The 239,705-nt window shown below is 49.4% G+C and overlaps 2 protein-coding genes and 1 pseudogene across 7 annotated transcripts; all 3 read left to right on the top strand.

Annotated features, from left to right (window-relative positions):
- The first annotated feature begins 3,519 nt into the window (after positions 1 to 3,519).
- Positions 3,520 to 230,585, top strand: Evi5 (ecotropic viral integration site 5). 6 transcript variants are annotated; one of them, XR_013311273.1, is made up of 20 exons: positions 3,520 to 3,686; positions 69,309 to 69,476; positions 172,980 to 173,267; positions 175,573 to 175,780; positions 178,307 to 178,606; positions 182,204 to 182,329; positions 183,457 to 183,600; positions 188,896 to 188,985; positions 189,360 to 189,457; positions 190,110 to 190,170; positions 191,205 to 191,258; positions 193,137 to 193,304; positions 198,663 to 198,809; positions 203,397 to 203,546; positions 204,332 to 204,511; positions 206,263 to 206,409; positions 206,572 to 206,667; positions 207,529 to 207,624; positions 212,285 to 212,446; positions 224,703 to 230,585. XR_013311273.1 is itself a non-coding variant. In XM_077649323.1 (19 exons), the coding sequence occupies exons 3-19, from the start codon at positions 173,026 to 173,028 to the stop codon at positions 224,967 to 224,969; spliced, it is 2,574 nt and encodes an 857-aa protein (XP_077505449.1). In that variant the 5' UTR covers positions 3,520 to 3,686; positions 69,309 to 69,476; positions 172,980 to 173,025; the 3' UTR covers positions 224,970 to 230,585. The 6 variants fall into 6 exon arrangements, 3 of the variants coding, with proteins under 3 accessions (XP_077505449.1, XP_077505447.1, XP_077505448.1); XM_077649323.1 differs by lacking the exon at positions 212,285 to 212,446; XR_013311272.1 differs by lacking the exons at positions 3,520 to 3,686; positions 69,309 to 69,476 and adding an exon at positions 97,504 to 97,945.
- On the top strand, positions 147,329 to 147,468 carry LOC144116755 (U2 spliceosomal RNA; annotated as a pseudogene).
- Positions 151,696 to 153,615, top strand: LOC144097328 (uncharacterized). Its single transcript, XM_077630070.1, has 2 exons — positions 151,696 to 151,893; positions 151,948 to 153,615. The coding sequence occupies exon 2, from the start codon at positions 151,967 to 151,969 to the stop codon at positions 153,482 to 153,484; it is 1,518 nt and encodes a 505-aa protein (XP_077486196.1). The 5' UTR covers positions 151,696 to 151,893; positions 151,948 to 151,966; the 3' UTR covers positions 153,485 to 153,615.
- Positions 230,586 to 239,705: the final 9,120 nt, after the last annotated feature.

The raw sequence follows: 239,705 nt of genomic DNA, 5'->3' as shown, positions 1-239,705 counted from the left end.
AAGGGTTGGAGACCGAGCTAGAGGGGAGCGGACTAGGCTTCAACCTATTTTTTTTCAAGCAAGGGGAATTGATTAAACATACATTACCGGGACTAATATACGCGGACGATATAGTGATAACGGCTGACAACAAGGAAGACCTGCAGAAGTTGTTAGACATATGTAATACAGAGGGAGATAGATTAGGCTTCAAGTATAGTCAGGAAAAATCTGCAGTCATGATATTTAATGAAGAGGGCGGCGAGCATAGAATACAGGAGTTCGTGCTAAAAGTAGTGAATGAGTACAAGTATCTTGGAGTGTGGATAAATAACAGTGCTGAGTATCTGACAGAGCATGAAAAATATGTAATGAATAAAGCTAGTAGGAATGCAGCTGTCATGAAAAATAGGGCACTGTGGAATTACAATAGGTATGAGGTGGTAAGAAGGATCTGGAAAGGGGTGATGGTCCCTAGCCTGACCTTCGGTAATGCGGTCCTGTGTATGAGGCCAGATGTTCAAGCAAGGCTGGAAATTAAGCAACGGGGAGTAGGGAGGTTAGCTTTGGGAGCACATGGCAATACACCAAATCAGGGGGTACAGGGTGATATGGGATGGGCGTCTTTCGAGAGCAGAGAGGCTAGCAGTAAGATAGCATTTGAGGAACGATTGAGAAAGATGGAGGAAAAGCAGTGGGCTAGGAAAGTTTTCAGATACCTGTATATAAAGAATGTTGACACGAAATGGAGAAAGCGAACTAGAAAATTGACAAGCAAATATCTGAACAGCAGTAAGGGGGCAAATCAGCAATTATCGGTTAAGAAAAAGGTTGAAGAAACAGAGAGCTCTGTGGAAAACAGGGATGCTGACGAAATCGGCACTGGGAACATACCGAACCTCTAAGCAGGAAATTGCCAAAGAAAATATCTATGATAATTGTAGGGGAAGCTATTTGTTGTTTGAGGTCAAGACTGGAGTTTTGCGGACTAAGACGTATAGAGTCAGGTACCATGAGATAGACACTTTGTGCATTGCGTGCGGAGAGGAGGAGGAAACAGCTGAACACTTGATACTTTTCTGTAAAGGGCTTCACCCTACAGTGGAAAGCAGCGGGGCTGACTTACCCAAGGCATTGGTGTTTAGGGATAGTGAAGGGAAAGTGGATTTTAAGAGGTTAGAAGTAACCAAGCGAAGGTTATCTGATTGGTGGCTAAAAGCAAGACAGGAGTAAAATTTCACAAGACATGGCTAGGTGGCTTGAGCCACCGCCCGATGTAAAGGGTTCAGCCGTATCCATCCATCTATCCATCCATCTGTCCGTCCGTCCGTCCGTCCGTCCGTCCGCCCATCCATCCATCCATCCATCCATCCATCCATCCATCCATCCACCCATCCATCCATCCATCCATCCATCCATCCAATTTCGGTTTCAATGGCTGGGAGACTGTAATGTGCGACGCTAGATCATGCTGTTTCATCATTTTTCGGGATTTGAACAACAAATTTTAGCTCGCTAACGACAAAAACATGTTTTGGGATGTTTCAGCGTGCAGCAAATGCTTAAAAAGTCTAAGCTGACTTCAACATATTACTAAAAGAGGCATCAGTTTCGATTTCGTAATCTAAAAGCGTGCTTTGAGGCCCCGTTCTATCCAGAGCCGTATATCCCCTTCGGGAATACACGGCTCTGGTTCTATCATGCCGTTAGCACCTTTTGTGTGCTGCACAACCAGTAACTTTTGGACGGCTTACAACAAAAGGAACGTGTTCTAAACATCCATATTTCAGCCAGGGCTTGAAGTGGCTAGAAATGCCGCAAAATAAGTATTTACACTGCATGATGAATGGTCGTATGTATCGTACTGTTGCCAATGGCAAGAAATAAACTACTTCGGACAAGCAAAAAGGAAAAATAATCCATGAGATAGAATAAGGACAGGAAGAAGTCCGGAATACCTGAGCTCTCAAATGTAGCCAGGTGACCCGTGCAAAAGAGGACTGCATATGGCGCTCAATGGATGGAAGCTGAGACGTCGCGGTAACTTGCCATATCTAATGTTCTTAGAATTTTGAGAAGCCCGCGTCTGTTATAATCTTGCTGCGGAGTATTGCGAGAGATGTTTCGATCGGGTGAAGCAGATCTTGGAGGGCAGCCTAGCTGCGCTGTTTCTGGTCATTTTTCCGACGAGCTTTCGCCGAACGGTACCTCCTTGAATAACGTTGACAAATTTCAAATAAACCCGTGCCCCTCTTCTCTATTCTTTTCGCTAGAAACACAGCTCACTAGGTACCTGTGTAATGCACACGCGCACAGTGACGTCGAGAGTAACACAGCAGGCCTGATTGACCGGATTTCTCCAAATGACAAGCACGTGCGTTGATGAAATGACAACTGGAACAAGGGGAGTATCAGGCATGGCGAGCAACGTGTGAATATTAAAAAGCTGCGCTTGAAGGCACAGACACGTGCGCAGTAACAAGGAAAAATGGTATGCGTCGGTGCAATGAAGGCGGCGGAAATCGTTTCTTACTGCAGTTTCAAGAATTTTCGGGAAAGAGGTTTCTTGTTGTACATCTTCGCAACTGCGTTCTTGTCTGTTATGTCAAGTGCATGGTTTGTTAGCGACAGTTTGATGAACTTCCTGCATATAATATGCCGCTGTCCTTGTTCTCACAGTTCAGGACAGGCAAACCCGCGATTTTATTCACACTGTAGAGCAAGCATGTGTCCAGTGGCCTTTGAAGATGCGTTCGGTCTTTGAGCATAATATTGACGAGCTTCTTGAGGCCCTGTAACACTCTTAGGAGCGCTGACATCGGGTAAAAGAGTCCATTCCAGTCTTGGTGGGCAGTCAAACTGTCTACAGTAGCATTTCCTTGGCTGGAAATGCAAGCTACGGACTGCAGAATAATTTGATGTTGTGTTTGCCTGCCAGTTTTTTCTTCGAATTACCTTGAGGCGTCTTTCCCGGAGTTCTAAGTAGGCAGGAATTCCATGGAACGAAATGTCAGGTTTCTTGTTTCGCTGACTGGACATTCAAAACGGAACGCAACAGCATTGCATTTTCGCTCGCTACTCCCTCCAGCAACTGCAGTCGTCGACGCGTCACTTATCAAACGGTAGCACTAAACACACCACACAAATAATATAAGAAACAGCGCAACAGAAGGCATACTTTCTGCTGTAACGGCAGTCGCAAGAAAATTCTGTGCCGCCTCCGCGTCGTCTGCTAGAGGGTTATTTGACAGCGCCGCCTTACGGCTGACGCGCTCTCTACGACGGGCAGAAAAACCCCTGACGCTTCAGGCATGTTCTTCAAAAGGCATTGCTCAAAATTTGTTTGCATTATTTTTTATTACTCTTCTGCAAACCTTTATTGCTTCTTACTAAAACACAAAACGTACTGGTCTAAAATTACGTTGTAGAATTAATTATAATGATGCGTTTGATACTTAGTGCAGTTTTTATTTATCGTTAAAAGAGGCCTTTTCAACTGTGCTTAAGTGCGTTCTGCTTGATCTGCTTAGTGCGGTAAGTAACGCCACCTCTTCTAAAAAGAGGGCAGCCGAGGTGCGACCTCGTTTCTCCTTTTTCTTCACGCCAATCCTCTCATACATTCCTTCCGTGGTCGTCAGCGAGTGCTGGTATTATACAAACTTCGACGGATTCCTTCGTGTCCACGCCTCTCACTGCATCGAAACCAGGTTGGTGAATTTTCGAAATCATGGCGCACAGCTGTTCGGTTCGGAGAGCTTCGTCTGCGAGGCGCTCCGATCCGTTCGGCGCACCCAACATCCGTGCGGCAACTGACAGCGGGTAAAAACGTAAGACCGGAGATCCGCAATCAGTTGCACCGTGTTTATCGTGATCAGCTGTTCTGCTGCCTCGTATGCTATCTCTCATTGGAATTGAGCATTTTTCCTAGGTCGTCTTTGGGATAGCGATAAGCTGAGGGAGGTAGACACCTGGATCGAGCGTATTTTTTCTTGGGCAGCTTCACGCCTTTGAATCGATGCTCGTCGTAGCAGCGCATTGCTCGCAGCTAGTGCAGGTACTCTAATTACGTCGTCACCTGAGTGCACGCAGCATCGGAAGTCATTTATAAATCACCCATTTTCATGCAAACTCGTCGGCGCTCTTTGGAAACTGTAAAAAGGAAAAAAAAAATCCAGGTGTCCGCGTGCATGTCCCGCTTTACCTGTGTGCTCTCGACAGGTGCCTTATTTTCTCCTGCCACGATGTGCCCTACGCTGACACGTACAGACCGAACTTGAGAAGTGGCCTTCAATTTTAAAATTTTCAAGGTTTAATATTCGTGTTGTTTCTGACAACGCGTTGTTGAGAAAGTTTTTTTATCGTCAATCTTCTTCAAAATCGCCACTAGCAGGAGCCTTGCTCATTGTGTTCTACCGATGTCAGAGCGAACAGTTTAGGTGTTCTTGCATGATGTGGTTACTTTACGGTCGTTTACATGGTCTGTGTTGTCCGAACGGCAGTCTGGGCAAAGGCTTTCGAAGCTTTCCTAGAGCTTAGCTGGAACATGACTGCGGAGTAGCCGAAGGTGGTTGCTTGCACTGCATGGTGTCATAAGGCAAAACTAAGGTTACGAAATGTCATCTCTATCTTTTTGCGCTGTTGTCTACTCGTTTGCTTTCATAAATTCTTTTTTTTTTTTTGAAGGGCGCAAGCAGACGGTCATTCGATTCGTTCGCGCACATGTAGCTGCCGTGGCACGATGCCGTCATTTCGGCTTAAAACTCTCAGCACGCACTCCGTGTTGCGAAGTAAGTTTAAATAATCCGAAGGAAAGGGGTCCAGCCATTGCAGTTGTGCTAACAGTTTACGCCCATTCCATGTTAAATGCGCGCCGGCATGAGGAGCAAGACGCTGCGTACCACCTTGTTCCGTATGTAACGGAGTACTGTGGGACTACTTTTGCATGGTGAGCCCTATAGAGCATATCCTCTTTGGGTGAACCCCAGCCAGTGGCACCAATCTGATTGGTGATCGCACGTAGTTTTACCCGTATCCGTGTCATCGATTGGCCTGGAAATGTGCTGATTGCTACTGCGAGGAATTAAAAAAAAAAACGCACCCTGCACCTTGAAACAACCAACAAACGTGCGAAGAAATGAGTTTCCAGCCGTAAGGGGCATCTCATCTACCAACTGTGTGTAGTAGCATTTTTGTAATTCGCTTTCCCACGCTGAGTTTGCCTCGTGCTTATGCTGCATGGGTTTTACTCACAAAAGCATCATTTGGGCACTACCGCGCCGAGCTCCGTCTACTTTGTGCGCTATCCATCGTTCTAGCGGTACTACCCGCCCATAGGCGGTTATTTATTTTTATTGCTCACCCTAACGAATGTTCAAGCAGTAGGCAGGCATATATGCTTCGACCCAGGTTACAGAATGGGGCCAAAATTCTACAGCAGTAGAAATTTCTTCCGAAGGTGCAGGGGGAAAGCACGAAGAAAAAAAATATATCCTGTACTTTCTGACGTGTTACCGAACGATGGTTAGGTGCTGTAGCGGTCACTAAAATGTGCCATCGCTGTGGTACACAGCAGCGGTGCCAGAAAGGGAGCAGAAGTTCAGAACTGTCCGCGATGTGGAACGGTCCGTTACGGGCTTGCGCCTCCATGGCTGCTGCACTCGCGGACAAGAAGAGGCATTCGTGAACTGCACTGACGTGCGAGCTACTGAAACGTTTGCCTGCAGGCGCCAGCGGTTCCTTCCACGATTGCGCTGTCACATTTTAGTTGGGGGGGGGGGGGGGGGGGGGGGGGGCTCGCGATAAGGATCAGACTTCGACTGCCACAGCTTGGCTGAAGGGTCGAAATAGCGCAGACCAGAGAACACACAAAAGCAAGCATAGACGGGACACGGTACCGACTAACATCTTGTCATTGAGTAGCCACTAGCCTGCATAACCATCGCCCTGAATAACGAGACGGTAAAAAGACTGAACACACGAAGCCTTCAAGAGTGCCTGCAAGAAGGTTCTAACCCGTACATTGGCTGGACTACAGCGGCGACCGTCTGGGCGACGAACGCAGAGAACACCGCGCACGACTGAACGTCGTGACGACGCTTGATGATGATGATGCGCCAGAGGTCATTCCCTTCGCAACGAGGAATCGACGGGTACTCCCGAATCCAACCAAAAAAGTAAAAAATCTCGGAAAACGAGCTCGCCAGAGGCCATGGTTTGCAATCATTGCTGGGGCGGCGGCGCCGCTTGCTTCCTTACGTGCTGCTGTGTGCTAGCTGGTATCGAACAGCCCTTTGGCTTACAAGATCGATATATCAATCAATCAATCAATCAATCAATCAATCAACCAATCAATCAATCACATGTATTGTATATTTTATTAGGTGTGTGCAGGAGCAACCTGAAGTCTCAGTACTGCAGCACGGAAAGACAAAACCTAGGGTGAATGATGGCATATTGATCCGAAGAAAGAAATAGGGGCACAGTACAGAGGGGAGGGGGAAAGGTAATTAACTGCACTGCAAGAACGACGGCACAAGTTGTGTGAAAGCAGCAAAGCCAAAAAAAAATAAACCCACAGAACATTTCTCAGTATAAGCTGCCAAGTAGATACACTATTTGATGAGATATTAAGATGGGATATTGAAAAACTCAGAGCAGATGGATGGTTGTGAGTTTTGAAAAATTCAGATTAGCGGAATGAGCATTATGTGATCTTTACATCCTCTGTAGAGGCGAGTGTCTGCTATGAGAGGTGCGAACCTGAAAAGGCTCGCTCTCCGCTGCGATTTTGTGTCAAATCCGAAGCTGAATGCTGCCAACGAAAAATACGTTTCATGGACATGTCGGCATAAAGACACAACGGTGGCAGTGAGCTCCGTAAGCTGGAACTAGGGCCTTCGCTCGTACAACCGAAATGGCGTTGGAATATATAGAATAGCTTCTTCTCAATCTGCTGAGTAACTGTTAGATTGGCACGTGCCACTGGAATTAACAGAAGCGTATTCAAGCCATGGCAGAAATATGAGCATGGATGTGTTGCGCAGTGCTCTCAAAAGTATGCTGACTGAACCCAGCGTGCGCAGAGCCCGCTAACATGACACGCATTGGCGTGTGCAGCAGTTCAGAGGGTTGAATGTAACAGCGCACCACCAGTGTTTTTTATTTCTGCGACCCTGGTGAAAGACATACGATTCGTACAACTACAGTACACGATTGAGTTTCAGTCTTAAAATGCATTTTCTTGGTTCAGATGAATTGAGATGAATTTACATGAATCCCTGTCCTGGTGCTACTAGTGAAATAATACAGATCAGTCGAACTGCAAAATGGAGTTGAAGTCCTGAACACCGTGTATCACACTGAACATCTTTACATGTCATCAGCATATGACAGAAATCAGTTGTTGGCCGCATGTGGACTTATATATTACCCAAAAGGATCGAGAAACGGACATAACCGAAGAAGCCGTGATGTGCTGCACTGTGCGACTTACAAAACAAAAGATGCCTGCTAATTTTCGTGGACGAGCACGAACAAACAGAGAGAGTGGGGGAGAAAAGTTAACAAGGCGATGCCCAGTAGGCTACCCTACACATGGGGAGGGGAACTCGGGAAAAAAAAGGAAAGAAAGAATGGCAACGAAACAGGAATGATATGGAAAGGTTGCAGATGAAGTGTGGACCCCGTAGAGCTGCTCTCTCTTTTTATGCCGTCGGTCACTCTTCACTTCCGATCTAATTACTTCAAATGCTCATCTTAGGAGTGGTAGGCAGCGAGGTGATGTATGTTCCAATCCGCATAATGGAAGAAACTTTTTTTTTTGGCCGCACTTGCTTTTTCCTGTGAGGAAATGAGAGGAAGGGAAGACTGCTTTTTATGCGGTGGCATAGAAGCCTCGCTGGAGCAGAAAGCCAGCAGCGACCGTCTGGCGTCATCCAGAAAAACCCTGATTAGCTGGTGGGCAGTGACGTTATGAGTGATGTCACCAAAGTGGAGAAATTCCATTGCTTGGAGGAAGGTGGCCGTCACCGGACCAGGTTCGTATGTGTGAAGCTTCCATCCGCCAACAGTGGCAGGTGGTGTGCCGGGAGAGCTCGGGAATAGCGACCCGGGTCTCACAAACCCCAACGCCTCCGGCAAAGGCATCTACAACTTTGAATGCTATCGCATTTCCAGTGCATAATTGAATTAGATGTTCCTGTGTTGTTGTTCTTTTTTTCGTCTCCCAGTCCTTCCTCTCTCTTTTTTTGGTGCAACAAGTATGTACGTCAAAGGGACAGCATAATTCCTAAAGGTTGCCTGGCCCCGTGACAGCTCACCGAGTTATTTTGCATCATTCGCTGCGTCCGTGTCTGCAGTGGCGACCGCTTCAGTAGCGATTGGACGAATGTGATTCAGAAATCCGCAAAACCTTAGCCAGAGGACTTGACAGAAGTTGTGTTCCATTCAGGGAATTTTCTCTTTTTCAGGGAATTTTGGGAGTAAAATTCTGCGAAAGAGTTTTCAGGGAAATTTAAGAACCGAAAATTTCTCACCTTTTCCAAACTGCACTATTTTTTTAAATGTGGCAAGGAAAAGGGTGAGAAAGAGATTTTTGGGTTTATATAATTCAGGGAATTTTCGGTTATGGCAGGGAACATCGCTGCGCGACAGACAAACGTAGTATTTTGTCATGTAACGGCTCTCGTGTGTGCACTCTTTCTCGCATTTTCTGCCGCTTGCATGCCATTTACATGAAGAGACCTCTCTCACGGGGTGGCCGATATCCACCAGACGTGCGGTCGTCCCCTTCATGGCCATTGCAAGCTGGCTCCTTGCATCTTGTGACGTGCGTGTCGTGAGTACCGTACTGAGATGTACCCGCAGGATGCACTTGGAATGAGGCACTGCCTCTCTCGGCGAACTAGATGCTTCAGGCTTTACGAAGTATTCGGCATTTTTGTTCAGTGCGCTCACATTTTTGGCTAAACCAGGCAGTGTTAAGGTGCAGAGCAGTTTTGATGGTTCCTCATACATACAATGAAATACCCCTGGAACGAACTTCGCAAGACTGTGACGGAGTAAAATTAAGGGAGTAAAAGTGAGGGAGTGAAAGGGCTGGAGTAAAAGTTTGCACAGTTGAAATGCGCGCAGCCCCTCTTTTTGATCAACCATAGCAAATTTCAAGCATTCGTATTGTTCATAAACTAAATTATTTCACAATACTGAAAACTCCGCGCACGTATTATGTACTTGAAACTTTTGATATTATACGGTATTTTCATTCTACACCTTTGTATTCATGCACCATTAACAACTTCATAAAGCGGGCCAGTTGGCCCGTGCTTTTATGCACCTTTCTTGCCACAGATGCGTGCTGAGTGGCAAAGGCTTTCAGCTTCTACAGATACATTGCTGCGTCCCTTGCTGAAATTCTCTTTGTATTTTGTCGGAAAGCAGGTTCTTCCTTGACTTCTTCATGAGGCTGAAAATGTGACAAGCATCCTATAGCCAATACGTCCGGATATAGAATCGCGAAGTTTAGCGAGCGAGAGCATGGCACTGGAATGTTCACAAGGTGTCGAGCTTCAGAATTGGAGTGTCCGAAGTTTTGCCAGCGGAAATTGGTGCATGTCTGCCAGTATCACGCATTCAATATAAATAGAAATACCAATGCTCGCTGAACTGAAATTTGAGTTATGATTGAAATATTTTAAACAAACAGATTTGCATTACATACAGTGGGGTTTCGGCGGGGTTTCGCAAAACTTTGTTTAACTGAGAAGTTTGTTCAAGCGGTACTTTACTGTATTTTGTTTTTGAAAGGAACCTTTGTGTGGGATAGAAAACAAGAAATGTTAACATAATGAAATCAGGTTTCTTTCGCATATGCGAAAATTTTACGAAATTATTGCCAAACATGCGCAAATTTAAAACTAGAAGAGCATACTCCATATAACTTTGTTTCAAGTTAGAAAAAAAAATAGGCGCTTGTTCACGCAGGGCTCCCAAGCGAAAATTCTTCGCTGGGAATACTGCATTGTCCGCCATTTTTTTTTGACGGAAGAAACCTCAAGAAAGGCATGGTGCCAGTAGGGCCTCCTTCCCTTGCCGCCGGTATTTGAAAATGAAAGTTGGTTTTTGAGCAAAGGAAATGGTGCAGTAATTGTCTCGCATCTCTGTGGACGCCTGAAGCGCGCTGTAAGTGAAAGGAGGAAGGTGGGAGTGAAAGAGAAAGAGAGAAAGGGGTGCCGTAGTGGAGGGCTCCGGAATAATTTCGACCACCTGGGGTTCTTTAACGTGCACTGACATGGCACAGCACACGGGCGCCTTAGCGTTTCGCCTGCATAGAAACGCGGCAGCCGCGGTCGGATTCGAACCCGGGGACTCCGGGCTCAGTAGCCGAGCGCCCTGACCACTGAGACACGGCGGCCGGTATTCGGGCGCCCGCTGGCCCTGGATTCGGCCGCGGCATCCTTGAGTTGTCACACGCAACAATGCGAAAATTCTTTCCCATTTGATCGCTTAGCAGTGCGCTTTCGGTGATCTTTTTTATTATTATTATTATCTAGATGGTGTGTGTCGACGACGCACCGTTTCGCTCAGCAGATCGCCGCTGAGCCTTTATATGTTAGCAGATTCCAAAGTTTCCAGATTTATTTTGTTATTATTTGGAGCATCGTTACTCCGTTTTCGTTTTCCCTGCCGCACCTGCTTCACTGAAGGAGTGAAATGTACAAGAGAGAGCCACCGATATTTGTCCTTGTGATACACAAGTTGTCGGCCTCCGTTTGGGCAGCGCACGACAGAGGCGAACGATGGGTGCCCGCGCGGGTCCCAGCATGGACGCGGAAGTGGAAGGTGAACCTGGGGCCGGATTACGCAACTGTCACAAATTCTGTGAAAAGTTATTGACTGTGACGTCAAAAGGACGAAACGAAGAGACGTCATCGCTTGACGCAACGAGGAATCAGCCAATTACAGCAGGGCGGCGCCTTGAGAGCATTTATTTGCACGGCGAGGGGTCGTCTGCTAAATTGTTGTAAAAAGACTTAATACGCAGCGATCAAAATAACTAATATTTTATTTTGCCAAAACATTGCGTTTAAAGTTCGAAAATAGTAAGAAAAACAAAAAGGGTTTGATAATGTGCTATTAAATTTGCTGGTGGGCAACTTTTGCTGCCACGGGGAAGCGCTGACAGTGGTAAAACGTCAAGCCGCTTTGCGCGAAAGCAGCCGATTCCACGCCGTGTTATTGTTTTTTTTCTTACGCGACGCCAGAAATCAAGCTACTGTGCGGTTGACCTAAGTGCGCAGAAAAATGTGAACGAATGCAGGGAAGGCTACGTGCCTGCCGAGCGAACTTGCAAGAAGCGCTTGGTACGAAATCGACGCAGACAACTTGTTGAAGTAGTGTTTTTCGCCTCTTTCGATCGATGACAAATATGCCAAAAGGTGAGGCGTTGCAGTATGGGACGAGTGGTTGTTTGTTTCTTTCCCCTTGGGGAACAGACGACCACGAAGCGCCATTTGCTGGGAAAAATAAAGTGCTTTGCCACCATAAGCGTGTCTTATTTATATGTAGCTGTGTGTCACAGAGGTAACGACGGAACCCACCCCTTCTGCGCACTAACTTTACAAATTGCCTCCAACACTCGCTGTACGCATTTGCTCACCGTCGGTTGTGCGATGCCGACGTGCGCCTCGCTACCAACGGCAGCCTGAAAGCCGCCGGTAGCATAGCACCGCAGTGTACACAGCACCTGCCGCCGCACCGACAGCGCACTCGCACGCAAACCTCCCAGTTCATCGGCGAATTCGTCGCATAGCCACTCCACAATCTGCTCCTACACAGTCGAAAAAGGCGTCGAAACAGCTCATCCGGAAAATCAAACGCGCCTTCGTGCGCCCTCGTTTGCCGTTGCTCGCGCCAGCGCAGCCGCCTCAGTCGTATGGCCGCGTACACCGCGCCATTTTCTGCCAAAATAATAAGAATTGGTTTTTTGGGGGAAAGGAAATGGCGCAGTATCTGTCTCATATATCGTTGGACACCTGAACCGCGCCGTATGGGAAGGGATAAGGGAGGGAGTGAAAGAAGAAAGGAAGAAATAGGTGCCGTAGTGGAGGGCTCCGGATTAATTTCGACCACCTGGGGATCTTTAACGTGCACTGACATCGCACAGCACACGGGCGCCTTAGCGTTTTTCCTCCATAAAAACGCAGCCGCCGCGAACGCAACGGCCAAATTGACCGCCTCGAGACTGTCACAAAAAAGTGTCAATTTCCGCCTGCATAATTACGTGTGCGACGTCATCACTTCTGCCACATCCATGAGGTCATCTGCAGCCACCCATGACGCAAAAAAGCAAAATGGCCGCCGGCCACGACCGACCAATAGGAGCGAGGCTTATTGACACGTTTTTGAAAAAAAGTTTGTCAATTTTCCTAATTGACAGTTGCGTAATCTGTCCCCTGGTTTTCTTCGCAAGAGAGACTGCTCTGTCCTGTCCATTTCCGTCTTTCATTAGGTCGCCATCTCATCGAGCAATTCGCGCAGCGTTGCGCTGGGCGCGGCTCAGTCGGTGGTCCGCAACTTATTCGCTGAGCGTCGGTGAGCGTCGTGGCGCTGCTTTTCTTGTCGGCCTGTGTCGCTGGTGCAAAACAGTGAACATCGAACACCCTTCAGTTCGCTTCATACCTTATTGCCTGCGAATCGATCTTATTGCCTCTGAATCAAGCGTTGCTCGGAGTCCCGTAGTTATGTCCCGACCAAGCGCTTCTCTGCCATCACAAGTTATTGCTCGGCCTTATACACGACAGTGCATGGGCAAGGGTGGGAAACTGCAGTTAGTTTCGGTTTCAGCTGCTTCAACGGAGACCTGATCTTTAAAAAAAATGAATAAATCCTGCACACAGCGCGACAGGCTGTGGCGGTATTACGATGTATCAGTGATGTGCCCTGCATTGCCTCTTTTCTAGTGCCATGGTTGCTTAGATGTGTCATTTGATGCGTCGTGTTTATTTGACAGTTTTTTTTCCTAATGTTTTGTACATAGTTTTCTTTCCTTTTGCCGGCCTAATTATTCCGAACCTGACCTTAGTCCAGCATAAACTCTTGATTCAGCTGCACCGTTTAACGTGCACTGACATCGCACAGCACACGGGCGCCTTACCGTTTTGCCTCCATAGAAACGCAGAACCCGACCGCGGCTGCTGCGTTTTTATGGAGGCGAAACGCTAAGGCGCCCGTGTGCTGTGCGATGTCAGTGCACGTTAAAGATCCCCAGGTGGTCGAAATTATTCCGGAGCCCTCCACTACGGCACCTCTCTCTTCCTTTCTTCTTTCACTCCCTCATTTATCCCTTCCCTTACGGCGCGGTTCAGGTGTCCAACGATATATGAGACAGATACTGCGCCATTTCCTTTCCCCCAAAACCAATTATTATGGTTATTATTATTGGGTCAAGCACACCTGACAGCGACGGCCGCACGCTTAATCCTCGCACTGCGGGCTGTTTTGCGCGGGAAGCCCCCTCGTCTCGACAGACACCGAACGCGACGCCACCTTGCGACGGGCATCTCGTGGGAAGATCTTGAAAAGTAGCTGTCTTGTCAAGGAGGGGAGCAATGGAAACGACGGATGGGCGGCCAGATGTGAAATAGCCCCAACGAACGAGTATCGGTGTGCAAGCTACACCGCGTATGCTCACGAGAACGCTATTCCCCCTGGGAAAGTCGGGACCGAGCGGGCAGACGCGCACGGCGGAATCACCCCGCCGGAGTCCGATGACAGCTCTAATTGCGGAACGGCGCCAGGGTTGACGAGCTTCGACGAAAGCGATTGCACGTGCGGGCACGGTTGTGTGGTTGTTTTTGCTGTTCCTTTCTCTGCGGGAGAGAGGGTTTTGGTTAATACTGAAAAGGCTGCCGGGCGATGCAGGCAAACCTGTGGACCGAGGGTTGTGGTGCCTTCTGAGAAAATGGGATTTTCTTTCTTTTGGAAGGAATTTGATGCCCGTTTTTGTGTTGTTTACTTTAGGGAGAGGGTTATACATACCTTGCGGAAATTGGAGGGCCGGCCATATTCTTGTTTAACCAATCATGTTAATAGTTTGACGGGATTGGATGCTACCGAACATGGGCAGGACCTTCAGGTCTTTAAAACGAGGGCCCGGAGCCCCGGAAAATGGTTCTGGGCTAAGATCAGACGTAATGCATCTTCGGCTATGCCGAGTAGGGACCTCCCCTAGTGTTAGCCAGTTCCACCTTTTTGTTAACCTTTTGCCGTTTAAATTGTCTCTTGTGCATCAACTTGTTTGTATTATAAATTTTTGCATATAAACCAGTCAAGTCGTACCCCCTTAACACTTGCATCCTGATTCGTCGCAAGACCATCTCTGACGGGGCACCCTTGGTGCGAAAAAAGTCTTCGGTCATCAAACCAAGCAACCGACTCGGGCGGTGGGTACCTCCGGTGCGAAGAAGATAACGAACCTTATAAGGCCTGCAGAGACCTTACAACATTACACACACACACACACACACACACGCACACGCACACGCACACACACGCACGCACGCACGCACACACACACACACACACACACACACACACACACACACACACACACACACACACACACACACACACACACACACACACACACACACACACACACACACACACACACACACACACACACACACACACACACACACACACACACACACACACACACACACACACACACACACACACACACACACACACACACACACACACACACACACACACACACACACACACACACACACACACACACACACACACACACACACACACACACACACACACACACACACACACACACACACACACACACACACACACACACACACACACACACACACACACACACACACACACACACACACACACACACACACACACACACACACACACACACACACACACACACACACACACACACACACACACACACACACACACACACACACACACACACACACACACACACACACACACACACACACACACACACACACACACACACACACACACACACACACACACACACACACACACACACACACACACACACACACACACACACACACACACACACACACACACACACACACACACACACACACACACACACACACACACACACACACACACACACACACACACACACACACACACACACACACACACACACACACACACACACACACACACACACACAGTCTTGAGAAAGGACTGGCTCTGTCCGAAACGTCGACTCAAAATAAATCTATGGCTAAGTCTCAACTTATATATATATATATATATATATATATATATATATATATATATATATATATATATATATATATATATATATATATATATATATATATATTATAATGTACCGCCTGAAATAGCAGGGTGAAATTCGAAGTCATTTGTGCTACCCTTGTCTGGCCAGCCATTGCGTGGACCGAGCTTGCGTGCCGCGACGCCGACAAGACCCCGGGCCCGAATTTTCTCAGCCCGACCCGTGTACGGGGACGCGCTTTCTCATCTGTCGTGACAATTTATTGGAACCGCGGCGAAAGCAGCGGCGCTGAACCTGCTTCTCCCTGCCCACCCTTCTGCCGAGGCCATCAGTGGCGCTGCTCGCGCAGAGAAGCGGCGGCCCCGGGCATCTGTTGTCTGCTGCCTGCGGCCGCTGGCGGTGACGGGTACAAATGGTGCCGTGCGCTGCGCCCATCGCTTTCGTCCGCCCCCGCGGCTGTCGCCCGGTGCCCCGCGGCAATCGGTCGCCGCGCCGTCTCGGTTCGCTCATTTTCGCGTTGCCTTCGCCCAGGACCGCTCTGCTTGTCTCTGTCGGGCGGTTTCTTTTACAGTCCCAGCTTTCCTTCGTAGCATTGGCGGTGGAGGAATTCGACTGGCAGGTCTGCGTTTTTGCTCGCATTCGACTGTGCAGCGCGTAGATGCGCGCCGCCGCCGGCCCCCACCTGCACGCGCCGGTGTATTCCCTCTTATATTGTTTGCAGGCGTAGTTGATGTGTTCCTCGCGTTGACCGTGAAAGCACGACCGCGCGTGCACACAGTGCAGTTATGAAACCGCGGTATGTTTGTTAACGCAGCGCCTTCGGCTCTTCTCTGCCGTCACAAGCATGAGAGCCCACTCTGTCTTCGTTCCCTGTACTTCGCTCCGTTCTCCCCTGCTTCGCTCATGGGTCCGCCACTGTTGTGCCTTCTGATGTATTGCGGGTGACGTGTAATTCCTGCCGGCGGTGTCCCGGCTGTGCCCTCCTGCTCCTCGTATAAGCCGCTCAGTTTGGCCTCAGATTACGCGGGTAGCGCGATGCCGCACACTCATTCCCTGTTCCAGCGGCTGCGCTCCGCGGTCGCCCGTATATACGAGTATACGCGATGCTCCCCAGAGAGCATCCTCTTTTTCATCGGGCGCGGCCCGGTCACATATTTGCGCCGAGGACCTCGCAGCTCCCTTTCTGTCTCTCTCTCTCTCTCTCTCTCTCTCTCTCTCTCTCTCTCTCTCTCTCGCGATTCGCCTGCCGCGGGGCTTGCAAATTGCGAAAAACGCCCGAGTTTTTTTTTTTTTTCTCTTTGCCTCGACGCTTTTTGCGTCTTTTCTCGCTTCTTCGAGTTCCTTTACTACTCGGTTATGAATTGTAGAGGGAGAGAGAGGGGCGTCTGAAGTGAGGCAAACCAGGAAAATCCAGTCTTTTTTTGCTTTTTTTTTTTCACCGACTCTTCAGATGCCGGCTTTGGCAGTCTCCATCCGCTACTTTCTAGTGTACGCGCGCTTGGGCGCCGAGATGGCTAGCCTCTTTGGACGCACCGAATAATAATAATAATAATAATAATAATAATAATAATAATAATAATAATAATAATAATAATAATAATAATAATATGGCGCCTGCTTTCGGAAGCCGGGACTATGTCCTCGCCGAAATTTGCACGCAGGCTGCATCTTCGGGGACTTCGTGCGAGGGTCTTTCAGTAGCAGCGTAAAGGTTTCTTAATCCGAATTTTCAACATTTTGGGACATTTGGGGCTGTAATAAAAGCTGCAACGTAAATGCGTACTCATCGAAAGCAGCTTTTTAGAGCGTAACAACACCACAAATGCCCTTCGGCGAAAGGCGCTTATATAGTTGTATAGCATTGTACTTGTCTATATAGTTCTGTTCTGGCTGTCGCCCATTTCTTGGCGCCTCTTTTGTTTTATTGGGTGTCGGTGGGTTCGATGCATTCATAAGAAAATCCGCCAAGGTGGCGTAGGTTTCAGTTAAGTGAGCAATTACTCACTCCATCTGAACGCAACCGTACGGTTACCGAGGAAAAGCTCCTGACTAGGGCTGATTTTTCAGCTGAAAATTTCCTGAGAAAGCTATATGTAGCTTTCATTTGTGGTCGTACAACTGCGCTCAGGGGGGTGCTAATAAATAATTACTCCCTGAATTGATGTCTGCTGGCACAAAATAAGGACCTAGCTTTGCTGTTATATATATTAGCAGACAAGGCAAATGAAATAAGGGGCTCGTTTGACAAACATATTAAGGAAGCCAACAGTCAGCGAAACCAAGGTGCATAGGGGAATGTTTCTAATTTGGTAAAAGAAACCAAATTAGAAACATTCCCCTATGCACCTTGGTTTCGGTGACTGTTGGTTTCCTTAACACACACGCACACACGACCTAGCTTTGTTGTTGCAGCCAGAGGGAGAATACGTTGGTTTTGTTTCGGTTGGAAGGTTATGTCGGGCTGGGCTTGCAAATAGCGCGATGCTTCATGGGTGGTTTGAGCTGAGGGCCCGTACATACACAGGCATATACGATGGCTTGCTTTGGACCAGTTGGCACCCCGCGTGCGCGACTACGTTGGTCAACAAACCAGTGTTGTAGATAACTATTCAGAATAGTGTGCAAATGGCTTCAGTGGAGTCGGTCATGCGGAGGCTCTCGCGCCTGCTATTCTGCATGGATGGCCTTCAGTGTCACGAGTAAAGGGGAATAAACCTAGACGCTACCGCGAAAGTATATCTGAAAGAAAAATTTCACAAGAACACCTAATTCCGTTATGTGTTGGCAATGCGATAGCGTTCGAAGCTGCCGGAAGTTGCCGGAAGTGGGCGGTGGAGATTGCGAGGGCCAGGTTGCTCTCTCTTGCCGAGCAACGCGGAGAAAGAACAGCTCCCGCAAGCCTCCGTTTTGCGCAGATAGTTCTTCGAGGGGGGGGGGGGGGGGGGGGGGGGGGCTATTTTGCACGTAGGCCTAGTTTTCTGAGTCGTTTTCTTCTCAGTCATTAGTCAACACCACCTGTCACGGTTGGCAGGAGGAGGCTTCAGGCAGACGAACCTGGTCTGTTGCCTGACGTCGCTCCTTAGAGCCAATGGCCAGTCTCCAATCTGGTGACGTCACGTCCAGCCAGTGGTGTTTCTCCTGTCTTGTGACGTCACGTCCCGCCAGCCAGGCAGCCAGCGAATTTTACGGCAGACAACGCCAGACGCCGCGGGTTCTTTTCTCCGATAAGGTTTTTAATGGTGTTGCACTAAAAAAAAAAAAACGGCCTTCTCTTTAGGGCGGGAAATAGCTATTGTCGGATATAACTCAAGAACAAAACGGCAAACGCCCCTCAAAGGAGGCCAACCAGCCAATGGCGTCGATCGGTTCTCATGACGTTGCGGTCCCCTTGGAGATGCTATCGCAGGGGGTGGATGATGAAAGGGGACTAACCGCGGCGTCATGAAAATCGATCGACGCCGTTGGCTGGAGGGCCTCTTTCTAGGGGAATCTGCCGCTTTGTTCTCGAGTTGTATCCGACTAACTGCTTCATGCGGAGCTGCTTCCATACCCACCCTCGACAGAGCATGTTCTACGGGCAGTGTGATAGCGGGCAGGGGAAGGGGAAAATGCAACCGTGTAATGCATTTCATCTATTGAAACGCCCGCGTGTTGACATTTAGATGCACTGCAAAGTACCGCAGATGGTCGGAATTAATGTGGATTTCTCCACTACAGCGTGCGCCCTCATGTACCTTTGGAACGCACGAGCCAGTACAAAATTGTCCTGTTGTTATTTAGCTTCGCATTGAAGAGGCCATTTGGCTACCCCCTTGCGTTGTTTACCGTGTACGGAAATCTCGTACGTGGCAATTTTCGCCCCCACAGATATGTCGCGGCCAAGTATCGAACTCGCAACCTCTTGTGCAAGGCTGCTGTGGCGGTACGCTTCACTCCTGCTTGCACTCAGGCGGCTTTGATCGCGGCTCTTTTGACGCTCGGGGAAATGTAAACGGCACCAGAGGTTTGCCTCCGCTTCGTCGTGAAGTTCGGAGGTGAAATTTCCGTGCTTTGGCCCGGAGCACGGGTGGTGGGATTGGGGCCGCATTTTGTAGCGGTTGTTTTGCCGATTCATTCTACCATCGGTTAGTCACTGCATGTTTGCAAAAGCTTCGATTGCAAATAACCGAGCAGAGAGCTGACAAACGCCTAAGTAACTTCAGATCTGCTGATTACGTCTCCCTGCTGAGTAACTCGGGGGAGGACCTTAATATGACGAAGGAAACGACTCTCCAAGATAGACAGTGCGGTATTGGACCCGTTAAGAGAGCACATCCGTGTTATAGCCAAGAAGTGGCCGCAGATGCTGACGACCAGAAATACTATAAGGAGAGTAAGAATGCATTTTGTACGCACTCTTATCTTATGAACAACGGCTTCATGATATATATCCCTGAAGCAGGGGGGGGGGGGGGGGGGGGGGGGGCTGGCTTCCCCCTCCACCTTAGGCAAGAAATTTTGCATAAGGTAACTCCCCCCCCCCCCTTTTTTTTTTCTCAACGAAAACGGTCTAAAACACATGGCTCAAATATTATGCGGCCGCCCCTCCAAGAGCGACTCATAAAGCCGCTGCTACCCTGAAGAGAAATTTTATGCCGTATCCTACCAGGGCTCCCATCTGAGGCTAAAACAGGAGAGGAAAGGCTTGTATTACGTGGATTGAGGAGAACGCAACGATAGTTGGGATAGGTTGGCGGCGGCTGACGCAGTATATACAATGTAAGGCTGATCGGAGGCCAATGGGCCCAGAGGCATTTTTCCTGCAGAGGCCGCAACTAATGGTGTTGTTGGTTGTGGTGGTGGTGATGATAAATCGGTAGCTTGCGCCTCTGACGCCAGGGCTAATGCTATAGCAAGCCATGTCGGTCGCCGGATGCAGTATACTGAGACGGGGCCGACCAGTGACAGTGAGGCAGATGCATGCATCAGAAAAAAAAGTCGCCACGAATTATGCCCCCCCCCCCCCCCCCTCGAAAGATTGCCGGGTGCGCCATTGGCACTACGTGATTTGCCGCCTTCATTTTTGCCGTCGTGGCCGTTGCGAGTTCAATCCGAAGTTCGGCGCTGCTTTGCGAAAAGGACTCGACCAGTGGTTGCGAAAAGACCGCCCGCCGCATTTCATGCTGCGCTTTCACGGCAGGCAAGAAGCAGATGAGAAAGATGGCGCGACGTCGGAAAATAAAAGGAAGCTCGGCGTCCCGCGGGCTCGATCCTCTTCTGTTTGAACTCGCGTCTGTCTCTCCTTTCGCACTGCCTGTTACACTTTTGCCCGTTTCTGGATCTGGATAAGTGTGTAGTAGTACGTTCCCTTCCACATCGCCGCCCGCGACGCGTTCTTCCCTGTCGCGCTAGCTGCTGGCTTCCCCTTTAACGAGCGCGACGGGGTGGATTTACGGCATCGCGCCGGCCTGCAGCATCCACCGCCAAATCCTGCGTGCGACATCGTGTAAAAGGGACGAGAATGGGCGTTGCTGCACCCTGCGTCGCCCCCCCCCTTCCTTGTTACATCCCCAAAAAAGCATATATGAACACTGGCGATGCTGACCATGGTATACAAGAAAGGCCGGCCACTTAAAAAGTTAGATTCGCGAGAAAAGGAGTGCAAAAGAGTAAAAAGAAGATAAATGAAATAATGAGCGACTAAATATTAGGATTTCGGCATAAGCGTTTGGAGGGAGCACGAGGCACCCTGCTATACGGTTCGCCATATTTGTGCGTCGTAAAAAAGCCGCCGGGCATAACAGAAGAAAAAGAGAGAAAATCACTTTATTCTCCTGCTCAGTATTAAGCGCTATAAGCAAGTCGGTAGAAATAAAGGAAAGAATGCGTAATGACAGCTCTTTAAAATACATAGCCTCATTAGAAGCTGATTGAAGCGCAGCATTTGTTCGCGTGCTTCCTTTGTGCGTTCTTCTAGTGTTCATTAATGTAACGAGTGCCAAGCTTAATTCCCTAATTACGTTCCTTTGCCGCTCAAGGAAGGAGAAAATTAGCCGAGGGCAGACGTTAGGAAAAGGCGGCGCCGCAGCAGCGGTAGAGTTTTTCTTGAGAGCACATCTCGTTGTTGTTGTTGTTGTCCTCAGTTGGAGTTGCACATACCCACATTGGGGGATTGGCCAGGGTGCCTTGCACATTCAAACAGTTGTGAAACATTGACTCATTTAAGGTATAGACGAGGTTGAAGTTTGTGTTAAAGAAAATAATTTTGAAAATTACAACTAACAAAGCAGTCTCCCAGACGCAATGATGAAATTAGACAGATAATCGCAGAATGGTTTTAGGACATATCACCTGGCGCTTGCACCAAAGGAGAGAAGAACCGGAATAGAAAGAGGAAGCCCTAATAGAGCGAGGGCAATCTGCAGATAAGCTTTTCTCAGAGAAGCAAAGCGCCGACAGGAGAGGAGAAAGTGATCAAGTGATTCAGTTTCGCCACGTGATTCACAAAGGTTCGACAGGGAGAACCTCGATCAGCGCAAATAAAGATTTAGGCATGGTATCCTGCACCTCAAGGGGATCATTGACACCTCGCATTGCCGTGAACTACATTAGCGCACGCTCCAAGGGAATTCCAAATGCTGAAAATCCGCTGTAGCAAGGAGAGGGTCGTGACTCAAGGAATGCAGTTGCAGGAAACGTTGAAAGCGGGCTATTGTCAAATGCGCAGTGTTAGGAATAAATGGTACCGCATGTCCACAAAGGACAGACTTTGCTAAAATATCAACCATCACATTAGCATCAGTGCCGCAATGCCCAGGTATCCAGTTAAAACGCTCTGCCGATTGCATTGGAGAGCGTTAATTAATGCGCATTTCCAGCGCTGCCGGGTAAAGCGCCTGGTATGGAAGAAAAAACAAACTAAGGCGGCGGCGTGCTTTTTTTTTCTGGTTCCGTGCTGAATACGACAGATAGAAAAAAAAAAACAGCAGGAAAGAAGAAAATAAATAAGTAAAATTGTAGGACGCTTAATCTTCGCCTTTAAGAGTGGAACGCCGCGACAGCATGTTGCACCGCTGCCAGGGAGTCCACAGAACGCCATCGCCTTGCCCGTTGGACAAATCGCTCGGAGTCTCCAATAGGCCTCTGAAAACAACACAGACGTTGCTCCACACTAGCACTCGTAGACGGCTGCGGTTCCATCACGCCTGTTCAGGAACGAGCGACACTACTCCGAAGCAGAAAGGTCGCCAAAGCGCGCGCCATCTGCCGGACCAGCGCCGTGCATGGCGAAGGGGAGTTTCAGTGGGTGCCACACGATGGCGCTACAACTGCACGCCAAGCACGGAGGAAATTTACCGGAAACGCATGGTACTCGCTTAATTCCGACATCTCTAATTTACACGCTCGTAATTACTCATTGCCGCCTCAGTACCGATCTCGAAGGTACGCTTCTAAGAAACCCGTGCATTCACTAGACGCGCCTTTATTCATGTTCAAACGTCCAGTCGCGGCGGAGTGGAAGCGTCCCCGTCTCGAACGCCAAAGGCCCTGGTTCGCTTCCCGGCCTAGACCCCGCCCGGTTCTTTTATTCGTTGAGTCTGCGTGCCCGCTTATTTTTGCGCAGCCCCCGAATGTTTCCGACGCGCGGTACGTGCCTACAGCTACTACTACTACTACAACGACGCCGACGGCTTTTCGACCGAAGGAGCTGTATACGCTGTCGCGTAGAAAGATAACGAGCACGCAGAGGGAAAGCTTGTGCTGAATGTGATCAGTAATTATGGCAGCGTTACAGGGTATGACGTCAACTGCGGACGCACCACGTGTCCGGCTAACATGGACTAGGGGTTTAAAAGAAGAAAAAAACGTGTGAGTTGCGGTAAGGAATGGAGAAGCGTTGTTGACGGCCTCTGAGAGCAAACAGAAACATTTGATAATCACGCTGCTTTAATTAATTTCTTAAGATTAATTAATATTTATTACACTGCTCTATGAAGGGCAAGTTTTGATTGTAGAAAGAAAGCACAAGTGCATTCCTGCTGAGTTGGTTGAGTGGCTTTGCCCTTTAAACAGTGAGGCAATCTGGGCGTGCCTCAGAGCTCGCAGCAATGCTTCGGCAAGTAAAAGTCCATCATTGCAGTCCACTGATGGCCTATTTTCTTTGTGGCCCGTTAATGGCTTTTTTTTTGCGCACTTTGAGCGGAATCCAAAGCGTTCGCTGCAGGAGGTCGTGTTTAACTTCCGCGTCTGGCAGAGCTCGTATATAGTTGGGATTTCAGGCGTTACCTTCTGGGAGTAGAGAAATTCCAGAATTGCACCTTTCAGAAGTTTCGTCACTCTGGGTTTCTTTCGATGATCAACTGCTTCCTAATTTCGCGTTTTTTTTTCGAGGTGGAGCTCTTGAAAAATTAATAAATTGGTGCTTACTAATTGGCTATGTAAGTGTGAAGTAAAATTATGCTAGTGTGCCCTGGGAGACCGGCTACCACATTTATAGCAATGCCATTTAGTAAAAAAAAAATCTAGGCTGATAGGTAATACTGCTGTGTGTGCGCTTCTGTCTGTCCTCGCTTGTTGCGCTTTTCTTTCGCCGAGCTGACGAACCATATAACCCAAGTTGATATCTTTAGAAACACTTTACTGCAACATTACTTTATTTAGAATGACACACACACACACACACACACACACACACACACACACACACACACACACACACACACACACACACACACACACACACACACACACACACACACACACACACACACACACACACACACACACACACACACACACACACACATATATATATATATATATATATATATATATATATATATATATATATGTATATATATATATATATATATATAATGCTTGGCTTACATTATTTGGGTTACCTGGCGTATGTTTGGTATGCGTGTTTGCCGCGTGCAGTGTTCATCACGCACCTCTGGCATCGAACAAAGCGGAGGCAGCGTTCCGTGTATACAGTGTCCGCTGAGAGTGACCGCCTGCGCTTCGTTGCCGGCGCCTGCTCTGCTCACCGCGACAGCGGCGAATTCCGGAGCTGCTTTGTGCCGTCTTACCGGTTGCGTCCTTCGGCGTGTGGGCAGGGACCCGCTTATCCTCACGCCTGTCCCCCCACCCCCATTTTGTCTACTTTCTGAAAGCTCGCAGCACTGTCCAGCCGGAATGCATCGAACTAGGAGATATCTCCTAGTTAGATACATGTCGAGGTGCACATTAGCGCTGTTCGATGTGGAGGAAAATTTAATCCATTATCCACTATCGCACCGTGCCGACCAGCGCTTGTTTACGTGGGTGTGCGTCTTGCTATTGCAAAACTGCAAAGTGAACGCTTTGTACAGCTGCCAGGTTTGCTGCATCGCACAAAAATATCAGTCGTTCTCAGTGCTTGGCACTTATTAGACAAGCAGATGCGCTCCTTGCGCCGATTGTCGCCGTGCTTTGGCCGCTGAGTGCGGCGACGTTCGGAGCGGCCTTGGTAGACTGTGGGGGCAGCGAGTCTGTGCTGTTACGAACGGCATCGAACCGAGTGAGGTTGCTGTATGCGGACGGTGACGTACTTACGTACCTCGACTGTGAGTGGGCGAGCTCGCGGGCCCTGAAATTATCGCGGATGTCTCGGCTAGCGCGGAAGCCGGTGAAGACGTCGGCAGTACCTCCGCCTGAATGGCGTGATGTGCCAGATATGAACATGGATCCCTACTACGCGACGAAGGTAAGGGTACAACAGCTGACGTCCTCAGTCTGCTTCAGAGAGACGCGTCATGTGCTCGTTGGAGTGGACAGAAGAGGAACGAAAAAGAATACTTAGCCGTCGCTTTTCTTTCATTTGTTTAGCCACTTGAATAGCGTTCTCCAAAGCACCGTCTTTTATTCCCCGGAAGAACATGATTCGGTTCTGTCGAATGATGTGCCATATTCAACTTCATTTTTGTTGTTTTTTCCCCTTTTGTTATAAAATGGTTTCCCTTTGCTCTTAAAGAAGGACGCTTTGGCAAAGTGCACTGTCTTTCAAATCGAAGCAACACTGGTTGAATCCGTGGGGCCTCTGCTTGAAATTTGAACTGTCTGTATCAGCAAAGCAAGGCGCCTTTCTTTTGGTGACCGTGTATCTATACGTATATACTATATGGGGCGCACAGGGAGGACCGTAGGCGAGAAAGGTAGTCTTAAGCAGCTTTGTCTCGTGCTGCGTGCTGTTCCCACACTGCGATTGCTTCATGCCAATCAGTCCGTTTGCTCAGTTGTCTACACATTCCTTCAAAGCATAGCTTCCACGTTTGCCATAAGTCGCTGGATTGTGTCTCGCCGTTTCACACCCATCATTGGCTGCGCGCTGCAGTTCTGAATGCCGGCCGTCTCTGAACTTGTCGCTGCGTTCGCACCTCCGTGATGTGTGTTCAGTGCGGTAATGCCACCGGCAATAACTTTCGTATCTTTATTGCGAACCCAATATACTCCGTGGCAACGCCAGAAAGCCTCTGCGCCGTTGTGGTCATCACTTGGGTGGAGGCTAAATTAGCTTTATTTCACGATTGCGACATCCTGCGGATGCTTATCTCCGGCGCTTGCCACGACGCGGTACGTGCGGTTGCGCAAAGTTCGGTAGCAGCGCTCGTCGATATATTGCTTTGCCGCCACAGTGGAGTGGCCGCGACGATCGCGTGTCGGCAGCCGGCCGAGCTTGCTCGCCGCGCCGGCGGCATACCTGTTCCGGTCACGTTCCGTTGACCAAGGTGACTCAGTGCGCCGATTGTGGAAACGCAGCTACGGGCGCGAAAGGAAGCTGACATAACGCGCCAGACCCGGTGTGCGCCGCGGTTGCCCTTGGGAGCGAGTCGCCTTGGGCGGCGCTGACTCAGCGCTGCGCCTCCTCGCGCGACCGCACTGCGCCGCTCATTTCTATAGCGGAAAGGATGGCCAGGCGTGCTGTGCTACCAAGTTGATCTACTTTTGTTGCATACCCTTCGAGGCGTACGGTGGCGCCATGGTGCGGCGCTCTTGTTGTGGCGTCTGCTGCCGGGACTTTTGCGAGAAGCGGCTCGCCGTCTTAAACACCAGCAGTAGGCGGTCGACCGGATGGACAGGGTGGCTGCCGCCATTGAGACCCATCGAGGGGGGCCATTCGGGCCCCGGACTGGGGTTGCTCCGAAATGTGTTTTATTCATATTATGATAAATGATTGTTCATTCACTCAGCTCGACGTGCTGGCAGTGTATGCCGTGGTGTTGTGTCGGCAAGGGTTCTCGCGGAGTTTTTCTGCCGCGGACTGGCGCGTTTACTCGCGCACTGCTGAGGTGGATTCTACTTCGTGCAGAGCACTGGGCGCGCATCGCTGTGAGGCTATGTTTGTACTGCGGTGACGTTCGGATATCATGCGCGGCTGTCCCGAAGAACGCCTGTTCGCGTGTACCGTTTGGCCAGAAAGCGCGCTGAAGTCATTATTTGGGAAAGTTGCGACTGTTCCGATGAACCAGCCTCGCGCTGAATTGGTTGTTTGCCGGAATGAAAACGTTTAGATTTCTTGGAATTGTTTTTGTTGTTCAGCTTGAAAACAAAAACAAAGAAAGGAGGAGGCGGAGGAGTAGTGAGTGTTTGATGTAAAATAAAAAAAAGGAAGGTAAAACATTTTTGCTAACCCCGGCATCTGCCATCACGACGGCGGGGGCACCTGAGCTGGGGCAGAGGAAATAACGGATAGCAGGCAGTATGAAGAAGTGAAATGATAGGAGGCGGAGGAGGAAATCGCTTTGTTCCAGCGTAAATTAAATGCCTCCGATGGTGATGTAGAGGGCTTTGCGGATCAGGGATAGCAGGTGTTCCCGGCCATCCGGCCCAAGCCAAGAGCTTCATGTGAGGGGTGCTGCGCAGTGATTGAAAATGCCTCGGGGCCCTGAAAGAGACAGTAAGTTTGCGTACGGGGACGGGCAGTTGGGGCAGAAGGTATGTCCGACCGGAGGCGAAACCGACTAGCTATGTGTTGGGGGAGCAATGACTCCGTCACTGAACGAGGCGGCCCGGTGTTATCGGACCGAGCTGCCCCGTAGCATTTAAGTCGCTTCTCGTGGGCACCGGGTGCGTGCGATACGGAGTGCGCCCATACTTGAGTAAACGTAGGGAACAGCCCTTGATAGCGTCATTTGTTGCGCGCGCTGATAACCTCTGCAGCGGTCCTCGAGTCGGGCGTTGCTGCTGCGTATGCTGTATACGTCCTCGCGTTTTCGGCGTGACTGTATGCGAGTGCCTACTCGTTGGCGGTGCCTGTTGTCAGCAATACGACCTTGAAACGGTGGCTCGCCGAGAAGGTACCGCTTCCGTCGCGAATAAACGAATCAAGTCTGTTGTCCGCGCGGTGAATTTTCCGTTCTTTTTCTCTTCTTTTTTTTTCGCGTCCTCGAGAAGTGCGGAATGCACGCCGCGGCGCGTTTCGAAAGTTTCTCGAGGCGTGCGACTGGTTCTCCGCAGTCTCACGGCGGCCGAGCGCGATCGCGCCGAGGACGATTGTCTTTTGAAACGGCCGTATGGGCGCGCAGCCTTTGGGCCGCGCGCTGCGAAAGAGAAAAGGGCGCCCCAAAACGAGGCCCACTCGGCGAGGAGTCGTTAGGACGTCACGGTCGGCCGGCCTTTCCGTCCCGCTGACGAGCAGGCACGGGGGAAGAACGAGTGGGATATTCGGCGAGAAGAAAGAAAAAAATGCCCGAAAGAAGAGAAGAAAAAAACACGAAAAGCTCTCGAGAGAGTGGAGCTGTCCTGTTTGCAGGAGTCTGCGGTCCAGCGGGCCCTGAAAAGCGTTGCGCGCATCGGCGTCGCGTGGGAGCTTTGTAACTCCGCTTGCCTGCCTGGCGGAAGTCGATTTGAGGGTGTTGCTACCAGCTGCGCGCAATACTGTTGCTTGCGCGGGGACGTTGCGCGAGCAAAACTCGATCCGCAAAATCGCGCAAAAATCGTGCGGCCTCTCAGTGCTTCAGACCGTCGCGAGCTCGACGTCGTGCTTGCAAAGGTCCGCGCGTTCGCCGCCCTCCTTAGGGTCTCGTGGAGGTATTTGCCGCGGTTGTGGAATAATTCGGCCGTTTATAATGCCGCGGCCCCCGAGCGCAAACACGCGCGCGCACGGAGATTTTGGCGCAGGTTTGGCCAGCCTTTCGGCGGTGAAAGTTAATCCGGGACGGTGCTCCACCGCGGCGTCCCCCCTTTCTCGCGGGCCCTAATCCGGCTGCCCCGGAGTGCTGGTCGTGGGGTAATCGCCCGAGCGCAAGCTCGTCCGGAGTAGGTGTACGCACTTAGTTGCGCAGGATTGAACGGGCCGCGGTTTCGTAAGCGAGGCGCCGGCTTTTGCTCTGAGCTCTCTGCGTGCGACGAGGTGAACCTTAGAGTGCCGTCTTTTCGTTTGCCCTGAGCGCGCCCGCACGTAACCACTATAGAAAGGGAAAATGATGGAAATAATTGTGCTCGTGGCCGGTGCGACGTAGCAAAGGTGCTGTACCAGCCTTGGACCAGGCGCGGGATTCGGCGCAGTGGTAGAGACCTATAGCTGTGTCCCGCACACCCACCGAAGAAGTGCAAGGGGTCAGCATCTTTACTTTCGTGGGTTGAGTATTCGTAAAGCAGGGGTCTTTCCACGACGTCTCATCGCCTGGCCTCCTTGTGTCTCGCGGATATGAAGCTCACTCAGTGAAAAGCACTTCCCCAAGTGCGGGAGAAATTACCGCAGTCGAGCAGAGGTTCAAGTCTGTCCCCTGATCGGAAGCTGGTGTCTCCTTCGAGGTGGAACCAGGCTGCTGACAGAAAATGCGGGAAAGAGCGGCGATGTAGACACGTGCTTGTGACTAGCGACTTTGGTCGCCGGACTAGTTGGTTGTCGATGACGGGACAGAGAGAAACAGTTCGGAAGGAGACAGAAAAGACAGTCAACAGGAGCGCTAAGTGATGACCTATATTTTGGCATCGGAATGGAGAGTAGCAGGTGTTGCATTTTTTCCACCTGTCCACTGGCCTAAGCGGAACCAATTACACTCAGCGTCGCACGGAAACAAGCAAGCGTGCCAAGAATACAACGAAACAGCTTCGTTGAGCGCATGCGTTGTTGTGTGTGTCAGCACGCGCCTGCACCGTCGTCTCACGTGTCAGCGCCATTGTTGCGTGTCCTGTTTGTCCGCGGTGCTTTCTTTCGCACCTTTTCCGCCTGCCTCGCACTAATATTAGCAAGCCGAGACCGAAGGCGGGCCAGTGAGGTAAGACTCAGGCCGCAACTCCGGGTAGCGCAGGAAATGGCGCGCAAAGTCGGCACTGCTCGGCTGTTTTCTGGAGAAACGGCCACTCTGCACTGCATGGTGTATGCCTCTGTCGGGGTGGTTTATTAGGACCTCAGTGCTAGACGTAGGCGACCGAGCTCCGTTCAAGCTCGGATTTCTGTTCGAAATATGGGAATTCGCTGCAAGAATCGTGGTTATTTACGCTGACAATGGGCAAAATGCGAGTCCACGCTGTCGCGTGTGCAACGAGCATTTCAGGGAGCAGGATTACGTTCATGGAGTTGTCGCTAAACTGCTCAGTGAGTAGCAGCCGACGCCGAACAAGGTGACTCAAACGCATCTCCAAAGGTTGCTTTTATGTTCTGTTGTCCCCACTGTCTAGCTCAAGGGAGCAGTCGAACGATCGCCGCGTCGCCAGCCCAAGCCGAAACCGACTGGCCCTCATTTGATTTCTACTGCATCGGTATGACTTGGCGCTCTGCACAGCACCGCACTGCACGTCCACGCCTTGAGCGTAGATATTGTCTTTTCAGCGGGATTTGGTGACCTGGTGGCCGCTTATCTCTAGCTATAACTGCGGCAACACATGCACTGAATGACAGCTGCGTAAAGTTGGTCGCTGCACTGCTTTGGCGGTGGATAAAACTCGCCGCGTGTTATTTAACGACAGCTCGTTCACTTGGTGAAATGCTTTGTTGCCGTAAAAGCCGAATTAATGACTCAGATGGACTGTGACCAAGACCACAAAGCAATAAAAACGAAAACTAAACGGCATGAGAGGCATTGCAAAGAAGGAAAGCGGCACACGTGATCCCCTTTCTAGCTTCACGTGAGCCCTGCCGAGAGATGGCGCCACAATATGTAATCTGCTCCAAGATTTTGTGGAGGGGCTGAGCCGCCGGCGGTGGCGCGCGCTTCCCCGCTGTACGCAAACCGCGGAGACAGCTTCACTGCAGGGCGCGTATTGCGGGCAAGCCACCTCTGCTGGGGTGGTGGTGGTGGTGGGATGGAGAAGGAGCGGGTTGGTATAACGTATAACGAACGTGGTGCAGAAGTGCGGTGGTAAGGCTTCTGCTTTGCTTGGTGCCCTACGACCGCCACTGTAAAACATGTTTACGGGGCGGGCCTGAGCTAATAGATGCACTCGCCAATAAATGTACTCCGCGCTGTCGTGGACGTGCGACCTCGCAGGAGCAAAACGACTACTGTGGTGTTTCGTGCATCCACGTGTTTTTGAAGCCCTCCTCGTTTCTTGTGGTCAGCTTGCTTGCTCGTTTGTTTTAATTCTTTATTTCAGGCTCTTTCCTGTGGCCTAGTTCAGGGGGCGAATTTGTATGGCTTGGCGTTTACGAGGCTTTTAAAAAAAGAGGAATTTAATCTGAGCAATAGGAAGTATCGAGCATTGATGCCCGCTGACGATAAAACGAATATAAATTTGTGTATCCAGCTGCCCCTACATTGTGATTCACTTCAAGTGACTGCTTTAACGTGTCCATAATGTACGCGCTTGGGCCGCAGTTATGCGTTTTGCAAATAAACTTTCACTCGGCGAGTGTGCGCAGTCATTAACCCCTATATGGACTGTCGTTTTGGTGCCACTCTTGATGGACGAAGTTTTTCGGGCAACAGCTTGCGAGAGGAAACTGAAGCGTCGGCATGCTAACTCTGTGCTCGCTGCCGTACGCTGCTGCACGCAAGGCGTCGGCGGTGCGTCTCGTTTGCATGCATATTGCGAGGGATGGATTCGATTGTGAGTTCCCGCGTCGTTACGCGGCAACAGATGCGCCGATGCGCACGCTCGTTGTGCAGGGGATCAGTGCGACTTCAGGGCACTGTCGCGCGCGCGCCGGCTTGGCGCACGCCACGCCGAACTGCGAGCTTTTCCCACGTTTCCGTCCTGCCAGCCCCGGGTGGAGCGCTTGTTTGTTTTATGTTCTTGCTCCAACCTCTCTCTGTGTGCGGAACCAGGGAGCGCAAGTTTCGCTCTGTACCGTGCGTGCTCGATGCATCCCCAGGGTCAGTGGGATCGTGCGGCTGGTGCGCTCGCCTTTGCTTGCGCCAGCATCCGCAGCGGCTTTCTCGAAATTTCGACTGCCTACATGATGCTATACGGCAATTGGCGAAACGGGCGTGAGTCCCGCCCGGCCGCCGTGCCGTGCGCGAGCTTTTCCACCGAACGCGCGGATGCGGCCGCGCGCTTTCGGTGCGAAGTTCTTGGACCGGAACGAAAACGCTTTTCGCTCGTCGGGCCTCGGGTGGTCGGACCGCGGTCCTTCCGTGTCGCACGGGCATTTTTTTTTTTTCGGGGGGTGGAGGCTCGCGCGACTGCCTCTCTGTATATTACGCGACACTTATAGTGTGACACTGCAGCTATCCGGTGTACACGAAGGGCAGGCTGTGCGCGTGCTGTCGTTTACCGACGCAGCTGCACCCAGCAGCACTGTCGAAGCTGCGTGCTGCAAGTGGGCGTCCACTGGGTGTTCTATAGCAGCGCGGGCAGACAGCGTTGCGGGACTACACTTGCTGGCCAAGTTTGGAGGCAAATATGCATGCGCGCAGCCCAGAAGCCCGCAGGTGTCTTGCGTATGGGCTTTAGTAACATCTGCTGTCGTGCAAAGAGTACCATCGTTTCTGAGGCTGTCTTTAGCACTTGTAATGGCTGTCCTGTAATCGCCTCTGTTTCATCGCTTCTCGGTTTTTCGGCTCGGTGGCAGCTCGAACTCATTTGCATTCTTTTACGGGGGGTATAGTCTAAAACTGCGAGCGCCGGTAATGTGTGATGTGTCCGTGCACTTCATACCTTCCGTGTTAAGGTTTGTAAATCTGAGGGCACTTGGTAGGTTGAGATTATGCCGCCGCAGACGCTGAACAGTATGCCATCTGCATCGGGCCCAGTGATCGCCAGCTCAGACGGTGCGGACGCGCAGCTGGCGCCCTCGGCTGGCCTTCTGCCCTTTTTCCTTCCCTCTTCCCCATTTGCATTCCCCTTTTCCAGCGTTGGTCAGCGACCCAAATTCCTTTCTGGTTAACCTCCCTGTCTTTCCTTTTCCGGTTCTGCTGCGCTCGCTGTCGCCCGAGTTCGGGTCTCTTTAAGCTCACTACAGCTAAAGGGCGCTAAAGCCGAAGTATTAGGGAAACGCGCTCAGTGAGTGCTGGCTGCTTGTTGATACTCTATGTAAGACAAGGAAGAAATAAAGAAAACCGCGAAAAAACTGGAGAGGATGTTTAAACTCCGCCTTACGGGTATGCCGCGATAGCGTTAATGGGTAAATGTCCATATGTGCGTAATTGGTCATTCATGCTGTGTGCGTGCGAAACCACGTCATCGTGTTATCGCGTACTGCAAGCCTAGGCGCAGTGTCCGGCTATCGCTAATCTGATAGCCCGTGCTTGCTCTAAAATACCACTTGCACGGGCCCACGGCGCTCAGTATATGTAACCTCCTTGCTTCCTGCAAAGTATACAGCACGAATAAACGTTCCTCCGATGCTAGGTCTACGCCGCCCAGTTATTGGAAGCCAGAAGTGGCAATTCACTACTTGACATTCATAGATCGCTGAGAGTCCTCCCCATGTGTCACTCCTGGCGCAGTGGTCCATCGGTTAAGCAGTGCGCCGTCGCCCCCACTGGTGGCTGTTTCGAACACCCAAGTCGCTCCTCCCGAGCAACTTCTCGGGGTCATTCATTAATATAACTGCCACCTGCCACGACGGGCAGTTTGCTCACAATATGATGGGCAGGTTGTGCTGACGTCACATGGCCACCTGACCTAGGTGGCAGGTAGGCCACCTGCGTCTCTGGGGATTTTGCGCTATGAATATAAAATCTAGAATGACCAACTCCGCATACATGGGCATTAGAGAGTTTTAGAAAAGGGGGATCCTATCGATTAGGATCTTAGGGTTGTAGCGGGACACCAGTGCGCATGCGTAGAACAATAACGGCCCTCCTGCGCATGCGCACAGGTGCCCCGCTATGCCTCTAATCGACAGGGTTCCCTTATTCTAAAACTCTCTATTAACACATTAACGCTTCGCGTCACACCTCAAAGGCGGGGCTTAAGTGTCCCCTCCAGTTTTTTACGCGAAGAAAAAAAGGTCTGACTCGTCGTTGCGACCAGATGTTAGCATGAAATTTATAGCACGACATTGCACATTCTTGGGTGGCTCATAGATGGGGCCAACCGCACATTGAGTGCGTCTCGGCCAGGATATTTATGGCTGCTGGACGTGCCGCCGCCTTCCCCCGCTATAGTTTTCTTCGTGCTGGACAGGGCACATTGTTTCCTATGGCTGCTTTCATTGCTTGAGGAGCCGTCACCACCAACCGCTTCTGTTCCAGCTGAACAGCACGTTCAACTTCCTTCGCCGCTTTTAGTGCTTTACGTGCACGCCGCTGCGTTGAGCTGCATCTCTTTTGGTGCTAGAGCTCTCATACGCTCACCAACACCGACCAACAATCTTGTCCCTTCTTGTTAGTGCTGACACCTAGCAACAGTGACGTCATGTTAAGCTAAAACAAAAAGCATTAAACACACAGATGCCTCCAAATTTAGTCCGGCCGCCCCCGAATTTGACCGCGTCCAACACGATGGTGACCGCCAAATTCGGTCCGCGGGCCACCCCCGAAATTTGTTCCACCCACCCCCGAAATTTCACCTCGGCCGATTCGAACCAAAATTGATGAGCAGCCATAATTGACCGCGCCCAACACGATTGTGACCTCCAAAACTGGGCCCGGGTCATTTCCAAAATCAAGTAAAGCCAGAAACGAGCACTTTTGCACTATAATAGGTTTGACCTTGACAGCTTTTTCGTGCTAGGTAGCGCGCCCGGCGTCCGCCACTGCTGTCGCTACTTTATGCACCGCAGCGCTCGCCCTCTCTTCTTGGGCCAGCTTGCGCCCTCATTGGCCGCCTTCTTACCTTCGTGTGCAGCCTCACCAAGCTGCCATCGAGCTCGTGTATGCTCTGGTTTCAAACGCGTCTATAGCGTGCCATTACTTGCAGGCTCCATTAGCACTGCTGTAGCACTGCTGTCGCCGATAGTTTGGAAGCGCAGAACGAACAGACCAAGTTTGACGACGACGATAGTGTGAGTGTGGAGGGCTATACCGCCTGCGCCTTCATGCAGCAGCTATGCCAGTGCTCTTGACGGAGCGCCACCTGTCGGGTGCACGCCGATTTGGCCGCTAGAAAGTCTTTGCTGTAATCGTTTCAGAACAGGGGTCGTTGCGGCGGTGGCCGAGCGAAGCTGCTCAACTTGCGCCCTTGTTTGTTTGAATCCCGTCGGGAAAGAAGGCATTTCTTTAGGCGAACGCCATTCGAACGGAAAATTCGGCTTTGGAGGCTGTTAGTTTCGGCGCTATGGTTTCGGTTTTAGCCCCTATTAGCGACTGTAAAGAAATATGCCTGACGGCCTATTGTTGTGTCGTGAATTCCAGCGTTTATCGTTCGCGGTTCAGCGCTGTTGCGCCGAAATAACGAGCGCATAGCAACTCGCCTAGCTCGCAATATTTAGCCGCCAAAATGGCAACGCGTTGCTGGGTGTCAGCAAGCGGCTCAGTTTTGAATCCGCTCCTCTGCTTCGTTTGCCATGAACGCGCGCGGTTGAACAAGCGGCCGTGTATTATACCGCCGATACGTTGATGCTCTGGCACGTATGTAGCCCTGACCTGGGGTCGCGAAGAAAGGAGCGCATTTTTGCTAATCGTTCCCGGGGCGTGCTCTTGAGAGCAGTGTTCCTGTGGCCTAGTTTAATAAGCGCTCTGTCCCGTTTAACGATAGCGCAGGGGACACGCTGCACTGATCTTTACGCTTTGCCGCTTCTGTGGGAACCCCGTCCGCGCTTGATGCGAGCTTCGTTCGCTCTTGTTCCCGGCCGTCGCCTAGGCAGCAACGCGCGGGGTTTTGTTCCACGTGGGACTCTTCCCACCGGCCGGGTCATGTGGACCGGAGCGCTCGCTGGAGTGACGCAACCTCGCTGTTCGCGAGTCGTCGGGGGGCTGGCGCAAGGTACACCCCATTGTTGTGACGGTGCATGCCGTCGACAGCGTTTAGGGCGCCTGTGGCAACACGTGCGCCTGTGAGTTGTTCGCGGCCGTTTTCCCGGTTCAGCCGCGTGTATACTGGGCGTGTACAGCTGCGGATGTATAGTCACATTTAGGTGCTTCGTCAGAGGTGGGTAGCACCGTTGTTACACGGTGAAACTGCATGGTTGAGCCACGGCAGCGTTTTATGTTAGGTTCTGCTCTGAGGTATGCTTTACCGTCACACCACTTAGCATGGTATTGAGAGATAAGCTGCGGGACGTCTCGCGCTCAGTGTCCTCTTTGCTGAAGTAACCCCTGCGTGCGTGCGCTCGCGCGCGCCGTGATTTCCGCTCTTCCTTTGCAAACCCCTTCTTTCACGTCGCGGTTCAGGTGTCCACCGTGAGTGAGACTCTTAACCCTTAGAAAGGGACAGCCCCCCCCCCCCTCCCCCCCTACTACAACACCAGTTTTCCACCTGCAGCGTCTTTCCTTCTTTGGCTGTAACTTAGTAAACCGCAGCTAATTACCGCGTAAAATCACCAGTTTAGTTTCGTGCTCAGGGGTTCACTGAGCCGACGGGTCGAGCATGGATAGCTGCTCGGTTATAGCTGCTTACTGTTGCGCATGTGCTCCGGTGGCCTTTTTTTTTTTTTGTAAACTGAAGGTTCTTTATTTTGCTTAACTGCTACGACCACCGTGTTACAGGCTCGAGTGACTGCTACAGTTAGCCCTGCTAAGGATCTGAAGCTTTTAATTACTGGCGCAAAGAGCGCCGTGAGCCCTGGTCACGTGGCCCCCTTTCGTGGCGTGGAAATGGTTGTTCACTGCCACCTAGACAAACAAGGCTTGAGGGTTTTTTTCCTCTTTTTGCGACCGACGTCACGGAGGTGGACGGTGTCTCCATCCTTACTTCTCGCAACGCCACGCGTGCAAACAATCTCGGCTCGCGCGGGCGGATGCATCCATCGTGGGCTGTCAAGCAGGTGTTAGACTCTTCTCGTCTTGCCTCCCGATGGATGCAGAGGCATTATCCCGCAGACTTGCTTGATCTTCGCGGGGCTGACGGGTGGGTTAGCCGTGTTCTGGGTATACAGTTGCTCTGTTCACAGCCCGTTGCTTTCCAGCCGCTTGCGCATTCACCGATCGGAGGCCGCAGTTGTTGGTACGACAGTGCGAACGCGAGAAGCTTGCCCGACTTATCTCTTTTTTCCGCCATTCGTTTGGCGTCATTCGGTGTGCGCATTGTCGAAGCGCCTCATTCGTCCGCGTGCAGCCGATCTGTGGCAACTGTGCGTATCGATCTGCGACGCAATTCGCGACCGACGCCGTCAGCGCCGGCAGGATCAATACGGGCTGCCTCGAGTGACGAGACGGTTCTCCTCTTCTCTCTGGTGTGAACCTCTTACGTTCTTTAGTGAACGCAGAATGTGCTCTGTGGCAGTAGGCTCGCCAGAGAGGGCCACTCATGGGCGTCCATGGCTCTTTTCACACCAGCCAACTTGGTCGACGGAGTGCGGGACCTGTACGACCAAAAGTGCGCCGGTTCAGTGATTCGAGTCATCCTGACAGCCGGAGACCGTCAAACCTGCACCTACATGAGCATTTTTGCCCACCTGGCGTCTAGCCGTAAGCGAAGCCCATCATTTTCGGGGCAGTGTACATACGTGCGATGGTCACTGGGCTGCCCGGCAATCCGTTCTGCAAACTACCAGCACTCTGCCCTTTCGGATGCAAGTCGACTGCCACCGGCCCAGCTGCTAACTGCGCCTGCAGTCCAGCCAGCTTTGACGTCGCTGTGCGGCTGTTTAAAACGCTCTCCCAATGGAAGAAGGCACAAGGAAAGGCATCGCAGCTGAAGGGGCCAGGCAGCCATGAGGCCGGCCACACGAGGTGTTCGCATCCTGCTCGTTTTTGCCAGGTTCGTTTTCGACCGTCGCCATATTCGTCGACACGATATTCTGCCTATCTGATTACGCTCACTGTTGGACAGTGCGACAGGCTACGTTTGGCAGTGAAACAAGTGGCCGAAGCGTTATCAGGTCTGCCTGAAGAGCTTGCGATGACAAGACACCACGAACTCAAACCTCAAAACTGACCACATATTCAAAAGTCATAGAAGGAAGAATGTAGTATGTAAGAAATTTCATCAACGAAAGGTAAAAGAGTTCCAGAAACAAATCGTACAAGTTAGGAGCTTGTTGGTGCTGAGGCAGAAAGAGTTTAATGGGGAAACGAAACAGTTGCCTTTCGGCCGTAGTGAAGGAGGTGAAGAAGCAATCGATGGACTTGCAACCGCGCAGTAATAAGAATAAATTTGAAAAGGTGGAAAACATCCTCGTGACCCCTTATGAATATATTACCTCAAAAACGAACATCATTCCTTTTTGCTTGTAGTCAGAAATCCAGGTTATGCGAGGTGCAGGTATTTTTGTACGTATTTCTTCAGGTTGTGTAAAAAAATTTCTCTCATTGATCAATTGATCTATCGATCGATTAGTTGCTTGCTTGATTGATTCATTCATTGTTTCATTTACGATTCATTTATACACCGAGCTGGAAGATACTGAAGATAATTACTGTATGGCTGGGACGCTTGGGAAGTTCGTATTAAATCAGAGGCATTTGATGAAAAACTCAAGTTCCCGCGAAGCGCATATGGGAACGGGTGGATAGGCAGTGGTTATCTGGGATATTGTTTTCGCAGAGGACGCCGCTTAGATTGTAGACATTAGCAGCGTTGAAATCAGTGCAAGGTGAGTGCACTGACTGGGGCATCCGGAGCTAATCTCTTTCACCGATTGTTTCACCCTGGCGCGACTCCAAACTATTTGCGAACGTGTAAACTGAGAGCGACTGGAAACGGAAGAAAACTCGCAGAACACGGGCCGAGCTCTGTCAAACGTGACCTGTTTGGGGAGTCGTACAGTCGTCGCAGGCAGGTACATCTATTTCGGTCACGGTAAGCGAGCCCAGTGACGTTCGTTCCAGAGCGTTTCTCAAGCCGCTGGACAAGGAAAATACATGGCGAGCTAAACCGTTAGCGCTAAGGGTGCCGAATTTCATCACCGAGGACCCTCTAAGGCGTGGCACTTCCTGTGAGGCTAACGGTGTTTGCATGAGCGAAAATTCAGTCAAATGAAAACTCAGGCGGCATGTCTCAAAGCTTAGGAAAAGGGGAAAATGTTAATAGTCAAGAAGGAAAAAAGAAAGACACCCCGGAATCATGAGTGGCGCTTCCGCAAGCGATTGGAAACGTCGCCAAGAGAATTCAAGTTCCATTGCTGAGGCATGCGTCCACAGCGAACTGACTGGATAAGAGCTGGAAGGGTGCCTTCCAACCGGGGCATGGGAAACTTACCGTCGCGCCTGCACCGTTTCATTGCTGCCACGAATGCATTTTTTAAAATTCAGGCGGAGATGGAAGCATGTGCAGCGTCGATTGCGTCAAGTTCTCCGTTAGAACTTTTTCCCAGCTGGATCGACTCGGGCCCGAAATCTGGACAGGCGAGTATGAGTTGAGGCTCGTTGCTGCTCAACTACCGGTTCTGGAGCCGAAGTTTGCGGTGCCGATGGCGGTTTGCGAGGAGATGGGGCAGAAGGATGCCGTGTTTGTTGGACGCCATTCCTGTCCGCCCACTGGAGGGCGCCGGTTCCCTCTGCCCTGCCCTGTTCCCTCGCGTCTCATGACTCGCGGTGCTCTCGATGGCAAATTAAGTTCCCCCGGGCGCCTGGCGGCAAATTGGATCACGGGGAGGAAGCGGGCGAACGGAGGTTGTTTTTCCTCTCTCCCAGCGCGATCATTCGGTCCCTTTCCGTTGCCTGTCAAACACCCCCTGCGGCTGTGCACGCGGTGGCGAACTGGGGGATCGTCGCGGACGAAGCAGTGCGCGGGAGCGCGGATCAAATTACGTCTGGCGCATGCCCCCCCCCCCCCTTTTTTTTCCCCCTCCCGTCTTTCCTGCGAAAAGAGAATCCGCTGCGCGCAAAACCTTTTCCGCGCGATTCCCTTTTCTGTAGAAGAGCCGATGGGGGGCGGTAGCTGGCGCGCATGCGCATGCGGTCGCGCATCTTATGCGCATGCCCCTGACGTCAGAGGCCTTCGTGCAAGCCTCGAGTCCCCAGCAGTGTCTGCCGAGATGTCCGTCATTGGATAGACCGTGTTGCCCAACTTGTGTACCATAGACCAGTGAGTTTAGAACTGGGATTATGTCGCGCCCATGCCAGGGCGGCGAATAAGCCCCCTCAAGTGTTGGCTTGTTGCGCGTGTTATTCCGTGCGCAGACGCGTGATGTATCGCCTTTGCCATCAGGTGAATGTCGCATTTTGTTTCTCGTTTCTGCGTCGTACGGCGCGTATGCCGTGGGCGTGCGTTCCACCACGACGGGGCGTGTGCACTGATCTCGCATGGCTTCGCTAGACGTCGATAGGATGCTTTTGCTCGAACTGAACCCGAGTTTCCTGTTCAGGTAGGCGGGGCGTGCACTGGGCCGCCATCGCTCCGATTTGGCATCGTAATTTGGAGCATTTGGAATTAAAGTTCACTTACAGTGACTGGTAGCTGCAGAACTGATTTTCGCCCTCTCTCTTCGTGTAAGATCGTTGCAAATTGCTGGATGGGGAAGCCTTGAAGCCTGCTTTCTCGTATTTTTCTAGCGGAAATTTATATCCGCATCACTTAATTGGAGCACAGCACGTTATAGAGTATTCAAAACGGGCGAACTGAACGCCTTATAGACGACTATGTGTTTTCTCATATGTCGATAAGACTTTTGCCAACTAACCGACGTTATAGTCAATACCGTCCGCTCCAAGCATTCGAACAGGCCAACGTACGAAATTCTGGTGTTTTCTCTACAGAGCTTTACGAAGACTTAGGTGTGAAATTTAAAAGTTTCACGTTTTTTTTTTGTCTTGTTATTCAATATTAAGCGTATAAAACGGAAATTTCCTCACTTTGTTTCAACTTTTTCTTCCTAATGTAACAATTTTCACTTAAATCGGTGCTTGGTTAATAGCAGCATTTATCTGTTTATCACGTATTTGTAAAAGAAGTCGTGTTTAGTTTCAATAAATTATATATGGAGTCGCCAGGTACATGGGTGCGGCTGAGCTCCCGGTGATGGGCCGTTGAACCGTGCATGAGCAGCTTGAGGAGGTAGTTAAATTAATGAGAGACTCGCATCCATGGTGCATGCTAATGCGCCGCGTAGCGATGGAAAAGTGAGTAAACTACGGAACAACACCACAGCTCCGTGCCGCCTGGGTTATCTTTCCTTAGTGAATGGAAGGAGCCTGCAGTCTCACTCATTCGCATCATCGCCACTCGGCGGCGGTCGAAAATAATCGCCCTTGCGGGACACAAGTGGTCCCCCTTGAAAACTCGCGAGCGGCGCTGGAAATCTTAAGCGTGCTGCTGCTTTTCTTCTTACACCTGCAGCGAGTTATGCCTGAAGGTGCGAAAGAGAAAGAGATGGGGAAAAGAGTGCAGTCGTGGGTCGAAGTGCTAGGAGCTGTTCATGTATATATTTTGGTCAGTAATATTCGGCCGCAGATGCTCGCAGAGTGAGAGAGAGAGACTCAGAGAGCACATTATTTGGCAACTTCATTTTAATCGCCAAGGATGGAACGAGCTTCTTCCACCAGTGCCAGTTGATCCTCAAACTGGTCCGAGGCCAGTCAGGCACTCCAAGAGCTTGAAGGTGGGTGAGGAAAGTGGGGAGATTGTATGGCGACTGGCAATGTGTAGAGGCAATGCTCTAGGCTTGGGTAAGGTCCAGGACAGTCAGAGCAGGCTGGGGTAGCTCGGAGACGTAGCGCTGGGTGGGGAGGGAGGCAGTGTCTGAAGGGCCTTTCTGACGTTGTCATAGTGGGTGACTATATTGCATTTGTACTCATGTCGGTTCGAAAGGTAAGGGTATTGCAGGTGGCCTGTGCGCGATGCCGCGGGCGAGCCGGTGGACCAGCTCGTTTCCTGCAATTCCAGCGTGTCCAGGTGTCCGCCGGAGCATGGCAGTGCGAGGTCGTAGGTATTCTAGCTCGGTGTGCAGGTGGCCTCTAAGTGTGGAGGGCATGGGTCCATCCTGGAGTGCCCTTATGGCTGCCATGGAGTCTGCAGACAATAGGTGCTCAGAAATCTATCTCAATATGTGACGGTTCTTATCATCAGGATTATATGCCACTGAATGTCTGAGTCGCATTTTTTTTTTTTGCGCTCATGAACATTTCTTGCTTGGATCAGAACTGAATTCTCCGATCGTGGGCTGTGCGAGTTTAGAAAAACATTCACCTTAATTCCGCTGGCGGTGTCATAAATGAGATGTCGATTTTCGAAGCGAAAGAAGTTAATACTAGGGGCACATATCCGTGTCGGTGGATTCCACCCTCTGCGGTGTGCTCTTCTCCATCACTGCACACGTCGGCAGCAAAAGCGCTCCGTCTGCAGGTTAAAAGCCCAACTGCGACCGTGTTAGTAGGCCCGAGGCTGCTGCCTCTCGGCGCGTCCCGAGAGCGGCTGCAGGGGAGAGCCGAGCTCCCACACAACCCCCGTCCAGCTTCGTCTCTCGCGTCGACACAATCTCGCTGGAGAAGACACTGGACGAGTGGAGTCTTTACCGCGTTGTATATGCGAGAGGATAGTGTGGATGAATGTCACCCGGAGGGACAGCTATGTCTGCCAGTGCACCCTTCTTTGTATGTATATACAGTGCGCGGCTCCGCTGCTTTGTGCTCGTCGCCTGGTTGACGCGCGTCGCATGGGGCCGTTTCTTCGCTTGCACAATCGAGAAGACTGCAGCAGGCTGCGAGGGGCGAACGCGTCGCTGTCTCGGCGTCGACCGCCGGGCGACAGCGTGACACGAATGTGCACTCCGGGCGCCGATTGGGAGGCGAGCGTGACGTTGCACCTTTTCCTTCATGGGCTTGTTTTGTGCGTTGTTTTTGTAAAAACCGGAGAAAGGCATTCTTGGTCTTTGTGGGGAGAAAAAAAAAACGATAGTAAAGCCTGTATGTCCACAGCAGCACACGCCCCATTAGTTTTCTGGGTACATGTAAGGGCCGGCAAGTTGCTACCAAGTGTAAATTCCTAAACGCGCGTCATTTCCGCCAGTGGGAAGTCTAGTGTGTCCTGTCGCATATCCACTGTCCGTGTTTTTCTTTCCGTTTTTTGCGCTAGTTAATATGTCTTGGAAGTCTAGTGGCGATGTTCAGTGAAAATCCATGGGATCCTGTGCAGCTAGCTAGCTTCCAACCGGTCGAAATCCGAGCTCTATGGGGCTCGCGTATGAAAAGTGAAAGCAAAAATGAAAGGAGGAAGATTTGGCCCGATGGCTTGCACGTGACGTCACGGGCGTCGTGATGATGAACCACGCGTAGCTTCCCCAGTTCGTTCCGGAGCAGCTGGCGATAAGCGGATTATGGAAATGCGCGCCTTCTAGCAGTGCTCCTGGTTTGCGAGCATGGCGGCTACTTTTACGTCGGTGCAAGCAAGTGTGAGTCGACTTCGTATCCCGCCTTATACTGCTGGAAACTTGATATAGGCGAGTTCATTATTCAAACCACGGCTGGGCGCTGAGCGCAAGCCGACAGGTAGCCGCGCGAAGTAATTTCGACAAGAACATGAACGGCCGGCTCTCTTGCATCACCACCTCGTACATTTATTTCCCTTGCAGATTATGCTGTGAAGGAGCTCCTTGGCCTTCTTGGAGGGGCTGTTCTGCTGAGGGAAGCACGCGCCGTGCTCTCTGCTGGCGTGGTGCTCTTCGCGCGTGCTCCCCATTTTATCCTTTAGCTCTCTTACTTCGCCATTTCGAGCTCTCTTTCTGATTAGTGTAGCCGGGCGCGATTGGCGGGCGTGCGGGGCGACGCGTACTGTCACCGCGCGAGTCTGCGCGGCTCTGAATCGGTGATGCGGGGCACACGCCTTCCGTTGTCGCGTAAAACCTGCGCGTTATTATTGCGGCGGACATATCGCTTGCTTCCGGCTGGCGGGGCCTGCGCGCCGCCCTTAATGAGCGTCCGTCAGGCCTCCTCGCCGCGGGAACAGCGTATATCGAGCGAGAAAGGGGCCTGCGCGTTCGCCGGGCTGACCCGGAGTCCAGACGCGCTGTCTGCCGGGCGGCTATTAAAAAGACATCTCCCGTACACGTATGGTGCGCGCCGGGCTCGTTCATCAATAACGAGCAGCGGCAAGTCGGCCCCGCCTTCGATCTCTTGCGGTCACTGCGGCCAGACAGTCCCCGCGCCTGCAGGCCCCCTGGGGAAGGCTCTGTCACGGCCTCGTGTGAACGGAGTGGCAGTGCGCACGCGCTGGCGGAACAGGGAGCGCAAGTGGCCCAACTTGTCCACGCAAGCACCACTCGGTCGACTAGCGGACGGATGCGGAAGGGCACTGTTCGCTTTCATCCGTCGCATAACCGTATTCCGCTCAACAGGCAAGCGGTATGAACTAGCGGCGGCAAGGCGGTCACGGCAGTCCGCGGTATGAGGTGCAACTCCGTCCGCCAAAGGCGTGTTCGTTTCCTCCCACAGTACTTGTGTTCGCTTAAAGTTCTTGTCACGCAGCTTCGCTCAGGTTTGTCCCACGAGGTAATTCGATTGCCCTTCCCCGCTGCGCAAGTCGAGCCTGCAGTTCAGCAGTTCTGAGGCGGCAGGTGCGCTGAAAGCTTGTAGTCACTTATAGCTGTACACGTAACGCACCTTTGGACACTTGGAAGGGCTGCTGCTGTGCGCAGGACAAGTGTACAGTGCACTGTTAAGAGCCGCGAAAACACGGAGGAATTGCGTTCCACAGGCGAAATGCAGTTCATTTCTCGAAAGGCTTCACTACCGGGTGTTTAAACCCACGTTAGGATATTATACGCCCGACGAAGTCTCACCTGACATCCTAGAGCTTTTAGCTCGGCTATACCTTACCTAACCATACAATCATCATTGCCCTTGCTTGCAGTTGTGTTGCAGCATTGCGAATTGGGGGCCGGCCGCAGTGACCCGGCAGCTGTGGCACTACGGTGCTGAACGCGAGAGCGCAAGTTGAGTTTCCCCTTCCGGTGGCGATGAGAGGAAACTACTTGATGATGAAATCGGGGTTTCTTGATGACCCGGTGGTTCTACTCGCATACATTCACATTACTCAAGGAAAGGAGAAGGTTAACTATTTATTTACAACATAGGTAAAAAAACGAGAAGAAACAAAGCAAGGAGAAAACTATTTACATGACTAAATCGTGGATCACACGAATTCAGCCCCCGCTCAACCCAGAGCGCTTGGTTTTAAACCCTCTGTCTCCGCCCTTAGCGGGGACAGCAACCAATAAGATAACAAACGACCCATCTCGCCAATCAGTGGTCAGGGAAAGGAAAATAAGGATTTCCGCCAACTAATCACAGATTGGGGAAAGAGTGCTGATTAAACATTTGGGAAAGGAGAGGTTGCAATCAAATAGACAAACAGCACAAACGCGACCACCCTCTCCCACGGCACCCACGGCCCAGCCGTTACCACTTTCCTATCTCTTTCGCACACGCGACAAAACGATCCCTAAAGTGTTTACAGAATACACCGCGCGAGACGAACACAGTCGTTACGGGAATAGTGGGTTTCCGGTCACTCGGCTAATACTCAGCCGTATCTCGTGCGCCCCCGAAACCTCGTCAACCCCTTAACAACCACATGTCGACAGCTGTACATGGTTAGCGTTTTTCCCGCGGGTCATCCCCGTGACGGCGCGGCGTAAACGAGGACGTCCGCCGCACGAAGGGGATTCAGGGACGGGACGGGCCCCTTTGTTGGGGACTTCCGACCCCACTGGAGCGGCCTTCCCTGCGGACACAATATCAACGAGTTCGCGGAAAGGTCAGCGAACTCCACAGCGCAGTTTATATCTCAATCATATTCACAGTGTAGAAGGGCCTGTTTGCTTTTTAACGGAGGCGAAACGAGAAAACGTACGTCGGCTGTGAAAGAGCCCCAGGTGACCTAAATTAATCCGCAGTCTCCGGAGTGTCTTGTAAGCGAGGTGTAACTTTGACGTATAAAATTGGAAATACTAAAGAATTTCAATGCAGGGCTTCGTTCCGAAGCTACGCAAAGCTGAAACTGTCGTGCACCTATGCGTTGAAAGCACAGTGCATTGCGTGCGTGGCAGCCTACACCAAATCGTTCGCTCGCTGTAGGCAGGAGCTTGAGTGGGCTGAGTGGAAAAATAACCTTTAAATAAATTATTCTATGAAATGCCGTCGGAAGTAACGCCGACGCCACAGCACGAAACGTTTCAAGATACAAACACTGCAAAGCAAGTATGTATACGTATACGCCTCGTTCGACGAGTGCTTTTATTGTAGCCTCGCTTCACGGCTCTCACGCAACGTTTCCAGCCGTTTGCGTCGCCACAAAAGGACTTTTTTTTCATTCATTTAGCCATCCTATTCTTTCAACCATCATTACATTCCCGTTCTATGATCATGTTTAAAAAAAAATGACTTGTCTACCCCTAGCTTCACGTTGCACACAACGCAGCACAGTGGCGTCATCTACACGCATTTGCGCGCTGTGAGATCCAGAAGACTACTCGTGCCTTGATGCCATGTCCAAACGTGCAGAACGCCAACCTTTTTACTACCCCGGTAGGAGCCCGCCACGGTGGCTCAGTGGCTATGGTGTTCGGGTGGTGAACCGAGGGACGCGGGATCGAATCCCGGACGCATTTCGATGGAGCCGAAATGAAAAGGACGCCCTCGTGTTGTGTGGTGTCAGCGCACTTTAAAGAACCCCGGACGGTCTCAACTGTTTCGCGGAGCCCACCACTGCGGCGTCTCTCATGGCTGCAGCTTTGGAACGTTAAACCCCACATGGCTAACCACGGTAGGCCACGGGGCTGCATGCTCGGCACTTTCCGATAACTGCAGTTATAATATTTGTGAGCTTGCTGAGGTCTGGCGGTGTTGGTATCGAATTTGCAGTGACGCTGTGCCGTTAACGACATACTTGTCAAAGCAGTTGGCATGGCAAATTACTTCGCATGCAAGGCATATGGTTATCCAGCAGCTGGCAAAGACGAGTTCGTGGTATACTATACAGTGCGTCATGGCTCTTGCTTGAAAAAAGGTACGAAAAAAAAAAGAAACGACTGCTCTATCTGTCCAGTGAAATCTAAGGCCACCATCCGTGCGCAGGAAATCGAACGTGTCCGCTCTTCGTCCATGTGCCATCTACACGTCAGTGCCTAACGCAGTACTCGGATTATTATGGCCTCCGGGATCGCCGCCGCCATAGCGCGACCGCTAGGCAGCCGGTCCAGAGTGGGACGGCCTACCTACCTTGTACGCAGCCTGCCTGTAATGTCACTTGCGGCGCGCTTTGTGCAGCACGCCCATTTTTATCGCCCACGGCCGCCTCCCTCTGCCCCTCCCCATATTTGCACGCGCGTGCTATTCCGCTCTCCCCCTTTTCCCACCTTTCCCCCCCCCCCCCCTGTGCGCATCCTCCGTGAGCCCCTCTCTGTGCTTGCGTTCTTTTCGACCGGCGCTATCTGGTCGCGTATCTGATACCCCGCGCTGCGCACATGAGCGTGCGGCCGCGACCTTGTCATCCCATCAGTCAAGCGAGCGGCAGCCTTCAGTCCGCGTAATTAGGCTAATGTGTTCCCCGTGGAGGGAAGGGGCTTGCGCTTTAATTAATTCCCCCTCCTTTTGTTCCCCGTGGCGCGCTGCTCGTTGAATAAGCTGGCAGGGATGACGCCTGTGGCGGGGGCCGATGAAGACGTCAACGCCACCGGCGCGCTGCTCGCGGAGGAAGGAGCGAACGGCTGCGCGAGAGTAACGATCGCCGGAACACCTTTACGTTTTGTTTCTGGTGCCGAAGGGGGTGAAGGTGTGTCTGTTGGGCCGCGGCCCAGCGCGCGGGCTCTCTTGCGGCGAGTCACTCGCATCACGACGATGAGTTGATGTCCGGAACACGTACAGGACACACGGGCGGTGCGCAGCGGCTGCTGGCCCCGCTGGATTTCTGAGAAATTGATTTTCCTGCTGGATCTCTGGGAGGACGAGGAAGGCGTGGCTCTCGGTGCATCGTCAGGGACTTGCGTTCCCATTTCGAGGAGCGACCACCGCGGCTGCAGTCTGCGCCTCTCGCATATGCGGCTGCGTTTCACACGCCACCGTGGTATGCTCGCGTGGCCGTCTGCAATCGTCACGACGGGATCCTCCCGTCTCCTCGCCCTTCCATTTTAAGAGCACATTTTCGCATACACCAATCGGATCACCGCGGCAACGGAGACACCCGATAAGTGGCGCGCAGAGTCAATCGGTTTTGTGCCTGCGAGGCTTCGCGGCTCTCGTCGCCTGACGGGAACAGGTGTAACTGCCTTGTCACGCTTGACGGCCTTCTCGCAGCCTGTAGCAGCCGTTCACCTTTGCGCGAACAGCTTCACCGATGCGTGCAGCGCGCCGACGTTTGTCAGCTCCGGTCGATGGACCGTTGATCAGCGGTGGAATCGAAACAACGTCAGCGATAACCGAGCCCGCTCATCATCGCTCGCGCAAATCACGGGGAGTGGCGTGTCAGCGCAGTATGGCGTACACCCGGAGATATATTTCGGTGGTGTTTTACATTTGCTGGTGCTGTTGGCACGACGAAGATGAGGGGTGCAGAGACAGTTGTGCAGTCTCGTGAGAACAAGCTTTTTTATTGATGCGTGATTTTGCACGGATAGGAAAATGTGAGTGTTCACGCAGCCACTGCCTCTCTGAAGAAGGAGTTTCCGCAAGTAGTTTGCAGGCGAACTGGTAGTATCGTAACCGGCAGGTGAGCATGCGTATTTGCGTACATGGAGAAGGCTTAAAATTCACCTTTGAAACACCGGACAGGAATGAGCTGCAGTTCCTAGATGTAAGGTTTGTTTTACAGCCAGACCATGTGTGCTGGTCTTTCTTTCAGAGACCAAAGAAACCCTTGCTCAGTTACCATTCTGGGCATTCCAAGATAGTCAAATATGGTATAGCTGTTTCATCTTTTTTAAGTTCTGCGATTAACAAGTCATGTGTGCATGCTATCAGTCAGAGTTTTAATCAACAGGTTGAGAGGCTGAGGTCAGCAGGCTCTCCGGATGAGGCTATATTACTTGCATGCAGTAAGATAATTAAAAATATCAAATCATACTGTATGCACGAGCCACCAGATCCTTCAAGTAAAGAGGAAAGGAAATTTGCTGTCTTGCCGTACGTTCACCAGTTGTCCCACCTTTTAAAGCAGGTAGGCCGCAGATATGGGGTGGGTGTACTTTTTTCTGCACCTAATAAGCTCGGTAAATTTTGCACCATGGTGGATAGGAAAACCAGACAATAAAAACAAAGACAAAAAAGAGGGGAAGAAACGTGCCAAGTAAATCATGACTTGAAGTTCGTCCCTTGTGCCAAAGGTGTGGTGTTCCCTTCACGTGCGGGAAGAGCTGTATAGGCCAGACGGGAAGGCGCCTGAATACCCGCCTACGTGAGCATGACACTTCTTTGGAGGCGGCCCCTTGCTCAAACCTAGCCCTGCACTACAAGGAATGCCGTCGCAACACCTCAAAGCCTACTGCAGAACCATGTACTCCACTTTTTAACAATTCTAAGATCTTGTGCATTCACAAAGATTAACTAGAGAAATTAGCGAAGAATTTCATATCCACGAAAACCGCGACACATGCGTAAGCGCCCCATCCGTCCTCGTTCATGACTGTGAACTATTGTATCTCGGTCCCCATGACTGAAGTTGTCAGCTTATCAGTGTTATTGGTACAGCTCGTTCGCGCTCTTGGTTGTAAAGAGAGTACATTTTACGTGTTCCTTTTCAATAAAGCTTCAGTTGCTAGTCAGCGCTTGTCCCGTCGTCTTCTTTATTGTCCCTGTTCCTGCGCTGTTTTTGTTCAAGTCTTATGCGGTCCCGAGCGCGCTCGGCAGTGAATATTTGCTTGCCTCAGCTGTCAGCAATATGAAAATAGCTAAGCGGATACCGTGGTCACGAAACACAAGTGGCCAACTTCGCTGTCACGTCCACCCACCACTTACAGCCACTCACGTCCACTCACGTTCACTCACAGCCACTCACATCGACTCGTATCCACTCGTCACTCATGTCCACTCATCTCTACTCACACTCACATCCACTCGCCCCTCACGTCCACTCACGTAGAATCACATCCACTCATTACTCATGTCCACTTACCACTCATCTCTACTCACATTCATCTCCCCTCACACTCACATCCACTCACCGCTCACGTCCACTTACCATTCATCTATACTCACACTCATCCCTCGCCGCTCACGTACACTCACAACCACTCACGTAGAATCACATCCACTCATCACTCATGTCCACTTACCACTCATCTCTACTCACACTCATCTCCCTTCACACTCACATCCACTCGCCGCTCACGTTCACTCACAACCACTCACGTAGAATCACATCCACTCATTACTCATGTCCACTTACCACTCATCTACTCACACTCATCTCCGTTCACACTCACATCCACTCGCCGCTCACGTCCACTTACCATTCATCTATACTCACACTCATCCCTCGCCGCTCACGTACACTCACAACCACTCACGTAGAATCACATCCACTCATCACTCATGTCCACTTACCACTCATCTCTACTCACACTCATCTCCCTTCACACTCACATCCACTCGCCGCTCACGTCCACTCACAACCACTCACGTAGAATCACATCCACCCATCACTCATGTCCACTTACCACTCATCTCTACTCACACTCATCTCCCTTCACACTCACATCCACTCGCCGCTCACGTCCACTCACAACCACTCACGTAGAATCACATCCACCCATCACTCATGTCCACTTACCACTCATCTACTCACACTCATCTCCGTTCACACTCACATCCATTCGCCGCTCACGTTCACTCACAACCACTCACGTAGAATCACATCCACCCATCACTCATGTCCACTTACCACTCATCTACTCACACTCACATCCACTCGCCGCTCACGTCCACTCACGTAGAATCACATCCACTCATCACTCATCGCGCACTCTCTCTCTTATGCTTTCCTTGGTTTCAGTGGCATCATAAACGCCACTGCAATGAAGTTATACTACGGTAATGAACGAATGATTTTCAAGTTGTCAGTAATATAACGAATTACTTTTGCGGGATAGTTGTCATTAACTTGGTCGCGTAATTTTATCAATGGATTTTGAAACAAGGCTGTCTCTGTCATCATCGGAACTGAAAAACAGTTTCAGTGCAGCGTTATTGCCTTCCAATACCACTTTTTAATCGTTTTCAGCGTCCAGTAATGCTTAAAATAAATTAAACTTACCCCCGGAAACAAATCAGTAACTTAATTCAATTATTCTTCGAAGTTATATCCATTTCGAATGATTCAAATGCCCCGGAAAGCATAACAAGATGTATGGGTTACATGGGTGAATGTAAAAAAAAAAAGTCAAATTTATATGTGCACAGCTGACAAAGAGAAGCAGAAAAGAAATATAAATGTGTTAGTAGCGCACTCAAGCGGAAGTACTAAGTTAGAACGAAAAGTGCATGAGGTACGCGGAACTAAAGTTTGCATTTGTGATCGTCTGCTGATGCAGAGCAGCGGTATATGCTGTATGCATTGTAGCAAGCTTATGCGGCCGTGATTACTGGTGAAGACAGTGCTGCAATGGTTCTTTCGCGTAAATGTTGCTTCACGCATGTGCACGCCCGTGTTTGTTGTATTCTTCGTGCAGGGCTTTGTGCCACAAGTTTAGTTGAGTGGTGTTGAAGCCATGTTTTGGATTCCCTTGTGCTTGCTGTAGTAGAGCGTGCACGCGGTGGATGCTGTTCAAGCGACCCGTCTTATAAGTATAGCAGTCCCGCCAACCAGTGTCCGTGTCGTGGGACGCTTACGGCGGCACAGATATGTGTATGATTCCAGTCATGCGATACAGCGCGAGTTAATGCATAAGAGCATAAGAATGGGGGTAGAACATTTTTTCAACTAGCTCGAAGCAGCGATTTTGAACCCCTTCTGGGCAGGTTCGCTGGTGCTGTGGAATTTGCTTCGCGAGAAACTTTCAGTTGTTTGCGGGGTCGTTTAAAAAGCACGCACGCTGGCAGAAAACATTGCGCCCATAGGGAAGTCTACGGCCACGCATGCCTGCAGTTTTGGGAACTAAGGCTCACTTCGGTTAAAAGAGTCAAACCGATTTTGTCGCGATTTGGCTGTATTTAGTTCGGGTCGCGCCAGTTTTTTTTTTTGCCGGTTGGGATAGTATTTCCTTGAAGCGCTCTTTTCCTTGGAACTCTTGGAACACATTCTTCGGAGCGAATAGTTGTTTGTTTGTTTTTTGTCTCAGTTTTCGCTTCGCTGGAAGAAAGCGAGTCAGGCAAGCGTTCGTTAAAAATAAGAAAGCGGAATGCTGAGAATGCTGCTTTAGAGCATTCGGCGGGTATTTTGCGACGATGACATTGCTTGCATTATCAGCAGGCCGACATTTGGTAAACTCTACGCGCCGTGGTTTGTGTCGTCTTGAACTCGTTTAAGGTAGCCCGCGCTCGCAGACACCGAATCCGGGGTGTCTAATAATAATAATAATAATAATAATAATAATAATAATAATAATAATAATAATAATAATAATAATAATAATAATAATAATAATAACAAAATTCCCATGTAACTTCACAAAGAGCCTGGCCCGTCAAAGTCAACGTGAGGCTTGTTGGACTTGGCCTAAGATAAAATCATTTTAAATGCGGTCTGATCGTTACATATACATATACAGTTGCAACATGAGAGAAAAGGAATCAAGGTGCTATTTAAGAGATACATATCAACAGAGCACCACTTTGTAGGAGGCTCATTGACGAGGAGTACAAGACAAAACAAAGGAAAAAAGTACAGGAGAATATAAAAGAAAGATTTCACTCAGACAGTTTGGGTGGCCAATACTATAGACTATTCAAAAATTGAGTGCTTTAGTTTTTTAACGAATCGCTTGAGCTTGGACTTCGAATCGACTAGGGCGCAGCCGTCGGGAAGGAGATTGAAAATAGTCGGGATTTATATCGCCCGGGTTTCGTTAGAAAGATTCGTAGAGTGACGCGGTACAAAGTATCGTGAGGATTTTTTTAATGTGTACGACATGGGATATTGACATTTTTAGAACAACTACTCCAAAAGTAGCGAGGGATGACAGTCTGCACAAAAAAAGAAGACGAAAGGAAGGCATATCAAGGAAATCAAACAAGGAGACATCATCTGGAACCGCGCAGTTGTACGTGACTCTCTTCAGAATCGCCTTTAGCACAGCATTAACGCGTTTTTTTGAAGATGCACTGAGCAGTTTCCAAAAAAGGGCTATGGACTAACGTACAGTGCTGTAGGCGAGCGCGAAAGCGACCATCTTAGGAATAGAAAAAGGGGCGAAAGGTTTGATATTGGGTAATAGCCATGATACACTGCGAAGCTACTACAAACATGCGTGATACGAGTTCGCCATGACAAATCACTGTCAGAATACGCTCCCAGGTATTTCAAAAGAGTCCGCGTATTGCGCAGGGCTTGAACAACAAGATGAACACTCACCGGTAGGTAAACATAAAGGCATATTCACTATGGCATGCTTGTGGGTTGAACAAAAGCACATGATCTTTGTCTTATAGGCGTTGACACGAATGCGTTTCTTGCGGAACCACTTGACAGTGGCTGTAACGTTATATTGCAGGGCACTCGTTGCTGCCCTATTTTTCATATGTTGGGTGACCCGAACAGTATCATCAGCATATTGAAAAATTGGCACATGATCAGAATGGTCATTAACGAATAGATTGAAAAGAAGGGGTGCCAAAACGGAGCCCTGCGGCACCCCACTTCGAAGAGAGACTTCCCTGCTGTATTCAGTTCCACAGTGTACCACTTGGGAGCGACCCGATATAAAATTTTCAAACAGGTCGTAAAATGGACCACGAAAACCCAAAAGGTGGAGTTTCTCAAGGAGGATACTGTGGTTGGCCGAGTAGAACGCTTTAGCTACGTCCAAGAAAAGCGAGCACGTAAACAGGTTATCGTCAAAGCTCTTATAGAGGAGGTCGGAAAATTCCTCAAGAAGAGACACTGTGCTTCGGCCAGGTGCAGAGCCAAGTTGGCGTTGCGATATGATCGAATGCCGGTCAAGGAAAGGTGACATAGTAATCAGCAAGTGTTTCTCGAGGATTTGGCTAATGGCTGGTAAAATGGAAATGGGCCTATAGTTCACAATTTTATCTTTGTCCAACCTTGGAAAGAGGCCTAACAATAGCAGTCTTTAGAGCAGGTGTAATATTTCGCGAGTCGAGACACCTATTCAACGTAGGAAGAATGCCAGAGAAGGCATCGAAGTTTCGTTGAAGCATTGCTATTGAAATACCGTCCACGCCGGAAGGCTTGTTTGACCTGAAGCCAGAGATGATGCTGTAGAGTTCTGTTTGAGTTAGGCTTTGGGGAAATGCTGAGGCTACGACCGACGTGTTAGGTGCGCATGGATCAAGAACAGTATGCTCCACATTTTGAGACGCGGCCGCGAAGTGGTTGTTAAATGAATTGTCCGCATTAACAGGGTGATCATGAAATTCGTCAGCGAAAAACATTTTTTGTTTATCTGACCTTTTTCTCAAGTCATTGACAATTGGCCATGTCTTGGCACTGTTGTTTGCAGCCTTTTTGAACTCCTGCGCAAAGTAGCTGTGCTTCGAGGAACGCAGGAGCGAACTGACCTTGTTTCGTAGCATTTTAAATTCGGAATGTAGAGATTCATTTTTTGGGGAACGTTTACATCGTTTCCAGAGTAGGTCTTTATACTGGGTCTCCGTTAGTATGTCTGAATTTAACCATATCAAGTCATGTCTGTTTTTTTTTTTCTGCAGACGTTCTTTGGTGGCCATGTCAAGAAACTGACGAATTTCATTACAGAAAGCATCATAAATAATGCTGGGACTGCAAGTTGCTTTCAGCAAGTCCCTTTTAAATTCTCTTATTGGTTTGTCCTGTTTCTGATTGTCGACTGTTGCTATATTTACGCGCTCACAGCCCCTAGGCAATGAGGGATTGGCATCATAGGAGTTCATACCCAGCAATTCTGGTCAAAAGCCTTATTGAGCGGGAAACCGTTTATGAATGCAATCTTTTTTCATACAATGTAAGATTTCACTATAACAGTCAATATATCGCAGATCATCCGACGGCAGCTTTGTATTTTTTTTTCTATTCACTGTTTTGCTATCGTCAAAAGCATTCCCCATTGGTTTTCTATGGCAGTCTCAACTGTTCGATGCGATTGATGGAAACGCTTAAAAAGAAAGATTTTGCTATATATCAGAATAATGGGCCATTACTTTCAATATTTCCATAACAGTGTCTTAACAATTTTCCTTGTTTTCAAAATTTTTGCTCGAGAAAGCTGGACGTGAATGGTCGGCTAGCTCTTCTGTTATCACCCATACCGAGACATCACAATTATGCACACGTACATTGGTATGGTGGATGCATGATGTCGCAGGCGGCCTTTTTACGATTTTTTATGAGTTCTTCGCGTGAGGGAGAAGAGATAGTACACGCTATCCCGTAGGATGGTGGAATAGTTAGGTAATCTGAAACGACTGACTTAGTGGGTGACAGCGTGTCAGTGTTGAAATCTTCAGCAAGACATAGCCACTGCTCTAACCTCAGAGCATAGCCACTTCTCTGAGCTGAGAGTTTTCAAGACCTATTCAGTTCAACCAAGAATGAGAATGCACTTCTCGAATGGGACCTATAAACTGCCAACAACACAAGTGCTTGGTGCTTATTCGTATATATAGCCACAGATTCGGCGTGTTCGAACGAATCATTCAACTTGGACAGCAACCCCGCTTCCACGCTTGCTTTGCCGCGTGCCGAATGGTGCCTGATATCCTTTTAGGGCAAACAAACCTAGTGAATCGTCAGGATTGCTAATTTTTGTTGAAAGAATTGTATCGAAAAGGTCTAGCTGAGTTTCCACATGAGAGCATTCCCAATGCTTTCGTTTGCTACGGACATTAACATTGAGTACACGAAAAGTATCGCCAACCGAAGCCTGAAAACAATTTTTTGGGGAGGAGAAACTGTCAACGACACCGGCTTTCGGGTTCACGGGTTTAGTGCAGTCGCTTCCTGTGCTTCTCCGGTAAGCCCAAGACCGCTCCGCTTTTTTTGGGCGAACATTTTCCTGTTCTTCGTCCATGCAAACTTACAGCCCCGTTCCTTTGCCCGTGCCCGCACTGCCCAGAAAAGTTCCCTGTTTGCGTGAGTTAGGCTGTCGTTGAAAAACAGCCTACCCCCCCTCTGGCGAACAGTAAAAGTAGTAATAACATAATAACAGTACGTAAACAATTTGCAGGCCAGTCTTGAGTGCAGCGACTTTTGCGACGAGGCCCGTCAGCATGGGCGACAACCGCGATCCGTCCCATTATTGCCAGCAGTAGATCCGTTACCGTTGTCAACTCGCGCATGTTTCAGCCATCGGCGATTGGCGCGGGCCCCCCTCTTATAGCGTGCGCGCTCAGGGCTTGACTTTCTCGCCCCCGCAAGGCCTGCGCGGGAAGAGATGAGTGCTGACGTGGAACAGGCACGGTCGTGGCCTCCCTTGGCGCTGCGTCCAATAGTCTGACGCTGGGCAGGGTTTTAATATGCGTCCCCACGTCCGTCGACTCTCACGACGGGCGAGCTGATGGACGCTGTCGTGACGCGGCGTTGGCAAGCCCCGGCCCTGGGAAGCAGGAAAGCATGGCCCGCGTTTTTCTTTCTTTTTTTCTCTCTCTCTCTCGCCTGTGCGCCCGGTTAATATCGTGTTCGCGCGTCCATGTATGCACTGTGTACACGGCATATTGTGCGTCCCCGACAGGCCTGCCTGTTGGCGTCAGCGTGCGTGCGTGCCTGCCTGCCCGCGCGCGAGGCGAACACTTGCTGCGCGCACGAATATCTGCCGTGCTCCGAGACGACGCCTCGTCGGGGCTGCTCCTTGGGCCGTCCGTCGCGCTCTGCTTGCAGCTGCGGACGGGAAGAGCGGGGCGCCTCGCTGTCGGCGCGGGGCGTGCGGCCTAATTGGAGCGTTCTCCTTAATCAAGCCGCTCGCCGGATGAGCGGCCCCCGCACAAACAGCGCGCATAGGCGCCTTTGGAGGCCGCGGCCCGCGCTGCCTAGGGGAGACGAGGATGTTCTGAGCTCGCCACGTTTCTTCCAGTCGCCGGTCGGTCTTATGAGCGAAAGCTGTGCTGAGTATAGAGACTTAACGTTTTGCGAAGGGCAGGCCAGGCTCTGGAATTATTGTGAACTGCTTCAATCTGGGTCGAGAGCGAAGAAAAAAAATGTTTTTTAAGGAGAGCAGAATTTTGACTGGGTCTTACAGATCGCGCGTTCTGTTATTTATTTTTCGCGCCAGCGCGGTTGCTGCCTTTTCTCGGCAGACGGCGCAATAGAGGCGAAAATGGTGTTCGTTTCATGGGGACCGCTGCGGGCTTGTTCCGTCGTTCTTGGCAGTCAAGATCACATAATGCACACTGAGGAGATTCACGGAGGGTCCTGCCATTTTTGTGCATCACTGTTTTCCACAAACACGCGCAAAAAAAAAAAATGTACGCATCCCCAAAATTCGCGACCTTTTTATCGCCTCCACTAGTGCACCGCGCGCTACTTCTGTCTGGATGATGGGAGAGCTTTGAACCAAGCGAGGAGCCTCCGTGAGACAGAGTTTTGTGAGTTTTGCAAATGAAGAGGTAGAAGCGGGCAACTCTCTCAGCCATTCAAGGCATCACCACTACATGTGGTTCGTTACGTGCATCGTATTCCTCATATAATAATAATAATAATAATAATAATAATAATAATAATAATAATAATAATAATAATAATAATAATAATAATAATAATAATTGGTTTTAGAGAAAGGCAATGGCGCAATATCTGTCTCATATATCGTTGTACACCTGAGCAGCGCCGTAAGGGAAGGGACAAGGGAGGGAGTGAAAGAAGAAAGGGGTTCCGTAGTGGAGGGCTCCGGAATAATTTCGACCACCTGGGGATCTTTAACGTGCACTGACATCGCAGAGCACACGGGCGCCTTAGCGTTTTGCCTCCATAAAAATTCCTCATAACATTGAAGGGTTCGTGCAGAAAGCAGGCGAAAGGCTCGTTTTCGGTGCCACGAATGTCCGGACCCCGTATAGTATCTTTTACGGGTCCAATTGGACTTATTTTTGCAAATGTGGCGGAGAGTTTGAAGGATGCTTCACTCCCGCCACCGGTTGGCCCGGTATTGCACTGCCTCCGGGATCGACCTTGTCTTTAGCGCGTCTTTACTATCCTGTCTTTCCATCCCATCTTTCAACTCTCTTTCTATTATCTGCACGTGGTAGCGATTGTGGCTCGGCTTGGGCCAGTGAGCAGGCCTGTGCACTTTCCTTCCTTTCTCTCTTCCTGGCAGCAACACAGAGAGACAGTGCCACCTTGTTAGGTGGCAAGCCTCTGCCTCAGGGTTAGTGCGAAAGGGCAGCAGAACCAGTCTTGCGCTGGTAAACATGGCCGGCCCTGCGTACCATGCAAAAATAAAAGAAATCTGTGTGTAAGATCTCTTCCTCGTATCCTTGTCTTTATATATTTGCAAAAGTTCGTGGATGTGAATTCCTTCCTTTCTGTCCCTGGCGTTTCTTGTTTTGATTTATTTTTTACGCAGACCAAGGTTAAAACTCATGGTTGCTAGAGCATTGCCTGTGCGTGTGGCTTGCTCAGTCTTGTTTTCCCGTTTGTTTCCACATTGTTTTCCATGTACGAAGGGATGCGCGTTACCGCACTTTCGACGTGTATGTGCGTGCGTGCGCATTCGGGACTCTGCGCAGACATCACGCCCCCTCCCCGTGTGCAGAACTTTTGCCCTTACCGTGTCGTCTGGCTGATGAGAGGGTCGTCTGTTGTAGCTTGCGGTGTGCAGCAAGCTACAACTTGACCCGCTGAATTGTGCAGTGGCTTGGTACAGGTAGTGGCAGGTTAGGTGTCAAAACGCTCGTGGCCGCAGATGTGGATGGAGCCGACGGGACGGTAAACGGGGGACGACGCTTCATTATTTCGTGGTTCATTTGAAAAACGTTAAAGCACCAGGGAGCCGAGCTGTCAGGTTCTGTTCCTTTTTTTGTGTTAATGGTAGTAACTTGCAGTCTGGTAACAGCAACAGAGCTGTGAGGATATACGCCATTGCTTTTTTTATCGTAGAGTATTACAGCTATGATTTTCTATGGGAGTCTCGGTTTCGTCGGTCTGTGACGTCAGAAGGGAGTGTGTACAACACCGCCCTAAGTCTGTGCGCGCCTAATCCTCCTACAAAGTTTGCCCTATAAACTACAGACGCCGCCAATTCGCCCAGCTTTCCGTTCTTCTCAGTGTAGTCCTCCGAGGGGCTTGGCATGGAAATGCAGACTGTGGGGAAAATTATTGAAATTCGGTTTGAACCGAAAAAGGTACGCATATTTGACATGTGCGCTGCAGTTAACTGCCTATCGAGCAGGAGTTAATCTCACACAAAGTGCGGAAGCTAGGGGCGTGATGAGATGGTGTGCCGTTTTAAGTTGTGCATTTTTGCATATCCCTACGCTACCTTATGCATGCAATCTGCAGACTGGGAGGCTCCACGTCGTCTGCTAGCGTAGCGCTGTTCACATCACCCGCTTATAGGGCAGTTACTTGGTCAAGCACGTTTCTCCGTTGCATGTGAGCACACTATGAACCGCGCATAAGTGTCGCGTAAAGGTCACGGTCATCTTCTGGCTGTGGCGACGATTCAGTGGCACTCCCATATCGCTGTCGCCAACACGCAGACCACGTGATTCCCGAAGCTTTTGTTCAGCAGCCCAGTGATAACAGGGCAACCCACCTATTAGAAATCAACCTCCACTCGGTCTTTGTCGTCGTTTCTGTCATTGAACCTCCGTTTGTTTTTTTCTTTTCATTGTCGAAAACATTTTCTTCTGCAGTTAAGCACTGCTATAAGTAACCCGCTTCAATGGGGCGCTGCTAACTTCCATTCATCCATCCAAACTCATTTTGCACGCCACATAGCTGTCATGCGGCGAAAGTTATCTAACTAAAGCCTGGCGACAGCTCTTGCCTGGCATACTTTGCTCGCTTCGCTGGGGAACACGTCGCGGAAAACAACTGTACAGTCGCGAGTAAAAAATATTAGCGCAAATCACTGGCGATCAGAATTTGTATATCTCACCGCGCGGCGCTGCGGTTTGCAGACCTGCCCATCGGGCCGTTTCCATATTTGCAGCACAGGGGGAGGGGGGACGGCAGGTAGTAAGCTTTATCAATCGCGCCATCACCCGAGCGTCGGAGTGCCGACCCTACGTGACTGTGCATGCGGCACTTATTTTGGCTCGGTTGTCATGAGCAAAGATGGCTCCTTTTTTATTACTGTTTTTTTATGTCCGTAATAGTTTGTCAAAAGGAACTCGCGGGAACAATAAATGATAGCGCTGCTTTTAGCGAGTATTACACAAGCTCGAAAAACAGATAGAGTTTATTTTTCCTATGCAACTAATTCACACAAGTCACTTTGTTGGGAAAGTGTAGTAAGATCATTAAAAGGAGCACTATCCCATCAATTCAGCAAAAGAAATATGGAGGATAGCCAGCTAGCTGTCGTTGTGCTAGAGCAAACACGTCGTTGCACTAATGGCGTGCACAGGCCCCACCGACCCTCACAACGCTTTGAAGGCGCTCAGGGAAGGAGTCAAACAGGCTGCTTGCAAGGTCAGGAAGAGCCTGGAGCCTGCTCCATTCCTCTTGAACCGCCGCCCAAAGGATATCTGGCGATGACTCGTGCAGCTGCCTTACAGCTAGTCGCTTTTTCATTAACCCCCATATGTTTTCAATTATATTCAAATCTGCTCCCTTGGGAGGTCATGGCAGCTCCTGGATGCAGAGCTGTTCAAGCAGTTGCCAAGCGCAGCGCGGCTGAGTTTGCTCGCAAAAATAACTGCTAAACAAGCAGAAAGAACAACTATCCTATTCTTCACCAGTTGCCTGCGGGAGCAAGGCTGCGCTAAAAAAAGAGATAGGGCGGGACAGAAAAATAAATTTTGCTGCGCCGCGACAGTCATCTGAACCCCCCTAATACTGTAGAATGGGAACGGCCCGGCGCTCTCGTTATCAGCCTCTTCGTCACCCGCAGCGCCACGCGTTGTCATTCCGGCGCTCCAGTGTTCGGTCATGTGTGCTAACCTTTTTTTACTCGCGACTGTACTTTAATTTTAAAGAGCCATTGTTCTATTTATACTATGCTGGCACCAGGGTTGTATATCTTACGGTGGCAAGTCCGAAACCACCGTCCGCTGCTGCTTCGATGCGAAGCGTGTTAGGCCTAGATACGCCTACCAAGCGGTAGGTGCGCTGCCAGAGCGCCGGCGGGCGACACATTGATGCAAGAAGCGCGTCACAAGCGTAGGTGAAATGTATTTTCGGTTCTAGGTTACAGGTAAATGTATCTATTGCCATTTTTATGTATCGTATTATCGACCTATTTCGAGATTGCCTTCTAGTTCGGTTCCACTGTATCAGCAAAGGGTCGAATGGGTGATTTAATGAATTTAAGCCAATCGTTTATGAAAATTATTGAACCTGGTATCCAAGAACTCTCCCTTGCCACACTACAGAGTCGAGTGGACGGGACGAGGACTCGCATGTGTTAACGTTTGCCAACTGTGATCTTCCAAGCAACTATGGTAACGTCAGTGTTCAACTCGCTGAATTTCAGGCGAAGTAGTTGACGGGCAACAACATCAAAAGCTCTAGCAGAACCTCGAAATGCGTAGTGTAGAATCTGCTCTTCAAGCAGGATGAAATCGTTAGTAAATGAAACCAGTCGGCGTTTCACCTGAAAATATGACGCAGTTTGTGCTGATGAGGTGTGAAAAAATGAAAGACTTTCGTTCGGGTAGTCCGTTGTGAACAGGGAATAGGCTGCCGTAATTTTTCAGGCAACGCTAGTGGATGGCGTGAGTATAATTAAGTGGAGAGCGCGCATCCCTCGTTTTGAACAATTTCCCCAAGCTCTCCGTCTGCTTCCAATTGGAGGTAAGAATGCAGAATCCAGTAGTAGTAATTGCGGTTGATTGTTGCCACAAAAAGGAAGGAAGAGATATTACCAGCCGCGGCGATTGCTATCTGATATCTTCAGCACCCGAGTTGCGGCCGGTGTAATTAAAGGGACAGCGAGAGGATAGCAGGGAACAGTACAGAGGGTGACAATAGCGCGAAAGGACTGCTGAGAGCTTTATACACTCTTTACAATATTTGGAAAAATATATATAAAAAAAAACAGTTTTACGAGTGTCATGTATGAATGAGTACATTTCAATATTTAAAAAAAAAAGTTGAAATTGATGACGTCCGCTCTGCAGTAGGAACGAAGTCACAGGCCTATTGAGCCGCCGCGGTGGCTAAGTGGTTATGGCGCTCGGCTGCTGGCCCGAAAGACGCGGGTTCCATCCCGGCCGCGGTGGTCGAATTTCGATGGAGGCGAAATTCTAGAGGCCCGTGTACTGTGCGATGTCAGTGCACGGTAAAGAACCCCAGGTGGTCGATATTATCCAGAGCCTTTCACTACGGCGTCCCTCATAGCCTGAGTCGCTTTGGGACGTTAAACCCCCATAAACCAAACAGGCCTATTGAATACATTCTGCAAGCGGAATCGGTGAGTGCTGTATCTATAAGGAAAAGGTTCATAATGTCAAAGTGTAGAGCAGGAACGCAAGTCGGCCCTGCAAAGAATTTTGGGAGCGAAAATATTTCAGTGAACAAAACATCTGATCGTTTTACTTGAACCATGCATGCCTCTGCCTGATTCAGTCTTTTCAGCTGCTTCGCTGTCACAATTAAAGCATTTCTTAAAAACCGTCATGTCCGTATTTTAAGCTGTTTCTTTGTTCTTGTTTACTTTTGGTATTAAGGTAATTCTTGTTTGCTTGTTTTGTCACGCCTGTTTTGCGATATCTTTGTCATTAACCAACTTCCGAGTACAGCCCTACAGGCCTTCATGGCTTGGGCAGATCTGTCTTAAAATTGTAAACATGTTTTCTGAATGTCATGTGTCTGCTACGATATCAAATGCGGGGCTGCCCAGTCGCGAAGAGGCAAAAAGCCTTTCTGAAACATGGCAGGACTGAAGTCCCTCCTCAGGCGGGGGACAGCTCTGAATGCCGATTTTTTTCGGATTCCAGAAGCTACAGCTCCCAAGCTCATGCAGGCTACAGTCCGAAAGATGGCTGCACAATGGTCACGATTCCCGCACCGCATTTAATTAACTGACCGTCCAGTATACTCGGCGGCGAGTATCCACTCCACGCCACCCATTTCATTTTCATTTATTTTACCCTCAGGGCTTTCGCATTACAGAGCAGCGTTTCAGTGCCCCGCGTGACGCCAGCGTGGATCTCTTCGCCAGCCTCCCCGTTTCTCTCTCTCTCTCTCTTCGTTTTCTGCTTTCCCGTAGGCCACCTGCTTTCGCTTTCCTCCGGAATGTCGAAAAGGAGGAGAAAGGCGCCGACGGCAACACGTGATCGGGTAATTTACGCGCCGTACACGCGTGCGGCGTCTAATGCACGCGGCGGATGGGGGAAGACAATGGGGCGGCCACGCGTTCCCCATCGACGGCTCCGAGGAGCCATTGTCTGCTAATGAACGCCCGCTTCGTCCGCCAGTGTCGCCCGCACCTCGCTTGCTCCGCCGGTGCCCCCCCCCTCTCTTATTCCTGGGGCGGCAGTGTAGCGCCGGCCTCACTTCCGGCGGCTGCTATGGGCGTGAGCGAGATGTGCATGCGCCGACATCTTCCGTGTTGGCCTATGGGGCCTCGGCTGCAGTGCTGCTCTTGCGAAAGCGGGAATCAGTGCGGCGCAGCATGCACCCGCGGCCTCCATTTTATGTTGCTACGGTGGTGTACTGCTGTACACCGGCTGTCTGTATGCGGCGGACACATTAGGCGGGACGTTGCAATCGTCGCTGAAAGCTCCCGCGGTCACGTAATTTGCACTTCCTTTTTTTTTTTTGTCAAAAATTTAACGACGCGGGCGAAGCGACGACGCGTGGCCGGTCTACAGCACGAAACAAGCGGCGCGTCAATTGTTTTGCGCTCGTTACTCGGCTTCCCGTCTTTCAGGGGTCCGTCTATACTCTCGTCTCGCTGCCAGCCTGCACGGTATACTCTCTTCACTGAATAATTAACGTGTACACATTTTGTATCTGACATAGCATATAATAGCTCGTTTGAACGTTTCTGCTTTCCTATGTAAAGTAGGAATTTACGTGCGTATTTTTTGTTTTATTTCGAGTGCAAAGTGGCGCTGTGTTTTTAGGTCACTATTCCAGAAGAAATTAAAATGAAAATTGGTGTTTGGGGAAAGGAAATGACGCAGTATCTGTCTCACACATCGGCGGACACCAGAACCGCACCGTAAGGGAAGGGATAAAGGAGGGAGTGAAAGAAGAAAGGTGCCGTAGTGGAGGGCTCCGGAATAATATATACCGCCTGAGGATCTTTAACGTGCACTGACATCGCATAAGCACACGGGCGCCTAAGCGTTTCGCCTCCATCGAAAATTGTTTTGGGGGAGAGGAAATGGTGCAGTATCTGTCTCACATATCGGCGGACACCTGAACCGCGCCGTAGGAGAAGGGATAAAGGAGGGAGTAAAATAACGAAAGGAAAAAAGAGGTGCCGTAGTGGAGGGCTGCGGAATAATTTATACCACCTGGGGATCTTTAACGTGCACTGACATCGCATAAGCACACGGGCGCCTCAGCGTTTTTCCTCCATAAAAACGCAGCCGCCGCGGTCGGGTTCGAACCCGGGAACTCAGGGTCAGTAGACGAGCGCCCTAACCACTGAGCCACCGCGGTGGGCGGTCAGGCTCTCATGTACGTGGCGTAGGTGTCCGCCTGCTTTGATTGCGTTCCGCACACTGGGTAGGCAGCGCGCCCTCCCTGCCACCCTGGGAGGTGGCATGCAGTTAATGGTTGATCGCGAGAGATTGATCACCAAATGAACGCCGCGGCCTGCCTGTTGCTGCAGTGTTGTGGCATGTCAGCCACAACGCTGTCAGCGCTAATGCATTCATGCCACATCTCTCTCTCTCATCACCGCCACATGTATCAAAGCACGAATGAAGTGTCCGCGTATCCAGAGTGCCAGTTATGCGCCCTTCCTTTCCTCAATGCCATCTAGAACATAGTCAACGCCAATGAACACTGAAGCCGACAACTTTCGCTTTAAATAATCCTGGATTAGCTGGGCCTACACACATTAATTTCTTAATTACATATATAGCTAACTCCTGTGTATAGCCTACAGCAGACAAGCGGCACTGCAGCAATAGGCCGCGTCATATGCAACCTAACCAAGAATGCACGATTACCGTTTCTTTCTTTTGATTTTTCCGCACTGCCACACTCAGGGCGCGGAATTCAGAATATGTGTCGTCCTCTGCATAGAGGGAAGTCCCATATTAAAGTCCCATATTGACGTAAGAAAACCGGATGCTCGCAGACTGCACACAAACCCAACTAAAAGCAAGCTGTGCCGGCCAAGTTGAGCAGAAAAGACTAACGATATGCGCAAGTGTTCTTGGACATAACTAAAAGTTTTCCAAGCCAATTTAGCAAAAAAATTTTATGCCATGGGGCACACAATAAACAGCTGGCGTCACAAAACATGACTGCTTATTGCAAGAGCGCCAGGCATGGCGAAGCGCGCTAGAAATTTCAGTAAATACTGAGAAAATGTGTGCTCTCTGCCGATGACGACACACTACCAAGGTAGCCAGCATGGTGGCTCGTGCCACCATAGAAGGCCGGACCTAACGGGCACGCGGTTGTGCATCGCTCGGTGTCATAGCAACTGCGATGCCGATCTTAAGCCTACGTAGTGTTGGTGTGGGCGCATTCGATTTGCGTCCCGGGACACTCCGGATTCAGTCCAGCGTACGATTTTCTCGGGTAGCCCGAAAGCTGCCCGCATCGCTATAGCAGTGCGTTCGTTTTTCGCCTCTGGCAGCCCGCGGACTACTTGAGCTCGACTCGGGTGCGCATTCTGAGTACTTTTCGTGTTCCTGGTGGACGATATCGTGCTTTAAACTTTCACATGAGCTCCGTAGCTGCTCTCTGAACCATAGTAAGAGTAGACGCCGCGGTGGCTGAGTGGCTACGGCGCTTGGCTGCCGCCCAAAAGACGCGGGTTCGATCCCGGCCGCGGCGGTCGAATTTCGATCGAGGCGAAATTCTAGAGGCCCGTGTACTGTGCGATGTCAGTGCACGTTAAAGAACCCCAGGTGGTCGAAATTTCCGGAGCCCTTCACTACGGCGTCTCTCATAGCCCGAGTCGCTTTTGGGACGCTAAACCCCCATAAACCAAACCATCGAAAGAGTTTTTAATTTTGCATTTTCGTTATTTCCTTGAAATCCACTACACACGGACGCACGTTCGGAGCTGCGAGTGCTTATTGTTTGCTCATGTCGTCAAGAGGTTTCGTAATTGCCCAGGACACGGTTTCGAAAGGTCACGTTGGTCACGCTTTTGTGACTGTGTGTGCTCGATTGCGATGGTGTGCCGGCGGCACTGTGTACCTGTGTGAAAACATCTATGTACATGGCAGCTGTCACTTGAGCCTCGTAAGTCCTTTTCTGCTTGTTTACTGCCGACTGTGTGGACCTATGTGCCTTCAGTAAATATTTTGTTGACGAAATGGTGACCAACGCAGCTTCCTCTCTAAGTGATGATGACTTTGATGAAAGGAGAAATTTTTGCGGTTGTGCATAACGTGTCAACACCAGATTAGGAATTCAACTCGGGGGAAGTGCCTAACTGGCCGAAGTGGTTTAAGGGACTATTTGCAGTTGAGCTGAATCGAGTTAAAATAAACGGGGAACTGACCTTTAACTTCCAAGAATCATATGTCGTATTTTAGTCGCAGTTATCGCAGAGTGTGCAATTCCCTAATGTGTGCCAAGTCGTGTATCTAGTTTTCATAAGCATTTCCTTTGATGTGATGCAAAAAAGAAGTAAGCAAGCCTGAAGGTCGTGCTTCTCGAGCATGCTCATATGCTACAAATGAAATTATGGTTAATTGTAGTTCTTATGGTGTGGAAAGCGCGGCGACTCTGCATCGGAAGAGTGAATTCGCTAGATGTGCCTTTATTCATGGTTATAGCTTGAGCCGTCGTGGCGGAGTGGTAGCGTCTCCGCCTCGGAACGCCAAAGGCCCTTTCGATTCCGAGCCTCGGCACAGGTTTTTTTTTTTTTTCAGTGAATGTGCGGGGGTTTCAGTGGCTCCCATAGATGCCGCCACCGAATACGTTGGTTAGCGGCTAAGCGCAGGCTCTGTTAAGACGCGTTTATACTCGAGCGCTTAACGCGCGCTGCACGGCGACGTCACGTCGGCCAAAGCGAGACCCTCTGTACTCCATCTGCGCCTGACCGCCGACGCGTTCGGCCGCTTCGGGCGCACTCTGACCGCACTGGCGGAGACTTGGAGCATGTGTTTATTCGCGCCGAGTGCGCCAGCCGCCGCCGGCCCGGCCTGTTCGGCTCCGCGGCGAGGAGGCGCGTTGTGACGTCATGTGCCTCCTCGGAGCACCGCCATGGTGGTGGTGGTAGTGGTTTTATTAAAATAATAGTAAAAAGGAAGGAAAAGATTTTTGCTAGCCCCGGCATCTGCCATCGATACTGAAGCACCTTGAGCTGGGGCAGCGGAAATAAAGGACAGCGAGGCAGAATGGAGAGAAATGGAAATGAAAGAGGTGAGGGGACAGGAAGAGAGGATAGGGGGGAGAAGTAATATGTACAAACTATTTACACAAGAAGAAATGTGTCCAGGTTGTGCAAGTGATTAGTAAAGCTTTCACTTTAAAATTTCATTTCAACGTAAGCGAAGAGGGCCGTTACTGTGTTATTTTCTTCTTGATGAGCAGTTTTCGCTGTTTTTTTCTTCTGGCACGGTGTTGCTGATATTTAAACGATGGTGAAAAAATTGGTTTTTGAGGAAAGGAAATGACCGTATTAATTGTCTCACATGTGGGGTGTACACCCAAAAAATGCGCCGCAACGGAAAGTAGGAGAGGCGGAGTGAAAGAAGAGAGAAGACGTACCGTAGGCTCCGGAATAATTTCGGCCACCTGCGGCGGCTGTGTTTCGATGGAGGAGAAACGCAAAGACCCCGTGTGCTGTGCGATGTCAGTGCACGTTAAAGATCCCCTAGTGGTCGAAATTATTCTGGAGCCTTCCATCTACGGCATCTCATTGTCTCTTCTTCTTTCACTCCCTCCTTTTATACCCGCCGCGGTGGCTCAGCGGTTAGGGCGCTCGGCTACTGATCCGGAGTTCCGGGTTCGAACCCGACCGCGGCAGCTGCGTTTTTATGGAGGAAAAACGCTAAGGCGCCCGTGTGCTGTGCGATGTCAGTGCACGTTAAAGATCACCCAGGTGGTCTAAATTATTCCGGAGCCCTCTACTACGGCACCTCTCTCTCCCTTTCTTCTTTCACTCTCTCCTTTATCCCTTCCTTACGGCGCGGTTCAGGTGTCCAAAGATATATGAGACAGATACTGCGCCATTTCCTTTCCCCAAAAACCAATTATTATTATTATTATTACTCCTTTATCCCTTCCCTTACGGCGCGGTTCAGGTGTCCAAATATATAGGAGACAGATACTGCGCCATTTCCTTTCCCCAAAAACCAATTATTATTATTATTATTATTATTCCTTTATCTCTTCCCTTACGGCGCGGTTCAGGTGTCCCAAAGATATATGAGACAGATACTGCGCCATTTCCTTTCCCCAAAAACCAATTATTATTAGCTCAGGTGCTTCAGTATCGATGGCGGATGCCAAGGCTAGCAAAATCTTATCTTCCCTTTTTATTATTTTAATAAACTACTACTACTACTACTACTACTACTACTACTACTACTACTACTACCTTCAATGTAAACCTTGCTATCTTTCTAACGGCACTATTTGCGAGGGAATGCGCCGTGCGCGGCAGAAATGTCAGACTACTAGAGGCTTGCGCGATTTCGGGAAACACCCAGCTGACAGAGGCGCCTTTAACATACATATATCGGCGCGTTTTACAAAGATAGCTTCGAAATGACGTAACATAGTTCGTCACACTCTTCTTCAAAGCACCCGCCAACCGTTAGCGAACGGCCGCCTCCATCGGTGTACTCTGTGAAACGAGAAATATAAGTTTTTGCTTGCATGTGTTTCGATGGGCCGCGCAACCGCCTCGTATAGTCCCAGCGGCGGCCGACTACCATGCGCACGTTTCGCGGTGTTTTTAAAATGCGTCACCTCCGAAATGACGCTTCACTGAACTTCAGAATCTGTTGTAAGATGAACTTAGTCTTTGTCCATGGCATGTGGGACGACGTCATATAGGTGCACAGTGACGTCGGAAAACTGCTTTGAAAACTTTTGCTTCCATGTTTTCCCGCGGGCGCTAAGCCTACTTTCTACCTCCAGGCGAGTCCGGCTGCCGCGAACTTCCATTTGTTTGTTAAACACTGTGCGACAACTCTAGTCGCATGTGTGCGCTACCCCTTCCAGCCGTTTTTTTGTGCCGCGATGGTGGCTCATATACAGTATATGTATTTTGTCGTTTCAGCCTGCAGTGGGGAGCGCCCGGTGTGCGAGCGGCTTCGTCGTCCCCGCTGGCTCCTATGCAGCTTGAGTGGCGTCGTTGGGCCGAGATGACGGCGCTCGGCCCCTAGGCTGTGGTCGCCTCTCGTTCCGTGCCTGGCTTCCACGTGACTGCACGCCGCCAGGAACCACCGTGAGTATCCTGCTGGCGGCATATGCAGAAGCCCCAACGCATTTCTCGTTTTCAGCTGTCGACCTTCAGAAGTAGGCGTATGCTGGGTCGCCTCGTTCGGGCCACCGCAGCACGCTCTGTTTTGAGCCGCGAGCGCAGTGTACGCCATTATACGTGGTGTCGGCCAATGGGCTCAGCCGCCGCTGCCTTTTTGCTCCGTCGTCACATAAATGTGCAGCGTCTCGGCCGACGGTGTATGGGCCTGAGCAGCGATCCTCACTCACGTGCTTCCGTTAATTTCTTGGACCTTTGATTTTTTTTTTTTTTCCTGGCAAGAAAAGCCGGGAACTTGCGAAGCGCTGAAGTCAATTAACTGACACTTGTAACTGCGCGGGAAGGCTAACACAACAAAAACAAGGAAGGAACCCAGAGACAACGCCCGTGTTGTTCTCTCTCCTCATTTTCGGCTGTGTTGTGTCCATTTTGTGCTGATTGAAATGTTTCCGTGTGAGCCTTCTTAAATGTCAGATGGTGGTCCAGATTTTCAGCATTGGCAAAAAAAAAAAATAAGGGAGGCACGAACAAGAATTGCGTACAGGTGCCCACAATAGTTTTCGGCGACGCCGAAATCACAAAAATCACCAATTTCTTCGCTGGCTAGACATGCATCCAGGCACTGAGAGGTGTAATGTGCAGGCCGCACTGGGACCCACAAAGCACACCCTTCAGTACATGGGTGCGTGCTTACGCTGCGCAGTAATTAGGCTTTGTGCAGTTTTCGTGTTCCGCAAACTTTTGTGCGCACCTGTACATGTAGGTCACGACCAACCGGCTTGCGCTGTGATGCCTGCATTATGTGTGTCGTCCGCACCGCCGCTCTGACTGTTTAATTTCCTGCAATGCAGCTACCGCAGAGATGTTCGCAAACGAGAACTATATTTCTGCGATGCTGCACAAGCAGCCGCCAGAGGGAGCCAAATAAACTGCTTCAAGAGCGGCGGCTAAACTGTCGCCTAAATGTTGACATGCGACACACAGGAGCGGGGAGTTTTGTGCCCCCCCCCCCCCCCCCCCCCCCCCCCCCCAGAGCAGGTCACCTAGAGAGAGCAGCCCCAAGCCCTTTCACGCGTCGCCTGCCATCACCGTTGACAAACAGTTTGCGCAGCGTGGCGGCTGAGTGTTCGCGTTCCACCTGTCGTCTCTGGAAGTTGCGCAAGCCCCTCGAAAGACGGAGATAATGGCCATGCGCTTCCTTTATTGGGCTCTGCGAGAGGAGCGTCCTTGTTTCTGTGGCGCAGCGTTCCCCTGTGTGTAATCATCTTTCGCGCCACCGCAGCGAGAGGCGCGCCTCGAAGACGGCGAAGCGCAGGCCTCTCGGCGATGGAAGTTCGCGGCTGCTGGAGAGCAGAGCTGACGTGTCCTTCCTCCGAGCGGCCTCTTGAGCCCACCCCGTCCTGATCCCTCCATGCCAGCGGTCGACCGCCGCCTTGGCACCTCGAGGGGACCGACTCCTTTAACTCCAGCCGCACCACTCTCTCCTTCGCATTGCCCCGGGCCTGTGTGTCTTTTTTGGAGGCTCCTCCGCATACGCGCGCGAATCTGTACGCAGCTGTCCTTCATTCCGTGTGCCTCTTATCCGTGTACAGTTCAGTAACCTCGTATTTGCAGACCGCGTATGTGCGTGTGGGGGCTACTTCGTCCATTTCCCCTGCCATGATTCGGCGCCTCTCGTGGAGCGCAGCGTTCGAACACGCCTGGAGTGGGGACCGGTAGCGGTTGCTTGCCCGATCTCCAGCCTCATTTCAGTCCGCCCAGGGTCTCAGTTCGGAGCCAGCACCTCCTGAATAAATGGAGCAGCTCTTCTTCCCGAAGCCGCTCCATATGTTCTTCCGGTCCCCGAATCAGAACAGCTCCTGCGGTCGTGTGCGCCTCGACAGGCTGCGGGAACGTAATGGAAGGACAGTTCCACTCTCTGCGCGGAAGCACGTGGACGGGGCACGGTATCGATTTGCCTGCTGCTGCTATGGCGCAGCGGAAATCAGATGCGTCGAGTGGAGTGAGAGACTTTGTGCCTCGCTCCGTCGACTCTTGGCGCACGTTTTAGTCCAGCGTGCTGGCTCTTTGGTGAAATGCTTGTCGGCCACGACTTCCCGTTGCGATCGGTGGCGGACAGCGTCAGGAAATCGATACTTCTGAGCGGGCCTTCGAATGGAAGCGAATGTTTTTGGACGTATACGCACACGGGCCACTGTGCCGTGGAATGGAATGGCTGCAAATCCGCAGCTCTTACATAATGTGGACAGTGTCCGTCTTGTTGCGTCGCTGAGATAAAATGGAAGAAAAATCCTATCGGGGCTAAACTGCTGGCATGTGTATGCGCTCAAAGTTGGCCAGAGGTGGTTTTCTTTTACACTACATCTGGGTGACTTGCCTGAATCGGGGGAGAGTTAATCGATAGACGGCATCGTACGCGCCGGTGTCGGGCCGAAAACGATGCTTTCGCAACAGCCGAACCCACGTCTCGTTCGGGAGGTTTGGGGGCCAGTGTGTTGCGCGTATCGCGTTCGTCCGCTTTTATCATTCCGCCGCCGACAAGAGCTGGCGCTGCCAACGTTGTTTTTCTTTTTTTTTTTTTGTAGACACTGCTGCATACGATGTGGACTTCCGTGTAATTCTCCCCGAGTCAGGGAATTCCCCCGCGTTTTGACTTAGTATAAAACAAAAATACCGCCTAATGCCGCCTCTGTCGAAAATTTTAGCGAGAAGAACCGAGCGGCTAAGCTGAGGAAATTGTTCTTCGATTTTCTCTGAGTGTCGTTACAGTCCGTACACGTGCAGCGTTTCACACAGCGTGCAACGATGCGGAAACTGCGTCCAGCTATAACTGACTGACTGACTGTAAGGCACATGACTGCGCCGCGTATCCTAATAGACGTTGGAGACCACGGTACTTGCACTTCGTCGCACCAGACTGCCTTTGTCAGACTCGCAGTTATTGAACCCTCTGGTTACATTTTTCGTTGTCCGCGAACAACTTTTCGGGCGCGTGTGTAGCCGACGCGAAGAGGCGTGCTAGCGTTGCAATGTTGGGCGCTAAGTGTGAAGTTTTTGTCGTTGATGACGCCTCCTTAGATTTTTCGACCACGATATGTTGCTCCCGAAGCCCAGCGTTTATCTGCGTCTACAGCCGAGTGCGCCCACCCGCGGCGCGTGTGGGCTGCACGTGTATGGCGAGCAGCGTGCATGCGCCGCTGCTTTCTGCGTGATACCCTCCGCTGTCGCTGCACGCGCGTTGCTTCCCCCGTTGTTGCTGGCGCTGTTTGCGCACGCGGCCCCAGTCTCCCCTAGCTTGGCGCTTTCTCTCTCTCTCTCTCTCTCTCTCTCTGTGCCCCATCGCTATCCTTTCCCGTTTCGGCGAGACAGGAGCTTTTCTTCTCGTTTTTCTCGAAACGAGCGCCGAAGGAAGAGCTTCGTGGAAAAAAAAAAACAAAAAAGGAGAGACGAGTTAATCATCGCCGCCTGTCTCGCGCCGCCGTGTGCGGTGTCCGCGAGGAAGACGGCGGTGCGTGGCATCCTCGCGTCGCGCCTGCGAAGATGGCGCTTTTTGCGGAGCAGCCGCGCGGCGCTCCCCGGTCTGCTTTGCCCGACGCCCTGTTTGTTACTGCTCCCGCTCGAGATTCGCTCGGAGTGTTCGACGACGAGGGGGTCGCTTCGCGGCTGCTTAGCACGAAGGTGCGCCCCGGTTGGGAGCGGTTTATTCTTCGCGCCGAGGGCGAAAAGAAAAAAAAAATAAAGCGTTTGTGGAGATAAGAGTCGTGCGTAAAGACTGGGCGTGCACAGGGTAAGTTTCTCGAGCACTGCTTGCGTGGTCTGGTCCGTCTGGGGCGTGTCGGCGCGTGCAAGACCGGCCGACTGTGGTTCAGCGCCTTGCAGTTCTCTCGCGCTCTGCTCGCTGAGTTGGAGAGTGCTACAGTCTTTCCGATCACTCCTCACATTGTGAGCCGCTCGTTCCGTTTTGTCGATCCAAAGCGATTAGCGTACGGGACACGCTCCCGAAGCGATGTCAGCGGTATCGGTCATATGTAACGTCTTCTGGAAGGAATGACCAAGAACTGAGTGCTCTTGTCAAGGTGGAATACGTATGCAACAAACAAAACAAATTTAGTTTTCTGCTTCCTACTGGCCACCATAAAAGCGTTTTTCGTTGTGACCCGCTGGGGGCTTTCACCCCTGCCGCACGGTCATTTCGAAGGCCCTCGAACCGATAGTCTATCGACTCAAAGGCCAATCGAGCGCTGCTACACGGGCGGCTCCGACGGCCATCGAGTCAACGGAGCACGGCGGAACTCTATCGAGGTCTCGAGGGCCTTCGAGCGGAGGCTCCGTGCACTATCGGACGCGGAGCGCACACGGCAACGCTTGGGAAATAAAACCATTGCAGTGTTATCTCTGAAAAACATGCGAGTTTGAAATACACCGCTTATTTTGCAGAGAAAAAAAAGACAGGCCTGGCTGCAAAACACTGCGGCAAGCGTGATGTCTTGGCTGCCAGCGGCACAAAAACAACCAACGCCAGCTTCTTCAAAAGTCCATGAATGCTACAACAGCTACCTTGTTCAAGACAACGAAGTTCATTTCAAGAGTGATTGGTGTTACTGTAACCAATAAACATTTTGTTATAACCTTTTCAGCTTAAGCTTAGCATGCCAGCAAAATTATTGGTGGCGACGGTGGCGCCACAACACCCTGGTGTAAGGTGATGGAAACTCTCGACGGCGACTAAGTTTGCCGCGTGCCATGCAGCAGCGGCACATCTCCGTCGATTTCGATAGCAATTGAGAATATGGAAGCCTCTCGACTCAATAGTCGCTGTGGCATTCGAACGCTGAACCCACGATAGTGGGATCGAAGCCTTAGCGGCCGCACTTGTCTGGGGGCGACACGCAAAAGACGCCCGTGTGCTGTGCGATGTCGGTGCACGTTAAAAGAACCGCGACTGGTAGAAGTTGATCCGACCCCCCCCCCCCCCCCCCCCCGCAGTATGGCGTCTCTCGCTGTTCACCGTGCAGTAACTGCGGGACGTAAACCCTTCAGGGCATAACACTCTGCAGCCTTCTGAGGTGCATGGTAGTGTGCCTTATGATTTTGCCGCGAATAAGTTTGCGAACACGAGGACATATGGCACGAGCTACTACATTAGCACCGTTATTGCTCATTGGTCAGCCCCGTGCTGCAGCGTAGACGGAGGGGTTATAATAATAATAATAATGATGATGATATTAATAATAATAATAATAATAATAATAATAATAATAATAATAGGTTTATGGGGAATGGAAAGGCTCAGTCGCTGTCACACTACGTGTATAATTCGTGTCGTGTAATTCTAATGCCGTTGGTTACTCAGCTGCGGAAGCGCACAGCGTAGCGAATGGTCGCTGTCGCCTCGCTTTTAAGCGCGCTGCCGCGGTGATGATCGAGCGTGCGCATGCTGCCCACCTATGGTTGCTGAATACGACAGGGCCGCCGCCGTTCGCGCACTACCTTTTTCAATATCCCCGCGCAGCAGGGTGCGTTCTGTGGCATCGCACGATGTCGGCCTTCACATCTGCATAGCCGCGGTTCGAGAACCCGCAGACACATCCCGACCATCTCAGACCCCCAGGGCCTGCCCGTTTCGCTCGCATCTCTTCGTGGGCGTGCACACAGCGCCCAGGTGTACGCGGTGCCCAGCCAAAGCTCGCCGCTTGCTCGTTGTGTGCGCGTCATCCTTTCGCCGCCTGCCTTCCGTGTCGATGGAGCCCCGAGGGCCCTGGCACTCCCCGACGTACACTAATTGATGAAGCCGCGAGGCGTCCCCTCTCCCTTACTCGAACTGTCTCGGCCAGCCTACGGGCGCGCGCGCTGCGCTCTGAAATCTCATTTGTAACGGCTAATTAGAAAGCGCCGCTGTGACTTCCAGCCGCGCGTGGAGCTGTCGGCTCTCTCTCGACGTAGTATCCCCCGCGGGCTGTGGTGAGTGGTCGCCTTCGTCCTTCTTTCTTGTGCGTGGGGCACCACGGACCGTTGCCTTGCGGCGCATGGGGCGCCGCCATTTGCGAGCAGCATCCGCTGGAGCCAGCGGGGTCTGCGCAGTAACGCGGTAAGCCTAACTCGCTGCGACCGATCCTCAGAGGGACTTGGTGATGCGGAGCGCACCATGCAGCGCTTAATGAGCGGTCAGAGTTCCCGGGTTCGAACCCGACCGCGGCGGCTGCGTTTTTATGGAGGCGAAACGCCAAGGCGCCCGTGTGCTGTGCGATGTCAGTGCACGTTAAAGATCCCCAGGTGGTCGAAATTATTCCGGAGCCCTCCACTACGGCACCTCCTTCTTCCTTTCTTCTTTCACTCCCTCCCATATCCCTTCCCTTACGGCGCGGTTCAGGTGTCCAACGATATATGAGACAGATACTGCGCCATTTCCTTTCCCTCCAAAAACCTATTATTATTATTATTATTATTATTATTATTATTATTATTATTATTATTATTATTATTATTATTAGCCATCGTGGGCACGGCGCTGTTCGCGCGGGATGCCTAGCTTGTAAAAAGTCAACGTTGACCTGCGTTTTGGGAGGGAGGCTGGCGGAGCGCGTGCGTGCGTGGTCACTGGAATCGGAAAAGCTCGAGCTCCGTGAGCGCAGTGCGCGTTGAAAGCGGCGCTGTTTGTGCGTACATGCAGGGTGAGTGAAAAGTTCCCGGGGCGCAAGTTCTGCTTTTTAGCCGAGTGTGTTCTGGCACTGAAGACGCCTGTGGTAGCGATACCGAGGCTCGCAGAGGTGATGTACAGATACTTCCCCCCACCTTCTGCGGAGATTTTGAGGTTCGAGTGTGCCCCAATATACACGGCTCAGAAGAAGCAGACCCTGTGACCTGGGAACTTTTGACGCACCCTGTACGTGCCTTCATTCGCACCTGCCCATGTAGCGTCATCGTCTGTAAACGCAGCTGCTTGTTTAATTCAGGAATGTTAAAATGCTAGGCCGGTTCCTCTGCGTAGCTGTTGGTGCCTGCACACTGCTGCTCGCCCCGTTATATCGAATGGGGGGGGGGGGGGGGGTTGCAATTAATCGTACGTTCACGGGTTTGTTTATGGTTGACAGAAGAATCAGTTACATCTTTCCACGCATTAAAAGGGTCGGACTTTATGCAGTGCTTAATCTTTTCATCGTTGTTTATTGGCAGGGGTGGATTTGTGGGTGTCTCTTGAAGGGGCGGTTAGAGAGGTGAGTTGAGTCTCTCTGCGGCAAAAAAAAAAAAAAAAAATGGGGTTCCGCATTATTTTATCCGAGAAAATTTCTATAAATGCGGCAGTGAATGGAGGGTTGCCTCGCCTTGGTTGGAGCCGCATGATTGCGCGGGTTCTTTGTGGTTGGTGCTTGCTTTTGTTTTTTACCGACTGATTTTGTTTTCCAGTAGCGCGTAACAGAGTTAACTTGCGTTCGCTTCGTATGCTGCACTCTCTAGAGCGCCTAGAAGGAACACGGACTGAGACTTGTCATAGCATTGGAAACCTCGCGAAACGCAGCTATATAGTCGGATACAACTCAAGTCTGCAGTGAAGCTCCGACCACATTCACGACCGCCGAACAGAATTCCTCCGTGACAAAAAAGTACACCGTGTTTACAGCTCTTCTTGTTAGCTAAACAAGAAGATAGTCGGAGTTGAAATTATAAGCTCAAAAAGCTATCATTGGCCCACTGTTGGTAACCGTTGGTAACCGCGGTTGGTAACCTTGGCCCACTGTTACCAACCGCTGTTTTTAAAAGTTGTATGCTACTTTATAAAGTCGTGTTGGGCACTGCGATGCATTCATTCGGCAGGAAGGTTTTCTACAGGCCTGCACACGCGCATCTGGGAAGAGAGCAGTATTTGAGGCTGTGGAACTCAAGCTCAGCTCACTTTTCCTCGCAAGACAGCCTCGTGAATGTGTGCTGAACTGTTATTTTTTTTTATGCCCGTGTCTCGTAGATCGGCCATTTGTGCATGTGCGCGTGGGTGTACTGCGAAGACGGCGTTGTCAGGCGGCGGCTGAAATGGAAAGCGTCCAGAAGTGTTGCTTTCACAGGAGGCGGCCCCGATCGACGCAGCCCGCAGAGCGCGAATCGGCGTGGGGGGCGGTTTCTCGACGTCGTCGAAGCTTTTTCTTGTCGGCCGTGCGACCTCGAACTGCCACAGCCTGCGATGCGCTCTGGTTACGCGTCCGACTTGTGTGCGCAGAGCCGGCGCGGCTGCCTCCAGACGCCCAGCGCCCACTGCGCAGTTCCAACCCAGCGGTTGCGGTCTCTAGCCACTACTGTATACGTCACCGATCAACCGTGCGCGCTGAACAGCGACCACGACTGGGCCGCCGCTTTCGCGGTTCATTCGGGCGCCTTGCACTCGGAGACCCCATGTGTGTGGCCGCCCTTGAACTTGAGCGCTCTACCCCTGGAAAGTCGCGCAATCAGAAGCTGTCCGGGGCGCACAGGAACGCATTAATTTGAACGTAGTCTCATTGGCGCGGAATTTGAGCGTTTTTCGGTTTAGCCACCGTGTTTTTCTCGGCCGAGGGCCGGCGGACATTCCCGGCTAAAGCGGCTGGGCGTTGTGCCGAAACGGAGAGCAGCAGCGTGTGAGTGGCTGGCGACTTGTGCGCACCGTTGGTTCCGTTCGCTTCAAACTGGAGAGATTCCGGGCAGCCACTCGCCGACACGCTTGCCGGCGACGCGCGCCTCGCCCTCTTCCCGAGGAAGAAAATCCGGCAAGGATTCAAAGGCTCGATAACTTTCCGCTCCGCTTGGGCCCGTTGTTGTTTCTTCAGTCGGGGCCGCCTCGGATGACCCGTTGGAGGGACGGCGGGTGGATGGAAGGGAAGTAGTCCCCTTTTTAACAGTGCCCGCGCACCAGCCAGAACACAACGCCGCAGTCGCTGATCTACTGTTCTTTCGTTCCCGAGAACTTGATCACGCCCACATCCGGCCTTGAAAGCGCCGCTTCAGCACCGTCTAAATGCCTATACTAGGCAGTAAGCAGGAGTTAACTGCGTAGTAATGGCAGCGGCAGTAATAATAATAATAATAATAATAATAATAATAATAATAATAATAATAATAATAATAATAATAATAATAATAATAATAATAATCAGTTTTGGGGGAAAGGAAATGGCGCAGTATCTGTCTCGCATATCGTTGGACACCTGAACCCGCGCCGTAACGGAAGGGATAAAGGAGGGAGTGAAAGAAGAAAGGAAGAAAGAGGTGCCGTAGTGGAGGTAGCAGCAGCGGAGTTTTTCTAGCAAAAACACAAGAGAATCCCTGTGTCTAGAGTTTGTTTTGTTCGGCTCTTACTCGGGGCGAGTTGAGTTGGCATTTTTTTGCAGAGTTGGGGTCATCGATGAGGGACCATATATGAGGGGAGCACGAATACAAAAAAAAAAAATTCGATGTCACTGCGGAAACCCACATTGCAATAATGCGAAAGCATTGACGCCTCTTCGGCACTCGTGGCCTCTATTTGCTCCTCTTTGCCTGAGAATTTGTAGCGATTCGTCTATAATTTCCACCACGCTTCGTTCCAAACTTTCAAATTTGGCGCCGCGCATTGCTTCTGTCCACACTTCGGGTTACGTGGCACACTTCCGGCGTTTCAAAATTTGGCGCCACTTTTGCCCTGGCACGGCCACTTTTTGCACATTTTTGGCTCTAATTAACTTTTCATCCGATCGTCACTAAAATTTTTCCGCCGCATCCTCACATCATCCCCCTTCGATTATAACCAATTTTTAGACGTTCTGTCTTTCTAGTTTCCCACAATGGCTGCGGACACGTTTTGATGACATGAAACCGCCGACGCATCCCAGTAAAACTTGCGCCTTAATAAACACTGTATTGCGCAACAACAGCGACAGCAAAATAGGCCACTCCTTCCGGCTGCGTTTTTATGGAGGAAAAACGCTAAGGCGCCCGTGTGCTGTGCGATGTCAGTGCACGTTAAAGATCCCCCAGGTGGTCGAAATTATTCCGGAGGCCTCCACTACGGGACCTCATTCTTCCTTTCTTCTTTCACTCCCTCCTTTATTCCTTCCCTTACGGCGCGGTTCAGGTGTCCAACGATATATGAGACAGATACTGCGCTATTTCCTTTCCCAAAAAAACCAATTATTATTATTATTATTATTATTATTAGCCCTGGTTCCCTGCTCTATGCTCTCCGAAATCCTCTCGTCTCCGCTCTTGGTGCCAGACTCAGGGGGAAATAGAAGAGAGAGGGAGAAAAAAAGAAGGAATTGGAGGAAAAGCGCGCAATCCGTATACGTCCGCGGCTCAGTTTTGCCTGGGCAACGGGTCGTTTTTTTTTTCTTCAAAACTTCGCTCCGCTGTGTAGTGATGACGGCTGCTTATTTTACGCCCTCGCGTTATCATTTCTGGGCCTTATTAATAATTCGCGCTTATCAATCGTGGCGCGCCGCTCGTGCGGAGCCGTTATCGCGACGTAATTGATTTGCCCCCCTCGTCTGCCGTTTGCTCGCCCGGTGTGCTGTCCTCCGTTTCCCTTGCGCCAAATATGACGGCCCGCAGAGCCGAACGCGGCGTGCTATCGCTCCAACCTGGCACTGGGCGCTGCAGTGTGTATACCTGGCTGTACCGACACTGGAACGTGTACGGACGCGATCATACCCTCGTCTCGGTGCGCGCGGGCTCACCGCCGAGGCCTCGCATTTGGATGGGCTTCACTTATCGCAGCGGGGCGCCTGACCCGGGGGAGGGGGAGCGTTTAGTCGTCGGATAATAATGGCGCACGTGTTCGTTTCGCAGAACGGGCGAGGCGATGAGGCGGCGCCGGTAATGGAATGGGCTGTCGTGAGCGGGGAAGGTGTACGTACTTCCGTATACGGCCGGATCCCGCTGCGCGGAAGCATGCAGCGTCGGCGCCTCGGATTCATTAGTGTATCGGCCGCCAGTTTTAAATGACGCCTCTTGGATTGGTTCTTCACTTTCTCGATGATCGGCGCAGCGAGTGCCGATCGGTGCGCGTTTGCTCACCTGGTGGTCTTCCCTGTGACTAATAATAATAATAATAGTAACTGGTTTTTGGAGGGAAAGGAAATGGTGCAGTATCTGTCTCATATATCGTTGGACACCTGAACCGCGCCGTAAGGGAAGGGATAAAGGAGGGAGTGAAAGAAGAAAGGAAGAGAGAGGTGCCGTAGTGGAGGGCTCCGGAATAATTTCGACCTCCTGGGTATCTTTAACGTGCACTGACATCGCACAGCACACGGGCGCCTTAGCGTTTTTCCTCCATAAAAACGCAGCCGCCGCGGTCGGGTTCGAACCCGGGAACTCCGGATCATTAGCCGAGCACCATAACCACTGAGCCACCGCGGCGGCCCCAAAGGGCGAAATAATGTGCCAGAACTTAAATCAAACATGCTGCAGGTGTCTGAGCACAGCACTGGAGTTCGAAAAACTCCCTTGCGGGCCCGAAGTCTCCTTAGCCGAAGCGCAGTGCTGTTTCAAACGTGAACTGTCATGACAGCAAAGGCGAACGCTTTCTTTGTCGTGAAATATTTAATTTCACACTTTTGCTTTGCCTTTCTGGGAAATAAAGACAAAGCAGTGCCTGTTTATTCTTTTTTTCGTTTATTTTGCTTCTAAATTTTCCTCTTTTTAATGGTCCGCCATTTCCGTCGAACGCTTGTAGTGGCCTTTACCCTGAGCGGACCGCGAAACCTTCCTCTCCTCGTCGTCGACTTACTTGAAACTCGCTCTTGAACAATTCACGCGCGCACATTACGAGCATTTACTGCTCGCCCTCCGCCTTCCTCTTGAGTTTGTTAAATCGCCTACTGCGGCGTTCTTCGTTTAATAATAATAATAATAATAATAATAATAATAATAATAATAATAATAATAATAATAATAATAATAATAATAATAATAATTGTGTTTGGGGGAAAGGAAATGTCAGAAATATCGTTGGACACCTGAACCTCATCGTAAAGGAAGGGATGAAGGAGGGAGTGAAAGAAGAAAGGAAGAAAGAGGTGCCGTAGTGGAGGCCTCCGGAATAATTTCGACCACCTGGGGATCTTTAACGGGCACTGACATCGCACAGCACACGGGCGCCTTAGCGTTTTGCCTCCATAAAAACTCAGCCTCGTTTGCATTTCGCATTTCTCACCGTGAACACGTACGTGCACACGGCTTTCGTTCCATTCCTGCCTGCTCTTGCTTATTTCCGTTTTCGAATTTGAGTTGTCACTCTGAGCCCGGGGGATAAAAATAAAGCCGCCATCGCACGAATGGCCATAGCCCCCCCCTCTTCTGGAGAAAACCAATTCTTGGTCGGTTTACCTCCACCCCTTGCTTTCTTCCCGCCCATTTTCTCCATCCCCGTTGTGTTTCTTGTTGTCTTAAAATTTTATTCTTTAAACTTTCGTTCCCTCTCTTCTTTATTCTCAGCCGCCGCGGTGGCCCAGTGCTTACGGCGCTCGGCTGCTGATCCGAAATACGCGGGTTCGATCCCGGCCCCGGAGGTCGAAATTCGGTGGGGGTGAAATGCCAGAGGTACGCGTCTACTGTGCTGCGTCAGTTGCACGTTAAAGAACCCCAGGTGGTCGAAATTATCCGGAACTCTCCACTACGGCGTCCCTCGTAGCCTGAGTCGCTTTGGGACGTTAAACCCCATTTGCCAACCAACCACCTTCTTTATTCTCGAATCTGAATCTAGCTTCACATTTCCCTTTCTATTTGAACTTGTACACTTCTTTATTGTCACTATTATTCTGGCGCTATGGGTGCCAACTAAGGATTGCCCATTGACATGCTTCGCTTCTTGGGTAATTCGGAAGCGGGGAAAAGAGCCAGTGGGGTTGAAGAGGGGGGGGGGGGGGGGGGGGGGGGGCATAACGGCTTCTGCCCTCGTCCCGACAGTTCTGTTCAGCGCCCGGGAGGCGGGAGCTGCGCCATGCCGGCCGATGGCCAAGTCCGAGACCAGCGGCACTTCGTGTCGCTTCGCTGGCTCGCGGCGGTCTTTCCCCGAAGCCCTCCGCGCCTTTTCTGCGGCAGGCACCGGTGCCCTCGGTGTGGTTTCGAATTTCACGTTCCATTAGCTCGTGCGTAACAGGATAGAAGGCCGCCGCCCGGGCCCGCGTCGCGCACAGTGGTGCGCGGCCGTCCGAGCGCGGGGCGTGCCTCGCTGGGCAGCAACGCGCGCGGGCCACGCATTCCGCGTGCTCGGGTCCTTCCGCGGTGCTGCACGGAAGTGGGCGAATCGGTGCCTGGCCCTGCTGCGAATACAAAACGCGCACTTTCAGAAAAGAAAGCCATTCGTCTCTCGAAAGCTCATTTCTCACGCCTACGAGACGGAGTAAGGAAAGAAAAAAAAAAAGTCGAAGGAGCGGCTCTGTCCCGTGTCCGCGGTATGTGCTTGTGTGCCACGTTCGACGCGTACATTATACTCCATGGGCCTCCCGTACTCCCCCCCCCCCCCCCCCCCCCCCGTCTTCTTATTTATTTTTTCCTTTCCTTATCGCTCACTTCCTTTCCAGCCTCAGCTCATCCGTCTGGCGCCCTTCCTGGCCGCGTTTCTTGTGTTTGCATAACCTGACCAAGCGTGATTGCAGCGCGTGATTTTTTTGAGTCGAGCGTAAGCAGCAGTACGAGGTGTTCTGTGGCGAGGCGTGCTCATTTTTTTTTTTTTTTAATATTCGACGACTTCGACTCGCGTTTTTTTTTTTGTCTATACTTTTGGCTTTTCTTCGTTGCGCCGTGTCCTGTGCTTGTTTCTTCTTAAAATCTCCCGGGTTACGCGTCAATTTGGGGGGAGAAAAATGGCGTCTCTGGCGCGATAAAGTTTCTCTCCTCTGATTGTGGTGCGCTTTTGTGTTGCCGTTTATTATTTTTTTTTCGTCCCCCCCTTTTTAATCTGGCAGCTCTCCGCGGCTCTTGTTCTTTTGCTTTGTTTACTCAGCAGCATGCGTCAAAACGGTAAAGCGGTGTCTCGGGTCTGCGTGGCTCCGCCATCGGCAGCGGGTATTGGGAGGAGGCCTAGTGAGAGGCTATTTTTCTCCGTGGCGTGATGCTTGGCCCGGGCGGGTGATTAATAACCGCGCTCTCGACTCTGGCCGGGTCATTCTGAATAGGGCGGTTTCTCTGCACTCGACGATGTGCTTTCTTTCACAATTGCACCATTTCTGTGACTAGCATGGATTCCTAATCGTGAAAAACACTATATACTCTCACACTGCTAAGTTGTTGTGGCCCATTAAATTGTTCCGTCCAAATCGGTACGCTTTTTGAAAAGCACACCTGTGATAGCCAACTTTTCGTTCTTCGCGACATACACTTGCACCTTAGTATCTTTGAGAAAGCATGCGATAAAACCCTTTATAAAATAATGTCTTGCAGTCTACTGTTCTGAGTGGGATTTAAGTGATCCTAGCCACTTATCAGCAGTTGGCCTATGCTAACCATTGCTCATCCTGCCTTTCTTTTTTTGGAATCTCGGGCAACCGAAAGGTAATCTACTTGGCCCTTCCTTTTTTTTTTTACATTCATTAATGACCTTCCTTTCACTTAGTGGGAATGACGGACAAAAACCGCAACTGAAACGATGGCGACGGACACAGGACAAGCACCCCATTGTGCAAGTTACAAATGTTCACCTTACTTTGAACGGACTACAATTTTAGCTCGTGCAAAGGACAAGAAAGAAAATAAAAGAAGCCTTTGAGATATGGGAGGCCGGTGAAGCCGAGTGCGCAAGCACACCCTCGGTGTTGTTATGAAGTGAGGAGTTAGAACTAATCAAGAAACGAAGGAGCGTGCAACACAGCCGGTGGCAATTAATTGATTGTTTTGGGCATGTGCATGAAATGTATTTATGTGCCCTCGTACCAGAATAAATTTTAGTTGTTAGTGCGCGCTTGTCCTGTGTCCGTCGTTTCAGTTGTCGGTTTTTGTCCGTGTGTAGCGCGTTATTCCCATCAAATGTACAACCAACTAGCCCACATTGCTGCCTTGCTTCCTTTCCCTGTTCCATTTAACTAGTCTTCATTGATTGCTATATGGCCTGCCATCCCACTATCAGTATCGACATTCCAGCCCTCCAGAACAACCGTCTCTGTGCTCGGGAATGGCCTCTTTGGCAATGTTAAAAAGGACTGCATTAATAGTTTTTTACTGCCAGCCATACCTGTCACAGTTACGAGCTGATATGTGTCAGTATTTACTTTGTGCGTTTATCCTACCCTGTTTCAAGCGAAGCAACACAGAGACTTCCATTATGCGGTGTGGTTAAAATTCTAGGTGCGTGTGTTTACGCATGTGACTGTTATGTGCCTGTGTCATTTTATCCTTATCCTCATCTGAAATGGCCAACCAGGTATGTTAAGGGGCCAGCATTTACAGTGTTTATAAAAGGGTGCCTCCTTCTCCTCTATAATAAAGCTAGATTTCACATACAGCTCTGTTGTCATGAATGGAGTCAGATTACAGCTGCTGTGAATTTTGTGTGTGAATGTGATTTTCTTACATTGACGGCAGTGAAACGCATGGAAAGGCACAAACCTGTACTCAATCTTAATTTATTTATAGAGTTGCTCTTTTCCTTATATTAGCAACACGAGTTTTCTTATAAGGCCCTGAGGAGGATTATCATTTTGGTGCATTGTTTCGAAAAAGGAGGCCACAAAACAAGAAATTTGTTTGCCTAATACATGCAGCCCTTCTAGGACTGTTTAAATTCTCATACACTCCCTGTATGAAGCCGAAAAGTAGGCATAGCCTAGGCAAGCATCTTCAAGCAGTTAGGTTAACAACTAAATCATTTTAACATAAGGTACGCCTAAAGAGAACTTTGGCAGTCTGAAAACCAAACTGACAATGAAATAAGCTTTACTTTGCAGAAGATGTTGCTAATAACAGCTAGCACGTTCCAGAATTTTATACATGACAAGTGGTGCAGACAATGGTCACGTTTATCTGCTGTTTTGGGAACCAGAATCACTGTTTTCATCCCTCAGTTTTTTTCTGCTCAGAGAAAGGTCTTAAACATTACTGTAAAGCTATATGAGAGGATATATGCATGTATGCCCTACACACACTTATTTGCTTAGTTTTTATTTCATTGTATTTTGCAACAACACAGCTTTCACCTTGTAAATATATTTCTACAAATTCTGCTTGAGATAAGTACTATGCGTGGTCAGTGCACATCCTGTTTTCCTGAATATATGAAGTATTCTTTCCCAACCTCAACCAGGAGCAGTCCAGATGTAACCCAGTTTACCAACTCCCACATCATGTTATGTTTACACTGAAGGTAAAAGGCATGTATAGCCTTTTACTAAGTACTAAGCAACCGCTTTGTTTTGATTAACATGGGCACTTTCAGAATTTTTCGCAGTTGTGCAGACAACATGCCAGCTTGTTTCTGCATGTGTCACCATTGACTGGCTCTGAGCACAACTCTCCAGGCTTGTTTGCACTGCTGCATTCTAGCTTGTGCAGTTCTCTTTGCAATATGAGCTAAGGAATTACTGCTAAAATAAAACTGGCCGCCTGCTGTCACTGTGCAAAAAACAAAGGTTTGCATTTCAGTGCAGTGATAGATGGCTTAGCCCCTTTAACTGTCACCACACTGTGCTATTTCAATTTTGCTTCTCTAACGGACCGAATAACATTACAGAGAGAAAGCAGTACTCTTGCAAGGTCACTCTTCTGTGAAATGCAAAACTGGTGCAGTTACAACTGATTTTACATATTCCAAATTACGGGGAATGTCGTAATTTTCTCGTGTATTTGGGTTCGTATTCGACAGCAGAGTACTAAAATATGGAATTTTTAATACATGCACAATTCAGATACACACTACATATATCGACGAATAGATAAGTGTCTTTTGCAATAACAGTTAAGTGGGGAGACAGGAAGGAGGCCTGATTACTTGACATATTGTTACTGTCAACTAAAGTGTGCATGGATTAATTGGAAAAGCTACAAAATAAGGGCAATTAAAATACATGTAAAAAGGCTGCAGTGTGCTAGTTTGACTAACTGATGATTTAACCTGTGCCTGATCTGAGCTATGTGAATTTCCCTGTTATAGTTACAAGCGATCGAATATGACTGTACTGCTAACCTATATAGCTTGTTGTAGTCCCGTATTCTTGGCTCCGAGAATTCGCGATACGAATCGCGTCGTCAATCTGAAATCGTTATTACATGTTAGGGTATAGCGTAACTTTCAATGGGGGCACTCTTCAAATATTAGGAGGCAAAAACCTTAGATCGTAGTTAGAACGGTTGCATATATGGGTTGGTCTTGAGCGGAGTCTAGCCGAGTAGCGGTCGAACGAGTTGTGTCACGATCGCGGTGTGATGTCTTTTTTTCACTTTCTGAAGTAGAAATAGCGCAAACGTTAATCTTAGAACCTCGCCTGCGGGGTTGCAAAGTTTGTTGCTACTTCGTTCGCGGACGTCAGAATCGGCCGCGCCGAGATCCACGGCTGTCACAGCCGATCGGGGTTTCACCTGCTACGAACACTCTCACAGCTAAACATGTCTCGGGTCAGCCACCATATCAATCTGTGTGTATTCGTGCGGCAAGATATCTTCGTGTTTTGCCACGGCACATGCCTGTGCTGCCGCGCGGGAAGCACTGACGAGCGCGCCAATCAGAACGCCGGAGTCGTCCGCTTGGTCGCATGCTGCAAACTTGATCGTACAACACCTCATCCGCAACGCGCCCTCACGCGCCCGTGCGCATACGGGGAAAAAAAAAAAAAAAACGATCGTACAGCGCCCTTCAGCGCGCGACCTGCGCTTTCTGGCAGCTTTGGGTTTTGAGTGAGGCACGAAAACCTCGCCCAGTTATCTGCGGAAGCGCTCTCGTTACTATACCGTTGTATATACCGCGATCTGAGAATTCGGTCACGATAGCCGGGCACGGAAAACAACCACAGCGTGGGATGTGCATTTTATTTTCGCGAAACGAAGCCGAGTGGCTAGGCGTGTACGCTTCTTTTTTTTTCGGGGGGCCAGCTGGAAGTATATTGGTTTATCAGCTGGTGTTAGTTTGTGAAGGGATGTATGCGGAAGATAGGTTTCAGCCTGTTCAAAGGAGGCTTTCTCTTTCGACGTGCGAGTAACGCTGCACTCGGTGTGCAAGGTCTGCCTCTGTCGCGAGTACACGCCTCGGGCCAAGTGGGTCCCACGGTCAGTTCACAGTTGAGGCTTCGCTCGCTGCTTCTGTTAGTAAGATTCAGTGTTTACGATTGTTCACGCTTAAGCAGTTTACATTAATAAATGTAAAAGAAAAAAAGAGGACTTCAAAAATACGTAGGGAATGTCGCGGACAGCAGAATTCGTCGGCCTGTGGCGACACGCACAGCCACTGCCTCGTACTCCCGGCGATGTGAACGAGACGACCGATGACTGGAGTATAAACGCTCGCGGTGTTACCCGGGTAACTGGAAGCGTTACCTGGGTTACGCCTAACGAGGCAAGGCGCGGTGGATGTTTGTCAAGGGGTGCGGACGAGCTTCCTTTCTGCGGGGCTCTATGAGTGCCGCGCTTGCGTCTCGCGCGTAAATTGTGGCCGCTCGCGCGTGGGCCGCTGTGGCCGGCACTTGTCTTCCCAGCAACGTTGTTTTGACCGGGCCAGTCAGCGCCATGGCGGGCGGGAGGTTTATGCCGCGCGCCGTAAAGAAACTGAAGTACGTCGAGTGGCCCCCCCGGGACCAAGCCCACTTGAAAGGGCGACCTGCAAGCAGCTCCATAAAAAGGAAGGGCTTCCTCGCCACGAACAACGCAGAAACGGGCATACCGCGCAATAAATCACGAAAACGCCGAGAGTGCTGCCCGGGTGCATTTTGTTGAAAAAGGAGGGATTGTAGTAATGTGTATGCATGCTCGTGATGGGGAAGCGAGGGCCGCACAGCAGTGCCTTCTTAACTCTCTCTCTCTCTCCCCTTTTTGCGCTCCTCACACGCGTGTTACAACTCGCTGGTTGAAGCGGCTGCGTTTTTATGGAGGCAAAACGCTAAGGCGCCCGTGTGCTGTGCGATGTCAGTGCACGTTAAAGATCCCCAGGTGGTCGAAATTATTCCGGAGCCCTCCTCTACGTCACCTCTTTGTTCTTTCACTCCATGCTTTATTCCTTCCCTCACTGCGTGGTTCAGATGTCCAACGATATATGGGACAGATACTGCGTCATTTCCTTTCCCCCAAAATCAGTTATTATTATTAAACATTCTTACGCATAGTCTGACTAGTGTTTCGCTTTGCCGCGTAGCTACGGAGTTTTGTTAGTGTTGCATGGCGTGATAGGAGAGAGACGACATCACGCAAATGCGATTAATAATCTGCGTATAGGGGCCTTAGCGGAGTATGCGCTCCTATTTACGAGACCTTAGTACTGACCGCACAGTTGATTGTCTCCTGCTGATTCTTCTCTTAGCCATACCAGTGCTGTATCGTAGGGCTTGGACTTTTCGATTTTTATTTTTCGAAAATTCGGCGGAATTTTTTCGGTGTTTAGTTCAGAATGCAAGTTTCGTTTTTTTCTCGGCGGATATTATTTTCGACGAATGAATTACTGGCTTTTTTCGGTGATTTAATGTGACAATATTGGGTGGTCAAGAGTCACTTATAGCCTATCTCGGCATTTCTGTTTGCATGAGCAATTCGTTTGCCAGTAATTTTGCCAGTAATTTTGCACTTGGAGGTGTGCTTTCAGAAAGAATTGCTTTCCTCGTTAAAAAAATAAACGCAAGTTTAATGAGACAACCAGCAGTCAAGAACGCAAGTGGTATTTATTGCTAAGAACCAAATTGAGTGTTCTTTGGGTTGTCGCGCCTGGTTGAGGTATAGGGCGGGACATCACGTGTTCTGCGTGTTGATGGCAGCGATTGAACTGTGGCTCAATCATCGCAGTAGCCCGAACATGATACTTTCCATAACGACCATACATGGCTTCGTGTCATTGTCCTCCTAGCACTTGATAAACCTACTTAACCGACTAGCTACTCTAAGCGGGTGATGACAGTGAACAAACAGTGCTTAGCTTGCAGGCGGCGAGGAGGTGCTGCTTCCCGGTCTGCAGAGGAATGTAAACAATCGGAAAAATGGCTCAAATCACACAACTGCGCGGCTTATTCAGCAATGTCACTGCTTCATCACGCCGCTGGTTTCCCTACTCGGTTAATTTACAACTTTGAGTGTTACTCGTACTCAACTGTCAGCTAGCTACGCCTTGCCTGCCAACAGTACTGACCTTTCTCGGTTAAAACCGAATTTGAAAAACTAAATTCGGCTTACTTTTATCGTTTTTTTTTCGGTTGAAACCGAAAAGCCAAACCCCTATGTATACGGCAGCAGCGCTTCACAGTCATAAGGCATGATGGAACCACCTGCTAAACGACACAGCCTTCTTTCATATAAGCCGTGATATCACGGTTGTCGTCACGTCTGAAGGAACGAATTGTATCTCGTAGATAAGAGGCACATTTTTTTTTACTCGGAATCGGATTGTCGTTGGTTGTTGGGAGGGGCTGTCCCTTGCAAAAATGGATATTGAATTTCTGGCGTCATTATGACGTACTTATTCATGCCAGGTCATCAAATATTAATGGCAAAGGCAACGCCTTATTTTGCGCCGGTTTCCCATCATAAATTCGTGATGAGTTTTTTACATTCACTTTCCCGGGAAAAAAAAAAAAAAGTGTTTCAGAACAAGTCATCATGCATGAAGACAGCAACGCAGAACCTCCCCTCCCTGCCTGAAATCAGTGCGCAACTCTCTTCCTGCAGTCTCTTTCTTGCCTTTTTTATGGCTAGTAATCGATGTTGGTGCGACATTACAACAGGAATATGCTTAAACGCTCCTTCTAACCTCTGTAGTGTGCTTTTGATTTCGCTGCATTATCGACGAGCGGGAGGAGCATCCGGGATAGCGGGGATAAGCCGTCTTCGAAAGGGACTCGTCCTGCCGTCGACAGCATTCTTTCCCCCGCGAAGCGGCAACATTCCCTTCTTCTCCCCGAAACGACGGCGGTCCCTCGTTGTCCCATAAGGCGCGAATGGGAGGAGGCCAGACGCAGCATTCCACTCTCGCTGCCTGCGGAGAGAAGGAAGAAAAAAGGATCCCGCTTTGGGGAGGCGAAGTGGTTGCGCAGCTTGGGCAATCCGGCTTGCGCGCTCGCCCCTGTATCCCTTCCCTCCCTGTCAGCGGCGAGCGGTGCTCGGTTGCAAGTGGGCTGCCGGGTCCGCCCCCGCAGTAGAAGGAGAAGCCTGTTTTCTTCGCGGCGCACTTATCCCGGATTGGGGAAGCGGCGTCGCCGCCTGATCGAGCGCGTCCGATTAAGATGGCACTCCGCGCGATCTCGGGCGAAGCGTGCGAGCCTGGTTGGTATGACTCTTTTCTTTCCTTTCCATTACGTCGAATACCAGTCCTATCCCCCCCCCCCCCCCCTGCCTCCAGGCACCACCTCTATTCCCATCTCGTTGTCTCTGTGCGGGTTGGTTCGACAGCCGCTTATTTATAGCGTCCAAGCGCTGCGCGGCCCTGTCCGGGTTTTCCATTTGGCCGCTTGCACAACGACTTCCTTGCACTTGGCGACTGGGCTCTGCCGTTGCTGTCTCTGCTGTGTCACGGCGGGCGTCGTCTGGGTTTTTTTTTTCTTTGCTCCCCCTCCCGGCGGAGGTAATTCGTCCAGAGAGCAGAAACGGAGTGCCTGGATATCTAGTCCCGCGAGTTTTCGAGCTCTGAATAAGGTTTCGTCTTTGTGCGCCGGATGGAGCTCGACACCGGGAATTCCTGCCGTGCACGACTTGGCGTGCCCTTGTAACGGAGTGAGTGTCTGACAAGCGGGGCAGTACACTGCAGTAGGCGTTCATATTATCTGTGCCTTTGCAGTCAGGCGTGCAATCGTCGAATAGAAAGGCAGCAGTTCAGCGTTCCTCTCCGCAAGCGAGTTTTTAGTGAAATAAAAGGCGCTGAAATTTTGTAATGGCAGCGAAGTGGCCTAAGCTGGAGTGTGGAGCTTACAAAGACTGTGCATCAAGGACGATTAAGCTGCAGGGTATTTGAGATGACATTGCCGAGTAAATTATTCGCTTTCACGATATAAGGGGCTCACCTGGCCCGGCTTCTGCCGATTACCTGCTTAGTAATTTTCCCCCTCGCGCTCGAGCCCACGTGTCCTGTTCTAGTTGCTGAGCGACTTGCGCGTGAAAAGACAGACAGTTCTCTTTGTTCGGCCGTGTTGTGAAACGCGACCGGTGTAAGGGCGAGACGACGACCCCGTCCGATGCTTGCGTTCACCTCTCGCATATTTCATCCTCGCGGCCGCATAGCTGCCGACGTCTCCTTTTCTTTTTCCTTCTTCCTATTCTTTTTGTGTTGAGACGGGAGAACGGTTTGGTTTGGCCTTGTTCTAAACTGCCTTCAGCGTCCGAGCACATTTCGAAACGGGCTGTTCTCCCGCGCGGCCGGAGCTGCGTCAGCACCGCTGCTGTGTACACAGAAGCTCGGATGTATAACTACCGAGTGGCCCGCGCTATGAATGCCCGTGTGGCCGACCAACGGGTGCATCCTGCTACCGCGGCAACGGTGGCCGCGTTTCCGTGGCCGCGTGCAGTGCACCCGAGGGGTTACGGCGCGGGTCGCCAACCGTAATGGCCTCCTCTTCCATCCGTCGTCGCCGCGCACCTTTTCCCGGAACCGGAGAAAGCGCGTGCGGCCGGCCTGTCCGCCTGCCGGATTACACGCCGCTTCCTTATGTGCCACGCAGGTTCGAGGAGTCTCGCGCGTCCGCCTCACACGGGTGCTTATTGCGAGAGGACGCGGACTCGGTGCGCGCGATATATATATATACGGCGCCGCTGATGCCACGGAGGAGGAAACGGCTGCGCCGAGGTTAAAACTAATTGCGCTGTTCCTGGAGGCCGCCGTGCGGAGACAGGAGCTCAGTTCGAGCACGTGACTGCAGGTAGGTTTTATTAGTGCGCGCATAACAGGTGAGGCGGCTTGCGATGTACACACGCACGTACGCTTTTTTCGCAGTCATGGGCGAATAGGAAATATGTAACGACATTCGCACCTCGCACGAACATGGCACGCTTGAGCACGCACGCTGTGCACACTGACGCTTTTACGTTGCGCCTTCGTCGAAATGTGGTCGCTGTGGCTGCGAATCGAAGCAGTGAACTCGCGTGCCTTGTGCTGTTTGCTTGTAGCGCGGGAGAGCCTTTCGAAACGAGTGTCAGTTGAGTCTCGTTAATACGAACTGCCGGTTTATTCGAACTGATGCTTGGGTCCAGCCAACGTCGACTTTATTGAGAAGGCTTTCCCAAATTCGTATTCCGCATAATTTCAACACATCCTCGGTCCCCTTTGGGCTCCAGTTATTGACAGTCGACTTATATTGCACTGCAAACGCAGCATTTTAGCTGATTGGACAGTTCGTAGCGGTGACTTCTGTCAGGTTGTTTTCGAGTACTTTCTGTGCCTATCAGCTTATTAACGATAATCTACTAGTTATGTTGTTAATTGGGTCCCTAATTAGGTATTATACCTTTAATCGTACGATATGAATTCCTGCGTGCGTGCTGAGCTATAGCGCCATCCTTTCGCACCATATTGATCTTTGCCGAAACGCGGCCGCGCCAAGGTTGGCCAGCTCCGGCGGTTCGCAAATGTCCCCCGGGATACGCTGAACGCGTGGCGAGCACCTGCACGTCGGTTCGGGACTCGGCGATCCCCATGCGCGGCTGACTGGCGTAGCGTCGCCTGTCCGTGCGGCGCGGTGAGAGGTGGGATAGCCGCAGGTGCGTTGCGTGCGGGCCTGCCCCATCACCGGTGGCCCAGATAGCGCGGGGCCGCTTATGGGCCTCATTACTGCATCTGCGGCACCCTGCGCAGGGCGCAGCTAACGAGCGGGCGCCTTCTGCGGAGACGCTTCTGGCCACTTGGAGAGCGAACGCGTGGCGCTGCTGTTGCCACGTGCCCGGCTCTGCCGCGGCCTCGCTCCTTGTTCCAGCGCGCGTCGCCGTTTTTTGCCGCCCCCGAGCGGTCCGCATGCATGGTGTGTCAGCGCGCGAACGTGGCGGTAATTCGCGTAACGACCGGGGCCGCGAATGCGCGCTGGCTGCCGACTCTGTTCCCACTGCCGGAGGGGAAGATGGGAGGGGAGAGGAAGCTTGATTGTCTGCGCCGATTGCGGAAGAAGGGGGGATCGAGAGAAGACGTCTCGGGCGGCGAGATTTTTGACGCCAAGTGGGATGATTTATTTGGCACGCAGTAGTGCGGTGCGTGAGAGGGAGAGGGCGGTGCTAGCGCTCGCCAAGGCCCGAGAAATGGAGGGGAGGGGCATGTGAGACGGATAGGCGCCGGCGCCCAAGCGAGAGCTTCGAACGCATCCGAGTTGCGAGTACACTGCCGGAGGCGCCAGACGAGCAGCGCGAGGCGCGGTGAATCTTTCGGAGAGCACTCGGTGCAGCCGCGATAGGCGAGGGAGGCGCAGATCCAGAAAGGAACGGAGTGCAAGTGAAACAACAGTGTATCCCTTTTGTTCACACCGTGCACGCTGAGCCAAACTCGCAGAAAAATTCGCGAAAATACCCGCGCAGCTGTAGCGTGAGATCGCCAGCTCATTGTTTGCAGTTTGTTGGTTCACGTTTCTCTCTCTCTCTCTCTCTTTTGCCCCTGTGTCTTTCCACGTTGTATTGCGCCCTAACTGCTAGTACTCAACACGACGGGGAAAGTCAGAAGACTAACTTGGCGTCGCGAGATCCGCCTTCCCTTTGTAATGCTTGAGGGTTCCACCGATTGTCTATACGCACTGTCTTTATTTGTATGAGTAAGGTAAAACGCGACACCACATCGCGCCTTTTCGCACCCTCTTGTACCAGTGGAGAAAATGGAATCTAACTTTCCTCCTCTTTGCTCTTTCTTTCGTTGCACTTATCCCACCCTCCGCATGTAGGGTAGCGTATACTTGGGTATTATGCCTTGTTAACATCCTAGTCATTCATTTCTTCTGTCTCTATTGAGTTTATAAACTACTTGGCCGGCGGCGATTGCTTCTCCGCCTGCAAGACTGCTTGTTCACTACAACTTTGGAAGTGAGCGGAGACTAAAGCGAATGAGCTAAAAGTGATTGGACATTTGTGAGCTAACTAGAGTTATCAACTAGGGACCGGTATGGACGAGAGCCGCTTAAAAGGATCAGACGAAGCGCGCCAATTAAGCGCCTTTCTCTATAGCCTCTCACGCGCGCCCCTCTCCTTTAATTTTCATTTCTAACTTCATGCGATGTAAATATTCTGCATAAAGCTTAATTTGTTCTCCTTTTGTCCTAACCTCGTCTCCGGCCTCCTCGTCCTTGCTCCATTCGGACCACGCTACCTGAGGTCCCAGCAAGGGTGTTTTTTTTTTCGGGCTGTTTCCGCACGCGGTGTCACAGTTCATTTTAAAGTGTACCACTTTCATAGCTTTGAACTCTAGCGGAGATGTAACTGGCATCTAGGCAACCTATAGATCCCAGTTACGCGCGAGAAACTATACGACCGCCGTGTGACGAAGAAGGTCAGGGCCTGTTTGACAGCCTGGCGCGCGATTCGCTTCTTCAGCGTAGACCCGTGCTTCGGTCGGCGGAGAACTGCACGGTTTGAAGTTTTCCGCGCAGTAAGCTCCATGGCGGCCTCGGAAGGACTTCCTCAAATGCGTGCACCGCTAACGCGCGAGAGAAGAACCCGCTCTTCTTGATCTGCTTAACGGGGTGCCCGCTATGGCCGTTACATCGGCTCTCTTCGTAAACGTCCTCTGCGTACGGAGCATTGCAGAAGTCACTGGAGGCCGCACTCTGTGGTGATTTTTTCGCCGATCCAGTCTTTTGTTACATATCGTTAGTCTCTGCAGCGTGTTACGCCACGGCTAATGGCTAGCGAGCAATGTGCGTTGGCGACTCTGGTATCGAGTATACCTGAAGCAAAATGACGGGTCGGAGGAAGAATCGTTTCAAAGTGCGTCCCCTGATCATTTCACGTGTAATGTGGTATAAGAAAAGTCGCAGAGCTGCTTTGTGGCGGAACCTGTTACGCTTCTCGCGCTCTGGGAAGTTCCGGAGTGTCGGAAGGAGGCGGACAAAGCTGCGAGGCTTGGATAACGAAAGAACGGCACAGCGCACACTTATGCGGGGTGTAGCCCCCGCCACACTTAACCTTTACGTGCTTCAGGCACCTTTTCAGTTGTACTGATCAAATGCTCCAGTGCTATTACCGCGCATAGGCTAATTTGAGTAGCTTTCGAGGAATGGTAGGTGTGTGCTTTGTGAGCCTGGGAAATAGAGAGACGGGGGTGACGAATATGTGCTGTCATTACCGCGAAGGCTCTGACAAACACACTCGTTTAGGCAATTCAGACAAGCGCACTTATTACACCACCGGGACATTTTTTCTTTATATATACCGCTTCCGCTCCGACCACCCTCCAGCCCTGAACTCCATGCCGATCTTGCACACTGTCTCCTATACTATCCTGTGGTTCTTCACTTCCCTTTCTATCCCATTTCTCATCCCCATTCCTCTCCTTTGTACATATTACTTGTTTGTACATATTACTTCTCCCCCTGTCCTCTATTCCTGTGCCCTCACCTCTTTCATTTCATTTCTCCATTCTGCCTGCTGTCCTTTATTTCCGCTGCCCCAGCTCAGGTGCTTCAGTATCGATGGCAGATGCCGGGGCTAGCAAAAATCTTGTCCTTCCTTTTTACTATTATTTTTAATAAAACCACTACCACCACCATTCCTGGCTGGCTTCTCGTCACCTTGTATGACTGATGAAGCACACTTTCAGCACTTGGTTTGCGTTTTTAAATAAAGTGTTGTACTACTACTACTACTACTACTACTACTACTACTACTACTACTACTACTACTACTACTACTACTACTACTACTACTAGGAACGCAGTTGGAATTTCGGAATTATCGTATTATCTAGGCCCAGGAGCGTAAACAGGAACCCACCATGCAACGCGGCCCGGTATACTGTTCAAATCAAGAAGTGACTTCTGGCGGGCTAGTTGGTGTATTCCGTTCATTTTCGTACTGCGTGAAACAACGAGTGTACAGTAAGGAGGACACGTAGCGCACACACTGTTCTGATCGTACGACAAGTTGCCCGGAACTTAAGTCCTGCATCTCAAGTTCCGACCTGAGCCACGGATTCGATCGAAATTGTTCTCTGAATTAAAAAAAAAGATAATTTATCTGGTCGAGTCGGAATCCCTGGCCACAACAAGGTTTCCGTAACACAAGCGGCAGGTACACGTGCGGTCACTTTTTTTCATTCTTAAGCGTCCTGGAAATGCGGCTTTGTCTGGCCGAGTCTGGGCCCTAGTGTGAATCGAGTTCAGGGCTGACTGTGGCGTTTTACCTCGAGCAGTCGTGGCTTATCCCGCTTGGACTGCGGTTCGCCTTGGCGCATCTTTGTTTACGGGTCCTCCGTATGTCGTTTTGAGGGGAGACAAATGCGTGTTTGTTCTTGCTCCGTTTGTTCCGTGTTCATCCTGGCTTCTATGATTTCCACTTCCTTCCCTCTACTCGGAAGAAAACGTGCTACTTTTTTTTTTCGCGTTCATAATTTCTCACGCCAAGTGGCGGTATTCTTCCTTTGTTTGAACAGTGCCAAAGAGCACTACTACGGGAACTAGTCAAACATCGCCGCTAAAGAAGAAAACCGAGATAAACTCCTGAATGGCGAAGTGGAAGGGGTCAACGCAAGAACAATGGCGTTTTTTTTTTCTTCTTACGCTCCCACCTCCTCTCCTTCCCTGCGCTTCTCGCGTCCGCCGACAGAGGCCGGAACAATCGGCCGAGAGCGGAGAGGGGGGGGGGGGAGGCCACGTGACCTCAAACTGGGTCGTGTTGCGTTTAGCGTTTCTCTTTCTTTTTTCTTTCGTTCCCTTCCGCTCTGCTGGCGGCGTTGGCGGCGCCGGCCAACTCTCGGCAGCGGGAAAAACTTCGCGGGCCGCTGGCCGAGCCACATCGCTGCGCGCACCTTTCGTCGGGCGGCGTTCGTTTCGGCAGGTTACGCGCTGCTATGCGGCGCAACGCCTTTGATTCGCGACGCTAGACTTCGGCGCGCGCTCTGGCATCTTGCTGTTCCGCGTCGAAACTGTCGCGCGCGCGCTTTCCACGATGTGAACACTGCGCGTGTGTACACAGCGCTCCGCTTTCTGCCTGCCGCTGACTCTGGTGGCTTCGGCGCGACGTGCGACCCCCGCGTGCATGCGATTCTTGGATGCGTACGCCGGACCGGCAGCGACGGAGCCGAACAGTCGGCGATCGGCGCTGAAAGTTGCGGATAACGTCGCCGCTTCTGCGCCGGCCGCCAAGAAGCGCGTCTGGTTCTCGGCCGCGCTGTCAGCCATGGGCCTCAACGACACGAACGCAAGGTGAGCTCGCCGCGCATCACGTGAGGCCGGTGCCTGGTTGGAAGAATTGGTGCACGGTTAGGCCGGCTGTGGGCATAGAGCTCGCGCAGAGGCCGAATCCTCGACCTTCTGCGCGCGCTAAATGCCTTTTTTATGAGCTTTGTCGCGGCGGTGTTCGGCATTAATTTTGCATGCGCGACTGCATGAAAGCACGCAGGCGCTCCTGTCTGTGTGGCCCTATAGTCATCGGTTACGTGTTTGGATTTAAAGCGACCTCTGCGCAACCTGGGCACTTCGTTGCGGTCTTCGAATAGACCAACAAAACAGCGGATCGCCCTTCGAACAGCTGTCGTTGAGCTTTCCTACTGACTAGATCGGTAGGCATGCAGTGCTTCCTGTGGCGAAAGGCGAACACTGCTCCAAGTCCCGGTGTATACCGGTCTGGGGGGCGTGAAAAAGCTTCTACCGAGAGGTGAAGAGTTGAGGCAGGCGCCGATAAACGGAAACAATCGGGCCGAACGCATATTACTGTAATCACTGAGTGTAATTAGATTGCAGCGAAGGGCCGTGCATCGACTGGCGAGAGATTTCGCTTATTTGATAATGTTGGCGAATACTTGCCGGATGGTGGTCGTGTGAGAGTTTGTTTCGATCGGATGCCTTGGCAGGCGCAAAACAGCCAACCCCGAGAGGTGCGCCGGGCAGTTTTCGGTGTCTTAGTTTACTCCGACTACGTGGTCTTTGTATGTGCTTTCGGGCGCTGATCAGCGGTGCGGTTGATGATTTAAACTCTGCACGTGCGGGCCGCATTGGACTAACACCCGCGATGGCTCTTTTGTTAGAAAAAATAAATCGCTAAGGCTGCCCCCCTTTTTTAATGTATTTGCGTGCGTACACGGCAGACATGACATGCGGCGTTTGCGGAGGGGTCTAATAACTGTTACGAGGATGTGTAAGAAAGCGTAAGCTCACCGACAGCGAACGTGCGCCACCAAAAGCCTGCGTGCTACCTGCTGGTTATCGGAATCCAGTGCCCGCACCGCACACGGGCTTCGGTGCGTTTATTCGCAGGAATCAAGACGTATCTGGAGGAGGGCTTGGCGCGGTAGAAACAGGGACATGAGAGGGACACAGGGTTCCTCCCATGTCCTCGTTTCTCTCGCGGTAAGCCCCCCCCCCCCCCCCCCCCCCCCTCAGAGTCATTGCTTATCAAACTTCCACTTTAATGGAGACGGCATCGAAGTTGGCTCTCCTTGAAGATCGTGGAAGCATATAGGCATACCGTCGCCATCAGTCTGTTCATTTCACTGCGGTCGTGCGGCGCATTCCTCATGGGCTCTTTGGAGCGGAACAAGCGATTAGAGTGCGACGCGTTGAAGAAGCAATAAACGCGCCTACACCGCGTCGATGTGCTGTCTGGTCACGTTTTTATGGAGCATCGTGTAGCGGCGCTTCGATGCATCGAGAGTATCCCCCCCCCCCCCCCCCCCCCCCGGCGATCGGCTGGAATGGCGCCGCCTTCGGGATGCTGCATAAAAGTGGGCAGGTTCGTTGTTAACACGGAAAACAGATCCCTCGCCGCGGCGATCGGGAAGGGCGCTTCTTTAATCGGACCCACTGAAAGGGAGTCGTGCAAAGGAAGAGCAGGTGGCCGAGAGGGAGAAGAGAAAGGCTTAGCAGCCAGCCGGGAATGCGGACGTTTCCACAGGATTGGGCGGCTATCGTTGAATGGGCTGGCCAGTCTGGGAAACTCCTCATTCCGCTTTGTTGCTGCTGCTGCTGCCTGTGGGAGTGACAGCGGCGTTTGCACGTGTCGTCGATGTCGGCTCTGAGCTTCGATCGTTCAGGCGGAGCAGACGAAGAAAAAAAAAATAAACGAGAGGGGCAGCTCACGGCGTACAGGAGATTTCGCCGCCGTCGCACGGGTCGAAGTTGTTCCGAACGCTTCGAGGCCAGTCCGCGGGCGCACGATTTCGTGCTTGTTTTTCCTCCCCGACCCCGCAGCCCGAACGCATCCCATTGTTGGCCTACTTGCAGGAGTCGTCGATCTCCACCAAGTCGAAGGCCAACATTTGTCAGCGCACACTTTTTCTGATCGCTTCGTTCGTGCCTGCCGCGGCTGGGAAGCGCCAGTTGCAACTGTGAGCCGAGGCGCCGACAACGTCGCCACGGTCGTCGGCTGCTCGACTGAAACTAGCGGTAGCGATGCCCCTATGCTCGCCCTCACGAGCGCTGACTGCGATCGTTTGCTCCGAAGCCGACCCCATGGTGTAAGGAAGTGGGCGGGTGTCCTCTTTTAAGCTCTCTGGCAGTCTTGATGTGCGGATTACTGGCATTGCTTGCGTTTGCCAGACTTCAGTATGCATCGAGGTCGTGGGCTTATAACTTTTCGCTGCAGGTCTTCTGCGTGCCGATGAATTGGAAACCGTCAGTCTAAGCGCACCCGAAAAAAAAGAAGAGAAAAAGATGTTTTCTCCCGTGCATAGCGATTTGCGCCATAGAAGTTAGACATTTTCCCCTCCCCCTGGTACATCTTCAGGAACCTAATGCACTGAAAAGGCTGTTCACAGCATTCAGATTACGTTATGCAGTTATGGAGCGCCACTGTGTGGAGTGTTGGTTTTTGTGCACTTCGCTTTGGGGAGCAAAATTAAGGGCGATATGGACTACCGTCTTTCCCGAAACATGCGCAGTTCCTTCGACCCGTCGTATGGTAAACAAGGTATTAACGTACTGCATACAGTAGGAGCGCCGCTATGGTGACACTTTTGCGGGCGTGTGTGCCTCTGTGTAGACAAGCCAACTCGTCTGTGCATTTACATCAGCACGCGTTTCTCCAGATGCCCCGTGACTGTAGTAGCGGATCTGAGAGGCACACTCGCGGTTACGACTGTCCATTTTCACAGATCCTCGGTGACCCGGTCGAGCTTTCCACGGTGACGTTTGGAAATCCCTCCTACTTGGTCCTGCGTGACGGTCACCGCCGAGAGAAGCAGGTGCGGATGCAAGGAGGGGTCCGGATGTTTCGGGACCTTCCCGGGCCGTGTACTTTCCCTGCGTAGCTCCTGTGGCAGGCACATGACCGTCCGCTCTTTCTTCTCTCACTTTCCTCCCTTTCCGTTCGGCTCCTTTCTGCTTCCTGGCGCTGCTTTGAACAGGTCTCTCTCTTGTCCCTTGTTGGCAACGGGTGGCTCAGCCGCAGGCGTGCTAACCGTCGGCAAGGGGCGAGGTGGCCGGTTCGATGGTTGAACCCGTGCGTGATTTCCGATACGTACAACGTGCGCAGTCTAGACATCTTGTACGGTTTGCACGGCTGAGTAAAGAGTAGACGGTTTTAGCGTAACCGGTAGGGGCCGCTGATCCGGATCATGAGAGGGAGATAACTATAGAAGAATAAGAATGGGGGTGGAACGCGTGTGGCAGGTTCTCTCAGATCACGAATGGCAGTTTACCAATATCCATCCCTCACGATTCTAGAGGCCCGTGTACTGTGCGATGTCACTGCACGTTAAAGAACCCCAGGTGGTCGAAATTATTCCGGAGCCCTTCACTACGGCGTCCCTCATAGCCTGAGTCGCTTTGGGACGTTAAACCCCCATAAACCATCCCTCACGAGAAAAGTATACAACAGCCTTATCTTTGCGTTAATCACCTATGGGGCATAAACGTGGAGGCTAACGAAAAGGGTTTCAGCTTAAGTTATGAGGACAATGCAGCGAGCTGTGGAACGAAGAATTATTGGTGTAACGTTAAGAGAGCGGAAGTGGACAGAGTGGGCGAGGGAACAAACGCAGCTGTTAATGACATCCTAGTCGAAATCAAGAGGAAGAAATGGGCTTGGGCAGGGCATGCAATGCGAAGGCAAGATAACCGCTGGTCTTTAAGGGTAACGGAGTGGATTCCAAGAGAAGGCAAGCGTAGCATGGGGCGGCAGGAAGTTAGGAGAGCGGATGAGACTAATAAGTTTGCGGGGATACGCTGGCCGTAGCTTGGCAAAGGACAGGGTGAATTGGAGAGACATGGGAGAGGCCTTTGCCCTGCATTGGGCGTAGTCAGGCTGATGATGGTGATGATGATGAGCGTAACCGGACAGCCGTACGGCAAATACGGTTACGCGTTGGCGTTGCTACTGTTGCCAGGCCTCCCCCACGTTTGCCGCGCGGTAGCAGTTGCCGTAGTTACCATGTTTACTGTACTTCGGGGCTAAAACTCTCTAATAGACGTTTTTAGCATACCCGAGACGTACTACCGGAGACGTATACCGGTTTACCGGACCCCTCTTGCGCATGCGCAGAGGCATTGTTGGGGTGAGTTGGAGCCACTAAGCGTGCGCAAAAAGCGACCGGTATACGTCTCCGGTATTCTAAAAAAGTCTATCTCAATGCGTACTGTCGCCTGCGGGATTCCTTTGCAAGTCCATGTGGAGCCCGTAACTATTTGGCTGTCCACCAACTAGGCCAGCTGTCTACGCATACTGACTGTTTGGCTGCAGGTTAGGTTGCGCATGCAGTCTCTGTCGTAACCAACCACATTTCGAGACTTCCTTTGTAAAACGACGAGACAGATTCATTGAGCTGAGAGAGAGAGAGAGAAAAAAGTGTCGGGGTTTGAACGTAGTTATACCGAGTGAGACGTGCGAAAGTACTTGAGGCAATACCGCCTCGAAGACAACCGCATGCAAAGTCTTATCGTCAGCCGCCATCGGAGGAGGAGGAGCCGCGCGCGGGGAGTGGGGTTGTAAAATTACGCTGTAGGGAAATAATTGCCGGTCTAAATTAACTGAGATTCAAGTGGATTGTTGACAGTTGGCTTCTTGTTAACTCAAGTGACCTGTAAGCGATTGGTTGCCTGTTGACACATGTCAGTAGAGAATGTTTTGACGTCTTCACCAGCGAGCTCAATAAAGTTTGAGTTTTTATTGAAATGCCATAGACTCTATAAGGACTCAGTTGCCGCTCAGTGTGCATTTTTATAATGGTTTGAAACGTTATTTTTTTCGTTCCGACGTGCCTGAGAAGGCCCTATAGTTGCGGACGCGGGGAATGTCCATCGAAAACGCCGTCGTGACTGAGGTATGCTTCGTACATGGCTCGCATGCGTCATGACCAGCCCATGATGCTTCTTTTTTCTTTGCGCGCTCATTCGTGCGGGTTCGTTCTTGGTTCGATTTGCTGTTTTGTTTCACTGTTTTGGTAGGCCTGCCTGCTCACGACCTGGCTTCCTGCAGCACTTGATAAATTTACTTGTTTCCATCCCCGCTCCGCATTTGTCATTCTCTCAATTTTTTTCCCGAGCAGTTAGCGGATCTGTCGTTGCACCTGTGTCTCGCCGTGGAAGCGACACAGCTTTAGTACACAACGAAGGTGACAGACGTGCCGAGCCTATGCGTTTTTATGCGCTGCGACAACCCCAGTTTGTGTTCCACTTCGAAGCACGGGAACAACCTGCATCTCTGCCTTGGTAGTCTTGGGCAACGCTAACGTTTTCATGCCTTTCCTGGCTTTGCTCACGAAGCGTGCATTGGCACGGACACGCTGCTGTTTTAAAGCGAATCAGCGCGTCACCTGGAAGTCGCGTTGGTGAATCTTTTGGGTGTTTTTGCGTAGCATTATTTCCAGTTGTGGAACCGTGGCTGCCGCCTCATTTCTTTTCTTTGTTCGAATCGCGGCCTTTTCGGGGATGATCGACGGTAACGTGCTCTCTCTCTCTCGCTCGTTCGCGCAGCGAGCTGCCGTCGCCGGGACCGTCCTCGCGTGGACGCGATCGGGCGATGGCGCCGGCGGCTGTTTGACAGGCGGCTCTGTGGCGTTCCTTCGCTGGCGTCCACACCTCCCTTTCTTTTTCCCACTGCGCCGGTTGTGGGTTAACGACTTGGCCGCCCGCGGCGGCGTCCTCCCACGGCGAATGGGCCGCGCGCGCGTTACATGGATGCCGCTCGCACCTCGCTTGGCGGGGCAGACTGGCGTCCGCCCGCTGTGTCTGTCTTCCCCGCGAGTGCGCGCTCCGGCTGCGCGGTGCGTCGCTGGTGTCTCACAGTAGCGCAAAAACGCTGAGTAGCGCGCCTAGTGCCTCCGACTCCGATCGTCCCGCCGCATATACGCTTTGTCGCTTGCCACATTGGCGCACGGCGCGAAGATGCATGCCGTTCCTCTTCTTGGAGGCAGTTTCGGCAGCTGGCCTGGTGGTTTCTTCTCTGCCGCACGATCTCGCTTTCAGTGGGCCGTTACAGCGCGAACAGCTCTTCGGGGCCGCCTGTGTTGCCGCGACTTCTGGCCAGTCGTGTGGTCACTTGCTGCTGCAGCCTCGCGCTTTCCTCTCGCCGTGGATGCACCTGGCCGCTGCAGTGGGGGAACGTGACGCGCGGCATTAGCATAACGAGCGTAGATGGCGAGCCCGCTCTTGGCGCGTACCTGTTTCCCGCGTCTTTATTTTTCTCCAGCGCCGCTCATCGGGTTCAGTGAACCACAGGAAGCGTCTCCTCCCTCGCGGCTTGTGCCTACGTGGCGCACCGGAGGGGGGAGGGCGGAGGTGCGACGAGGCAGTCGCGCAGCGAGAGTGGGTCCCGAGCGAAAGCGAAGAGCGGCCCGTTGGGCCATTAAAGCGCGCCGCCTTTTGTCACTGCGGGTGCCGCGCGGGACGATGCGGGCCGTCGCTCACTGCGCGCAATGGTCCATTGTCGTTTGTCCCCGCGGCCACCGCGTGCTGATGGGAGCGAAAGAAAGCTGGACTCCGCGGCATTTTCTTTTTTTTTTTCTTCTCCTCTCTCTTACCTCCATGAAAAGCGGCGTTGCAGAGGTGGCTGGAAATGCGGTGTCTGCCCAGCGGACGGTGCCTGTGGCGTGGAGTCGCTCGTCATTCGGGCCAATCTCATTAGCGAGCCCCGCGGAGGGGTCAATGATGCGTTGGACACTCTCGGCGCGCCTTGGAAGATGAGAGGCACCAGTGGGGAGGGGGCTGCAAGACGGTAAGGAGATTCTGGGAGTAGTTTCCTGGCGCAGCTTGGAACGGAACGCTCGTCAGGTGCGAGGCTGCTCATGATACTCGCATCCCGCTCGTGCCTATCTTTCGTTTCCCCCCCTTTTTTTTTGCCCAACTCGAGAAGTCTGTAACTCATGTCGCATCGCTAACGAAGCTAGCTCTTCGTGTATGTAAGTTTACTTGTTCAGAGACTGCAGAGTTTCGGGAGTCTGGGATACACTAGAAGGAGGTCTTTCTAGATAATTTTTTTATATATTGCCTCGGTTCTTTTTGTTTTCGTTCCAGGACCGCTGTGCCTGGTAAGATAGGACTCTCAGCAGCCGCTCCGCATTCAGCGTCGTCACGGCATGCTTACGCGCAGAAAAAAAAAAACGGGGGGGAGTTCTTCAGTCACCTTATAAGGCTCAATACAGGCGTAGTGTTTTCCACGTAGAGTTTAGCTGGTGTGTTTACTATTGCTGTAGTGTAGTAATAATAAAAGAGTAATTACTCATTAGCATCCACCTAAGCGCGACCATTACGGCTGCAAAGGAAAGCTATGCAGCTTTCACAGAAACTTCGTAGTTTGAGAAAAAAGGCGTCTTCGTCCAGGGTTCGAACCCAGGACCCCCGTCTGTCCGGGTTCAGTCGCTCGACCAACTGAGCCAACCAGGACGGTTAGGAGGTGGTAGGGCGACGGTGCATTATCAGCAACTCCAAGTGGGAACGTTGTTGGTTCGATGTTTGAGGGAATTTCCCAGGGTGGAATAGATTTGTACTAAGGGAATAATCGTTCATTAGCAGCCTCCCAAGCCATTCCGCCTTGGGGGATTCCCCTGAACATTGAACCAACTGTAGTAGTAACCATTTAAACTTGTCATGTTTGCAGTATACGCAACTCTTAGTAGTCGGGTCGAACGGTGGCCGATGGCCCAAGACCTCTTCTTGTATTCATACTTATTCCGCTCGAGGCTTCAACTTGCCTGCGGTTTTTAGCGACGAGTGCATTCCGTTAAAAAAAAGGAGGGAGGGGGGGCTATGGCGCTGAAATTCCGTCGGACGGTGCTTTACGAGTCGAAAGTATGCTTTGAAGTCCGGCTTGTCCCTGCACTCCAATATGCCCCCTTTTGTTAAAAGAAAAATCAGCTCGTAGCCGCGATAACAACGTTGTCCTTTCCACCCCGATTTTATTCGCAAAAATCCACATCTGTGTTAAGTCCCCTGGTAGCAGTGGTCTCGGAGGATGAGGCGCAATGTACTGTGTGTCGTGCTATGGGCGAGAAGTGAACGGGACGTTGGTCCGGAGGTCTATAGCGGCCCAAAAAGATACTTGAGAGGAGGAGCAAGTGTGGTGATTGTTTGGCATGAGGACAAGTCCAGTGCATGTGTGTCGGGATAACCACTACAAACCTGGCAATGGGGGTGGATTACAGATCGGTGGCAACGTGGTGTGTTGTTATGTCGCACGCGAGTGAAACGGCTTGTACTTGGCCAAATAAACTAACCGTTTATGAGCTTCGTGCGTAATCAAAACGCGACGAGTCGGATGGACTCAGCGGGCACGCTTCATCGGAAAAGCGGGGCAAAAGAGAAAGCCGAAAAGAGGGGACGACAGGACGTCCTCCCACTGACGTGAGTCCTTGTGGGCGGAAAAGCACCGCCCAGCTCTTCCAGCTACTGTCCACGTAGCCACGGCGGCCATCGGGGTCCCCGAAGAGCGTCGAGTGCGGGCGACTAAAAGGGTCGTTAGTCAGCCGGGCAGACGAGTGCCCGTACTACACCGCGTGGCCGCTGACGTTTCGTCGCGTTTTGTTTCCACCTTCCGTTTCTTCCCTGGATGACGTCACTGATCTCCGAGAGGAGCCTCGGGTATCGCTCCCGTTGTGATAGCTTTGTTCGACTCCGGAACGTTATCACGCAGATAGCGGTGCCGGAGCGAGGGCGCGCTGACACGCCCATATTTTGAGACCTTTCACGGCACCGCCCCCCGTCTCAGGCTCAACCGACCCGTGTCGGGCTTATGCAAACGAACCCAGCGAGGACGAGGAGTTCACGTTCATCGATCCACGTGACAACCAGGAAGTCGCGCGTGCCTATTGCCGCACGATAAGGCTTAGGCGATGTAACTGCGATAGTTGCCGGTTAATGTAGAGGCGGCCGCATATTTCGCGCGCTATTTATTTCTCGCGGGAGGAGCGGCCAAGACTGGGCCAGTACAGTAGCCGAAGTGGCGAAACTCACCGGCCGCTATAGACAGTCGATCGCAGGAGCCAGCGTGGCTCGGCTTCCGCCAGCGCCGAGAGGGGTGGCTGCCTTTTTCCAAGTTCATGGACGTTCTGTCAGGCCCTGCAAGCATCGTGGAGTCCGAGGCCGGCTGGCTGCTCCGATTGCGTACAGTGAATTAGGAACTGTCGCCACTTGCCCCGCCTTTTTTTTCTGCTGATGTGTATACTCGTGCCGCTGCTGCTGCTTTCCCACGGATCTTTCCCAACTCGCTCTGTTCGTGTATACCTAACAAATTCCAGCGCGGCGAGTAATCTCGTTCCCGGTTTGCGAACGACTGCGTTTCCCGCCTGCGTCCTGAAGCGGTGAGGCACTGGCCCCTTGCAGCTGCTGGCGCGAAAGGCTGTCGGTTCGAGCGCTTCAAAATGGCGGCGTTTCTTCGAGACGAGATGTCGGACGCCGTTGTGCCGGAAGGCTTCATTGTCCTCGGTTCCACGCATTCGTGCACGCGTGCACTTTTCAGCGCATGTGAATCCTCAGCCCCGCGTGCACACAGCATTGCGCAGCGTGGCACGGAAGACTTCTACCTGTATATGTGCAGCGCTCAGCGCGCCTGTGAAAGAAGAATGTATTGGAAGCACTACTAGTGCTGCTCTATAGTGTACGTCTCTTGCTGCCGAATCCCGGCTTCGATCTGTGCGCCTGACCGTCGAGCGGCAGCGGCCACTGCGCAGTGTTTAGAAACTATTATCTGAAGAGCTGGTGGAAAATGCCCGTCAGATCTCCACCGTTCTGTAGTAATAAAGCCGCGAGACGACGCTCCGAGGGGCGTACATGGGCTCGTCACGGCGAGCCATGCGACTCGCAGAAGGTCGCGGGCTTTAAACAAAGGCCGCTGGCGCCTGCAAAATAGCACGAGCGAAGTAATGGCCTTGCAGAAATCGAACGAGCGGCCGTGTGAGCCCGAAATCAGCCCCGGGCATTCCTGGCCCATTGTTTCACTCACGCGGGGCATTCGTTCGATAGGCAACCGGCGCCGGGACGCCTGTGATAATCCACGCCGTCGAGCGGCCGATAAAAGCCCACAGTGTTGGCAAGATCCGTGTAGTGGCGTTTGCTCGCGACATCGTGATCGCTTCCTTTCCTGCTGTCGAGCAATTATGTCTGGGAGATTAGCTTTCTTTGTTTGTTTTTTTTCCTTCACAGTCTGCGATAATCAGTATCGGTAGGTTCTCAAGAATAGGGTGTTTCGCTCCTGTAATAAAAGTTTAAATGTCTCTGAGCCAACTTTGGGTAGACGAAAACACCTTGTGTCATGGCGCTCGTTGGCCGAAGCAGCCTTTGCACATTAAAAATTCAGCATCGTTAGGAAGACACAGCCAAATAAACGGTCTTTCTGGTGCTCTGTTTTGTATGTGCGTGAGTGTGCACTTGTTGTTTTCGTTCTAAATGTTTTCGCTTCGTATGCAATTTCATTTGCGCTTGTTTAACTTGCGGTGGTGACCTGCACTTGAGTCCGGTTACTCTTATTTGTCCCGCTCGTAGGTCACTGGCGAAAGTACGCGGTACGTCAAATCAAAATTTCCTGAAGTACGCACAAATGCACAGTGGTGCTTGAACGAATCACATGGCGTGCTTCTTAGAAAGCGCGCGCTTTCCGCAGAATGCAAGCTACATGTGATTCGCAGGCATTGCCATCACGGAGCAGCCTCATAAGAGAGGGCCAGCACCGCTCTCCCGTTCGAGAAGATGCCGGTAATGAGTGACTTTCGCGTGCCCCAACAGCTGTGTGGGCCAGCTGTCGCGCAGGGCTCCTGATCATATTTCGACCACCCGGGGTTCCCTAACACGCACAGACATCATGCAGCACATGGGCGCGTTGTGCATCTCGCCTCCATCGAATGCGGCCTCCCGGGCCAGGATTCGATCCGGCGACATATTGGTCTCAACGGCCAATAGCTGTAGCCACTGAGGCGCCGTAACGGCTAACCTTCCAGTAGTGCTCACTGAAGCCAGGCAGTAACAAAAATAGGAGTCTCTCGTCAGGTGGGCATCTATGTCTACGGTCGTTTGAACGCTGTGAGGACTTTTTTATTTAATATAGCAGCGGGGAAAACGGGGACTTCAAGGGTAGAAAAACACAGGACAAGCGCTGACTTTCAACTAAAGTTTAATCACTGCAAACAGGCAAATGTAAGGGAACAGGCAACAACCAAACAACAAAACCACAAGGCACGTGCTCTCTGTTGGGTCAAGATAGGCAACCTCACTGTCACGCAGGAGCAGGGATGGTTTGCTGACGCACAATCTTGGTTTCTTTCTCATTTTGTGGGCCTCTACGATTTTCTACCCTTGAAGTGCCCGTTTTCCGCACTGGAATACTTTAAAAATGTATCACCAACTCGCCCGCCTAGCTATCGTGCTGTGAGGACACCTGTGACGCACTGGCGCGGGTGTACATAGTAAATCGAGTGAGCGGAGTCGGAGGCCGTGCTCGGCGCTTCTCCTCCCGTGGCTCGACGGGAGTCAGTGACACGCATTGTGGGTGCCGATCGTTGTGTCGTGCCTGATCGATCATCGCGCACTGTGCGCCTTATTCAGAGCGGCGCCTCACAGTCTCCGTCGGCGTGCCGTAAACATCCGCATTGGGCGCCGTGCTTCCATTCCCGCCCATTCATGTCTCGCAGTCTCCGAGAGCCCTTCTCGGCCATATCCTCTCGTTTCGGGGTGTATTGGCAGCGACGGACAGAGCGACTTCCACGTTTGGCCGTTGCCCGCGAACGCTCGGCTAACGAGTCAACTGGGTTAAGGGCACACGGACTCGCGCACGCGCGCTGCTGGAGCGTAAACTATATTTGTGGTAGCGATTCCGTGCTCAATACGCTGCGCGTACGCTGTACGGTTGCGCGGGGGAGGGAGAGGGGCTCATGGGGCGCAAAACCGCCGCGGTCTAGTTGACATTGGGCAGTTCTAGAATAGGGGGCCCCAAGGCTTGGGGTCCGCAAGGAAATAGCCAGCCCCAACGATACAGACGCGTACACCGGTTCTTCATTTGGAATAGGGGTTTCCCCTACGCAGCAGCGCCAGGCTTGGGTTCGTTGACTGCAGCGCCGTCAGGGCCGAGAAGAGAAATGATAATAAATAAAAATAAACGCATGAAAATGCTTGTTTCATATATCTGGTTACTTTTCGGTAGAACTAAATTGTCGTTTATAATAACCGAAACGCACACAACATACAAAGAACGCTTGTGACCTTTTTTTTTTAATCGCTAGCCACGTGCAGCACCATCTCCGCCGAAACACGCGACGGTAAGTCTCGCAAATGTATTATTTTTCGTTTTGTTTGCGTCCGCATAAACAAAAATTACTACAAAAAAAATTGTTACCAGAACGCCAATCCTTTGTGACCGCTTTTTGGACAAAAAGTGTTAACTTCTTTGAACCTCCCCGCGCTGTCTGACGTCAAAGGACGCGTATTCGCTAAGCCTGCATGTAGCAGCTGTGTAAATACGAAAGCAGTGTGAAAATTTGGCGCGAAATGTTACCGAAAACACGCGTTCTTGGTACCATACTTGGCGCCAAGTATTGAACGTGGAGAACGTGCGCCGTGCGCTTTCGTGCATGTGTACAATGACAGCACCTACCTTGGACCCAGAGCTCAGCCAAAGCCGCTCGCAGACTGCGGAAGGACATTCGTCTTGCCGGCGTCTTCATTGACGATTTGGCAGGGATGCGTGTACGTTTAGTGACGGCGAGAGGCGGGTTTTTATTCACCGTGGTGATTTATGAAAGGTGGCCGAAAACTTGAGCCACCCGTGAAGGCAATAAAGTCGAGAACACTGTAAAAAATTGCATGCTTATGCTTAGGATAAGATCTTGCTAGTTTCCTTATGCTCAAAGAAAAAAAAAATAGAATGATTAGCGAAAGTGAATATCCACCAAATATAGCATCATTCTTTTCAAGTTTCGCGCCTTACTAAAGCGCGGGATAACAAAAAAAAAATCTGTTAGGATCCTTCCGACGGTTGCCCAGGCTTGGGTTACCCGTACGCACTGTCTCAAGCAGTCACATTTTCTTTGCTGGTAGCTTCTGATGAGGGAACATTCGATGCAGTACATGATGTTTAATCATCTTTCTGTAATGTTCTCTGCTAGGTCCGCAGTTCCCTCGTGGAAATTTTGACCGTTTTTTCAGCACCTAATATTCCGTTCCCTTGTTACATCTCGTACATATAACTGGCCCAAACTAATCCGGTGTTCGCGCAAATTGCAGTCCTGCGTGGCCGCTTCTTGAAGTGAGCCGCACTGTCTTCGAGAGATGGCCCACATGGTGATCGCGAGGCCGCGGGTGCGCATTCAGCTCTCGTGCAGGGCGCCTTCTTCGGCGCCGCTTTTGGCAAGAGGCGCGTTTCCAAATGCGGCCTTTGGACCAGAGCGCGCGCGCGCGCGTCGCCAGCCTTGCGTGGCGTGCTGCACCGCTCCGCTCGCAATAAATGGCGCGCATTGTGTCCGCGGCCGGCCACTTGGTCTCCCCTTGTGTCTGCACGGGTCTACGCGATGAGTACGCGTGTACATGCAGAGACCGCGCTGTTGCGCGAGGCTGGCATATATACGAACGGATGGCTTTCTTTGCGTCCGATCGCCGCCTGCAGTCACTCCTGTTGTTTGCCTCTGCTTTGTCCGTCGGCGATCGAAGCCTCGGCGACGTTTCTCCGCGCGCACAATGGAGCCTCATTGTGACACTGAGCTCCTCTGTTTGTTTCTGAGGCCCTTGCGTGCGTTCTCAGTCTCGTTTCGAAAGGGCTGTGCCAGAATTAGTGCCAAGGCCTTTTTGTACACGGTGGGGCGTTTCATTCAGAATCCGTTTGTGCATGTGTGGTGCGTGTTGAAAAGCGGTGCGCGCGCGCCGAAAGCAAATGTCGGTCTCTGTCGGCTTTCTCTATTCCCGGTTCGGGCTTGCGGCCGCATGCCGAAAAGTTGGGCGCACCGCTGCCAAAGCTGCAGGCCCGCGGAGAGTATAATGCGTACTCGACAGGCGGGTGCCTATGAGCGCGCCGTTTCGCGCCTGAATACGCATATACGCGGTGCAAAGTTTGCTTCTGGTCTGCACGCCGCGTCGAGCGTATATGCACCGCGTCTGGCCGCAGCAGCTTTTGCTTCTCATCGTGCTCCTCCGTCCCCTGCCTCGAGCCGGGGATGAAGCGCGTGCCGGTGTGCGTGACTCTGGGCGCAGAGCGCAGATCAGGGCGAAACTTTGTGCTGCGGGCGCGCGCGCGCCTGCATGCCTCTTTGGAACTTGAGGCGCTGGGCCTTCCTTCCCTCGTATGTCGAGCACGGGCTGAGCCGCCCTTCTATTTATGCGTGCTATTTCCTTGCATTGAGGTGCATGCGGCCTGAGCGCACGATGTGTGTTTGTTTGGTTCCCGTGTAATATAGCCGCGCTCGTTGGCAAGGTGGCCCAGCATGGCAATAACCTTTTCAAAGGATATACACCCGCCGTAAAACGTTTGCGGAAAGCGACTTTGGCGAAGATATTTTGCTTCTTTGCACCCACAGCTTGGTATTTAATTGTGCGTTGTGTAAACTGCGTAATCAACATGTTCGTCTGCATGTATAGTGCGCGGAGAAATTTTTTTTTTCGGTAATGGTGCGTTCCATAAGGCTCTGACAGTTGGTCTACATGAGAGGACTTCGTGTCTGCTGTGGCACCTGCTCTGCTGGCTGACAGTAAGCGGCCATTTTTTTGCCTGAACTCGTCTTGCATCGACTGCGTAATCTTGGCCGTCGACTGGAGGAGGCGTGCGACCTTTCTGTAGTGTCCGCAGCCCGGATTAGCGATTCAGAGTGCCGGCTCGTTTAGCTTCACCATTGGGAGTTACACGTTAGTGGGACCCGCGTTTGATTTTCTCGCTATTCATAGACAAGAGCGCACGGTGCTCCGCGTGTTGTTAGGACGAGCGGACTGCAAAGGAATCGAAATGTGCCTGTGGTGATGTTGGGCATTCGTGCAGCCCTGAAAAGGAAAGCGACAGCACATTCACTGGTTGCACACTCTTCCACCACCCATTGCTCTCTCTAAAAGAGTTTATGGCACCACCACAACGTCGCTAACAATGGCAAGTGACCGAGAAGTCCATCGCACCGTCGCTGTTATCTAGCAGCGACCGTACGATGCGCCTCGAATTGTTCACTTGAATGAGGGTCCCTTGTCCAAAGTACGGATAGTTTGTGAAGAGAGGTAAGACGCATTAACTGTCTCACTCTCAGTGGACACCTGAACCGTAGGGAATGGAGAGGAGGACTTCCGTAGAGGACCAATAGAGGACTTCAGTCGATTCCATTCCCCAAATCTACATGACTGCTTGACCTCGCGCTCAGTAGCCGAACGCCATGACATTTATTACGACAAGTGCCGTGTACCGTGAATAGGTGGCGGTAACTGCAAGTAATTTTTTTTTGTTTAACCGAAACCTCCTACTCGGGCAAATTAGGCGAAATAAAGAACGTCCGACCTTTCGACACGCCGGAGAACGCCTGGACAGGAGGGTGAGCATACTGCACACCACGTCGCCCACGCCGCATGCCTGCATGGACTGCGGCGGTCCCCTTTGGCGTGTGACGGGAGTTGGCACGCTGCACGTGCTCTGGCGCATTGTAACGGAGCGGGCAGCACGCGCTGTGCGGGCGGAGTGCAGTCCCCTGCCGGCAAACGGGTCGCCGGGATGGCTATGGACAATGGTCACCGGAGTGGCGTGGGCAGTTCGCCGGAGGAAGCGGGGGCATTGCGCTCCGGGGGCGAACAATGCCGCGGGGCCGACCGGCTTGGCGCGGCTGTCGAGCCCCCGTTTGTGTGCGGCTTCGCAGTCGAGAAGACGAGAGTGTACGGCTGTGCGGAAACGCGCTAGATGCGGCCGTTTCTAGCTCGGAGCACGTACGCGCGTTCTGTGCACGCATTCGGCAAGGGGCGGGCCTGCGCGCTTTCGGAGAGCGGTTCGATTGCCAGCTGCGGAGCTCCTTGGGCCTTTGTTATTTTCGACGGCAATGTCGCCACCTTCAAAGGGACCGTATTGGGGCTGGCTAGCTCTTCTTGTGTTCAGGCGAAAATGCTCGGAGATGGGACGCCCATTGTACTGAATCTGCTGCGTTTGCGGTGAGCTGAGGATTTCACATTCAGTATTTATCACGTATTCTTTAAGCTGAACAAAGCCACACGAGGTGCTTCGGAATTAACAAACCGAACCTGGGTGAAAAGGTACAGCAGGTACAACTTTTGTCAGGTGCGCCGACCCGCTGTCTTTCTTTCTTTCTCCCTATCTCCGAAGCTTAGCAGATCCCGTAAGTGTCACTGGGACCCTGCTGCACGCCTCGGCCACTGCTCAGGCCTTGCATGCTACACACGTTTGACGGAAGGTAGACGTGAGTATAGGGGCATTAATTCACGTTGGTTTGAAATGAGCTTCATACGGGAAAGCCCGTGAGAGCTTCCAGAAAATTGACCCGGCCAGAGCTGCGAAATAGCTATTTAGCTCCGAAGCTATAGGCATGAAGTTAGAACTGTTTCCGGACATTGTAACTGGCAGCAATTGCTTGCCGCCAAGAAATCGCTCGTCTCCCCTAAAGGGCACTTGTCGGTAGAATTGTGGGAGAACGTGTTTCGGCTGTGTTTCACTCGTATGGAAAGGGATGCCCCGCTGTATTGATTGCGGCTTCTGGCTGCTTATGTGCCGGTTCGGGTCTCTTTATTGCCACTTGTGAAATACAGCTTGTGGGTATGTGTCTCCGAGCTGTGGGCTACCGAGGTGTCTGATTTTGTGTTTACATTTTCTTTCGAAGAAACAAACCCAAAACTGTCGTCTCATCTGGGGCACTGCGGCAGAGCACAGAGGAGACAGTTCGGGGATGTGGCGCACGTGCAGTGAAGGCAGGGACAGGCGCACAGGCGAATGTGCGTGGCTTCGAGCCGCTCATTCGATGTGGCAAACGCGAACTTCGCATCGCAGGGAAGACAGACTAGGCTTAGCGCTGGCACTGGTTTTAGTGCGAATGCCCGTATCTTGAGCGAATAGGACGGCCGAGTAAAGCGGATCAAATGCGAACGTAAATGGCAGACAGCCGCAAAGACCTTTCGCATAGCGCGTACCGCGCGCCGCCATTGCGCGGGCGCGGATCGCCATGAGGGCGCTGCAGGTTCTGGCCGCTGCGGGCACACCCACCGCGTCGAAGCCATCTGCGCATGCGCAGTGGCGGCGCATGGTACGCGCTATGCTGGATGTCTTTAATAACTGCACGTCGAATGTCACTGATCAGGGAAAAACGTTGTCATGCGGCGGTTATTTACTTTTGGACGACGCATTATAGTCGGGCCTACTGCATGCGTTTTACAGCTCCGGCAAACAGCGCGTCTACTGCCTCGTAAACGCTACGCGAGGAGCTGTGGCGCTCATTACGGTGATGGGCCGTGTAGCTCTGCCGGTATGGGACGGCGTGTACGAGGGCAGCATTTGTTGCGCTCAGCCGATACGCGACATTGCGGGATCCGCGCGTGCCCTTGTAGCCGCACGCTGCTTACCGCATATGAACAGGCACCTGCCCTTGAACACAGCGCGGAAGTGGATTCCGCGACCGACCTTGGCCGCATCGATGCCTCTTCCCGAGATTAGTACGCGGCGTTCGTCGCGGCACGAGCCGGCTAGCGGAGCGCGACCCGAGCCGTGCCGTGGCTGCCAACCGCTTGGGTGTGCGCGGCCGCCACGCGTGCTGGTCGTTGTGGGCGTCGTACACAGTGCCGCGGTTCGCTGCGTGCGTATGCGAGCGCTACCCCGGCGCGTTGTTTTTCCCGCGCTCCAAGTTGGCGTTTCCTTCGGCCTCTCGTGCCCGGGTCGCCGTTCTTCGAAACGCCCGTGGCGAAGGTGTCACGGCGGCAGTGGTGTCTCTGCCGATCGACCACTGCTGCCGATTCAACTCCAGCAGGCTTTGAGTTGCCAGGAGAGCTCGCGGTGCTGCGTACGCGACGTTACTATTGGGCGCTCGTGGCCCGGATGTTAAGCAGACAACGTCACGAAAAACCGGTGCTCTTCTCTCCGGAGACGCGCCGACGCGAGTAATCGGCTTTTGTAACGTGGGCCTTTTTGCTCTTTGACCTACGCTACGGGCAGCCCTTTGTTGGCCGTCGAGTAGATAGAGCCTTGGCGGCGCTGCCCGCGTGCCCGATTGGACCGGCCAGCGCGCTCCTTTCTGCATGGATGCTCCGTCGTGGGATGCGGCCCTCGCGATAGTAGCGGCAGTGCGTGGATGCCGGTTGCATAATGCATCGGCCGGCAGTCGCGCACGGGAGCCGGCACCCATGGGTGGCGGCGCGAGACTGCCTGCCGCCGGTTGACCTGTTTGTTCCAGCAGGAGACCTTTTCTGCCCCCGGGGGCGTACGCCGGGGCCCTTCCACGCCGCCTCTGCTGCGGATCAGTCCGCGTTTCTTGCGTTCGGGCTCCTTTCTGCCGGCGTCTGAAACCGCAGTCCTCACGATCGCGGCAGCCTGGAGACTTGCAGGAGGGTGCCAACGTCGAGTGGCTGTGCGGGAAAAGGGGATAGCTCCGGTGACGGAATGCATCTATACTTGGGGCAGTAGTGACCGCAGATCCGAACCACGAGATAACGTTAAATAACGGGATCAATAAGAACGGTATGGAGATGATGAATAGCAGTTTACAATATCCCTCAAAATTAAATGATTTAACAGCTGTATCTTGCCAATACTCATATATAGGGCTTCGAGTTTGGAGGCTAACGAAAAGGTTAGCAATTGAGTTCAGGACATCGCAACGAGCTGTGGAAAGGCAAATTGTGGAGGCAATGTTAACCCCGCCGCGGTGGCTCAGCGGTTAGGGCGCTCGGCTACTGATCCAGAGTTCCAGGGTTCGAACCCGACCCCGGCGGCTGCGTTTTTATGGAGGCAAAACGCTAAGGCGCCCGTGTGCTGTGCGATGTCAGTGCACGTTAATGATCCCCAGGTGGTCGAAATTATTCGGGAGCCCTCCACTAGGGCACCTCATTCTTCCTTTCTTCTTTCACTCCCTCCTTTATCCCTTCTCTTACGGCGCGGTTCAGGCGTCCAACGATATGAGACATACTGCGCCATTTCCTTTCCCCAGAAAACCAACAATTATTATTACAGGCAACCTTAAGAGACGGGAAGAAAGCGGAGTTGTTAAGATGAGAACGCCGAGAGAGTGGGCTGTGAACGCCAGGTGCCCGCTGACGGCCTCCCCTCTCCTCGAGTTCAGGCGCAGCCATGGATAGGTTGCTGACCTTGAGCGTGATGTAAGGTACTAAAAACGATTGCTTAATTTCGTTTTCTTTTGAACCGAGCGTCACAGGCGTCTCGCTCGGGGGAAAAAAAAAATCACTTTTTGCCGCTCCATTAGCAGCAGCTGCTAGAGTATGCGTTGCTTCCTTCCTTCCGTGGCCCTTACCCATAACTTCTCTGTTCCTTCCTCTTTTTTTCTTTTTCTCGCCAAAAAAAAAAAAAACGGGCCAAGGTTGCTGCTTCTGCGTGCGCAGTTTCACCGGGGCCCTCCTCCACCGGCGGTACGAAACGGGAGTTCGCAATCCTCCCGAGCCTCTCTGCCGGGGAAGCGTCATCAACCTCGTCGTCGTGGCTGCGCGCCGACTGCAGTGCTGCTGAGTCACGCGCGCCCTCCCGCTCGGCTCCTACGGCCGCCGCGCGTGCTCGGAGCATTGGTGGTGCGAACAATAGGGGGGGAATGCCGGGCGGCTATCCTCGACGTCACGACTGTGACCGAGCAGCTCCGCTGGGCTGTCGTCGTCTCTGCGGCTGCGCGCGACCCCGCAGTAGTAGTACCTCTCTGCGGCGGCGCAACAATGGCCGAACAGGCACCCGGCGCGTGCGCCAAACAACGCGCCGGGAATCCTTCGCTCGTGTGCACCTTACGTAGCGTCTTAGCGATGAGGCGCGCGCCCGAGGCTCCCTGGCAGCGGCGAAATGAAATCGGTGCGGGCGGAATGCGAAACGGGTCGGGTTGTTAAGTAGCGCGGCACTGATCTCATGCGAGTGCAATGGGGCAATGTAAACAATGGGGCAAAAATGGCCCGATCGCCGCTCGCCTACTTATGGAGGGGGCGGGAGGGGGGGCTTGATTGAAAAATAGCCTATAGCAGCCGTGCGTCACTGTATCTAATGCTATAGGAGCGAGATTAAGAAATATGGGCCTCTCCTCCAATGCGGTGACTTTCGCACGGGAAGCGACCCTTGTCCCGCAGTGCGTGTATATATATATATATATATATATATATATATATATATATATATATATATATATATATATATATATATATATATATATATATATATATATATATATATATATATATATATATAGAGCGGGTCGTTCGCATGACTGGTACTCGTTTTAACGCTACCCAGCATATCGGGCTAGGCGACCTAGTGCAGGCCCGCTCCTCGAAACAAAGCCGCCTTGCTCTCCGGTAGGCGGCCGGCTACTGTGAGAGTTGCGAGCATGTCAATACACCGCACTCTGGAAGCCATTGTCGCGTTGCGAAGCGAACGCTGGCCCCGTTGCTGTGGTTTCGCCGGCTAACCGCCGCTGGGAACGAGCCCGCATGGTGCAATTGCGCCGGGCCGAGCGCGAGGCCGCGCTTATCGCGCCTCTTCTTCCCGCGGACGCGAAACTTTTGAGCCGGCCGTGTGATTGTTTCTCTCCTTTCGACATCGCGCGCGCGCGGTTCCGTGCGGCATTCGCCGCCGCGCGAGTCTCCCCTCCCTTCCGAAATTTGCCGCTATCAACCGGAAGCCCGCTTCTCTTTGACTGGAAGGCGGCGCGGCTGCTTTTCTTTCATCAGGATGTGCGGCCTGCGCCCGGACGGGCCAAGATAAGGTCCTGCTGCTCGGGAATTCTCGGAGTCTGGCGCCTGGTCCTTCGTTCTTTAAAAGTGACCGCGCACTTTCGAGCTGGCTCCTCCCTCCTTCACCGACGTCTGCGGGAAATTCTCGAGGAAATGAGCAGAATTATACTCGCGGACGTTTCTGTGTTGTTATATCCCTCTAAGCGATGTGCAGCGCCGTGCAGCTCCGTTGCGTTGCTTTACAGCACCGACCACCCTTCATTTCAGTTTAATCGTGACACTTTCTCATTGGGGAGTATTTTCACGTCGTTTCCGCTGGCCTCTCCCTCGCCCTGATTCGTTCCTGGCTGCTTCCCACGCCGCTTCGCAGCGCGCGCGTGGTGCCGAATAACGGCGCACTCGTCGTTGCTGGCCGGCGCGCCGAGCGGGCTTGCGCAATCTGGTTTTCACCGCTTCCCGTCTCCTGCCTTCCGTCGCCTCATTAAAATTGCTGGCTGCGCGGTGTGCGCTCCCGTGACAAGTGTTGCGCCTTGTGCGATTGCGGCGCGGAGGACAGTGTTCGTGCGTGGGCCGGAAGCCGCGCGCTGCCCGCTGGTCCCGGAATTATGCGGGCTGTGTGCGCGCGTACGTGGCCGATAAGTCCGCGGGCTCTCTAATGAACAGGGCGGAGGAGCGGGTGGCGGGGCGCGGAGGAGAGAGACGCTCGATTCCTTCGCGCCCGCTCCTCCTTTCTGGCCCCCTTGGCGCTGATTCTCGCGCACCGTCGTCGGCCTTGTGGTTTCGCGTTTGGAAACACAGTCGCGCGTGTCGCTGAGACGCCGGAGAGCGGCGCGCGAAGCTGGGAGTCCTTCATCGGGGTGGATAAACCCGCGCGCATCGCGATTTTCCGGCCTTGGTGGGCGATAGTTTTCTCTGCCTGCACATTCGCTGTCAACGGCCGACGCTTCTTAGTGCCACGTTGTCGGCGGTTAGTGTGTGTAGTTGTCCTTCCTTTTCTCTCGATCAGCAACACGGTAGACTAAATACAGGTTATGTGACGTTGTGATAACAGATTACCAGCGCCTCAACGATGTAGAATTGCTTAAAGGAATACTGACAACAAAAAGAAGTCGGCCTGTGTCGATGGGGTGCCGCGTTGTAATCAAAATACAGGCGTCGCCATCGCCGGCATATTTGGCGAGCAAGATGCGTGTGTCGACACCGATTTCGGGGCGGGGATCGCTACTCCGCCATTAACTTAAAAAAGCTGGCAACCATTCCTTTTCGATAAGTACGTCACGAGTTTGAATTCATTGGCGGCAAGATTTTTAAAACCAATGTTCTCGCCGATAGATTTTTTTTTTTTTGCGGCAGGACAGCTAGACGTCAACAAAGCCAGAAGAAGCCAGATAATCAGTTACTGATACCGATAATTGGACTTGTCCTGAATGTCCCTTTAAAGGCTCGGGCGGAGAAGAGGGAGAAAAAAAGAAGATGGGACAGAAGTCCTGTAGCTGGCCGTGCTTTTTCAGATATGCAGGGGCTGCGATACAGTTTTCATGTATTTCTTTGGGCGCCGTTCGCACGCAGTGACACAAAACAGTCTTTACCTCGCTGCATAATTATATTCCAGGGCACTGATTTTTTCTAAACCGTCACTTATGCCCCCCCCCCCCCCCCCCCCCCCCCCGCCTCTCTTCCCCGTCTAAAATAAATGTTCAGGCGTCTCGCGTGGGCTGTTACCTCGGTGCCACTGCATGTGTCGTTGAGCTTTGACACGGGTGACCGGAAAGCGCTCCCATTGCTTTGCGGCATCGAATGTCGTCCGTGTTACAACTGATTCTCACCCTGTCTCACGGCATTGGCGCGTGCGGCGCTTGGGGCGAAGCGAAAGCAGCCGCCCCGAATCGAGACCGGGCTGTCCTTGGCCGCGCCCCGCACCCGCTCGTTCTGTCCGGCTCTCGCTTTCGGCACTGCAGAGCCCGCGGACAGCAGCGGCGAACGGGGGCCCGTGGCCGTTCGCGGGTCGGAGTGAGTTTTAGGTCGTGGGACGCCCGAGGTGCGTGGCCGCCCACGGGGGCCCATTCCGGCCGCTCATTGCCGATGCCCACGTCGTCCGCGTCGCCGACGCACGGGCATTTAACCGCTGGGCGAAGGCTTTATTTTCAAGGACCATTGGGGTAACTCACCCCTTTGTCCCTCCGCCGCGAGGGGGGGGGGGGGGGGGTGCTGCGTGGGCCGGGCCTGCGACGAGTCACCGTTAATTTGGCGGTCGGGCAAAGATGCTTCGCAGGCAAAAAAACAAGCTGCACGCGCACGTTGCTCCTCGTGGTTCGCCACATTCGGGTGTGTGCACCGATGTGCACACACATCGGGCCACATGCTTGTCGCGTGTATTGATTGCTCTTTTGGTGCGAAGTCCCCTGTTCTGAGTGCGGCGCGTTTGATAGCCCGTGTGCTGTGCGAAGTAAGTGCACGTTAAAGATTCCCAGGTGGCCGAAATTATTCCGGAGCCCTCCACTACGGCGCTGCTTTCTCGCATCCTTCTTTCACTCCGTCCTCGATCCCTCCCCTCTCGCGTACTTGAGGTGTCCGCCGAGAATTGAGACAGTTACTGTGCCATTTCCCTTCCTCATGACCTGTTTCTACGAGAATTCCTTTCGGGGACATGTGTAGGCAGATGTGCTTTAATCATCGTACTACGCCAAGCCTGTCCTTGTCACGGATCTCAGGAGACCGCTCGGGCCCAAAGAATGGACCGGACGGCAGCCGTACCCACACAGACGCACATTTAATAAACCCTACACCACACAGGCACTAGCACGCAAAACTAAATAACGAGACTAATACAAAACACAGAATAACGGTACACGTGATACTAAAGCAGTAAAAACGTTCTGCTGCTCCTGCTGGTGTTCGGTGTTCTAGCTCAAAGTTCGGTACTGACGAAGCGTTGGGTGGGTCCAGGCAGTGACGTTGGCGCTGAGGTGACGTTCGAAGTGCGAAGGGGTGGCGTTGGATGAGCGCCCGGTCGAAGTGCTGGCAGAAGCGACATTGGCGTTCACGTTGGCCTTGGAGGGGAAAGGGGGGGGGAGCTCGATTGCAGGTGGCATGTAGTAACAGCGTTGGAGGTATCCCTGGGCGTACCAGGTGGTTGCGTCAGCCGCTGAATCCCCGGAGCAGGCTCAGGAACGGCAAGGAGCCTACGGTGCAGTGCCGTTTAACACAAGACCACCGGAGCAGCAGTCGGCGTTGCTCGATCCCAACCTAGGTGTCCCCGGCCTGCCGTAGCCTCCGCTTCTCTGTTTCCCCCTTGTGCCGCGTCATCCCTCGCATTTTTATAGCCTCGGCATTGATACACGTCATCCTTGTCGTCGTCTTCACCATCAGTCGCTTTGTTGTTGTTAGCCTTACAAAGGATGGGCGGTCGGCCAAGCATCGGGAGGTAGAGGTACCTTCACCTGTACATAATAAAGGCAAAAGAAAGGCACGCGGCAGAGCATCACCGGTGGATTTTTGCCTCAAGAAGGGCACGGACTGACAAGGGATACGAGTTGGCATGAAAGAGAGAGAGGGAGGAGAAAAGGGAATAATTGATTAAGTCAAAAGATGGCACACATACCCACACTGGGCGGTCGGCCAAGCATCGGGAGGTAGAGGTACCTTCACCTGTACATAATAAAGGCAAAAGAAAGGCACGCGGCAGAGCATCACCGGTGGATTTTTGCCTCAAGAAGGGCACGGACTGACAAGGGATACGAGTTGGCATGAAAGAGAGAGAGGGAGGAGAAAAGGGAGTAATTGATTAAGTCAAAAGATGGCACACATACCCACACTGGGGGATCGGCCAAGCATCGGGAGGTAGAGGTACCTTCACCTGTACATAATAAAGGCAAAAGAAAGGCACGCGGCAGAGCATCACCGGTGGATTTTTGCCTCAAGAAGGGCACGGACTGACAAGGGATACGAGTTGGCATGAAAGAGAGAGAGGGAGGAGAAAAGGGAGTAATTGATTAAGTCAAAAGATGGCACACATACCCACACTGGGGGATCGGCCAAGCATCGGGAGGTAGAGGTACCTTCACCTGTACATAATAAAGGCAAAAGAAAGGCACGCGGCAGAGCATCACCGGTGGATTTTTGCCTCAAGAAGGGCACGGACTAACAAGGGATACGAGTTGGCATGAAAGAGAGAGAGGGAGGAGAAAAGGGAGTAATTGATTAAGTCAAAAGATGGCACACATACCCACACTGGGGGATCGGCCAAGCATCGGGAGGTAGAGGTACCTTCACCTGTACATAATAAAGGCAAAAGAAAGGCACGCGGCAGAGCATCACCGGTGGATTTTTGCCTCAAGAAGGGCACGGACTGACAAGGGATACGAGTTGGCATGAAAGAGAGAGAGGGAGGAGAAAAGGGAATAATTGATTAAGTCAAAAGATGGCACACATACCCACACTGGGGGATCGGCCAAGCATCGGGAGGTAGAGGTACCTTCACCTGTACATAATAAAGGCAAAAGAAAGGCACGCGGCAGAGCATCACCGGTGGATTTTTGCCTCAAGAAGGGCACGGACTAACAAGGGATACGAGTTGGCATGAAAGAGAGAGAGGGAGGAGAAAAGGGAGTAATTGATTAAGTCAAAAGATGGCACACATACCCACACTGGGGGATCGGCCAAGCATCGGGAGGTAGAGGTACCTTCACCTGTACATAATAAAGGCAAAAGAAAGGCACGCGGCAGAGCATCACCGGTGGATTTTTGCCTCAAGAAGGGCACGGACTGACAAGGGATACGAGTTGGCATGAAAGAGAGAGAGGGAGGAGAAAAGGGAATAATTGATTAAGTCAAAAGATGGCACACATACCCACACTGGGGGATCGGCCAAGCATCGGGAGGTAGAGGTACCTTCACCTGTACATAATAAAGGCAAAAGAAAGGCACGCGGCAGAGCATCACCGGTGGATTTTTGCCTCAAGAAGGGCACGGACTGACAAGGGATACGAGTTGGCATGAAAGAGAGAGAGGGAGGAGAAAAGGGAGTAATTGATTAAGTCAAAAGATGGCACACATACCCACACTGGGGGATCGGCCAAGCATCGGGAGGTAGAGGTACCTTCACCTGTACATAATAAAGGCAAAAGAAAGGCACGCGGCAGAGCATCACCGGTGGATTTTTGCCTCGAGAAGGGCATGGACTGACAAGGGATAAGAGTTGGGATGAAAGAGAGAGAAGGAGGAGAAAAGGGAATAATTGATTAAGTCAAAAGATGGCACATACCCACACTGGGAGCTCGGCCAAGCATCGGGAGGTAGAGGTACCTTCGCCTGTATAAATAATAAAGGCAAAAGAAAGGCACGCGGCAGAGCATCACCGGTGGATTTTTGCCTCGAGAAGGGCATGGACTGACAAGGGATAAGAGTTGGGATGAAAGAGAGAGAAGGAGGAGAAAAGGGAATAATTGATTAAGTCAAAAGATGGCACATACCCACACTGGGGGGTCGGCCAAGCATCGGGAGGTAGAGGTACCTTCACCTGTATACATAATAAAGGCAAAAGAAAGGCACGCGGCAGAGCATCACCGGTAGATTTTTGCCTCGAGAAGGGCATGGACTGACAAGGGATAAGAGTTGGGATGAAAGAGAGAGAAGGAGGAGAAAAGGGAATAATTGATTAAGTCAAAAGATGGCACATACCCACGCCGGGAGGTCGGCCAAGCATCGGGAGGTAGAGGTACCTTCACCTGTATACATAATAAAGGCAAAAGAAAGGCACGCGGCAGAGCATCACCGGTGGATTTTTGCCTCGAGAAGGGCATGGACTGACAAGGGATAAGAGTTGGGATGAAATAGAGAGAAGGAGGAGAAAAGGGAATAATTGATTAAGTCAAAAGATGGCACATACCCACACTGGGGGGTCGGCCAAGCATCGGGAGGTAGAGGTACCTTCACCTGTATACATAATAAAGGCAAAAGAAAGGCACGCGGCAGAGCATCACCGGTGGATTTTTGCCTCGAGAAGGGCATGGACTGACAAGGGATAAGAGTTGGGGTGAGAGAGAGAGAAGGAGGAGAAAAGGGAATAATTGATTAAGTCAAAAGATGCCACATACCCACACTGGGGGGTCGGCCAAGCATCGGGAGGTAGAGGTACCTTCACCTGTATACATAATAAAGGCAAAAGAAAGGCACGCGGCAGAGCATCACCGGTGGATTTTTGCCTCGAGAAGGGCATGGACTGACAAGGGATAAGAGTTGGGATGAAAGAGAGAGAAGGAGGAGAAAAGGGAATAATTGATTAAGTCAAAAGATGGCACATACCCACACTGGGAGGTCGGCCAAGCATCGGGAGGTAGAGGTACCTTCACCTGTATAAATAATAAAGGCAAAAGAAAGGCACGCGGCAGAGCATCACCGGTGGATTTTTGCCTCGAGAAGGGCATGGACTGACAAGGGATAAGAGTTGGGATGAAAGAGAGAGAAGGAGGAGAAAAGGGAATAATTGATTAAGTCCAAAGATGGCACATACCCACACTGGTAGGTCGGCCAAGCATCGGGAGGTAGAGGTACCTTCACCTGTATAAATAATAAAGGCAAAAGAAAGGCACGCGGCAGAGCATCACCGGTGAATTTTTGCCTCGAGAAGGGCATGGACTGACAAGGGATAAGAGTTGGGATGAAAGAGAGAGAAGGAGGAGAAAAGGGAATAATTGATTAAGTCAAAAGATGGCACATACCCACACTGGGGGGTCGGCCAAGCATCGGGAGGTAGAGGTACCTTCACCTGTATACATAATAAAGGCAAAAGGAAGGCACGCGGAAGAGCATCACCGGTGGATTTTTGCCTCGAGAAGGGCATGGACTGACAAGGGATAAGAGTTGGGATGAAAGAGAGAGAAGGAGGAGAAAAGGGAATAATTTATTAAGTCAAAAGATGGCACATACCCACACTGGGAGGTCGGCCAAGCATCGGGAGGTAGAGGTACCTTCACCTGTATACATAATAAAGGCAAAAGAAAGGCACGCGACAGAGCATCACCGGTGGATTTTTGCCTCAAGAAGGGCATGGACTGACAAGGGATAAGAGTTGGGATGAAAGAGAGAGAGAGGGAAAAGGGAATAATTGATTAAGTCAAAAGATGGCACACATACCCACACTGGGGGATCGGCCAAGCATCGGGAGGTAGAGGTACCTTCACCTGTACATAATAAAGGCAAAAGAAAGGCACGCGGCAGAGCATCACCGGTGGATTTTTGCCTCAAGAAGGGCACGGACTGACAAGGGATACGAGTTGGCATGAAAGAGAGAGAGGGAGGAGAAAAGGGAATAATTGATTAAGTCAAAAGATGGCACACATACCCACACTGGGGGATCGGCCAAGCATCGGGAGGTAGAGGTACCTTCACCTGTACATAATAAAGGCAAAAGAAAGGCACGCGGCAGAGCATCACCGGTGGATTTTTGCCTCAAGAAGGGCACGGACTGACAAGGGATAAGAGTTGGGATGAAAGAGAGAGAGGGAGGAGAAAAGGGAATAATTGATTAAGTCAAAAGATGGCACATATACCCACACTGGGGGATCGGCCAAGCATCGGGAGGTAGAGGTACCTTGACCTGTACATAACAAAGGCAAAAGAAAGGCACGCGGCAGAGCATCACCGGTGGATTTTTGCCTCAAGAAGGGCACGGACTGACAAGGGATACGAGTTGGCATGAAAGAGAGAGAGGGAGGAGAAAAGGGAATAATTGATTAAGTCAAAAGATGGCACACATACCCACACTGGGGGATCGGCCAAGCATCGGGAGGTAGAGGTACCTTCACCTGTATACATAATAAAGGCAAAAGAAAGGCACGCGGTAGAGCATCACCGGTGGATTTTTGCCTCGAGAAGGGCATGGACTGACAAGGTATAAGAGTTGGGATGAAAGAGAGAGAAGGAGGAGAAAAGGGAATAATTGATTAAGTCAAAAGATGGCACATACCCACACTGGGAGGTCGGCCAAGCATCGGGAGGTAGAGGTACCTTCACCTGTATAAATAATAAAGGCAAAAGAAAGGCACGCGGCAGAGCATCACCGGTGGATTTTTGCCTCGAGAAGGGCATGGACTGACAAGGGATAAGAGTTGGGATGAAAGAGAGAGAAGGAGGAGAAAAGGGAATAATTGATTAAGTCAAAAGATGGCACATACCCACACTGGGAGGTCGGCCAAGCATCGGGAGGTAGAGGTACCTTCACCTGTATAAATAATAAAGGCAAAAGAAAGGCACGCGGCAGAGCATCACCGGTGGATTTTTGCCTCGAGAAGGGCATGGACTGACAAGGGATAAGAGTTGGGATGAAAGAGAGAGAAGGAGGAGAAAAGGGAATAATTGATTAAGTCAAAAGATGGCACATACCCACACTGGGAGGTCGGCCAAGCATCGGGAGGTAGAGGTACCTTCACCTGTATAAATAATAAAGGCAAAAGAAAGGCACGCGGCAGAGCATCACCGGTGGATTTTTGCCCCGAGAAGGGCATGGACTGACAAGGGATAAGAGTTGGGATGAAAGAGAGAGAAGGAGGAGAAAAGGGAATAATTGATTAAGTCAAAAGATGGCACATACCCACACTGGGATGTCGGCCAAGCATCGGGAGGTAGAGGTACCTTCACCTGTATACATAATAAAGGCAAAAGAAAGGCACGCGGCAGAGCATCACCGGTGGATTTTTGCCTCGAGAAGGGCATGGACTGACAAGGGATAAGAGTTGGGATGAAAGAGAGAGAAGGAGGAGAAAAGGGAATAATTGATTAAGTCAAAAGATGGCACACATACCCACACTGGGGGGTCGGCCAAGCATCGGGAGGTAGAGGTACCTTCACCTGTACATAATAAAGGCACGCGGCAGAGCATCACCGGTGGATTTTTGCCTCGAGAAGGGCATGGACTGACAAGGGATAAGAGTTGGGATGAAAGAGAGAGAAGGAGGAGAAAAGGGAATAATTGATTAAGTCAAAAGATGGCACACATACCCACACTGGGGGGTCGGCCAAGCATCGGGAGGTAGAGGTACCTTCACCTGTACATAATAAAGGCACGCGGCAGAGCATCGGTGGATTTTTGCCTCGAGAAGGGCATGGACTGACAAGGGATAAGAGTTGGGATGAAAGAGAGAGAAGGAGGAGAAAAGGGAATAATTGATTAAGTCAAAAGATGGCACATACCCACACTGGGATGTCGGCCAAGCATCGGGAGGTAGAGGTACCTTCACCTGTATACATAATAAAGGCAAAAGAAAGGCACGCGGCAGAGCATCACCGGTGGATTTTTGCCTCGAGAAGGGCATGGACTGACAAGGGATAAGAGTTGGGATGAAAGAGAGAGAAGGAGGAGAAAAGGGAATAATTGATTAAGTCAAAAGATGGCACATACCCACACTGGGATGTCGGCCAAGCATCGGGAGGTAGAGGTACCTTCACCTGTATACATAATAAAGGCAAAAGAAAGGCACGCGGCAGAGCATCACCGGTGGATTTTTGCCTCGAGAAGGGCATGGACTGACAAGGGATAAGAGTTGGGATGAAAGAGAGAGAAGGAGGAGAAAAGGGAATAATTGATTAAGTCAAAAGATGGCACACATACCCACACTGGGGGGTCGGCCAAGCATCGGGAGGTAGAGGTACCTTCACCTGTACATAATAAAGGCACGCGGCAGAGCATCACCGGTGGATTTTTGCCTCGCGAAGGGCATGGACTGACAAGGGATAAGAGTTGGGATGAAAGAGAGAGAAGGAGGAGAAAAGGGAATAATTGATTAAGTCAAAAGATGGCACATACCCACACTGGGAGGTCGGCCAAGCATCGGGAGGTAGAGGTACCTTCACCTGTACATAATAAAGGCAAAAGAAAGGCACGCGGCAGAGCATCACCGGTGGATTTTTGCCTCGAGAAAAGCATGGACTGACAAGGGATAAGGTTTGGGATGAAAGAGAGGGAAGGAGGAGAAAAGGGAATAATTGATTAAGTCAAAAGATGGCACACATACACACACTGGGGGGTCGGCCAAGCATCGGGAGGTAGAGGTACCTTCACCTGTACATAATAAAGGCAAAAGAAAGGCACGCGGCAGAGCATCACCGGTGGATTTTTGCCTCGAGAAAAGCATGGACTGACAAGGGATAAGGTTTGGGATGAAAGAGAGGGAAGGAGGAGAAAAGGGAATAATTTATTAAGTCAAAAGATGGCACACATACACACACTGGGGGGTCGGCCAAGCATCGGGAGGTAGAGGTACCTTCACCTGTACATAATAAAGGCAAAAGAAAGGCACGCGGCAGAGCATCACCGGTGGATTTTTGCCTCGAGAAAAGCATGGACTGACAAGGGATAAGGTTTGGGATGAAAGAGAGGGAAGGAGGAGAAAAGGGAATAATTGATTAAGTCAAAAGATGGCACACATACCCACACTGGGGGGTCGGCCAAGCATCGGGAGGTAGAGGTACCTTCACCTGTACATAATAAAGGCAAAAGAAAGGCACGCGGCAGAGCATCACCGGTGGATTTTTGCCTCGAGAAAAGCATGGACTGACAAGGGATAAGGTTTGGGATGAAAGAGAGGGAAGGAGGAGAAAAGGGAATAATTGATTAAGTCAAAAGATGGCACACATACCCACACTGGGGTGTCGGCCAAGCATCGGGAGGTAGAGGTACCTTCACCTGTACATAATAAAGGCAAAAGAAAGGCACGCGGCAGAGCATCACCGGTGGATTTTTGCCTCGAGAAAAGCATGGACTGACAAGGGATAAGGTTTGGGATGAAAGAGAGGGAAGGAGGAGAAAAGGGAATAATTGATTAAGTCAAAAGATGGCACACATACCCACACTGGGGGGTCGGCCAAGCATCGGGAGGTAGAGGTACCTTCACCTGTACATAATAAAGGCAAAAGAAAGGCACGCGGCAGAGCATCACCGGTGGATTTTTGCCTCGAGAAAAGCATGGACTGACAAGGGATAAGGTTTGGGATGAAAGAGAGGGAAGGAGGAGAAAAGGGAATAATTTATTAAGTCAAAAGATGGCACACATACCCACACTGGGGGGTCGGCCAAGCATCGGGAGGTAGAGGTACCTTCACCTGTACATAATAAAGGCAAAAGAAAGGCACGCGGCAGAGCATCACCGGTGGATTTTTGCCTCGAGAAAAGCATGGACTGACAAGGGATAAGGTTTGGGATGAAAGAGAGGGAAGGAGGAGAAAAGGGAATAATTGATTAAGTCAAAAGATGGCACACATACCCACACTGGGGGGTCGGCCAAGCATCGGGAGGTAGAGGTACCTTCACCTGTACATAATAAAGGCAAAAGAAAGGCACGCGGCAGAGCATCACCGGTGGATTTTTGCCTCGAGAAAAGCATGGACTGACAAGGGATAAGGTTTGGGATGAAAGAGAGGGAAGGAGGAGAAAAGGGAATAATTGATTAAGTCAAAAGATGGCACACATACCCACACTGGGGGGTCGGCCAAGCATCGGGAGGTAGAGGTACCTTCACCTGTACATAATAAAGGCAAAAGAAAGGCACGCGGCAGAGCATCACCGGTGGATTTTTGCCTCGAGAAAAGCATGGACTGACAAGGGATAAGGTTTGGGATGAAAGAGAGGGAAGGAGGAGAAAAGGGAATAATTGATTAAGTCAAAAGATGGCACACATACACACACTGGGGGGTCGGCCAAGCATCGGGAGGTAGAGGTACCTTCACCTGTACATAATAAAGGCAAAAGAAAGGCACGCGGCAGAGCATCACCGGTGGATTTTTGCCTCGAGAAAAGCATGGACTGACAAGGGATAAGGTTTGGGATGAAAGAGAGGGAAGGAGGAGAAAAGGGAATAATTGATTAAGTCAAAAGATGGCACACATACACACACTGGGGGGTCGGCCAAGCATCGGGAGGTTGAGGTACCTTCACCTGTACATAATAAAGGCAAAAGAAAGGCACGCGGCAGAGCATCACCGGTGGATTTTTGCCTCGAGAAAAGCATGGACTGACAAGGGATAAGGTTTGGGATGAAAGAGAGGGAAGGAGGAGAAAAGGGAATAATTGATTAAGTCAAAAGATGGCACACATACCCACACTGGGGGGTCGGCCAAGCATCGGGAGGTAGAGGTACCTTCACCTGTACATAATAAAGGCAAAAGAAAGGCACGCGGCAGAGCATCACCGGTGGATTTTTGCCTCGAGAAAAGCATGGACTGACAAGGGATAAGGTTTGGGATGAAAGAGAGGGAAGGAGGAGAAAAGGGAATAATTGATTAAGTCAAAAGATGGCACACATACACACACTGGGGGGTCGGCCAAGCATCGGGAGGTTGAGGTACCTTCACCTGTACATAATAAAGGCAAAAGAAAGGCACGCGGCAGAGCATCACCGGTGGATTTTTGCCTCGAGAAAAGCATGGACTGACAAGGGATAAGGTTTGGGATGAAAGAGAGGGAAGGAGGAGAAAAGGGAATAATTGATTAAGTCAAAAGATGGCACACATACCCACACTGGGGGGTCGGCCAAGCATCGGGAGGTAGAGGTACCTTCACCTGTACATAATAAAGGCAAAAGAAAGGCACGCGGCAGAGCATCACCGGTGGATTTTTGCCTCGAGAAAAGCATGGACTGACAAGGGATAAGGTTTGGGATGAAAGAGAGGGAAGGAGGAGAAAAGGGAATAATTGATTAAGTCAAAAGATGGCACACATACACACACTGGGGGGTCGGCCAAGCATCGGGAGGTTGAGGTACCTTCACCTGTACATAATAAAGGCAAAAGAAAGGCACGCGGCAGAGCATCACCGGTGGATTTTTGCCTCGAGAAAAGCATGGACTGACAAGGGATAAGGTTTGGGATGAAAGAGAGGGAAGGAGGAGAAAAGGGAATAATTGATTAAGTCAAAAGATGGCACACATACCCACACTGGGGGGTCGGCCAAGCATCGGGAGGTAGAGGTACCTTCACCTGTACATAATAAAGGCAAAAGAAAGGCACGCGGCAGAGCATCACCGGTGGATTTTTGCCTCGAGAAAAGCATGGACTGACAAGGGATAAGGTTTGGGATGAAAGAGAGGGAAGGAGGAGAAAAGGGAATAATTGATTAAGTCAAAAGATGGCACACATACACACACTGGGGGGTCGGCCAAGCATCGGGAGGTAGAGGTACCTTCACCTGTACATAATAAAGGCAAAAGAAAGGCACGCGGCAGAGCATCACCGGTGGATTTTTGCCTCGAGAAAAGCATGGACTGACAAGGGATAAGGTTTGGGATGAAAGAGAGGGAAGGAGGAGAAAAGGGAATAATTGATTAAGTCAAAAGATGGCACATACCCACACAGGGGGGTCGGCCAAGCATCGGGAGGTTGAGGTACCTTCACCTGTACATAATAAAGGCAAAAGAAAGGCACGCGGCAGAGCATCACCGGTGGATTTTTGCCTCGAGAAAAGCATGGACTGACAAGGGATAAGGTTTGGGATGAAAGAGAGGGAAGGAGGAGAAAAGGGAATAATTGATTAAGTCAAAAGATGGCACATACCCACACAGGGGGGTCGGCCAAGCATCGGGAGGTTGAGGTACCTTCACCTGTACATAATAAAGGCAAAAGAAAGGCACGCGGCAGAGCATCACCGGTGGATTTTATCTCAACAAGGGCATGGACTGACAAGGGATAAGATTTGGGATGAAAGAGAGGGAGAAAAAGGGAATAATTGAATAAGTCACAATGTAATAATGCATAGAAGAGAAAATTTTGCCACATTAGCAAGGCAGTCGAGGAGATTCCAGCTAAAAATTTTGAGCAGTGGTACAAACAGATCTGTGGCTGAACCCAAGTGTGGTGGCGCCAAACGATAGCAAGAGCGGGCTACTCAAACTGAGACCAAGATGCGGCAAGGGTTCCTTCAGCAACCTTCTCAAAGAAGTGAAACCGCGACAATGTAGCTAAAAATGATCGATAGATTCATGCTCACTGCAAAATGCACAGAGGGGAGATAGCGCCAAACCACACCTGTGTAGACAGATATTTAGAGGAGAGATACGACAGCACAACCTTAGCAGAAATACTTCAAGCTGCCGAGATCGATTAACTTTCCTGCTGCAGGAGCATCTCAGATGTTCATAATCCGCCGATGTTAAAAGTGCGGTGTCTTGCGCGCTTAATAACACACGTCGCCGGAGCCTAGGTGCTCTCATATACGCTGTAGCCGGGATGACAGGCAACACGGGGCCGCTTAGGGAATCCTTTGCGAGAGTATCAGCAATCTTGTTTACTGTCACAATGATGTGACCGGGTACCCGTATTAAATGAAAAGCAAGGCTCAAATTCGAAGGAAGCAGGGATATGAATGTGCTTAAAGTGGGACAATCAACATGCGATGCCGAGGAACGAACACAGAGATAAAGAATCGGTAATTACTGCCACTGCGGTAGCAAGTGATTCTAGCTTGCATAGAGCATGCTCTACTGCCAGAAACTCTGCTTGAAAAATAGGGGTGAAATCCGGAAGGCGCAGTGAAAAGGACCAGCCTAAACGCTGACAGAATATTCCCACACATGCCTTTTTGTCGCATTGCGAGGCGTCGGTTGCTATTGCAATATTTGTAGGAAGGGTCCATAAATGATTTTCTAATAGTCCATTTAGAATACGGGGTGGTAAAGGTTTTGCATTTTGGGGAGAAATGTCGTCGAAAACAATGGAAACAGAAAACCCACTGCTTAGCGCGCAGGAAGGATGTTATAATTTTTCATGTCTAAGGGCTCAAGTAGTCTTTGCCCAAACCCAACGTGTGAGGTATGAAAACGAGGCCAGTGGGCACCAAAAAAGGAGGTCAGCTGGCGATAGAAAATGCGTTGGGAACGGTGCAAATGTGATACATAGATTCTGAGGTAAGTCTGCACAGCTAGAAAGTGAAGCCGAGATAAGAGAGTGGGAATGCTGGCATCAAGCCACAGATTTGGGGAGGCCAAGGCACATCCGAAGCGCTTCCCTCTCCAAAAGGACGAGATGACGAAGTTTGTAGCCGAGCCTGAAAACAACACAGATCCGAATTCTAAAATGCGCCTGGCATTCATTACGTAAATCATTAATAGCGCAACTCGGCGCGTACCGTACCGGTGACTGCAAAACCTACGTAACATGCCCACGGCACGAGCCCCTTTCACCGCGACATGGTCAGTGTGGGGCCGTCAGGCGAGTTTGTCGTCATAAGTGATGACTAGATATTTTAGGGATTGAACCTGGGGTATTGGTTGTAATTGACATGTAAGAGAGACCACAACAGTATCCTGTAGATGAAAAACAAGGATGGCGCACTTGTTAATATTTAACGTCAGGTGTAAGCTGCCCAACCAGTGCTCAGTAGTACTCAAATATGATTGCAACTGATCGTAGAAGGAATGTATGTCAGGCGCAGCCGCAGAAAACGCAATGTCATCCGCACAGACGTAAGTGTGAACATGGCGATGGAGAGGAATGGAGCTCAGCAGAATAATAAACAGCACAGAAGAAATAACAGCTCCTTGCGGTACACCTCTCGTTTGTTTGTACTATACCTCTCGGAGTGAACACCATTATGGACGCAAAAGAATTCCCTGTTATAGAGAAATGTTAATAGCCAAGCTACTAAGTAACACGGAAACTGAAGAGACTGTGACCTATGTATTAGGATGGAGTGTTCTACACTGTCGTAAGCTTTGGAGACGTCTAGCGTAACCAAAGCAGCGCACAGGCGTTGACGACGAGCAAGGAAAATTCGACTCTCAAGTTCAGCATGCACATTCCATATCGAACATCGTGGCCGGAAACAGAGTTGACACGGGCTGAGAATATTTCTGCGGTCCACGAAGGCTGAAACCCGAATTAGTAACAGCCTTTCTATTAATTAACCACGTTTTATGTGAAGGAAATAGGTCTAATATTATCCTGTTCATAGCCTCCACCCTGATTTTTAAGTAAAGAGGTCGCCTTGGCCACCACTTAGAAGGTATCCAAGCGTGTTTGATAACAGTTTACCAGGTGTAATAAGGAGTCGGGAGACTCCTCAAAGAGAATCTCGAGCATCTTTTAATTGACGCCATGAGAACCAGGAGCAGCAGCTGGCAGCCTCTGAGTAACTTGTGAAAGCTCCGATAGATTAACTTGAGAGACGTTATTAGTTGACGGCACTGGCGAAAACATTGGTCGCAAAGGTAGTAGAGAGGAGAACGGCTTTTGCAGGCCCATGACAATTGATTCAACCACCTCGAGAGCTTTTATAGGTGACATAACTGATCACTGTAAATTACGAGCTAGGACGTGAGCTGTTTTCTTGACCGTGGAAAGCCGAATAGTGCACGTCGGTTGCCCGACTTTGAAAGACAATCGAAATGTTCTGAGTCATATTTGTCTTTCGCGGGATAAACTGTGCGTTTGAAGGTGACTGCAATTAATTTTTAATTATTCAAGTTTTTTGGGCATTGGTTGGGAAGATTTTCCCATGCTGCCTTTCTCCTTCTGTAATCTCTCGTACAGTCCGCATTCCACCAACAATTACAGGAATTTCCTTTTGATGTTCGCACCAGAAACTCCGACTTTTAACGGCATTCCTTTATAGCCAGGCTTCTTGACTGGTGGTCCTCGGCGATGTTAGACACTGACGCAAGGGCAGAGTGCAACGTCGTCTGAAATCTGTCATAATTCGCATGTGACCGCAACTGAGAAGACGCAGGAGTTACACGACATACGATATCAAAACGAATAGGTATATGGTCACTAGAGGTGCCGCAATTAACAGTCGATCGATTCGTTACGCCAATTCCAGGACTAATGAACGTGAGATCTAAAACAGATTGAGTGTGTGGGCGAACGTAAGTGGCCGGTCCTGAATTTAAACACATAATGCTGTGATCTGAAACACAGTCCCAAAGTCGCTTGCCGCATAAATATGTCCTAAAGCCCCAAGACACATGGTGTGAATTGAAATCGCCAGCCACGAGAACTTGGTTTCTACAGTTAGCGAGTAGCAAGTCCAGTGGTCTAGTATCCTGTACTCCTTAGGGGAAATCAACAACTAAGGAAAATGGAGAGCACCCAGGAAGATCAAAGTCCAATGCCAATATCTCATGGTCAGGCGACATTTGCTGAAAGATACCCTACATGTGGTAAAATTTTGAAGAGACTATAGTTAGCAAAGCCCCTACTCTTGACTACCGATCTATACGAAATGAACGATAACTTTTACAATGCAAATGTTTTTCGGTTGAAAGCCACGTTTCTGGTAGAACATGACATCCGGATTAAGCTGGGAAGAAATACACTGTAAATCTGGGGAAGCTGCAAGAATAGAGCGAAAGTTCCACTGTAGAACTCGCAACGACGCTATGGTTTCTAGCAGCAGCAACTGCCTGCTTCAAGATGTTACCCTTGGGCTTAGTGCCAAGCTGCCGCTTCTTTGATTTGGGCTGGGGACGCGGAGAAGAAGACAAATGATACATTGGGGACCCGCTGCGCTTGAGAACCCGCGCATCAGGCTCCATCATTTCTGAATCGTAAGTGATTCCAACATCACTTGAAGTACCCTAGATAAGTACAGCGGTAGGGGCAGTAATTGGTGCCCGGGCCTGAGATGCTTCAGGTATTGTATACCGGGCAAGAGGAGAGGGAACTGTCGTCGAGAGAGGGGCCAAACCGGCCTGTACGGCATGGGTAAGCTTGGTCGCTAGAACGCTTGTAAGGCATTTCGAGACACTTGCGACAATCCACTCAACCATTTTAGCCATGGAAGCCTCCACAGCAGACGCAATTTCCTGAGACAGCGGCGAGTCTAGCATGAGCGATTCACAACTGCGTAACCGTGGGCACGTTCTTTTGCCTCAGCTAATACAGCGTCTCGGCGCGGACAGCGTTTCCTGTCAGTGATCTCGAGAATTAGTTTCCTGCGCTCGGGAGGGGCTGTTGGAGGAGTTTGCAGAGTGCGCCCCATCGCAAAGGCAACACTTCTCGTTCTGCTCATTGCAGGTGCTCGTTGCATGAGCGTCCCCACAGTTGCAAAACCGCAAGTTGGATTTGCAACTGCTGGCGCTATGGCCGTAGCGCCAGCAGTTGTTGCACTGCAGATGCCTTGACGATAATGGGTCTACCCGAAAAATTAGAAGCCATACCTTGATTTTAGAGGGGCAGGAAGTGCCGGCAAAGGTGGGAATCAGATTCAGTAGGCATCCGCACGTTGCCAACATCCCGGCTACTGCGGTGCACGGCAACGGCACCTGTTGCGGGCAGAAGATCAAGAGTATCTGCTGGAGTCAGGAAGAGTCTGCACCTCGAACAATACCTTCCGTGCAAGCCAGGTGTGAAGGGATAAAGGAGCTTACCCGATGTGATGTAACTCTATTACACAGGCGAGGTCTTACGATCTGCACAGAATCCAGCCGCGTGCAAACTGGCGTACCTCTGACGTTGACTCGTAATGAGAAGTGGCTGACTGGAGCGCAGCCCGAACAGCTCCAGGGTTGGTCATCTTGATTGCGCCACCATCCTTGGGCACCAGGGCATCAGGGATGCTGCCGACGCCGCTGCGCAAAAAAAAGTTTCCAACTTACAGGAGGTCAGAGGATAGAGAAGCCGACCAGGAGGAGCTCCCCTGGTCGGAAGTCTGGGTAGACATACCCCGGCCTAACGACCTTACCGCGTGCTTTACGCCCACAAAACGAGAAGCGCAAAGGCGCGGGGAGAAAAGGCCACAACAGCCCACCCGAAACTTAGCCGATCATTCCCAAAACGGGTCCCGGATGGGTCTCTATCACGCAGGAAGCAAGAACTTCTTCTTCTTCTTCTTCTTCTTCTTCTTCTTCTTCTTCTTCTTCTTCTTCTTCTTCTTCTTCTTCCTTCTTCTTCTTCTTCTTCTTCTTCTTCTTCTTCTTCTTCTTCTTCTTCTTCTTCTTCTTCTTCTTCTTCTTCTTCTTCTTCCGCTTCTTCTTCTCCTTAGTAAGCATGGACACATACCCACGCAGGGGGATTGGCCAAGGTTCAGTAGATAATTCCAATGAGGTATTTGCGCATACCCACGCGGTTGGATACTCCGAATACTTCATCTTCCTTGGTTTTTTCAATTGGACGTCGTCTTCTGTTCTCCTTTCAACTTTTCCTTTTTGGCCTCTTACATGTGACAGTCTCTATCACTGAAAAAGTGCGGCGCAACGACGATAACACAAGAAAAAAAACACAACATATGCGCACACTACCAGCTGTTTATTGGAAGAAGAGGGTGATATTATAACCCTCACATCACCATGTAACAACGCTCTATCGCACTCAACCAAGTAAGTAACAAGTAATCTGTAAATGATGAGACTAAACACAAATCGCAGAACGCTTCTTCCACCCTGAACTTAAAGCACTAGCTTATAAGAAAGGTTATAAAAAAAAACAAATCTTAGCAAAAGCAGTGTCATGTATTCGAAGAAAAAGCCGTCAATACCTTAAACGTAAAAGCAAAACAAAAGCAAAGGAAGATAACAATAAAAGCCACTACAACAACACCCAGGTTTGGGTGTCGGACTCCAGCTATAAGAGGGAATTCTTGGCGGTACAAGTCTTCATAAAAGCTTTTCCAGATAGCAAACTTCATTTCTTCGAAGAGATACAGAGCTATCACTAATACATGTGTTCCCGTTCTTTTTAATCATAAAGGCTTCAAGAATTTCACGTGCCACCTGATCGCGACTTCTGCCTATAGAATCCGAATACTGCTAAGCACTGGCCCACACTTGGTCTATACAGTGGGAAAGCAAATCGACCCCCCCCCCCCCCCCCCCCCCGTTCTGTAGCGATTTTTCGTGCTCCGTGCCCCGTCATTGTTGCAACGAGCCGTCGGGCCTATGCAGATTCTTCCACATGCCAGTGGGATTTCACACACGTCGCTGCGCCGCAGTTTTAAAGCGAAAGCTTTACTGGCCGCGAACTTGCGATTTCGCCGTGGCGCTGCTCCGAGGAGGCACATGACGTCACAACGCGCGCCTCGCCGTGGATATTTCTCTCTCTCTCTCTCTCGCTCCCGAGTCACAACTGCGCATGCGCCACTAGTAGCACCGAGCCACAGGTTTTCCGCCGCTGCGCAGCGCCGCGCCTTTCCTCAAAATCAAACTCAATTTTCAGTTTTCTCTATCTTCTTGGGGAAAGGAAATGGCTCAGTATCTGTCTCATATATCGTTGGACACCTGAACCGCGCCGTAAGGGAAGGGGTAAAGGAGGGAGTGAAAGAAGAAAGGAAAGGAACAATCAGAGGTGCCGTAGTGGAGGGCTCCGGAATAATCTCGACCACCTGGGGATCTTTAACGTGCACAGACGTCACACAGCACACGGGCGCCTTAGCGTTTTTCCCATAAAATGGAGCCGCCGCGGTCGGGTTCGAACCCGGGAACTCCGGATCATTAGCCGAGCGCCCGAACCACTGAGCCACCGCGGCGGGTCGTCCGCATATCCAGGGAGCCAGTTATGCGCCCTTCCTTTCCTCAAAAGCCATCGCCGTCTACAACATTGTCAACGCAAGACGCCAATGAACACAGTGAACGCCGGCAGCTTTCGATTTGTATATCCTGAATTAGCTGAGCTGATCCACATTAATTTTTTTTTTCAGTCATGCACCAACTCGCCCTACAGGCCGCCATTCTGTCCTGTATAGCGGTTAATTCCATTCTGTTCCAGCTTGTGCATCGTCTTTCGCTCTTGGCCAAGGCTGCACGGACATTTTCTCGCATTTTATTATTTTATTCGTCCTGCCGAATCCGTGACATTTCGGCAAACCGAGCACTTGTGCGAAAACAGGGCTGCTATGTTCTCTACTACTCTGCAGCCCACCGTTGGCAGTGAACGCTTCCCGCAGGGAGGGGCGCCTCGATCGCTGCTGTAGCCCTACGACGGCTTGGTGCGGGCGCGGTTGGGCTCAGCGACTCATACATCCTCGATCCGGGCGACCTTGCCATCCGCCGCGGTTCACAGGCTGCGCCAAGACGGTGGCTGGCGCGGCCTTTTGGCGCTCGGCGCAGCGAGTGCGGTCCGGAGCTGCTCGCTCTGCTGGCGCCTTGCGTGGACGGATTGGGTGGAAAGGCCGCCGCTGCAGGGGGAGCGATAAACGTTCCACTTCCAGAAGCGCCAGGTTTTGTCCCCCGAGGCCTAGTTCCTACCGGGGGCTGGGGATTCCTCGGGGGCGCCCGAAGTTAGAAGCGTTTGTCTCCGCCGGCACTGTCTCTCGAAAGCCATCGGAGTGCGCGGGGACCTTCGAACGCAAGGCGGACTGAAATCCAGGATCGCTTCGGCACAGCGGACAGTGTTGCGCGGTATTGCGTTCGCGCTATAAGAGCGCACTGAAAGTCGACCTGTGATTTCTTTCGGTTTCGCTTTTCTGCTGCGCGGCTATCTGACGCGTTCGAGGTAGAGGAAGGCATGAAGTCCGAGCTACGTTTGGCACGCAGCTGCGTCCTGGAGTCTCTTGCATAACTTGGCACTGTGCGCGTGTTTTAATCGAGCGAAAGCAAAACGCAGTAGCGCGCGAGAATGGAGGAGAATTGAGCGATGCGCGTTGCATAGTTCACTGCGTCCAGTATAGTATACAGTGTGGGTCCGGGCCGTCGCTGTGGTGAAGCCTCGCCTATCTTACGAAAATGGCTATTGTGTTTAATTTATGAGTCTGTCGACATTTGCACTGTATAGCTAGTTCACTTGTAGTAGAACCTGTGAGAATAAATTGATTTTTAAATGGCTATTCCTATCGAGTTTACGAACGAAATCGGCCACCGCGTTGCAGTGACTGTTTGACTCAACTCAATGCATTCTGGATCCTGGTACGACAAAGTTTCCAAAACGTTATGCAATTATTTGTTTGGTAAAAGGTATTAAAATAACCTTTCTGCCATGTATACCGCAGCGGTGGTCTAGTGGTTTGAGCATCCGCCTCGAATGCGGGATGTGCGAGGTTCCATCCCCAGTGCCGTCGACTACCCACCGGTGGTATGATGGGTGCAAACTTTCCCCTGGCCTAGTGCTCGGCTTACCTCGGGTGAAATGCTTGAGAAAATGCTTGTTAAATAAAAAAAAGGATATTGCCGCAAGAGAGAGAGAGACTTGAGAGACTAATCGTCCTCTTCTGAGCTCTGGAGGAGGGCGCCGATGGTTGTTTTTAATCCTCAGCGCTCGCTCTATGCCCCCCCCCCCCCCCCAAAAAAAAAACAAAAAACAAAATCTACTACTGGTCCAATGTTTCCGCCCACCTCGGCGTAGTAATAAATGGTGGCGTTTCGTTCGCTGAGGCGTTTTACTTTTTTGGCCGTTGGCGAATATCTCTGCGACCCGACGCGGTGGCTCAGTGTGTTAGGGCGCTCGGCTAATGATCCGGAGTTCCTGGGTTCGAACGCAACCGCGGCGGCTGCTTGTTTATGGAGGCAAAACGCTAAGGCGCCCCGTGTGCTGTGCGATGTCAGTGCTCGTTAAAGATCCCCAGGTGGTCGAAATTATTCCGGAGCCCTCCACTACGGCACCTCTTATTCTTCCTTTCTTCTTTCACTCCCTCCTTTATCCCTTCCCTTACGGCGCGGTTCAGGTGTCCGCCGACATATGAGACAAATCCTGCGCCATTTCCTTTCCCCCCAAACCAGTTATTATTATTATTATTAATAATAATAATAATAATAATAATAATAATAATAATAATAATAATAATAATAATATTATTATTATTATTTTTATTATTATTATTATTATTATTATTATTATTATTATTATTATTATTATTATTATTATTATTATTATTATTATCTCTGCAGGTGTAGAAGGCTTGGTGCTTCGGTTCGCTGTTTTATTTTTGCATTATTTCCGCTTAGTTTCTGCAGCGCCTCCCCCAGGTATGGGCGATGGAACGATAAATGAAGGAATACTCCAGCTCTCTAGTGCAGCGCGGTGCCCATCTTTGCTTGCTCCTGCCTGACTATACAGAAAAGAAGCAGTATCTTTATGCCCTGCAGCAGCGACCCTATGTCTGTTGGAGCTACAAGTTCAGTTGAGAGAGATCCACGACTCCTGCTGCTGTTCTTTTTAATACATGTGCCCTGAATCGAGGCCTTTCGTCGGAGCTCGTCGCGAACTGCCTGCGTGTCGTTATGTAGGTTTCATCGGATGCACCCTCGACATGTATATGACGCGGCCCCATCAATTCGTCGCCGTCTTTTCCGTGCCGTGGTGTCGGATGTTTGCCAGTTTCGAATGTTTGCGACCCAAGTACGCGTCGCAGTGTGTGCGGGCCGTGCTCGCGGAGAGCGCGCGTGCAGTTAGCTCCTCGCGCGTAGCCCAGCGCGGCTCTCGGCGACCCAGAAAGGCGTATAGCAATTTCTTTCGGCTCCCGCGCTCCACATCCGCGCCTCAGGGCGCTCGCTTGCGCGTTCCCCCGTGTCAGCCCTCATCGCCTTCTCGGCTTCTTCGCACGCTTGCCTGCCCGCGTACAACGGGACCCGCGCGCGGCGGTATACATGCAAACTATACGCGCGTATCGCAATAGCGGCCCAGCCCGCGTATGCGTGTGTACACTGCGCTTCGCCTTCGCAGAGTTGGGCCGACTTCTTGCGGGGCCCGCGAGAGCGAGAGAAGTGGGAAAGAGGCGTCGCCGGTATCGGGCATTCTTTCTCCTTCCTCTATTGGCAGTCTGCGCTGGTTGTGTCGTGCAGGCGTCGCATTCTTTTGGACGTCACACTCCCCGCGCATATTGAGTCACCCCGAGAAATTCAGACCGGCCGTCTGGCATTCTTCCCGAGTGAAGTATAAATTATAACAAGTGCGCAGATAGGAATAAAAGTTGCATCAGAAATAAAGTCACGGGTTTACTCAGTGTCATCTCGGAGAGATGTTGCAGATGCGAGACGAATCCACGCAAAAGGATAGCTTATGTTGTTCTCGATCCACGGGCGTGGGCTCTTCGATCCCTGATCGGCGCGGTTGCCGCTGAGTTGGGAGAGGCGGCAGCTAGGCAGCGTTTGCAGGCGTCGGTAATCTTGCAGCTTTCGCGACTGCCAGGGTGGCACCCACGTTGTTACCGCCACCATGAAATGGCTGGTGGCGGGAATCCAGTGGCCAGGAACAAGGTCGGTACGCGCGCCGTGCCAGGCGGCTGCGTCATCTTCGTCGAAATAAAAAAAATTGTAGTGCCGTCCCCTCCTCATATCCCGCCTCTGCGCTGTCGTTCAAAACGTGATCTCGCACCAGCCAACCCAGCTCCCAGTTCGTGAGGAGTGAGTTTTTCGGCACTGGGCTGTACAGCAGGCAACTGCGCGCTAAGACCCCTTGCTGTGGGGCCACGGCGTGCGGTTCACCGAGGTCTGGGTGCGGGAGCGTTACATGACCCGCTCGAAGCGCGCGCAGTGCTTGCCGCGCGGGCCACGCTGGGGCGTCCCCTCTGGTGCGACCCGGATTTCGCGGCGGCGCCAGCGAGGACAATGGCCGCGCGCGCCGAACGGACTCGGCTCCGGCTTGCGGCCCTGACCTTGGCGCTCTGCGGGGACGCGGAGGGCGCGTGCATTGCGCCTGTATTGCCCCCCTCTTTATCCAGGTAGTGTGTGAGATGCGGCCGGCGCCTTCCACGTGCGGGACGCGAGTACCAGACGTGGAGTCGACCACCCTTTGGCCCCTGCTTTCAAGTGGGCTGGACTAGCGCAATCGAAGGTGGCGCTCCATTTTGCGTCGCGTATGGGCTCAGCTGGGCGATATTCTTGTCAGAGGTCGGTGCCTGATTACACTCTCCCGCGAAGTCCTTTCGAATCGATGGGGGGTAACGGAGTAAAATGCCAGCGTGCCGCGAGGTCTCGAGCACTGCTTCCTATTTTTGGGCAGGCGTCGAGAGCGCGGCCTTCGAACCTGTGCCGAAGGTGTGCGGGCGACAACAGAGCGTCCGCTCACTGGCCGCAGCCGGCAGTTGCGCGTAAGTGTGACGCGGAAGTGGCGCAAACTACTCGTGCACGTGCACAGTATACAGGCAAGTCCGGGGCCAGTCACCCAGCGGCGGGGCACGCGCCCTGGCGGTTCACCCCGTGGCCTCCGCTCGCTCTTGGCCCGCTGGCCCAGTTGACGGACGGCCCCTTGTGCACCCGTCGGGCTCCTTTTCCGGGCTGCCCGAGGAGGCCTTCCCGCGATGGCCCCCGCCGCGCTGTGTTTGTGTCCGTGTTCCAGTGGCCGTGCGAAACAACCTCTATTTTTCTCCCTTCCCGTCAGCGCCGGCATCGGACCGCGAATTATACCCGCTCCGCGGGTTCACGCGCACTTGACTCCCGGAGGAAGAACGCGTGGCAATTCTGCGCCGCGAGCATTGTGTGCGCCCGGCGCACTGCCCGCTTCTGGCCCGCAATTTAGATTCGCAGTTTTCGTTGTGCTTTGTTCCCTTCCCTTCCTCAGTCCCACCCGGGGTGTTCTTTCTAATTTTTTTTTAATCGCTCCGCGGGGTGCGGCCATGTGTGCGGTGCCGTGCGTGCTGCTCTGCATCCCAGTGACCTTGTTCCGGCGACTCGGACCTTGCCGCGGTCTCCGGTCTTTTTTCTTTCTTTTTTTGCTTTCTCTCGCTCCTGTTAGCTTTACCAGGGGCCGGATTACGCAACTGTCACAAATTCTGTCACGTTATTGACAGTGGCGTCAAAATGACGACACGATGAGACGTCACCACGTGACGCAACGAGGAATCAGCCAATCACAGCAGGGCGGCGCCCCAAGAACATTCGAGGGGCCGTCTGCTAGATTTTTTGTAAAAAGAAATAATAAATAAGCAACGATGAAAATAACTAATATTTTATTTTGCCATAAAATTGTGTTTAAAGTCCTAAAATATTAAGCAAAACAAAAAAGTGTTCGAAGTTGTGCTAATAAATTGGCTGTTGGGTAACTTTTGCTGCCGCGGCGATGCGCTGACGGCGGCAAAACTTCAAGCCGCTTTGCACTAAAGAAGCCCATTCTACGCCGTGTTTATTGTTTGTTACGTGGCGTCTGAAGTCAAGCTACTGTGCGGTTGACCTAAGTGGGCAGAAAAATTTGAACGAATGCAGTGAAGGCTACGTGCCTACCGAGCGAACTTGCAAGCAGCGCTTGGTACGAAATCGACGAAGACAACTTGTTGAAGTCGGTGTTTTTCGCCTCTTTCGATTGATGACAAATATGTCAAAAGGTGAGGTGTTGCGGTATGTGACGAGTGGTTGTCTGTTTCTTTCGACGAGTGGTTGTCTGTTTCTTTCCCCTTGGGGAACAGAAGAAGACACTAAGTGCGATTTGCTGGGAAAAATAAAGTGCTTTGCCAGCATAAGCGTGTCTTATTTATATGTAGCTGTGTATCACAGAGGTAACGACGGAACCCACCCCTTCTGCGCACTAAATTTACAAATTGCCTCCAATACCTGCCGCACGCATTTGCTCACCGTCGGTTGTGCGATGCCGACGTGCACCTCGCTACCAACGGCAGCCTGAAAGCCGCCGGTAGCAAAGCACCGCAGTGCACACAGCACCTGCCGCCGCACCTACAGCGCACTCGCACGCAAACCTCCCAGTTCATCGGCGAATTCGTCGCATAGCCACTCCACAGTCTGCTTCTATACAGTCGAAAAAGGCGTCGAAACAGCTCGTCCGGAAAGTCAAACGGGCGGTGGCTCAGTGGTTAGGGCGCTCGACTACTGATCCGGAGTTCCCGGGGTCGAACCCGACCGCGGCGGCTGCGTTTTTATGGAGGAAAAACGCTAAGGCGCCCGTGTGCTGTGCGATGTCAGTGCACGTTAAAGATCCCCAGGTGGTCGAAATTATTCCGGAGCCCTCCACTACGGCACCTATTCTTCCTTTCTTCTTTTACTCCCTCCTTTATCCCTTCCCTTACGTCGCGGTTCAGGTGTCCAAAGATATACGAGACAGATACTGCGCCATTTTCCTTTCCCCAAAAAACCAATTATTATTATTATTATTCGTGCGCCCTCGTTTGCCGTTGCTCGCGCCAGCGCAGCCGCCTCAGTCGTATGGCCGCGTACACCGCCGCCATTTTCTGCCAAAATGATAATAATAATTGGTTTTTTTGGGGAAAGGAAATGGCGCAGTATCTGTCTCATATATCGTTGGACACCTGAACCGCGCCGTATGGGAAGGGATAAGGGAGGGAGTGAAAGAAGAAAGGAAGAAATAGGTGCCGTAGTGGAGGGCTCCGGATTAATTTCGACCACCTGGGGATCTTTAACGTGCACTGACATCGCACAGCACACGGGTGCCTTAGCGTTTTTCCTCCATAAAAACGCAGCCGCCGCGGTCGGGTTCGAACCCGGGAACTCCGGATCAGTAGCCGAGCGCCCTAACCACTGAGCCACCGCGGCGGGTTCACTCAGATAGACCGCAAGAAAATGTCGAACGTCTCTGCGCGCTGCCCACTCTGTCTCATTGACAGGAGAACGCTGTATATAGCGCAGCGCATTTAGCTTAGGATCAGGGCAGCCGCGTCGAACATGTGGAGGACAAGCATTTTTCTTGAATACGGTCGAATGCTACCCACACAAGGTGGAAAGCACAACCAAAACGCTCGCCTAAAGGGAACTAAAGAAGGCGTGGGGAAATTAGTAGGTACGACTGGTGAGCTTGCAGTAAATGTGGGGAACGCTCAAACAACGTTACAAGCGCTCAAGCGCTACTAACGTTACTAGCTCTTGCTGCAGTGGCGCATGTCAGCCACAACGCTGTCAGCGCTAATACATTCAGGCCATACATCTCTCTCTCTCTCTCTCACTCACTCACTACCGCCACATCTATCAAAACACGAATGGGGCGTCCGCTTATTGTTGTTGCCTTGGTCACATGGCACATACCCACGACGGGGGATTGGCCAGGGTTCAGTGGGGAGACCCCATAGAATAGGGTAAACTGGTGTCAAGCTAATGATTGAGCCTTGGCTGAAATTTCAGAGTAATTTACAAGAAAACGAAAAACAAAACAAAATATCGTGAGAGAATATCTGAGAATTAAATAATTAAATATATGAAAATACCCAAACGCTCTGTTAAGTGTGGAAATTTTAGAAACAATTAGCAAGGGCATCTGCCGGTAGTTGTTATATAATTTTGGAGGTATTCGCAAACTTGAAGCAATGCAAAACCCGTGGCGCTCGCGCCGAAAGAGAGGACGAGGGGAACCGGCAAAGTGAGACCCAACTTCATAATGGGAATTTCTAGGTGTGCTCTCCTCTGATGTGCAAACCTCCGGCAAGAGAGTAGGAAATGCTCCAATGTCTCTACTTCACCACAAGTGGCACGAAGGTTTGTGGGGCTGAACCCGGATCTACATAAGTAAAGATTTAAACGGGGTGGAGCGCAGCGAATGTCCGGACCCCGTAGAGTATCTGTTACGGGTACAAGTTGGACTTATTTTTGGAAATGTGGCGGAGAGTTTGAAGGTTGCTTCACTCCCGCCACCGGTTGGCCCGGTATTGCACTGCCTCCGGGATCGACCTTGTCTTTAGCGCGTCTTTACTATCCTGTCTTTCTATCCCATCTTTCAACTCTCCTTCTATTATCTGCACGTGGTAGCGATTGTGGCTCGGCTTGAGCCAGTGAGCAGGCCTGTGCACTTTCCTTTCTTCCTGGCAGCAACAGACAGACAGACAGACAGACAGACAGACAGACAGACAGACAGACAGACAGACAGACAGACAGACAGACAGACAGACAGACAGACAGACAGACAGACAGACAGACAGACAGACAGACAGACAGACAGACAGACAGACAGACAGACAGACAGACAGACAGACAGACAGACAGACAGACAGACAGACAGACAGACAGACAGACAGACAGACAGACAGACAGACAGACAGACAGACAGACAGACAGACAGACAGACAGACAGACAGACAGACAGACAGACAGACAGACAGACAGACAGACAGACAGACAGACAGACAGACAGACAGACAGACAGACAGACAGACAGACAGACAGACAGACAGACAGACAGACAGACAGACAGACAGACAGACAGACAGACAGACAGACAGACAGACAGACAGACAGACAGACAGACAGACAGACAGACAGACAGACAGACAGACAGACAGACAGACAGACAGACAGACAGACAGACAGACAGACAGACAGACAGACAGACAGACAGACAGACAGACAGACAGACAGACAGACAGACAGACAGACAGACAGACAGACAGACAGACAGACAGACAGACAGACAGACAGACAGACAGACAGACAGACAGACAGACAGACAGACAGACAGACAGACAGACAGACAGACAGACAGACAGACAGACAGACAGACAGACAGACAGACAGACAGACAGACAGACAGACAGACAGACAGACAGACAGACAGACAGACAGACAGACAGACAGACAGACAGACAGACAGACAGACAGACAGACAGACAGACAGACAGACAGACAGACAGACAGACAGACAGACAGACAGACAGACAGACAGACAGACAGACAGACAGACAGACAGACAGACAGACAGACAGACAGACAGACAGACAGACAGACAGACAGACAGACAGACAGACAGACAGACAGACAGACAGACAGACAGACAGACAGACAGACAGACAGACAGACAGACAGACAGACAGACAGACAGACAGACAGACAGACAGACAGACAGACAGACAGACAGACAGACAGACAGACAGACAGACAGACAGACAGACAGACAGACAGACAGACAGACAGACAGACAGACAGACAGACAGACAGACAGACAGACAGACAGACAGACAGACAGACAGACAGACAGACAGACAGACAGACAGACAGACAGACAGACAGACAGACAGACAGACAGACAGACAGACAGACAGACAGACAGACAGACAGACAGACAGACAGACAGACAGACAGACAGACAGACAGACAGACAGACAATCCTGCACCGCATGAGTGTCATCGCTACCTCACACTGGCAGGTTTTACACGCAGGAGCCTTCCATGCGTACATGAGATGTTGGTAGTCAACAGTAGAGAGTTAGAAACTGAAAACGCTGAAATCGAGTCATATCGAAAAGAACAAGATTAGGGGCGCTACAGGCAACAGGTGCATTTAGAGCTGATTTTACCAAAAAGTCTGCTGCTTCATTTTGCAAAATAGCGCAGTGGCCTGGTATCCAAACGAAGCGCACCTCTGTCACCCATCCAGGAATAAAAAAACTTTATTGAGCGTCTCAAAAAAGCGTCTCGTGTAGACTCCTGCGCCATTAAAACAGAAAGACAATCTGAGAGCAATATCACCTGAGAAACAGTTGTGGGAATGTTCAAAGCGGCCAGCCCAAGAGCCATAAAATCTGCTAGAAATATGGTTGTGTAATCCGAGACTCTAACCGAAAAGCTCCACGAGAGAGACTGAAAAAATACCGACCCCTGCCTTCCGGTCGGCCCCAGACGCATCTGTAGCAATTACAGTATGTTGCGGGTACTGGGCAAGGTGATCAAAGAGGATTCCAGTTAATGTCCTTGCAGGCAGATGCTTCGCATTAGGTGGGAAAATATAATCAAAAGCAATATCCACAGGGGACGCTGCCCAACCAACTGTGCATACAAAATTGAGATCCACACCAATGTTGGATAAAAGGTTCTGAGTAAATAGAACTTGAGGGAGGCGGAACCTTGGCCAATGAGGAGTGAGAAAAAGTGCGGGGTGCGAGACGAAAATAGGTGTGGCCACGCCAGGAGCCGACTCAAATGCCCGCAAAAGAGTCCTGACAGTTAAAAGGTGGAAACGGGAGTTAAGGTCGGGAATACGAGCCTCCAGGTACAGAAATGCGGTGGAAACTGATTGAGGGAGACCTAGGCAGAGGCGCAGTGCGCGCCTTTCTAACAACAGCAACGGATGAAGCTTATATTTAGAGGAGCCAGAAAAAATTATGCAGCCAAATTCCAAAATGGTTCTGGCATAGGCTTTGTAGAGAAGTACAAGCGTGTCCCGGCACATACCAAATTTCTTATTAATTATCCGTATCTGTGTTCATTAATGACCACAGTGAACGCCGACATCTTTCTCTTTGTATATCCTGTATTAGCTGAGCTAATCCACATTATTTTTCTTTGTCACAGTTCGCAGCGCTCGCACGTGAATAGGGTGAAAGCTTAAACTAGCATTCATTACGTGAGTGTGAGCGATGGGGCTACAGAATGAATGAATGAATGAATGAATGAATGAAAAACTTTATTGTATAAGGGTTATTTCTCGCAGCGTTGGTGGAGCCCTCAGTCCAGGGCCCCAGCGGCCTTTGCAGTCTTGCGAGCCCTGTCGATCAGCTTGAGCTGCTCTTCAGGCTTCGAGCTGGACAGCGCAGCCTCCCACTGCTCCGGTGTAGGCGTGTTGTTTATCGGCGCTGCCTGCATTTTCTGACAGGCCCATGTAACGTGGTAAAGCGTTGCGTGTTCACCGCATAGCGGGCATTTGTTTTCATAAGTGGATGGACAGATTTTGCTGAGTAAACTCAGATTGGGGTATGTATTAGTCTGTAGTTGTCTCCAGGCAACCGACTGCTGTTTACTAAGGTCTTTGTGGGGAGGCGGGTAGGTCCTCCGGAGGGCTCGTTGGTGTTCTAAGATGGCTCCATACCGTCTAGTGACTGCGTCCAGTTCCCCTTCGGTGCGCGCCTCCCGGTTGGCGTATGCTCGGGCATTGGCGTCCGCACATTGGTTCCCTTTGACAGCCTCATGGCCTGGTGTCCACGTGATGAAGCATCTCGTAAAAGTGATTGTCCTCGCCTTGAGTATGTGAATGGCTGCAGTGGATATGCGTCCACTGCTGTATCTTCTGCACGCCTCTTGCGAGTCTGTAATGATGTGTGCATGGGGCTCGTCACTCTGCTGGGTGATGGCGAGTGCAATTGCTGCTTCCTCAGCCTCGAGTATGTTGTTGGTTTTTATCGAAGCGCAGTTGATTTCCCTGAGCTGGTGATCCACCACGCTGGCTACCGAGCCATATCGGTGTCTGTATGTTGTTGCGTCAACATATAATACGTCTTTTGCCCCGGCGAAGCTTCTTTCATGGAATTCAGATCTTGCCTTTCTTCTCGCCTTATGTATATCTGGATGCATGTTTTTTGGAATCGGACTGATCTCAATGATCCTCCTGATTTCATTTGGAACGCTCGCTGTGCTATTGATTTCTTTCAAAGCGTCCCTCATGCCCAGCAACCGCAGCGTGTTTCTGCCTGTTGCGGACAGCATCAGTCTTGTTTTCTGCGCGATAAGGTGGGCCTCGATATGTTCTTGTACTGTGTTGTTTATGCCCAGTTTAAGGAATTTCTCCGTCGAAGTGCTGACCGGCAGTCCGAGAGCGCATTTGTATGCTTTTCTAAGAATTGCCTCCAACTGCTCCTTTTCTTGCTCGAGCGGTGTTTGGTAGGGGACGCCGTATAAGATCCTACTGACCACGAGGGCCTGTACTAGCCTACATGTGTCTTCCTCCTTCATACCTCTTCTTCTGTTGGAAATTCTTGCAATCATCCTGGTGATCTGTGCTGTGGTATTTGCTAGCTGTCTGATCGTGTGATCAATACGACGTTTGCTTTGGACTCACATGCCGAGGATCCTAACTTTCGATACTTCTGGAACCTTCAGATTTGTCCGCACACAAAAGCGTTTGCCAAAAAATTACACTAATATGAGGAATGCTGCCGCGAGCGCTCCCCGCGGGCGGCGAAGAAAACAACGACGCGCTAGAGGGGGGAAAAAAAACGAAGCCGCGGCTGTGCCAGTGGAACGCAGCATCGCCTCGTGCTGCGCAGCCGAAGGACGTCCGGTGGACCGTGGGCGGCGGACAGCAGGCGCGAGTGTCTGGTAACCAGACGGAGACCCCCCTCCGCTTAGGCTTCACCGAGTGATTTCATCGATAGCGGCGGCGGCAGCGAGCCTGAAAAGGTAAGCGAGAGCCGAAGGAGGTGAGCGAAAGTCTGACCCCTGCCGCCATTGCAGCTGCGTCCTGGTGCTGGGCATGCCGAGGCGTAGGCACGCACCGCTGGATTGGAGCAGCGGGGAGAGCGACTGCCCCGACGAGTTGGATAGGCAGCTGCGTCTTCTCGCAAAACGGAGGAAGGTCGAGCCCGAGACCTCGGCGCAGCAGTCCCAGCCTGACGGATGGAGCCAGGGTAGGCCTAGCGGAGCCACGAGCAGCGCCAGCAACCGGGCAGCTCGCGGCCAGGGGAGCGCCAAATCAGGTAGAAGCAGGCTGTCGAAGAAGGCGGATCGGCAGGACCGCTCCTCGAATGCCGGAGCTGAGGACGAGAGCAGCGCCTCGTCCGAGGAAGGCGACGTGGACCGTGACGGCTCTGCAGAGGAGGACAGCGACGGAGGCCTAGTCGGCGATCAGGGGTACCGGGCGCGCCGGGCGGTCGTGACTGAAGAGTGCCGCGAGCAGGAGAAGCTGGTGGCGCACGCCGGGAAACGAGGCCGTCCCAAGAAACGCTTCGGATCAAAAAACAGGCCGAGGCTCGCCAAGCGGTACGAGCAGACGTGGGAGTCCGAAGATGGGGACAGCTCCGCCAGCAGCCAAGGTGTAGAGGCCCCATCCACCAGCTCAGGGTGCAAGGGGCGTCACGGGCTCGCCAAGCGGTACGAGCAGACGTGGGAGTCCGAGGATGGGGACAGCTCCGCCAGTAGCCAAGGTGAACAGGGCCCTTCTGCCAGCTCCGGGTGCAAGCGGCGTCGCACGTTCGGACGGCGCAAAGGCAAGAAGGCACGCACCACCAGAGGTCTCAAGGCTGCACGCCAGAAGCAGCTCCACAAGGGAGGAGATAAAAGACAGAAATCTCTGGCGGAAGGCGAGGTGCGGCTGAAGACATCCAAGAGGCTCCAAGTGAGCGATGTATATTCAGACGATGACGGAGAAGACGAGTCAGATGGCGGGGCTGTTGGCGGCACAACTTCAGAGCGTGGTCAGTCGACCTCTTCATTCCAGCCCCGTGCTCAAAGTGGTCCCGAGCCACCGGCGGCTGCCGCGAAGGAAGACATCGGCAGGATGCGCCTGACACGTAACCAGCTGAAGGTTTTGATACACGTGCCGACCTTTCCCTCAATAGCGGTAGGCTGCTTCGTGCGTGTGCGCACGAAACGGCGCACTGTGTACAGGCTGATGGAGGTGACCGCCGTTGTGGAGACTGCTAATGTGCGCTCCCTGGGCCTTGCTCGCACAAACAAGGCCCTCCGCCTGAGGCATGGAAGCCGGGAGAAGGTGCGGCGGCTCGGGTGCGTCTCCAACCAGCAGTTTACAGATCGGGAATTCCAGAAATGGAAGAGGCTGACGATCTCCAAGGGCGCCGCATTTCCCACCCCACGAGAAGTGGCGCAGAAGGCCAGCGACATACAGGCCGCCCTACGGGACGCGCCCGTGCCATCGGATGGGGAGACGGATGGAAACGAGGAAGAGCGCGGCCCGCTAAGCGTGCATAACTATGCGGCACAGAGGCCCGAGTCCGGGGACGAGAAAGGAGGCAGAGCGCGAAGGAAGCCGTGAAGCTGGACCAGCTCGAAGAGCGTCCGCACTGCAGGGCGCCGAATGTCAGCCAATAAAACAGCTGCCGGTGTGCTCGTTCGTGAACGCATCTCATTTTCATGCATCATTCCATTTCACCCCGAACGACCATTCTTCGTATTGCAGGTGCCCGGAAATCAGTTCACTAACCAAGCAATCATCCGAAACTCTCATCACACATCTCCCGCAGAGGCGTTCTAAGACAGCCTTCTGGCTGTGCTAGGCACCTGCACTCTAAACAAGGGGAGTAAAAGGGAGTAAAACTGTCCCCTAGCGCACACCCCTTTTGCGCTAGAGGACAGTTTTACTCCCTTTTTACTCCCACATAGGTGTGGTGACTTGGGAATATGAGCACCAGACTTGTAGTACTGTGCCGGCACACTGTGGTGCCAGTAGAGCAGTTGTAACTTCGTTATAGAAGCCGGCACGTTGCGGCATAAGCGCAGTTGTTTGGAGAGGCCGCAAACAAAGAGAAATTATTTTCATTATAAAAAGGCGTTGTGTTTTCTGAGCAGTCGCGAGGAAGTTAAATCTACGTAACAAGCTGTAAGTAGTGTAATATTACAGAGGCTGTACATTATTTACCGAAATAGTTTTTTTTCTTCTTTTCCCGCGCACTTCATAGTGGCGCTGTAATCGCAAAGCCAACAAGGCTGATGTCGCTGCCAATTTGTTCTTGACCGCATTCGCGAGCTTTTCATTTCACCTTGGCGTGCTCGTGGATTGCTTTTTTTACATGTACTAATGGAAATCATGAATAGAGAGAGGTTAGGGCTCACATATAAAAGGCAGGCAGACCGCCGCTGTGCGACAATCGACGCTATTTGTTTCCCGGTGGCTTTTTTTTTTTGCTTCTCTTAATAAGGCATGTGGCAATGAACGAGTATCAGCCGTGGACGCTAAAGGAAAGGCACTCGGACCGCCAGAAATGATCGCTCCAAAAAGTGCCGTATGTTTTGCTTTTTCGTAGCACAAGGCGGGCGTGAAAACACGCTCCGTGGTTCTGAGAGACACCGAGCGGGAATAAGGGAGCGCAGTGTGGGGGACAGGCACACTTCCTAGTTGTCGGGGGGGGGGGGGGCGCCTTCGTCTTTCTTCCCTGCTTTGCGTGACGGCTTTCGTCTGGCGTCACGGCCCCTCTCGCCCGCTCCCTTGTTTCCGGACCGCGGCGCCTTTGGCGAGCAGCGCGCGTAATTCCCGGCGCAGGCCTCTGTGGTGGCCGATTCGGCCCGTGCCGTGCGGCCCCTTTTTTGCCCGGCGTGTGCGGCGGCGGGACGCGGAAGGCCCCTCCCACGCCGTGCCCCGTGGAGACGTCCTCGTCTCACTTCGCACGCCTGCCGACCCCGATCGGGCCACGCTTCTTCCGCCGTGTCTTTGCCATGCATGCATGCGTAGAGGAGCCGTGTGCGTGTGTACGGTTTCACGCCCTTCTTCCGGCCGCATTCTGTTTGCTTGTTTTTACCGTTTCCATTGATCGAAGGGTCACCTTTACACGTCAAGTTCCCCCGCGAACTGTGTTCCGGGTGAGACTGCCATAGCACCCTGTATATATATATATATTTTTTTACGCTCGCGAGTCTCTGTGTGTGTGTGTGTGTGTGTGGGGGGGGGGGGGGGGTTGCGGAAACCCATTGTCAGCGAAGAAGTGGCCGGATTCTTCTCGATTAAAAGCAAACTGGTTTATTTGAGCTTACGGATACAAGGGTAAAACGAACTGGTTCATTAATACGTAGTAGGTTCGAAGGATCTGCAGAGCTGGGAGGACCGTGCTGACGCGTCTCGTTTCGTCGGCGTCTCTCGTTCGACTCCCTCGGAAAATGCTCTCGCTCGAAGCTCGGAGTCTCGCAGCGCGCCTGTCGACGGCTCACGTTACGTCGTTGTTCTTCGCTTGCGTGATTCCGAGGCTTGGGAGATTTAGGAGTTCGGAGTACGGATGCGGGCAGCCCGCGTGAACACGTGGTTTATGTGGCACCGAGTCGAATGTCTTGGGCCACGGGGTCCCTGTTTAGACAGGCTTCACAATGGATGTGCAGCCGAAGTCGGCGTGGCTCGAAAGCAGTCCCCCCAGGCGTTGTTCCGCCCGGCGCTTACCTCAAGTGCACACCAACACTTTTCGTTTTTGGTGTGAATGGCACCTGTGTAGATTTCCATGCCACTGGGGCTGTGCACAGAACCTGTGCGTCAGACTTGGTAGGTGCAGGTTTTTCTGGCACTGTGAGAAGCGGTGCTGCTTGGCCATGGGTAAGTGCTAAAACCGAAATAAAATGAACAAAATTGTGCATGGAAACTAATGGCAAGGCTTCAGGGTATACAAACAGACATTTATACAGATAGGCCGTGACAAACTTATGCTAGACAGTCATGTATGCAGTTTGTCAAGTGCTTGCCCCAAAACCCGTGTATCACAAGATTTGATATGTACAAGTAAACAGTGGATGAATCAATGGTTTCCGAGGACCTTCACTGAAACAGGGTTGTAGTGGATGCCATTATGCTTTGTATATTTTTTATTCTAAGCCAATCAATCTGTGCAACTTTTATTTCAAGTAGAAGTCTCGGTACTGTTTAAGCTATCCAAAATCTGAATCCTGATCTTGTATCACTACACTAGGTCACTGCACTGCTTTTAAGCCGACAATCTTGCAACTGTCTCTGGATAATGTCAATGATGGACGCTTCACATTACTTTCATTACTTCTGAAGCCTTTACATGTATCAATTCTGGATGACTACTGCCACAGCCTAGGAAGATAGACCATTTGTTTTCTTAAATTACCCTCAATTTCCTTAATTAGTTATCTTTCTGTAGCCGCGATTGTCGTTTGAAACAGTAGGGCTCAGCATCCTGAATTATCATGAAATGATTCTTTCCCAATTTTCCTTCTCTATTTCCCACGCAAGTCCACAGCCTTCCTTTCTGCCTCTGTTTGAAGTTCTTTACTTCTGTTTCAGTTGACCCCAAACTAGTTTTGTATTCCTTTCCTTTTTTTCCTTTCTTCTTTCACTCCCTCGTTTATCCCTTCCCTTAGGGCGCGGTTCAGGTGTCCAACGATATATGAGACAGATACTGCGCCATTTCCTTTCCTCCAGAACCAATTATTATTATTCCTTTCCTTCCATTTTGAGTCAAGGCTGTTTTTATTGATACCTGAACGCCTTAAGTGACAATGTTTTCACCCGATTTCTAACACCATTCCTCATACCAAATTTTACTCTGCATTTCTCGTCTTGTACAGCATCATTTTAAGTTTCACACTGAGCACATAACGCTGGTATTCCAACAACACTGCGGTTCATTTCTGGAAACTTGTACAAAGCTGCTTAAATGCCTGTCTTGCTAAGTTAGAAGTCAACGAGGAAGGAAGCTGCAGGCACGGCAATTGTTGTGCTTCAAATACAATAAGAACAAACCTCCTAGCTCCGTACTGGAGTGCATCGCACAGACATAATGTCCAACTCTGCACTTTGGTAGCGAAGAATTAGTCTATGAAGTGCACAAAATGAAAGTAACGCTACATGACTAACAGGCTTCCTAGTACGCCAAGCCACTCCCAGCAATGCTCCAAGGCGTCCCTGTGTTGTGCTGTACGAGACTGAGAAGGCGGAGGCAGCCCGGGTTTCTGGCTCATTTCTTTTGCCCTTAGGCACTGCCCTTTCAAAACTAAGCTCTGGCACCACTCTTCCTATCAAAATTCCTCTCAGTCAGTCGTGCATGCGTATTGCACCCACTCAGAAGTGCTGGATACTAACCATACAGTAGCTCAGTAAAAATGGTTACAATGTCAGGCGCAATTTCTGCTGCATGAATGCATTGCAGTGCTAAGCTCCTTATTATCACCTCCTACCTGTATTACCAAAATACGCTTGGGAGATAGAGGGAGAGAGGCAAAATTTTGATTTTTGGGCTCGATGGCGGTCCATTTTAATTAACCGCAGCGCTTGCGGAGGCGTACGTTCCGCGCACAGCACAATAGTGGAAGCCGGTGGTTGGGCAGAGGTAGAAAAACCGAGGCTTCTTGTTTTCCGAATGATGAAATGAACGTGGAGCTGTACAGCAGATCTTGGTTCGGGTGCACGCGTATGTACTGAGTTTGAGAACTGCCGTGAGTGCGACGTGACGAAATGAACTTACCAACTTCGAGCTCTGCAGTGAGTCGCATTCGTTGCATCGGTTGCAGTGATCGCGAGCACAAGTCGTGGTGCTGCGGCGTATCCATCACCGATATCGATCGTAGTTCATGTGTACTGTGTTAGACAACCGCCGTGAGTGCGACGAAGCCGTTCTGAACTTTGTGTTTTGCATATGCGAAACGACCTCCGCTGCGCGGCCGTTGGGCTGCTTTCTGCCAGGACTACAGAAGCGTCGCCAGCTAGCATTTTGCGGCATTGTGCTCCTTAAAATGCAATTTGCGACTACGAGTGGCGGAATTACGATGGTATGCCGGCGGCACTGCGAAATCTGTGTGAAAGCATCGGTCTGCATGGCAGCTCTCACAAATGGAGAGTCTTTTGTTTTATTTCCTGCTGGCTGCGCGGGCCCATATCTGCAAAAAATATTTGCGCAACAAATGGAATGAATCCAGCTTCCCCTTCATGTGATCATGGTCTGAGCCAAAGCAGTAGTGTTAAGTTTGGGTTGTAACATTTTGCCAGATCAGGAACACTTACGTACGAAAAAAAAAAAAACCATTGTCAAAACTCATTCACTGCTGTTTCAGAATGCAGAAGTCTCTAATATGGGCCCACTAGTGCAGCTCTTTTTCATGAGCGTTTCATTTTATCTGATGCTAAAAAAGACCACAGCAGATACTTAAGCATCTCAAAGCAAGTAACCCATATAGAATTGTGCCTTATTAATATGAACACTTTGGTTCTGGATCAGAACTGTACATACAGAGTTTTCCATAATAGTGAATCGTGATTAAAAATGGAAAGCATTTTCAGTAAACTGCTGTGATTACAATTTATTTTTTTTTTGCTTGGCAGCGTGGAGTGAAGGAAGATTTTTGACAAATGCTTGCAATATTAAGTCCGTATTAGAATATTAGAAAAATTCCTGCAGGAGGTGATTACATAAGGGGTGGCCTTTCGTGCTGCACTGACTTGGAAACTCGGACAAAAAACATGTTTAAAAATATTTGTCTCATACTACTAGTTATGTACGTCGCATTTGCATGCCGGTAATCTTCTGCATTTACCTGGCCGCAGTGGTTTTTGCTGGAGCACTGGCACGCGGTTCATTACTGTCTTGAGTTCGGTTTGTGACAATTATAAATGCTTCGTTAGGCATCTGGGAGTGACGCAGGGTATACGCACGGCGGATTCGAAAACCAGCACTTTACTCCATCTCATAAGTTCCTTGTGGAGGGTAGAGACGGTCTGCGGCAATCAAGAGACCTCGTTAAACGTGTTCCTCCGCGCCTCGTGGTCTGCGTGTGTTCCGCTCCCGACGTGCGCAGATATGGTTAGAAGCGTGTAAATTGACGCTATGTACCATAAGCGTATGCACGCTTGCGTACGCTAAGCGCAGTCATTTTGCGGGACGTTGCGCCATTTGTCGCATTCGCACATTTAGTTCAGCGTTTGCAAACGGAGACGCCACGACAAACTCAGCCTAGTGGCGCAATCTGGTTGCTAAAAAGGAAACTATTTTGTCAACAAACTTGGGTTTAGAGGCGGCGGAATCGCCACTCTAGATAAAAAATAGCCCAAATTTATCGCTTAAACGTTTTGTTATAGGCGAGGCGAAGCGAAAGCCCGGTGCCCCATTTATGACCAGTGAACGTACTGAAAACGGCAGTAACAATGACGACCATAGTCAGAAGCGAGGGGTCCTGCTTCAACGGGCGCCGCCATTTTGTAACGGTAAGGCTCGTTTTGAAATAGCCTTTGGCGCATGTACTGCACTGCGAAGAGCGCAAATTTTTTATCGTGCGTTATCCGATATGCCCATTTAAACTGACACTACATTCCGCGGCATCACAACGTCGCCTGTGCACTGACATCGCAGCTTTGATGTTCATGGCTACAAGTGGGCGGAGGCCCACTTCTGCGGAGTTGCTCCGGAGGCGCTTTTGTGTTACAGTGCGATCCCTTTGATGGCGCCACTTTCCCGGTGGGCGTCGATAAAACGATTCACGAAGGCGTGCCATGCCTTTGCAGCGCCTTTGAATTACGCCCGTATCCGGCGACGTGATGGGAAAAGTAACGAAGGCGGGTTTCCCGAGCGCTAAAAGTGAAGAGAATCAAAAGGGACTGATGATGGCCACACAGTGCGTGTGCGCAAGACTGTGGGAAAGAAAGACGGAGGGAAAACGTGATCGCGGAAGTATTATTTCCGAACTCATTCGCTGCAGGGCCATTCCGCCTGGTGACTGCTGGCGCGGGCTTGCTCGTAGAAATAGGAACGCACCGAAATGGAGGAGGTAAAGAGACTCGCTGCGCTTTGTGTTTTCTTCGGGGCCGCGTACTGTGACCCAAGGCCTCGATTCCACGTTTAGCGTTACGCTTGCGCAGGCCACTGTGTAACGGTTGCTTATCATTCGTGACCAACGACGCATCTGACGGGGAGATGAGTACGTCGGAAGGGGATGATGAAAAGCGAGCGTGATCTTCGGTGCCGAAATGCGGAACAGGTGCGTTGCATGAGGTTAAATAAGGCAACCTGCTGACGGACCACTTTCCGCTATGCGAGCGCTCACCCGCGCGTGCATATGGTGGTTGTGCATGTGTAACACATATGTATTTACCGCATAGTTTTAGGCCTACTAACGGCGACGTATACCAGGCCAGCCGGGTGCCCTATGCGCATGCGCAGTGGCCGGCAGGGGACGCTCGCCATTCATTGCGCATGCGCAGCTGGTAAGTCTCCGCTCTCCGTCTAGCGTCAAAACACTCTAGCGTCTCTCTTGTGACTCAAGACTCTAGTGTCTCCAGTGACTTTCTAGTGTCAAAAAATTGGCTGTGGTTTAGCTCTGGTTAACCCTAGTTGAATTGCGAAAGCTTCGTTTCCTCGGCATGTCCTCTACGCACAGCGTCTAATTCGGACACTTCCTAGAACTCAAACCGGTCTCTTCCGCAGTTGAAGTGTCACTCCGGGACGTGGCACGGCTTCTAGCTTTATCTTCGTTACGACGCTTCTCGAGTCATGCGGCGCGTTCTTCTGCCGTCTCTTGAGCGCGTTGTCTCGTCCTCGCTTCGTTCTGTCGTTGCGTCTCTTTCGCGCTATCCATAACGACTACAATACACTGAGGCGAAGCGCATATATATATATATATATATATATATATATATATATATATATATATAACCCCCCGCGAGGCGACACCTCCTCTCACTCTAACCCAGCGGAGCACATTTGATGGAGCGAGCGGCGATGGCAGCGGCGTTGCTAGGCAACGGCGGCCCAAGGTCGTTCGTCGGCCACGGCACACGGCATACGGCTGAAGTGCGCGACGAGCCGAAATGGCTCGCTGGCTGGAGTAGTAAAGCTTTCGCTTTAAAAAAGGAAACATTCTTCCCGCGCTGCGGTGTCGGGGAAAGCTACCGCTGAAAGGTCGAACACGGACGCTTCATTCCTCTCACAGGGTATGGATTCTCGGTGCACAATTTGCTTTGGAGCTTCCAACCAACCAGTTAGTTTACGCGAATCTCTCAGTTTAGGTGTTATTTGGTCAAGTGCATAAGCCACCGAAGCTTGCGATTCCACCTAGCGCACACGGCTGGGGAAAGGGGGCAAAGAAGTCTACACTCGCGGACAGCTTTTTCTGGCTATGCAGTAGAAGCTACGCGGGCGAGGCGCAAGGCTTTCACAAGAGCTCCCTCATCACCCTCTCCCGAGGGAGAGATAGCTAGGCGTTTAAGCTGGCGGCGCGCGCTCGTAGCTTCTTCCACTGCATAGCCACGAAAAGCTGTCCGCGAGTATAGTGTCATAATAGCGCCCGTGTGGCGTCATGCTCGCAGCATCACTGCTCACACGGATGTGTGTATATATGTATACCCGCGCAACATGGGAAACGAGGGGCACGTAGTCTTCGCCGCCGTGTACACCGCCTTCGCGTGCTGCACGGGAATGGCGGCGCTCGAGTCGTTTGCCGTAATGGCTGGCAATGGCAAAGCGGCGGAACGGTGATGGGCGCACGCAGCCGGCAACGGCCCACGCGCAGAAGAAAACGGGCCGCGGGGAAGAGGCTTTCGCTTTGTTATCGACATTACGGTTTCCTTTCTTCTTTCGGCGAAGGGTGCGGGTTCGTTTGTCTTTTCACGACATCTCTCCGGCGGTGCGGTTCTTGGAAACCATAAGCGTAGGGAATTCTTTCCGTCGGGGCCGTTGATCCCATTCGCTAACCCGGATGTGAGCGCATCGTCCGCCTTTCTTGTGTGCACAAGTGGAAGGTACGCTGCCCCCTCCTGATCGCGTCGGGCGACCCCCAGGAAGAGGAAGGCACGGCAGCGTTCACCGGGCAACCCCCCCCCCCCCCCCCGCCCCTCTCTCTCCCTTGTGCATGGACGACCAGCGGTATGGCGCCGGCGGCCCCAAGAGCTTGCGCGGGGAGCGGCGAGATGTTCCCATCTGCCCCACTGCGTTGCGCATCGAGCGGTGTAGCGTGCAGTTCGCGTTGTACAGGGAACAACGCTCGGAGTGTCGTAGTCGCGTGCGTGCCACACGGGGAGTGCACGCATTCCACTCCTTCGGCTACGCTTGTTCCGCGTTTCCATTAACCACGATGTTGACTATACGTGGCAAACGAAAGACAGTGTGACTACGAGGACGATGATAGAAGACAGGGTATAGCGCAGTCAGCTAAAGTCGTTTTCGTTTTGCCCCGACGAGGAAGGGCATCTTGGTTCCGGAAATGAAAATTGAAAAAAGAGAGGGGGATAAAAAAATTGGCGGTGGTTTAGCTCTGGTTAAGCCTGGAGTGACGCGATAGCTACAGCTGGCCGAGTGGAACTAGGTCACGTGACCAACCACGTGACGAACCAGGTGATCAGCCACGACGCCGGCAGCTGCTCCGCACCACGTGACCAACCACGTGGCAGCGTGGCGGCGCAGCCACAGGGTTGTAGCGCCGCCACGCCGAAGGTTCGGAAAGCTACCGTAATGTAGGTATCGCTACAAAAATGAAACAGGACACGCACCTCTGTCTCAGCGCGCGGGCTCTTTACCGCCCATTATCAAAACTGCGCATGCAACCGATGCGAATAGCACCCGTATGCATATCACGACGCCATACATATGCATGCCCGTACTGTGACAGGCTGGTGGTGGAAGCTGCTGCCCCATTATTCTGCCGACCGATCTTGCCGGCACATGCATCTTCTGCGGTGAACGGGCGGCCCTTGCTTTTTCAGGCACTTTTATTTTTTGTTACGGCTGCCTTGCAAAGCCAGTCTGATACGAGACGTCGCTTGAGTGCACCTGCTCTTACCACCTGTGGAACTCTTTGTTGTCACCGTGCAACGTTGTCTAACGCTACAGGGCACAATCAACATGACTGATTTGATCGGCTGACCGCTGCCGTCACGGTTACGGCGCCCGTGAATAAAGGAGAGCTTTAGAGCAGCATGATGCGCGGTCTGCTGTACTATAGTGTACTAGATTAACCTAGTACACTATAGCTATATATGCCGTTATTTGCTCACACGGGGACCAACCTGCGCCTGGGCAATGTCAGGCGTGCGCCGGCGCCTGGTTCCTCGGGGACATATGCGCATACACTTTAGGCGCCTAGTGGAAGCGCGCATGGGCAGGGGGCGCCTCATGGAAGGATCGCGTAGCGGAACGCGCTGTGCAGACTCTCTATATAACAGCGAGCTTTAGAATAGAGCTAGTGACGCTGTCGGTTAGGGGCATAGGGTCACCCTATTCTAAATCTCGCTATATATAGTGTACGAAACCGCCATCATCCAGAACACACAGCCTCTCTTCGTCGCATCATCGGAGCCCCTATGCTGAAGTAGTCAGTACATAGCTTCACTCTGGCGCATTAGTTTACAGAAATGATAGCCTGGATTGCCTCCTACAAGCGAGCTGTGCGTGGTTAAATAGTTGGAAACGAATCTGACCTGCCGGGCGCGTGTCTGGTCGACGTAGTTCGCAACGTCGAAACCTAATTTTTCCGTCTTGTGTGTAGGCGTTTTTATCGGCCTTCGAGGTATGCAGGGCATTCCTGGTGGCTTAAATTAAATTTCTTAAAAATGTTACACACGGTTGTCGACAATAAGACAGGTAGCGCTGTCGGCTGTCGCCAGCTCGCTTAGAGGTGTAGGTGATTGTTCATTTAAGCTTTTAAGCGCTGCTGGCGGCTGCACAGTTTGAATTACAGAACAGGCGTACAGCGTCATAAGAAATCCCCAGTCATCGTTTTTTGTGGGTAAAAGGCTGTATGTTGTTGAAGCTTTTTTGAAGGGAGGGCGCATGAATAGTGCAGGCAGGGTGGCAGGGCGGGAGAAAAGACACTGTTCTGGATTTGCATTGGGAGCAGGGCAGTTGGAACAGGAGGGTTCAAGACCGAATCGAAAAGGGGAAGTCCGCCAGGTGTGTAGTGAAGGTGGTTTGGATCAGGGCACGACTCGAAATTGCTAATGCGATTATGGAAGGAGCGAGTCCTTCGCATCATCTCGGCGGCGCTTGTTTTGTGATCTTGTGTTGCGAGGTCGGCGCAGCGGCTGCTTGCCAGCACGCTCGAGCGGGTGCAGTCTCGATCCGGTTGATTTGTGAGTGACTTCTTGAAAGTATTTGTATTAGCCCACCTTGAGCAGTGGTCCTGTGAAACAGAGAGCAGGACCTCTCATTATTCTAGCATGTGCTATTCTTCTGGTGTATAGGTATATCTTAGTGCGAGCGCTTGTATATCTTGTGCTTCGAAGTTGCAACCTTGATCGCAGTGCTTCACTTTGCTTGAGCCTATTTGAGGGTTGAGTAATTTTAACTGCACCCTTGAAGGCGTGACTTATAGCCAATTAGGTTGACCTCAGGAAGTAGCGACCTCGAGCGAATTGGGACACTTCATGCGACGTGTTTGACGCGCGTATATACCTTGTCCGCATAATGGGTGGCGTTGCGTACTGCGTGGCTGCTTTGGGAAAGGCTGCCGCGCACCATTAGTAAATGGAATGAGTTCCCAGGGCTCGTTGTAACTGGAGCTGTTTCGTGGCGTGTCGTTAGAGCTGTAACTAAGCGAGCCTGGCCTTTTCCGTCATTGTTTAATGGGGCTGTTCGCTTGGCCCCCTTTGGCTTGCCCTTTTTGTTTAGGTGTCTCTGTTGCTCACGTCGCCGGCCGTATTCCCTGTCCGTCGTGAGCCTCACTTTGTCACGCAGGAATGTGGCGGCGAAGGAACTAGTTAATGAACGAGCGGGTGTAATGAATGAATGCTGCTGTCGCCGCATCACTTCGTTTCGCCTGTGTCTGTGTGCCGTATCGCGCCCGATGCGTTATGCATGTGCGTACAGTATGGCGCAATGAAGCATATATATTTTGCCTTGCTTAAACCATATGGAAGTACGCGCGAGGAAAAAAAAAGAAAGAGGTGAATGGGTTGATGTGAAGGTTCCAAAGCCTGAAGTAACACTGAACGAAAGCTGCAACTGTAAGCTGCATAAACGCTGCAACGAATTCTCGATTCATTTCGCTCGCTACGAGGCGCGATGTCGTGTTGTCTGAGCCATCAAGTCAAATGGTCATGTGCAAGGCGCCCTTTTGCTGTGGTCGGCATAGCGTCTGCTTCGCTCTCGACGCCTTTTGCCCACTCGCGGGGCGGTAGTACAACGCTCGAGCTCAGCTGCCCCGGGGAGGCTGGCCAAAATAGCGCCATGAATTATGGAAAGGGGGTCAGCGGGAGGCAGCGCGAAGAAATGGGCGAAAAAACCGCGCGAGAGCCGGTGCGTTCGCTCGCAGTCCTGTCCCGCTTTGCATGATGACCCCGAGCGGCGCGCACACAGCCGGCCGCCCCCCCGTGCGCGTTGGACGCCGTTTTCGCCACGCGTATCGAACGGCCGGCACGACTTGGCGGCGGCGCCGAACGCGATTGATTAGGGAGCAGCGACAGCGGCAGCTGCTCGCTCGGTCAGCGTGGCCCCGTCGTCCGTTGCGGGGCCGGTTTCCTTCTTTCGCCTGATCGCGACCCGGCTGCGCGTTCGCGGAAAGGGCTGCCAGATAAGAGTCGTCTTCTCTGCGGTGTGCGTGCAGGGGAGAACGCAAAAAAGAACGTCTATGAATAGCAGACCGGGCCCCTCGGCGGTGTATGGTAATCGCGGCCGCGCCGGACCAACACCCTCTTGTGTATTTAGAGGGTGTTGGCCGGACAGCCCGAGAGCCCGACAGGTCGCCTTTTGACAGCCCGCGTTGAGCTGCCGCGCGCGTTCAGCTCGCTGGCTGAGCCCGTCGGCGCTCCGTCCCCACGGCGGTTGGAGCGCGCGCCGCGCTGAGAGCTGTGATTGGCACCTGCAAGAAGACCTTGATTTCCGGCGGGTCGGGCGCTGAATTTTGGAAGAGCGGTTTTGATGCCCAACGCGTGCGCATCCCGCGAGGGCTCGAGGGCAAGTGTGTACTGTGCATTGAGGAGTGCTTGCTTGCATTGGCGGTCGGACCGATTCGCACAGCACCTGCCGCGGTGGCTCAATGGCAAGGAGGGTGGTTCGAATCCCTGGCCCGGCGATTCATTTTTATGGGTGTTAAATGCAAGATGTGCGCGTCGAAGAGCCGACGGTGGTCGAAATTAATCCATAGCCCTCCACTGCCGCGCGTGTCATGGTGTTTTACCTAAGACTGGTAGCAACTTTAAATACAGGCTTTTTGGATTAGAAGAGCGCTTTCTTCGGGATAGCATTGTCGGCTGTGGTGGGGCATCAGAATGCAGCTAAGGCGTGTTAACCAGCAGACAGTTTAACTGACATCTTCTAGATAACTTTTTTGACCATTGCAGTTGGGGCGCTCATTTATTGAGAGGTTTATAGGCCATCGTGGATAATGTACGTATCAGCCTTTACATTTTCGAAATTTCCCTTCTCGTCGCCGCTGCAGCGCAAGGAATTGTGGGGGCTCGCACACGGGAGGAACTGGAAACACGCGGCAGAAGAGAGCACTCAAGCCACGGCAAGCACGCGGTTCCTCCTGTGTGCGGCCCCACAATTCCTTGCGCTGCAGCGGCGACGAGAAGGGAAATTTCGAAATTTAAAGGCTGATGCGTGCATTACTCACGATGGGCTACAAACCTCCATTGAGCGACCTGCTATCTGGGAACCCTGTGCGCCGAAGTTGAAACTAGGAACTCGCTTCAGCGACGCACCGGCGAAGCTGTTGCGTTGGCAAGCACGCTTCCGTGGAGGAAGGCTCCGGGTAGCACGGCTGCGGCCTGGACCATATACTTGTACTCGTCTTCACTCGCTGCTGGAATTGTTGGCACCGCTGTTGGGGCTCATCACCGTATCACCGTTACCAAACTGACATTTTTTTTCGCACTGAGGGAGCGAAATGACGGAGAGTGCTGTGAACTAAACCCCGAAAAAAAAAAAAACTGCACGAAAGCCCGGCAAAAAAAACAACAACAACAAAGAAACAAAAACGCTGAGGTGAGAGGGTCAATTAGATGGAGGCGTTGCAAACGCCTCTCCGTTCTGGCGGGGCGTTTCAACTGTGCCGTAAGAATGATGTCCACTTCATCTGAACTTCGTTGGTGCGAGGTATTTTTTCCTCAGACACCTGGTCTGCCGGCATATTGCTTCGAGGCCCGACGCACAGTGTGGTGTCGTAGCAGGCGCAGTAGAGGAAAACCCGGAGCGGAATCGCCATCTTGCGTGAAACGTTCGGCCGGTCCTTTTTAGCTCACCTGTCGTTCAGTGGGTCACCAGCGCCTGCGTTGGCTTTCGTGCGGCCTTGATGTTTCGAACACCAAAGCTCTTCGATCTTTTTTGTGCTGGAGATTGCCGTAGCGAGACGAAGGAACAGTCAGTCCGGCGCGGCGTTTCGATCAAAATACGGCCAGAAAACAACGGAAAAAAAAGTCCTTGCGGGGGGGGGGGGGGGGGGGGGGGGGAGGGGGGGGGTTGTATGCCGGGACGACGGAGGAGAAAGGGCGGTGAGGGCGCCGCGCGCGTTGTCTCGAAACCCCTGCAGCGTAGGCACCCGAGGTTGCTATGAGGACGCTGCGACGCCTGCCACGTGGCCCTATGGCATTGCACTTGAAGCGCGAATGGGGAAGGGCTTTGACGCGGCCTGTGCGCAGCGTTGCACAGGAGCGTTGCACAGGTGCAGCGCTGCTGGCTCGCGACTTCGTTTTTTGCTGTGCCCGCGATGCCCAGTCGATCCCCGCGAATTTCGTGTTCTCGTTGTTTGCGCTTTTCGGCTTCCGGTTTGCACGGTACACGTTCGCTCGCGTTGTGTTGGCGGAGTTTATGCGATTGGCGCTGGTCTATGGCCGCCCTTGGACGCGTCGATGAACGGATCAATTCGCTCACCCGGTTGAAGCCCGCCGCCTGGTCGATATCGTTGCGTCGACGTACGTACCAGCCACTGGTTCAGTCGGCGATTGAACCATGAACAGTATGAGCCAGTCAGTCGACGGGTCACTGAATGCAGAACCGATGAATCCGTCCGCGTAGTAGGGATCGTGTCGGACTCAGTCGTGGGCGAGTCTTATCGAACGCGCAGGTGTTCATGGGGTTCGTCCTATCGACCGCCGCTTGCACGGTGTGCCACTCGTGCGGCGACACGGTCGCGCCCACGTTTGCCCGCCTAACTGCGGCTCATGGTGGGTCAGGAGCGCCATGCGCAGGCCCGCTCCGAAATCGAGGCAACTCCGTGCTGCGCACTTCGAAAAAGAAAAAAAAAGTCAATAAACGCGGGACATGCGTCAGGCATCTCAGAAGCATCTTGGCGGGCGCAGTTGTTTGCGAGAAGGCGGGGAGCCGTGCGAATGTAGGTTGACTTTCGATGTTCCCGATTTCGCCTTCGGAAAACGATGCCCGTCGCCGACAGTGCCGGCGGTCACTGACGCGTCGAGCCCCCGTCGGTCGGCGCGGGCGACGAAAAATACCAACGCGCTGGCCTCCTCGTGCATGTGCGCTCGTTCCACCGTCCATCTTGCTGCTGGCCGCGTTGCAGAGCGGCTTCTTGGAGGAACCGTCTCGTCTCCTGCAGACTGCGCGCCTGCAGACTACAGATGTACTCAGAAAAAACATAAAGGACCCTCGAAACTCGCAGCATGCGTCTTCGTTCAGTGGACACGTCTCGCGCTGTGACCTCTCAGCAGCGGCCAACACAGGGAGTAGCGTGAAAGTTGTAAGAGCACGCGGCTCACCCCACCTCCCCCCTTACAATTTCTTTTTTCGCGGCAGCACCGCATGATCAGTGCCAAGGATATTGGAAACACGATTTTTGTCAATTACGTATCATACTCTTGGCCTTGCAAGGACAACGCGGGAGCGCTTGGATACTCCAATGGATCTGCGCGAAACTGCGCGAAAAAATAACGAGGACTTCGAGGAGGTCTTCGTTTTTTTCGCGCAGTTTTGAAGATGAGCGATGCGCACCAACTAGCCCGCGAGAAGAAAAACTCGTGGGTGCTTGGATGCAAAGCATCATAGTATATCTATAGTATACGCCGACAGCGGACGTCCACAGGCCCCGAAGGAAGCCCTTCGTACAAGTGTCGCTGCAAACATAAAATATCCGTTGTGGTTGGTGTAGCTTTTGTTGGCCAAGCAGTGGTGATGCGATTAGTTTCATGGGTTTATATATATATATATATATATATAATATATATATATATATATATATATATATATATATATATATATTATATATATATATATATATATATTAATATATTCTGAAATATATAACCGGCGATCAGCACTGTACTGCTTATGCAGTGTGTTGTATTTTCCCGTGTAACTCCCAACAACGTGCCGGGCGAAACACTCACGAGGCTATGGAGCTTTGCCTTATAATGTGGTGGCAACGCGAGGAAATCAGTACACGGATCTACCAAGATGCTCAAGGAGAAGGTCGCACCGATAGAATAGGATAAACATTATTGCTCTAGTTTCTATACACTTCAGAGTGCAGACGTCGTCTTCATCTTGCGATGTCTTTGCCCTTTTCAGCGAGTGGAGCCCCTATTCCAGGGCCCCATTGGATCTGGCAGCTTTCACAGCATGTTGTACCAGCCTTCGTTGGAAGGCTGGATTGTGGCTGGAAAGCACTTCCTCCCACTGCTCCCGACACGGTTCTTTCTGATTATGAAAACTGTGACTATGGTCGCACCGAATTCCAATTCCTTTTGCCTTTCCCCACTCAGTGGTCATGCGGGCCCTCTTTTTCTTAATAAGCTCGTTAATTTTCGCTACCTGTGTGCTTAACTCCGCTCAGTGGGCGCACTACAGACAGCGAACGCCTGTAGCGACTGCATCGTTTGGACGCTGCAATTGTACCTCTTTGCGTCGTACACTCATCGGCGCGTGTCGCTTACAGCTGTGTCATTCCACGCCAAACGTCCCAGACGTTGCGCTCGACCATCTCCAATTTGTTCAAAAAAATTCATGGAAACTTATCCTCAAAGCCTGAAATATTTTTGCCGAAAAAAAATTGTTCGTGAGGGGAGGGCAATTTGAATATTTAGAAAAGGCGAGAAACCAGGGACTGCTCAATAATTAATAAAAAAAACTCAAATTTTTAGAAAACACTTCACAACATTTTTCATTGACGTTTGCACAGATTCTGGCTTTCGATATAATTCAGAGCATGCAGCTTTATGTGGCATAAATGTTTTTAAAATCGAAAAAAAGTATGAAAATGTACCGTTTTTGCTGTTTTTCTTGTAAATATGAACTTGCATTCGGAAATTCTGAAATAACCGTTTTGTTTTTCTAGATGTCTAGTACCTATAACAAATGTTACAGGTGATGAAACTGCTTACATCGAGGCAAAATATGCTAAAGTTGCAAAGAGTGCGTTTTGAGCCAGAAAACACTCGTTAATTTCGCCTCGAGGTGATCCAAGTAAAAATACAAACAATGGCAGGTGACGTAGTACGGTTTATTGCCTTTCATTTCTGAAAGTTTTATTGAGGCAATTTTTGTCTTCTCTTACTCGGATATGCCACACAATACCCGTTTGTTTCAGTAAAGTGAGAGGACTGAATAATGGCGGGGAAAAAATGATGGGAGAGGGCAAAATGGGAAACAAATCACTTGGTTAAAAAAAGAAAGAAAAAAGGTCGTAAATTCATTGTCTGCCTGCACTTCTTCCCATTCATCTTCCGAACACTTTTCGACCGTACCATCTTCCGAACACTTTTCGACCGTACCATCTTCATCTTCTGTAATGACTGCACGTGGTCTTTGAATGTAGCTGGAGGACCGTGATGCATTTCCAAACAAGTCTTGAACTGTTCGCTGGTGTAGTCTTCTCCGTCGTCCTGTTGTTTGCATATTCGTCGCGCGGATCCCCTGAAGCTTGGCCGACAAAAAAAAGAAGGAAAAAAAATAACTGCCACCGTTTCAGCATCAGCAATGCACCCTGGCCAATCCTCTGCCGTGGGTACGTGCCGTTCAGCCTGACGACATCATCATCATCACTTCGCTTCCGGTCGGGTGTTGTATACAAACATTGCCCGAGTCGGTGCACGCTGCGGTCAGCGTAATTTTCGCAGAGATGGGGCAGTGCCTCGCTGAGCTAGAGCCAGCTCAATGGAACGAGAGAATTGACAGGGTGCGTACCTTTCAACGCATGGGCTGCGCGATTGGCGAGGTTTTAAATCACGCTTGCTCGTGAAACGGAATCGCCATGGTTTGGCCGCACGAGAGCGCTCGCTTCTGTGACATGCTAGTGTTCCTCCAAATGAGTGGGTTGGAGCTTGTGGAGGAACATGTCGTGTCCTGTATGCCTACCCAAGGCTGCCGTCTCGAAACGGGTCCGTCCGCGTGGGTCTTGCAGCTACTTCGTGTCGTGCCGGCGGTCTAGTCAGCGAGAAAGACCTCAGCCCTTCCAGAAGTGCATCATCGACCGACGGTAGACGCTTCGTCCTTGGTTGTTGGACGACAACGGTTCGGAAGAAGATCGGCGCCCAGCTGCGAGAGATGCAAAGAGGCGGAAGCGAGAAGACGTGCGACTCGGCAGCCGGAGGAGCCCGCGGCAGCCCACTGGAGAAGTTCCGGCTGGTGTCCGTGAACGCTCTCAGACTCGCTGCCAGGACGGTCGAGCTGCTTCAGGAGCAGTGCGCGGAAGCAGCGGCAGCGCGCTCGTTTTCCAAGACGCGCGCTGTGACCGACGCAGGCGCCTCTGCCCCAGTGGCGGCCCGGCGGGCGGGTCCCGGAGGAGAGGCCACGTCGGCACCCGAGTTGACAACGAACGACGCTGAACAGCGGCGGCGTTTCGACAGTAGTCGGCGGCCGGATATTGCGCAGTTCTCTCCACACAACGTGTCCCCTGAAGTGCTCAGCAGCCTGCGCGCACTACGCGTCGCCGACGGGTGAGCGCCGAGTGCGACTGTGCGCTGCCGTCCGCCAGAGGTCGCGTAGGCCGCTTTTGTTGACGTCGCGTCGCCACCACTTTGGTGTACCGCCGGCGCATGCTGTGCAGTGGCGCGAGTTGGCATCTTTTATTGCTGTGGATCTGTTGGAGGCATAGGACGCACGCTATAGCTTGCCCAAAATAGGATCACTATCCTGAATAACAAGCCTGAAAATATGCACTATATGCATTAGTTATTATTCTATTATCTGGATTTGCCTATTGAAAAGTTTGCACTAGAACTTGCATACCCCCCCCCCCCCCCCCCACCCCCCCCCTCAAAAAAGCATGTCGCAGCATAGTTTTAATTTTACACCTGAAGCTTAGTTTTTCCTTATTTGCTACCATGTTCTGTTTCCAATGAACTGATAGGAGCGATAAATCTTCTTCATTGAATAATATATATTTGCCAGTACACCTGCTGGTGTAACATTATGCACACCTCCTGTCTGACTGTACTGTTCTTGTTTGACCCTGTTGGCAGGTTAGAGTCCTCTTACGAGTTCTTGTACTGTCTTGTGGTGTGTGTGCAAGGTGAACGGCAAGGAGCATAGTGTAGGGGGTCAAGAAACATATGGTGCTCAAAAATGACTCATCATCGGATGCAGCTTAAGCCTGCAGTGAAGCTCCACCCACATTCGGAGCCGTCATACACAATTCCTCTCTGACAGAAAAGTTGTCCGTTGTTGAAGCTCTTGTTGCCTAAACAAGGAGTTAATCGCAAGTCAAAATTACGAGCTCAAAAATTTTGATGCTTTTGCTTGTTTGATAAAGTTCAACATTAAAAAGCTGATTTCGTACAGGAAATACAGGGTACCAAAAACCATGGCCCATCATTGCTAACTGCTGTTTTTTTTTAGTTGTATTGTACTGGTATGTTTACATTTATAGCAGTCTCAGGCTTCGTATATTATGGGCCAAATGTAGCTGAAGCGCAGATGTTTTTTTTCTCCCATTTTCAGGGAGCCCATCCTGAGTGTGGATGGGTCAAGCCACCCCGAGGGGCCTATGAGTGAGGCTGAGGTGAAGCCCTGCTCTCTTCAAGGGGGCGACGCTAACCACAACCACCCCAACACCCTCAACCTTGCTACTACCAACGGCAACAGTACCGAGGGCCCATCTCCACAAGCCCTCCCTGGCCAACCCTCAGTGACTAGTGCAACCCCAGTGGATGCACCTACCCCAGTCGTTTCGACACCTGTCAGCAAGGCCGATATGGAGTTGCTTGCACGGCTTGAAGAGCAGAATAGGTGCGCAGGGCTTTTTGGTTCAGGTCTTGTTTTGCACTTGTTGTCCTGAAGTTTTATGTGGCTTCACACGTTCTAAGGATGCTGTATTTTGAGCTGTCGGTATGATAAGTGCAAGCGTGTTAATGCTGGTATAGTAAGCTAGAAAAAGGGTTCAGAGGGCACAAACGATGCTCTCAAGTCCCGTTACACTTTTTAAGCACTGTGCAGAAAATTAAATATGCACTGAATAAGGCTATATATAGCCTTTATAGATTGCGAGAAAGCATTTGACTCAGTCAAAACTTCAGAAGTCGTGCAGGCATTACGGAATCAGGGTGTAGAAGAACCTTATGTAAAACTACTGAAAGATATCTGTAGTAAGTGCACAGCTACCATAGTCGTCCACAAAGTCAGCTATAAAATTCCAATAGGAAAGGGTGTCACACAGGGAGACATGATCTCGCCTATGCTGTTCACTGCCTGTTTACAGAAGGTATTCAGAGGCCTGGATTGGGAACAGTTGGGGATAAGAGTTAATGGAGAATACCTTAGTAATCTACGATTCGCTGTTGGCATTGCCTTGCTAAATCACTCAGGAGTTGAAATTCAAAACATGAACAGCGAGTTAATACAGGCAGAGCAGTACTGTGGGTCTAAAAATTAATATGCAGAAGACCAAAGTAATGCTTAATAGTCTTGGAAGGGAACAGCAGTTCACAACTGGTGGTGAGATGCTGGAAGTTGTAAGGGAATACGTCTACTTAGGGCAGGTAGAGTGGCCGCAGATCCGAATCATGAGAGGGAAATAACTAGAAGAATAAGAATGGGGTAGAGCGCATTTGGCAGATGCTCTCCGACCATGAATGGCAGTTTACGAATATCGCTCAAGAGAAAAGTGTATAACAGCTGTATATTACCGGTACTTGCCTATGGGGCAAAAATAAAAATGATAGGTGTAACGTTAAGAGACAGGAAGAGGGCAGAGTGGGTCAGGGACCAAACGCGGGTTAATGACATCCTAGTCAAAATAAAGAAGAAGAAATGGCTTTGGGCAGGGCATGTAATGCGAAGGCAAGATAACCGATGGTCCTTAAGAGTAATGGACTGGATTCAAGAGAAGGAGGCGTAGCAGGGGGCAGCAGAAAGTTAGGTGGCTGGATGAGTTTAAGAAGTTTGTCGGATAAGGTGGCAGCAGCTGGCACAGGACAGGGTTAATTGGAGAGACATGGGAGAGGCCTTTGTCCTGCAGTGGGCGTAGTCAGGCTGGTGATGAGTAAGTAGAAGTTGTTTCTCTATTTATGTATTTATTTAGAATACCTCTCAGAGGTTCCAGGTGTCGGATATTACATGTGATTTGAAAGGAAAGCTATGTGACTGAGCATTGTTTTGGGCATTACTGCAATAACTTGTGGTGTGTTTTTCTTACTGACAAATATATGTTTACATAGATGGAATTTTCCTTTTCTGAGCATCTGGTTATTAGGCTTGAATCCTCATTGCCTAAAGTAGCAGTGTTCTCTAAAAATTTCTACGTGGTTGCTCGTGCTATCATTGACTGCACTTTTTTAAAAATATGGCTTGCACATATATGGCTGGAAGGTACGTCTTTGCTGTGCATGTCATTCTCTTGTTGCCACTTGGGAAATTGTCATAGACTTTTTTTTTATGGGCCTTGTAGTATTTTTCTGGTTCTACTGCTAAACTGTTACTCATGCAGTGAAAATCAGCATGAAGTGCAGAAGTAACCTTGCAGTTTATATATCTAAACTAATGTTCTTCATTCATGGAAATTTGTGTTACAAGACAATGCAGCTGTATTTCACAGGCATCCCGTATAAAGGGAAGGCACAAACTCATAATCACTGAGAAACAGTCTGTGAAGTTTTCAACATGTCACGTTGCCATTATCGTGGCTATGGTGGTTCTGATAACTTTTTGTTGCCAGTGGGCATTGGCTCAATGTATGCCTGGATATGGTAGCTGTTCACTATGCATTGTTTCCCCCCCCTTTTTTACCTTTGTGAATAATAAGAGGAGTAAAGAATGAGGTAGACCTAATCAACGTCATGGCTTTTAGTACTATTTTACATTCACCAGTGGCTCAAACCAGAAGAATAGTGGCATTAAATTTGAAATTTCATTGTATCATATTGAACATTTCGGTGACTATGTGAGAGCTAATATAAGGATGTGCAGTAGGACTTGCTCGCTGTTTCGTCTCTGCTGTAATTTGTGTGCTTATACAGCAGGTTTGAGCTAGTTGCAGTATGTGTGATAAGATAGATGGGGCTCACTTTAAAAGAATGCCTCTGCTCTGTTTACCCAGGCTCTTGGAATCGGACTCCAAGTCCCTGAACTCGCTGACCTCAACACACTCAAGAAAATCTTCAGACACTAGCCAGGTGTCAGTGGCATCAGGTGCAAGCCAGCAGAGCACTGCCCTAGATGATGACTCAGAGGATGCCTGGGTCCTGTGGGGAAGAATGGTCAATGAATGGGATACATACATCAAGAAGAAAAATGCCTATGTCAAGGTTTGTCTGATTTGCTTAAGTGACTTGCACCACTGCCCAGTCAGAGCTGTATGCTGCCATTTAAGTGCAGAAAAATATGTCGTATTTACTCGTGTAGTTTGTGCACTTTTTCTTTAAATTAAGGCTTCAAAAATTGGGTGTGCAAATTACGCGAAGTTTTTGAGAACACGTTTAAATAACTCTATACAAAGGTCATAATGCACAATATGCTCTGTACATTGCCGCCTATACTTGTACCCCGTAACTCGCACTCTTCGCTGTTCCCCACTGAAGGAAAGTTTGCTCCAAATATAAGACGCATGCCCCCCTCCCGCCCGGCCCCACGTTATGTAGTTCCCCGTGGGATGGCTGACGGCACGTGTGCAACTCAAAGCAATAGATGCGCAGCAATACAATCGCAAAGCCACCAGTCAGAGGCAAATGGAGATAAAAGGCGATAAAACAGTGCCCTCATGTGCGGCCAGGCTGACTAGCGGCAAACCGAACAACAAACGCTTTGGTAGTTTTGGATTCCGGCGTGTGCATTAGGTTATTAGGAGTTTGCTCTCGCAACTGTTCATCTTGGAAAGCGACTGCCTGTGCGAGCAAGCTGGATAAACGGCACACAGTTTTTCCATCCCCTCGCTACTCGCACCTTTCACAGCTGCACACGGCGACGCGGCTGGGCCCATCTTCCTACTCCTGCTTTGCACGCAGCCACATGCATGCTTGTGGTCTCTCGCAGCATGGAGCGTAAAATATGCCGTTAAAAGTTTTTTTTTTATTAATCCGGGTAATAATTCAGGAGTGTGCAAATCGTGTGAGGGCACAAATAAGCGATTCAATATCGTATTGGCTGCCATGTTTGTGAATTCTTAAAGTCAATTATAAATCTGCAGTTACTGCAGGCACGTTGATGAAACAAATTTTTTTCACTATTCTCTATTTTACAGTTGCTTTTGGGCACCTTCTGGTGCATGCATGGTACTGGCTCATTGTTACCTGCCTTTAAAGCCCTACTGAGTAAGCGACAAATAGCTCAACATGTATTCATGTTGTAGAGCACTGTCTAAGTTATGATAGTGATGACTATGACTGTTTGGGCACATTCAGTAATACCTTTATTTGCCCAGCTTCAAGATGATTTTTAATGAGACTAGTGATAGCTCAGCTCCTGATGAAAAGGAGGGGCTGCAAAAGTGGTAGTGCACAGAAAATAAATTGCTCAATGCCTGTTCCACATGGGGGCTTTCATGAGGCAATAGAGCCAACATTCTTCAAGGTTAAATAATCTTACACCAAGCAAAATGTATCGCCACCAGTGACCATCATTGGTCTTGCGCATATGTAAGCGATCAGCCCTAACTTTAGTCTGAAGAGTTTACTAAAAATAGAATGTTTTTTTTTCTTTACAGTAATTATTTTTAAAACTAATGACACACTTTAGACACGCTGTAGCTGCACTTAATTGCCAGATATGCTTTTTCATAACTGTGACAAAATTTAGATGGTGCTCGTCGCAGTTTCTTTTACTTGGCCACATTTGTTTCTGCAAAATAACCTTTTTTTTTTATATACCACTGCTGTAATTAGCTGTGCTTAAAAATTCTAAAATAATTTGTTGAATGTAATGATTTCATTAGTGCTTTGCAATGCAGATGTACTTTCCTGTGGTGTTGTTAATTGCTGCTGTATTCATTCGTTAAGCTATTGATGTAGCAATTTGCATTTAGCTATTCATTTAATGACTATTGGTTGAAGGGCTTTCAAAGTGCCTATGGGACATGAGCATTAGAGCTTGTTAGTAAAAGTTCTTTGTGGGTTATAGCTACAGTATAGCCAAAACTGTACATTGATTCATGACAAGAGTGGTTTTGATTGGATACATTTAACTTTTTGGACATAGAGAGCAATTTAACCTCAGCATTTAGTTCAGGATGAAGAGCAGAACTGCTGAAAATTTATGCTGAGGCCCGAGTGAGGAAGTCTACTTTTGTTGTGTTGTGAGCTGGTGATAGTCAGCACTAAGCTGCTTTGTCGTTTGACACTTGCTCTGTGTTTGTAACAGTGTTACAACTACAGTTAGTGGAGCATCTGGGTACCTCTGTTTAATCTTGGTGGAACTGAGACTCTGCTGTGATAGTCCTCTGAAAATTCCCACTACTCTCAGGTTGAAGATTTTGAAAAATGTGAATCAGTCAAAAGGGCCGATTTGAAACTTCCGAAAGCACAGTTAGAACAAATTGAAAGCAAATTCGAACCATTTGGAATTGAACTGGTTCTAATGGGTACCTTTTGGTTGTCAGGGCTTCTGTGTACCCCCGGTAAACAGAAAAAGTTGAACAGGTTGCCGTTATCTGTGAATTTTTTTATCTTAATTTTATTTGTTGTTCATGTGCATTGTTTCTGTTCATTGCTGACATTCTTTTCCTTAACTTCTTTGCCTTTCTTCTGTCACATCATTATTGCACTTCATGTGTCCTGCTTTTCATGTGTGTCAAGGGAACGGTTCTCTTTCTATTAAAATTACACTTTCTACTTGTGCAGGAGCAAGTACGCAAAGGTATCCCACAGCACTTTCGGGCTATTGCATGGCAGCTGCTCTGCAATGCACCCGCTTGTGCGGCTCGTGAGCAATATGCCGAGTACCTCAAGGCAAGTTCCCCCTGTGAGAAGGTGATCCGGCGTGACATTGCACGCACCTACCCTGAGCACGAGTTCTTCCGCGACAAGGATGGCCCTGGGCAGGAGGGCCTTTTCAATGTCATGAAGGCTTACTCCCTCCATGACCGGGAGGTGGGCTACTGCCAGGGGAGTGCCTTCATCGTCGGCCTTTTGCTCCTCCAGGTGTGTTCACTTGAGCCATGCATTTGGGCTCATCTTTCCAATTGTCTGAAACGATAAAGAATGAAGGCGTGTTTCTAGGAGCAATTCTGTGCACTTCTCATGCTCATATTTTTGCTGTTAAGGCAGTTTTGTGCTGGTTCATTGGTTTTCTGCGGAAAAAGCCAACGCAGCCGCCTTGCTTGCAGTTAGAGCAACATTTGCTGTACCATGCTGTGAGGAGGTGACTGTTTTGCCTACCACGCTGAGCAATGTCTATTGTACTCCATTGAGCATGTTAACATTAAATATTCCGTGTTTTTGTGAAGAAGTGGCATGATGCGAAAAACCAGTCATGTAGTTGGTGTCTGTCAACTGTACAGTTACAGTACAAGTGCCAGGTTTAAATCTTAAATGATAATGGAAAATAATTATCCACTCTGTACAATAAGAAAAAAAAAATATAATAACCACGTTAGTACCGTATTTACTCGAATGTAACACGACCACGATTGTAACACGAGGGTCGACTTTTCGGGTGTGAAAAGGGGAAAAAAAAAACTACGATTGTAACGCGAGGGTAGACTTCGGGCGTGCGACAGAAAAACCGAAAGAACCCGAATGTGACGCGAGGAACCGACATCGCACAGTTCTGAGGGTCAAAGACAACTTTATTGAAATACAAGCGAAACAGGCGTTCCTATACACCCTCATCCTCACGGCAGTTGTCGCCGTCACTGTCATCATCACAGATTGACTCTTCTTTGTCACTAGCTGCCTCCCACAGCAGGTCGTCGTCGCTTCTGTCTAGAGCTTTTGAAATTGAGCATTTCTTAAATGCGCGGTAGCCCAAATCATGAGGCAGCCAGTACCAGGCTGCTGAAACCCAGTAGGCAATGGTAGTCGCGCTTGGGCATTTCAGCCTACCTGCAGGTGTTGTTGTTGATCTGCTTTCAGTCCACTCCCAGTATAATTGTCGCAAGCGATCCTTGAAGGGCTTGTTCTTGCAAACGTCCAGAGGCTGGAGAATGGAGGTCATGCCACCCGGTATAACGAGATGCGTTCGGTCACGCTGTAGCTTTTATTTGACGCCGGGTGTCAGGTGACCTCGGAAAGAGTCCAGGACCAATATTGCTTCCGGATGCAGCAATGCGCCTGGCCTTCGGTCCCACACGCTTTGAATCCAATCTATGACAAGATTCGAGTCCATCCAACCTTTTTCGTGACAGCGCACGATAACGCCTTTCGAGAAAGTTTCCTTCGGGATCGTCTTCTGGTGAAAAATGATGAATGGAGGGAGCTTGCGGCCGTCAGCCAAACATGCCAGCATAACGGTAATCCGATTTTTTTCGTTGCCTGTGCTTCTAAGGCGAACTTCGTGCTCACCAGACTTGTGCACTGTTCTGGACATAGGCATGTCCAGATACACGGGGGTCTGGTCGGCATTGCCAATATGTCCAAGTGGCATGTTGGTAGAGCGACGAAGATCGATGACGTAGCGCTGGAACTCTCGAAGTTTTGATTCGAAGTCCCCGGGCAGCTTCTGGCAAATAGAAGTCGTGCGTCGAAGGGAGAACCCGGCCATTCGCATAAACGTCTGCACCCAGCCTCGTGATGCCTTAAACTGGTTTTGGGTCAAACCCGTGTCCCGCGCAAGCTCCTGTGCTTTGCACTTAAGCATTTCAATGCTTACTCCAAGTAGTCGGAAACGTTGCTCGCTAATGAACTGTGCAAGGCGACGCTCCAACTCCGGGAAGCGGCCTTTCTTGGGCCCCCGAAAGCCTTTTCACAGGCTGTTGCAGTTAAACAATTCCTCGCGATGTTTCCTCCATCCCCTGATCATTGATTTGTTGACGTCCAGACGTCTTGCAGTCGCTGAATTTCCCACTTTCTCAGCAAGCAGAATAGCGTTGCGCTTGAAGCCAGCTGTATACTGAGTGCGTGAGCACACCATTCCGCTTGAAGACAACTCGACCGTTTGATGGGGATAGGCCTAAGACTTGAAGCACGGAACGCACAACTACATGCACTGGCACCAAACTGGAGAAAGAGCGAACAAAGCGCGCTGCTCCATGCCCTGCTGCCTGTTAGTCATGTGGCCACGTTTTTGCATCAGTTGCAAGGATTAACAGACAGATGGCGGTGGGATCGCTCGCTCCTTTGGTGGCGTCTTGGCGGCGATTGCGAGCGCTCGGTGCCTCCGAGATGGCTGTTTCATTTTGCGGTCACGGAGGCCACACAACCTCGCTACAGGTTGCGAGCATTCATCAAGAGGTGGCGCCCTCTCATCGTGCCAGTGACTCTAGCAGGCGTCGACTCTTGTTGGCTTGTTCTCACTGGCGTTGTTTATTTTTTTTGCGTTTGCGATTAGGTTGGCGCTTTGCCCTAGTAGTTGTGACCTGTGGTTCGCGTACTGGTTGACCGGCGAGTTGGAGTGCGTGATTTCGAATGACCAGTACGATCAACGCACACGTTTGACACATGAAATGATTTTAATAGTGTGCACGTTTGACACATGAAATGATTTTAATAGTGTGTGTTTGGTGCTCTTGATAGCGTTTTTAAACCTAGTATTCGATTGTAACGCGTGGGGTGACATTTCCTTTCTACTTTCAGTAAAAAAACTCGCGTTACATTCGAGTAAATACGGTATATGACAAGACGTGGAGTACTGCAGAAAGTGTTAGTGCATTGTTTGAATTGTGGTAAAGAGGGCTTCTATACATCATGACCGCATGGATACCAGTTTGTTTATTTTGATTATTTCACATTTTATTTGAGTGAACTCTGAATTTATAAAACTGAAAAATATATTTTGCACATGATACTATGCTAATTATTTTATTATGTTTATCGTGTGTGCACTATACCTTCTCACTGTGTTGCCAAGCTACTGTCTTTGAAATGGAGAGTTGTGAGCCTTTTAAGCTGCCTGATGGCTGGTTTTTATGACAATATCCGTATGGCCTTTACTTTTTGAGTTTCACCTCTGGCACCTGAATGCAATACTGCAGCACTTCTCTGTGGTTACATTGCAAACAGCCAAGCAGGGGGACCTGTCAGCCGAGCGACTCTTGGTGGTGGCAACACACATCGCGAGAAATAGAGTGGGAGGAGATGTATTTTGTACTGCCAAACTATTTGAATATTATTCGTGACTAATAGAGAGTCATTCAGCTTACACTCTTGGCAGCATGTTAATATAATCAGGGATCTACAACTGTTTTTAAAAATACATGGCTCCGATGGCAGGAGCTGCAGCGGGGCAGCACCACGGCGCTGCTGTTTCAGTTGGGTGCTTGCTGCGAGGCTGCACAGAGTGACAACAGAGTTTTGTCCTCGCTCTTGCGCAAGCACATAAAGAGCTTGATAAATTCCACATGTAATGTACGTTTGTTTTGCCGCACTTTATAGCTGCTGATGTTTGCTACAAAAGGGTGCTTCAGGATGCTCTCGTGTCTTTGTGCACGTCAGAGGACGGGGGAGGGGGTCATAGCGAGCATGCATCGAGGCACCCAAAAAACGTTTAGCATGCTTTCATAATTCCATAGTTGCTCTCCACTTGGCTGTTGGCTTGCACAGGCTCACCAATTCCTTTGTTTCTGTGCAACCATTGTGCAGATGCCTGAGGAGGAGACATTCACGGTGCTGGTGCGCATGATGCAAGATTATCGTCTGCGTGAGATATATAAGCCCAGCATGGCAGAACTGGGGCTCTGCATGTACCAGTTGGAGTGCCTTGTACAGGTGGGTAGTAAAGTGATGGACATTTTACTGCTCATTGCTGCTTGGAACTCCTGTTGACTCCTCACTGGAAGCTTGCGGCTATGAGTTGTCTTGCTGAAGCGCTGTCAGTTAAACTTGTCATTCTGGAAGCACCAACTTAGTAATGTGTCTTGTGTTCTGTATGACTTACTTTATTGGGATGTAGTCTAGGGCTACGACCTTATTGTCATGAGCACTAACAGGAAGCAGAAGGGAGAATGCACAGTGCTATTACTAAGTGTTCTGTAGAGCACTGTGGTTGAGAGCTGTCCGCGTTGAATAAAGAAGAAACATCAACCAGTATTTTTGTTGCTATGTATATCAAATTCCTGGGTTGCTCTGCAGTCCTTTTTATTTCATGTGCCTGGCTTACGAGCCCACTGCATTTTGCTTTATGTCATAAATTGAACCACCTGTCGTGAAAAACACCTGTCGTGAAAAGCATTGTTTAAGGATGAAAAAGTGTAGAGGCAATGGTGAAGGGATAGATTGTTCGATAGCACCAAAGAAGCATGAGTTCTTTGGAGTCAAGTTTCTTTTAAGCTTGTACATATTTCTTGTATCATCCAGAAGTCCGATATGGAGTTCTGTTTATGGATTTTCCTCTGGCATAGAAAGGACGTCTACGTTTTGGCATAGGACATGCGGTGAAAAATTGGATGCTGCGCAAATATCCATGGTCCATTGAGTATATCGTGTGGAGTGTGTGAACTGAAATTTTAAGTTTAGTTCATCATGCACACCTATCGGATACTTGTGCTTAATGGTTCCATGCCGGTAGTAGCACCATAACTCATGACCTAACAAGTGGAGGAAGAAGCTTTTGCCAGGATGCACAGAGCTTTTAAATTGCTGTCTGCCCGAGCATATCTCTAACACGAATGTCTACACTCAGCTGAAGCTACGTGTAGCATGTTTTTGACAGGCTAGGTTATGTGGGGTGCAGGACAACATGGAGCATTACGAGTCAGGCAGAGATCTTTCATGGTCAAGAATGTGGCCTTGCGGTCAGTAGAAGTTTTTGGTATGCTGTGGAATACTTGCAATGCTGCCTGGGTAGTGCAGGTTGCCTATTTACTTGCTTCTTGTGTATGCTACCCCATGTGCAGGAGCTGGTGCCAGAGATCCACATGCACTTCCAGGCTCAGAGCTTTCATACATCAATGTATGCCTCCTCGTGGTTCCTCACTCTGTTCACATCCTGCTTGCCGCACACCCTAGCATGCCGCGTCATGGACCTTTTCCTCTCAGAGGTAAGACATGCTAGGCTGGCTGTTTATTTCTCTTTTGGATTTCTTGCAGGCTTTGTGACTTTTTGTCATCTTGCAATTTCTTCCTGTTTTTTTCCTCAGCTTCTGTATTCCTGATTTAGGGGTAATTATGATTCCCTAAACTGTTTCTAGTACTATTTGGATGAATAAAACTATGTTTAAATGTCAAGATGAACATATGTTCACCTTTCTTGTTGACAGCGCGTTAAAGCACAGGGACAGAAGAAACACAGAGGACGACGTTTCTTCTGTCCCTGTGCTTTAACGCGCTGTCAACAAGAATGGATCATTACCAACTAGCCCGGCAATTTGTCCTATATGTTCACCTGCCATGGTGGCCCAGTGGCTGTGGCTTTTGTCTGCTGAGTACAAGTTAGCAGATTATATTCCTCAGCAGCTAGGTTTCAGTGGAATCGGAACAGAAACAACTTTGTAACGGGGTTTTGATGCTTGTTAAAGAATTCCAGATGATTGAAACTGATACAGAGTCCTCCACTATGGCACATCTTGATCGTAGCCTGTAGTGCTGTGGTGGCACATAAAAATCCATTAATCATGAAGTCTCTCTCGTTAAACTTCCCACCTTGTGTTTACTTAATATGTTGACATGTTGCAACAAACGTCAGGTTGGGATAAGCTTTAATATTTTTCAGTTGGTAATTAACTATTTGATTTCGTGAAGGATTACCAAGTAAGATTTTGAGATAAGATTTTTGTCAGCTGTATTGTGCAATTTCTTTAGACTTATGTGCACTGCAGTGCAAAGAAGGTTAGGCCAAACTGGAAGGGCACAAAAGATGCACTAACTCTCAGTGAAATTCTTACTTCACAGAAACTCTCTGTAATTTGTAATGCACTGTCAAGGAGAAAAGTCTCCAGGAAGTGCAAAAAGTGATATAGGCACATAGGTGCTACATTTTTAAATGATCACCTCAGTTCTTCACCACACATTACAGCACGTGAGTTTGGCTTCTACCTCCATGAGTATGGTCTTGTTCCATCTGCTAATAACAGAGCTATGGGCTTCAGTTGCCACTCACATGTTCTGGGCACTTCTGTCTTTGATAAATCACATGCATGATTGAATTACAGTAAAAGCTCGTTAATTCGAACTCGGTTAATTCGAACTTGCGGTTAATTCGAACTGACGCCCGGGTCCCGGCACAGCCCTGTGTATTTCAATGGGGGAAAACTCGCGATAATTCGAACAAGTCAGCATCTGCTACGGTTAATTCGAACTAGGAGCCACTGGCTGACACCGCTCCTCGTAGATAGAAGTTGACCCATAGCAAGTATAACACGCTCCAAATTTACCAGATTTAAAACAATGGAAAACAAAACAAAAAAAAAAGCCGGGTGCATGAGGCTCACGGGACCCATGTTCCGGCGCATGCTGTAGCAGGTTTTCGCTGACGGAGCACTCGCCCGCGCCGATGATGCTTAGGCGCGAGCCGTTCCAGGTTTTCGTTGTGCTGCGGTCGCTGGGTCGCAACCGCGTGGTGTAAACAACGTAGTATGGTGGTTCGGGCGATGATGGCTTTTGTTGGTGCCGCGAGTGCGAGCTACGTGGACAGCAGCATGGAGATGTTGGGGACGTTGAGTGACACCGATATAATTGAGGCTGCATGCTCCCAGCAGACGTCGCAGGGCTCACATGCAGTGAGAACAGCCGACAGTCATAAGTCCGACGGTGGCGATGAGACTGTGCCACTGCCAAGTGCACATAAAGTAGTGTCAGCGCTCGATGTTGCAGCACGCACTTCTCTGTCAGTGAGTACTCTCACGTTGCACAAGAGCTTCGGGCAAAAGCTGCAGAGGATGCTGATGGAGTCTCGGCAGAAGAAACACAAGCAAATGCACTTCGCCGATTACTTTTAATTTTGACACCCCTTCCCCGCAAATAAACATGTTTTGGAGCATAAATAGCATCCTATATTCCAGCACTAAAGCTAGCTGCTCACGCGAATGCATTCCAGTACTTGTTTCTGGCGCATAACTGGCCGATCAGTTTATTTCATTTGCCACTAGGGCCGGATGAACTTAATTCTCAGAATATGCCCGCCACAAACGTGTAGTAGCGCTTAGTTCGTGATAATGAGTCTAGATGCGACTGCTTCGGGTTCTGCCTGCGCGGTGGGGTTCTATAACCGCTCATCCTAGCGCCCATTCGATAATTTGAACTTTGCTTAATTCGAACAATTTTCCAGTCACCTTCAAGTTCGAATTAACGAGCTTTTACTGTACTAATACTTTTATTTATGCTTTCTCATGAAGTGGAAACTGTAATATTTTGCTTTCTTATTAGGGTCAATAATCTTGGGCAACTAGAGTTATTTGTGGTCACTTCTACTTTGCTGGGTTGTGATTCTGAAAGTACTCATGAACAGTGATATGCAGTCAACATCCTTCTCAATTTTCAATTTACTAGTTCTTTGGCTTTGAGCCTATGATCATAGTAGCAGATGTGGTTTTAGTTAGCATAGGACTTACAGAAACTTACAGCTGCCTTAGTACAGCTGCACATGACTAGATTACATAGCCATGACTGCAGCTGTAACTATAATATAGAGGTGGTATATGATATGTTTGTCTTTGACATGCTTATATTTGAGCTATATAAACTAGTTAAAAATTTGGTCGAAGCCTTTGAAATGAAGCCATTCATGTTTGTACTGTATAGCCTTGTCTGAGAGTAGTGTGCCTGAAAAGCAGCTTGAGTTAAGCCAATGGTCTTCATGTATAACCTTCAATTCTGGTACATAACATAAGCCAACAGTCACCAAAACCAAGGAGCATAGGGGATCTCTCTGTATTTTTTTAATTTGCTGTTTTTCATTAATGGGGGACTAATAAAAGCAGAGGAAAAGCAACCATATGCCGCCAGTGGGACGAGGTGCTGGGAAACACTTTCAAGGTTCGGTTACACGACTCATAAATACCCCTGAAAGCAGAATATAGTAGAACCCCTCTATAGTAAAGTAGTTTGGACCAGCAAAAATCTTTACTATATTGGGATCTTTACTTATATCAATTGTTGGTGATGGCACGGCTCTGACTACCGTAAAAACCGGAATATAGGTCGAACTTTTTTTCAAAAAACCAAGGTGAAAAGTCGACCCCCGTCTTATATACCGGTCATTGGCGGAAAAAATACGGAAGTCTTGCAACAATGGGTGGCTGAAGTCAACAGCCTCCATCACCATCGCCATCAGCAGCAGTGCCGCCATTTTGCGTTTCAGTAGATGCAAAGCGGAAGCTAGCGGCAATTTACCGTCGCCTTCAAGAAAAACACGATTGAGTACGAGGAAGCTCATGGGAACCTGGCGGCACAGCGCGAATTTGGAGTATCCGAAAAGAGCATTCAGTACTGGCGGAGGCAGAAGCTGCGTATTACAACTTGCAGCAACCAGAAGAAAACATCATTTCGTGGGCAGACCGTAGTGTATCGAGAATAGGAAGGAAACGTTGCGCTGCGAACAAGATCGCTGCCTGTGACTGCCGAATGCATCCGCGTGAAAGCGGCAGAGATCGCGCGTGCCTTTAGACTCACGAGGGCGCAATTCAAAGGCTCGCCATCCTGGTTGCGGCGATTCATGAAGAGGAGGGCTTTGCTCTACGGCGCCGTACTTGCCTGTGCCAGAAACAAACATGCGGGCTGATTGGTGCGCGATATTGTCAAAAAATTTGCCGGGTGTACATACAAGCAGCATTTAAATGAAATTAAATACTGTCACCATTGTGCAACACCTCGAGTCGCATTTGTTTCAAAGTAAGGATGTCTTTCGGTACTTTTCCCATTGAAAAATCTTTTTCATTTTTAGAATTGGTTAGTTAGGGGGTCGACCTATATTCCGGTCCGACCTATAGTTCGGTTTTTACGGTATGCTCTCTGGCTGCTTACTAAGCACAAAGTGTTGGTTTATAAAAGAAACACTTAGAAATACCTTACATCCTGCTCTTATTGTCCCTTTATGCGATAATTATCTATTTTCAGTTATCACATGTTATCACTTTATTGACTTGCTTTGCGTCTTGTGGAAGTACTGCATTTGCACAAATACAGCGTGGCTACGAATGCAACGCTAGTTTGATTTCATGTGAAAACCAAAGCTTTGCATGATCACTGCATCATCTTCTGTTACCTTGTGTCATTTAAGAGGCAGTAAAGAAATGCGCACAACACAGTCAAGCACGGCAAAACCGCCTACGCAGTGCCACTGCACCTCCGCTTCTTGCCGCTGCTTCTCCATGTTTCGTGCTGCCATGTTACGAACGCACGGCCTTTTCTTCCCATTTCTATTCCTCACTGCACTTTTGCTGGCTTTCCTTTCTCTGCGACCCGTGCCGCCTTCTTTCTATGTTCACAACCAGGTTTACTTTTTCTGTGCGTGCCGCGCGCTTTGCCTCGTCCTCAAGGTCTTTGACTAGCTGGCTTTTCCTCGCGGCTTTCGAGCATGGTGGTAAAGCCATCTCAAAGAGCGCCGCTTTATTGTATTCAGTACCTATATGCCTCGTGATCCTTGACTTCGCGCATGCCGCGATGTCATCATCCCGCGAGAAGTACATCGCCTTGGCTAGATGCTCTTTACTATAGCAGTTTCTTCAAAAAAAAAAAAATCTTTACTATTACAAAAAAAAAAAAGATGTACAGTCGTCTATGGAAGGCGAAATGGGACCGCAGCTTCACTTTACTATATCAGAGTTTTTACTATAACCGAGTTTACTATAGCGGGGTTCTATATTGGACAGCCGTCGACATAGCTCAGTTGGTATAGCACCGGACATAAAATTCGGAGGTCATAAGTTCAGACCCCACCTGCGGCATGTAGTTGTTTTTTCTCCTGCTTTTATTAATCCTCCAGTGGTGGAAAAAAAAAAAACTAGAAAGAAAAAGAAAATACATCTTGTATGGTCCTTGATTTCACTGGCTGCTGACTTCCATCATGTATGTCATAAAGAGCACCTCTTTGCGTTACCTTGCCTGCTGAATACTTCAGTTCTGGTGGCCATTTAAGTATGTTGTGATAGTACTACAGTTAATTTTTTCAGTGATGTAGCATGAAAAAATTGGGGGCCCTGCCTTGACGTGCGAAAGTGAAGAGAAAAGTGACCACTTGAGGTATCCTTGGTCACCTCTCTCTATATACACATTAGTACCTGTCCCTTTGAGTCTTCTGTCATATTTTGTGAGGAAATGTGCTCCCAGCACAAACTGTGTGGAGCACCTATAGTTTTTCTAGAATTTGGCATGATCATGTCTTTTTTTTTTATTCACAGGGAATGGAGATGATTTTCAGGATAGCCATAGCTATTCTCCAATTCTGCAAAGAAGACATACTCCAGCTGGACATGGAAGGCATGCTAAGGGTGAGGCAAGATACTATACAATAGCGTACAGCCTTTGTCAAAAGTTCAGAGCAAAGCGGGGTGTGCTTCTTAAGCCCTGTAGGAGGCCTGTTCCGTGGAAGTCCTAACTTTCGGAGGTGGGAGGACCAGAGTTTCTCATACCTTCAAGGCATTTGGAATGCTAGGAATGCATAACGAGTTCCCCGGCATGGCCCAGAAGTGAACCCTCATGGGCTTTAAACCTTTGACAAAGACTGTACCTTCTTCTCAGTGTTTGTCCATCCATCTTTTTTATTATGTGTTGTACCCTTTGTTCTGTATTCTTTTTAAGTGTGAGGTACGTCTACAGTTGTGTAAGGTATCTGTGACCACTTTGCATGTCCACTGTTGTGCAGTACTTCCAAAAGGAAATGCCAAGCAAGTGTGAAACAGATCCTGATTATCTTATAAACCTGGCTCTGCAAGTGAAGTACAACAGCAAGAAGATAAAGAAGTAAGTGTTTTGGCTTTGGCTGACGGTGTTCGTGGTTTTGTTGTCTGGTCACTTTCTTTCTTTCAGCACTCATGAATCTGAAGACTCGTGATGTGTTTGCATGGTCATTAGAGCGGTCACATGGAGCTCAGTTTTGTGCATGGTGTCTCTTGCCTATTACATAGCAAGCACAACAGGAGGTTTTTCAACATACTTCAACAACTGTTCCAGGTCACAAGCAAAGTTGTCTGGTTACTTTTTCAAAGCAGTGTACATGGATTTTCTGCATTACAGATAGAAAAGCAGGCTTAAAGATTACGACTATTGAGTTTTTCACCCTCTTCTGGGGTGAAGGCAAGAGCTGTAACCCTCTTTCTTGGAGCGCTCACTTTTAGGCCCACCTGGCCAACATTCTCATTGGCTAGCTGGTGAATGTCAGATGTTTTGGTCATGACGTGCTACTCTAGAGGTGGCACTGTTTATTATGAAGAAACCTTTCTATACAGCTATCATCATAAAACCCTTGTGTTTGAAGCTAGCATGCTCTTGCTCTCAGAATATTGAGCGTGTGTTGATTATAACACAGGAGAGAAGTAGCACAGAACACATGAAGGCAAAATCTAAAAATATGGCTCTTGCTTCAGTTCACATTGTTTTTTTTTTTTTTTTCTAGGCTAGAAAAGGAGTATACAGCACTCAAGGTTAAAGAGCATGAAGAATTGATTGAGTTAAGGGTAAGTATGCGAAAAGGGCATCTGCCGCAAACTGTCACTAAGTCGAAGTTATAAAAGTATCGCACATTATAAAAATTTAAGCCTTCTGTCTAGCCTTATTTCCCTCTCTGCTTCTGATATGCAAGCCAAGCACTGAATGGCAACAGAAAGAGTTCCATGTAGTGGCATGGTGACACAAGAAACTTGGCCAACCAACAGTAGTGTGCGATTGCATTGATAGCACAGTGGGGGTCACCATGCTACCACAGGGGGTGTGGGGTGATGGGCGAAAGGTGGGCAAACACTCCTCCCCACATGTTCTCTCTTTGGTCTGCTTGGCCATCATTGCTCTGAGAAATGTACACTATCCTTTCCTCGCATCTCTATTGTGGAGGCAACTAGGGTTGCACATTGTGGCGCACAAGTGCAGGCTTGCTTGTCGGCTTGGGGCATGTTTGTGGTTTAATCTGTGGGCTGTGCAACCGCTAGCTGGTGGCCCTTTACTTTCTGGTTTTCACAGGCCATACTTCTAGATGTCCGAATTTCGTCATGAAAAACCTTTCAAGATAAGCAATGATGTACACACAATACCCATTGGTGTAGATTATGCAGCATGAAAAAGTAACTTTACCTATATTTTTAGATGTCAAATTGATTAGGATTTACCGTATGCCAGTGAAGGGTGGTTTAGCGCCTTGTTTTTTTTTACCTGTCTTGGCTGTCTGGCGCTCTTTTTCTTGTTAAAATGAGAAATATCTCTGGACATTCAAGACATGTTACCGCTGCAATTCAGTTGTACGCTGTTTTCATGTTGGTGTGACGTGTTCACCCCACTGATTTAATGATGTGTTACCAAAGAGTGATGCCAGCTTCCAAGGAAAATATGTCACAGGTGCACCTTGTAGGCTTTGCCCGCCACTAACTGTAATAGAAGTTAATGTTGCTTGAGCAACATGGGCATCACTTGTGTAAAGTCATTTTAACTTCGTATTCGTACTGGCACAAATGGAAACTAATTTGAAATAACCTCGCTGTTTCTTTTCCGTCTTCTTCAGAGGCTTCGTACAGAGAACAGGCTTTTAAGACAAAGGATAGAGCACCTCGAACAGGTAAGAGTTGTGCGAGCCACTAGCTATCATATGGAAGGATAGGATGTATGCCTAGGACTTCTCATATATAAATTATCCAAAGTTAATTAGGCAATAAACACTGGATAATATTCTTTAGACTGATGTTCTGGATGCTGTCCATACTATAGGTTAGAATGCAGGGGATCAGCTTGAAAATGTAGTGCCTGGTTTCAACACCCTTACTTTGAAAATGTCGGGATTCATGTACATGTGTCATTTTTAAAGTCCTTTCTTTGAGGGCTAAAGTTCTGGGCGCTTTTTATACCTGATTAATACTGGAAGGCTTTTCTAGTTTTGAACAGAAGCACACTCTACACATGCATGTCCAACTGATAATGCTAGTTTAAAAAAACACTGTGTATCAAAAATGAAGGATTAGCAAAATGGAGTGTCATGACTCCAACATGGCAAAAGGTATTTGGGCAGTTGTGGTGTAGGAATTGTGGGCCTTTGCAGCAAAAAAGCCTGTAATTGAAATTGCACCTTGTGCATAGATAATTTAAATGGCTATATCATTATTTGGTGAAAGCATTTAGCGGGTACTAGAATAATTTCTAGTTTACAGAGTTCTCACATTAAAACCTTAAATATTTCAGCATGTTGATAGCTGTGTTCCTTCTCCTTTGCTGCTATGATCAGCAATTTGCATTGGCCATTTTCTGCAGAGAATGCTATGCACTGAGACTTTGTGTCTGTCTGCGCAATGCAAATTGATAGCATGCTCGCGTAATGAACTTGTGATCTATTATTTTGTCATTTGTAAACATAGCTGAGGTCTTCAAATGTTGCAGGTCTGCTTATCTCCTGTGTTTTCTTATTTTCCTGAACACTTGTGAAGCACAGCTGGCACATATGCTAAGCATGTTCCATCTGTCCCTAAATCTAGAGTCCTGAGGTGCGCTTGTGTAAGCTCTGAGGCATTGCCATGTTGACTGTGCCATAAAGTTTTGTTGCTTTATCGTCGTAGATGCACAGTGTTCTTGTTTTTAGCTTCATTTCATGTGGCGAATTATCTAGTCCTGTGTTCCCGCAGCACAACTAGATTGTTTGCAAATGATAATGGCCCCAGAAATCTATTTCCTCTTTGCTCAAGTCTGTTTTAGACAACACAGGCTTTTTTACTTAAGTTATGTGTTTGCATAGGCCTCGTGTGCATGTTGTTTTTATGTTATTGTAAGCACAAGTTTGCTTGAACAAACAGTTAGCTTTTGAAGCCTTGGTTAGCGTCCTGTTCTGCTTGGTGCTACTGTACTGTGCGATATCGCTGTAGCACCTGCAAGAACTAGGAAAAACGGAAAGGCTGTAGGCACATTCTTTCCGTGGGTTACCTCTCTCGGTCTTTGTGAGCATCATTGCCCATGGAAACTAACTCTTCTTGCTTCACACGGCGCCTGCATATGTTTGCGGCATGACCTGCGGCCACTTTTCACTGTCTGGTATTGTGACATAGAGTGACTTCATCGCGAGGTGGTGTGGGCATGATCAAAGCATGATTGTGGCTTAGATGGAGTCTAATATTATCACTTGCAAATGGAATGTGGGGAGCAAGTTCATGATTTTTAAAGCTGGTTTTTCACAGGAAGATTTTTTTTTTAAGTTTGATTTTTTCGACTGTTCGATTATTGTGACCATTTTCTGGGTCCCACCGAGTCCGAAAAATCGGTCAGCAACTGTATTACATTACGAGATCACTAGCAGAAATATGGAGACCATCGTGCTTTAATATGATTGACTGGGTGTTACTTTTTTTACATATTTTTTTGTCTAAATGGAATATATATTTCTAGCAAGATAGACTTGGACACACTTAATTGCCAAACAGGCCTGCCGATATAAGTTTTGTGTTTGCTTGTACAGGAAAGCTCTGCACTGGCTGACCGTCTGATCCAAGGCCAGGTGGTGCGTGCCCAGGAAGCAGAAGACAATTACATTATCAAGCGGGAACTTGCTGCACTTCGCCAACAAGAACTTACTGTGCAACAGGAGCTTCAAAAAGCAAACAATCAGATCAAGGAGCTACACCAGGTTTGCTTCTGTCTTCATGTCATATACACATCTTTCTTTCTTGTTACACACTTCCTACCATATCCACTTCCTTATCACACAAATTTGAGCGGCTAGCTTCGTTCTGGGTGGCTTGCTTCTTTCTGTATATAGTACCTCTCTGGTTATGACGCTGTCTGTTGCCTGAGATTTTCCTTGCTGCAATTATGACACATTGACAACTTGTGTACTGTGGGAGCCGCTTAAATCTTCATTGGCGCAACACTTTAGCAAGAACATTAATTCTTGAAGTCAATGTAGGCACTGAGTGTAAGGCCTCTTCCTTTGGCTCTTAGTTTGTTTAGAGGACTATAGCCATCTAATTTCAATTGCGTGTTTTCTTGTTTCAAATGATGTGTTACACATTAGACATACATGGATCACTGCATGGTATCTGCCTACAACCACTAAATTTATAATTGAATTTCTTCTCTCATGGTATTTCAGTTTCGATTTCATCATCTGAATGATGGCTATGACCTGTAACTGACCTTTAGGTCATGTGAGGCACGAAAAAAACCTGCATTACAAACACTGATGCATAATTTTACTTCACTGCAACTGTTTCAAGAGCTGGAATGACAACAAATGATGTATCAGCAGTTATGTTGCTGTTTTTTTCATGCCTCACATGACCTTAAAGGGACACTGAGGAGAAATTGAAGTTGGCTTGTATCAATAGAATACCAGCTCCTGGTCACAAGAACGCCGCTCTTACTGAAAACAAAACTCTTGTAAGGTAGAAAATAGCAAGATCCAAAATACAGGTATCGCCACCACAGGCCAATCTCAAGCCTCAGGCCAAGTACAAGCGTGGTGACGTCATAGGACAAGAGACGCCACCTTGGCGGAATTTTGCTTCCTACATAAACCGCAAATCTCTGAGGCTGACAAAGGAAGGTTGCACGGTTCAATATTGAAGTAAGTTTTTGTTTTAAAACCGATAGTGCACTTTTATCATACAAGGAAGGCAGACTAAAGACAACCTGAATGTTGGAAGCAAAGAAAACCGATGCTTGGCGGCGTCACAGGCGGCCAGGAGAGTTTCGATTTGTTATGGCGCTTCGCGTCTATGGGCTTTGCGTGCCCCGTGGTTTTGTTTTTGGTGCACCTCGATTTACAAGCGCCGAACAGCAGAAGAACTCCAAGTGCCGCTTCAAGTGCTGGTTAACCTTTGGAGGAGCCTGTTAAGGCTTGTCAGATGATCGCCACGGTCAATGAAAAGCTATGATGGCACGATGGTCGGTGATCGTGCACGGCAGTTCGCAGTATAAAGAGCACTTGTGTCTTCGCACGCTCGCCCGGTGAAACATTCCCGGCTGTGCTAGTCAACTTCAAACTACTTAACGGAAATCATTTATTAGGGACAGGAGATAAGGTACAAGGCATTTAAGAAAAATTGCCGATGACCTAGCTCTGTTAAGCCAGGATATACGTAGCGAAAGGTGGAGATTTCTGCATCGGAAGAGTGCATTCACTAGATGTACCTTTATTGATAGTTGCATCTTGAGCCGTCGTGGCGGAGTGGTAGCGTCTCCGCCTCAAACGCCAAAGGCCCTTTCGATTCCGAGCCTCGGCACAGATTTTTTTTTATTCCGTGAGTGTGCGGGGGGTTTCAAATTCTCCCATAGATGCCGCCACCGAATACGTTGGTTAGTGGCTAAGCGCAGGCTCTGTTAAGACGCGTTTATACTCGGGCGGTACGCGCGTGCTGCACGGCGACGTCACGTCGGCCAAAGCAAGACCCTCTATACTCCATCTGCGCCTGACCGCCGAAGCGTTCGGAGGCTTCGGCACACTCTGACCGCACTGGCGGAGACTTGGAGCATGTCTCTATTTCGCGCCGAGTGTGCCAGCCGCCGCTGGCCCGGCCTGATTCGGCTCCGCGTCGAGGTGTGCGTGTTGTGACATAATTCAATAGCTTCGGCAGTTGGGCGGAGCTGTTCTTTTCGAGCTCTCGGCTAATTTAATCCATTCACCGTACACATCTGAAGGCACATGCAAGTGGGCGAGAGAGCGCGATCCAGTGGACCCGTTGGATCGAGCGGAAGCCGTTAAAGCGTCGTGCGTCGGCTTTAGTTTCAAGCCGCCAACTTTAAACGCGAGCACCCTTGAGCACCCATCCGTTTTTTGTGGCAAAAAATAACTAACTTGGCCCTTCCGCGCCGTTCAAGGAATCGCAATCCGTTGGCCCCAAAGCCCCGGCCAGCCTCCGATGGGCGCAATGCGCCAACCTTGTCCTGGCCCCTCGCGGCTCCCCGCACTGGGGTTATGATATTTAGTTTGCAACGGCTGCTCACTGAGGAAGGGGGAAACGACCCATAGGCGCCTAAGCTAACCGTGCTCTCTCAAAAGCATCGCATGCTCTGTGGGGCTGAGGTCGCTGAAATGCAGGCCGGAGTTTTTTGCGAGAACTACGTCGTCGGGTTCAGGAACGGCATCCATTGTAACGCTGGCAAGACGCCGCTGCAAACGTAAACGAAGCGACGGTAGTGACCCCCGATAGATGCCTTCAACGTGCGGCGGCGGTAGCTTTCATTTCGGCAGCTGCTAGACCGCACCGCTGCCACCAGAAATCACGAAGTCTGCGTTTACGTCACGCTTCACGTCACTCCGTCCTATGACGTCATAAAAGTTCTCGAGCTTGAATCGGACCGGCGGGAAAAAATTTTTAAACTTCGAATCCAAATTTCTTTGAAATAAATGCATCTTTTGCACCCGGACAAGTGGCAACAAAGCCATGAAATGCCGAACTATCAGATTTTGCTAACAAAAAAAATCTGATAGAGTTCTCCTCAGTGTCCCTTTAAGGTCAACTACAACAACAGCCATCGTTCGGTTCATGGAATCAGAACTGAAACAGTGTCAAGAAGAAATTCAGTTATAAATTATCAGCACCCTTAGGTGAATATCACGCAATTCTCTGCAGTCGACGACCGAAAATATGGACTGTTGATTTTTCGGACATGCTTGATAATTCGGGCTTTTTCACGGCATTGTGACATGGACCATAGAGCCAATGTATAAGAGCGCCTGAAATTTCGAATGCACTGCAACTGACTGCTCGATTTTTCAGACCTCTTTTGCACTCGCCGCCAATACCTAAGCTTCCATATAATGCGTACAATGCAACCTCGTTAATTCAAACTGCAAGGGAGATCGAAAACTTGGTCACACAAATCGAAATTCAAGCCTAAAGGGAGCCTCTTAAATTTTGGAGCTGAAGTTCTCACGTCGGCACATTGCGACCACGTAGTTTTTAATTCGTACTGTTCTTGGATGTCGGCCAACAGACAAACTTGAACAGTGGTCACAGTTCGTGGAACTCATCCGAGCCGAGTATTTCGTCCCGAATACGTGAACAGGCTACAGCAAAGCGCGTGGGAGGCCTGTGACAAGCACGGAAGAAAATGGTGGTGCATTTCAAAGAGAGGTCAGCGTAGCGGCGAAACACACCGCAACGCTGACTTTTCCATCATAAAACCATCAGCAGCTGGCGTTTCAGTGGCAAACAAGATGCGTCTCGCAATATGCAATCCACCGCAGAGTGCATATCGCTGGTTACCATGCCGATTCTGCTATAATCGTTAGGCCTTGTTATGAAGGACAATGCCAACGGAGTGCTTTCTTTGGCCGTTTGTTGGTTCTTATTGTTTCGCTATATTCACCTTTTCATTCCGGGCCTTTCCTACTGCGGGCGTGGTTCAGTTTCCTTAGCAGCGGGTTCGCTTCTCACTTAAACTTTGTCCTAACCAGGGCGGCCGCTGGGGAATATGCCGAAGGCCGGCTGCACTGTCGTCGTAGGGCGGGCTTGTGAAAGTGCTCGCCGCCCGTCATCTGTGTACACGATGCGTGGTGAGATTTAGCCATGAGGAGCTTCAGAATGTGCACAAAACTACTGACCCATTCCTTCAGCATTTTGGCAATAAGTTAGTGATTTTTTCGGTGAAATTTGATTTTTCGGATGTTTTCGCAGTTCCTAGAGAGTCCGAAAAATCGTTCGTCGACTGTATGTATGTCTTATGCATAATTTGAAAGAAGAAAACATGCAAGCAAAAATTTGGTGCCTATAGTCCTTTAATGTTGAATACGAAATGACACTGTGAGCCCATCGATAACAGAAATAAAATCAGCCGCAAATTTGCACACATTCCGTTCTGTCTGCCTAGTCTCCTGTGTGTTTTTCTTGTTTGTGCAATTCGTTCTCAATCAATGATATGGGCCAACTGGCCCAGCAGCAAGTACTGCTAAGCAGCATGCATCGTGTATTGTATTGTTGAACACCTGTGCGTAACATTTCAGTTCAAAGTTTAGTTGGCACTCAGCTCGTTATTAACCTGGTCAACATTTTGGCTATGTGCTTCTTCCAATGATACAAATGATCAGTAGAATAGAGATTATTTTCCTTTCTTGGAAAATAAGCTCTATTCTCTTCTATGTAGCAACAAACAGATTGTGTGCTGACAAACAGTTTGCTGCTCAATTGCAAGATGTTAAACTGCATGTCAGTTTCTTGCATGCCTGTGCTGACTGCATGTGCAGCTTGAATTCATAGTTAAAAAGGGTATTTTCTGCGCAAAAAGGGCACAATAATTTTCTGGCACCTTGTAAACAAAGCATGTGGCATAAGTCTTGGGATTCAAATTGTTAGCCTGACAGTTTTTTTTTCTAATACACTAATGTGTATTATTGTGTTCTAGTACATTAATGTGTGCTTTGCCTGGGAAAAGCAAGTACACCATGTCTGCATGTAAAAGTATGTGAAAGTCCAAAGCAAAGCAGTGGTGAAGTCATGAAAGAACGGTACACAATGCTACCTGTCATTTGTTCTTTGCTAAAAATTGAAATAGGTAGTATGTGAAAATGTTTGTGCTGAAGACTGATCTGGGGCTTCTGTATGCTTTCATTAATTATCTTGTGTTTAAATACTTTAAATGTGCACAAAATAATAGCTTTCCAAGCCTAGCAAAGCATAGGCAGAGCCCATTTCTCTCCACCGCTAAAGCTAGTGAGAGTAGAAAGGTCCCCTCTGTTGGGTTGGGGCCACTATCCTCTTTGCCTGTGCAAACATCCTATATTTTCCGCAGTAAAAGAAAAAATCCACTGCCTGCACCGTTTTGCGATGACGAACTACTCAATAGTGGAAGCATCATGTTGTGGGGAGTGCAAAGTTATAGAAAAATGTTACTGTAGACAGGGATAAGTGATGTGATTAGATGGCTTGATGCATGTGACGTGTGTGTGGCATGTGTGGAAGTTAAAGCTTCCTGAGCACATGCAATTGCTGAACGTCTTATCTTAGCACTGTTAACTGATCCAATGCAACTGCTTCTGTTGCAGGCTCAAACGCAACCATCATCGCTGGACAGCCAGACAGAGGATCTGCTCAAGTCCCTGCAGGATGAACTGGTGGCTGTGAAGCTGCGTGAAGCTGAGGGTCAGGAGGCAATGCGTAGCCTCCGCCAGAGGATACATGAACTCGAAGAGGTCTGTTGCAGCTTTGTGCCTTTCTTTTACTGCGAATGTGATGCTTGACCATCCATCACATGTGACTGAAAGCTGGTGTTTTTGCTAGTGAAGTAGGCTGTTTCCCAACATATACTACAAGCGGCTGTAATTTCTTGGACTTGCTGCATTATGGCAGTCCAGGCTGAGGAGCCATGCTTGGAGCCACTCGAGTTATGTAGCAGTAGTATGTGCTATGTATTTTGAACACCTGAATGTTTCAGTTGAAGGAAACCTTTCTTGAAACCATGTATCTGCATTAATTGCACTGGATGCTGCAACATCAGTATAATTAGTTGCAGTATGATTGGCAATGAAGTTATGCTGACTTCTTTTTTTCAATGCATTCAGTAAAACATTGTTAGGCGTACTTGCTTAACCATACATGAGATGTAACAAATTGCGAGTCCCGGGCAATTCCTTGCCACTTGTGATTCTCTAGTCTAGTGAACCTTCAGTGCATTCTGTCCTGCTAGATGAGTTGGAATTATTAGGAAGACATTCAGTCATCACGTGTGCAGTCTTGTTCTGTTGGGACCTGAATGCCTCGCACTTTAAAAGGGACCCTGAGGACAAAGTAAAGTTGGCATCTATCGACAGACTATGGCAGGCCTATAACCTTCAGTGGCGGAAAATTTAAAATTTTGCGAATTGAGAACGAAGAATCCACAAACATCCACGGGAGACATCAAATAATGCTTCAGAATGCACCTCGTGCTATATTCGATACTGAGGTATGGATGTAGTGTGCATTTTTTTTTTTCTAGCTTCCTCGAAAAGCTATAATTAGCTTGAGAGCCATTGGGAGAGCCAGCTTATTAATGTACTTGGAGGCAAAGCATGCGGTGTGAAAATGCTAAGGAGATGGTGGCCATGGATATGGATAGGAGGCAGTGTGGTTCTTTGAGAAAGAGGAGTCACTGAGAGATTTAAGTGGAATAGGGAAATCAAAAAAGGGCAAATGGGTGTGGGACTGGGCAGCTCCAAACACCGAGTAGCGGTGGCACGGTGGTGACAGCAGCTTCTGCTGCATAGAAGGCTACATGCTTTAAAAGGGTAGAGACACCAGAGTTTTCATAGTGTAATTTTGCTTTTAAATGATGTGTAAGGCATGAGTGAATATGAATCACTGCGTGAAATTCACCTACACTCAGTACCTAACTTCTAATTGAATTTATTCTTCTATACAGTTTCGGTTTCAATTTCAGCTGTCGAAAGACTGTTGTGACATCACAACTAAGCACCAGACCATGTGTCGTACTACTTTTGTCGTATGTATCATTCCAGAGCAAAACACCCCGAAAAATTTGGTGTCTCCACTCCTGTAAAGTATTGAAGGCTTGGCCTTGCTCGATTGTAGAGCTCACCTCTGGATAGTTGCCTCATAAATAATGTGATGTATTGGGTTCTTACGTATTTTAGTGTGCAGTCATGCATTTTTTGTGGGGGCCTTTCGGCTATGGCGGGCCTGAACAGCTTGAGATTGCAAAATAGTTTTAGTTTTCAAACTCGCCCTTGTGTTATAGTCATGCAAATAATGTAGTACAGTCATTTTTTTCATCGTGCTGTCATTCCTACTGATGCACATAACAAAAACTGCACAAAAAATAGAGTGTGGCTGCTAACACACTATTTTGCGAAAGACGCTTATATGCGATTCCTGAAAACTTGATGCGTTAAGTATGGCATTTTAACGACAGAGAGGCAGCTCTTCCCAAAAATGGATCTTTTATAAGCTAAAAAAGACAAAAAAATGAAAATACAAGTGTCGCCCGTCACTGGCTGAATTCGCAAGTAAACAGCTTATGTCGACACCAAATTTTTGCGGGACCCCAGAGGCTATGCTACACCATCATTCACTTCAAAATGGCAACATCACAAGTTTTAATCGAGTGGTGAGAAAGTTTTTCAGTTAATCTTCTGAACCACAATAGAGTAACGGGGTGGATTCCAAGAGAAGGCAGGCGTAGCAGGGGGCAGCAGAAAGTTAGGAGTTGGGTGGGTAGATGAGATTAAGAAGTTTGCGGGGATACAGGGGCCACAGCTGGCAAAGGACAGGGTTAATTGGAGAGACACAGGAGAGGCCTTTGCCCTGCAGTGGGCGTAGTCAGGCTGATGATGATGGTGATGAGGGTTACTTGCTGCCAGACAAGCATTAACATAACAAGAAACACCCAGTGTATTAATTTTTACTAAGAACAATTATTGGATGGAGTTGTCCTCTGCTGTGGATTAGGATGGTGTGCTGAGCTCGGCAGCTAAAGCACTCTGAGAAAATCAGATAATAATAATAATAATAATTGGTTTCTGGGGAAAGGAAATGGCGCAGTATCTGTCTCATATATGTTGGACACCTGAACCCTGCCATAAGGGAAGGGATAAAGGAGGGAGTGAAAGAAGAAAGGAAGAAAGAGGTGCTGAAGTGGAGGGCTTCGGAATAATTTCGACCACCTAGGGGTCTTGAATGTGCACTGACATAGCACAGCACACGGGCGCCTTAGCGTTTTTCCTCCATAAAAACGCAGCCGCCGCGGTCGGGTTCGAACCCGGGAACTCCGGATCAGTAGTCGAGCGCCCTAACCACTGAGCCACCACGGCGGGGCTTATTATTATTATTATTATTAGCTCCAGGATGCGCTCTACAAATATAGTCTACCTGAGAAGCATGAAGTTTTTTCTTAAATAACAATATTCCATGACCCCCGTGCAGGCAAAAGCGATGTCAGTGAGCAGCTTTCCGATGCGCCTGCTTTAAGGCGTTGTCGTAACCACATGTAGGCAAACATTTTTAAGCACCGCGCTTGAAGTCGTATCGTAGAATTAGCATTTTGCCTCCATAAAAGCGCAGCTGCCACTGTCGGGTTCGAACCCAGAAACTCCGTATCAATAGCCGAGCGCCTTAACCACTGAGCCACCGTGGCGGGTGAGAAAATCCGAAAATGCACTTTACTGGCAGGTGGAGCTTGATGAGCATGGTGTACATAGTATACTGTCACTGAGTGGTGACCGCAGGTAGGCCAGAATGGAGATAGGCAGGGTTGTGCTGCTCTTGAAAACTGTTTATATGGGCGAACTTGTACCACAGAACAGAAAAGAATTCTGAAGCAACTACACTGAGAGGATGTTAAGATTAGACTGGCCATTGCTTTCAGCCGCACCCAGTTTAAAGACAGCAGTAAACTTTTGGGATAAGGCACTTAAATAATTAACTACAGCTCAGTGCAGAAAACCTGTGTACATTACGAAAAAAAAAAGATTTGGTTACTGTGATCGCATCAGGCTACTGCGAATGATGGTTCTTTGAGTGTATCATTTTTCTAATCATATGACCAGTTTCGGTTTTTTTTTTTCATTTAATTTCTGCCACTACATGATATTCTGTTGATTTCTGTTTGTTGGTGATTTGCTGTTGATGATACTCTTTTTCCTGCTGCTGCTGTTGACGTAAATGCTTGTTCTATGGGAGGTGGGGCCTGTCAAGCCACAAAACCATGGCTTTTTTCTCGCCTTCCTTATCACAGTTTGCTGTACAGCGCTTTTCTCGTATGTTTCGATCATGTAAAATTTTGACTGTGGTAGAATAAAGAAACTCAAACTCAAAATATTGACAACTATCTCGAATGTTGTAGAAAATGCCACACGTGATTATGACAGTTCTGGAGTGCTGGGATTGCATCTTGTGTAGTTATAGCTGCCTTATAGTAACTGCATGAAATTGATTTGCTGCTCTGCATTGTACGTTGGGTTAACATAGGATTTGAAGATGGATCACCATCACACCATTCTCGGCACTTAGTGCTGTCATTGCCATCATTTTATATGTGGTGTGGCACTCAGCTATGTTGCAGAGGCTACCCAGACCGCCGCTTGTTTAGTGAAACTACACTAGTGAATTTCATTTTACTACCAGCATTGTGGAAAAGAGCTGTCTGGGATGGCAAAAAATTTGGGACACTTAAGCTCTGCCTTTAAGGGTGTGATGCAATGGTGTGTAATGGGCCCCAGCAGTGGCTCCTCATGTCCATGCAGACACGGAGACTGTTTCCATATTATGTGAAAGACCACACAACATACATATAAAGCCCCGCTTTAGACAACCTGTATGAACGTGCCTTTGTGGCCTGTGGTCAACATGTCTGGCTCGCAACCTAAGGGTTAGGGGTTCGATTCCCGACTAAAAATTACCTGAATTTTCTTTTCAGTGCTTTTGATTTACTTTATATACTTACATGTCCGAATGACTTTGCAACCTTCTAATCACCAGTTTACTAATGTTTTAATCATTTTTCAAATCTGGCGCTTTACGTGTTGACTTAGCCACCTTTTCAACCAATGTTGATTTTTTGCTTACAACTGCAATGCTGCTGGAATTTCTGCAGAACAGGGCTCTTAAGGCTATCACTTTAAAATTGAACCGTTGTGTCATTATGTGAAAGGTAATTACATTGGAATTATTAATTTTCTAAGACATGAATATGAAATTTTATGCTGTTGAAGATGCTGATTGCTGGGAATGATATATTGTTGTGTGTTTCAAGGGCCTTGTTCTCTGCATTGAATGATCTCCAGGAAAACAAGCGGCTGAGGGAAGCGACACCAGATGACAGTGTGGCAACTCTACAAGAAGAGCTGATAGCAGTGAAATTGCGAGAAGCTGAAGCCAATCTGTCCATGAAGGAGCTCCGGCAAAAAGTGGCTGACCTACAAGCTGCTTGGGAGGTACTGACAGCGCTTACTGCATTTGCAGTTTCAGAAATGCCTGTTCGAATTGTTCCATGCCGAAATAATTGGCAGTCGCGAATATAGATCATGCAGCCCATTTGTAGCAATTGAGAAAAAAATGGTGGTGGTTTAGCTCTGGTTAAACCTGGAGTGACGTGATAGCTACATCTGGCTGAGTGGAACTTGCTCAGTCGAATTGCAAAGTCAGTCTTTCGCCGCTCTGTTTTGCTGGGCGTTCCTTCTTCATCTTTGTCCCACTTGACATGGTGCATGTGCACAGCTGTTGCAGCTCGTTTTCGCCGGCACGCCACGCCGCCGGCAGCAGCAGCTGCTCGGCACCACGTGACCAACCATGTGGCTGGTCACGTGACCAGGGGTGGCCACGGTGGCCACGTTGAAGGCTCGAAGATGTGGCGTAGTGTAGCTATCGCTATAAAAGATCATGACATTTACAGTTGACTTTCTTGTCACCATATGCTGACAAGAGCAAAGCATTAGATACATGAAATATTTCTTCAATTTAAGAGTATGGAAGGTTTTCATGGTATCCCTTCCATGAGCAGCAAGCCATTGACACCCGAAAAAAATTGCAAGAAAATAATAGTAGCAGCACCACAATTTACCTGTCTAGACTGCTGCAAAAGATGAAAAAGTGAGCACTTTTGTTTCGTTCGCTATGAATTCTGCTTGCGTCTGTGAAAACATTTTAATTTTAGCACATATGGTGGAAGTAAGCTTAATGCATGTGAACATCATTAAACTTCATTTGAATCTGTCTACAGAAGCACCGCTCTGAGAATCCCCACCAGTCAGACAACCAGTCAACTCCATCACGGTGGAGTGGCAACAAGTCACAGGTGAACCAGCTTCAGGAAGAACTGATGACTGCTCGACTCAAGGAAGCTGATGCTACTGCTGAGCTGCGTGAGCTACGTCAGCGAGTCATGGAGCTAGAGACTCAAGTGAGTTCGACTTGTTACTCAGTGCAGTAGGTTTTTAAGCAGTGCCTTCTTTAGGCAGCCTTAATGGCTTCACATATGCTAAAATTCGACATATCGTTGTGGAACACCAGAGATTATTGCGTATCATGAAGTTGGGGGGCGTGAACTACTAAGGAAATCATGGGAGAGTAAACCTCACTTCTTTTGGTGTTATCTTTCTGCTTTACATGCTTTTTCTTGCACTTTAACTACTACTTCTGTGCAGTTTGTAGCTACAAGGCTGGTATCAATAGCAACTAACCACCACACACGTGTCACGGCTTTAGGCCATTGGCATCAAGTATCCGTTCCTAGAGCACTGCTTTTGGCAGTGCCACAATCCATGTAATTGTTTAACTCCCTCCAGTCCAGGCAAGCTTTCGGCGCCACCCTCTGTGGATATGTAGTCCTATCACTCGTACAGCATGCAAAAAAAATATATTGAATAAAGGCTGATGGAGAGGGAACCATATCTGAGTGCCAGATCTTGGCTTATGAACAAGAAATTTTCTTCTCTCGGTCATTGGCATTGCTCATCCTGAAAGTCTATGCTTACTGGAAAGTTCAAATTAAGTACTGTTCTCTTCATGCAGTACGATTTTAATTGGTCGTGTTGTTACATTGTGTTCTTTTGTGGGGTGACCGATGATCTGAAAAAGCCACATTAAATTCATACCTATGGCAGAAACTGTTATGTTACTCCTCATAGTTTGCATATAATGTCACTGGTTTCATGGTACGTAGCTTGTAGCCTTGACTTCAGTACTTGTCGTATAGGGAGATTCAGTGAGCTCAGCACTATGTCGTGTTCATATTTCACTAACATGAAACCCTGAGTAAAATAACGGAAGACCCTTCCAGAGCAGTAAGTGGCCTACTTTGTCGTCTAACAACTGTGCATGTCCATTTAGTCCTTACACTTGATTCCGTAATCCCTTCCTTTCTTCCTTCTTTCACTCCCTCCGTCATCTCTTTCCTCGTGGTGAGGTTGTAGTGTCCACCAAGAACGAGCAGTTAACCTAGAATGAGGCAGTTAGAGTATTGTTCCTGTCCTCACAATCAATATTACTAGGAGTCCGTACAAACACGTTATGCATTTTAAAGATTTCTTTTGTTCTGTGGGACAAATATGTCATATGCTGTGACTGCAACTGTTGAGACTATGGTGTTTGATGTGTAGAATTTATGTATAGGCTGCATGTTTTATGACTGTCTTGCATCTCCCAGTGCAACTGTGTTACAAAAAACTAAAATAATTAAGTGTTTCTTGAGAGCTTTCCTAACAATTCATGTATCAAAAAAACATAATGTCTGATGTCACAGGTAAGGATATCGTGTGCATTGACTAGAATTTTGCTTAGCCACCTGCCAAAGTGTATTGCTTAATAGGGCTTTTAGCTACTAGTCTTAAAGTCAAATGCCAGTCTTTTTTGCTATGCAGGTAAGCTGCAACCCAAGTGAAAGTGGTGATATTTTGGTGTTTAGTGAGCATTGCATGCTGTGTGGTAATCAGAGGTTTCTTGTTATGTGTGAAACATCTCACAGCTGGCAGCTGCCCAGAGTTGTGAAACTACATTTTTTAAGCAATGATAACAAAGGGAGGTTATAGTAGTGAGTGGTCAGCAACCTTTGTTGGTAGAAGTGAGGCTAGCAAGACAAAGTAGGATGCATAGAGAAATATGACTGCGGCTTTAATTTGTTTCCCTGTCTTTTCTTTTTTTCTCTGTTTACAGAACCAAGTTAGCTTGAATCAGATTCGGCGACAAGCAGATGAGATTGCAAAATATCAGCAAATGTCAGACAAGGTTTTGGAGAAGGAGCGTGAGCTGCAGTCGCTCGTCCAGGATGAAGCACGGAAGATCACAAACCTGGAATCGCAGGTGAATTTTTTTTGGCCTCCGCTGCTAGCTCTATGCAGTCTGCGACAAATAAAAAGGGAGAAATTGTGCACAAGATGTAGTCATTTCACGCCTCATTCATTGATGCTCTCGCTTCATGTTCATTCCTCATTTCTTATTTTCTCTTTCGCTTGCTTACTCCAGATGAAGGAAGAGAGGATGAACGCCCGGATTCGAGAAGTGGAGCACACCCAAATTATTGCCGAGATGAAGCAGAAAATCTCTTCTCTTGAAATTAAGGTGCCTTTCTTCCTCACTCCCATGATTTGTCCATTTTAACCAGCATTACATCTTCAGTTGTGTGTTGGTGATTACTACTAAGAGAGATGGGGGCATGCCCTGTCCCCCCACCCTTTTTTTTTCATCTTTGTTCTGCCAGTTTTTTGACCACCAGCCTAAGCTGCATTATCGGGGTCAGTTTAGGTAGAAAGCTGCTTTTATTTCCTGATGGGCAGAGTTGTTGGTGAGCTGGAGTGGTACACTGGCTCTGCAGCTAGTTTTGCATAGTATTTTTTTTAGCTTCACAGGTGCCTTTTTGCTATGCTTGGCTGCTGCGTGTCAATATCATTGAAGTATGATAATTTCTCGCTAAAAAATAACTTGTGGTACTTGTGTTGATCATGCTAAGTGTGTTCATGCTTCTTTTTGTGCACTGTTTCCTTGAGGCTTTGTAAGCGGGTGAAAGAGCAGTGTTGCAGTGAATGAAAAAAAATGGCGAAGTTCCTAAGGAAAATAACAATGCATCTCCTCCTTTCTTCTACCTTTCATGTATGTAGTTTGATTCTAAACTAGAAACTCCTTTTTGTGATCTTTTAAATTAGCTTTATGGCGTCGCTGTGGAATGTCCAATTGGTTAACACGGGAATTTACTTTCAAGGTCACCGCTAGCCATGGGCTGGAGGCCATCTAGCGTGGACCGTCTGCATCTGCATTTTGACGAAATAAATGTTTTCCAATCCAACCCTTTGTGTACCTAACATTTGTTAGCTGTTTTGCATGTAGTGAACTGCAGGGTTAAATATGCAGTCTCCTCTGTTCGTAGTTACTTGTCCTTGTGTCGTTTTAGATCTTGACATGCATTTTCATGTGTACCTCATACAGAACCAAGAGCTGCTCACAGCTGGTCAGCTGAGGGGTAGCACCGAGTCTGAAGAAGTAAAGGAACTCCAAGACAAAGTGTCCGACCTGAAGGCTGAGGTGAGGTTCAGCTTGACGTGCATATTCTTTGTTTTGGTTAAAGTAGACATGGCCTATTAAACAAAAGCTAAGAAATGAACTCAGCCCAAACGTTGTACGATTTACATGCTTTCCTTTCCCTGCTTAGAGCGGTAGGGACACCAAATTTTTTATTCCATGTTTTTTTCCATTGCATGTAGTGAGAGGCATACAAAAACAGTGACATAATCACTGCTTCTTCGTTATAACTTGGTCCAACTTTAACATCGGCTTGCCTCAAGAACCAGAATGGGAGCAGCTGCGCAAACACCTATTCTATTGCAGGTTTCGCATTGTAGCTACCGTTTGGCTGCTGAACCGAAACTGAAACTACTTTGAAGAAGAAATTGCAAATTAATTATTGGCTTTGGGCAAACTCCACGTGATGATCCATGTTGACTAATGCCTGTGCATCATTGCAAAGAGAGAATGTGCTACAAAAATTTGGTGTTCATGCTCCTTAAAGCGGCTGTTGCTTTTTTGCAGGGAAACATGCACATAATTTTATGAAGGTAGTTAAAATGAGATGTTAAAATTAATTTGGTATATACATATTCTGAGAAAGTGATAGGGTGCCATTATATTTTTTTTCATGCTATCCTTTAGTAAAACAAGAACAGTTCTGTCAAGACATTACCGCATGAGCTAATTATTACTTCTGAGATAGAGAGTTTGTGTTGGGAATTTTGGAGGTGGATTGATTGGGTAACAGTGCATTAGCCCTCCAAATACAGTTTGCATTAGGGCGTCTCTGATAGCCTGAGTCGCTTTTGGACTTTATACCCATATAAACCAAACAGTTTGCATTAGGAATAATTTTCACTGTGAATAATGAGACTGCAGAAAATCTAAACTTAACCAGTGTTTTGAGCAAAGCGATATTGAATTATCAAGGTTGTACTGTGTAGGTTATTCTTTCTTTAACAGGCAGTGCCCTCTTCCCCCTCTCTTCTGAGTTAACCGTGTACGTACATCCTTACACCTTGTCAAAAGCTGCTGTCGCAGCCAACAATTTCACAAAAGTGCAGTAATGCAAGCAGAAGTTGGTGCACTTTTTGTATATTTTATGGTATTTTATTGCTGAAGACTTGAAAGAAGGAGCCATGCGTAATCGTGTTGTTTCCTTTTGATAGTAGTAGTACTACTCGATTTAAGAATGTTGCTATCCCTTTGGTAGAGGTATTCAGCTGATAACAAATTTCCTATGTGCTCCTGGAGTAGCATGCAAGGCCGAAAATCGGGCAGACCTCTCCTGCTCCATTAAAGTCCCTCCTCCTCCTCCTATGTGCTCATGTTTTATATAATATATAGAATTACTGTGTGGCATAAAAAATATGATGGATAATATGGATAATACAGAAGTGGCAGTTAAGCTGGCTTATACAGTGGTCACAGGTCTGTTATAAGGCACTTCACCAGTATTTTCTTTCCCTTCTTCCTTAAGACTTAATTAAATGATGCTTCTAATATAACAGATTTCTAGCAAGCCTACATGGTGATGCCATTAGCTTAGATCTTTGTGAGATGAAGTTTCTCTGGAGCAGGTTTGGCTTTCAGATATTGGCACGCGCTGCATCGTAGTATGGGGTTTAAAGCAGAGTGTTGATACTTGCACCTTCATAATGTATGCATTGATGTCTCTATGGAACTGTTTGTAATGCACTAAAGGAAAGGCTGTTTGCAGTGGCCATTAAACCAGGTTTCACCTCCAACTTTTTGTATTTCCTTCTATTGCTAGTAGCTCAAGGAAGGCAAGTGAAAAAGCAACCAATTTTTCAGATTGCCCCAACATCACTGTATTAAAGGGGCAGTCTACTGCTGGAGAAGAGTGAAAAATATTGGGATATTCTTGTAAACCTTTCCCCCTGATAACAATAACGAGGGTAGAACTCGTGGTTTGGTCAGAAATTTGTGTGTTAAGTTGGCTAAGGAAGTCAAGGCCAGAGCTTGCAGTGGTGCCACAGTGTGTACAAACTTCGTAGCTTTGTTGGCCGTCAGGCTGCACCACCTGGATGGAGTGGAACACTACTCTTTATGAATCGGTTTGGGCAGAATAAGAAGGCTATTTTTGTTTAGAGAATCTTCAGACTAACTCCAGACTGCCACTATACTGACAACGGCACTTCCATCAACAGCGCTGCTACTTGCAAAAAACGTTTGCTGGTATCTGTGATACATATCACCAGTCTTATTTTAGTGATGATTTTTCAAACCTCTTCAATGAATTAAGGCATAGTTTTAATAAAACCTGTGCACCTCAGTTAATGTAACGCTCATTGTTGCCACTACCTGCCACCTAGGCTGCCTGGCAGTAGTTGCGTTCATGATGTCAGGGTCTGCAAATGCTTACTACTATGGGACAGCGACATTTCCATGTTGAAAAATTACATTTTGAATTGTTCTGTCATTTTTATTAACTGCACAGACGAATGTGCATTTACCATCGGGGTGGCTCAGCGGTTATAGCGCTCGGCTGCTGACCCGAAAGACGCGGGTTCGACCCCGGCTGCAGAGGTCGAATTTCGATGGAGGAAAAATTCTAGAGGCCCATGCACTGTGTGATGTCAGTGCAAGGTAAAGAACCCCAGGTGGTCGAACTTTCCTTAGCCCTTCAACACGGCGTCCCACATAGCCTGAGTCGCTTTGGGACGTTAAACCCCCATAAATCAAACCAATCCGAATGTACGTTTATTTGGGCTAGGTGCTTTCAGTTACTCCAAAGAAAATATAGTTGATCAAAATCAGCAGAATGTCCCTTTAAAGCAGGTAGTGGCAGTGGCAAGTTTCATACCCACTATGTTCTACATGCTTTCATGTCCTTTTTTTTAAGTATTCTGGTGTTAAGTGCGTGTAAAACATGTGACAGTATTTGGCCTGCCTGCTACTCGTATACCGTCGACATTTCCACTTTGCGTCTGTACAGTAGCAGAGCTGCTAGGGCTGGATGAAAAGCCATTGCCTGCATGGGAACTGTTTGGAATCTCAAAGCTAGAGAATTGGAGATGAGAGTTATTAGATGCTTTAGAGAGATATCTCAAACATTTCTGACATTTTACATCTTTTGAACAACTGTATCACTGTTTGGTACAGGACTCTTGATCCAGTATTTGTATGCACTGCTGATGTGATAATATTACTCAATTTTATTAGTCTAGTGTAAAAAAGTAATGTACATTGGAATCACTACAGTTGAGTTGAAGCAAACTTTTAAATTGACAAATGTGACGAAAGCCTCACTTAACTACTTTTGCTATCTTAGATTAGAGATGGAACCAGCTCACACTCGAATAAAGATGTGAGCACTTTCTAGAACATTGCAAAAATTGAGCTGTAAGCAGTCTTGGGGACACTTCATCTGTACCTGAGAAGCCTTTCTGTCACCTAGAATTGGCTGCAATGTCCAAAGTTTCTAACTATCCATGAAAATTCTTCAAGCAGCTCTATTTTGATCGCAGAACGTTTACTTTCAGCTTCCATTAATTCCATGCGGTTAGGACATGTGAGGGCAGTTTGAATTGTCCAAAATTTGAGTTAAAGGTTAGGTTCAAAATTTCTAGGCAATGAGTCCTCAAATAACTTCAAATGTCTTGCAATGGCCATCTGCAGTCATACTCAAAAGTAGGCTTTGTACAAACAATATTCAATATCAGTGTGCACAGTACAGCTTGTGGCAACTATCTTCACATTCAAAAAAATGTTCAAAGTCAGAATGCTGTTAACTTTTGCCAAGGTTAGCAGCAGTTCCTGTATATCTTCATCTCATTACTGTTACTGTTTCATGAAAACTGCAGAGTTCTGTGGAAGCTAGAGTTTGTACCAGCTAATCAGGAATTAAATTCGTAAAGCTGCTCATACATAGTAAAGTTGTATTACTAGTAAGGGCCCATGTGCAGGCCAGTTACGATTACCAGTCACAAACCTACCTTGCTTGTGAAAGCCTTTGTGAATTTGTTCATGTATTAGTTGGCGTCCAGTGTAGCTTCCACGGCACTGCATTGTTTTCGTGGAAGAGAGTATGAATGCTGTTTTTCCATCTTGAGCACCACACCCATTGAGTCCTTCAGAGTCCTCCCACACTCCAGTTAGGTACATTGCTTTTTCTGTGTGGTTGTTGAAGGGTGCACTGTAGGTGACATGGGAAGAGCACACCCTATGCAAGTGTGCCGTATTTGTTTGTGCAGGCCCAAAACCTGAGCAAGGAATTTCTATTGACAGCATTTCAGGCATGACCAATAGGGCTTAGTTTTTCAAGAAATTCTTCTGTTGTTCAAGTACCAGATACTTGACATTTGAAGTCCAAAATAATGAGTTCCTTTTTTTGTAGGAAAGCAGAAACACTTGTTGGTACTCTTGAATGCAGTTGAACTAAAGCAAATTATAAATTTGCCAATTTGGATTAATGAAAACCAATGATACTAGTCACTGATGTTGAATCATTTAATTTTGACCTTTCTAGCATACAGAGCTGCACTTTTTTGTACTGGTGTAACTTCTTATAGCTAAAGGTTTGTAGCGTGTGTGCCCCCCAGAGGTAAACTAAAGGTATTAAGGACTATGGTGCCACATGTCACTGCCATCACTGAAGTCGAGTTTCAAATATCCCTGTATGTGTGTGTGTGTGTGTCCCCGTCCGTTTTTGCAGAAGTTCCGCTTAGAGCTGCCCTCCCCGATCTTGCCAAGCTTGTTGCACCCGTCGCCGCTCACCCCCATGGGGTGGGACACTGGGCTGGGACTTGAGCAACTCTAGAACGCGCTGCCTCTCACTCTCACACTGCTCTCTCTCTCTCTGCCACGCAAGTAAAAGGTGATCTCTGCTTGCTCATACTAACATGTGAAAAAAAAAAGGAGAAAACAACCTGCCTGCTTGCCAATGACCAGCCCTGCTTTGCCTGCCTACTTTTTTATTTTTTGTGCACACTCGACTATGCATAAGTGCTTGGCTCTGGGGCTGTGTCACCATTGCTTGCCCCCTTTTTATGGCTGCTATGCACTAACTGGTGCTTTTGTGGTGCTGCCTTGCATTTTCACCAGCGCAAGCACATGTTATGGCTTTATTTTAATGCTGGCACTTCAGGTCTGATAATGGTCAATGTAAATCTCACATTTTACTCTTCTTGTAGGCAGTGTAACATAGCCATCCTTTGTCTACTAAGAACATTGTTCCTTTGCACAAAGCTTGGGGCACCTCCAGTGCAGTGCATCAGAGGGAGCTTTGTGCTGAGAAGAGTTGTTGGGCTGCTTAGTGATGTTACACAATGTGTGATTGCCTATTGAAACTACCTCATGAGTATGTCTGAATAGAGGAGCAGCAAGTTTGCAGAGCTTGTGAAAACTTGTGAACTTCATCATGCTAAGCGATTAACTTTGCTGTATTCTGTGAGGAAACACACTGAAAAAAGATATTCATTTTTCACTCTTACTTTTAGGCTGACACAGGGGCGCAACAAAACACACGGACATAGAAGTAGACAGGGACGAGCGCTCGTCCCTGTCTACTTCTATGTCCGTGTGTTTTTGTTGCGCCCCTGTGTCCTCGTGAAAAGATATGAACCAACACGCCCAAATACAAGTACTACTTTTAGGCTTTTGCGAGCAAAAAGGTGATGCAGTTGGTGTCTGAGTGAGGCTAAAGCTACCAAATGTCCAACATGTGTGCAAGGTGACCGGTTTTGGTTTTCCTGAGGAAGAGAAAAGGGTTCTGAACAAATGCCATCTGCTATGCCCTGGATGAAAGTGGTTATTTTAGAATGCTCTGTAAATGCAAGGTATACCTGCATACCTGATGATTTAAAATAATATGACAGTTGCCTGGCACAACAATAGACATGTATGTGTTGTTGATTGTAGTCATGGCAGTGAAAATAATTGTAGTGTACTACCTTGTTCATGCAAGAGCGCCTGGGAAATGAAACAAATAATAAGGTGTCATAAGCATGCGAAATATGACTGTTATTTAAAACAGTGCTGCCGAACACTGGACAAAGAAGAAAAGACACAGCGCAGTGTACGTGTGTCTCTTTGTGTCCCATGTTTGGTAGTGCTGTTTTTAAATAATTATCAATAACTATCAGTTTGCCAAATCTGCCGTTATTCAGTTTACTTGAACTGCTTCACTTGAATGTAGACATGCTATGGTGGCTTATGGGCACAAAGTTGCAGACCTGGCTGCTACAGCCACATTTCAATGAAAGCAAAATGCATACTCTGTTGTTTACCAAGACTTCAATGCACTTTAAATAACCTCACATGGTTAAAATTAATCCAGAGCGTTCCACTACATGCCTCATAACCCAAGCATGGCTATGGCATGAAAAATAAAGTACTTATGTAATCACTTGAGCGCAGTGGCATGTGTTGTTAACATAGCTGTTTATTTCCGATGCTTCTGTTGCACCATATATCACTTCTGTTTCGTACCAGAAACTGTTATGCTTTTACTCTGCTCTTACAGTTGCTGTCACAATTGCTTTACTTGATGTGTCTTCACAAAATACTTTTAGCAGTCTCCTGATGTGACTTTCTAATCTTTTGTTGCTGGGCATGAGGTAATATTAGGTTCCACTTCAGGTCAGTTGATTGTATGTGCCAGTGGTCTGAATTAACAGAAGCCCTGAACTGCTGTGTTGCTCATTGCTCACACCTTGCCTTGGGATGTACTGTGTATTTGTCCACCCTTTTGGTGGACAAATATTTGGTGTCAGTAAGTTATAGTAAGTAGAGTGCTAAAGTGCACTCTTATGGTTTGTGCTGTCATGGTATGGTATGGCATTTGCATGATTGCAGAACGCTGCATCTAGAGGCTTCTGTTGATACTTATAAAATGCTTGACATACTAACAGCAAAAGTTAGGCGCACATAATAGCCAATCTTATAGTTGCAAGATAATAGCCAGTCTTACAGTTGCAAGATACTGTTCGCAAGGTTTCATTTGCCACATTGATCCTTACCTTTGGGAACCATTTTAGATCAGGGCCATGGTAAGGTGAAATGGTTTCCTCACAGCATGCAGTTATGGGTGGCTGTTTTGTCATTTATAGCAGTGACTTTTCTCACATTATCATCAAGGAGCATTATGGCACATGCGATAAAAGCCAAATAATCTTATGCCCTGCCAAGTCTTGACTCTGCACTCTCTGGATAAGCCAGAAAAGGACCATCCTTAAAGGGACACTGAGGAGAAATTGAAGTTGGCTTGTATCGATAGAATAGCAGCTCCTGATCACGAAAATGCCACTCTTACTGAAAACAAAGCTCTTGTAATGTAGAAAATAGCAAGAACCAAAATACAGGTGTCGCCGCCACAGGCCAATCTCGCAAGTACAAGCGTGATGACTTCCTAGGACAAGAGGCGCCACCTTGGAGGAATTTTCCTTACTTCATGGAAGCCATGAATCTCTGAGGCTGGCAAAGCAAGGTTGCGCACCGCACCGCTAGCCGTCAGAAATCACGGAGTCTGCGTTTACGTCACGTATCACGTCACTCCGTTCTGAGACATCATAAGAGTTGCCGTGGCGTCATAAGAGTTCCTGAGTTTGAATCAGGGCGGCGGGAAAAACATTTTCATCTTCGAATCCAAATTTCTTTGAAATAAATGCATCTTTCGCGCCCGGACAAGCGGCAACAACGCCATGAAATGCCGAACTATCAGATTTTGCTAACAAAAAAAAATGATAGAGTTCTCCTCAGTGTCCCTTTAATCGGATGGTAATGACTACATTCATCAGTGAAGGGCCTCTAAGCAGGTCTCATATAGTGTCAGTAATTTTAGAATCGGTCCATGATCATCCCAGCTAAACGTTACTCCTCTACACCTCAGACAAACTTTACTTGAAATACTTCCCTGATACTTCATTGATATTAGCCCAAAATATTACCCTATATATATTCCTCATCTTGGGGCGTATTTTATGTTCTGAAAATAGTGGAATGTTTTGTTGTTGTTGATATGTCACTGTAATGTAGGTATGCAGTGTCAGCACTCCTATTCACCACATTAAATGACTTTTTCTGAGTAGAGTAGAGCAGCAGTTAATTGAAAGCTGTGATATTAGTGAACAGTGCTGAGACTTCTGTTTGTACTTGTCTTGTAGCTTCAGATATCCTCAATATATCGGGGCACTGAATTTGATGGTGGTTAGGAGAAGTGTTGAGAACATGAGAAACCAATTGAAAGTAAAGTTTAATTGATCTTGTCTCTTAAAGAAATTCTTCTGCCCACTGTTTTTTAGGTGGTGCTTTACTATAATATTTTTTATTTTTGAAATACTGCAACCATGGGATATGTCCAAGCCAGGCAGGGAAGCTACACCACTACATCAGTGAACTGCCATCATGATGGCTCAGTGGTTTTGGCACTCGACTGCTGACCCGAAAGACGTGGGTTCGACCACGGCCACGGTGGTCACATTTCGGCGGAGGTGAAATGCTAGAGGCCGGTGTGCTGTGCGATTGCAGTGCACGGTAAAAAACCCCAGGTGGTCAACATTATCCGGAGCTCTCCACTGTGGCGTCCCTCATAGCCTGAGTCGCTTTGGGACGTTAAACCCCATAACCCAAACCACATCAGTGAACTTGCAGTCTAGGATGCACAAGGAGATGAATTCATCAGTCCTGAGATAGAAAGCACATAAACTCATTATCAGTCAGCACATCTGTACATCAGTGCTACTATGCACTGTGGACAAAAAATAAAATGCTCAAATACAATACAGCTAAAATGAGGAAAACGAGAAGTGCTACTACAAAAGCTGAAAAGCACATCTGTGAAAGGGTGAAAAAAAAAAAACTGAATTATTGGGTAATGCATTCATTTGGCAATGGTCTCGGGGAAAAATGAGAACTTATGTGAATTATAATTAATATAATAATGAATATAATGAATATGAATTAGTACATGCAAATATAAGTGCAATGCTGCAGCTGGCTTTGTGACACAAAGCTTAGGCTGAATCTTTATTGATATCATGTCGGGGTTTTATGACAAATTGGGAGAAATATAATGACTAGAAAAAGTTTAGGCACATTTTCTTCTTTTCTGCGAGTGGTTCCAGGATTGCAAGCTTAACAGGGTAAAAGGAGAGTCTAGGCATCTATAACAATGAAGATAAAATGGATAGCTAGTTGAATTTTTTTTCAAGTTTTTGTATATGTCAGTTCTTGTGTATAGGTCTCATGCAGTGAAGCATATTTAAGGCGAGTTCTAATGGTGGACTTATATCCCTTAGGTTTTAATGATCTAGGGAAGCTGCCCATGCGGTGTTCAAGAAATCCAAGCTTTTTATGCATGAATACATCATCTGTATGTTTTGGCATTTCAGGTGGGACGTTAATGTGTGGGACGTTGATACTTATGTTTTACTTGTTTAATTGAGTTGCAGTTTAAATTAAGTTAAAAATTTTTTTAAATGCCACCCAAATTGCTGCACTGCTGCTTAAAGAAATGCAATAGCATTTATTTGTCAGCCAACCATAGCCAGCATTACTGCCAATGTCATTGCAGAGCCTAGATGCATGATCCATGGGCACAAAGGCTCGTCCAGAACACACATAACAATCTTTGCAATGTGGCAGCATTCCTGAGCCCATGATTTATCTTTGGGCATCTCAAGGAAAAGTGAAAAGGCCATGGGTGGCAACCCATTCTTGCAGAGGTCAAAGGAGCTGCCTTTTGTTACTTTTCTGAGTTACCCTCGCCTGCTCGGCATGGCACTTGTATTGCAGGCGAAGTTGTCACTTTTTGTTCATTTCATTAGCAGTTTTGTGGTATTTTGACACTCAGACTATGTGCAGACACAATTTCCATTGTTCTGGAGTCTCATTGGCGCATCATTGCTGCCCTCCTTCGGGACACTTATGCCTGCACTTAGCTTTCTTCTCCAGTGTCGGCTCGTGCCTCTAATCACCAGTTGCTTTTGAGGCATGGGGCCAAGTGCAGCATAGCCGCTTCACAGTTCCCTTTGCCGGCACTTTTGATTGGTCTCTTCAGACGTTACTTTCACGTCGCCTCTGATTCTCACTGTTCTACTTTGTAGTCTTCCGCTCTGCACCTACTCCACCACTGCACTACAAAGCTTGCAATTATTCATCAAGTCCCCTGGCATTGACCACAAGGGCTGTTGCATTTAAGAAATATTGATGCTGGCTTTTCACAGTCAGTATAGCAGTTCTTAAAGTGTTCTCAAAATATCTTGTAGTCATTGTAATAGGATATCTTAGGATATTCTATTAGGAGGGCTTCCAAAATGACATATTTACACTAACTAGCCTGATCCATCAACCTTTTTGGGGACCTACAGTTTACTTACACCAAGAGTTACATTATGAAACATAGCAGTGCAGCTCGAATGCGCTTTCAAGCATTGGCTGTGTGGAGCATCTGGTGCATGAATCATTTAGTGTGTAGTGGCTCTCTTTTATGCATGCCAAAAAGAAAAAAAAAAAACACTCGCCAGGAGAAGACACATTTGAAGAGCGCGCTTGTTGCACTGAGACTCTAGTGAAAATGCTTGATCCAGGGCTAGGGTTGTGTGGTGGCAGCCTTATGTAGGTGGCATAGAGGGAAAACTGTGTTGCTCACTGTATGGCCATGCACATCGTAAGAAAGGAGTGCATCTCTCCATGGATACTTCAGTCCAGCTGTTGTTGGTAGTTTAGAAGGCGGTGCTTTTGTTATTTGTTAATGCGTTGTTGAGCTCTCTGTGGACATATCCATTTTATCATAACTGTAGTGCAAGGCTACTAACATACGATAATGAATTGAACTGATCTAAGCCTTACTTTCACCTTCATAATTGACTCGGCTTGTTATTCTTAAGCATAGAATTGGCACCAGCTGTCATGTGAAAGCAAGCATGTTGATTTTGTGAAACGAATTGGAATCAGTAGTGGAAGTAAATGCAGCCTTCAATGTTAGCACACTCAGCTGAGACAAATGCCATTCAGTGCAGAAAATACCATATAATTGCAAAACAGCCTGAAGCAATGAATCAGATGTTTAATAAAAATTTGCTTTGAAAGGTGCAGGAGGCACTACTGCTGGCTTTGGAAGCTAGTGCATTTTACAGGAAAATGGGGTGCCAGATGCCTCTGATATGAATGATAGCTGCCATTCAGCTCTTTCCTTACAGTGCCCATCAAAGCATGGGTCACATGTGACTCAGACATGTGACTCAGACACTATTTCAAAGCTCCAAAAGCACTTTTGAACTTATGCCATTATGTATGCAGTCTGAGAAGTCAATGTTCAGTTTGAATTAATTGCAGTAAAACCCCATTAATTTGGATCTAATAGGACCACAGAAGATGTCTGAATTTGGGGAGGGAGGGTGGAGGCCAAAAAAAAACAAACAAAAAAGTCTCACATCAGCATACAGTTCAGCCTGCTTATAACAAACATGACGGCCACGTGGATTGCGTTCGTTGTATCCGATGTTCGTAGTAAGTGGACTGCCTATATTACGCCCAAAAATACCAAGTCCGCCAACAGTAGCATTTATCCTTAAAGACTGCGTCATGCGCGTCGATTTCTTTAAAGTAAACCCTACCGCAGTGCTTTCCAAGCACTACAGGGTGATCATGTTCTCCTCGCCAAGACCCTCGCTGCCTACAATCTGTTTTAGGAACGGCATAAAACTAATCGGGGTTTGAAGTGTCCACTGCAGTTTGTGGCAGGTTGGTTGCATTAATCAGATTCCTAGTGATACGGAATTGCTTGTACTTCGTTCGTTGTATCCGATGTTCGTAGTAAGTGGACTGCCTATATTACGTCCAAAAATACCAAGTCCGCCAACAGTAGCGTTTATCCTTAAAGACTGCGTCATGCGCGTCGATTTCTTTAAAGTAAACCCTACCGCAGTGCTTTCCAAGCACTACAGGGTGATCATGTTCTCCTCGCCAAGACCCTCGCTGCCTACAATCTGTTTTAGGAACGGCATAAAACTAATCGGGGTTTGAAGTGTCCACTGCAGTTTGTGGCAGGTTGGCTGCATTAATCAGATTCCTAGTGATATGGAATTGCTCGTACTTCGTTCGTTTTGTATCCGATGTTCGTAGTAAGTGGACTGCCTATATTACGCCCAAAAATACCAAGTCCGCCAACAGTAGCGTTTATCCTTAAAGACTGCGTCATGCGCGTCGATTTCTTTAAAGTAAACCCTACCGCAGTGCTTTCCAAGCACTACAGGGTGATCATGTTCTCCTCGCCAAGACCCTCGCTGCCTACAATCTGTTTTAGGAACGGCATAAAACTAATCGGGGTTTGAAGTGTCCACTGCAGTTTGTGGCAGGTTGGCTGCCTTAATCGGATTCCTAGTGATACGGAATTGCTCGTACTTCGTTCGTTTTGTATCCGATGTTCGTAGTAAGTGGACTGCCTATATTACGCCCAAAAATACCAAGTCCGCCAACAGTAGCGTTTATCCTTAAAGACTGCGTCATGCGCGTCGATTTCTTTAAAGTAAACCCTACCGCAGTGCTTTCCAAGCACTACAGGGTGATCATGTTCTCCTCGCCAAGACCCTCGCTGCCTACAATCTGTTTTAGGAACGGCATAAAACTAATCGGGGTTTGAAGTGTCCACTGCAGTTTGGGGCAGGTTGGCTGCATTAATCAGATTCCTAGTGATACGGAATTGCTCGTACTTCGTTCGTTGTATCCGATGTTCGTAGTAAGTGGACTGCCTATATTACGCCCAAAAATACCAAGTCCGCCAACAGTAGCGTTTATCCTTAAAGACTGCGTCATGCGCGTCGATTTCTTTAAAGTAAACCCTACCGCAGTGCTTTCCAAGCACTACAGGGTGATCATGTTCTCCTCGCCAAGACCCTCGCTGCCTACAATCTGTTTTAGGAACGGCATAAAACTAATCGGGGTTTGAAGTGTCCACTGCAGTTTGTGGCAGGTTGGCTGCATTAATCAGATTCCTAGTGATACGGAATTGCTTGTACTTCGTTCGTTGTATCCGATGTTCGTAGTAAGTGGACTGCCTATATTACGTCCAAAAATACCAAGTCCGCCAACAGTAGCGTTTATCCTTAAAGACTGCGTCATGCGCGTCGATTTCTTTAAAGTAAACCCTACCGCAGTGCTTTCCAAGCACTACAGGGTGATCATGTTCTCCTCGCCAAGACCCTCGCTGCCTACAATCTGTTTTAGGAACGGCATAAAACTAATCGGGGTTTGAAGTGTCCACTGCAGTTTGTGGCAGGTTGGCTGCATTAATCAGATTCCTAGTGATACGGAATTGCTCGTACTTCGTTCGTTTTGTATCCGATGTTCATAGTAAGTGGACTGCCTATATTACGCCCAAAAATACCAAGTCCGCCAACAGTAGCGTTTATCCTTAAAGACTGCGTCATGCGCGTCGATTTCTTTAAAGTAAACCCTACCGCAGTGCTTTCCAAGCACTACAGGGTGATCATGTTCTCCTCGCCAAGACCCTCGCTGCCTACAATCTGTTTTAGGAACGGCATAAAACTAATCGGGGTTTGAAGTGTCCACTGCAGTTTGTGGCAGGTTGGCTGCATTAATCAGATTCCTAGTGATACGGAATTGCTCGTACTTCACTTACAACGACTTCGTTAGAGCACGGCTCTGTGATGTTGTCATCCGCATGGAAGTAGTCATCCGAGGTGACATCGGGCCAACTGTGCATCAGCGACGCCTTGCCACATACTGACATGCATCTAATCATGTGTGTTTTGGACAGCGTCATCTTCTATCGTTTCTGGGCCCATGTAATGAAGAAAGTAGCACGGCGCACGTGCGTACAGAATGTATCAGCTGCACTGTCTGCTCTCTGGGACTGCCTGCACATGGTACCGGCAGCACAAAAGGTGGAGCCGACTGGGCAGGCGATGCGTATCATGTGACCAGCGAGGTCGGCAAGGCATTCAAACTTCTCAACTTGCTACTGTTAGTTTATCTATGACCATGAGCACTAGCTTCACTTTCGACGCTACCACAGTCTTGCACCCACCACACTTCTGCTTCCAGCTGGGACGCTTCCCCCAGCCGATGCGTGTGCAGGCTATGATTGACCTTATAGGCCATTGGCACGTGCCTTTCCGGTGGTACCTGCGCTTTCAATGCCACCTTTTTTATTGCTTATTTGGGTCAACATGTTCTTTCTGGGGTGGTGTTGTGGGGACTGAGAGACTCTCTTCGATCTCTGAGTTAGGCTGGCAGAGAGAGTTTCTCAACTTCGGGGTCAAGTTTGCAGTGCCTCCTCGTTCGGTATAACCGAGTGATGCGGCCACAGTTGTTCGTTTTACCCGAGACGGATTGCCATTGCGTTAATGCATACTTTGATGGTAGCGCCGCATTCGTTTGTAATAAGCGGGCGTTCATTATATCTGCGGCCGTTATAAGGAGGCTCGACTGTGTCATTATTTCCTGAAAATTCTGTCATTTGATTGCTGCACGCAAGAAACTTGCATCACAATAACTATTTTTTGGAGTTCTTTGAAATGGTGCAGTGTGCGCATGGCGTCAAATGAACCAACATGTATGTCCTTTAGGTAAGTCAGGGTGTCAACAGCCTGCCCCCCAGATCATGCATACCATACGATAAAAAGAAAAAAAGACAAAGACATCGCATACACGCGCAAGACGTAATGTAAAAATATTGCAGGCTCCATGATAACAGAAACAACAGGGGCAGTACAGTCCGTGATGTGCATTCAGCGTAAACGAACAAGAAAATGGCAGAGTGCCGTATGAAGCAATAACACATCTCAATTGATGGCCATAGCGATGAGTACGGCACCTCTACATTTCGGGTGGACACAAGCGCCACTAGTGATTAGTGGCCGCACATCTGAGTCACTCACTCACCATCATCGCCCCATCTCTGGCACCTCGTACATATGTGAGCTCTCCCACCTATCTGAATTAACCGAAAGGAGGCCAGATTCTGCTGAATTAACAAGTTTTGGGCCGTAGAATTGTATGTGTGTTTGACGGGACTGGATCAGGTGTTTGAATTAGCTGATTTTCTGAATTAACAAGGTTTTACTGTACCACGCAGCAGTGAATTTTGATGCAAGTTTTAAGGGCATAAGCAGCTTTTCTTTATGAGCATAGCAGACTTCCCTATATTAAGGCCTTTCTGTGAACAGCACTGGTTGTGGGACTTTATTGCATCTTGAGATAATTCTTTTGTGTGCTTGCAGTAGTAGTGAGTCTGAGAATGATGTCAGGTAGTTAGATTTTTGTTCGAATGATTATCTGAAAAAAACAAAACAAATCAGCCCAGAACATCAACTGTCCACAGGGAAGCTTAATTTTCTGGCTGCAGCTAATTTACCGTTATTTATGCCATTTAAGATGCATAGGATATTGGCAGTATTTAGCCCCTGGTTACGGTTGCCTACATTGTATGACCAAGATTCTCTGCTGCTATCTCAGCCAAGAGTGCTTTTCTGAGAAGATATCCTGCATCTCGTGGTGTCACTGGCACCATGAGGTGAAGCCAAACAGCTCGCAATAAATAGCAACGGACGTTTTCTGGCTGTTTTCACAACAGAGGCAAGAGGATTTGAGCCAGTGTGAACCAGTATGTCTAGATGCACATGCTGAGCAAGCAGTTTTACTCTGAAGCTGAGTGGTCATATAAGAAAAGGTCACATGTGTGGGGTTGCATTGTTCGTTGGCTTGCTCATTTACATGCGCATTACCGAGCTCCTATGACTGTGTCTCTACTGGAGACGCAGTTTGTTTTTTATCTGATCTTGTTTTTCCCAGAATAATATCCAGGAGTCATCTTTCTGCTCTTCTGGGCACATTGCATGGCTATGGGTATTTCACAACCACAAGGAACTGTTTGCGGAGTACCATGAGAGTCTTGGGCAATGAATTTTTTTGGGGGGATCAAAAAGTTTTTGAATTAAACTTCACTTTTGTGCTCAGCACTCAGCAAGTATTGGAGCATCCTATGCATCCTCTAAATATTAGGCGATTTTCTTTCTTTCATGATGTACCCATACATTTATTTTTTGCTGTCCTGGTCATTGAATTTTTATCTTAGTTTCTTTGTTTATTGCAGTTTAACATTTATTCTTTAAATGTCCACCATTCAGAAGCATATTTAATTTAGTTTTGCCTGTATACTTATTAGTATTTCTTAACGAAAATTTCTAGTGAAAACTTTTTTGAATATGTCCAAGAAACAAGCAGTCTGTATGAGGCAGCAAATATTTTTTGTAGCTCACATTATTGATAAGCTAAAACATTGAAACTTTCAGGTGCCTTAGGCTGATGGCCTTAAGGCCCTAAGACAAGAAACATTTTGTGTATTTCATAATGTTCATTTTATATTCTGTTATTTAGAATCCTGTCTTCCTGACCTCTCTTTACGTCAGAATTTTTAAGTTTTAAGTATTTGCATAAGTATTAAAGTATTTACCACATTTTGTGTTTGACAAGTAAAATGGCAGATTACAACCTAACCTTTCTGACATGCATATTATAAGAAAGTGCATTCATTTCATTCAGTTTAATTTTCATGTGTTGCTTGTTGATGTAACTGTTCTACTTTTTACAATAAAAATAACGAAAAGGGCCTACAAAGAACAGCCATTTTTGCCGCATTAAGGAAAGAATTCAAAATATTCTTGGAGTTGAAAACAATGTCAAGGTTAGGAGTGAGTAATATTTGTACATGCAAGGTCATGAGTGAGAGGGAGACTGAAGAGATATATAGAATACAAAGTCTAAAACTATGTCACCTTTCTGCTTGAATAATAGCTGAATCATACTATGTCTATTTTGGGGAAGAATATTGTCTTAATTATATTGTACTCAGTTTAGTTTGAAAGATTAGCGATAACTCTGCCAGCAATATTTTGTCCAGTTTTTGCATGGCATATCCCTTTGTGACTTTGATGTTATGAAAAATTAAGGTTCTAAGACCAGACAACTAAAAATTTGGCAGTGCCAGAGACGGAAAAAGAAGACTAGCCTCCGGGTTTTGTGTGCATCGTGTTTGGTGTGTCCACTTTTGTGTAAACCAAGAAGATCCATCTGTGTGTCTTGCCCAATGCTTGCTTCACTCCCTTGTGCAGGTCATGCAGCTACAGATAATGAACAAGCGCTTGAGCTCTGCACTGGCAGTGGCTAGGCTGCGGCAGCCAGATGCCCAGAAAGTTGGAGTGGCCGCAGCATCCGGCCCGTTGAGTAGTTCACCGCCACTCACCCTGGTCGGCGGGCTGAGCCGCAGCACCAGCCTCGTGGAAGACAGCGTCACTGAGCAACTGCTTCAGCTTGGACTGGAACTCTCGGTCAGCCAGCACCCAGCCAAGCAACCCAAGCTGTCTAACGGGGAGCTCTAGTGTCACCTTTTATCTGTATGCTGCACCCTGAAATGAGGGTTTCCACTTGTGATACGCATAACAAAGCTTGGGAGCTTGTGGGGGAGGGTGTTGTTGACTGCTTGGGATGCTATCACACACTTGAGAGCGACGTATTTGTTGCAGAAGGCTTTTCTTTGCTTTGCTTATGGAAGAAAGGTTTTGATTCACTGGTACCATTGTTGTACACTGAATTTGACGCCACTGAGAAATATAGCAGACCAGAAGTAAGTGTTGGGTGCCTTCACTTGTTGGGAGTGCTATCCCATCCAACCAATGTTCGTTGTTCTGGACAGGCACAGATGTATGGGTCACTCTTGGAGGGGCAGTTGGGAGGGTCCCATTGGATCCATGTATTTCTTTGACCCCACCCTCGATAAATCCACACCTGGTTTTGGACAGTATCATCATTGCAAAGTAGAGGTAATGTGATTGCCAATAGTCTGTTCTGGTGCAGAACCGAAAACTGGGTGAGTTGGTGAACGTTTAGCATATTTGAATAACGTGAAGAAACGACTAAGCAAAAACTGATGTAGCCCTGTGAATAGGGGAAGCGAAAAAAACAGGTGAGGCAAAAGGTGTTTAACCCTGTCTTTGGCTTCTGCACTAGGTTTAATGCCAGAGCACAAAAATGTTACAAGAGTTCATTGTGGATAAAAGAAGAAAAAAAAAAGTTATGCCCACAAGCACTGAACTCTTTGAAGGGACAATACCATGTACATCTGCCAGTATTTACGCCTTCTGTAAGATGCTGCTTTTGTGTGTTTAATTAGAACCAGTACTGTGCATTCAACATGCTTTTAGAGCTTGCTCTTGCCAACATGAAGGTTTTGGGGTTTAATATAGTTCACTCAAGTGAATTAAATACTTCAAGCTTTTTTTTTTCATATTTTTATGGAAAACATTTGTTAGGGCACCTGAATAGTTTGCCAGGTTGTGTTGAGTTAAAATGAATAGATATATTTGAAACGTAAGCAATTTCCAGTGCTTTTTTTTTTGTCTAGTGAAGAGAAAACCTTTGGCAATATTATTTTTTTGTTTTATTGGCTTGGTAGTTGCAAGAACTCTAGTTTGTTAAATTAGCTGATTAGCCAACTGTGTCAATGAGAGTTTTTGCAAAAGTATTTAAAAGCTTGCTGCAGAGCTGGTTATGTGAAGCACATACTTTTACTTTTATTTAGCTGTGTGTTCACCCACAAGGCTCACCTTTCATAATAGCTTTTCCTGAACACTGCTAGCGGGCTGCATGCTCAGTGTGTACCGCTGCACCCATAGCTCATGAGCCAGGTTGGCAGCAGTAGTAGTTTTGGGCGTACACGAGCTGCTTGCGTACTTCCCACTTTGCACATGGTACCTACTTTGAGCAAAAGCCTGTGCTATCATTTCACAGGAAAAACTTCTGTTTGCAGAAAGCTTAGCTACATTTCTGAAAGGCCTTTGGCCTTTTTTTTTTGCATCAGGGGTGATTCTGTGGCTTTGTGCTGCAATATATAGCTTTATTCCTTGCTATAGTTGGGGACAAGTTTTTTTGGCTATGGAACAGAGGCTAGGCAGGAGAGGGAGAGATGAGCTTTTGTTCCCGTGCCTTGGGAAGTGAGCTCCTCAGCCCTAGCGGCCCCGCACCGCCTCTCCAACTCCTCTTCACCCTTCTGCACCCCTACCAAACAACGAAACACCCACCCCCCACAAGGCATGGGCACAAAAGCCTGTCTCTCCCTTCTCTAATTAGCCTCTGCTGCAATGTCAAATTAAGTCGTCCCCGAGTGTAGACTAATCTCCTGGACCTCATTCGATGACGAAATACTGTAATGTATTGATATATATTTATATATATATTATTTAGAAGTACCGTTCTAAGTAGAATTTTGGTGTGTGTCACATTTGTAAAGAACACTCCAGCCTGTGGCTCACTTTATGCAGTATCAGCTATTTATGTGTTTAGAACCAGTTTGCAGTTGCAGCGAGAATAAGGAGCACCTCATCATATCATCTGCTTTGACACAGGGGTGATGGGATAGGAGTAGTAGAAGACAAGGGGCTATAGGACCAGAAGCAGAGGCCTTGGATATAGTGTAGTGTGAAAAAATAATGCTGACAGGTTTTTGACAATCTGTAAGAATTATACTCGGCAAATCTAAAATGACAAAAGTGGACAATTGGATGGTGCTCACTTCACAATGCCACTTGATGTCTTTGCAACTGCATGGTGCATCTACATGTAGCCCTAGCTGACACTGCGTGAAGCACAAGTACATGCCTGCATGTTAGCTGTGAGCATGATACTCGCTGCATGTTAGGCTTCCTTATACCAGTTGCAGGTGGTGTCACTGACTTGCATACTTAGCTAGGTTAAGGCAGTTTTTACGTAAAACACAGTATGCACTCCTTGTAAGGCATACTGTCACTGATAAACTTGCTGGTGCAAACAATCACTCATAGGCCATTTTATCAATGATTGAGCAAGCTTGCATTTGTCGTAATTAAATGTCAGCACACATCTTTGCAGGTTTGACCAACGTCAAGAATGGTTGACACTTGTGAGAAAGCAACTGCCATTTGCATAGCATAAAATGCATGTGGCAAAATGTTGGTGGTTTATTGGCATCAGTATCGCCTGCATTGATCATCAGTGGCATATTGGTGTGCACAGTGTACCAGTGGGTTTTGGCAGAAGTGTTGAAGCCATCATTGCCATTAGTGTTGTAAATTTTGGTTGCATTACATGTGGTTAAGGTATTGTAGTTTCATGTCATCTGCAAAGTTCAAGCACTCTTGAAGCCTTTTGCAAAATTATGTTCATAGTATTGGGTCAGTGATACAGGTTGAAATTTTCGTGCTAATGGTATATCAAGAGAAACACTGTTGTCAGCCTTGCTCCGAAGAGCTATATGGCATTCAGTTTATGACTTGAATTATGTTAACATACCAAAAGTATGTTCAGAGTACCTCTAAGAAGTTTGGTGCTGTAATACGATTGTCTGCATTACCATGGGTTGGTAGCCTCCTGGGTTGCTGCGTTTTCATGGATGGGCCGTACCTCTATTAAACCATCATTAAACTGTCCAAACTCATTCAGCACAGGCTTTAGGAGAACTGAATACTTTGGCTACATGACTCAGCTTTTACTCATGCCGTCTCATCCAGCTGTGCCAGGGGCATGTTTCTAATGCTTTATGCATGCTGTTTTGTACTGAGAAGAAAGCCATTTTATGCCATATAAGTAAAGACACACTTTTTACACTCACAGAGGGCAGGCCATAAATATTTTAAGCTTTCTAAGCATGGAACATGGTCGAGTAGTCACCAGGCAATTTTGATGCAGAGCTGCCATCTCGGGCGTCATCGCTGGCACAAAAAAGTGTTTGAACCTTGTACATCTCAATTATCTTCCACCAGTTTTGGTGGAACGATGTCAGTGGCATGCTTTGTGAGCTGTAAATTAGGAAAGTGTGAACCGTGGAATACTGTGTTGGTGTTTAGTATTTAGTAGCTCATTGCTAGTGGAATACCAGGTGCTGAAGGCCCTCAGTATTTTCTTTTTCTAGAAGTATTGCTTAGGCATTGCTTAGGCATGTAGACGATTGCTTAGGCATTGTGGTAGCAACTTAGCAGCTTGCTGAACTGCGCTTAAGAACTCTGAAGTGAGGATTTTGCAGAAAGCTAGCTTTCTGTAAACTTTTTTTTTGCCCTGCAGCACTCTAACCGAGTGCTCATTACAGCATTTCTATTTCTTATCAGTGGTGTCTTTTTTTACATTCAGAAATGCAGCACTGTGTGTAAGCATGCCACTTGTTCTCCTCTATTGTCTTGTGGTGCTCCATAAAACTGAGGTACATGCATAATTATTTTTTGTGCACCTTGTGATAGTGATGTGATGCATGGCTGGCTTGTTGCAGTTCTTGCTGGGCTGCACCCCTGCATTTCATTTAATGATATGAGACATGAATTTTGTTTTTCCCTGTAGCCATATTAATGTGGGTGAACTGTTTGTTCTTGAGCCTCATTTACATTTAAAGTATAATTGTGGCATTCCAGGATGCAGCTGTGTTTGAGCTGATATTTAGTGATGACTTTTTCTTTTAAATAAAGGAAATATTTGTGCCCCTAAATTTTTAGCCACTAAAGTAGCTGTAAAAGAAGCTGTATGTGTTTATTGCATTAGCGTATATAGCATGAACTGAATTGTAACCGTTAGGCTGTTCCTTTAGGCCTTTTCTTTGTGAGTTTGCATTGACTGAGTTAAAGTTTAGCAGGTTTCGGCATCAGTTCGTAGCTGTTTTTGATCTGCTGCATATAAAGGTGTGGAAGGCATGAGCTTAACTGTTACAGATTTAGCACACTCAAAGTCTTGCTACAGTGAATGACAAGTAAGCTTGATTGTTTTTTGCAAGCTGTTTGAATGTTGAAAGCCTTGATGGCATACAAATGTGGCTAAGACTCATGGAACATGATTCATAATAGAAATGGTTTAATTATATGCTGTGTTCCTTCACCAAATCATGTCTCAAGTTATGTCCAAGAAAATGATACTCTCCAAGGCCAGTTCTTTAGAAGAAACCTTTCGTGATACAAAGAAATGCATACTTAATCTTTTTGTACATGCTGTAAGATATATGTAAATCAAGCAGATTTTGCTACATTATTGGGATTATGCACTTATTAAATCAGTGCAGTAACACTTGAACATCTATTGACGAATCAAATCTTTTTTGCAAGATGGGCAATATTTTTTGTATATAACACTGCGGCCTCTTATTTTCTTGTATTGTTTCCATAAGACATGATACCGTATTAAGATGAACTACTTAATGTATAATATATGATAAATGCATTGTTTTTGCAACAAATGTACGCTCTGTTTAAATTGCCAAAAGAATAACTGTGGGCTTTAGGCTCGCAGCATATTGGATTGGCATACATATTTTCTCATTCAAAAGGAGAGATGTGCATTCTTAATGTTTTGAAAAAATATGATTCTTTGTTGTAGGTTCTGTATTAAGCCTAGGGTTCTTGGGTACAAGTTATTACAATGCCTAAATGTACTGATCTGTGTTAACTTTTATTTGTACATTTTTGTAAATAAAGAGATATATATGCTGTTTATTATTTATTCTATGTTTCAGAGGGTTTTTGAGGGACTGGGTATTGCAAGGTTCTGTTTGTTTCGCGGTTTTGTACTCCAAAGTGGATTGTTGCAAGCTTATGAAGTGAGCTGTACAGTGATGTCCTGCAGCGCCAATCAGAAAGAGTGATTCTATATACTCTTGGGTATGGCTAGCACATGTTTGTTTGGGGCTCTAGCACTGTTTCATTTGCACAGTACAACAGTATGCTTCTGTGTGTGTTTAGTATTCGAGTATGATAAGCGCCTGATGCTAGACACTTTTTTTCTTTTATGTACAAGTTGATGTTGCATTCCCCTCAGCTGTGCGTAGAATTAAGTAGAAACTAATAGTGTACTGGTGACCCCTGCAAAACTATGTGTGCTGTCATTTCCTCTTGTTTCCTACTGTGTTACCACTAGAGTTTGTTCCATACCTGTTTACCCTGGCCTCTGTTGAAAATTTAAAAAAGAAAATAAAGCACTGCTGCAATATACCAGTGGTCGTTTTTGATTTCGTGAGGAAATAAACTGTGTAGCCATACATTCAGGTACAGTGTTTCGCTGCCTTCTCATTTTTGAAGACTTCGCTCGAGAAAGGCAACGGACACAAGCGCTCGCTGAGTTTCCAAAAACCGAGTCACTCCCCAACACTTGCTCTCGTTTGCTCACTGATAATGTTACATTGCTGAGCCGGCTTCAGGCGGGGACCAGCGAGTGGCGTGCTCCTGTATTTGGCAAGCGTAACATGCTCAAATGCGAGCTATCTTGAGGCCAGCGGCCCACTGGTGATGCAGCCTCGCTCCGCAGCATCAATGTTCACGTGCTCAAGACAAGACTTTCTAAACCCATGGACTTATCCTTGAGGTGGCAGCTACCTAGCAAACAATAGACATCTCTCTGTAATCACCCATCCCTCTGCAACACTCATCCGATGGGCATTTGATGGGGAAAATAGAATCCTCTTAGCACTGTAAACTGCAGGATCATCATCATGGCTGAGTTCATTTCGAGTGCACGATCTCTTAAATACAAGAAGTATAGAGCATTAAAGATAATTTAACCTACCTTCACTTTCGTGCGGAATTTACGACACCCAGAGAAGCAGGCGTAGAATTAACGTGGCAGGCCAGCTAAGAACTTGAAACTAATTGTTTATTCGGGGGAGGTTATTGTGCCTACAATGGAAAGAAAACTGACTGTCACTCTTGTCTGTGAGAAATCTGGGAACTGTCAATGTTCCACCACTGAAGCAAACGGCGCTAGCGTCGATCTTGCACTGGAGGTGGGATCATGTGACCCTCTCTTATGCAGCAGTAGTAGGTGCGAACAGAGGCAAAAACCCAGTAAAAAGTCTGGCCAACATCGGTCACTACCCTTACCAAAAAACATGCTCGGCCCAACCGCTTTTGCCTAAGTTGGGCCGAGCTTTAGGATGGACATGTGCCTTACGCGAACAAACCTCAGCACCCCAATCTTGGGCCGGGCCCGCATTAAATGCCGACTTTAGCTACGTATATCTTAGCCTGGTTAAACCCAGGTTAAGCATGGTTCCCGAGGTAGTTTCATGCAATATAACTATACTGAAGGCATGGCTCAAACATAGTACGACAGGGGAAGAAGCACAGGCGTATCGGGATTCAAACTCGTGATTTTGTAGTTGGGAGGCGGCCGCTCACAATAGCGAGAAACTTCCTACATCGGCTGTCTGCGAAACACTTCCTCTCTGGGCTGTTGCAGCCTGTTTCCGCTTCCACCTTGCTGACGTCACGTGCACAGAACAGCCCATCGAGCAATATGGCGACGCCCAGGGAGCTCTTGAGAAAGGTCTTATCGTCAACCGCTTTCGGCAGCCACGCGCGGGGAGGGGGTGTCAGTTCCGCCTTTGACAGAGCAGCTGCGCAAGGCCTCCGCCGCTGGCGCCCCGGTCAAAGGTTGAGGCTTCACACATACCCCGGATTTTCAACTTTGCTAGTGAAGTATTGCTATCGCACTAAAACTCAGGAGGGAGAGTCCTGCGATAACCTTGAAACATAGTCATAAACAGTAAAAAGGAGAAAGCCCCCCCCCCCCCCCTTGTCATCACACCACATGATAGCGTGCGGCGCCGTTGCGCGCGCACATGCGCAGACCAGCGCGGCTCTGCAGATCAACCTCCTTGCTGTAGACGCCTGCGCTATGGGCCTTGCAGACGCACGCACTAAAACATACCAATGCCAAAACATTAGGGTCTGACTCGGAGAGCGAAAAACGGGGAGTGGCTTCATGAGCACGTGACTTGCGAAGGTTGGCCGCGTGGCGTCACGCTCCCCCCTGATATAGGGCCGCAAAAAGGCGCTCGTTTCTTTCCATGACTACTAGTTACACGTCCTAAGGATAACGGAGAGAGGGTAGGCTCCTTCGCGCCGCGCGTTGGCTTCACTTACCACGGGGCCAGGAAGACGCTGTTGTTGACGCTGTGGGGTTTTAATAGGGGGATAAATACGCTCTCCCCGCTTAACCGTGGCTAACACAGTTCAATACCGTCATACCCCACCCCGTGGTCACGTACGCCGACCACGGCGAGCCTTGCTCTGAGGGGGACAAAGGAACGACACTCTGGCTGACACAAGGCATTTATTCGATGCTACAACAAAAACGTTAGAGATCACTGCGACGACCCGCATTGGGAGAATGCGAAAACAAACGCGTCAACGCGCACACATTCACACAACGAGATACCGCACCATTCGACGCATACGAAAGGAACCTGCGCACTCGACGGCGGCGAGACGACTGACGCAAGACGGAAGCGCTGAAGCGGAGGCGACGCGTACGAACGTAGTAGAAGGTTCTTTCCATCGCGTCATAGCTCACCCCCTTCTGACTTCACGGTGACCTCATTTCAACGAAGCGACACATGACGTCACGCGTTACCATGGCAGCCGCGTTGGCGTCTCCTTTCACTTCAATCACATATTCGTTTTCAAATTTGGCGCCAGGGCTGTTTTTTCCCGTACGCCTACTATATCACCGTCCAGCCTATTCAAACCATTCTGAGAACGCCACAATGGCTTCGGACACGTTTTGATGACACGACCTCGCCGACATAGCCAAGTTATGCTTTCGCATTAAAACGCCAGTTAGCAATAAAATATGCTAAGGAATCGAGATCGTCAGACTCACCAGCACGGTTTCGAGCAAACGTTCGCCCACGCTACGGGAGGGGAGATACTTCACGGCCGGACGGGACGAGATGCGGGAGGACGTTCCCACTAGGTCTCGTCTCGCGGGCGGAGAGCGGAGCGCCGCGCCGAAACATCAGTACGCGACGAGTTCCCCAGCAAATGTGTTGATGATTTTATGACCAGCGTATTTTTAGATGCAAGGAAATATTTCGCATGTTTTGATTAGAATAAGCAGTTTTGCTTCCACCGAACCCCACGTCGCACGCCGTCTCGGCGCTCCCCATTGGTCAGTTGCAGAGCGAACACAATGACGCTGCGACTGAATACCAACCGGACGGAACTCGATCGCAAGCCGTCTGCGACTAGATCGACTGCCCTCCCCAGTCGCAGACCGGCAGAATTCGCAGCGTCGCAGGAGAAAATCGCATGCATGTGAAACGGGCCTGAGAGGGAGTCGTCTCCCGCGCGCGCGCGCAGCAATTACGCCGTTCGTGGAGCTCGTGTCGCTACGAAGCCGGCGAAGTAACGGTATTACCGGTAACGTGTTACTCTTTTCGCAACTTAGTAACGTACTCGTTACCATTTCGGAACTGTAACGGTAACGTACTTACGTTAATATTTTTCGGTAACATGAGGTGTCACGTTACTAGTTACATGTTATTCCAATTGCCCCCCCCCCCCCCCCCGCCCCTTTTCTCAGAAAAAAAACGCAGAACACTTAAAGTGATGTTGCAAATAAAATGCACATGTGCTCTCTACGACCCTTGTTGCGTGCCACACAACACCCGCCCTTGACGATGCACTCAACTAAAAAAAAAAAAAATCAGAATACCCATAAAGCACGAAACACGTGCACGAACACGCGTTCACACACTCGCCTTCACCTACCTCTCCTTCCCAAAACACTCACACACACAGCTCTACAGAGTGTAAGCATGCCGAGCATTTTGGAACATCACATTTTTCAGAATTACTGTAAATTTTTTGAGAGTTCAGCAATGTTTCCTTTGTGAAGTTAGAATTGATAATGAAGTGTCATTTTGTGTGTAATGTCACATTCAGAAAATGGCTTCACCATGTGCCACATAGTTAGAAGCCGTCACATGCAAGTTCGCAGGCAAATTTAGGCCACTATAACATTGCTAAGCTCCTGCACACTTGTGCAAAATATTCTCGTTAAATCAGGATTTCGGGCAAAATCGTTGTTTGGGCTAGAAGTTTAATGTGGAATATGAGCTTTATAAAATTGTTATCGTGAGTTCTTGCAGCGAAGACGCACTAATTAAAAATTATGGCCATGTAACGGCAAAGTAACGTGCCGTACTTTTTTCGGTAACGGTAACGGTAACGCGTTACATTTTTTTGTAGGTAACTTAGGGCGGTAACGCGTTCTCTCTCTTTTTTAACGTAACGAGTAACGTATTTAGTTACTTTTTTTTGTAACGCCTACAACACTGGTTAAGGCACGGCCCGACTGGAGAGGCGGCGGCGCGCGCCAAGTACTTGCCTTCGATGGACCTCAAGAGCGGCTACTGACCAACAGTTTTTTTTGTTTTGTTTGTTTATTGTGCTTAAGACAGTACAGAAGTAGTGCCAAGGGGCAGAGGCAAAAGGCGATAGCAATGAACGCCTGACTGGGCCAATGTCCCTACAAAAACTTGCAGCACAAACAGCACACACATAGAAATGAAAATAAGGCAAACTTGCACATGAACAGAGGCAATCTGTCGATTACAGAGGAAATTAGTAAAAAACAGGATTGAAGCCAGTACTAAGTAGTCAAATTATACAGTTGTGTAGCCTAAGCACAAAATAAATTGACAGAATGAGCTTAATAGTAAAATATAGAATCAATCAGAGGGCATAAATTCACGTAGTGGGAAATGATAAAAACACAGGACAACACTGCATTATGATATGCTATTCGTACGCAGAGTCATTGACCAACTCCTGTTGGTATGCTTACAAGTTATGTAGAAAATAAATTTTCCCCGTTTTCCTGAAGGAAATCAGGGAAGAACAACCATTAATGATTTCGATTAAAGGCGGGAAAAGATTCAAGCAGTTAGGAATTTGCCAGTTAAGCAATTGCATACCATAATTCGTTCTAATTAAAGGCTTAAAGAAAGAGTTGTGTCTGAACGTGTAATAAGGTAAATTCTTTGTGTAAGTAGAAAGAAAAAGTTCGCTATTTGCTTTCACCTCTAGATAGATAGCTTCGGAAAGCCGCTGGTAGTACAAGGCTTCAAGTTTCAATATACCATCTTTTACAAAAAATTCAGAGACGTGTTCATAAGACGATAGGCCATGAATAAATCTTAAACCTTTCTTTTGCATCAGATATAATTTATTAAGGTTTGATTTAGAAGTTACACCCCAAACAAGTAGACAATAAGTCAACCGTGAATGGATTAAGGCGAAGTATAGCTGGCGTTTTAGGTTCTTTGGAAGGTAAGCTTGAATTCTATTAGCATCCCTAGCATTTGAGCAATACTGCTTTTTACTGAATTTACATGGTTGGACCAGAGAAGGTTTTCATGAAAACTGACCCCTAAGAATTTATGCTCGGATACTCTTTCTAACGTTTGCAGGTTCAATTTCAGTGCATGCGCAAGATTGGTCCGCTTATTTTTAGGACCAAATAAAATATATTTTGTTTTTTTCACGTTTAAATTAAGTTGATTAGCATGAAGCCACTGAGACAGATTTTGAAGCCACAGATTTGCGGTTACGCACAGGGATGTTAAATCATCAGCAGAAAAGAAAACATTTGTGTCATCCGCATAGAGAATAATATCTTGGGTTTTGGAAAGTGAGACTATGTCATTGACGTATAAGAGAAAAATTACAGGGCCGAGAATGGAGCCTTGAGGGACACCGAATTTTATTGCTCCGGTGTCTGAGACGATACTGTTTATAGTTGCATATTGTTTACGATTTGTTAGGTAACTGCGGATCAGTTTAAGCGGAAGGCCTCTTATACCATAATGAGGTAATTTGGTATACAAAATGTCATGTTTTATGGAATCAAATGCTTTCTTAAAGTCTAAAAATATACCTATGGTGTAAAGTTGTTGCTCAATATTATTGATAATTTTATCTCGGATTTTTAACAGTGCTGACTCAGTGGATTTGCCTTTCTGGAATCCATATTGACACTCAGATAGCAAGCTGTGTGTATTTAAATGATTAATCAATCTGATGTTAATAGCTTTCTCTACTACCTTTGAGAATAGTGGCAAAATTGATATAGGTCTATAATTACCTATATCATTCAGAGCTCCTCCTTTGTGTGCAACAGAAACTTTCGCTATTTTCATTTTTTCGATGAAAGAGATCGAGAGAAGAGCGCGTTCATCACACCGGATGGCCTCTTCGAGTTCAAGGTGATGTCATTTGACTCTGTTCCGCGCTGGCAACTTTACAACGGGTAATGGATAGAGTACTGGTAGGTCTGAAGCAGATTTGTCTCGTATACTTAGATGACGCCGTTGCCTTCGCCTCGAACTTTTATGACCACTTGAGAAGGTTTCGAACGGTGCTGGAAGCAAGTCGTCCGGGCTAACCTCCACTTCGCCTATGAAGAGTTGCTGTTTCTAGGCCACATCGTAACCAATGATGGAGTACGCCCAGACCCGCAGAAAACTGCCGCTGTCGCAAGCTTACCGACTGGCCACAATTTTGGACAGCTCCAATCCCTGACACCTTACTCTCCGAGGGGTACGATGCCTGGGCCACACAACTCACCGTTCTGCAGCGTAAACACACACACACACACACGCTTCCCCTGACAGACGACCAGCTCGGCGGACAACCACCTCCTTCATATGTAGGAGGCCCGCCGCAGCCTCGTCCGGCGGTGGAAGCATACCCACAGGACAAACAAGAAGCTCTGGTTGCTCATATGCCAACTCACGACACAGGCAGACCAGTATGCGTCTCAGCTGATGGATTCCAACTGGATCGCACAGTGCGATAGAGCGACAGGACAGCGAACTCCAAGAGCTCCTGGCAGCTGTTCCGTACGCTGCTCGACCCAGCCAACACACGCAGTGAGACACAACGGAATTTGGAACGCGCTCTACATACATACCTGTGTACTATACCGCTCAGCACACTGTCGAGTCGTGCTCTCGCTACCTCTGTCGCACAGAGGATCCGAAGGGGCCCGCGTTCCAGTATGATGGGCAACCAAACGCGGGTTTGGACGCTCCCTTCGCGCTCCAGGACCTTAAGGCAGCTCACGCCAAGCTAAGGCGGTGTACGACTATCGGCAGAGACCGCATAACAGTCACGCCATTGACGAATCTGTCGGAGCAGGCGTACGCCCGACTTCTCGAATACATTAATCATATTTGGGACGGCGCAGTGCCCTTGCCGGAGAAATGGAAGACTTCCCTTGTGACTTTCATTCCAAAACACGGCAAGATGGTCCACTTTGGCAATCTTCGCCCCATTTCCCTCACTTCATGCGTCGGAAAGCTCATGAAGACGATTGTACACGCGACCGTCTCTTCCCATACATCGAGGGACAGGGCTTTTTCGCAGACATAATGTACGGCTTCAGACCACATATGTCGGCTCAGGACATCTTGCTTCTCCTCCGACAAGATGCCAATAGGGACAGGACCATCATTGCGCTGGACTTGAAGGGTGCGTTCGACAAGTGAAACACGGCTCTATCCTCTCAGCCGTACCACTTGCGGGCCAAGGGCGTTTGCCTACGTCCGAGACTTCCTCTCCCAGCGGCGGGCCCTGCTCCGGATAGACGTTCAGGAGTATGGTCTTTACCATATGGGAACCAGAGGTACGCCCCAGGGCGCTGTGCTGTCGCCCTTGTTGTTTAACATAGCCATGATGGAGCTTCCCAAACTCCTGCAGCGAGTGGAGGGGGTGCACCGTGCGCTATACGCCGACATCATCCTCTGGGCCAACATGGGATCCATCGGTGTCATGGAGGACAGCCTCCAGCAGGCAGCCACCATAGTCAAGACATACGCTAACGACTGCGGCCCCGCTCCCCCGCTGAATCGGAACTGCTACGCATTCGATGCATATCTCCCTCTGCGAGGGTCCTGTGCACGAAGTGAACGAGGTCCGGGTCTTGGTCCTGCATGCATATTCACCGTTGTCTCAAAGCAGATACTACAATCGCGAAACTCAAGCGCACCGGGGACATGGTGGGCCACATGGTTCGGCAGGTATCGAACCGGAGCGGGGGTCTGCGGGGACGGGACGTGCTCCGTCTTGCGCAGGCCCACGCTACCAGCCGCATCCTGTATTCTACCCCGTACCTATCTCAGCGCCGCAAATGTGCAACAACTCGACGTCATCATTCAGGAAGTGGCGAAGCGGGCGTTGGACCTCGCGATAACAACTTCCACGGACCGACTTCTCGGTCTGGGGGTGTTTTGCGCCTTCCGGAAGTTGCGGGAGGCCCACACCGTTAGCCAGTGCACGCGCTTTGCGCAGACGGGGCCAGGACAGCACCTGCTCAAACGCCTCAAAATCGCACCGCCCCTGTGTCCCGGAGGACGAAACATTTCGTTCCCGGAGGGCTGGCGACACAGGCTGCGGGTGGACCCTGTCCCACGCAATATGAATTCGGACCTTCACGAAGGCCGTCGGGCGGCTCGAGCGCGGGCGCTGCACTCCAAACACGGCGCCGAGCCACGTGTCTACTACGTCGATATGGCTGGTCCGACCCGTTCGGGCCACTACACGGTGGCGGTAGTGCACCGCAACGCACAAGTCAATGGACTTTCCTTCCGCGCATAGAGTGCTCATCGGGCCGAGGAAGTTTCAATTGCCTTCGCGGTTTCCGACCCCACATGCCGAACTGTCATCATTGATTCGAGATTCGCTTGTGAAAGCTATATGAGCGATGAGGTTGGCACACTGGCTCACCACTTGCTATACAATGCGGTCCGAGACGCAGAACCCAAGCCTATAGGCGCATCGTGTGGTCGCCGGCGCATCAAGGACTCCAAGAGAACGAAGCGGTAAATGCCGCTTCCCGTGTGCTTATCCTCCGGGCGCCCACCCTCCAATCCTCCGATGAGGAGCTAGGTCGACCGCTGTTGCGGTTCCAAGAAATCATAGACGACTGCAAAGCTCGGCACCGACGGTACCCTCCACCGGCAAAGCAGCTGTAGAAGGTCTACGAACGCGTTCTGCGGCAGCTCCAGACGAACACCTTCTGGTGTGCGGCCCTGGCAACTCGCCACGACACGCCACGTGGAGCCCGAGTGTCCGCACTCTGAAGAGAGCCGTTGCACTCTGTCCCACATGGTGTGGGCATGCCAATCCAGTCCCCACTTCCCTCCCCATCCCAAACCTACTAAAGAGGCTTGGGAGGCCTTCCTCCTCGTGTGCTCGACGGTCAGGGCCCAAGTGGCCCTTGCCCGCCGTGCTCGCGAGGCGGCTGGCACTTGAGGGGCGGCCCGGACT

This window comes from Amblyomma americanum, chromosome 1, assembly GCF_052857255.1.
Source record: "Amblyomma americanum isolate KBUSLIRL-KWMA chromosome 1, ASM5285725v1, whole genome shotgun sequence".
NCBI classification, from domain to species: Eukaryota; Metazoa; Arthropoda; class Arachnida; order Ixodida; family Ixodidae; genus Amblyomma; species Amblyomma americanum.
Note: the sequence above shows the minus strand (reverse complement) of the source record. Positions and strands in the feature narration are given on the sequence as shown.

Excerpts from the sequence above, each read along its gene's own strand:
- Evi5 (XM_077649322.1), top strand. The coding sequence starts at position 171,585 with ATGCAAAGAGGCGGAAGCGAGAAGACGTGCGACTCGGCAGCCGGAGGA. Across the intron at positions 188,986-189,359 it reads ACATGGAAGGCATGCTAAGG|TACTTCCAAAAGGAAATGCC; the intron begins GTGAGGCAAGAT and ends ACTGTTGTGCAG. Across the intron at positions 204,512-206,262 it reads TCATGGAGCTAGAGACTCAA|AACCAAGTTAGCTTGAATCA; the intron begins GTGAGTTCGACT and ends CTCTGTTTACAG.
- LOC144097328 (XM_077630070.1), top strand. The coding sequence starts at position 151,967 with ATGCCGAGGCGTAGGCACGCACCGCTGGATTGGAGCAGCGGGGAGAGC.